Source organism: Saccopteryx bilineata, chromosome X (assembly GCF_036850765.1).
Source record: "Saccopteryx bilineata isolate mSacBil1 chromosome X, mSacBil1_pri_phased_curated, whole genome shotgun sequence".
NCBI lineage: Eukaryota > Metazoa > Chordata > Mammalia > Chiroptera > Emballonuridae > Saccopteryx > Saccopteryx bilineata.
The window spans coordinates 124,553,910-124,842,267 of record NC_089502.1 but is presented as its reverse complement, the minus strand read 5'-3'; the positions used below and the strand labels follow the sequence as shown (position 1 = coordinate 124,842,267).

Here is a 288,358-nt window from a genome sequence, read left to right as displayed (position 1 = left end):
TGTGGGTTTTGTTTTTTGTTTTGTTTATATAGTGTATTATGTTAACCATTTTACATATGTTGAACCATCCTGGAGATTCTGGGATGTATCCCACTTGATCATGATGTATTATTTTTTTAATATGATGTTGTATTCGATTTGCTAGTATTTTGTTTAGTATTTTAGCATCTGTATTTATTAGAGATATTGGTCTGTAGTTTTCTTTTTTTGTGCCGTGCTTGCCAGGTTTCGGTATGACAGTTATGTTGGCCTCATAAAATGTGTTTGGGTGTATTGCTTCTTCTTCAATTTTTTGGAAGACTGAGTAGAATAGGAATCAAGTCTTCTTTGAATGTTTGATAAAATTCAGTAGTATAGCCATCTGGGCCTGGACTTTTATTTTGGGGGAGGTTTTTAATAGTTTATTCTATTTCCTCCCTGCTAATTGGTCTGTTTAGGGTTTCTGCTTCTTCATGACTCAGTCTACGAAGGTTGTATTGTTCTAGGAATTTATCCATTTCTTCTAGATTGTTGAATTCGGTGGCATATAGTTTTTCATAGTATTCTACAAAAATTCTTTGTATATCTATGATGTCTGTGGTGACTTCTCCTCTTTCATTTTGGATTTTGTTTATATGAGTCCTTTCTCTTTTTTCCTTGGTGAGTCTTGCCAAGGGCTTGTCAATTTTGTTGATCTTTTCAAAGAACCAGCTCCTTGTTTTATTAATTTTTTCTATAGTTTTTCTGTTCTCTATTTCATTTATTTCTGCTCTGACTTTTATTATCTCCTTTCTTTGGCTGGTTTTGGGTTGTCTTTGTTCTTCTTTTCTAGTTTCTTAAGGTGTGAAGTTAAGTGGTTTACTTGGGCTCTCTCTTGTTTGTTCATATAGGCCTGAAGTGATATCAACTTCCCTCTTATTACTGCTTTTGCTGCATTCCAGAGATTCTGATATGTCGTATTGTCATTTTCATTTGTCTGTATGTATCTTTTGATCTCTGTGCTTATTTCTTCTTTGACCCACTCATTTTTTAAAAGTATGTTGTTTAGTTTCCACATTTTTGTGGGAGTTTTTTACCTCTTTTTTGCAGTTGAATTCTAGTTTCAAGGCTTTATGATCAGAAAATATGCTTGGTACAATTTCAGTTTTTCTGAATTTGCTGATGTTGTTTTTGTGGCCCAACATATGGTCAATTCTTGAGAATGTTCCATGTACACTAGAGAAAAATGTATACTCTGTTGCTTTAGGATGAAATGTCCTGTAGATGTCTATCATATCCAATTGCTCTAGAGTTTCATTTAAGACTAATATCTCTGTGTTGATTTTCTGTTTAAATGAACGATCTAGAGCTGTCAGTGGTGTATTGAGGTCTCCAAGAATGATTGTATTTTTGTCAGTTTTTGTTTTTAGGTCAATCAGTAGCTGTCTTATATATTTTGGTGCTCCTTGGTTTGGTGCATATATATTAAGAATTGTTATGTTTTCTTGATTCAGTGTCCCCTTAATCATTATGAAATGACCATTTTTGTCTCTGATTACTTTGCTTTCTTGTAGTCAGCATTATTAGATATGAGTATTGTTACACTTGCTTTTTTTTTGGATGTTATTTGCTTGGAATATTGTTTTCCAGCCTTTTGCTTTGAATTTTTTTTATCCTTGTTGCTTAGATGTGTTTCTTGTAAGCAGCATAAAGTTGGACTTTCTTTTTTAATGCATTCTGCTACTCTGTGTCTTTTTATTGATGAATTTAATCCATTTACATTTAGTGTAATTATTGACACTTGAGGGTTCCTATTGCCATTTTCTAAATTGCTTTCTGTTAGTTTTGTATCTTGTTTGATTCTTCTCTTTTGTTTTTCTATCATTTGTTTGGTTGTAATCCATACTTCTTTCCTCTGCTACTACCTTTTTTTAATCATGTGCTTCCGTGGTGGTTTTTTCAGGGGTGGTTACCATTAAGTAATGAAAAGGGTACCTACCATGTTCATTGTAGTACCCTATCTTATGAGTGCTTCTTCACTCCAACGTCCTTTGCTACTGTTAGTCTCCATCCTCTCCCCTTTTTTTTTTTGTTGTCACAGTTTAAATTTGGTATTGTGTTCTTGGTGGAGCGTTTACTTGTGGTTTTGTTTTGTTTTGTTCTTTGTATCTGGTTGGAAAACCCCCTTTAGTATCATGAAGTAGGAGTTTTCTGATAAATTCCCTCATCTTTTCTGTATCTGTGAATGTTTTTATTTCTCCTTCATATTTGAAGGATAGCTTTGATGGGTATAGTATTCTTGGCTGGAAATTCCTCTCTTTCAGAACTTTAAATATTGGGGTCCACACTCTTCTAGCTTGTAGAGTTTCTGCTGAGAAATCTGATTATAATCTAATAGGCCTTCCTTTATATGTTGTATTCTTCTTTTCCCTGGCTGCCTTGAGAATTTTTCTTTGTCGGTTTGTGCCAATTTCATTATGATGTGCCTTGGAGTAGGTTTGTTGGGGTTAATAAAACTTGGTGTTCTGTTTGCTTCTTGAATTTGAGGCTTTAGTTCTTTCCACAGGCTTGGGAAGTTCTCATCTATTATTTGTTTGAATATGTTCTCCATTCTGTTTTCTCTTCTCCTTCTGATATACCTATTATTCTTATGTTAGTCTTTTTAATTGGAGTCAAACAATTCCTGTAGGGCTTTCTCATTTTTTAAAATTTTTGAGTCTCTCTCTTTTTTTCTCTGCTGTGCCTCAAGTTGCTTGTCTTCTATGTCACTAATCCTCTCTTCTATCTGGCCTGTTCTTAGCTAAGCTTGTTACCTTGTTTTTCAGTTCATGAATTGAGTTTTTTATTTCTGTTTGATTTGTTTTCATAGCTTCAATTTCCTTGGTAATATATTCTTTGTGTTCTTTGAGTTGTTTTTTGAGCTCCCTAAATTGCCTTACTGTGTTTTCTTGAATATCTCTGAGTATTTTTAAAATTTCTATTTTAAATTCTCTGTCATTTAACTCTAAGGTTTCTAATCTATTAAATTTTTTCTCCATAGATTTTTCCTCATCTATCTGTGCTACATCTCTGTCTTCTGTATCCATGATATTCGATTTCCTTTTCCTTAATGGCATCTGAGGGTGGTTTTGTTAATAACATTAATGAGAATTAATAAAGAATAAAAAGTAAAAAAAATAAAATAAAATAAAAAGTAAAAAAATATATTTTTTCCCCCTATTTTCTCTTCCTCTTTGAGAAAATACCGGAAAAACTATGAATTATATTGTGCTAAATGGAACAAAAACTACTTATAATGGAGGACCTGAGTAGGGAAGAAGTGATCAAGGGGAAAAAAGGAGATAGGGACCCACAAAATGCAAAAAAGGAAAAAATTTGGATCAAGAATAAAATGATTTTCTTGTAAATGATGGTCGACTGAGAGATATAATGAAAGGGATAAGAAGGAAACAAGAGAAAGAAAAAAACTCTATTACATTAAGTGGAACAAAAACTAGATAGAATGGAGAGCTGGGGTTAGGAGGAATGCTAATGAGTTAAAAAGCAAAGTAAAAAGCACACAAAATGCCCCAAAGAAAAATTTTGAGTCCCAAATAAAATAATTTGTTCGTGAGTGAGGATTGAATGAGAGGAAAAGTAAAGGAGAAAAGAAGAAACTAAGAGAGAGGGAGAAAAAAGCAAAAGAGAAAAAAGAAAAGAAGAAAAAAGAAAAAAAAGAAGGAGAGTTAAGGGTTTTGGAGTGTAACCTTCATAGACAGAAAGGAAGAAGAAAAGGAAAAAAAATGAGAAATGTAACACTTATGGGTAATGTAGTTCAAGATGAAGAGAAAAGAATAAGACAGGCAGAGAATAAAAGGACCAAGGTGGAAGAAAAAATAATAATAATAAAGACAAGAAGATGAAAGAAACAAAAAAATGGAAAAAGTTATAAAGTCTGTGGATTTTTCTTGATATTGAGAGGTTATCTTATTCCTTTTTCTTTCCTCTCCCTCTTCTTGGTCAGTGGCTTTGTACCCTGGGCTCTGCTCCTGTGGCATGCTTAGGTAGAGATTTGCATTTGATGAGTCTCTATGGCAATGTCATATACTAGGCTTCAGTCTCGTTGGTAGTTGGCACTTGTTAGCATTTGCAGGCTCCAATAATGGGAAAGTCCATTTTCCCAGAGCCTCTCTCCTAGTCTCTCCTTCTTGAATTAGCAGCCAATGATCCAGCTATGAGGTTGCTGCTGCCTCTGCCTGGAGATTAGGAGGCTCAAAGAGCTGGCAAGTTCCCACTCTAACCCCACTCAGCACAGGGCTCTGCATAAGGCTCTGTCAGTCAGAGCCGCCAACATAATCAGGCAGGGCTGGGAGCCAATTGCTCTCAAGGTGCCTTTCTATGAGCCTCCAGGTGTGTCCAGTATGCTTCAGCACTCTGTGGGACCACTCTCCCCAGGCTTTTTGCACTTTGTAACCTGTTTTGGCTGGGAAGAAGATGCCCTAGTTGCTGCCTGTAGAACAGGAGGTCTTAAAAGCTGCCAAGTTCCTCTTTTTAACATACAGCCCTGAGTATGAAAGCTCTGCCAATCAGAGCCACCAGCTTAAGCAGGTAGGGGGGCATGTTGACTTCTGTTTAGTTACCCAGGTATATCTAGTTAAATTTGCCTTAAAGTTCTGTGGGATTGTTTCCTGCAGGCTTCTTCCTTGTTAAAAAGCCTACAGCCTATTCTGTCTAACTTCTGCAGTGTTCTCTGAGGTTTGTTCCTTAGGAATGTGTTTTTCACCCTGTATTGGCTGACAGGAAGTTGCCCCCGGCCCTACATGCATAGCAAAAGACACTAAACATATCATGTCTCTTGTCTTAGATCGCTGATCTGAGAGAGACCTTGTCAATTAGAGCCACGTAAGTCAGTTGGGAAGTGAGCAGACTGGGTTAAGGTCATTTCAGCAACTGGATCCACAGATCTGCTCCAGAGACAGACTGCAAGCTGCTTTCATGCCCCTTCCCTTAGCACTTCTGTATTTTTTCTTCCCTGGGAATGTGCTTTGTTAGCCTGGCAGAGGTGCCCCGCCCACCCAGAGAAGTTCGGGCATAGAGAACTTCGCTTTTGCTCACTCCCCACACGCTGTTGCTGGGGGAGCAGGGACCACATCGAGACTCTGGTTGCAGCCCATGCAAAGGCCTCTGACCCTGCCCCTCTGTCCAGCAATGCCCAGGGCACTAGGAGGAACCTCTTGCACACTATCCGCACTCGCAGACCAGGATATGGGGGTAATGGAGGCCGTCACTCGCCAGCCTTTGCCAGGGTCCGGTGCCGGCATTGCCTTGCATGGGCTGAGTCACTGTGGGCACACTCTTTCCTCGGCTTGGACGTCTGTGCCCCAGCCCGGTTCCCTCGCACTCCCAGTCCTCACTCTCTCTCAGTTCCAAGTGAAAACAGCCCTTGCTCAGGTTAGTGAGGAAGGCGGAGGTTCCATTCTCCATCTTATTTCCTTCAGGGTTGATTATATATTTAGTCAATTTTTCGCTTGATCATACCTTCGTGTTCAGTGTGTGGGACTTCCGGATGCTCCAAGGATAGATTTTTCTGTCACTGGTTGTAGAACTTGTTGAAATTTTGAGGAGAGGTATCAGGAGCGCTCTTTACGGTGCCATTTCTCTGACGTCACTATCAGTTTGACATTTTCAACAAAATATATGTCCTTGTCTTTTCTTTTAAAAATGAGATAATGTTGTTCATTTTCATTCGTATTTTTTTCATTTAATATATTGTTTATAATTTTCATTGTCATTAAATATGTTCTACTGCATTATCTTCTAGGCGGCATAGCATCATGTAACTGGTGCATGGTGTCATCATCATAAGCAATACCCAAGTGAATATTCTACGTAGAGCCTTTTGCACGTTTGTTGTCTAACGAAATTCCTAGATGTGGAACTATTGGTTCAAAATAGATCATTGGAACTGTCATTTTAAAATATTTGTGATACTGTGGTCAAACACTTTACACAGTGGTTATATGAATTTACAGTCTGTCTGAACTAGATACAAGTTTTTAAGAGAGATTACTCCTAACATTGTGTCACAGAGAATAAAGAAAGAAAAAGTTGACCTGATGCATAGAAGTTCAGTGTCCCTCTCATGTGCTTCCATATTTGCTTTTGATGATCCGAGGTTTCTAGTATTCAATAGCAATTGCAATGTTATTTGTCCATCATCTCCAATTAGAGTATGAGTTATTATAGTTAGAGACTATGTTTTATTTATTACTGCATTCCTGATATCAAATCTGCATTCTTCATATAATAGGCATCCAAATATTTGTTGAAGGAGTATCAGCTAATGGTATATGAAAACAATTCTGGTCACTCCAAGCTTCAGAGTATAGAATAGGATAAATCAAAGCTGATAATGACAACCTCCCAACATATCATAATGGTATTCTATAATGTGAAATTAATGCAGTTAAATCAAATACAACAACAAGAACAACACAAACTCACTAATGATAGGGATTTTCTGTAAATATGTATGATTGTGAAAAAACTCATATAATATGTATTTGATATCATTTAAAATGTAATAAAAATTAATGATATTCACTTTAATAAATAATTTTATATTTTATTGTATTTTGGCTCTAAATGGTATCCTTTTAAAATATTAAATAATAAACATTTACAAAACAAATTATTAAAATTTTCAGTAAAAATAGGAACTAATCTTAAGGTGTATGAAACCTCGATGGAGCCTCTAACATTTTATACAATAAAAACAGTTTTTATTTAATAAGTCACCTGAAAAAAACTTTGGAAGTTTTATTTGACAACAGTTTCTTCTGGACAGGCCTATGTTGTATTTGTATACATTTGGTTTTTATGAGAGACACTTCTTACTTTATAAAACAGTATGAGAAGCAACTACTTAACCTTACAAGTAAACAGCTTGCACACTTTGAGGTCATATCTATCCAGATAACAGATAACATATTTTTTCTTGGATAGAAAATATTCTACAGTGTAAAAATGTCAAGATAGTCTGAATAATTTAGATCTTTGTAACTCAGACAAACCTTGCCAGTAACACAGATTCTTTGTTTTTCAGTTTTATTTTGTGGAATGTGCTATGTAAGCACTAGAAAGATGATAATCTTTTTTTTTTTTTTTTGAATTCTGGCTTAAAAGATAATTTTGTTTTCTGTGCTTCAAAGATGTAAAGCAAAATATCTATCCAATTTGTATCAGACAGAATTGTTTTTAACATATTTTTTTATCTCTATAGTATTTTTTATCTCTATAGTATAGTAAGGTATATATATATATATATATATATATATATATATATATACATACATATACCTTAAATTAATGCCATTTTAAAAAGAAAGCAACTCCAATACTATATCCTTTAATTGTAAGGCAGTTGGTTACAACAATAAACACTGTAGTCTGTTCTCTACAGTGCTTTTCAAACTTTCGTGTACATATGAAACTACTGGGCTTAAAATGCAGATCCTGATTCAGTAAGTCTGGGGAAAGCCAAAGATTCTGAATTTCTAACCAGGTTCCCAATGATACTTCCAGATTCTCTTGGTTCAAAGACTACAGGTGGAGTAGCCAGAATATATTAATAAAAGACACATAGGGTGGTGGGGAGAGGAGGATTACCAAAGGAAAGATACTAGGTAACTGATAGTGTTATAACTTTCCCTTGACAAGTATAGATACTGATCTAGTGATCTTTGTTCTGTAAGTGGTTGCTTTTGGGCTTATTTGTTGTTGTTGTTTTATTGTTTTTTTTGTGTATTTTTCCGAAGTTAGAAGTGAGGAGGCAGTCAGACAGACTCTTGTATGCACCCGACCAGGATCCACCTGGCATGCCCACCAGGGGGCAATGCTCTGCTCATCTGGGGCGTTGCTCTGTTGCAACCAGAGCCATTCTAGTGCCTGAGGCAGAGGCCATGGAGCCATCCTCAGCACCCGGGTCAACTTTGCTCCAATGGAGCCTTGGCTGCAGGAGGGGAAAAGAGAGATAGAGAAGAAGGAGAGGGAGAAGGGTGGAGAAGTAGATGGGTGCTTCTCCTGTGTGCCCTGACCGGTAATTGAGCCCAGGAGTTCCACACGCCAGGCCGACATTCTACTGCTGAGCCAACCGGCCAGGGCTTTTTGTTTATTTTTTTTAATTATTTGACTATTAAGTAAAAAAATATTTTCTTGTCTGGTAAACTACAGCTAGGTTAAGCTGTACGTGAGGCTCAATGAGTGAATGCATAAACCATCTTTTTTAATAACCTCAAAATAAATCCTTAAACACATGTACAAAGCAAAAAGAAAGAAGACAGTAAGGTTAACTATAGGAAAAAATAATAAGCCCAGTGGTAGTTTCAAAGGTCTGTTTTATACTATAGAGGAGAATCGGACAGAGAAGGACAAGACAGCTCACCTGCAACAGAGAGCAAAGACAATCTAGAGGTCCAAAGTGCAGTTGAGCTGGAGCAAATCAAATTCTGACAGACTCAAATATTTTGCAAGTAAGTAGTTGCTTGAGGTTATGATTTTGTTTAAAAAAATTACTGAATAACAATAGAGTTTGAAGAGGAGAATATTTGCTTGTCAAAATACTTTAAAATCATTTTTGTTCTTCTGTGATCTTTTTATGTTATGGAGGAGAATTTTCAAGATTCAAACATACTAATTTATCAAGTTTCACTTCAAATATTCCTGTTGTGTTGTTTTCCATATAAAAGATATAGACATCTAGGGCATGAATTAGAGTTTGTTTATAACCTGACTTAGTAAAAACCATGATAATCTTTCACTGAAAGAGAATGGATTTGTAAGGCTTATTTTATCACTCTGGCATACTCTTAAGGTGATAGCTGTGGTTCTGGAAGCTTTCAAGATAAAGAAATGGTTCCAGTCAGTAAGGCTCCTTCCTAAGTGGAGAAAAAGTCATCCATGACTTTTTCCATGTCATCCATGTAATCAGTCATTGCATTTTTATCAATATAAAAATCACAAGATTATTGGCCATGAGGGGAAATTATCTCTATTAGGGAGAAATAGCTTCTAAAAGATACTATCATGATGTCAACATAAGAAACATCTAAATTTGTAAGATTTTTTTTTGTCAGTTTATTTGAGCCAAACTGTTGACAATTGCTGGGAAGCTCAATTTCAACAGACTGAGAAAGTGCTCCAGAAAATGGCAGCTTTATCACTTAATATACTGTATTTTTTGCTCCATAAGACACACTTTTTCCCCAAAAAGTGGAGGGGAAAATGCCCATGCGTCTTATGAAGTAAATCTTTTTTTTTTTTAGCTGCTACAGAATGCTGTGCTGGTAAACATATGTAAAATGTGCACCAGTGGGAGAGTAATCATACCCACCACAGAGGCATGCACAACCCCGGCATCTGCTGAGTGATCTCCTGGTTCTGGTTTCCACAGTTGCATGCAGCACAGGAGGGAAGGTGAATGATGTTGTGAGGGCGCATTCATCTGACATCATCCAGGGCAGATATGAGAGGTGTGCTGCAGCAGTGGAGGTCTGTGTGCAGCTGCTGGAGCTCTGTGTGAAGTGCTGATGTCACTTGCTGCCCTGTTACTGCTTGACCAGTTTAGAGTACATATTAGCAAAACCACAAAACAAAACTTTAAATAAGTGAAGACTCATCTAGCTGTAATTCCTGGGTGTCTTACCAACCAGTTGCAACCTCTCAATGTTTCCATCAACAAACTATTTAAAGTCTTTATGCAAGAAGAGTGGAACAAATGGATGGCTGCTGGTTATCATGCTCTGACACCAACTGGACACATGAAGTGACCCACTATCACTCAAGTTTGTGAATGGGTGAAAACATCATGACATTCAGTGAAGAATGAAACTGTGATATGGTCATTCAAAAAATGTGGCATTAGCAATGCCTTAGATGGCACTGAAGATGGTATCATATATGAAAATAGCGAAGAAGGTGATACCAGTGATTATAAGCAAATGAACTTCTTAAATTCTGACACTAGCGATGATGAGTTCCTGGGGTTCCTGGACCACTAGAAGAGTATTTGAACATTAAAGTCTCCTCTCATTTGTTAATAACAGTGCTAATGGTTGTTAATACTGATGTTGAGTTTACATTGTTGAAATATTATTGTGGTATATTTTATTAAATATTTTAACACACCATTAGGTTCAGAATATTTATTTCCTTATTTTCCTCCTTAAAACCCTAGGTGCATCTTATGGTCAGGTTCATCTTATAGAGTGAAAAATACGGTATACATCAGAATCAAAGGGGAAGATGTAAGGGAGTTACATGAAATTGATTGCTGATAAATTAGGGAGGTAGGAGAAGCAAAGTAGGGATATCTCTGGGATTGGATAAAAAGTAAAAATGTATATACTCAAACTTCTTTTACATAAGCAGGAATATGATACTTCACAGTTAATTAACAAGATAATAATGAGGGTTTTTTTTGGTTCCTGCGCTGGTGGGATGCCTGTCCCCAACTTGGCAGGAAAAGATTACTCTTACATTTCAAAGGCATGTTATCAGATATGTTATTGTAGATGCAAAAGACAACAGACAAGTTTCATTAAGCTAAGCATTGACCTTTGTGAGAGAAAAATACCTCCTTAGATCATGACTACCCACCATGAACTGATTTTAGTTAGTAAGTTTTAATTTCCGAATATCTTGTGTGGTTACTTTAGATCTCTGAGGCTCCAAGCAGGTTTTACCTGAGCTTGTCAGGTTCAGCATGTGGCTCTTTTTGATCCACAATGAGATAAATATAATGAAATAAGACTTAGTCCTCAATACGTTCTAGTAGCTAAGACAGTGTTAGCCTATAGGATACATCCAGGCCCTGGCCAGTGAAATGTATGGACATTCCAGTTTTGATTTTTTGTCAGGGCACACAGGAGTGGTGACCATCTGGTTCTTTGCTCCACCCTCTCCTCCTTCTCTCCCTATTCCTCTCCCATAGACAGTGGTTCGATTGGTTCAAACATCGGCCCTAGGCACTTAAGATAGCTTCATTGGAGCATATCAGCCTCAGGCACTAAAAATATCTGGGTATTCAAGCATGGGCCTCAGACGGGGGTTGCTGGGAAGATTCTGGTCAGGGCACATATGAGAGTCTGCCTCACTATCTCCCTTCCTTTTACCTAAAAAAATAAATAACTAAAAAGGATACATCCAGTTCTCATTTTGGTTTTCCAAAAGCAGACCCCAAGATGAAGCTTTGCATAAAAATTGTTTATTAGGAAGCTTTCCAGTGGGGAAAAAAACCCCAAAACAACCAAACAAATAATGAAAAAATGGTAGATAAGTAAGAAGAAATGGAGCAGGGGGGAAAGGCCCCCCAAAAGTGTATATAACAAGCCAGTTCCACAGAAGGTAACTGTGAATTAGTGTCAAAGTTACCATCCTCTGGACAGCATAGATCTCACCTAGAGTTGCTTTAACCAGAGGGCAAAGAAGCTGGAGTGTATATATGCCTGTGACCAGCTGGCTGAGCTTCAGTAGTTAAGGACTGAGCCTTGGGAGTCAAAAGTTACCAGGAACTTCTGGCTCTTTATGTCAGACAAAGCCGTTATGTGGCCTGAGGGGATTTTTCAGACAAATACAGGTGCTGGTGGATAGAAGTGAAAACAAACTGGGAAGCCATGTGCACACAAATAGTAAATGACTGGATAGAATAAGAGGAGGGCACAGACAGAATAGGCTTCCATTCCCAATTATCCAAAACAAGACCATAAAGGAAATGCCTTTTTTCCCCTTAATTTAATCTTCATTTAAAGGACACTGAAAGGTATGAAATTCCACATAGAAATAAGAAACTCATTGAGAAGAGAAGCTTCACACAATATATACAGTTTGGAACTTTTCAAGTATAGTTTTGTTGTAAAAGCTGCTACAATAACAAACCACATTTAAAAAGAGTTCTTAGAGAAATGGTAAGACAAACTTGTACCAAACATTGCACACAACAAACAACTTTATACCTCAGCTGTACAATTGGAAAGTTAAAGGTCCCAGGAGTGCCAGCCTTTAGAGGTAGTTTCTGGAACAACATTTTGATCTTTTTCCTCTACAGAGAAATACTTCTTAATAAATTTTAATGAAGTTTTTTAAGAGGCTCATTTTCATGGTTTTGTAGAGTTTCATTTTTTTCCAAACCTCCACTATCCTCAATCATTATATTAAGTTTCTTAGTTTCACCTAGTTTCTCAGCAGCCTGAAAGGTATTTGAAATGGTATCCAGAGTAATCAGAATAATTCTGGTATCTTTCACAATTGAGAGGTCCATCAGTGGTTCTACTGTGCCACAATGAATGAGGTATACAATCAGTTCAGCTGTTTCATCACTTGTGTAGTTGGTTGCAACCCATACAGCTTCCTTTTCTTTTATTAATTTTTAAAATTTATTGTTAACATGGATTCAAGTGTCCACTCAATATAACACCCTTATCCCTGAACAACATGCCCCCATTACACCTCCTTTGCCCCCTCCCCGATTCCCTTCATCCTTCCCTCTGGGTTTTTCCCATACAGCTAGCTTCCTTTTGTGTCTTAACATCTGCCTTAGAGAGAATAGCAATGAGGAATGGGATTAATCCATGATCCACAACTTGCTGTATCTGGCCTTGGCAGCCAGGACCAGCTCTGATGTTTGACATTGTCCATGTAACTTCTTCCTAAATACTAGTTTTGGAGTTCATCAGCAGGCTGGGATGGCAAATGCTCCCAAATCTATTACAAACTGAGTTTATTCATCTGTCCCAGCGAGATAATTTCCTATTACTTTAGTGCAGGAGTCACATAGGCAAATCAGTAGCTCCTAGTAGCCTTACAAGTTGAGGTCCAACTCCTGCTTTCATAACCACTACAGTCCATTCATTTGGACAATTGGTAAAGTAGGAAATGATCCAGCAGCTGTCTGGTGGCACTTGTGGATCATCAAGATATTGGAGACCATCTAGTAGGAAAAATCTGTTCAACAGCATTTATCAGGCGCACAGGATTCTTATTGCAACAAAGTTTTGGAACTGTCCAAGTAACATTATCTAAGTAAATACATGCTAAAGATAACATACCAGGAACTGAAAGAAAAACCAACAGTGGGTCTCCTGCACTATACACAATAACCAAGACTCAGATAACTAAACCAACCTCTGTGATGTTTCCTAGAGTCCAACCGGTTTGTTCATGATGTGAGCACAGGGAGATGCCAAGAGAAAAGTAAATGCTAGGATAGCACCTCCATCCACTACAGCTTTGGCCTGTAGTCCCAGAAGCAATGTTAGTGAGGTCCTAACCAAATTCAAACTGAATGACACTACAATCACTTCTACCCAAGAAGGACACAAATTTTGGAATCAAACCAGCCTGGATCATGTTGTCTAAGGGTAGCTATTTTTCCTTAGAAAGCAGTTTCTTAGCAGCCTGAGTATCTTGGAGCTGGCTTTCCAATTTGTTGCTATTTATGCCTTTGGCCATGTCCTCAACAGACCAATTTACAGTGCCCTGGTTGTTGTGGGTTTCTTCCTTGCAGTGGAGAAGTAGCATCATCAGTAAATGAGCTGACATTTCTCCTTTTGAGCATTTGGTCGTCCTTCTTAGCATTCCTCAGCTCCACATTAACTTCTTTTCCATGGTGCCTCATTTCCATGTTTTCCCTTTGTTCTTCACTCTGTTAAGATGGGCAGCTGGTGAATTAGCTTTCTCATTGGTGGACGTGATTATCAAAAAAAGGGTGAAAGCTATCAAGTTGGCTCAGGCTTCCACAGGACACGGCGCGGTGCACACAGGCTGTGGTTTGCCCTGAAAACATCCACCATGGGTGAACCTGAAGACAGTGTCAGAAATGCTTCCATTTATACACAAGGTAAAATATCGCAGTATATATATATGACAGACATAGGTTAATATAATCAAGACATACAAAGATCTTAGAAATCAAGTTTTTGAAAATTAAAGTGAATAACAACAACAAAAACAGAAAAGGGATATGAAGTCATTCACAAAAGAAAGACTGAATATAATAAAAAAACATTAAAAGATGTTCAACTTCAATAATGGTTAAATTAAAAATTAAGTTTGTCATGTTTTCTTAATAAACTGAGGATGATTTTTAAAAACAGAGATGCTTTTTTTTTAAAAAAAATGTGTGTTTCCTTACTCTATCACAAAAAAGTGACATTATCAAACAATAAAAGGAATATATCCATGTATTTGCCAAGTGAGAGATAGGAAACATTTACAGTTACTGTTTAATGAAACTTTGATTATCTACAAAGCTTTCTGTTGACAACTTAGCCTTGGTCATAGACGAGCTTCATTTGTGAATGATTAATTCCTCAGGGTTTCTTAGTCTAAATTACCTAGCCATTATTTCTAAAAAAGATATTGAGAAACAAGTTTCTCTAGTATCAATTCTATAGCTCTTCCATCTTTCATAGTGTGTGTTTTTTTTCAAAAAATCTGCTTTGTTGCCGCCACAATTCCTAAGTTGTGTTTTACTTTTTTGGTGTTTGCTTTTTTATCTAATGTGTCTTTGTTGGGCAGATAAAATATATTATGCTCACTTTGTTAAAGATGGCACTGCCCACATGGAAGCCTGTCGCCCAGGTGATTGCTTGGGATGGGCGTGATTATGTTAATATGTGTTGGGGGAGGGCTTTCGCGCCAAAAGGTTTTAAAAGGAAGAGAGATCACATTCTGGGAGAAGAGTGATTACATTCTAGGAGGAGCCCATGCTGGAGAAGAGCAGAGAAAGGTCACATGGATGAGGCCAGGGGAAGCAGCCAAGATGGCAGAGTGCTGAAGGAGAAGCCAGTTTGTGCAGAGTTTGTACAGAGAGAAGGAGATGGGGAACAGAGGTGAATAAGGCTAGTGAGCTAGAAAACTTTGATCCTAGGAAACTCAGATAAGTCAGTAGCTTTATGAGCACTGAATAAGTGGGTTTTGGAGCCCAGTGTGTGTTTTTACTTGCCCACCTGGTGCAAGCTGGGATTAAAAGTAATGACCCAGCAGTTCTTGGCTCCAGTGTTTCATTACTGTCTGTCCGAATCTAATGAGAACCTGTTTGTGAATGGCCACGATGGCAACCCTGGCCATACAGTCTTAAAATCGTCCTTGATGTTATACATGGTGTAAGGCCAGGAGCCGCCATCATGACCATTCACATGCAGGTTCCCATTGGATTCGGGCAGACGATAAAGAAATGGCGGAGTCAGAGGATGGGGGGCCATCCTATTTATTGGTGTCTCACCAAGACAGGCAAACCACAAAAGAAGACAAGGGAAAAGCAGAAAACCAGCTCTTCCCATGAAGGGCAAGGGATCAGGGGAGCCCCTGCAATTATGATAGCAGGAACTGTGTGTCTGAGCTCCTGGTCTGTCCCACTTTATAGTGTAGAAAACCAAAATCCCTTAATCCAATATACAAACAAGGAAGTCTCCGATACAAAGTCACTTATCCAAGGCATAATTGGATTCCTCATGAGAGTGCACCACCCAGATCATACAATCAGTCAAGGGTGTGGGGAAAAGCTTAGTCCCAAAACCAAACCTCAGGCTACAACAACCTGGCCTGCTTATAGCCTGTCCCCCACACCCAATATAAGTCACAAGCGAGCAAACATATATATCATGTTTACAAACTTATTTGACCAACATTCCACCCCTTTTGCTCGCTTTACAATCTAAACCACAGGCATCTTCCATGATGGTCACTGTGCAAGGAGTGGGATACATTGCATAAACAGAAATAGTACCAACTACAGCAATAGGATTAACAGATCAAAAACTATGGGCGAAATGAGAGAGCTGTCAGTGGCACCAAGAGAGGCAAATCCTTTCCCTCTGGCAGAATACAGGCCAGAGTTTTGTCTGCAGACAGCACTGTAGCTGGCACCAGAGGCCGCCCTGAGCAGGCATACCAAACCTTATTGGCCAATACACCAGCATCTGCTGGTTCTATGTGTAGTAAAATAGGGGAACTCATTATTGGCCATAAAGAAATTACAAAGGTGCCCTTCAAAATGCTGTCCCCTTGAGCACTCAAGGGATAATACACTTCTACCTTAGGTGGCCAGGTGCTGGTTGCCCAAGGAGTTAACTGGAGGTCCACCTCTAACCCCTTTCCCCATGGTGCCAACAAGGCCACCCATCTCAGATGGGGGGCCTGTACAGTCCAGGGCCAAGTCCATTGAAGCCGTTGTCCTTTAAGAAGGGCTGTTGGAGCAGGCAAGAGCACATTGCCCTGCTGTCCGAAACCTGGCTTGAGTAAAATGTCCTTGGTGCGTATCTGCAACTGAATAGGGGCAGCTGTCCGATGCAGGAGGGCCTCTACTGGAGCTGGGCTTCCCCGTCGAGGTCGCTCATTCAAAATCCGAAGTACTGTCCATAAGCGGCATGTCCATCCAGTAAGAGAGCCGGTGCCCCCCTCCTGTCGCAGTCCCTGCTTTAAGAGTCCATTATAACGCTCAATGATGCCAGCAGCCTGGGGGTGGTAGGGAACATGGTACTTCCAGTCCACCCCCAGCTTTTGAGCCCATTGCCTCACCGTTGAACCAGTGAAGTGGGTACCATTGTCACTTTCAAGGACCAGCGGTCGCCCGTATGCAGCACTCAGGCGGTCCAGAGCCTGTATGACTGCCCTCTGGTCAGGGTTACGAGCGGGGTAAGCAGCAAGCAGCCCGGTGGCAGTATCTACACAAGTGACTGCATACTGGTACCCTTCTGACTTTGGTAAGGGTCCAATGATGTCTATCTGCCATCGTGTCAGTGGGACATGACCCCTCTGGATCTGTCCAGGTGACACCAGTGGTCTCCGAGGGTGTTCCTTGGAACATACTGCACATTGCTCACAGGCTGCAAGTACCTCTGCATAGGACACAGGCAAGTTCCAAGCCTTAACCGTAGCCCACATAGTTTTCTGTCCTGCATGGAGCAGGCGCCGGTGGAGCCACTGTGCCACATCACCTGCAGGTGCAGTCTCCAACCATCGCACCCTTGCCAACGTATCTGCCTCATCATTCCCAGGATGGGCTAGAGGGGCATGCCCTGTGACATGATATACTGTCACCTGCTTCTGGTGTCCTATTTCCCATAAGTCCTGCCACATGGCCTGACCCCATAATGGACGGTGCATTACCATCCACTGGTTAATGTGCCAAGTAGCAATCCAAAGGGTCAGTCCACGATAGACAGCCCAACTGTCAGTACAGATCACCAGAGGTGAAGGTTCATTATGGGCAACTAGCCAAACAGCTCTTAATTCTGCCCATTGGCTGCTTTGGCCTGTACCCGTGTCCATCCAAATAGTCTCAGTGGCCGGATAGAAGGCGATAGCCGTCCATTTGGCAGGTTGGCCCCTGCTGGAACCATCAGTATACCAGGCATCTTCGGGGATGGGCACCCGCCCCTCCTGGTAGGGACTGACCTCAGGTTCTGCCTCCTGAGCCCCAGTTGCACCTGACTCTAAGGTCGCATAGGTGACTGGACCCAAGACTTCCTGCAGTTCTGCCCTCAGTGGGCTGGTGCTAAGAGCACAGCGTTGTTGCAGATAGGCACCCCACTTGGCCAGGGTAGACATTTGGGCCATACCACTACGTGGTTTAGTTGCCCAATCTCTCACCCATCCAGCTATAGGGTATGTTGTTTTGACCGTAACTGGTGTTGTGGTTGTAATACTCTCAGTTGCCAGGAGGGCAGCATACACAGCTGCCAGCTGCTTCTCTACTAATGAGTAACGAACTTCAGCACCTTTCCACAATTGGGACCAAAATCCAATAGGTTGCCGTAGGCGCTCTGTCCGCTGCCACAAGCCCCATCCAAACCCCTCCGAGGTCACATGAACATCCAGCTCACAGGGCCTGGCAGGATCAAACACATTCAAGGCCTGTGCCACCTTGACAGCTCTCTTAGCAGCTGCAAATGAACCTTGCGCCTGCTCAGTCCAATCCCAGCGAACCCCCTTTCGAATAAGGTTGTACAAGGGGCGTAGTAACTGAGCCAAATGCGGTATAAATGCTCGCCAATACCCCAACAAACCTAAGAATTCCTGTAACTGTTTTACCGTAGTGGGCACGGGGTATGCTTGAATCTTATCTATAACTGCGTCAGGGATAACTTTTGTCTTACCCGACCAGACAACTCCCAAGAATTTAACAGATAACCCAGGTCCTTGTAATTTGTTCTCGTTAACTGCCCAGCCACATGCTTTCAAGTGGGATAGCAGAGTAGGGACTGCTTGCTCCAATTCTGAAAGAGAATCACTAGTTAGCATAATATCATCAATATAATGGTACATGCGGACTACCTCTGGCTGTTTCCATTTAGCCAGGTCAGCAGCCACCAGCCCATGGCACAAGGTGGGGCTATGCAAATAGCCCTGGGGTAACACTGTAAAGGTCCATTGTCTCCCTTCCCAACTGAAGGCAAATTGGTCTTGACTCTCTGCGGCTATATCAATAGAGAAAAAAGCATTGGCCAAGTCTGCCACAAAGTGGTATGTCCCCAACTCATGGCTTAGCCTATCCATCATGTTAGCTATCGAGGGAACAGCAGCGTGCAAAGGGGGAACAACTTTATTAAGTTCCCTGTAATCTACTGTCATTCTCCAGGTTCCATCCGCTTTGCGCACAGGCCATACTGGGGAGTTGTAAGGACTGTGTGCTGGCCGGATGATCCCCACCTTTTCTAGTTCAAGGATTGTCCCTGTGACTTCTTCATAACCACCTGGCAGGCGGTACTGCTTGGTGTTAGTCACACGCCGAGGGATGGGTAATTGCAAAGGGGAATGTGATGCATGGCCCCGCAATACTGCCTTCACAACCCTGATCCGCAGCCGGAACTCCCCAGCTGTAGTTTCCAACCACAGTCCTTGCAAGACATCTACCCCCAAAATATATTCAGGAATAGGAGATACATACACCTTATATGGCTTAGGAGGCAGTCTCCCTATCCCCAATGGAATAGTTATTGGCTTCACTTGAACAGTTTGGCCCCCATAACCATCAATGGCCACTGGGGTCCCAGCAAACCGCTCTGGGTTTCCATAGAGAAGGGAACATTCTGCACCTGTATCCACCAAGGCCAACACCTGTTGTACGTTGGAAGGGGACCAGTGGATAGCCAGTTCCACATGTGGCCTCCGGTCCCCGCCCATCCCCGTTAGACGGGTCCCTCGGCCTTTTTCCTATTCAAACTGGTACAATGGGTCTTGGGAGTTCCCCTCTCCCTCGGCTGTCTCTATCATATAATCTTGTAACCGAGCTGTGCGCGCACCAAATGTTTTATTGGTAGCTGCTGGGGCCTTTCGTCTCAGTGGCTGGAACTTCTGTTCTGGTTTAAGCTGCCGCCAAAGCTCCAAAAGAATTTTATTAGACTGGCCATCCAATTTCCCCTTATCTGCTCCAGCCGCAATCAAGTCTACCCACATCTGCGTTCGGGTAACCTTTACAGGCCCGTTTCCCTTGTTAGTTGGGGGGGAAACATAGGCAGCAGCCTTCACTGCTTTATGATCCCGAGCGGCCTCCAGCTCTCCCAAATCTGCTACCATCTGTGTAACTGCATTGATGGGCTGCCCCACATAGGGGCCCAAGATAGCCACAAGTGACCCAAAAAGGGCTGACGGGGTGCTAGCAAGGACAAATTCCCTCATTTTGGCCGTAAACACTTCCTCGTCTGGCCCACGAGACCCAGGGTTGAAAACAGCATTCTTCATACCTAGTTCTCGAAGGACCTTTACTAACTCACTGTAGCACTGCCACCGACTCATTGCCCCCGGCAGTTCTCCAGCATTCTGCCAGACCATACGAATGGCAGCCATCACCCATTCTAATAGGGTATGGTCTCCTGGGTTGCCATGGCAGTTCTGAAGACGCTGCCTCAAGGAAAAGTCTGTGGTAATGGCGGCCAATTTCTCCATCTCTGTTCCGGAGAGCATGATGCCATCCACCCCTATATCCCATAATCGTAGTAACCAGGCTACCAGGGATTCAGTAGGTTTCTGCCTAAATTGTGCCCCCAACTCCATCAGCTCTGCCTGGGTATAGGGCCGGACCACAGAGTGTTCCATTACCTGGGCAGGAGGCTGTGGCTGCCCCTGAGGGACTCTTTGTTGCTGGGTTTTTTACCTTCTTGGCGACAACTGGTCGGGCTCTCAGTGTGCGTATGGCAGCTTCAGCCTGAGCCTTCTCATCCTCAGAAGAGGAGTCGCAAGCGCCTGCTCCCGCTGACTCAAAGCCAATCCACCGGCACGGATGCTGCTGCTCCTTTGGTGACCGTTTAGGCTCCTGTGGCTGCTGGCTTTTGGCCAGAAGCTGAGACTCGAGCTCTTGAATCCGCAGTTGTTTCTCCAACAACTGCCGGTAAAGACGTTCAGCTTCCAGGGTAAACTGCAACTCTCGAACCCGTAATTCCTTCTCCAGTGCTCGCTCCAATTCCAGCCTTTTCTGCCGTTCTGTTTGCAATTCATGCTGAAGCTTTTGACCTCGGGCAGTTTCCTCTTGAGTAAAAAACATGTAGCCCATGACCCCTAAAAGGACAGCCATGGGGAGCCAGAGCAGCAACCAGTACTCTATCCCACCCATCAAGGGTGGTGGCTCCATACCAATCTCTGAATCCTGCCGGAAACTACGCCAGTTGTAAGGCCAGGAGCCGCCATCGTGACCATTCACATGCAGGTTCCCATTGGATTCGGGCAGACGATAAAGAAATGGCGGAGTCAGAGGATGGGGGGCCATCCTATTTATTGGTGTCTCACCAAGACAGGCAAACCACAAAAGAAGACAAGGGAAAAGCAGAAAACCAGCTCTTCCCATGAAGGGCAAGGGATCAGGGGAGCCCCTGCAATTATGATAGCAGGAACTGTGTGTCTGAGCTCCTGGTCTGTCCCACTTTATAGTGTAGAAAACCAAAATCCCTTAATCCAATATACAAACAAGGAAGTCTCCGATACAAAGTCACTTATCCAAGGCATAATTGGATTCCTCATGAGAGTGCACCACCCAGATCATACAATCAGTCAAGGGTGTGGGGAAAAGCTTAGTCCCAAAACCAAACCTCAGGCTACAACAACCTGGCCTGCTTATAGCCTGTCCCCCACACCCAATATAAGTCACAAGCGAGCAAACATATATATCATGTTTACAAACTTATTTGACCAACACATGGTGTAAATCCAGTAGCCACAGCCACCATCACAACCGCCTGGCCCGTGCAGGTTCGCATTTGATTCAGACAGACTGTAATGAAACAACGGAGCCAAGAACTGCTGGGCCATTACATTTAATCCCAGCTTGCACCCAGCGGGCAAGAAATACACACAGTGGGAAAACACTTCCCTTTCCCATTCAGGGCTCCCAAAGCCACTGACTTATTATCCGAGTTTCCTAGAATCAAAGGTTCCTACCTCACCAGCCTTATTCACCTCTGTTCCCCATCTCCTTCTTTTTGCAAAAACTCTGCACAAACTGTCTTCTCCTTCAGCACTCTGCCATCTTGGCTGCTTCTCCTCTCCAATGCTACTTTCAGGAACCGAGTGAGAGAGCTCCTGGTCTGCCCCATTTTATAGTGTAGAAATCAAAACCTTTAAGCCAATATACAAATAAGGAAGTCTCTGATACAAAGTCACTTATCTGAGGCATAAATGGGATTCCTCATAAGAGTGCACCACCCCACATCATGCAACAACTAAGGGTGTGGGGAAAAACTTAGTGTTGAGAAGATTTTAGGATTAAAAGGGTGGGAAAGGTTTAGTCTTAAAAGTAAGCCTTAGGCTATAAGGACCCTGCCTGCTTATAGCCTGTCCCTCACACCCAATGCAAACTATAAGTGAGCAAACATATACATCATATTTGCAAACTTTTTGACCCACAGATGGTTTCTAAATTTCTTAGTTTAGTCAGATCTTTGACTTCACATAACAAACACACAAATTAAAACTCACTTCAAAGTTTAGGCCTCTCTTCCTTCCCATACTACAAATTTCTGGTCTTAAAGGAGAAACACTCCTAAATACACAAAAAGAATCTGTTTTTAAACAGAGTGAACATTTTAATATATCTACTGTCTGTTACATCTTTTCTTAATAATAGTTTCTCATTTTCGGCCAGATGAGAACTTTCAATAATACCTGTAGTACTCCGGCCCACTGGGAACTACCAGTGTTGCATGGAAGAAACCTACTCAAGACACAAACATATCAAAAGGAAGAAGGGGAGGCTTGCCAAGGGAGGCAAAGAAGACCTTCTGAACTTCCTTCTCCCTCAGTTTTTATTGATCAGGAACGGAATAAACATAACAGGATTACATGGGAGGGAGATCAGGTGATAAGGGGAAAGAATGACTAATAGACTTTTGCTGACATGCGGATAAGGCTAATTTGGGTCAGTACATTCTTTTTCTTTTGCTACTTAACAAGCACAAAGGAAGGGGCAATCTAGAACTCTCTAGGCTAATTTGCTAAAGCATATTCACATGCACTCCTTTGTGCCTGCTCAAAGGTCACCTACTTATACAGCTTCTTGATGTTTGCATCCAAAAGATAGTCACTCAGGGCTTTTAACTAAAGTTCCCTAATCCAAGTCATAGAGGGTTCAAGGTTAGATGGGTGATTCCCACTCAGAGGAAGTAGAACCAAGAGATGGACAGAAGAAATCCAAGGACTAGAGATATTTCTGAGTTCCTGGGAAGTCATACCTGGTCTTTAGATTTTCTTGAGACAGCACATTCCTATTTGCTAAAGCTAATTTTAGCTGTTTTCTGTCACTTTGAACTGAAATAATTCTAACTAAATTACTCAATAGTAGTAATATATTTAGAAAGCATCATTTTCAAAGTAAGTTATAAATTGAGTTTACTGAAACCTAAAAGAATGTCAGTTTTTAAAACAATGAAGCCAGAATGAAGTATTGACTTTCGCATGTTACACTAAAGAAGTTTTCATTAAACTCATAAACACAATCTTTTTTTTCACATTTTTTTAATTTTAATACGAGGACATTGATAAATCAGGATACATATGTTCAGAGAAAACATCTCCAGATTATTTTGACATTTGATTATGTTGCATACACCTCACCCAAAGTCAAATTGTCTTTGTCACCTTCTCTCTGGTTTTCTTTGTGCCCCTCCCCCCCATCCCCTCTCTCTCCTTCCTCACCCCACCCCACTCAAAATGGATAAAAGACTTACATTTAAGTCTTTTATCCATTTTGTGTTTATTTTTGTGTCTTTTATGCACAGTTTATTTTTGAGTTTATTTTTGTGAATGGTGTAAATTGGTGGTCTACTTTCATTTTTTTTGCAGGTAGCTGTCTAATTTTCCCAACACCATTTATTAAAGAGGTTGTCTTTACTCCATTGTATGCTCTTACCTCCTTTGTCAAATATCAGTTGTCCATAGAGCTGTGGTTTATTTCTGGGTTCTCTGTTCTGTTCCATTGATCTATATGCTTGTTCTTATGCCAGTACGAGGCTGTTTTGAGTACAATGGCCTTGTAGTATAACTTGATGTTGGGCAGATAAAATGCATTATGCTCACTTTGTTAAAGATGACACTGGCCACGTGAGGCCGTCACCCAGGTGATATTAATGTGTGTTGAAAATCCTTGTAGCCTGGGGCTTGGTTTTGGGATTAAGCCTTTCCCACCCTTTTTGATGTGGGGTGGTACAATCCAATCATGCCTCAGAGAAGTGACTTTGTATTAGAGACTTCCCTATTTTGTATACTGGATTAAAGGTTTTGAATCTACACTATAAAATAGGGGCAGAACGGGAGCTTGCTCTTGGTTCCTGAGATTATCATTAGAGGAGAGAGCAGAAAGAGGCCATGTGGCCAGGAGAAGCAGTCAAGTATTGAGTCAGGGGCCAGTTTGTGCAGTTTGACGCTGGAGAAGGAAGGAGATGGGGAACAGAGGTGAATAAGTCTGGTGAGCTAGAAACCTTTGATTCTAGGAAACTTGGATAAGTCAGTAGCTTTGTGAGGACTGAATGTGAGTGGGTTTTGGAGCCCAGAGTGTGTTTTTACTTGCCCTCCGGGTGCAAGCTAGAATTAAAGATGACAGCCAGTCAGTTTTTGGCTCCGTTGTTTCTTTACCGACTGTCCGAATCCAATGTGAACCTGCATGAGTCAGGCTACTGTAGTGATGGTGGCCTTGGCTTCTGGCTTTACACTTGATATCAGGAAGTGTGATACCTCCCACTTTATTCTTCTTTTTTAAGATTGCTGAGGCTATTCATGTTCTTTTTTGGTTCCATATAAATTTTTGGAATATGTGATCTATATCTTTAGAGTATGTCATTAGTATTTTAATTGGTATTGCATTGAATTTATAAATTGCTTTGGGTAATATAGAGATTTTAATGATGTTTATTCTTCCTAACCATGAGCACGGTATATGCTTCCACTTGTTTGTGTCTTCCTTGATTTCTTTTATCAATGTTTTATAATTTTCTGAGTACAAGTCTTTAGTCTCCTTGGTTAAATTTACTCCTAGGTACTTTATTTTTTTGGTTGCAATAGTGAAGGGGATTGTTTCCTTAATTTCTCTTTCTGACTATTCATTGTTGGTGTATAAAAATGCTTCTGATTTCTCAGTATTCATTTTATATCCTGCCACTTTGCAGAATTCATGTATCAGGTCCAGTAGTTTTTTGACTGAGAATTTAGGGTTTTCTATATACAATATCATATCATCTGCAAATAATGATAGTTTTACTTCTTCTTTTCCAACTTGAATGCCTTTTATTTCTTCTTCTTGTCTGATTGCTGTGGCTAGGACTTCCAGGACTACATTGAATAAGAGTGGTGAAAGGGGGCCCCCTGCCTTGTTCCTGATCTTAACCCCTTAAGGTGCTTTTAATTTTTGCCCATTGAGTATGATGTTGGCTGTGGGTTTGTCATAGATGGCTTTTTATTATATTGAGGTATTTTCCCTGTTGTAAAGCCAGTTGCCACAGCCACTATCACAGCCAACTGGCCCATGCAGGTTCACATTGGATTCGGACAGTCGGTAAAGAAACAACGGAGCCAAAAATTGATGGGCCATGATCTTTAATCCTAGCTTGAACCCAGTGGGCAAGTAAAAACACACACTGGGCTCCAAAACCTACTCATTCAGTGCTCACAAAGCTACTGACTTATCCGAGTTTCTTAGAATCAAAGGTTTCCAGCTCACCAGACTTATTCACCTCTGTTCCCCAACTCCTTCCTTCTCCCTGCACAAACTGGCTTCTTACTCAACACTCCTCCATCTTGGCTGCTTCTCATGGCCTCCTACACGTGGCCTTTCTCTGCTCTCCTCTGCTCTCTCCTCTAATATTAATCTCAGGAACCAAGAAAGCAAGCTCCTGTTCTGCCCCCATTTTATAGTGTAGAAATCAAAACCTTTAATCCAATATACAAAATAGGGAAGTCTCTAATACAATGTCACTTATCTGGGGCATGATGGGATTGCACCAGCCACAACAAAAAGGGTAGAAAAGGCTTAGTCCTAAAACCAAGCCCCAGGCTATTAAGATCCTGCCTGCCCACAGCCCGACCCCAACACACATTAATATCACCTGGGCGATGGCTTCCACGTGGGCAGCGCCATCTTTAACAAAGTGAGCATAATATATTTTATCTGCCCAACACATGTATTCCCACTTTGCTGAGAGTTTTGATCATGAATGGGTGCTGAATTTTATCAAATGCTTTTTCTATATCTATTGAAATTATCATGTAGTTTTTCTCCTTCCTTTTGTTTATGTGATGAATCACATTGATTGATTTGTGAATATTGTATGAGTCTTGCCTCCCCAGAATGAATCCCACTTGATCATGATGTATGATTTTTTTCATATATTGTTGGATCTGGTTTGCTAATGTTTTGTTGATGATTTTAGCATCTATATTCATCAGGGATATTGGCCTATAATTTTCTTTCTTTGTGTTGTCTTTGCCTGGTTTTGGAATCAGAATTATGCTTACCTCATAAAAGGATCTTAGAAGTCTTCTTTCCTCTTGAATTTTTTCAAATAGCTTGAGAAGGATAGGAGTTAGTTCCTCTTTGAATATTTGGTAGAATTCACTTGTGAAGCCACCAGGCCCAGGACTTTTCTTTGTTGGGAGTTTTTTGATAACTGTTTCAATTTCATTTGTTGTAATCGGTCTGTTTAGATTTTCTGATTCTTTCAGATTGAATTTTGGAAGATTTTATGTTTCAAGGAATTTGTCCATTTCATCTAAGTTGTCTAGTTTTTTGGCATACAGTTCTTCATAGTATTTTCTTACAATATTTTGTATTTCTGTTGTGTCAGTTGTTATTTCTCCATTCTCATTTCTAATTTTATTTATTTGCATGCTCTCTCCTTTTTCTTGGTAAGTCTAGTTAAAGGTTCATCGATCTTGTTTACCTTTTCAAAGAACCAGCTCCTAGTTTCATTGATCCTTTGTATTGTTTTCTTAGCCTCTATATCATTTACTTCTGCTCTGATCTTCATTATTTCCTTCCTTCTACTAGCTCTGGACTTTACTTGCTGTTCTTTTTCTAATTCTTTTAGATGCAGGGTTAAGTTGTTTATTTGAGCTTTTTCTAGCTTCTTAACGTGTGCCTGTAGTGCTATGAACTTCCCTCTCAGTACTGCTTTTGCTGAGTCCTATAAATTTTGAGTTGTTTTATGCTCATTAACATTTCTTTCTAGGAATTTTTTTATTTTGTCTTTGATCTCATTTGTAATCCATTCATTATTTAACAACCTGCTATTTAGTTTCCATGTGTTTGAGAATTTCTGAGTTTTTCTGTTGTGGTTGATTTCTAGTTTCAAGCCATTGTGATCAGAGAAAGTGCTTGATATGATTTCAATCTTAAATTTGTTGAGACCACTTTTGTGCCCTAACATGTGGTCTATCCTAGAGAATGTACCATGAGCACTTGAAAAGAATGTATATTCTGCTGCTTTAGGGTGAAAAGTTCTGAAGATATCTATTAAATCCAGTTGATCTAGTGTGTCCTTTAAGTCTGCTGTTTCTTTGTTAATTTTCTCTCTTGAGGATCTATCTAGTGATGTTAGGGGGGTATTAAAATCCCCTACTATTATAGTATTGCAGTTGATCTCACCCTTTATATCCATCAAAGTCTGCTTTATTTATTTAGATGCTCCTATATTAGGTGTGTAGATATTTATAATAGTTATATCTTCCTATTGGATTGCTCCCTTTATCAATATGTTGTGGCTTTCTTTATCTCTTACTATAGCCTTTGTTTTATAGTCCATTTTGTCTGATATAAGTATTGCTACCCCAGCTTTTTTTCATTTCCATTTGCAGGAGATATTTTTTTCCATAGTTTTACCTTCAGTCTATGTGCATCTTTTGTTTTAAGGTGTGTCTGTTGTAGACTGCATATATACGGGTCCTGTATTCTTATCCATGCAGCTACCCTAGGTCTTTTGATTGCATCATTTAATCCATTTAAATGTAAGGTTATTATTGATATGTAGTTGTTTATTGCCATTTTATTCTTTAAAGCTGTATTCCTCTTTTGCTATATTCATTTCCTATTTTGATCTGTTTACAACAGGCCCCTTAACATTTTTTGCAGCATTGGTTTGGCTGTAATGAATTCCTTGAGTTTTTGGGGGGTTTTTTTGTTTGTTTTTTGTGTTTTTTTTGGTCTGGGAAGCTTTTTGTTTCTCCTTCAATTTTAAATGTTAGCCTTGATGGATAAAGTAGTCTTGGTTGTAGGCTCTTGTTCTGCATTACTTTGAATATTTCTTGTCTTTCCCTTCTGTCCTCAAGTATTTCTGTTGAGAAGTTTGCTGTCATCCTTATGGGGGCTTCTTTGTAGGTGATAGCGTTTTTTTCTCTAGCAGCTTTTAATATTTTCTCTTTATCACTTAGCTTTGATATTTTAATTATGATGTGTCTTGGTGTAGGTTTCTTTGGGTTTCTCTTTAATGAAGTTCTCTGTGCTTCTTAAAGTTGTGAGAGTTTTTCCTGCATTAGTTTAGAGAAGTTTTCAGCTATGATATGATTGAACAAAGTCTCTATCCCCTGTTTTTTCTCTTCTTCTTCAGGAACCCCTGTGATGCGGATGTTATTTCTCTTCATGTTGTCACAGAGCTCTCTAAGAGTTTCCTCAGAGTTTTTGAGTCTCTTTTCGTTTTGCTTCTCTGTTTCCATGCTTTCATTCAACTTGTCCTCCAACTTGCTGATTCGATCCTTAGCTCCATCCATCCTGTTTTTAATTCCTTCTATTGTGGTCTTCATTTCTGATATTTATTTGTCATCTCTGACTGATTCTTTGTTAATATTTCAATGACCTTTTTTATACATGCTATTTCTTTATTTAGGTGTTCATATAGACCATCCATTGATGTTCTAAGATCTCTAAGCATCCTTACAATCAATATTTTGAACTCTGCATCTGGAAGGTTGGTTATTTCCATATCACTCAGTTCATTTCCTGGAGGTTTCTCTTGTGGTTTCATTTGGATTGCACTTCTCTGTCTTTTTATTATGTCTGTGTGTTTGGGTGTTTTGTTTGTAGAGCTGGTTGAGTCTAGGCTTGGTGTTGTCTGCCCCCAGTTTTTTTTTTTTGTATTTTTCTGAAGCTGGAAACGGGGAGGCAGTCAGACAGACTCCCACATGCGCCTGACCGGGATCCACCCAGCATGCCCACCAGGGGGCGATGCTCTTCCCATCTTGGGGCGCCACTCTGCTGCAATCAGAGCCATTCTAGCACCTGAGGCAGAGGCCACTGAGCCATCCTCAGCGCCCGGGCAATCGCTGCTCCAATGGAGCCTTGGCTGCAGGAGGGGAAGAGAGAGACAGATAGGAAGAAGAGGGGGAGGGGTGGAGAAGCATATGGGTGCTTCTCCTGTGTGCCCTGGCCAGAAATCGAACCCGGGACTCCCGCACGCCAGGCCGACACTCTACCACTGAGCCAGCCAGCCAGGGCTGCCCCCAGTTTTTAGTTGTGTTATTTCTAGGTCTTCTTGGGTTGGCATCAGCTATTATTTGTAATCCACTTTTGGATTTGGGCTGCTTTGATGTCTTGATTTGTTTGTTTTCTTATCAGATGATAGTCTTGTTTACTGATCTCAGCAGAGGGCTTATTTGAAACTGTATCCAGGAATGCAGTGGGTGTAACCTTATACCCTGAAGGCCTCATCTGCCAGTTACTCTCTCTGGGGGCAGAGTGTTTTCTCAACTTTAGTAGGGGGAGGTGTATCTCAGATCTCCATGGAGACCTGAGTTACTGCCCCTCCTCCCCACTTCTTGTTTTTTGCTGTGTCTTGTTGCGCTGATTAGAGTTTAGAGATGTCTGGAGATCTGTTACCCAGAAGCACTTTAGTCTTTTGTTTTGTGGAAGGATTAGCCCCTCCCCCAGCTGTGACCACCTGCAGCACTGGATGAGTCAGCTTCTCAGGTCTTTCCATGGCTTCCTCTGCCTGTCACCGCCTGTCTCTCTCTCTCTCCCTCCTTTCTTTTTGGAAGACAAGCTGGCCCTTTCAACACACCTCATTCCCTGGTCGCCATTAAGTGGTGTGAGCAATATTTTCTGCTCTTTTTCTTGGAGTGAGAGCCCTTCTGGGCTCTCAGCCTCACCCCCCTCTGTTCCTGTAAGCAGGGGAGATTCAGGCACTCCCTACCAGGTTTGTTGTGGCTTCTTCTTTGCTCTTTGGTTTTTGAGAGCTTTTCTTTGTTAGATTCAAGGAGTACTGACATGCTGGGGCTGCCAAAAGTGTACAAGGTCCCTGTGATGCTGAGAACAAAGAGTTCAGCAACATCCTGCATTGAGTCAGAGACCCTTATCAGAAGTTTATGTTTGAAATTCTCCACTGAGTAATACCCCCCCTGTAACTGCACACGACCTCCTTAGCCAATGACTAACAGCCACATCAGCTTCTGTATGATGCTTGCTCATCCTAGATAGCCACCCTATAAAAAGGAGCCATTTTAGGAGCTCGGGGCTGCAGTGCTCCAGTCTCTTCGGAGGCGTGGGTTGCCTGCAGTCCCTGCGCAGGTTTGAGGGGCTGCAGTGTTCCCCTGTATGGGTTACCTGCATCCCTGTGCAGGTTTGGGGGGCTGCAGTGCTCCCTTGCATGGGTTGCCTGCAGTCCCTGTGCAGGTCTGCAATAAAACTTATAAAATTCACTTTGTGTCTGCTGTGGCCTCTCTCGCTGGGATATAACATTCTTGTAGTCTAGAGTTGGTTTTTCATGCTGATTGTTACTAAATTAATTTTTAATCCAGTTCAGTGGTGTGAATTGGGAGTCTGTGCGTCTGTCTACTCCAACACAATTTTAATATAGGACTAAATTTTTCAGAATAAAAATAACTCCCTAAGGGAAAACAAAATTATGTATACAATGTTAAAAACTGGCAGGACTCAAGAGAAAACCATGCACACATATTATAACAAAATCATTTCAACACGTATGAAGATTTGCTGTGAAATAATCAGTTAATTTTATTAGTGTGAACATGTTTTTTGAAAGGTCTAGTTTGGCCTGACCTGTGGTGGTGCAGTGGGTAAAAGCATCGACCTGGAATGCCGAGGTCACCGGTTCAAAACCCTGGGCTTACTTAGTCAAGGCATATATGGGAGCTAATGCTTTCTGCTCTTTCCCTGATGGGCAGGTAAAATATATTATGCTCACTTTGTTAAAGATGGCACTGCCCACATGGATGCCCATTGCCTAGATGATATTAATGTGTGTTGGGGTGGGCTTTGGGCAGGCAGGATCCTTGTAGCCTGGGGCTTGGTTTTAGGACTAAGCCTTTCCCACCCTTTTTGATGTGGCTGGTGCAATCCCATCATGCCCCAGATAAGTGACTTTGTATTAGAGACTTCCCTATTTTGTATATTGGATTAAAGGTTTTGATTTCTGCACTATAAAGTGGGGCAGACTGGGAGCTTGCTCTCTCTTGGTTCCTGAGATTAGCATTAGAGAGCAGAGCAGAGAAAGGCCACGTGGAGGAGGCCAGGAGAAGCAGCCAAGATGGTGGAGTGCTGAGGGAGAAGCCAGTTAGTGCCAAGTTTGTGTAGAGGGAAGGAGATCGGAAACAAAGGAGAATGAGGCTAGTGAGCTAGGAAGCTTTGATTCTAGGAAACTCGGATAAATCAGTAGCTTTGTGAGCACTGAATGAGTGGGTTTTGGAGCCCAGTGTGTGTTTTTACTTGCCCACCGGGTGCAAGCTATGATTAAAGATGATGGCCCACAAGTTCTTGGCTCCATTGTTTCATTACCATCTGTCCGAATCCAATGTGAACCTGCATGGGCCAGGCAGCTATGATGGTGGCCGTGTATACTGGCTTTATATCCCCTCTTCTCTTTCTTTCTCTCTCTCTCTAAAATGAATAAATATAATCTAAAAAAACCCAAACAAACAAAAACTGTAGTTTGTGCAGTTTAACTTGTCGAAAGGTAGACTGAAGTCATGCAAAGGTTAGGGCCCGGGTTATGTGGGTAATCACTTTTGAACATTGCATTGGCTAGGGCTTCTAGCTTATCCTAATTAATTATTCAGTAACATTCACGTTATTTTCACTGTCTTCTGATCAGTTAAAATACAACATCTGCCAAACCACTCAAGAAGATGAAGAAGAGTACATTTTCTCAAAAACCCCCAACATTATGGTTGGAGCAATTTCATTTGGTCTTTGTCTTTCATTTTTAGGAAACTCTAAACTCAAGTTCTCACAGCTACTACCTATTTGTAGCTACACAGAGAGGGGATAGCATTGTGATGCATTACAATTGGGGAGCCTAAAGAGAATAAATGGATTGAGTACTACTGCCAGTTAATCACTTTGAGAAAATAGCCTTCACCTATAGCAGGAATAAACACGGTTGGCAAAAAGTTATTTCTGACTAATGCAGTCTGAAGACTTGAGGCCAAGTCGACTACAGGGTAACCCTTTTCATATTTGATAAATATAATCCCTCTATTTCAGATAAAGTGTAATTCATGGTTATTTTCTCAAAATCTTCACGTTGCCTTTTCACGTGTCAAATTTGGATTTCCAGTTGGAGTGATAAGAAAATAGTTTCTGCATATTATTTAAATTAGTTACGAAGCTAGCAACTGCTTCCATACTATTTTAGTTTGAAGAGAGATGAAATTTCTCCTCAGGACATCTTGACTTAAATATATAATGGAAGCCTATCAGAGTCCCCACAAGCTCCTGAGAAGTTTTGGGTAACTTCATCCTCTCCCTCAAAGACACAATCATACATACTCACACTACCTCTAAAACAGGGCAGCTAGGAAGTATTCTCATATATATCAGTTATGTGTATATGATCATAATTTATTTTATTGAAAGTTATGAAGAATCAAAGACCAATCTGAGCTTTAGATATGACTTGGGAGTAGGAATAATAATAATAATTATAACATTATTATTATTACTACTAACCTTAACTGAGATTTTTCTAAATGTCAAATACTTCTTGAGCCACTTTATATGTATTATATCATTAGTATATGCCAAACATTTTTCTAAATGCTTCACATGCAATTAACTTGTTTATTTTTTTATAACAGCCCTTTAGAGGTACAATTCTCTGTATGTATTCCTGGTTTTTAGATCAGGTAGTTTAGGCACGGTGTTCAAATGTCTTGCTCAAGACTGCACAACTAGAAAGTAAAACACTTTAAATATCAAACCTGGGAGCCTGCACCTGGAGCTCACATCCTGAGTCACTCATCTTAACTTACAAATGGCCACAGTTTTCCAAATATAACTGATTTTAAGAATCAAAGGAGTGGCCATGGCAGGTTGGCTCAGCGGTAGAGCGTCGGCATAGCGTGCGGAGGACCCGGGTTCGATTCCCGGCCAGGGCACATAGGAGAAGGGCCCATTTGCTTCCCCACCCCTCCGCCGCGCCTTCCTCTCTGTCTCTCTCTTCCCCTCCCGCAGCCAAGGCTCCATTGGAGCAAAGATGGCCCGGGCGCTGGGGATGGCTCTGTGGCCTCTGCCCCAGGCGCCAGAGTGGCTCTGGTTGCAACATGGCGACGCCCAGGATGGGCAGAGCATCGCCCCCTGGTGGGCAGAGCATCGCCCCTGGTGGGCGTGCCGGGTGGATCCCGGTCGGGCACATGCGGGAGTCTGTCTGACTGTCTCTCCCTGTTTCCAGCTTCAGAAAAAAAAAAAAAAGAATCAAAGGAGTTATTTGCTTAGTAAATTAGGATAGTTAAAAGCATAGACTTCTAATCAGACATACCTTGCCACTTATTATGCCAAGTAACATGGGATAAATGAACTTCTTTGTGCCTTGCTTTAACAATTTTCTGTAAAATTGGAAGACAAATGTATTATTATGTAAAAGATTAAAGAAAAATATGTACTTGTGTGTATGTATGTGCATGTTTATGTAGTATCACCTTTCTAAGCATTTATTCTTTTCAATTCGTGGTGTTTACTTTAGTTATTTTGCCTTCTCGGCTTATTTCCAGGAAGAATGTAAGTCACATTAGTCAAAATATATGTATCCTGATTTATTGATGTCACCCCATTAAAAAAATAAAATTATAAAATAAAAAAAATATTAATTATATAAGCTTTCTCTGTTTAGACAAAATTAGAAAGAGTGGGATACTAGAAAACTAGGATCTAAGGTAGGGATTAGAGGCTGGAGGAGTAGAATGTATCACCCTCTGTCAAAGGAGAAGTAGCTGGGCAGTAGCACCTCTGCAGGATCTATAAAAGTATAGACACTGACTTTCTCATGTTGAGACTCATTGAGTATGAAGCCATCATACAGTAATGCCTGTCAGGAAAGAACTTGCCTATTTCCCTTACTGTTCATCTCTCCCAATGAACTGACAGTGGCAGAGTTTAAGGGATCTGAGGGAAGAGTAGAAATGAAAGATGAAAAGAGATTTATCTTAATTAAGATGGAGAGATTAAACAATATTTTGAATTGTATGCTTTAAATTACAGAATTGAGGCTTTGTGTTTGACTTGGAGTAACCATAGGACTTTATGCATCTTAAAAGTTGAGAAGGGGCCTGACCTGTGGTGGTGCAGGGGATAAAGCGTCGATCTGCAACGCTGAGGTTGCCGGTTCAAAAAAAACCCTGCACTTGCCTGGTCAAGGCACATATGGGAGCTGATGTTTCCTGCTCCTCCCCCGTTCTCTATCTATCTATCTATCTATCTATCTATCTATCTATCTATCTATCATCTATCTCTATCTCTATCTCTTCTCTAAAATGAATAAATTTTAAAAATTAAAAAAAAGGTTGAGAAGGGGGCTGCCCTTTTTAACATCCACTGTGGTAAAAGGACCATCCATCCTTAACACAACAGGCAGCAAAGGAAGCATGGTAATCACCTGTCAAAGGGTGCCTTGACTTGCAAAGGTCTCTGGCTGTGCCTAATTAATCATAAAATACCTTAACTTGGATTTAATCTGCATAATCAAATGCAGAGCAAATTGAAATAGAACTTTAGTCTTACTTTAAAGCAACATGAGAGCCACAGTTTATTACCCCATTTCCAATCTTCAGTTAGTCCCCAAACCCAGAGCAGTTTACGATACCACTGAAGTCTATCCTGTAACACTAAGTGAGTAAGGGCTGTACATTTCTTTCTAGGCTTCCCAAAGTGACTTATGCTGATTAACCTGCATCACTAGGTGCTGAGAAAGTGAAATCTGAATATCTCAGGTACAATTGTAACAGGTATTGATTAACACTAATTCTTAAAGATGCAAATGACACTCTAGTCTGGAGTAGGAATTCTCTGTACTTATATTTCAAAGGCATTTCAATTTAAGTCTTTATGATTTGATATAGAAGTATATTTAAGTATTTGTGTATGGATGTATGTGTGTGTAAATGCATACCTACTTATAAAATAGCAGAATCTTTTACATGGATTCCTTGTTACCTTAGTAAGTTTCAAGTAGAATCCTTTGAACCTCCTATTTCTTGTCAAAATGATAAATATAACATCCCTGGGGTGAATAGCAGAGATTAGAACCACCATGAATGAAACAGAAGAAGTAGAAGTGGTAATTGTAAGCACATCACTGTTAGTTCTTCAGTTTGGCCAGTTCAGAATGTTTATGGGACTTGGAGAAAGACAGTAGATTTCTCTGACCTTAATGAGGCAATGACTCCAAATGTAGCTGCTGCTGCAGATAAGTGTTTTCTTAACTAGAGGAAATCAGTGTAGTTCTTGGCATTCAGTATTCCTTTATTGATTTTCTGAATGTATTTTTCTCCATTTCAACACATTGAGATGACCAGAAGTAGTTTGCATTCACCCTGGGACAAATTTGCCTAGACTCTTTCTTTCTCAACTTTCCCTAGACTTTTTCTTCTTGTTTATCTTAACTTCTTGCTTCAACAAAATGCTATGTTCTTCCTCTAGGAACAAGATAGAGTAAGACAAACACTCTACAAAAGAAAGGGAATATGGTTTGTAAGATTTACTTATAGAGAAAGAAATATAACTGTGGACAAAGGGTGTGCTTCTGGCTAATTTTTAAAGCTTTATTGAATTTGGAATTAGGGTGTTCAGTTCAGCAAACATGATCGATCCCTAAATATGCTAGATGTTGAGGATGCCATCATGAATAGGGCAATGTCAGACCCTTATCTGAGAATGAAACTTGAATTCTTGTGAGATGATAGAAACATAAATCAATTCATTCCTTCTTCCCAGAAGCACTGAATGTCTACTCTGTGTTAGGAACTGCATTATCTGTTTGCTATATAGAGGTTTGAAAAAGTAAACATGATGGTTACTTCTTGAAATTTATTTTCTATAGAGTAAGATAAATTTTAATGAAAAAAAACCCCAAATTTAGAAAATTTTCCATAAGATGTCAAGAAAAAGAGAAATGCATTAATGAGAGTTGATGAGAGGGAGTTTAACCAGATTTTAGAGGTGAAAGATAGTTTCAATGTGTGATGATGAGGAATAGAAGGTAGGTTCCTTTTTAGAGTGAACATCATTCACTATGTCCTTTTTCCAGATAGGAGACCCATTAAACACCCTAGGAAGCTCAGTATGATGGAAGATCAGAAAAAGTGGTACACTTTGTAGGAGATGAAGATGAGAAAGTAGAGTCCAGATCATACAAGACTTTGCCAGCCATATTAAGAACTGTGATCTTGGCCCTGGCCAGTTTGCTCAGTGGTAGAGTGTCAGCCTGGCATGTGGATGTCCTGGGTTCAATTCCCAGTCAAGGCACACAAGAGAAGAAACCATCTGCTTCTCCACCCCTCTCAATTCCTTTCTCTTTCTATTTCTCTTTCTCTTTCTTTCTTCTCCTGCAGCCAAGGCTCAATGGTTTGAATGCATCACTCCAGGTGCTGAGGATGGCTCCATGAAGCCTCCACCTCAGGCATTAAGAATAGTTCAGTTGCAAGCACAGCCCCAGGTGAGCAGAGCATCGGTCCCAGATGGGGGTTGCCAGGTGGATCCTGGTCGAGGCACAGACAGGCTGTCTCTCTATTACCCTTCTTCTCACTTGGAAAATAAGAAGAAAAAAAACCTGTGATCTTTATCTTCATAATGTAAAACCACAGAATATTTATTTTTCAACAGGTGAGTGACATGATTATATATGACCTTTCTGGTCATATTGCAGAGCAGTGCTTGTAAGGAGATAAGGTAAGAATGGATAAATGTAAACCAGTTAGAAGGGAATTGCAATCATCAAAATGATCATGAGAGCCTGACCAGGTGGTGGTGCAGTGGATAGAGCATCGGACTGGGATACAGAGGACCCAGGTTCGAGTCCCTGAGGTCGCCAGCTTGAGCACAGGCTCATCTGAATCGAGCAAAGCTCACCAGCTTGGACCCATGGTCACTGGCTTGAGCAAGGGGTTACTTGGTCTGCTGAAGGGCCAAAGTCAAGGCACATATGAGAAAGCAATCAATGAACAACTGAGGTGTCACAATGTGCAATGAAAAACTAATGACCGATGATGCTTCTCATCTCTCTGTAAAAAAAAAATGATCATGCAAATTTTTTCTAAAGAAATGCTGATAAAGATTTAAATAAGTAAATGGATTCAGGAAATACTTAATAGTTAAATTTGACAAGGCAATGATATAAAAGGTGAGGAAGAGGGTTCAGTTAAGGATGACTTCTTATTTTCAGGTTTATGTGCCTACTATTTTTTTTATTTTAATTATTCTTTTTTTTTCTTTACAGAGACAGAGAGAGAGTCAGAGAGAGGGATAGACAGGGACAGACAGACAGGAACGGAGAGATGAAAAGCATCAATCATTTAGCTTTTCGTTGCTTTCTCATATGTGCCTTGACCGTGGGCCTTCAGCAGACTGAGTAACTCCTTGCTGGAGCCAGCGACCTTGGGTCCAAGCTGGTGAGCTTTTTGCTCAAGCCAGATGAGCCCGCACTCAAGCTGGCGACCTCAGGGTCCTTCCGCATCCCAGTCCGATGCTCTATCCACTGCGCCACCACCTGGTCAGGGTGTGCCTACTATTTTTTAAGGGAACACTAATTTTGGAGAGTCTATGTCAATTTAAACAGAAAGGGATTATATAAAAAGTTTGTGGCAGTGGTAGAGTGTCAGCCCAGCATGTGGAGGTCCAGGGTTTGATTCCATGTCAGGGCACACAGGAGAAGTGTCCATCTGCTTCTCCAACCTTCCCTGTCTCCTTCCTCTCTATCTCTCTCTTCCCCTCCCACATCCAAAGGCTCTATTGGAGCAAAGTTCGTCCGGGTGCTGAGGACGACTCCATGGCTTCTGCCTCAGGAGCTAGAATGGCTCTGGCTGCAGGGGAGCAATGCCCCAGAAGGGCAGAGCATCTCCCCCTGGTGGGCATGCCAGGTGGATCCAGGTCGGGCGCATGCAGGAGTCTGTCTGACTGTCTCCCTGCCTGTAATCTCAAAAATAAATAAATAAATAAATAAATAAATAAATAAATAAATAAATAAAAGTTTGTGATATGTTACTTCCTCAGAAAATTAAACAGAATTACCATTTGATCCAGTAATTCTACTGTTGTGTACAGACACAGAAGAATTGAAAGCAGAGACCTTGAACATATCTTTGTATGCCACTGTTCATAGAAGCATTTATTTATTAGTTTGTTTGTTGATTTATTTATTTATTTTGCAAGAGAGAGAGACAGACAGACAGACAGACAGATGACAGACAGGGACAGACAGACAAGAAGGGAGAGAGATGAGAAGCAACAATTCTTTGTTGTAGCACCTCAGTTTTTCATTGATTGCTTTCACATATGTGCCCTGACCAGGGGTCTCCAGCTGAGCCAGTGACCTTGGGCTCAAGCCAGCAACATTGGGGTCATGTCTATGATCCCATGCTCAAGCTGGTGAGCCCACACTAAAGCTTGCGGCCTCAAGGTTTTGAACCTGGGTCTTCAGCATCCCAGGTAAATGCTCTACCCATTGCACCACTGCCTGGTAAGGCTATAGAAGCATTTTTTAAACAATGACCAAAAGGTAGAAACAACAGACATGTCTATTGAGGGATGAGTGGATAAACAAAATATGTTTATATGTATGCAACAGAATATTATTCAACTTTTAAAATGAATGAAACTTGGATACATGCTACGACATTGGTGAACTTTGAAAATATTATGCTGAGTGAAATAAGACAGACACAGAAAGGATAAATATTGTATCATTCCACTTACATGAAGTACTCAGCATAAGCAAATTCATAGAGCCAGAAAATAGAATGGTGGTTGCTGGGGCCTGAAGAGAGAGGGTATGGCAGTTAGTGGTTAATGAGTATGGAGTTTCAATTTAGGAAGATGGAAAATTCTGGAGATTGACGGTGGTAATGGTTGCACAACAATGTGAATGCCGTGCATGCTATTGAATTATAAACGTGAAAATAATTAAAACTTTATATTATTTGTTCTTTATATTTTGCCATAATTTTAAAAAAGAACTACAGTATATAGATCTGGAGCTCAGAATACTAAGCTAGAGATGTAAATAAAAGTCTCATGGCCATATCTATGACAATTGAAACCAAATAAAATTGCTTACTTTGAATATAGGATAGAAAGAAAAACAAGTATACAGTGTGTCTGTAAAGTCATGGTGCACTTTTGACCAGTCACAGGAAAGCAACAAAAGACGATAGAAATATGAAATCTGCACCAAATAAAAGGAAAACTCTCCCAGTTTCATACCTATTCAGTGCAGTTTGATGTGGGCTCACGCACAGATTTTTTAGGGCTCCTTAGGTAGCTATCCCATATAGCCACTACAGACTCGTCACTGACTGATGGCCTACCAGAACGGGGTTTCTCCACCAAACTGCCAGTTTCCTTCATCTGCTTATCCCACCAAGTAATGTTATTCCTATGTGGTGGCGCTTCATTATAAACGCACCGATATTCACGTTGCACTTTGGTCATGGATTCAAATTTAGTGAGCCACAGAACACACTGAACTTTCCTCTGTACTGTCCACATCTCGACAGGCATGCGTGGGCTGCTCCGCTGTCTACACAGTGTTACATCATCATCTGCACATGCGCACATGCTGCCACATCATCCTACAGAAACTGGGAGGGTTTTCCTTTTATATGGTGCAGATTTCACATTTCTATCGTCTTTTGTTGCTTTCCTGTGACTGGTCAAAAGTGCACCATGACTTTACAGACACACTGTAACTAAACCTGATGAACTCAGGTATTAATTGTATACAGAGGAGGATTCATCTTCAGAAGGGACAGAAAAGAGAAGGGATGACTAGAAAGTTGGGAGGAAGACAGAAAGAGAATAGTTATCAGAGAAATTAAGGGGCAGGCACATTTCTAGGAGCCAGTGATCAATACTGTTTCAATGTTACTTGAATACCTCTTGGTGGAAGAATTCCATTTCTCACTTATCTTAAAGACTCCTCCTGGGGCTGTAATGCTAATGTAGTTCATTTTTGCTTTAAAGTAGAGTTCTTTGTAATGCCAGTTTGAGCTTTTTTCCCCCCTCAGTATGACATAAGGAATTCCCATTAGTCCACAGATGTGGTTTAAAGAAGGAGAAGAAATTTGGCAGGAATAAGGCACTCTGGAAGTATGAGTTATTTGCTCAGGCAAATTGTTAATTATGCCTTTAGAACTTGCACAGGCTCAGTGCTGTACATATATCTTTTCACTAGATATTTAAAAGCTTCTGAGTATACCAGAATTTATGGCGAGGCGTAACAGATTGTATCCAGTTTGTAAGAGTGGCTGGGGTCAGGTATTCTTGTGGGTCCCTAGGGCAAGAATTCAGCCTTGCTGAGCTGATCCAAAGGTTTTTCTCAAGAAGGAAACAGCCGTTTAGGAAAGAAGGTCAAACTTTGCTCCAAAAGTTTTGGATCTCCATGATTCTTCTTTCATGGTTTACAACAGACTTGATAGTACATCCCATCTGCCTCCAATGATCAGAACACAACAGTTGCTGTTTTATAAGGGCCAGTTGGTAATGCCACATGTCCTGTACCTTGGACCAGCTAGAAAGTCCTTCTCTGCCCAGGGCTCCACTGAAATGGGCAGGTTTTTGCTTTATCCAGTAAATAGGTCTAACTAGAACAATATAACGTGGTATATTTCTTAAATATTTTTAGAAGTCAGCCAAGCTTATTTAGTGTTAAGGAAATGAAGATGTATAAATAAATTCTGTTTTCTATGAGATCACTGAGATTTAAAAAATAATTTCCCAGGTAATAAAAACCTGTCCCTCCCAATCTTTGGTGTCATTCTCAGGCATTTAAGGTACTGTTTACTTCCTCCTTCTTAGACTCTACTATGAGAAGTCATCAGTGTAGAGCAGGGCTCCCCAAACTTTTTACACAGGGGGCCAGTTCACTGTCCCTCAGACCATTGGAGGGCCAGACTATAAAAAAAACTATGAACAAATCCCTATGCACACTGCACATACTTTATTTTAAAGTAAAAAAACAAAACGGGAACAAATACAATATTTAAAATAAAGAATAAGTAAATTTAAATCAACAAACTGACCATTATTTCAATGGGAACTATGTTCCTCTCATTGACCACCAATGAAAGAGGTGTGCCTTCCAGAAGTGCAGCAGGGTCCCGATAAACAGCCTCAGGGGGCCGTACTTTGGGGACCCCTGGTGTAGAGGTTCATCACAACCTATAGGAAGAAGAGTTGAGGTCCCTGTGGACTAAGCAGCAGCACAGACACTGTGAGTGGACATCTCTATAGCAAGATTATGAATGTTTATTCCTGCCTTGCAAATACCAAGATAATGAAATTCTTATACAGTGTATATGGTTCAGTTAGAAAAAATAAATTTCATAAAGCACCAATACTACTGTCCAGAGCCATGCAGGATCTTAATAGTAGTGTTAATGTATGCATGAGTAAGAATGTATATGAGAAAAAAAAATAACACTCTATAAACTATATCTTTCTTTTTGCACAAATTTAGAGGTAAACAATAATGAAAAATCTTTTAAGTACTAGGAATTGCTATTCACTTATTCTTGGTCTTCCTTCTTATCATGATTCCTACACATCACAGGCTATCCACCCCTTCTGTATTGTTCTCTCCATCTAATCCCCTGTGTCCAATTCCTCACTGAAACAAGAAAGTATCTAAATTTAAGCATTTAGAGTAGTTGAATAATTAGCTCATTGACCTCCCTGAATTATGTTAGCCAAGAATTGGTACTTTAATTCTTTCAATTGTAAAGTAAAAAGTAGAATTTCAGACATTGCCAAGCAAGGAGAAATATATTTTGAGTTATTGATACAGTTGACTTCATCAGTTTTAGATGATTGGATAACTGGAAGTAGAAGGTTAAATCTGCATTGTCCTTGTTCACCTAGAAACACACACTGGAGAGGTGAAGTCAGTAAGGGATGGCCTTGCTGAAGACTAGACTCAATATGTCACTGGATTGGTGGCAACAGCTTTTCTGACCAGAGTTTATTGCATGAACATGGAGTCCTGTCTTAGGAGTAAATATTGATAGGTGGCTAGCACCCTTGCATTGGACTAATGGAGAATTCCTTATAACCAGCAGTGAATAAAGGAATCCTTTGTGTGGTAAGTCTGAATGGAAATGGCATGGCTGTTTATAGCAAAGGCAGAAATTAAATACACATGGACATGTGCAGGCTCACACACCACATGTCAGTTTTCAGAAGCAGTGAATCGGTATAGGTCTTGTCATTAGGTAAGAATAGAAAGAAGTGAGAGTGGTGGCAAAAGCAGAGACGGTCAGAAAGAATAGAGACAGGGAATAGCCCTGGCATAATATTATATTCTTTAATTATGAAATGCTAGGTCTCTTTTCTTGAACGGTGTGACAAAGCAACAAGGTCATTTGAGCTGCACCATCCTGAATTGCATTAATGTTTTTTAGGAGGCCCACTCTAAAATTAAATCCCATTAGCTGAAGCAAACTGAAGAAAAGAAATGTAGTACACCAATTTCAGTCAGATCAATCACTTACTGTACGTTTCATCATGTAAAAATATATCAGTCAGCGGTAATTCATTTTATTAAAACAAGCTGTATCATTTACCTTATATGATTGGGTTAAAGTTATAGCTGATATGGTATATCAAGACTTTGAACAATTTCTTATTGAGATATCTTTCAGAAAGAGCCCACATTTTAAACTTTCACTCTCTGAATCTTTGTTGACCCTAGTTTGCTTATTTGTAAGATAACTGGTCTCTACTATGTGATTGTCCGGATACTATATATTGTCTAAATTGAAATTCCTGCTCTATGTTTATGCTACAAAAATTACTTTTACTGCATACTTAACACACTGTAGAAATTCAGAAAATTATTTCTGGTCATGGATTATAAGAAATAAACTGCATCATATATTTTGGTTTTAATTTTATTTATTTTTTTGGAAGGGGGTTAATTTTATTTGTTATTTTTTTTTTCTTAGTGAAGGAGGGGAGAGAGGATACAGAGAAACAGACTCCCACATGCACCTTGACCAGGATCCACCCAGTAACCTCATCTGAGGTCAGTGCTGGAGCACAGAGCTTTTTTTTAGTGCCTGAAGCTGATGCATTCCAAAGGAGCTATCCTCAGTGCCCAGGCCCACAGTTGAACTAATCCAGCAGCAGAAAGGGAAGAGGGAGAAAAGGTGGAGAGGGAGGGAGGAGAAGTAGATGATCACTTCTCTTGTGGGCCCTGACTGGGAATCAAACCAGGGATGCTCATATGCTGGGCCTACACCCTATCCACTGAGCCAGTGGCCAGGGTGGAGGAGGTTTAATTTTAAAATGATATTTGCCAGACACTTAAAAATATTTTTTAACATCAAACTGCTGGTATATTTAAGAAATTTTAAGAATTGTCTCTGAATGCAGGCATTTCCTACAAAATTAGGAAAGGAAATACTAATATTAAAAGGCCATATGAGAAAGCAAAATATAATGATTTACTTTAAAGAGTGTGCAACAAAAATGAATTATTGCCTTTTACTTTAGAGTAACTTATTTTATCTGAGGTTTAGATCTTCTTGAGAAAACTTTTCTGTCTACATTTAGGGAATACACACCTCATATGTGTCAATAATGTTAATTTATATAATAGAATTACATTGTTAGTAGTTGTAGATAATAAAGATTAAATTTCCGTACAATAAAAAATTAGGTGTCTTTGTCATTCAAGTCAACACAAGTTTATGATGTTGACAAAATGAGTATTTTTATATGTTTTTGAAGCTGGGAAGAGTTTTTTTCCCAGTCTTATGTTTAAAGGAGGAAGACTATTTCTCAAGAAAAGAAATCCTGTAAAGTTTTATGTACTTTATATTGACTCTTTGTCTTCTTGACATATTTAAAAGTTCCAGTTAAAGCCTCAAGATATTGAATAAGAGGTTCCCAGTTGGGTCACCGCTCCATTTGAATAAATCTTTGAAGTTTTAGTCTTCAGGAACTGGCAGCTATTACAAGAAAGCCCATCTCACATGTAACATATAATAGCTTGTCCCAAAATCATTATAATCACATATGAGACTTCTTTGAAACTAAAGTCTTTAAAAAAGAATAGTTAGTATCTAAGGATTGTGTTGTATATTTCATCTTCCTAGCCTTGAGCACGTTTAACTCAGCTTTTGATTTTATACTGGCAAACCTTTATTTATTTATTTGTTTGTTTGTTTGTTTATGCAAGAAAAGTAATTGGCTTCATCTCTGCTGATTTGCCAGCAGTAGTTGGTGAGAACTCCAGATGCCCTTTCCATGGCCAGTCCCTACTGTCCACCATTGTGTTTTATGTTATTAATTCAATATGCATAAAGTGGAGTGTGACAACTGTGGTATCCGAACCCTCTATCCAAAAAGTTTTGGGAAGCGAATAGTATTTGTTCACCATGACTATAGTTTTAATTGCATCTTTCTACTTGGGTTTCTACAAACTTCTTAAAGGTGTATTTATTGTTTTCTGTGTCTCCATCAGCATATGCACTAGCAACAACTTCTCCCCGAAAATCAGCTTATAAGCACCCTGTAACTGTTAATGTTCATATTCCAACCAGGTCCTTTCAAAACCCTTTTCCCATTTTGGGGGTATCACCCATTTCCCAAGCACCAGTATCAGTATGTAGCTCTTGTCCTCAAGCTACTGGAGCTGCTTTTGCCCACAGCTGAAAATATTTTGAGGCATCTGGGAGTTCATGTGCTCACCATCCAGGGTAGCCTCAATGGCTGAACCGTGTAGTAGTATGAAAATGTCGCTCCCTAGCCTCGAATAAGGGTAAATATGAGGCATGACTTACCATCCAGAGTTTCCCAGCAGGATCAGACTGAAGCTAAACCATCTGGGAGACTTTCACTGGAGAACTGACCCCTTCCCTGGCTTCCATTATATCTTGAAGGAAATCCCTGGGAACACTTCCTTAAATTATTTTAACATAGATCCTCATATCGGGGGTTTGTGTCTAACTTATGACACACCTACAATAGAGACATCACTGTCACAATAAAATATCTCCTCCTGGTGGCATCACTAGGCATATTGGAATTGTTCTTTGCATTCACTACATGACCCTTTTATTGAATACCTGCTCAGTAACAGGTACTGAGAGAGATAAAAAGGAGACAATGGCATTATCACTACCTCAAAGAGCTAATTATCTCTGCAACCAGAAGAGAAGTGACAGGCAGTGTGACCAGAGATAGGATCAGCACAGCTGTCATTAGGAAATAAAGGGGAAGCAGCATGAGAAGGAGAGAATAGACTTTCATCATCTGAGACATATCGGACACATCCAAGTTCTATCCTAGCATCTTTTGTCATCAGAAGAGGCCAAACAGAATTTTTTATATATTAAAACTCAATAAATAGTTGCAGATTTGAATTGCAAAGACTACCTTATGCTCAGTTAAAGTAAGACTTGGACAGGTGGACAGTATAAAGAAAAATTAATAGACTAGCCTAGAGACTGATAGCATGTAAAATTCCTCTAAGGTCAGAAGACATAAATAGGCTACATTTAGGACATTCAGAATCTAATAATGAATTCTACTATATAATGTGGAACTATGCATTATTAATGTAGGTCAAAATGGTAAAAAACAAAAAAAAGTGATCACTTTTATTTGGTTCTACCTAATCCAATGAGGGTATACATTCTTTTGACATAAATTAAATATACATAGATTTGTAAAGGTTATTTAGGCCAAGCTATTCATCAACACAGATTTAATAGTTCTTACACTGGCCTTGACTTGGTAGCTCAGTTGGTTAGAACGTTGTCCTGATTCACCAAGATTGTGGGTTTAATCCCTGGTCAGGGCACATACAAAAATCAACCAAAGAATGTATAAATAAGTACAACAACAAATCTCACTCTCTTTTTTCCTTCTTTTTCCCTAAAATCAATAAATTACAAAAGAGAAAATTCTTATTCTTAATTCTACTGACTTGCTTTCAGCATTTTAGTGATGATAAAGTCACTCACTCATGAGATTTGTGACCATTTGTAGGCCCACTCAGTTACAAACATTTTAACTCTATTATACTAATTTATAATATTGGGAGGTGATAAACGGATTCCTCTTTAATTTTCCTTTTTTAAATTACAAACTCATGTTTACTTTAACATCATTTTTATGATGAGGCCTTCTGAACACTCTTCTTTGGCATCACATTGTTCACCGAGCTTATACATCATGATATATTTTCTGCTGTTGAGGGCATTATGAAGAAATTTCATGCTTTGCAAATTGATCGCTCATGAATAAATCAAGAATAAATTTTGTTTACCAATTTCTAACTTAAAATAATATGTAAAAAATAATCTAGGCGGGAAAACCAAAGTGATACCAAACCAAGTAAATAAGTTTGGTATTGCCTCTATCACATTTAAGTAAGCAGGACACTAGGGACAGGGCCATGCCAAGAGAATATCTCAAGAGTTTAACAGTCATTTCAGTGAAGAAATAAATGATTTGTGGGTGACAAGACTTTGTTCCACAAGACAATTTTGTTCAAAGACTGTATTAAATAACTATATAAAGGAAATAAACTATAATTATAAAATTTGTTTATCACATCCTTAATTGTTAGAATAAAATCTATTTAAACAATTAGAGGGAGATTTTCAAGAATGAATAAAATTGAATGATTAAAAATATAGATTTTCATAAGCTCAAAATAAGATAGCAAGAGAAATATAACTAGATATAAGTTCTAAAAATATTTCCAAATAAAAACAATAAAAACAAATCACCTTTAAACTATAGTAGTGAAAAAATGATAAGAATGAAATCCACATGATTCTGGAACATGTCAAAAATACAATGATATTAATGCATTAAGAAATACCAATAATTCTTCCTTAATAAAGGTACTTGGCTTAACTCTTATTGGACTATTAGGTTTAATTTGATTTTCTTTTTTAATAAAGGATGTGAAGAACCTGATTGATAGTGGAACAGTGAGTAAAGCATCGACCTAGAACTCTGAGATTGCTGTTCGAAACCTCGAGGTTGCTAGCTTGAGTATGAGGTCCCCAGCTTGAACGTGGGATCATCAACATGACCCCATGGTTGCTGGCTTAACAGCAAAGGTTATTGACTTGAAGCCCAAGGTTGCTGGCTTGAGCCCAAGGTTGCTGTCTTGTGCAAGGGATCACTGGTTCGGCTGGAGTCCCCTGGTAAAGGCACATATGAGAAGCAATCAATGAACAACTAAAGTGAAGCAAATACGAGTTGATGCTTCTCATCTCTTTCTTCACTCTCTCTCCCTTCCTGTCTCTCTCTTTCTCAAATTAAAAAAAAAAGAATATGAAGAAATTAAAGTGTATGCCAAAGAGTTCTTTTTTAAATACTAAAAGGGAGAAATCTAGTTATATTAAAAGGCTAAATAAAGTTCTGCTTATACAGAAAATGAAATTTAAAATGAATTAATTATTTTTGAATGGAATATTGTTTTGTTTGCAGAGGATCAAATAAAAGGAAATGGGCTTAAATGAAATGAAGAAAGATGTCAGATACACATGAAGAACTGGTTAAGTATTTAATTGAGGAAGAGTAGAATGGGCTGGTCATGATGAGGTTTAGAATAGTTTATTTCATCAGTCACATTTATAAATACTAGAACTTCAAGGGAACATGTGACCATTTGATCTCTCATCTTTTATGTTAGTCCAAGAAATAGACACAAATTAAATTGTTTAACTCAAAAAGTCAATGACAAATCTAGCTCTAGAGCTCACGGTTCTTAACTTCTAGGCTTGGATAAGCTACTTAACACTGTTGTGCAATAGTTTGTTTTGTTTTCATTTGTATAATTGAAATAACACATGATTCAAAAGGATAACTATGAATAGCAAATAAATATTTAGAAAGCATTTAGCATGATAATCATCTATAATAACTGTTCAAAAAGCAGTTTTTTAAAAAGATTGTTGTTATTGCTTAGTAGTTTTTTGTCTTAAAAAATCATCTGCCCTTGCCGGTTTGTTTGCTTAGTGGTAGAGCATCAGTTTGGCATATGGATGTCCCAGGTTCGATTCCCAGTCAGGGTACATAGGAGAAGCGATCATCTGCTTCTCTACCCCTCCTCCTCCCCCTTCTCTTTCTCTCTTCCTTTCTTGCAGCCATGACTTGATTGGTTTGAGCACATTGTCCCTAGGCGCTGAAGATGGCTTCGTGGAGCCTCTGCCTCACGTGGTAAAAATAGCTCTGTTGTGAGGATGACCCCACATGGGCAAAGCATTGGCCCCAGATGAGGGTTGCTGGGTGTATTTCAGTCAGGGTGCATGCGGGAGTCTGTCTCTCTATCTTCCCTCCTCTCACTTGGAAAAGAAAAAAAATCTCTAACAATTTTAAAAGGATAATCTAGAACTATCTTTTATGGGTTATTTTTATGAAAAAGTCCAGGTCAGAACACTTCAAAATGTTAGAAGTGCATAATTTTTCCAATAGGGGAAATGTATAGTCTTAAATTATGCCAATGAGAAAATAACCACTAAAATATTCATATTTTAGTATATTTGATAAATAACCACATGGAGGCCATTTTTTTCACTTTCATTTGCTATTCATTTTCAAATCCAAGGACAATTTGTTCTCTTTGAAACCCACTCAAGATAAGTTTTATTATCATCTCTACTTTATAGATAAATAAACTCAAATTTCCAAAAGGTAAAATATCTAATTAGTGTTCTCTATGATGTGTTCAGCTTACTGCTGGTATCTGAGGCCCCAAGCTGATGACCAGAAAGGATACGGTAAAACACATTATTTTGCTATATTCTAAATTTACACCCCCTTTTAGGAGTATAATTTGGCTATATCTATTAAATTTAAAAGCACACACACTTTGATTTAACAATTTTCTTCTAAGAATTCATCTAATTAACATACTTAAAATGCATATATAACAAATGTACTCACACATACACACAAAGATATATGTACAAGAATACTTTGTCACATTACAGCTTTTACAACTAGAAATTGAAAGATGGTTTCAAAAATTTAGTGTTATTGCACAATGGATTGCCATGTAACTGTTAAGAAGAATGGGATGGGCCCTGGCTGGTGGCTCAGTGGATAGAGTATCGGCCCTGTGTATTGCTGTCCTGGGTTTGATTCTTGATCAGGGCACACAGAAGTGACCATCTGCTTCTCTCCCGCTTCCTCTTCTATTTTCTCTTCCTCTTCCCCTTCTGCAACCAGTGACTCTATTGGTTCAAGCATGGCCCTGGCCATTCAGAATAGCTCCCTTGGAGCACATCAGCCTCAGGTGCTAAAAATATCTCAGTACTCAAGCATTGGCCCTTGACAGGTTGCCAGCTGGATCCCAGTTGGGGCACATGTGGGAGTCTGTCTCACTATGTCCCTTCCTCTCACCTAAAAAAAAAAAAGGAAAAAGAAGGAAGAAGAAGAAGAAGAAGAAGAACGGGATGGCAGATATGGGCTGACAGAGGATATGAGCTGATGTGGTTCAGTCAGTATTACATTCAGTGAGCATTTGCATGCATCCTAGGCACTAGCTATGCAACCATCATCAAGACAAAGTCCTTGCCTCTTTGGATTTTACAATGCAGTGAGAGAATCAGGACTTAAACAGAAAAACAAGCAAATATATCACGTATATCATATGCTGATGAGTGTAATGAAGAAAAATTTTAAGAACAGGAAGAAAAATATCTATTGCTCAGTAATAAAAAAAAAGAAATAGCCTGATTTGACTGTTATAGTTCTCTTTATGTCAAAATTAGAAGTAATATACATAATTACATATATGCATGAGACATTTTGGGGGGAGATGCATAAGACACTGTTGATAATGGAAATTCCTAGAAAGAGGCTAAGGAACTAAATTATGACCAAAAAAATCAATAAAATATTAGCATGATTAAATTATAACTTTCTGTGCTGTAAATTTTGTACACATTTTTTATCACAGGCATATATTACATTAAATTGTTCACTGCTAAAAGGAAAAAAAATATCAAGTAGCCTTTTACTATTAGTGCAATAAAATGCCAGCTTGTTACAAGGCTTACAAAATCTTCCATGATTAGGACCTGCCCACCTCTCTTTGCCCGTTTTTTCCTGCTCTACCTCTCACTGGCTATCATACAACAAATGAATTTTGCTCTTTTTCTCTCTTGAACCTGCACATTTAATAGTCTGTATGATATAAACCATTTACAATTTGATTGACTTGATACAAACAGTCATTTTATTTAGAACAACTAATATCCCTAAAATTAGCTACTTTGAAGCTTTTTTTTTTTAACTTAAATGTAAAGTACAAATTGAGAGCATTTAGGCTCATATCCATCAATATTTCCATGTGTCATCAAGTCCCACTGAAATAAGCATTTTTGTTTTTAATGAAGGACGAAAATGCATTTCCCTGTACGAAGCAAGTTTTCTGTATTTCTTTGCATATTTACCTGAATCTTCTTTAGATATATGTACATTTATCATTCTATCAGAATGACATTTAATATATTAAGGGAAAAAAGCTAATAAAATATCACATTTAAGATCCAAATCAATTGTAGCAATTTATTAACTTTATGAATCTAACAAGGTTATAGCTATTTGTAAAGCAGCTGATTTTACACTACAAATTATTTTTATGTTAAATAGACTTTGTTTTTTGCTTCATTTATTTCTAGAATGTTATTTTAAGAGAAACATCACTAGGATATTCCAGGTTTTTTGATCATTTATAGAGTGAATTTAAATCCATGTCAAGAAGGGAAAAATATATTATTGCAATTCATTAAAAATACAATTTTTAATTTCAACATAAATCATTAATACAAGTCAAAACTGGAGTATTGGTTGTTGCAATGGAAAGATGTAATTATATTTAATAGAAATATCAAAATATGACTAAATAATGTTAGTTAATCTTCATTGAGACATCTATTTCTGGTGGGTTTTTTTGTCTTTTTTCATTAAAAGTATATATGTTGTTATTAAGATATTGGGCAATGGAATATCCCAAAATATTGCACGATAATCCTCAGAACAAGTTTATGTGCTGATAAGTGTCATGAAGAAAAAATTTAAAAATCATAACAAAAAGTATATAGTATATATTGTTCAATAAAAATATAAACAGAATGATTTGACTATTATAGCTCTAATTGTGTTAAAATTGGGGGAGAATACACATATGTAATTATGTGCATTCATGAGACATACTTTGGGAAGATGCATAAGACACTGTTGATAGTGGATACTCCTGAAGAGAGGCTGAGGGCTAAATTAAGACAGAAAAATTATTAAAATATTAACATGATTGATTCTGTGGTGTAAATTTTTTAAACGACTTTTTTATCACATGCATATATTACATAAAATTGTTCATTGCTAAAAGAAAAAAAATACTGAATAGCCTTTTACTTTAAGTACAATAAAATGCCAGATTGTTACCATGACTTACAAAGTCCTCTATGATCAGCCCCTGGCCACCTCTCTTTTCTCCTTTTTTCCCTCTCTTTCAGGCCCTTCCCTAGCTATCACACAACAAAATGAGTTTGTTTGGGGTCCTGATCACAGAGACGTAATATAAAAATGCTGTTTCTATGTGGAAAATTCTGAAGAGAGTTAGTTCGATTATCAAATGGATCCATGACCCTAAAGAAGAGAAGAATCAGAGACTTAGAGAAAAGAGTTTCCTTACTTTGGTGAGATATTTTATACCCCCTAACCCAGTAATTCTCAGCCAGGGGCGATTACATCCTACAGGGAACATTTGTCAAGTGTCTGCAAATACTTTCAATTGTCATGACATAGAGAAGGGAAGGGAGGGCTCTAAAGGCACTGGGTAGAGACCAGGAAGGCTGCTAAACATCCTACAGTGCATAACATAGTCCCCAACAAAAAAGAGTTACCCAGCCCCAACTATCAATAGTGTTGAGGTTGAAAAACCTGGTCTTAACCCATGCCAGCCCCTAAGAGATGGGCTCCAATATTTTGGCATGCAACCTAACCTATGTGCTAGTGTAAGAAACATTTTTTTTTTTTTTGAGAGAAGCAGGGAGAGAGAGACAGGAACATCAAGCTGCTCCTGTATGTGCCCTGATTGGGGAATTGAACTGGCTACCTCCATGCTCTAGAACGATGCTCCATCCAACCGAGCTATCAGGCCAGGGTTTAATTTTTATTGATCTTTAGAAAGGCAGAGAGAGAGGAAGGAAGAGAGAGGAGAGGGTGAAAGGAAGTATTCATTTGTTGTTCCACTCAGTTGTGCATTCTTTGGTTGCTTCCCACGTGTGCCCTGCCCGGGGATTGAACCCTCAATCTTGTTGTTTCAGGAAGATGCTCTTAACCAACTAAGCTAACCGGCCAGGGCAGAAACAATTACTTTAATCAGATCATTAATAGATATATTTCATATGTGAATTGTATTATGAACTATAATAAAAAGCCTATCACTTTACTAGAATCTTCTGACACTAAATGACTCCCTCCTTTAAAAAAATACACACAGATATTTGAGAGGGTCTTTTTTGAAGCTTTTTAAGAGATATGAATTTAAACTCCCACATACTTTGTTTCAGCAGTAAAAGCATGGAGCCCGTTAACAAATAACTGCAGAAACTTAGCTCTATATGTTAGTAAACTTATCAAGTGTAACTACTACTGCATGTCTGAGTGTCTGAATTGACTAAAAATTAAATGTAGGGATGAAAAAGAAAGCTAAGTCTCCATAAATTACGCATTTTTTTCCTTCCCCCCGTAGTTTTATTGGACAATAATTGACATACCTCACTATAAGATTAAGGTGCACTGCATGATGGTTTGATTTACATATATTTTGAAATGATTACCACAACAAGTTTAGTTAATATTCATCATCTCATATACATACAATAAAAAGAAATAAACAGAAGAAAAGAAATTCTCCTTGTGATGAGAAATTTTCATACAGCAGTGTTAACTGAAGTAATCATATTCATTTGTTTTACTAGTATTCACATTAGAAGCATTTGGCATTTCACCTGATGAATAACTCCCATTTTCTTAGATTCTACTCTAGTTAAATAATATATTCTTAAAAAGTTATTTTGGGGCCCTGGCCGGTTGCCTCAGTGGTAGAGCGTCGGCCTGGCGTGCAGAAGTCCCAGGTTCGATTCCCGGCCAAGGCACACAGGAGAAGTGCCCATCTGCTTCTTCACCCCTTTCCCTCTCCTTCCTCTCTGTCTCTCTCTTCCCCTCCCGCAGCCGAGGCTCCACTGGAGTAAAGATGGCCCGGGTGCTGGGGATGGCTCCTCGGCCTCTGCCCCAGGCGCTAGAGTGGCTCTGGTCGCAACAGAGGGGCAGAGCATCGTCCCCTGGTGGGCGTGCCGGGTGGATCCTGGTCGGGCGCATGCGGGAGTCTGTCTGTCTCTCCCCGTTTCCGGCTTTAGAAAAATGCAGAAAAAAAAAGGTTATTTTGGTTTTTCCCTTTGTTATTTTCCTGTTTATATAAAACCTGTTCTACAAGTTTATCATTATATTTTAAGTAATTTCATTTATTTCTATTTAAATATCTCCATTTAACTTTGCTTAAATTTATTTGAAAACAAAAAAATATTAACATGTCTATCAACCTAAACTTTTTGTACGGTAACTAAATATCAGATAAGCAATGTTACTTATCAAGTACACAATTTAATATTAATGTTTGTGTGAAAGGGAGATAACTAACCATTGTTTCTTTAAAACTTGTTAAGTAATGGCTACATCCAAAATAACATTGAAAGTTCAAATACTTGAATTAAAAAGATTATCTCTCTGTCTAATTAAAGAGAGGTTCATATTTTTCCTCTTTATCTGTCAATAATTATGTTAATAGCAATTTAAAAGAAACCCAAATTTTAAAGTAATATTCTACCGATAACTTTCAGGTATACAAAGATATCAACTAGATTGGAGATAGCCACATGCATTATTTCTTGTCTTGTGTCTCTGAGGTTTAAGATATCCCATGCCAACCTCGTTTCTCATTATTATGACAATAGACACAAGACTTACTTCACATGTAAACATAGCTAGTGTAATGACACTGTAACTACACTGTAGGACATTTTTATTCACAAAATACCACCTTATCAAGTTGAATTCTGCCTATAAAATGGGTTTCAAATTGCTGTTTTATGCTCCTTTCCTACCTCTGCCACACCAGTTCACCTAGCATACAGAGCAGACAGAAGAGTTTGAAGATTTGGTTTTCAGACCTGGCTGTCTATGTGAGTTCACACACTTCTGAAAGTGAATTGGTTTTCTGATCCCTCACATTAATAAGTCTCCGTTTCCCCTTCTGAAATTATTGGTTTATATTTGATAAAATTTAAGTATCTTTCTTGTTATAAAATTCTATGTTTAATTAAGAGAAGACTAAGGATGACATAAGGATCATTTTTTATGAAGGTTATTATTATTTTTGCAGGTTGGATTTACGGTAATATGTAGGAGTTTATGCAGAACATTAGTTGCCAAAAAAATTATATGAAAAAATTTTAAATTAAACCAGAAGAAAAATAGTTTCAATTCACTATTGGCATGGGCTACAGAGAATGCCACTTTGAAATTATCAAGAAAGATAAGTGCATAGGTTTGAAATCACAGATCTGAAATGGGATCGGTCTTCGGTCATTAGTCATTAGTCATTAATTAACTAATGTCCTTTAGAAGTCTTTTACCTTTCAAAAGGAAGAAGCTCTTTAACTTGTTTTCAAGAACTATGATTCAAATTTCAAATGTTTCATTTAAAAATTTACATTTGAATTTGCATGTAAGTTTAAGTTTTTATAATTCAGTATAAGTAGTTTAATATTCCTATCAAAATTAAAATGTAAGGTATTGGGTGGCGTGAGAAAAAGAATACAGCCAAGCTTGACTAACTAGCTATGGGACCTTGAAAGAGTTGCTTTGCTTTGTTTAACCGTGTTTTTCAATAAAAAGAAAAGTTTAGACTGGATACCTTAACAAGCCATTTTGTGTTTTAAGTCCTGATATTTACCATTTAAGAAATAGTTTCAGTTCATCTAAATCTATATAGAAGTACTCTTTAATAAGAAGAAATACTTTAAGGTATATAAGCATGGAAAAGTTATAAGCAAATGGCCCTCAAGATTTGCTTTACTTTTCCTCCTAAACACTAGTTTTCTAAACAAAAGACCTCCAGATGATTGATAAGCCACTTCCTGTCAAGTACAATAGTAAAACTTTCTGAGGAACTGTCAGTGAGTTTGATTCTTGAATCTCTCTTTAAATAGACTCCATAAGGCAGTCTAGATACAGAACATAATGGCAAGGAAGACATTTAGAGTCAAGTTGGAAAGCTTTGTGAACTTTAGAAATAGTAGCATTTTTTTATAGAATTAATAATATCTCAGAAAGGAGATATCCACAACTAAATTGGGAAGCTCAATCTGACATTATCAGTTTATCGGGTCAAAACGGGTTGAGGACGGTACCACTACTTGCACTACAAAAAGTTTGAAAATGCTTTCTTTAAAAAAATGTGTACAGTATTCTCTTAACCTGACCTAACCCTTGATACTTGGTTAAAAGCTGAATGACACTTCTTTTCAGCTAAAAATATCCAGCAAAAGAAACTAAGGTCAAAATTTTGTACTAGTTAGACTGACAGGGAAAAGGCCTAGAAAGAACTTTGTAGAGGTGACAAAAAATATGCAATGGTTATTAAATAATATTAAAATATATCAATTTATGTCAACTTTCCTATTTCTATTATATAGCACTTTCTACCATTAATAAATTCTTCTTCCAAATCAGAAGTCTGGATATGTATAGTCTTTATGTTTCCTGATAAGCTTTTGGGGTTGAGAAAATGACAATAATGTCCAATAATGTATGACAAATTAGATATACATATATTTTATATACATTTTAATAAGAATCATTAGTGTTTAGCTAAATTTGTATACTAAAGGCAGGGTTGGAGGACTGTATATCTTTCAGGAAATTCTATAAAACAATTGATCTGAAACAAACTAAACATACAATTTGCAACTAGTTATTCTGGGGTTTTTTATTTATCATTTACTAAATACAATTAAACAGTAGCTATCAGCTCATTAATTTATACCAAAAAAAAATAACCTGGAAAGTGTTTTTGGGATTTTGTTGAATATTAGGTAAATTTGGATATAATTGGTGTATTATCTATTTTGAGTATTCTAATCCAGAATTAGAGTATATTTCTTAATTCATTTAAATATTCTCTAATTTCCTTGTCAGTGTTCTCTAGGTTTAATTTTTGTCTCTTATACATCTTTTGTTAAATGTATTCTTAAGTACATGGTAACTTGTGGCACTATTGTAAATGTAATTTTTTAAACATTAGTGTGTGTGTGTGAGTGTGTGTGTGTGTGTGTGTATTTAGTGAGACAGAGAGAGAAATAGACAGAGACAGACAGACAGGAAGGGGGAGAGATAGGAAGCATCAACTGGTAGTTTTTGCACTTCAGTTTTCATTGATGCCTTGACATACATGCCTTGACAGGGGGGGGGGGCAGTCCCAAGCCCAGCCAGTAACCCCTTGCTCAAGACAGCAACCTTGGGATTCAAGCCAGTGACCTTTTTTGGGCTCAAACCAGCAACTATGCAATCATGTCTACGATCCCACACTCAAGCTGGAGACCCTGTGGTCAAGCTGGTTAGCCTACACTCAAGCCGTTGTCCTTGGGGTTTTGAACCCGGGACCTCTATCTATTGCACCACCACCTGTCTGGCATGTTTTGTATATTAACTTTCTACCCCATGACTTTGGTAAATTCACTAATTTTTTCTTTGGTAGTCATTTGTAGATTCCTGGGGATTATTTTATTAAACAATCATGTCCTACATGTAAACATAATTTAAAAATTTTAATTTATTTATTGATTTTTAAAGAGAGAGAAGATGAGAAAGAGAATGAAATTGATTTGTTTTCCATTTATTTATGCAATCATTGGTTGATTCTTGTATGTACCCTGACCAGGGATAGAACCTGTGACCTTGGTATAATGGGACAATGCTCTTATCAACTGACATTCCCAGTTAGACTGCACAGTTTTTACTTGAACATCTCTATGACTAATTTCTTTTTCTTCCCTCATTGTTATAGCTAGTATCTCCAACAAAAAGTTTAATAAAATTGGTGAAAGGATCATTCTTGTTTTATTTCTGATCTTAGGAGAAAGCACTCACTTTTTCACCATTGAGTATTAGATTCAGGGTTTCTTTTTTATTTTTTCTGTAGATACCATTTATCAACTGAAAAGTTCTGTTTCTACTTGATATTTGTCTTTGTAGAATAATTTTTCTGCATCTCTTGAAATGGTGATATTATTTTTCTTTCTTGTTCTCTTAATATATTTTATATTGCATTAATTATTTTAGTATTACTGTATATAAAACTTGTATTCTGGAAATAAAACCTACTTGGTCATGCTATATCATCTTTTTTATATACTGCTGGAGTAGATGTGCTAATATTCTTTTTTTTTTTTTTAAATTTTTATTTATTTATTCATTTTAGAGAGGAGAGAGAGAGGGAGAGAGAGAGAAAGAGAGAGAGAGAGAAGGGGGGAGGAGCTGGAAGCATCAACTCCCATATGTGCCTTGACCAGGCAAGCCCAGGGTTTCGAACCGGCGACCTCAGCATTCCAGGTCGATGCTTTATCCACTGCGCCACCACAGGTCAGGCAATGTGCTAATATTCTGTTTAGGATTTTGCATTTAAATTCATAGAGGATACTGATCTATAGTTTTCTTTTAATATCGTGTGGTTTTGATATCAGGGTAATGCTGGTTTCATAAACTGAATATGAAAAGTGTTCCCTCCCCTTCTATTTTCTGAAAGTGTTTATGATTGCCATCATTTTTCTCTTAAATGTTAGTTTGGATTCAACAATGAAACCACCAGAGCCTGGAGTTTTCTTTTGAAGAAGACTGTTAACTATGAGTTCAAAAATGTTAATATATAAAGCACTATTTAGGTTATCTAAATATTCTTTTTTTTATTTATTTTTTTATTTTTCTGAAGCTGGAAACGGGGAGAGACAGTCAGACAGACTCCCGCATGCCCCCGACCGGGATCCACCCGGCATGCCCACCAGGGGGTGACGCTCTGCCCACCAGGGGGCGATGCTCTGCTCCTCCGAGGAGTCGCTCTGCCGCGACCAGAGCCACTCTAGCACCTGGGGCAGAGGCCAAGGAGCCATCCCCAGCGCCCGGGCCATCTTTGCTCCAATGGAGCCTTGGCTGTGGGAGGGGAAGAGAGAGACAGAGAGGAAGGAGGGGGTGGGGGGTGGAGAAGCAAATGGGCACTTCTCCTATGTGCCCTGGCCAGGAATAGAACCCGGGTCCCCCCGCACGCCAGGCCGACGCTCTACCGCTGAGCCAACTGGCCAGGGTCAGGTTATCTAAATATTCTTGACTGAGTTTGCTGGTTTGAATCTCTAAAGGAAGTTGTCCATTTCATATAAGTTTTAAAATTTGTTTGCATAAAGTTGCTGATAATCTCTAATTATCATTTTAATGTATATAGGATCAGTAGTGATATCTATTTTTTAATTCATGGTATTGATGAAGTGCATTTTATTTTCCTTTATTCTTTTTTTTTTTTTCTGAAGCAGGAAAGGGGGAGAGACAGTCAGACAGACTCCCGCATGCACCCGACCGGGATCAACCCAGCACGCCCACCAGGGGCGATGCTCTGCCCACCAGGGGGCAATGCTCTGCCCCTCCGGGGCGTGGCTCTGCCGCGACCAGAGCCACTCTAGCGCCTGGGGCAGAGGCCAAGGAGCCATCCCCAGCGCCCGGGCCATCTTTGCTCCAATGGAGCCTTAGCTGCGGGAGGGGAAGGGAGAGACACAGAGGAAGGGGGGGTGGAGAAGCAAATGGGGCGCTTCTCCTGTGTGCCCTGGCCGGGAATCGAAACTGGGTCCCCCGTACTCCAGGCCAACGCTCTACCACTGAGCCAACCGGCCAGGGCCTCCTTTATTCTTTATCAATATAGCTAGGGGTTGTGAATTTCATTGGTCTGTTTCAAAAACCAGATTTTTGCTTTGTTATCTTCATTACTAAATGTGTCTGATAATCATTTGTTTCACATGCCTTTGCTATTTTCATATTTCTAATGGTTTCTGTTTGCCTTTTGCTTTTTTTTTTTTTCACTTTCTTGAGATGGAACCTTAGAACAAGAAGTTTAGATCTCCCTTATTTACTAAAAAATGTATTTAAAGCTATAATGTTCCCTCTGTAGAAAGGGCAGAGAAATTTGAAAAAGAGAGGCAGGCATAAAAAAATAAATAAAAAACATATTCAATAAAAAAGAAAAGAAAAATGGACAAGGAAAGGTGGAAACACCTAGGATATATATAAGCTTTATTTTTATTTTAATTTAGAAATTAAATTTAATGGGGTGACATTGGTACATAAGAACACATAGGTTTCAAGAAAATATCTCTATAGCATTTGAACTGCTGATTGTGTTGTGTGCCTATCGGCCAAAGTCAGTTCATTCTTTGTCACTGTATATTGGTCCCTCTTTACTCCCATCCTATACAAGTGTTTTGAGGATGTTTTCTCTAAAGGGAAATAGAGAAACAAGATAGTAATTGAAGGACAAATGCAGAGGCAGGAGAGGTATCACTTTTAATGAAAAATATTACAAAATGTTTATTTGCTAATAGGAATAATCTAACCAAGAAGAAAATAATATTGAGGCTGTTGAACATCAGTTGGCAAATAAAATAATTTAGACTTTCTGGGCCATATGGTCTCTGTCACAGCTACTATGCTCTGTCATTGTAGAACAAAAGTAATCATAGATAATACTTCAGTGAACTGGCATGGCTGTGTTCCAATAAACTTTATTAACAGATGAAAGGCAGGACTTGGTTTGTGGGCCACAGTTTACTGGCACCTGATGTAGAGAAAAAAAGGACAATAGAAAAAATTGTCCCTGGTTGGTTGGCTCTGTGGTAGAGCATCATCCCAGCTTGCAGATGTCCTGGGTTTGATTCCCGGTCAGAGAATACTGGAGAAAGTGCCCATCTGCTTCTCCACCCCTCACTCTCTTGCTTCTCTCCTTTTCTTCTCCTCCTGCAGCCATGGCTCAATTGGAGCTAGTTGGTCCTGGGTGCTAAGAATAGCTCAATGGCCTCTGCCTCAGGTGCTGAGAAGGACTTGGCTGCTGAGCAATGGAGCAGAGGCCCCAGAAGGACAGAGCATCGCCCCCTAGTGAACTTGTGGGTGGATCCCATTCTGGGCACATGTGGGAGTCTGTCTCTGCCTTCCCTCCTCTCACTGAATAAAAAGATAAAAAGAAAAAAAATAAGGTTTTGACTAGGCAAGCCTTGATAAGATCTAATGTATAAGTATATAAATTATTTGATGTCAAGGGAAATATGGATTCTGATGAAGATAGAATAGAAGATGATTGGGCCCTGGCCAGTTGGCTCAGTGGTAGAGCATCGGCCTGGCGTGCAGAAGTCCCGGGTTCGATTCCCAGCCAGGGCACACAGGAGAAGCGCCCATCTGCTTCTCCACCCCTCCCCCTCTCCTTCCTCTCTGTCTCTCTCTTCCCCTCCTGCAGCGAGGCTCCATTGGAGCAAAGATGGCCCAGGCACTGCAGATGGCTCCTTGGCCTCTGCCCCAGGCGCTAGAGTGGCTCTGGTCACAGCAGAGCGACGCCCTGGAGGGGCAGAGCATCACCCCCTGGTGGGCAGAGCGTCGCCCCCTGGTAGGCGTGCTGGGTGGATCCCGGTCGGGCGCATGCGGGAGTCTGACTGTCTCTCCCCGTTTCCAGCTTCAGAAAAATACAAAAAAAAAAAAAAAAAAAAAAAGAATAGAAGATGATTGGTTATAAATGCATGTAGAACTTTTCTGATACTTCTATTTCCCCATGTTAGAAAATGTTAAATCATTTTCATAACCTTAATTATCCAATCCATCTCTGGATTGAACATCTTAAATTTTACCTACCCCAATCATAACCCCTGCTAGTAGAAATAGAATCACTACTACTTTCTCCTTGAAAATATCTTTTCTCTGCTTACCAGGCTGTTTGTTAATCATGAGTATGGCTTTATCAAAATGATAAATGAATACCTTCAGGTCATTGTACCTTTTTCTCCACATCTAAGGGCTAATTTCCCTTCCATTAGTTTCAATATTAGACAGGAAATAACCTATGGCAAACATGGCCACTGGCAGTTAGGTCTAACTTACACTGTCACTACAGAAAGTCCTTTAGAAAATTAATGCCTCTTGCCTTCTACCTCAAAAAAGAAGCTGAGAATGGGGCTGAGTGGTCTCTCTTGAGGCGTGATGAAACTATATGCCTATTTCTTGCTTGGGTTCTGTGTCATAATCTCTTTTAGCTAATATTAGTAGATGTTTTTAGTATATTTTCACACATGCTAATTATATAGTTTATAATGTATATGCTGATTTTAATTGATTAAGGAAATCTACAAGTACTTTGATATTGACATTTGTATTTCAATAAAATGACACTGACTTGGGCCATCTCCGGCCTGGAAACCTATTAAATGCCTGAATAATCAAGGAGAAACATTGATGGTGATAAAAAATAATGATATTTAATTGCAATTGATATATGACAACTATACTTTCAGTTTGTTACATCCTAAAAAGCAAGTTCGTTTTATACTAGGTAAAAAAGAGAAAAATGCAAAATAATACCTTTTAAGGGATTCTCCCATAACCCTAATTCCGTTTTTTTTTTTTTTATGTACTAAATGCTTTAAAAGATAGATTGGTCTAAGAAATCAAGCTTTTAGAATGATGTGTGTGTGTGTGTGTGTGTGTGTGTGTGTGTGTGACAGAGACAGAGAGAGTCAGAGAGAGGGACAGATAGGGACAGACAGACAGGCAGGGAGAGAGATGAGAAGCATCATTTCTTTGTTACAGCACCTTAGTTGTTCATTGCTTACTTTCTCATATGTGCCTTGACTGGAGGGCTACAGCAGACCGAGTGACCCTTATCTTGAGCCAGCAACCTTGGCCTCAAGCTGGTGAGCCTTGCTCAAACTAGATGAGCCGTGCTCAAGCTGGCAACTTCGGAGTCTTGAACCTGGGTCCTCCACATCCCAGTCCGATGGTCTATCCACTGCACCACCACTTGGTCAGGCTGAAATGATTTTTAACCCTTAGTGTTCCAAACCAATGGAATACTCAACCATTGCTTCTTTTATTTTTCTCACTTGAGACTGTTCTAAAAGTGCACCTCATATTTAAGTTTGTATATCCTGAGAAAACAAAGAAGCTTTCTTAGCAGTTTCTTTCCTAGCTCTTTGTTTTCAACTCCAAAGACCTTTTCACTATATCCGCTTAGTATAGTAGAGAAATATTTATTTTTATTGTATAAAATGACTGTTTCAGCATCATTAAGATTTAGAAAGCATTCTATTTTGGTGAAGGAGTATTTGGCAGCCAACATCATTACAGAAGGTGCTATAAATTATGGAGATTGCAAAAATAATAGCAGTGAGGACATGTATATTTGAGAACGTCATGTTTTCTGAGAGATGGAATATATTGGCAAGAGCTCTCCAACTTGCCTACCTTCCCTACTCCTCCATAATTATGTTCAGGTAACTACAAATATTTGTCTTTCAGATTCTCCTGGGTTTGAGGCCATATTACTTCAGTCTTATGGCCAAAAACCCTTCAGCCACCTTATAAAACATGTTTAAACTAAAAAACATATATATATTTATAAGATTTTAAAAAAAACTTCCAAGGCATATATTTCTGGGTGCATATCAAATTTTCTGAAAATAGATCCTCACCTTTATGCTGGGGACTTAAGATGCTTTTACTGTACTAATATTTTTTCCTTCCACAAAACACAATGTTCCAGAATTCCTAAGGAAAGTAACTTACATGGGGGAAATAGGAGTCATAAATAACTAATACCAAATATATTCCTGATATAGGGTTGGAATTTGGAAAAAAGTAATAAACTATAAATGTACTTTAACTCAGTGGTTAAGAATACATATGGCCCTGGCTGGTTGGCTCAGCAGTAGAGCATCGGCCTGGCATGTGGAAGTCCCTGGTTCGATTTCCAGCCAAGGAACACAGGAGAAGCGCCCATCTGCTTCTCCACCCCTCCCCTTCTCCTTCCTCTCTATCTCTCTCTTCCTCTCCTGCAGCCAAGGCTCCATGGGAGCAAAGTTGGCCCAGGCACTGAGGATGCCTGCATGGCCTCCATCTGAGGTGCTAAAATGGCTCTGGTTGCAGCAGAGCAATGCCCTAGATAGGCCAAGCATTGCTCCACCCCCTGGTGGGCATGCTGGGTGGATCACGGTCGGGTGCATGCGGGAGTCTGTCTGCCTGCCCCCCCCCACTTCTCACTTTGGAAAAATAGAAAAAAAAAGAATACATATGCATGAAAATGTGGGAAAGTTACTTGATGTCTCTAGATCTCTGGTTTCTCATATGTAAAACAGAGACATAAATAATACCCACTTTATAGAGTTATTATAAGGAGTAATCTTTTAGTATTTGTCAAAAACTTAAAACAGTGCCTGGCACAATAAGTGTCAGTTAAATAAAAATAATATAATGTGTGAAGTTATTAATACAAAAGGAAGTGACACAGGAAAATAATTGGGGGCATCACTACCTCAAGCTGTGTCATAATAAGACAAAGAGTGGGGAAGCTCACATTTGTATGTTTGTTCCCAGGTCATTTCTTCCTCAATCACTTTAGCTGTAAGTACAACTAGACTTTTTAAAATGCTTAATGATACATTAATTATATCCCTTTCTTTGGAATGAATAAAAATATTTTTACTTTTCTATCTCTGAACTTTTAACATTATTACTGAACATTTTCAAGCCATGCACTGCATAAACTTAAATTTAAATGTACTATATTCCCTCATCATGGGCATCTGGTAAACTGGAATGCCAATAGCTTGGTGACTTTATATTTTTATTAAGAAATCTGATTAGACTTGCATTGAAACAATTTGCTTGATCCTGTAAGGAAATTGCACTATCAGAGAAGTCTATTAACTCTTTCAGGTTGTTGTGGAATCAGTGGGGAAATTGCTAATTGCTACAGGCACAGGTGAGTGCTATGAGTACCAAATTATGCATGACAGCAGTAATTTCCTGAAAGACCTGTGATCTCTTAGTGGTTAAAAGCTTTAATGTGCCCCCAGTGCCTAAGTCATTAACGGAGAATGATTTAAGCACAGGGAGAATCTAACTGAAATGTAAAACTGTGAGGGTATTAGAAATAGTAGTGAACTCAGTAAAATTACTTGAATATTACTCGGTGTCAAATGCAAAAATGTTCCCATTAATTCTGATATGTGATGAACGACAGAAAGCAATTGAAAAGCACAAAGAAACCTTGTCATAAAAATGAGACAAGAATAATCGGAAGTGAATTTAAAAACCTTTTCTTTGAATATCAACATCTTCCTCGTATTTATAAAATCTTCATTTTTTAAAGAATTTAAAACAATACCACAGTCTCTGTGTTACTGGATTTCCAACCCTTACTGTAAGATCCTTTGGGAAATTTGCCATTAAGTTTTTTAAATGGGGGAAACTGACACTAGATGTATATCTGAGGCTGTAGAACTTGTGATATCCAATTATTTCATTTTGCTTTAAGACTGTATTTATTCTTGCGACATTAAAATATATATTTATTTTTTTAAAACCCATGGTCTCCTTTAAGTCTCTATTGAAATGTGTTATTTTCTGAACAATTCCAATCACAGCATACCAACCATGTATGACTCTCCAATTACATTTTCAATTCCATCAATTTCTTGAATGATTAATATTTCATTCAATCAAAATATCAAAACGATTCTCTATTATAACATATTTTACTTTTACTCTCATAAACAATGCTGTAAATAACATCCGCCTTTTCCCAACTTCATTGAGAAATACAGTAAAATCAATTCATATTAAATATACAATCTGATATATTTTGGCAATTACATGAATCTGTGTAGCTGTCCCAAAGAACATGATATAGAACTTTAAAATCAACCAAAAAAAGTTGCCTGGTGGCTCTGCATTTATTCCCCTCATCCTCTGCCCCAAGCAACCACAGCTCTGCTTTAGGTTACTATAACTTTGCCTTTTCTAGAATGTCATATAAATGGGATTATATACTATGTACTCCTTTATGTTTTACTTTCTAATTTAGCATCATGATTTTGAGATTAATCCATGTTATTCTTGTTTATCAATCTCTTTTCTTTTCTTTCTTCTTTCTTTCTTTCTTTCTTTCTTTCTTTCTTTCTTTCTTTCTTTCTTTCTTTCTTCCTTTCTTTCGTTACATTTTTTAGATGAAAGGAGGGGAGATAGTAAGGCAGATTCCTGTATGTGCCCTGGGATCCAAAGAGCAACCTCATCTAGGGCTGATGTTCGTGTACCAAGCTATTTTAGCGCCTGAGGCTGATGCGCTCAATTGAGCTATTCTCAGCACCTGGGGCTACACTTTAACCAACTGAAGCAGTGGCTGCAGGAGAAGAAGAGGGAAAGAACAACGAGAGGGAAGGGGGAGAAGCAGATGGTCGCTTCTCCTGTGTGCCCTGACCAGGAATCAAACCCAGGATGTCCATATGCCAGGCTGACGTCCTATCAACTGAGCCACTGGCCAGGGCCTCTTTCTTTTTTTTTTTATTACTGAGTAATATATCATAGTATGGATATACCACAATTTGTATATTCATTCACCAGTTATGTGACACTTGAGTTTTTGTGTTGTTGTTTGTCTATTTTTTCCAGTTTGGGTCTAATACAAGTAATGCTACTTTGGAAAGTAGTGTATACAGTGTGTCCATAAAGTCATGGTGCAATTTTGACTGGTCACAGGAAAGCAACAAAAGACGATAGAAATGTGAAATCTGCAGCAAATCAAAGGAAAACTCTCCCAGTTTTATACCTATTCAGTGCAGTTTGATGTGGGCTCACACACAGATGTTTTAGGGCTCCTTAGGTAGCTATCCCGTATAGCCTCTACAGACTTGTCACTGACTGATGGCCTACCAGAACGGGGTTTCTCCACCAAACTGCAGGTTTCCTTCAACTGCTTATCCCACCGAGTCATGTTATTCCTATGTGGTGGCGCTTTGTTATAAACTTGTCGATATTCACATTGCACTTTGGTCATGGATTCGAATTTAGTGAGCCACAGAACACACTGAACTTTCCTCTGTACGTCCACATCTCGACTGGCATGGCCGTGGGCTGCTCCGCTGTGTACACGGTGTTACATCATCATTTGCACATGCACACATGCTGCCACATCATCCTACAGAAACTGGGAGGGGTTTCCTTTTATTTGGTGCAGATTTCACATTTCTATCATCTTTTGTTGCTTTCCAGTGACCGGTCAAAAGTGCACCATGACTTTACAGATACACTGTATATCTGTGGTGGTTAATTTTATGTGTCAGCCTGACTGGGTCATGGGGCAGCCAGATATTTGGTGAAACATTCTGGGTGTGTGTGAGGGTGTTTGTGGATGAGACTAACATTTAAAAGGTACACTTAGTAAGGCAGATTGCCCTCCTGAATGTTAATGGCCTTCATCCAATCAGTTGAAGGTCTGAAGAATAAAAAAGCCTGACCCTCTCTTGAGTAAGAGGGAGCTCTGCCTTCCTGACTGATTGAGCTGGAGCATTTGCCTTTTCCAGCCATCAGTCTCAGGCTGAAACATCTTGGGTCTTCTTGGGTCTCAACCCTGCCAGCTTTGCAACTGGGACTTGGCTCTCCTCTATCCCCAGCTTGCCGCCTGCAGATCCTGGGATTTTTCAGTCTCCATAATCACATAAGCCAATTCCTTAAATACATATCTTTATGTATATGTCTATGTTTATAGACATATATAGTATACACATACATCTTAATGATTCTGTTTCTCTGTAGAATCCTGGTTAACACAGTCGTTGTGTGAACCTACTTCCTAAAATTTATCCTGGGTAAATACCTAGATGTGAGATTGCTAGCTCATGAGATAAGTGCATTTTTAACTGACAAAATGTATTTTTTCAGAATGGTTGTACCATTTTGCATTTTCACCGGCAATGTAGGAGAAATGAAGTTGCTCCATATCCTTGTCAAAATGTAGCATTTAAGTTTTTTTTTTTAAAGATTTTAACAATTCTTGTGTGTATATTATTGACGTTTTAATATAAATTTCTCTGATGACTAGTGGTATTAGCATCTTTTTATGTGACCATTGGCTATACATATATCTCCTTTTGTTAAAAAGCTCTTCAATTCTTTTGCCCATTCAAAAGATTTTGGTTTGTTTTGCTAATGTTGAATAAAAGTTATTCCTTATATTTTCTGGGTACAAGTCTTTTGTCAAATATAAGACTTGCAAATATTTTCTCCCATTAATTGGCAAGTAATTTCATTTTCTTAACCATGTCTATTAAAGGGCAAAAATCTATTTTGTCTTTTATGGATAAGTGCTCTTTGTCTTTTTTAAACAACTTCATCAGAGCTGATATGACAAAGATTTTATCCTATGTTTTCTTTAAGAAGAAATACAAAAGTGTTTTATTAATGGTTGTCTAGCTCTTTGTGTGGAACAGTGAACCTTGTTTATTTCACTTACTATTGAAGACTGGAATAAACTACTGAGAAAGTGAATTTGTAACAATTTGGACTACAGAAAAGGTTTAGTTTTCTCCCGGAAATAAAAGGGCAAACAAACAAACAAAACCCTTTTTACTCTAGCTATAATAATTCAGTCGGTGACCTGTCTACTAACTTTGCTGGAATATACAATGTTAAATTGGTCTGGCAACAGAAAAGCAGGTTATAAAAACCCATTTTGTCAATTCAATTTTTTAAAGCACAAAAGATGCAGGCATGTTTAGTTCTTCACTGCTATAGAATGGATTCTCCAAATAATAGAACTATACTCACGTTTATCAACAACATGATAGCTCGATGCCTGAGTTTTAACTAAATGTTTCTACTTTAAATTAATCCATATCGGATATACTTTAAAATGGGATAAAAACAAGGAATATTTTAGCCAGAAGGAAATGAATACAATAAATAAATAAGTGTACATGCTCTGTTTTTGAGAAAATGGAGTAAAATTTTGGATAAACATATTGAATAATAAGTAATTACTAAGGAAAAAAATAATGATATTATGGGATTCAAATCAAATATCATAGATTCCATGTTTTTTTTCTTTAAAATTTTTTTAAACTGTTGATTGTGTTCAGTGTCCATCATCCAAAGTCAAATCAGTTACCACCACCATATATTTGTCCATGTTTTCAATTCCATCTTTAAAAAAGATAATAATAAGAGACACGATCATATGTATAACATGCTAATTTCAGGATAGAAAGACTCCATCTACAAGGACACACTGCATGGATCAGGTCAATATCTTTAGCTGAATCTTTCAGCAGTCTTGTAAATTTTTTCCCCAGTGACAGTCCAGTTTGTAACATGTAAAAAAAACTCAATCAAGTATCATTTCCAAAAGACATGCTAACTGTGTAAGGAATGCATTCCCCTTCTATTACATATCAAATGCTCTATACGTATTAAAAGAAAGGATCAAATCAGCAATCTCCACATGGAAACTACACTGAGAGTTAATAGCAGCTAGGATTGAAATTGTTTTTTTTTTCTACCCAAGAACACATTTATTTGCAAAAATTATAAATAATACAATTGACCTAGAAATTATAGGTGCTGGCATTTTAAAAAAGGTAATATATTTATGTTTTCACTCTTTATTTTCAGATTTTGTTTTCTAAAGGTGTAGATGAGCTGAATATATAAATGGCTAGAAATTATAAAGGTAAAAATAATACACTGTATTTTAAATGCCACTAAATACACACACACACACACACACACACACACACACACACACACTGGATAGTGCTAACTATAGAATGATATAACTTGAAAATTAAAAATTATTATAAATAAATTAAATTTGAGCCCTGGCCGGTTGGCTCAGCAGTAGAGCGTCGGCCTGGCGTGCGGAAGTCCCAGGTTCGATTCCCGGCCAGGGCACACAGGAGAGGTGCCCATCTGCTTCTCCATCCCTCCCCCTCTCCTTCCTCTCTGTCTCTCTCTTCCCCTCCCGCAGCTGAGGCTCCATTGGAGCAAAAGATGGCCAGGGCGCTGGGGATGGCTCCTTCGCCTCTGCCTTAGGCACTAGAGTGGCTCTGGTCACGACAGAGTGACGCCCCGGAGGGGCAGAGCATTGCCCCCTGGTGGGCAGAGCATCGCCCTCTGGTGGGCATGCCGGGTGGATCCCAGTTGGGCGCATGCGGGAGTTTGTCTGACTGCCTCCTTGTTTCCAACTTCAGAAAAATACAAAAAAATAAAAATAAAAAATAAATTAAACTTAATATTAAAATATAACTTCTTAAGAATAATACAATTTTTTTTAAATTGCTCACAACAGTAAGTTGTTAATCTTTTAAGTATAAATACACAAGATAAAGTAATATATACAAATATAAATCAGAACCTCTGTTAAAAAATAAAGTCCTGCAAATATAAATGTCCTTTCCATTTATTTCCCATCACTAATATAGGTATCTTTGAAAAGGACAAGAAAAATAAGTTAGCAGCCTACTGTAGTGGTTTTGTATTATGTAAATCATCATAGCTCTACAGTGTCTCCCTAGCGTACTTTATTCACTTTAATCAAAGTTTGTATATCACAACATAAACCAAAGACCACATTCTGTTATCATGTTTAAACGCTCCTTAAGGCATCCCTCTCCACTCCCCATCTCCATAAGAAATTTTTCCAGAGGCAACTAAGTTAATTATTCTCTCTCCCTTATCAGTTCTCATAACTTCTCACTCTTCTTTTAATCCAAATGAGATTGGGGGTATCAGTTCTTTAACAACTCTTTCTCCAGATAATATTGAGTACATACCTCCTTTGTGCCAGTCAGAAGACATGTGTTAACACATATATTTCTAAGAACACATTAAGGTAGGTACACTTTTCTTTTTTTATTTTTTTTCAGACAGGAAAGGAGAGAGATGAGAAGAATCAACTCATAGTTGTAGCACCTTAGTTATTCATTGACTGCTTTCTCATATGTGCCTTGATGGGGGAGGGGGGTGTCCAGCAGAGCCAGTAACCCCTTGCTCAAGCCAGCCACCTCCAGCTTCAAGCCAGTGACCTTTGGGCTCAAGCTAACTATCATGGGTTCATGTGTATAACCACATGCTCAAGCCTGTGACCTTGGAGTTTCAAACCTGGGTCCTCAGCGTTCTAGTCTGACTCTCTATCCACTGCAACATGACCTAGACAAGCAAAGCAAGTATTCATAAATTTAAATTTTAAGTATTATATATAAATATATAATATATAATGATATAACCATATATAGTAGTGGGATGGAGGCTATATATACCCATGTGCCTTACCTTCTTAAGGTCTACGTTCAATCAGTACATTCTCCATGCCTTTTTTTGTCTAGACTTTTGAAAAAATCCAATCCCAGCGTTTCTATGCTTATATCCTGCTTAATTGTTGTACTTAGCATATCACCTAATATTAATATATCAGGATATGAGTTTTATTTGTCTTATTCACTCTTTTATTCATTGCATCTATAATACTGCTTGACATTTATCTAGTAGGCATTCAATAAATATTTTTCTGAGTGAATTTGTTTTGGTAAAAAAAAATACAAACAGCATGCTTCCATTTATGTAAAAATGGTAAAATAAGAAAATGTCTGATTTCATAACTATTGTAGGACTAATTTATTGAACTGAAATTAAAACATAAATTTTAAAATGGGTGGAAATTAAAGCTCCCTGGAAATAGAAGTTGTATAACACATATAAGGTTTAGCAAAATAAAAATGAGGAATCTTCAATTCTTTAAGGTGAGAGAATAAAGGAAAATAAGAGTAAGTAGCTTTAGTGGGGTATAATTTATATGCAATACAGTCCATCCATCTTAAATTAAGTGTATGGTATCATGAGTTTTAGCAAATGCTTTCAATTATATAACTGTAAATAAAAACAGACCAGCCTTAAAAAATTCCCAAACAGATACCAGTTTAGTCATATAAACCAAGCTTAATTTAGCTTATTTTGGAAGACTAACTTCATCCTGGGTCATTTTTTGCTTATCCCTCTACAAATCAGAAGCAAAACTTGAACTGTTTCCCAAGGTAACCACTGAAAATTCTAATATTTTAACCAATCGCTGTGAAGAATAAACAGTTATTGCTTTCTCACTTTATAAGCTACTTTATAACAATATACACGTGACTCTCATTCTCTGAGTGTTCCCAGTTTCTAAACTGTCTTTTTGGTGTTTGCACAATGAACTTTTACAAATTACTAATTCAGTGATTCAATGGTTTTACTTCTGAACTTTTGACACAACCTACCATGACAATCATGATGCAGGTTATTTCCATCATCTCCCCAGCTTTCCCTCATGCTCCTTTACATTGTATTCTCTCCCATGATACCAGATAGGCAGAACATCGGCCCCAGATGGGGTTGCTGGGTGGTTCCTGGTTGGGAGCATGTGGGAATCTGTCTATCTTCCCTCCTCTCAAATTGGAAAAGAAGAAAAATAAATAAATAAATAAATAAATAAATAAATAAATAAATAAATAAAATGTTCTCTCTTTCAACTCTTTCAGTTGTTTCCCCAACTGCCCACACCTTTGGAAGCCCTCCTTATTTTGAATCTCTTTGGTTATAACTATCTTTACAGCTCATTCAGTAATGAACACGTGATATTTGAATGACTTCCCCTTGGGATGTAAATGATGAAACTAAAATGAATGACAATATCCTAATTTTTAACAAACCCACTAAATCTTTTCAGTTCTAAATGAGCACCATGTTAGATTCAGGGAGTACTGGGGCTGCCAAAGAGTGTAACTATTGAAGGAACAGGGAGTGCTGCAAAGAGTGTAACTATTGAAGGAACAGTAAGTGTTGATATGGCTCCTGTGAGACTGGGAACAAAGAAGGTCAGAGACCCTTATCAGAAGTTTAGGTTTGAAATTTGCCACTAAGCTAAAACCGGCCCCTGTTGCTATGCCGGCCCCTGTTGCTATGCTGCGTGTGACCTCCCTAGCCAATAGCTAAACTGCCACATCTGCTTCTGTCTATGCTTGCTTACTTAGGACATATAAGGGCCTGGCTGTAAGCTCTAGGCGCGGCTCCCATTTGCAGCTCCTTGTGAGCACGGTGTCTCCGGACATCTTAGGAGTTCGCCCCTGTGCAGGTTAAACTGGCCAATAAAGTAACATCTTAACTCCTGAAAGTCTCCGACGTTTGTTCTCGTACCCAGTGGATGCTACACACCATATTTCAAAGTAGTCATTGTGGATAGCTATGCATTTATTCCAGAGGACATGATGCTTCCCATATTACATTTGCAGTCTCAGGTTTTTTGTTTGAAATTGATTTTAGGGTTTACTTAGGAGCTACATAAGAAAATCAACCATGTTGTACCACAGAGTCAACATGTATTTGACTAAAATTAGCCATAAAAATAATGTATTCTAGCCCTCTCCCTTTCATTTTATAAAAGTGGCTCCAAGCGACCAAATCTTACTATTCATCCCTTTTCCCATTAAGTGGGTTCATTAATTTTAAAAGCATTTTCTAATCACCATTTCCCACCTCTCACTATCTACACCCAGCAACAACATTCTCCAGTAAAACCTGGACTGGAAAACAAGGTTAAAGTCAAAAGTTGAAGTGGAGACCACCTAACTCACCCCAAATCTAAATGCTGGCACTAATTTAGTGGGTGGGTTAGTGCAGGGAAGGCAGTTTGGAGGGACAAAACATTTAAATAGAGAGTTGGTGTGATCTGCAGGGAGGTCAAGCTATGTACCCAAACAGTACACAGGAAAGGAAGTCATGTCCATCTCACTAAGAGATTCAGTTGTAAAAGACAGCACCAGCAACAAAAAGGATGGAAAGCACTTCTACCAAAGGCAGACCCCTGGGAACTGTCCAAGTAGACTTACTGCATGTTGACAAGAAGCCCCAAATGCCCATGATATCTGAACATTGAGGCAAAAGTGTGAGCAAGAAAGCAAGGGGATGTGTTTCCCATGATCAGTGACTCTGCTTAATGGTGAAGTGTGGCCTGCCACATTTCCGAGTCTGAAGTATCATAATTGAAGTAAAAAACAGAAGTACTCCAAAAAGGGAGAAAATCAGAAATTTTCTTCTGCATGTAAATGAGAAAAGAAAGAAATAGAGGTACTACTCATAATAATAGATGTTTAGGCTTGACCTGTGGTGGTGCAGTGGATCAAGCATTGACCTGAAGGGGCACAAAGAAAACCAGTTAGAAGGTTTTCAACGGAAGACAATTTTATCAATGTCACCTCATTAAAATTAATAAAAAAAAATTTGTCTCACTGCTAATTCAGGCAGTTAGAAGAATAGTATAAGGATGCTAATTCTGCTTCTCAGGCCACATCCTGCAAAAGGGGCCCCAAGAAAATTGGTGATTTGGCTCCTCTGATTTTGCCCATTGGATTTAAAAAAAATAGGCCAGGAACGCCCTGAAATGGAACTAACAATACATGAGCATAAATTTAAAGGACTTTTAGATACTGGAGCTGATGTATCTGTTATTGCTAAGCTACATTGGCCTCCTTCCTGTCCCACTCATGCAGCAGCCACAGAATTACAAGGTATAGGACAGAGTAAATCCCCTCAACAAAGTTCTAGTTTTCTACATTGGGAAGATTAAGAAGGTCATTCTGGATTTTTTAAGCCTTATGTGCTCCCTGGATGGCCAGTTAATTTGTGGGGTAGAGATGTTTTGAAAAATATGGGAGCGTTGCTTGTCAGTCCTAATGGTTTAGTCAGTACTCAGATGCTTGATCGGGGATTTTTGCCCACTAAGGGACTAGGGAAAGAACAGCGAGGAATTCTCACCCCCATAGAAGTGGCACCCAATACCAGAAGGTGTGGATTAGGATATCAAAATTTAGCATAGGGGCCTTGGTAGCTCCTGCTACCCCAATAATGCACTGTGCAGATCCAATTACTTGGAAATCAGATAATCCTGTATGGGTAGACCAATGGCCCCTTTCTCAGGAGAAACTTAGGGCAGCTGCTCAATTGGTACAAGAGCAGCTACAGCTTGGGCACATTGAACCATCTAATACACTTCCATATTTTGATCTTGTTGCCTCCTGGATTATCAAGGGGCATAGGTGACCCTTACAGCTTATAGGTTTTGAGCCTCAAAATTATTGTTGTTCCTTTTTTCAAAGGACCAACAACAATGGCTCTGGAAAACTTCCACTAAATGGCAAATCGCTTTTGCAAATCAATGGACAACTTTATACTGAAACTGTCAACTTAAAATCAGCTCAAAGAATAGAATTATATGCCATTATCATGGCTTTTCAGCATTTGCCATATTCCTCCTTTAATCTATATACAGACAGCAAATATTTACTTATGGTTGTTTCCACTATAAAGACTGCTGTCTTAGGGACAACTGCTGATGAAGTATTTCAGCAGTTCCTCCTTCCTCAAAGACTTGTATGTCAACATAGAGCTCCAAGTTTTATAGGACATACTCGAGCTCACTCCATGCTCCCTGGAGCTTTAGCACAAGGGAATGCCCTTGTTGATCAAGCTACCCAAAAGAAAATTATTTGGAGCAACCATGACAGATCAAGCAATTCAGTCTCATACTATTCATCACCAGAACGCTGCAGCCCTGTGTAAACAGTTTCAACTTTCTCGGGAAGCAGCATGGCAGATTGGGAAATCCTGTACAAGTGGTACTATTCTACAATCTGTCCCTTCATTTGGAGTTAACCCTCAAGGACCCCTACCAGGATAACTTTGGCAAATGGATGTTACTCATATACCTTCATTTGTCAAACAGTCCTATGTCCACGTTACAGTGGATACATATTCTGGATTTACAGTAACCTCTGTCAGAACAGGAGAGGCTGCTAAGCATGTTATAGCTCATTGTCTGTATGCATTGTTCTATTATTGGATTTCCTAAACTGGTTAAACTGACAATGCTCCTGCATCAGGAGCAAAAGCATTTACTGTATTTTGTCAAACCTTTCAAATTATGTGTATTTCTTATAATCTTTAAAGTCAAGGTATTATTAAAGTGTACCCAGCAAATATTTTAAGGTCAATTTAAAAAAAAAACTTTAAAAGGGGGGACTCATATCCTGGAACTCCTACGGGTCTACCATATCATGCTTTTTACTTAAAATTTTTTAAATTTGTTTTGAATGCTGATGAACAGGAGACGCCAAATTTTTTTCTCCTGCAAACTTCTACCTTCTTTTATTAGATCCAGCTAATAACACTGTTTTGTCTTTTTCCAAATAGCTCCAGATATATGGAAAAGGTTTATATAGGAAGATGGGGATCCTCAAACCCCTCAGCGAGATCTTCTGAGTATGGCTTTTAAGATACTAAAAGGCAGAAAAAGCCCAATAGAGATCAGGTGAAATACCAGCTTTTAGGATATGCCGTTAAAGGCTCCAACGCCCCAAAGGGGTCTCATAGGATGCCATCTGGGTCCTGCTTCAATAGTGGAAAGGAAGGTCATTGAGCTAAAGCCTGCCAGACTTACATGCCTCTGCTATGAGGAAACAGGGACACTGGAAGGTAGGCTTCCCCCTTGCTCCTCTAAGGGAGGGTTCAGTCTCTTCCATCCCTGCTCCAGCTATCTATGACCTAACCTTGCCCAGAATGCTGGGGTTTGCCACTGAAGGCTGAAGGTGCCCAGGGTTGTTGGCCCCATCTACAACACTGTGGATGAGCCTAGGGTATTTCTTCCAAGAAGCAGGTAAACTGATCTCACTTGCACAAGGGCCACTTAACTATGTCTTGCCTGAATAGTCAGGTTTTTTATTCTTCCCTCGAAGATCTCTGTTGTGGGTGTTGATAGTCCTATTTTCTGCTACTTTGTTTAATATATAGTGTTTCCTTTATTCCTCTTACCTCAATGCCCCACTCATATTTCAGGCTGGGACCTACTCCTAATTTAGAGCTCTTTCCCCGTTTTGCAAACTTCTATTATGAATCTACCTTTGCCACCCAGCTTAGTGTATCTCAAGGTTCTCTTTACCATGCCACAGTCACAGAGTTCCAGGGAAAAGCAACCTGGTCTCACCTCTCCAGGCAGAGGAGAACAGAAGCTCCGTCTCCACACATGCTGCAGATGGCTTTTCCAGTCTACCTGAATCATTACCAGCTAGAAGCAGCAGTCATTGGGACTTGGACGTGAGCTGCAAAGTATAGAATTGTGACAATTCGAGTGTCATGCGGACTTTTCCTGGATGTGGACTTTTCCTGGACTCCTGCTCCTTGTGACAGCTCCTAACAGACTGAACTGGGGTTGGGTTTCATTTTTCAGGGATTTGGCATGGTGATGGTGCCAACTTGGACTTGGTGAACATGTTAAGGACACCACTCTTTTATAGATTCTTGCTGTATTGGCCAAGAGTTTGCTTAAAGGCTTTAATCACCATATATATATATATATATATATATATATATATATATATGACTGAATAAATAAGATGTGGCACATATACACTATATTATACTATTCAGCCATAAGAAATGATGACATTGGATCATTTACAACAAAATGGTGGGATCTTGATAACATTATACAGAGTGAAATAAGTAAATCAGAAAAAAAACAAGAACTGCATGATTCCATACATTGGTGGGACATAAAAGTGAGACTAAGAGACATGGACAAGAGAGTGGTGTTTATGGGCTGTGGGGGGAGGGGGAGGGGCACAAAGAAAACTAGATAGAAGGTGACAGAGGACAATCTGACTTTGGGTGATGGGTATGCAACATAATTGAATGACAAGATAACCTGGACATGTTTTCTTTGAATATATGTACCCTGATTTATTGATGTCACCCCATAAAAATTAATAATAATTTATTCATAAAAAAAAAGCATTGACCTAAAATTCTGAGATCATCGGTTCAAAACCCTGGGCTTGCCTGGTCAAGGCACATATGGGAGTTGATGTTCCTACTCCTCCTCCCCTTCTCTCTCTCTCTCTCTCTCTCTCTCCCTCTCTCTCTCTCCCTCCCTCTTCTCTAAAGTGAATAAATAAAATAATTTGAAAAAAAATAGATGCTTAATAAAATAGACTTTTGTTTACTTTTAAATATAATGTGCTTAATTATTGGAGAGGGTAGTTGTAGTGGTGGTAAAATTCCATCATATCAGAATCTTTTTGTATTTTAGTTTTATAGTTTTATTTCCCACATTATCATGACTATCCATCTTAGAAATAATGTTCTCTTGTTCACTTAAATAAATCAATATCTCTAGTGAAAGTCATGAATATTCAGTTTTCTATGCTATTTACCTTATTAAATGCACATTAATAATTTATGAAAATCAAAAACAATTTAGTTTTAAAAACAATATTTTTGGCCCTGGCCATTTGGCTCGGTGGTATAGCATCGACCCAGCATGTGGAAGTCCCAAGTTTGATTCCCAGTCAGGGCACACAGAAGAAGTGCCCATCTGCTTCTCCACCCCTCCTCCTCTCTCTCTCTCTCTCTCTCTCTCTCTCTCTCTGTCTGTCTCTTCCTCTCCCACAGCCATGGCTCAAATGGTACAAAGAAATTGGTCCCAGGTGCTGAGATGGCTCCATGGCCTTGCCTCAGGTGCTGAAATAGCTTGGTTGCCAAGCAACGGAGCAGCAGCCTCAGATGGGCAGAGCACCACCTTATAGGGGACTTGCCAGATATGTCCTGGTTGGGCGCATGTGAGAGTATGTCTCTCAGCCTTTCCACCTCTCACTAAAAAACAACAACAATATTTTTATTTTTCTTGAATGGTACAATATCTGTAAGTGACTGAATTATACAACCAACAGAAACATGTGTTAAATAGAAAGAACTCAAACTTTCACAAACACAATTTTGAAAAATTTAGAGCAGTGAAAATAATTTAGAGTGGGGGGCTGCATTCAGCTTTTAAGACAGGTGGTAGTCATTCATTCTTTGTAGAGATTGATACATTTTTGGCATAAATAAAAAAGACAGACTAATAATGAAATGACTGCTATTTTCTATCAGTGCAGATACAACTCTTTCTAACTTTAAAATTATTCACATCATCCTCCTGGGACAGGGCAACAATTAGGGTTGCAGATTGGATTGGAAACAAAATGTAAGGACAGGATGGCACTAAATAGGAAAGTGCTGGATAAGATAGCAACTCAGCAAATGGAAAGATACATGGCAATAAAGGACATGAGAACTGAATCCTTAGTATTTACAGTGTTCTTTCCTGTCTGTTGAGGCTACTCTCTCAAAAACATGAAGGCTGATATTATTACATACTGAATTCACATTAACTTGTTCACAACACATTCATTGTATAATGCTTCTTTATTTTAAATTGCATGGTGTCTATTTAATGAAATGTGAATTATGAAAGCCCATTCTACCTGATAAGCATATTTTAAATGTGTCATCAATCTTAGTTGGGACTTGTGAAGTAGGTGGATGGTGACAGATTTGGTCAGTTACTATGAATAAGTCAAATACAGCATCTCCTCCTTTGTAATACATGTCCATATTGAGAGTAGGTCAACACATCCCTTCATAGAGTTGTAGGGGTAATTCAATTCCCCACATGATGGATAGAACATAGAAGTAGTGAACTTGAAAACAAGCCACTGTGCAATAGCCATATTAATCACACTTCATTAACAATAAATTGGAATCCACTAATAGAAGTGGAAATAGGACAAAAATCTAAAATTCTGAGTAAATATTTAAAATACTAAGATATTACAAATAAACACTAAACATCAAAAGTATAAAAACAAACACAAAAATATTTAAGCACTGAAAACAAATATGGAAATATACTGAGATCCTGGCTTAATTAGATAAAACACCATGTAACTTTAAAACCACCTAAGGTGCTAGGAAAGGCTCCAGTCCCACAGCACCTGAAATTTATCTTATTCAAAATGAAATCAGATTCTCTATTTCTTGTTTGTTCTCTTCTCCTTTAGGAACCCCTATGATGTGGATGTTGTTTCTCTTCATGTTGTCACAGAACTCTCTTAGAGTTTCCTCAAACTTTTTGAGCCTCTTTTCTTTTTGCTGCTCTGCTTCTGTGCTTTCATTTATCTTGTCCTCTAAATCACTGATTCAATCTTTTGCTTCATCCAGCCTGCTATTAATTCCTTCTATGAAGTCTTCATTTCTGATGTTGTATTTGTCATTTCTGACTGGTTCTATTTTATGATATCAATGTCCTTTTTGATGCTTGCTATCTCTTTATTTAGGTGCTCATTATGTCTATTCACTGTTGCTCTAAGATACTTGAGAATCCTAAAAATCATGGTTTTAAACTCTGCATCTGGTATTTTGGTTACTTCCATTTCATTCAGTTCTTTTTCCGGGGATTTTTCTTGTTGATTCGCTAAGAATACCAAATCACTGATTCAAAAGAAGATATGCACGCCCATGTTTATTGGAGCATTGTTTACAATAGCCAAGATCCAGAAACAGTGCAAGTGTCCGTTGATGGATGAGTGGATTAGAAAGCTGTGGTACATATACACAATGGAATACTATGGGTGGCTGTAAAAAAGAAGAAAATTTTACCTTTTGTGACAACATGGATGGACCTGGAGATTATTATGCTAAGTGAAATAGGCCAGGCAGAGAAAGAAAAATATCATATGATCTCACATATATGTGTAATCTAATGAACAAAGTGAACTGAGGAACAGAATAGACATGGCAATAAAGGACATGAGAACTAACAGAGATGGGTTACAGGAACCAGAGGGACAGGAGTCAGAGAAGGGGGATGAGGGGATAGAATCAGAGAAGATAAATGGATTAGTGAAACTATATATACATAACACAGAGATATAGATAACAGCACAGCAAATCCTAGAGGGAGAGGGAGTTAGGGGGAAGGGGGTAAAGGGGGTATAAAAAGGGACACATGGGTGGGAGGGTGAGAGAGTTATATTCAGTGGGACATTTGAATTCATATAAACACAATAAATTAAAAATAATAGAAAATTTTAACAAATTGAAAAAAAAGAAAAAAAAATGAAACCAGAAAATCACCACTCCAAACCCCATCACATCCTATCCCTCCTATTCTTCATGAGTCAGGATCACATAAGCTACATGAATGGAATAATGGTGTCCTTATTTCTTTTTCTCAGTCCTTATTCAGCAAGTAGGTCCTCAGCCTTCCCAGCCACACAACAGTGACTTCCATGAATCTCAGGACTCTGTTCCACCTGTATTGCCAGCACCATTCAGTTCAAGACTAGACCATCATTCATCAGCAATATTCTAATAGCCATTTAGTTGTTATTTTCATGTTTTCAACAAGTCTTTATTTAGTTCGTACTCTGTACCTCTACCAAAAGCCTAGCTATAAAGATGTAACAAAAGCAAGACTTGCTTTCAAGTAACTTACACTTGAGCAGAGGACACAGGACACATAACAAATGTTTCAATGGTAATATATATGTATTTGCAAAACAGTCCTTCAAAACAGTATGTGAGAAATTCTTTGAAATTAGTTTCCAAACATCTCATCTTGCATATAACTAACTTATTTCCCACCCTGAGAGTAGTCAGTATAAAAAGTAAATCCAATCTGTACATAAATAACTGAACTATCTATGCATGACCTACTAGATAAAATGCTCCTTCTTTTTTATATATCTTTATAAAAAATCAGAGGTTCTTATAGGGTGCTTGGGGACCCATGGGGAGGCACAAGCTATTCCAGACACCCTTGTCTGAAAGATCACATTTTTGTTCATGATAGTTTTAAATGTTATTTCCTTCTTCTCACCCTCATTCACTCAAAAATGTACTGATGAGTTTTCCAGACACTGCACCACTTGGGATATTGCAGCAGATTGCCTGAAGAAGCAGGTATGAGAGTCCAGATGTCTTCTATTAAACCACACAACAAAGAAATACGTAATATTGTGAAACGAAATTTCTTTTATTTGGGGAAAAAAGCTTTTACAAAATGTATTTTTTATGTTCACACATAAAGGGTATATCATTCTTTTTAAAAACAAAATAATAAAGATTTAATATTCCTCAGCTTTCTTTCCTAGTGGGTCAAAAGTCAGTGGATGTAAATCACATATATACAAGTGCTTGGGGATTCTCTTCTCAATAATTTCTTTAAGAATGCCGAGGGGGTCCTGAGACCAAAGGTTGGAGAACTGCTGCAATAACACATTACAGGTTACAGGCAGGCCTTGTCTCAGACTGATGTTTACGCTTACTCTGGGCTCCAACCATACCGAGACTTTCCATTTTCTACAATAGGTCATGCTGTCCCCCTCCTTCACGGTCACGGACCACTGTTAATCTCTGAATGACCCCCGCCCTGCCAGAACCCACACAGAAGAGAGAGTGAGGCTGGCTGAGGCTGAGGCAGAGGTAGTGGGCATGCACACCTCAGGACCCAGAAGGACATTCCACTCAGGGGTATTTGTGCTGCTCTCTTGTTCCTCCTTCAAACAGATGCTCAAACACTTTCCCATCTAAGCCCAATGTCCACCCCAAAACAAGCTCCCGTCACTGCTTTCACAGGACCCTCTGTTGGTAACTCAAGTAGCTTACAGCTTGCTATTTCAGTTATTTGTTCATAATGAAAATTGTTCGAGAACATAGAGAATTTCTTTTCACTTAATGTTCAAAAAAAATTTTCTACTAATTTTAATTTTTTTTTCTTACAGAGACAGAGAGTGAGTCAGAGAGAGGGATAGACAGGGACAGACAGACAGGAACAGAGAGAGATGAGAAGCATCAATCATTAGTTTTCATTGCGCGTTGCAACACCATAGTTCTTCATTGATTGCTTTCTCATATGTGCCTTGACCGCGGGCCTTCAGCAGACCTAGTAACCCCTTGCTGGAGCCAGCGACCGTGGGTCTAAGCTGGTGAGCTTTTGCTCAAACCAGATGAGCCTGCGCTCAAACTGGCGACCTCAGGGTCTCAAACTTGGGTCCTCTGCATCCCAGTCCGACGCTCTATCCACTGTGCAACCACCTGATCAGGCTCTACTAATTTTAATATGCCCTTTTATTTCATGGTAATTATCGGTTTACAAGTCTGTCTCCCTCAGAGGGGTGTTATTTCGATGAAGGCAGACAAGGTGAAGTAGCCTTTTAGAAAACACTGTCTTGAATCCCCAAGCCCACTGAGGCAATCAGATAAAGACCCCTCCTTCGATTCCACTTTCAGAATCAGGCTGCCATGCTGCTGGTCTGTGAGGGTAAGTGAACTATCGATAGAGAAAGGCAGATGCCATAGGATTTCCCTTATAAGAGGAATCTGAAACACAAAACAAAACAAATGAACAAAGTGAAACAGAAACTGACCCGTTCGATGTAGAGAAGAGTTGAAGGCTGCCAATGGGAGGAGTTGGGAGAAGGAGCAAAATAAAAATCAAGGGAATAATTTCGAAACAACTGTATCCATTAGTTCAGAAACCATTCTCATACAGTAAGGCAGATGGCTCCAGCCTCAATCCTTTCCGAAAAGCAGTGGAGTCATGTGCTGAGATATTCAAATGGCTCTAGAAGGTTTCCTCCAAAAATATCTCTTTTCCTAGATTAGGAAGACCCTCTCAGATTAAGGAAATGGCTTCTGGGAAAATTAACCTTATCAGTCAGCCATGTCTTAGAATGAATTACTTTTAATCAAATTGTTTTTGCTTTAATGGCTTGGGTGCAGATGTAGTGTTCTGGGCCATCCTGTCTTCCTAACCTTTATATATGCATACAGGCCGTGAGGCAGCAGAGCAAAATGAACATTACTTCTTCTCTGGTGGAACAGGCTTGCTTATCCCAGCAAAAGTTAACTCCACCGAGACCCCAAATCCATTCACTCTATCAAATTTGCCCTCTTCTTTTCCCCTTTCTGTCATTAATTCCTTTTTTAATAGTTAAATTCATGGTTCCCTAGTTTACAATTTCACTGTGTAGAATTCAAACTCCTTTCGCCCTAATCTCTCCATTCTCTTCAACAAGCAAACGAATTAAGATTTTAGTTGAATCTGGGTATTTCCTTATTCTACTCCTGTCCTCAGATCTGAAATAGACAGCAACCAATGGTCACGCTGTCTCATTTGACTATTATGGTAGGGGATCTTCTCTGGTCCTGGGCAACAATGGTCCATTCCTCTGTTATTTTATCAATCCCATATTGGGTTGACTATGCCACACCTCTGCCTGAAAGATCCAGCACAGCTTCACCTTCCTCGTTTACATCTGATATCCGTCCTTCCTCATTCACTGGGAAAATGCATGCAATTAGAGGAGGATACGCACATTATTCCACCAGGAAAGCTGACAACCTACGTGTCTCTGAGCTAAATATTTTGTGTCCCCTCCTGTTACAATTCTTCTACCAGTGCATTGAATCCTGAACATTACCCCTACTCAGGGCTTTCTTCCTAAATTTTCTATCTCCCTTTCACTATCAGTTTTCTACCCTTACTTCTAAACCATTGTCCCTAGCATATTACAGCCAGTGGTAATCCAGTTTTAAAAAGGATTATCTTGAAAAAATAAAATAAAATAAAAAAATAAAAAGGATTATCTTGACTGCATTCCCCATTCTGAAAAGATATGGATTCAATCTGTAGATCCCCTTGAATAGTGTGGACATTTCCATTAACTTGTGTCTTCTTTAATTTCTTTCATCAATGTTTGGTAGTTGTCATTGTACACGTCTTTTTGTCCCTTGGTTAAGTTCATACTTCTGTATTTCATGTTTTGGGGAACTTTAGTAAATGAGAATCTTTTCTTAATTTCCTTTTCTTAATTTCCTTCATTGTTAGTTACCCTGAATCCAAAATAAGAAGATACACAAAAACCTGTAGACCAATATACCTGATGAATATAAAAATGAAAAGCCTCAACAAAAAGTTAGCAAAAAAAGTTAAGTAGCACATTAAAAGAAAAATAAAGCATGAACATATGGGGTGTACCTCTGGGATGCAAAGATGGTTCAACAGAAGAAGCCAATCAAGGAGATACAACATTTTAACAGAATGAAGGGTTAAAAAAAAAAATCACACCATCATCACAATAACTGCAAAAAAAAAAGCGACAAAATCTTTTACCATTTCATGAAAACATTTCTTAATAAACTAGTTATAGAAAGAAGTCTCAACATAAGAGAGGTCATATACGACAAGCTCACAGCTATAACATCGTACTAAACAGTGAAAAACTGAAAGTTTTACCTTCCAGATCACAGAAAAAGCAAAAATGCCTGCTCCTGACACTTCTATGCTACACAGTATTAGAACTAACCAGAAATTAGGCAAGAATAATATAAAGAAACGGCATCTGAATTGGAAAGAAAAAAAAAATTAGTTGTTTGCAGGTGAAAATCTTATGCATGGAAAATTCTAAAGACTACACACACACACACCTAATAGAACTAGTAAATTCAGTAAAGTGAGAAGACACAAAATTGGACCTTCCTCACATTACTCAGTGGAAGTACCGCAGGAGAGAAGAGGGAGGAGAAGACATTTGGGAATTTGTCTTCCTGGCTTCCTCCTTTTGACCTCAAAGACGGTGGCCAATGATAGCTCCTGTCAGACCTCTCTCTCCACATTGCCCTTTCCGTGTCAGGTTTGTGATAACTGCACTCTCTCTTCCCCACCTACATGCAGAGAGGTATAATGTCTTCCTATTTAGAAGAGCCCTGACTCCTGACCTTTCCCTATGGATTTTCCTACAGCCTTCTCTTAGCTGTGTAAAAATCTCTCTTAGAAACTGCTTCATATTGCCCACTGGATTTGAGTTTCTTCCCTGTAGTTTCACACTCATATTCAACTTATGTGTAAACATTGTAACTTCCATTTTCAAGTCATATTCCAAAGCTAACCGGTTTCTACCACCTGTACTATCCTTGTGCTAGTTTTAAGAACCATGATTTCTCACCTGCATTAGAACAATGGCTCAGTATTTCCACACACTCTCCCCTTCCCATTCAATTCTCCACAGAGCAGCCAGTGTCATCTTCATAAAAGGAAGCCAGATAATGCCACCCCCTGCTTACAAGTCTCTAAAGGTTTTTCACTCTACACAGGATGAAATGAAAATAAAAATTCCTGATGACAGGAAACAAGGTTCTGTTCAGTCAGCCTTTGCTTCTTTTTTTTTTTTTTTCATTTTTCCGAAGCTGGAAATAGGGAGGCAGTCAGACAGACTCCCGCATGCATGCGCCCGACTGGGATCCGCCCGGCATGCCCACCAGGGGGCGATGCCCTGCCCCTCTGGGGCATTGCTCTGTTGCGTCCAGAGCCATTCTAGCACCTGAGGCAGAGGCCACAGAGCCATCCCCAGCGCCTGGGCCATCTTTGCTCCAATGGAGCCTTGGCTGCAGGAGGGGAAGAGAGAGACAGAGAGGAGGGAGAGGGGGAGGGGTGGAGAAGCAGATGGGCGCTTCTCCTGTGTGCCCTGGCCGGGAATCGAAACCGGGACTCCTGCACACCAGGCCGACACTCTACCACTGAGCCAACCGGCCAGGGCAGCCTTTGCTTCTAATCCCATTGCCGGACACTGTCCGTCATGCATACTTGCGGGATTTCAGTCACAGTAGCCTCCCTGTAGGGCCATAGGCAGAGGCAGATTTAAGAAGGACGCACTGGGAGGGCACCCTGGTCCCTGACTTCTGGAGGGCCCTGCAAAACCCCAACTCTATACTTATTTCTATTGACACCAAGTTTGGTTTCATATGTGCAATTTTAACATTAATAGTACATAATATATTTATTTATTTAAAAATATAGTTACCATATATTTTTATTTTCCCTGTATTTTTTCTTTTTTTAAGGGGCCTGTAAAGCCAGTAGCCACGGCCACCATCACAGCCGCCTGGCCTCTGCAGGTTTGCATTTGATTAGGACAGATGGAATAAAACAACAAAGCCAAGAACTGGTGAGCATTTAGTTTTAATCCTAACTTGCACCCGGTGGGCTAGAAATGCACACAGTGGGAATACACTTCTCTTTCCATTCAGGGCTCCCAAAGCCACTGTCTTATCCGAGTTTCCTAGAATCAGAGATATCTACCTCAACAGACTTATTCACCTCTGTTCCCCATCTCTCTGCACAACCTTCTCCTTCAGCTGTCCGCCATCTTGGCTGCTTTTCCTCTCCTCCACATGGCCTTTCTCTGCTCTCTTCTTGCATGTGCTTCTCTGCCCCATTTTATAGCGTAGAAATCAAAAGCTTTAACCCAATATACAAACACTGAAGTCTCTCATACAAAGTCACTTATCTAAGGCATAAACGGAATTCCTCATAATAGTGCACCACCCCCCATCATGCAACATTCAAGGGTGTGGGGAAAACTTACTCTTAAAACTAAGCCTTAGGCTACAATGACCCTGTCTGCTTACAGCCTGTCCTCCACACCCAATGCAAACTATAAGCCAGCAAACATAAATATCATATTTACAAACTTATTTGACCAACAGGGCCTAATATTTTTTCTACGCCCGGGGCCTCAACTGACCTTAAGCCACCTTTGCCCAATGGCACTCATATTGTGCTACTATTTTAGAGCTTTTGCACTCAGTGTCGCTGTATAAGGGACCTTCTTGTCCTAGGTAGATGCATGCCCCACTTCTCTTTTCTTTCAACCCTCTGCTTCAGTGCCAGCCTGTGATTGAGACCTTCTTTGAATGCATTATCTAAAATAACAACCTCCTCTCTATATCTATTCACACACCTTTATTTCTCTCCGCACTGTTCATCACTGCCCCATGTGATCTATGTATTGACTTGTCTGCTGTTTTCCCACTGGAATGAAAGGATTGCCACTTTACTCACCACTGTACTATAAGGACCTTCAAGAGCACAGTGTTTACTTTGAAGCTCTAAATAAATATGTGAATAAATGAATGGGTGAATGAAATGGAATGGTAATATACCAAATGGATTAACTAACTTAAATACAAACTTAAATGAAAAACCAATTCATACTCAGTTTGCTTAATTAGCGTGTAAAAAAAACCCCCCGCAAACCAATACAATAGAATTAGATTTAAATAACCTGACTCAACCTCTTTCAGTGCAACTGTTCCTTGCAATGGGATTATACATATTTCCAAATCCAATTAATAAAGATGCCTCTTCTGGACCATGTCAGGATGGGCATAATATGGTTTAATCCTCTAGGTTTCTGATTTTTTTCTTTGTTTTTGTGGTATGTGACTGAGCCAGACCTATTGTCAATGAACACGGTCTGTTAAAAAACCTACTGTGCAGTGCATCATACATAAAAACGGGTCTGTAAGTGCATAGGTCGAGCATTAATAGTAAAAACAATAACAAATTACGTATATGTAGGGTAAACTGTATTTATATACCTGTATAACAAAGAGTTTATAAGTGTCCTCCCTGCCAATATTAACATCCTCCTATCCTTCTAATAAGTATACTGAAATTTGAGTTATTTTCTTGCATTTTAAAGTAGTCATCACATACAAAAACTATAAAGATCTAAATAAAAACGAAATTATCGACTGTTCTTTCACTTGTGTTTTATTCATCGTTGTGTTAAAATTCACTCATGTTGCTGTATTTGATTTTAAATACTTTATCCTCATTTTTGCCCATCATTCCCCTACAGAATGTATGCTAATTTATTTTCCCGTGTTACCTTTGTTAGGCTTTCAGATGTTGTTTTTTCAGGTTGCTGAGTTATTCTTTACACCTCACTATGAATATACTTTTACGTGTCTTTCCATTACTCTTAGCCTTGGAACCGTTCTCTCTCTTTAGACTTCTTACTTGTAAGTTTAATCAACTTTGCATTGATCTTGCAATTACTCTGGGGGAAATCTTGTTTCCACATTCGTCGTCAGCAGTTTACTATAGCCCTTCGAAAACTTACTGACATTGCCCAGGATATTTCATTTGGAAAAGCTCTGAAGTTCCCACAATTAACTGTCTCTGATGATATTTCTTGTCCTCCTAAAAGCCTCCACTCCCAAACCTCTTACATATTTTCTGATTTTTATTTATTTATTTATTTTTGTATTTTTCTGAAGCTGGAAATGAGGAGAGACAGTCAGACAGACTCCCGCATGCGCCCCACCGGGATCTACCCGGCACGCCCACCAGGGGGCGATGCTCTGCCCACCAGGGGGCCATTGCTCTGTTGCGACCAGAGCAACTCTAGCGCCTGGGGCAGAGGCCAAGGAGCCATCCCCAGCGCCCGGGCCATCTTTGCTCCAATGGAGCCTTGGCTGCAGGAGGGAAAGAGAGAGGAAGGAGAGAGGGAGGGGGGAGAAGCAGATGGGCGCTTCTCCTGTGTGCCCTGGCCGGGAATCGAACCCAGGACTTCTGCAAGCCAGGACGATGCTCTACCACTGAGCCAACCGGCCAGGGCTGTGATTTATTTTAAATATTTTGATAGTTCCATCATATCACAGAAGAGGTTTTCCTTTTCATAAAACTAGGTTGGTGTTCTCTAAGTATCTTAAACTGAACACACCTCAAATCAATACCTACTATATCTGGGGGGAGGGGAGAAAAGTTGTGTTTCTGTTTCAAATTGGCGAAGCAGTTACTCATTTCAATGTCCCCATCAAATCAACCAGTTGATTTTAGCCTTGATTACACGTAGGGACTAAATTACACTTCTCAGTAAATTAGCCTGCTAGATGTAACAAATAAAAGGAGAGGCCTCACAGTTAAATTTACATTTCAAAAAGACAAATATTTGTATTCAAAGTCCTGTAAAATTCAATATATGGGGTCAACTCATACTAAAAAAAGAATTCAGTTTTTAATCTCAAATGCAAGGAAGTAGGCATTGGGTATTTTATCTGTCAACGCTATGGCTTTTCGACCCATTAGAGATCTCAAGCTTTCCCTTAAGCTGTTAGATTTGCAGAAGGTACTGTTCATTATTTCAGGAACTCATTAGCTGGGGGCCTTAGCAATCTTTCATTGCATTTTTCTTTTCAGTTCCTAACTGTACATTAGCTTCAAGCAAAACACTGAGATTCTTAGCAAAGTGTTTTATCTAAGGAGTATCAGTTTTGTTCCTGTTTTATTATTAGGAATGTTTCCCAAAGAATGACATGTTTCAAACTTTGAAAAACCACAAGCTCATCCGCTGACAGTGGAAGACAGGTGTGGATAGGGGCTCAGGACCTGAGACAATATGGCAGCAGACCCGAAATACCATGAGATGCTAAATGTGAAGGAGTCTTCAGACCTTCATGAGCTCCCATAGTAGCAGGAGCAAGAGCCGGATATCACCCTCCCACTTACTCCTACCCGAACTATCGTGAAATACCGCAACAACAAGAAGTTTCTTGAACCTCATCAGCCCCCATACTTACAAGTGCATCAGCCGGATATCGCTTTTCTGACTACCTGTATGTACCAAACATCCCAAGACACCAGACGGACACAAGTCTTTTGAACCTCATCAGCCGCCATACTCAAAATTCTATCAGTCGGATATCACTTCTATGAACTTTGTCTGCCCCGAGACAAACATCGCGAGACATTGGAGAGGCAGAAGTCTTTTGGACATCATCAGCCCCCATACTTGCATTTGCATCAGGAGGATATCACTTTTCTAAACTCGGCCAGCCCCAAGCATCGAGAGACACCAGATGGGCAGAAGTCTTTTGAACCTCATCAGCTGCCATACTCAAAATTGTATCAGTCTGATATCACTTTTCTGAATTTTCCCTGCCCCAAACATTGCTAGATACTGGACAAGCATAAGTCTTTTGAACCTCATCAGCCCCAACACTCAATTGCATCAGCAGGATATCACTCTTCTGAAGTTTGCCTGCCCCAAACATCGCGAGACACTGGACAGGCACAAGAGTGTTGAACCTCATCAGCTCCCATACTTACAATTGCATCAGCCCGATATCACTTTTCTGACTGCCTGTACCAAACATCTCAAGACACCAGACGGGCACAAGTCTTTTGAACCTCATCAGCCGCCATACTCAAAATTCTAACAGTCGGATATCACTTTCTGAACTTTCTCTGCCCCAAACATCGCGAGACACTGGAGAGGCAGAAGTCTTTTGGACATCATCAGCCCCCATACTCGCATATCCATCAGGAGGATATCACTTTTCTAAACTCGGCCTGCCCCAAGCATCGAGAAACACCAGATGGGCACAAGTCTTTTGAACCTTATCAGGTGCCATACTCAAAATTGTATCAGTCTAATATCACTTTTCTGAACTTTGCCTGCCCCAAACATCACGAGATACTGGACAGGCACAAGTCTTTTGAACCTCGTCATCCCCCAAACTCACAATTGCATTAGCTGGATATCATTTTTCTAAACTCGGCCTGCCCCAAACATCGCGAGACACCAGATGGACAAAAGTCTTTTGAACCTCATCAGCCACCATACTCAAACTTCTATAACTCGGATATCACTTTTCTGAACTTTGCCTGCCCCAAACATCGCGAGATACTGGACACGCACGGGTCTTTTGAACCTCATCAGCTCCCATACTCGTGATTTGGCCTACCGGAAGTGCCCCTGGATGGTGTGGGGCAGGTACTGTTGGGAAGGTTATCTGCTCCCGTGTTGGCGATTTTATAAACTAGATATTGCTTCTTCCACTTTGGCCTAGCCTAAATGCCATCTGGCCCTTAGGCCTACCTTCTTCACCACTGACCTACCCCCACACTGTTCTGGCCTGCTGCCTTCTCCAGGCTTCTGAGACTTGGCACACTGCCATCCAGCTACAGCTAACATCATTCAAAATGTCTGCCAGCGGGAGGGGCAGAGATGGCGGAGTTGAGCGGTCAGAAGGGGAGATCAGGAGGGTGGCAATGGTCTGGACTCTGACTCGAGATGGCCGTGGTCCCAGGGACCGTAGTGTACCCATTCTTCCCAGCACAGAAAATCGTGGAAGGGCTCCGGGAATTGAAGACATGGACTCTGAAATCGTGGAATTCGGTGATGAAGAAGCAGTGGACATTGACGATGGCGTGCCAAGAGAGGAAGGCGAAGAGGCTGAAGACAGAGCAGCAGGAGAACAGCTCCAGGTACAGTGCCGGGAGTCCAAGCTTTATCACTGGTTATCAGATGAGGATCAATCCCTGGAGGACTGGGTGTCTTCAGAGACCTCTGCCCTGCCGCTCCCTCGCTGGAAGGCCCTTACTGCCCTTCGAGATAGGCAGTTGGGCTCGAGTGCCAACTTCATATACGAGGCCTGTGGGGCAAGAGCGTTTGTGCAGCGTCTCTTCCTGCAGTCGAGACTTGCAGGCCATTACAATTGTGTCAATAGCGTTCACTTTAACCAGCGTGGCACCCGGCTGGCCAGTTGCAGCGATGACCTGACAGTGGTCCTTTGGGACTGGGTCCGTGAGAAGTCAGTCCTGACCTTTGATTCTGGTCACAGAAGTAATGTGTTTCAGGCCAAGTTCCTTCCCAATTGTAGCGATTCCACCCTGGCCACATGTGCCCGCGATGGGCAGGTGCGGCTGGCACACCTCACCACGATGCAACGATGCAGTATTTCTAAGCGTGTGGCTCAACACATGGGAGCCTGCCACAAGTTGGCTCTGGAGCCAGACTCCCCTTTCAGGTTCCTGACGGCAGGTGAAGACGCAGTGGTCTTTGCCATTGACACCAGACAACTCGCACCAGCTTCCAAAGTGGTGGTGACCAGAGAGAATGAGAGGAAAGTGGGACTCTATACAATCACTGTGAATCCTGCCAATATCTACCAGTTTGCTGTGGGTGGGAAAGACCAGTTTGTAAGAATTTACGACCAGAGGAAAATCGATGAGAAGGAGAATAATGGAGTCCTCAAGACATTCTGTCCCTATCATCTGGTCTTCGGTGACTACAACGTGTGTATCACCTGTCTTGCGTACAGCCACGACGGCACAGAGCTCCTGGCCAGTTACAGCGATGAGGATATCTACCTCTTTCACCCGTCTCACTGTGACGGAGCCCAGTATGTGAAGAGATATAAGGGACACAGAAATAGCACCACGGTCAAAGGCGTCAACTTCTACGGCCCCAGAAGTGAGTTTGTGATGAGCGGTAGTGATGGCGGGCACATCTTCCTCTGGGAGAAATCATCCTGTCAGATCGTTCAGTTCCTGGAGGGGGACATGTCAGGGAACGTGAACTGCCTGGAGCCCCATCCTTATCTACCTATGATAGCAACCAGTGGCCTAGACTGTGATGCCAAGATCTGGGCACCCATGGCTAAAGCTGCCACGAAGTTTGTCCGCTTAAAGAATGTGATTCAGAGGAACAAGTGGGGACGAGAAGCAGAGAGAACAGGCCACAGTCTCCTGCTAGGCAGCCACATGATGTCGTTGCTCATGGGTGAGCCGTCACAGAGCAGTCCTCCCTGCCAACACGGCCGCATGGGAGATCCCGGAGTTGGAACCCTGGATGAAGCGCCCCGTGACTCCTCCAGTGCCTCAGATGAACCCGAGGAGGAAGAGCAGCAAGACCGTGGGCATTACCTGCCCTCCTGAATGCCTCATGCCAGCCCCAGGTAGATGTCGCCTCAGGGGACCGGACTGGAAGTGTGAAATTCGGTTCAGCTAATATATTTGCCTTTTGTCTTTGCTTTTCCATAGTAAAAGCCACCGTTCATCTCTTTCCTGTACTTTTTCCTTCCTTTCTCACAGCCTACCTCCCTTTCTCCTTTCCTCGCACTCGGTATTTTGGCTCCTGTCTCTTTACCCCTTGTTTCTCTGTGGGTATTATAAGCAGGTAGTTATGCCTCTTTTCCTTTGTTCTCTTCTGGGTGGCCTCTAATGGTGCCTAAATTTGGTGGAAAATACTAACAGTCTTACTGAATTAACTTTCTCATTTTGACACTGGGGAAGCAATCACCCTTTATCATATTTGGCAGTATATTGTTAAGTTGTTCAAGTGAGCTAGAAAATTTTAAGTTGTTCAAGTTGTTTATTATATTTATTTACTTATTTTAAATAAGAGGAGAGGAGATAGCGAGGCGGAATCCTGCATGCACCCTGACTGGGATCTACCCCGTCTGGGGAAGATGCTGGACACTGAGGTACTTTTAGAGCCTGAGCTAACTTTGACGCACCAGGCCACACTGGAATTAATAGAGCCACTGGCTGCAGGAAGGGAAAAAAGACAGAAGGTGGAGAGGAACCGGGGGGCGGGGAAACAAACAGTTTCTTCTCCTGTGGACCCTGACCGGGAATCAAAATCAGGATGTCCATGCACCAGGTCGATGCTCAATGAACTGAGCCACTGGCCTGGGCTGGAAATGTGTGAATTCTTTAAAAGTAAGTAAAATAAAGCATAGAGGCAGAGAGAGAGAGAGGGAGAGAGAGAAGAAAATGGAAGAAACGGTGGTTAAATAAATTCCTGGCAAGGAATGAATGGATAGTTTGGGGGTTTTCCCATAATTCTGAACCCATGGAATAATGTTAGTTAATTTGAGTAGATTGGGCTGGTGGGGATTCATTATAATGGGATACATTTCTTACTCTACTTTTTTTTCTCCTTTGCCAAGTGGGAGGGGAGACAGAAGACAGACTCCAGCATTCTCCAGACCAGCATGCCCCCAGCAACCTTGTCTGGGGCCGATGCGCTGCCTACGTGGGGCCATGCTCAGAACCCAGGTCCTAGAACCGAATATTTGAAGTTAAAGAATAATTCATGTTATAATAAAGATTGTTTGTAGTTACACATAACTGTGTGGTTATTGGAAGAAATGTCTCATGCATTGCTTAAAATTCTCTTTGGTTGTTTCAAGAGGTGAAATTGCTTTGTAAACATAAGTTGGTCTAAACCTTATTTAATCTTTTGATGTGAGAGGAGGGAGATAGATGGACTCCTACAGGCACCCCGACCAGGATCCACCCTGAAACCCTTATCTAGGGCCAATGCTCTGTCCTTCTGGGGCCAGGCTGGCAACCGGGGTATTTTTAGCACCTGAAGTGGAGGATCCAGGGAACCAGCTTCAGCCTCAGCACTCAGGCAATTGTTTCAAATCGAGTCACGTCTGCAGGAGGGGAAGGGAAAGGGGAAGGGGAGGGTGGGAAAACAGATGGTCTCTTCTCCTGGGTCATGGAGAGGCCAGGCAGACACTCTTATCACTGAGAAATGTGGCAAGAGGCACATGTTTTCGTTTTACCCCTGGTATTTGTGGAAGGGATGCAGAGGCCCGCCTTGCCCCCAACACTGTTGTGAAGTAGAGCACACCCTTGTTTGCAGATGTTTGTTGGTAAAGAATGACGCGATCAAACATCCTGTGCCCAGACAAAAGCTTTTCTGCCATAATGCTCCTCAAAGTCAATCTCATTTCTGGCCCCTTGAGAGCAGGTTGAGAAATTTATAGCATGAGATGAGATTTCAGAATGGAAACTTCCTTGAGCAAACTGTATTCACTGAGATTCAAAGTTCAGGACAACTGCCTGGGCATTTGGGGCCCTAGGGTGGCCCCTGCCTAGGTCTGCCAACAGGACAGGACTATAAGTGTCCTAATGACCCTAGTGAGTCTGAACGCAGCACTGGGGTTTAAAAAGGGACTTGGGAGAACAGGGTTATAAACCAAAATCCCAAGTTTGAGACAGCACTGCAAATGGGATGAGACATATGCTACTGACAACATCAACAAATTAAGCGTTTGAGTAGTACGAACGTCCATGTACGTCCCTGTGTTTCCTGACCATCCAGAGTATGATAGGAACAAATATTTTTATTTTACAAATGTGTAAAGCAACATTAAAAAAAGGCAAATGGATGTGCTTCTCGTTTCCATAAATTGGTTATCAAACACCATGATTTTAAGTTAATAGAACTGTAACTGGAATTAATTTTAGTTTTTTAAAGAAAACTCACTCCCAGGGGTCTGCAAACATGAAAATAACTCACTACTCAAAGAGTTAAAAAAAAAAAACGTTTGTAATTTCTGCTGGCATTGGGTGGCAGAAAGAACAATGGCAAGAGGGGACTACTACCCAGTTCTCTTTTCATATGCTGTTTAGAAGCAAGTCTGTCTGTCTGGGGATTTGTCCTCTGAACTCAAACCCTCTCCAGAGTTCCCTGCATTGCTCTCAGGTTGCCCTTGCAACAAGAGTCACTTGGTGTGAGACTCCGGAGCAAGGTTAAAGTCCTAAAGCTATTTGATTTATGCTCAGAGAGTGTTGGCAGAGGCACTTTGGTACTTCGCTCCTGGCTTCGCTTTTTGTGAGGCAGCAGTCAGGTCGACAGCGACAGCAGATCAGTTTCTGCCACTCTATCAGAAAGAGGACCCACTTCTGTCCCACTTGACACGTGACCAAGGTTGGAGGTTTGGGTGCATTCACAGGTACGTGTGGGTTTCATTGTATCATTGCCGGTTCTGGCTCTTCCTTGTGGATTCCAATCTGTCTGCTTCCCCCAGTTCACATCCCTCTCCCCTTCCTAAGTATGTGCTCAAGCAACTGAAGCAAAGACAAAAGCCTCATACGGACTGCTTACCCAGGTCTCAACAGTTACAAGCTATCCTGTCTCTTTTCATATGTGTGTGTGTGTGTGTCTGTGTGTGTTTATGTATGGATGTTTGTGTGTATCTGTGTGTGTGTGTGTGTGTGTGTGTGTGTGTGTGTGTATATATATATATATATATATATATATATATATATATATATATATATATATAAAGTGAGAGCAGGGGAGGCAGTGAGACAGACTCCCACATGGTCCCAACAGGGATCCATAGCAAGCCCTCTATGGAGGGGTGCTCTGCCTTTCTGGTGTGTTCTTCTGTTGCTAGGTAACTGAGCTATTTTTAGCACCTGAGGCCACAGATCCCCCAGCCATCCTCAGCCTCCACTGACAATTGAATAAATCCAGCCATGCTGCAGGAGGGGTAGAGACAGAGAGAAAGTGGGGAAGGCGGAGGAGTAGAGAAAAAGATGGTAGCTTCCTCTGTGTACCCTACCAGGGAATAAACCCTACGCATCCACATGCCATGCCCACGCTCTACCACTGAACCACCTGGCTAGGGTCAAACTATGGGGTTTCTATATAAGTCACCTCTTATATCAAAATGAGTCTTTCTGTTTATCTATTTAATCCTAAAGGATGCAACCTTCCACACTTGCTTTGGATTAAGTTACCAGATTGCTAAAAAATTTGTCATTTTGAAGAGTAAATAAATTCCTATGAAGACTGGTTGAACATTATTAAGATAGGTATGGAGATAGATAAATACATAGATGGACGGATGGATAATAAGGAATCCAATAATATGAGACATAGAGTTATGCTTTTCAGAGAAAACCAAGCTGGTAGAAGAGTTCCCAGAAAATGAAAGTAATATTACCATTTTGATTTATGTAAATGTTGGTCTCCTAGTCCAGACACAAGACCAATAAAGACCATAAACAACCTTCCATGAGATGGCGGACAAAGCTAACAATTCTGTCAAATAAGCAGGCAAAACTTCACCTTTAAATTTAAGTTTTCAACCCCAATTATTTTCATTCCACAGTGGAATTTCTACAGGACAGTTCTGTGTAGGCCCTTGTGGCCTTATGCGATATTATAATTGTCTCCTAATTATGCACAGAATTTAACTGCATAAAGCTGTGGCAGATGCCAAACTGTACTTTTAAAAAGACATCTTCTGGCAGCCATTCCTTCGAAGGACAGGTGTGGAACGACCACAGGTGGAAAAAATGTATAAAGGAGCCTAATTGCTAAATGGCAGGCCCAAACAATTGTCGTGAGTTTTGTTAGTCCAACTGCGACCTTCAGAAGTGCTCCTTCACCCTGGGAGCCAAAGCAGAAAGCAATAAATTTAAAATAGACTCGGTCTTAGCCATCCTGTGATCAACATCTATGAACCTCACTCTCTGAATTTGCCTTGACTTCATTTTCTTCAATCGTAAAGTGAGAGGATTCGATTTTGTTCTCAGAGCCTGGTAGGACACAACACACATTTCTTTAATGCACAGTAGTTCAGAAATGGGTGCGTGACAACAGCTTAGTATACTAGTCCCAAGCTGTGTTCTTGGAAGAACTAGGGAGTTTTGGATGTTTTCACTGGGAGGGCCTTCAGAAGTTTCCTCTCTTGTTGTCTTATCCAAGATACAACGTTCCTTTTCCCCCTTAGCTTTGGCTGCGTCTTTATCTGTAACCTCATGATATAAGCAACCCGTTATGGAAATTGGATACACGTGTACTAGCAAGTATATTCAAGTGTAATTTCTAGAGAATTCTTCATACCAACCATATTAAAATGAAGGACAGAAAACTTCAGTTCAGAGAAGTTAACTTCCCAAAGTCATTGAGTGAAGACAGTGTAAATTAGAGGATCACATAGAATTTGCAACTAAATCTAACTGTTGGCAGAATTGTTTTGTGCCTGGTAATGGGGCTTAGGTGACAGTATACACTGGGATCCCACACCTCAAGTTTCTTTCGTGATATTTTTTTCAGTGTTAAGTAGTCTTTCTTTGATATTATACGTAAAGCTCACTAAAATCATGACATTTAAAGGTCACCGTTCATCTGTTATGGTGGCTGTGGTCTCACCTTGGACTTCAGTCAGCTGTATGGCAGAGGTGTTCGCATCTCAAGCCCCTGGAATTCAACTGTAGGCCTCTGAGGAGAACAAGCAAAACAAAAGCAATGATGCAGCAATAAAAAACAAAATACAGATATGAGAACCGTACATCCTGGGGTAAGGCAGAACTTGTAGCTTCAGCTACACTGTGGTTTGGATGACATTGGCTGAAAAGGTTTTTTGGTCGTGAAGGGATCATCGTTCTGCCCCCTGAGGCTGCATTTTTGGGGTTGTGAATTTTAAGCTGTTCAATAAGAAATGAAAGACTCCCCCTTTCCGGCCCTAGAGATTCAGACAGAGAAACCTGCTTCAGGAGACAGAGTTTGGGTGTCCCCTCAGCCTAGCTTGTGTAAGTGTGGTAAACAAGAAGAGTGCTTCTGGCAGGTGGCTCTTAGCTAGATACCTGGTGTTCTATTTTTTCTGAGTAGCCTAGCCAGGCTTCTCCTGACACGTGGGTTCCACTCTTCTCAAGTACCCCTTAGTTGACCATTCAAACTTCTGAAACCTAATACCCCGTTTCCCCCTTTTCTACTTTATCCAGAAATATCTTATATACCCAGTGTTTACTCGCACACTGATAGCTTTCAGAGGAAAGAAGTGTTAGGGTTTGGGTGAAAAAGGAGAATGAATTAAGCAAAGAAGAAAAAAGCTCATGCACAAGAACAACAGTATGTTGACAGCCTGGGGGAAAGGTGAGTTGGGGGAGGTAGAAGAGTATAAACGGTGGAGAAATGGTGGTGGAAGGTGACTTGACTTGGAGTGCTGAACATACAATATAATATACATATGATGTATTATGCAATTTTATACCATAAATCTGTATAATTCTATTAACTAGTGTCACTCCAATAAATCAAATAGAAATGAAAGAAGAAAATGGATAAGGTATTTCTTCTTTATTGTTGTATTTCCTAAGAACTTGGCTTGTGACCAGTGAAAATATTTTCTCAGGTCTCCATTATCTGAAAGGTGCCTTGACTGGGTTGGTCCCAGTGGCCAGTTGAATAGTCAAGATTCCAAGTATTTCTTGTCCAACTTTGTCAGCTTTCAATATTAACAAATGCGGGTTTTGCTGCTTTTATTCGTGATGCAGGTGCTGGTGAAAAGGAAAGAGTTTTTTATTCAAGTTCCAGCCCCTTGAGAAGATGGGGGTATTCTTGTTTTCAAATCCCATCTTAAAGCTCAGATGCTTTGGCCAGATTATATAGGGGATCAGGAGAACTCCCAAAGAGAGGACAGATATGCGGTTTCTCGAGAAAGGGGATTTTTCATATTTTCATGGCTGGCTGGACTTCTGAGGTCCTTTTGGCCTCGTTACTGAAACTGAAGTTAGCAAGTAACTGATAAACTGAAGTCATTGTTTTTTGGCTGTCCAGAGGGAAGAGCAGTGTTCATTTTCTAGCTGTGATGTTAACATGTGATGTTTGTCAACCAGTTGTCTGTGATTCATTTCAGCATTAACATTCCTTATTCCAGGAGGAAAAGAGGACATTGAACTATAATGAGAACTCAGTGAGGGCTGAAAACATAGAATTGATAATATACTTTTGATTTGTTATAGAATACATAACTTTGATTACTAGATAGGTAATAGTAAATCATAGAGTAACAAGCTGGGTTTAATATTTACTAAAGTAACATGAGTAGCTTTACAGAAATTATTTTATTAGGATAACCTCTTTTTAATTTTATAATTTTATTTTTAGGACTTTATTCATTTGAGAGAGAAGAGAGAGAGAAGGGGGGAGAAGCAGGAAACATCAACTCTCATATGTGCATTGACCAGGCAAGCCTGGGGTTTCGAACCTGCTATTGCAGCATTCTGAGTTGAATCTTTATTTACTGCGCCACCACAGTTCAGGCCTAGTATAATCTTATTTTAATTCTATTCTATGGCTAGTCTAACTAATATCAGCAGTATAGTATATCCATTCCCCATTACATAGAGGAGTTCATCACAAGGAGTCCCAGCCTATAAGAAGCCTTTGTTGTCTGAACCTTCCTTGCTGGTTAGTGCTGGAAAATCCCATTCCAGTATGACTTCCTGGTGCCACAAATTAGTGGGTTTGTGGCTAAAGTTTTCTCACATTTTGTGGGAGACTGGAAACACTGTATGCACATACATCTTGACCGCCTGTATAATGAAGATCTGTACTTTCTCTGATTTCTTTGGGAATGAACATTCAGATCTATGAAGGCTGCATGTTTTGCATTCTCTTTGTGGAAGCCTTTTTGCTTCCTTGGTTAAGATGTAAAAGGCTTATTGGTTAAATCACCACAAGATCCTACTGTCACTGACTCAATGATAGGTGATTTGAATTAAATTTTTTTTTCTAAATTTAAATACTTTGGAGAGCTTCTTATATTGGTATAATAAACAGCCATTAACACACCTTTAATAAGATGGATGGGCAGAAATTAGAACAAAAATCAACATCTAATCAGACCCTTTTCTGTTTATTTTAGATATTGTAAAAAAATTCAAACTTCGGATTGGAAATACAATAGCCCTGCACTTAAAAAAAATAATAATAAAAAGATATGAAGAACTATAGCTAGTCTTAAGACTTTCAAATTTGCAATTTAGCTTTTTGTGTCTTACAAATGCTAATTGGCTTAATTAACAAGAGAACTTTAAGAAAAGGCAGAAGGGCCTGATAAGTGGTGGTGCAGTTGATCAAGCGTCAATATGGAACGCTGAGGTTGCCAGTTCAAAACCCTGGGCTTGCCCTGTCAAGGTACATGTGGGAGTTGATGCTTCCTGCTCTTCTCCTCTTCTCTCTCTCCCTCTCTCTTGCTCTCTTTCTCTGTCTCTGTTCTCCCCCCAAAAATGAATAAGGCCCTGGCCGGTTGGCTCAGTGGTAGAGCATCCGCCTGGCGTGCAGGAGTCCTGGGTTCGATTCCCAGCCAGGGCACACAGGAGAGGCGCCCATCTGCTTCTCCACCCCTCCCCCTCTCCTTCCTCTCTGTCTCTCTCTTCCCCTCCCGCAGCCGAGGCTCCATTGGAGCAAAGTTGGCCCGGGCACTGAGGATGTCTCCGTGGCCTCTGCCTCAGGTGCTAGAATGGCTCTGGTCACAACAGAGCGATGCCCCAGATGGGTCGAGCGTCGCCCCCTGGTGGGCATGCCAGGTGGATCCCAGTCAGGTGCATGTGGGAGTCTGTCTGACTGCCTCCCTGTTTCCAACTTCAGAAAAATACAAAATAATAATAATAATAATAATAAAAAATAAATAAATAAATAAATAAATAAAAGTAATTCAAAAAAAGAGAAAAGGCAGAAGGGAAAACCAATAGATTTCCTAACAAGGTGAAAATTTTTTAAAGGTTATTGAGATACAAGACTTATAAGAATTAGTATATTTGAAAAGGATTTAAAAGAATTACTGACTGATCAAAAATTTGACAGAAATGTAAGCTGATTTTTCAAAATCTGATAGAAATGATTTGAAAATCTCAACATGTCTTTCTTCTGGGTAATCAGAAATGTAAACTGAGCCCACAGCATGGGAGGCTGAAGTAACTGAAGGAAAAAATTGGCACCTTAAAAAAAAGTGGTTAAAAATTCCCATGCTGGATACCTTCCTTCCCCTTCTATAGCCCCCTTTATTTTTATTTTTTATATTTTTTGTATTTTTCTGAAGCTGGAAACAGGGAGAGACAGTCAGACTCTCGCATGCGCCCGACCGGGATCCACCCGGCACGCCCACCAGGGGCGACGCTCTGCCCACCAGGGGGCGATGCTCTGCCCCTCTAGGGAGTCGCTCTGCATGACCAGAGCCACTCTAGTGCCTGGGACAGAGGCCAAGGAGCCATCCCCAGTGCCCGGCCATCTTGGCTCCAATGGAGCCTTGGCTGCGGGAGGGGAAGAGAGAGACAGAGAGGAAGGGGGGGTGGAGAAGCAAATGAGCGCTTCTCCTATGTGCCCTGGCCGGGAATCAAACCCGGGACCCCCGCACGCCAGGCTGACGCTCTACCACTGAGCCAACCGGCCGGGGCCTATAGCCCCCTTTAAAGTTGTTAGGTGCAAATGAAAGATCTTGTGTCTTCTCTACAACTATTAGGGATTCTGTTTATGTTTTGTTTTGTTTGTGAAATCTGTGTTATATATATATATATATATATATATATATAGAGAGAGAGAGAGAGAGAGAGAGAGAGATGTTTTCTGCCTCTAGACGGTATTACTACTAACTAGTTTATAATTTTGTCATTGGCTTAAAGGAATTAAATGTTTATATAAATTAAGAAATAGAAACTATCTCAAATATTTTCCAGGATTATGTGATCTAGGAAAATATTGGATATGAAAGCTGGTTTAAGGTGATGGGTATACAACATAATCAACAATTCAAATGCTATAGAGATGTTTACCAGAAACCTGTGTACTCTTATTGATCAATGTCACCCATTAAATTCAATTTTCTAAATTAAATAAAATTAAATAAAAACAGAAAACTGGCTTAAGTTTTGTTGATATCTTTTAGAGTTATTAACACAAATTATGTATGTTTGTTTTACCATCATCAGCAAAAACAAGTTCATGTTATCTCTGTTAGAAAATTTGTCAAGAAAATGGCTTGGATAATAACTGACTTTGAAATAATATAATGTTACTAAGAACTAATAAGTATTTGTAACTAAAATGAAGGGTTTTTGATAAAACTTTTCAGTAATAATTATATTATATGCTATATTCTATATAGTTTTCTAAACTTTGTTGGTAATTGTAACACAGGAGTTGAGAGTAGATATGTCTACCTATCCTGCAGATATTTAAAACACACATACGCACAAGGAGGACCAGATGGAGCAAACATAGCTTTTATCACTTGCATACGGGGAGACCCAGTGGCTGCTGGCAGGGCGAGTAAGATCCCCACTGGCCACAGGGGTGGTCTAGCTTATAAAGCACTTAGACAATAGCGGCACAAAGCCAAGGATAGGAAGCATATGTGCTGGGGGTCAGGGAAAGAAAGCCTTCTTCAAGGTCTGTTTGTTCCTTGGCAGAACATGACATACATTTAAAAGCGGATGGGCTGGGCCCTGGCCATCTGCCAAGAGGTATGGAAGGGTCATGTTCATCATTAACTCTGCATTCCACCCTAACATTGCTCTTCCACCTCACAAACTATGCAAGGTTCTTTCAACAGTGGACCTGTGTGGGTCAAGCAGTGATACGTTGCATCCAGATACCACAGACTCATTAGAAGTTACAAGCAGGCACTAGCAAGAAAAGACAGATACCTATTATGCTTAATAGCTTGTATTTTAAACCTGTGGTAGCCACCTTCATGGAGTGAGTTACATTACCAGTTCCATTAGTTACTGCAATGCAATGAGGGACCAGGATGCATAACTCAGTGAATACAGTGGCCATCTACCTTAGTCCAATCCAAACAGGATAGCTGAGGGGAGGTCGGTGTTGTGCTTTAGTTTGGATCCTGACCTGCTGCTGTACGCCCTCCTGGATAAGAGGGAATATCTGGTTTTTGCTGCTGTTGAAAGTAGGGTCAGCATGATTCCACCTTTGCAACCAGGTCCATTCTGTCTGATTGGCTGGATGTACTGGTCAGAGTAATCTGTCTGCTAATGAGAAGTGAAATTTCAAGCACACCCAACATGCATTGAAATTCTGGACATCAGCAAAATGTCCCGCCATTGCAAGAAGGAATTATTAAAACTAAGAATGATAAGACAGGCAAGATAAAGTTACTAACGAAGGCACATCCCTACCATCAGGTAAAATGCCAGGAGTTGGACGGTCCAGTGTCAGCATGGTCACAGTTTGAGAGATGTGCCTTGGTTTCCTATACCATGCCTGGGTTTTATCCCCCAGCTGTGGAGGATAGGTATATAGGTGTGGTCATATGCTGCCAGACTGAGGCACTGTATGCTCATTTGGGAACAGTCTGACCACCAGAATTCTGGCAGCAGATCCGATTTGGCCAGCTATCTGAGACTGCTAGTTGCAACAGCAGATCCCGGGTCAGACCCTCTCCCTAAGGGGAAAGGATAAAGCACCACTTGGGACTAATCTGTACTTTCTAAACTCAAATCAGAGTTCACCACACTGGGGGAACATCCTGAGGGGTTTGCAGGAGCATGTTATTCTGTTGGCCTTGCCCAGGCTTCAGGTCTGCTGTGGACTACAGTCAGATTCACATGATACTGACCAGGGTTGGGTTAACAATGCCACCAGGAGGGCTTGTCCACCCCGTCGCTGCTCATTCAAGACCCTGAAGTAGACTGCCAAGTGCATCATTCATCTAATAAGAGTCAGTATCGATCTTCAGAGCCTGTTTCAGCAGTTTGTTATATCATTCAATGAGTCTGGCTCTAGTAGGATTATAGGGTAAATGGACTCACCAATCATTGTGCCAGTTCTTTGCCCAGTCGTGGACCAGGTGTCTGGTGAAATGGGTGTCCTGGTCACTTTCACTTACTTCAAGGGTGCCGTAGGAGGCACAGAGCTGTTGTGGCCCCCAGATGGTCACTTTTTTTTTTTGGATTTTTCTGAAGCTGGAAACGGGGAGAGACAGTCAGACAGTCTCCCGCATGCGCCCGACCGGGATCCACCCGGCACGCCCACCAGGGGCGATGCTCTGCCCACCAGGGGGCAATGCTCTGCCCCTCCGGGCATCTCTCTGCCGTGACCAGAGCCACTCTAGCACCTGGGGCAGAGGCCAAGGAGCCATCCCCAGCACCTGGGCCATCTTTGCTCCAATGGAGCCTCGCTGCAGGAGGGGAAGAGAGAGACAGAGAGGAAGGAGAGGGGGAGGGGTGGAGAAGCAAATGGGCGCTTCTCCTGTATGCCCTGGCTGGGAATCTAACCTGAGACTTCTGCACGCCAGGCCGACGCTCTACCACTGAGCCAACTGGCCAGGGCCCAGATGGTCACTTTTTGATTGACCTTTCCACTTGGGTATGCCTTCAGAAGTCCCATCCTCATCTTGACACAGACGAGCACATAACTGGATCCCTCAGCATGGGGTAATGGTGCAATATAGTCCACCGACCAACAGATCAAAGGTGCCACCCCTCCATCAGATCCTTCCACCTTCTTGTGGGAGAGAGTGGGGAGGTCTCTCAGCAAATACTGGACACTAGTGACATGCATCTATGAAGTCCATATATTAGAGGGGCAGACCCCAGGCTTTTACTGTCTCCCACAACACAACTTCCAATGGAGCCAGTCCACAGTGTCCACTGCCAGGGCATCTTCCAAACATTGGATCTGTGCCAAGGTATCAACCTCATTATTTCTGGGACTGTTCAAAGGTTCGTGTCCCCTTACATGGAACACGATGACAATCTTGCTCTTGAACATACCCCAAAGATCAGCCCATATGTCCTGACCCCAAAAAGGTTTTTGGTGTATGGTCCAATTGGCTCACTCCCACGTGGGGAGCCACAGTCATTCTTCTATATACTGTCTGTCAGTGCAGAATGATAGGGGCCTGGATTTGTGGGATATGGGATATGACAATCCATACTGCCCACAATTCAGCCCATTGGTTGCTGTGCCTTACACTGTCCTCTATGTAAATATTTTCAGTCATTGGCTAGTGTACAACCACATGCCATCTAGGTGGTACTCCTCAACAAGAGCCATTGGTGTAGTAGGCCTTTTCCAGGATGGAGGGCTTCCTTTCCTGGATGAGGGGGCGTTTCACAGTTTCAGGCTTGGGTGTCATCTGTCTGTATCTTGGTAAGTCATCTGGCCCAGCACAGCTTACAGTTCCTTGCTCAGGGGGCTAGTTGTTAGTTCATTCCATTGCTGCAAGTACACACTCCATTTGGTCAAGGTAGCCATCTGGACTACCTTGCTTTGGGGTCTATTTGGCAACAAATGCACTGATGTTGCTATAGGATGTGTGGTATATACCTTCACTGGAGCAAGCCTGGTGATGGCTTCTGTGGTGAGTAAGGTCTAGTATATAACCTTCACTTGCTGTTTTATGGGGTCGTACTGGCCTTCTGCTCCACAACATAACTGAGATCATAAACCTAGCAGTGATTATACCCGTCCTTGTCTCTTCCATACTTCCCAGCCACAACCCTCAGGTGTTATGTGAACATCTAGTTCAGATAGCTGGTCTTTTTTCATTATTCCCAAGGCCTTGACAGTAGCTATGGCTCGTTTAGTATACTGAAAAGCTGTCTCATATGGCTCTGTCTAATCTCATGTGACCCACTTCCACAACAAGGCATATAAGAGTTGTACTGGTTGAGCTAAACGGAAAATAAAGATCTTCTAGTAACTGAAAGAATGGAGAATTTTTAAACTTTCTTTATATTAAAATACTTTTTTGCAGGCATAGGGAAACTTCTTTTTCTTAGGGCAATTATTTGGTAAATTATACCTTTATATGCAATATTGAAGCATTTATATTTTCTCCCTACCTGATACTTCCAGAATTTGGAAACTCTTAATGGGTGAGTATTATTATTTTTGTGGTCATATAATTGTGTGCATGAAATCAATAAGAATCTGTTCTTATAACAGGGCACAATTGAAAACTGGTTTTATTAAACAACACTTTGACTTGAATATCATGTTTGAGAGACATGCAAAGACTCTGGATGTCACCAGAAAGCTTTAAGAAATTAAGATAGACTATGGAAGCTAATAAAAGCCCCCTAGAAAAACAGCCTAATACCTTACGTGGTTTTCAGTAGTCTTTCCAGGTAAATAATGAAAGTTGCTTTCCAAGAACATGGCGAAACCTCAGGACAGCTTTGGGAACATCAAACCTTAGGAATTCACCCAAATCTATAGGCATTATAGCAAAGTCTGGCAACTATGTGGCTTGGCTTCTTTGCCCTGAGAGGCTACTAAAAGTTCAATCTGAGGATTCTCTATAAGATTCCAGCAAAGCAAATTTAAGAAAGATTATATGGTCAATAGCTATTTTTGTATTTGTTTAAATAACCGAGCCATTTTATTGAAACTAGACTTATGAAATAAAATAGTTTTAATTTGACTATCTTTCAGAAAAATGAGAGTGATTTTAGGGAGAGAAATTGTGTTTCTACAGGATGTATAATACATGATTTTGGATATTAGATTCTAGCTCAGTTTTGTCTTTCAAGTTTTATTTTTCACCTAGAAACATGACTGGATCTTGAATTACTCCAGTTTTTGTAAATATTTGGTTATAACCCTTCAAACTAATGTTTCATTTTCTCCCTGTTCTTTAACTTGGAATTATTGAGAACTAAAACTATTTTTTCCCTGAGCCTTGCAATTGCTAATTGCAGCTAAAACATGAGATAAACTTGAAAAATTGTCACTACAGCTCCCACTTGAACAATCTCAGTGACTGATGCTGTGTAAACCAGGCAGAATTTTCCTGAGCACCTGATAGCATCAACAGAGATATTCAACTGCAGACCGGGAGACTATCAGGTAGACACTGCCTGCCTTCATTCCAGTAAAAGAAACTGATAGATATGTGTATTCCAAACTGCCCTCTTGATGTTCCACTTATCTGTCAGACCTCACCCTTACTGGACTACCGCCCCTGAGACAGAGGAATTCCAAAAAGCTGACAAGCCGCCCCAAGGAGGGGCTCCGGACATACCAGGACTTTTGATTCAACACCCACATGCTCGAAGCCCCCCAAGGAGGAGCATTCTGGACATACCAGGACTTTTGCCTCAGTATCCCTTCAGGCTCTCCCCAAAACTATATAACTCGCCCCTAGTCTGTAACCAGCGCTCTTCTCCCCCGAGAACTACCCAGCAGGGTTCCTTTCTTCCTTTCAATAAAGCCTGTTACTCTGGTCTTTTGGACTCCCATGGATTCCAACAGAAACTCTTAGCTTTAGCTTTACATCTAAAAATCTTCTCAACTGACAGCCTTACCGACTCAGAAACTGGTTTATAATTTGCTCTGATCAGTAACCTTTGTTTCATTTTTCTTCTATGTTCATAGACATAGTCCTTGTAAAATACCTGATTACTTGTTTACACAATATAGGCTTCACTTTGAGAGCCTATCTACATCACCACCTTCTGAAACGAAACTCAACAATTTAACTGAACTGACTCATTCTCAGGAACGAATGGTTGAATCAATGAAATATGAGCACTCTAGCAACTTAGCTTCTAAATGTGAAACTTTAAATAATAAAGTTTCAAAGGCAAAACTGAAGGGACCAAAATTCTGACATCTAGAAGTTGGTATTTTTGTCTGTTTTTTTTTTATATTGACTTTAAGCTGTTTATTAAGAATCAAAAACTTCAAAAGGTACCTTTGACCCTTCCCCCTTTCCTGCCCAAGAGATTCAGACAGGGAAACCTGCTTCAGGAGGGAAACTTAGCATGTCCTTTCAGCCTAATTTGAATTAAGTGTGGTTAAAAAGAGGGCTTCCAACAGGTACCTGTTAGCTAGATGACCCCCTGTGTCCCATTGATTCTGAGTTGCCTTGCAAGGATTTTCCTGCCAAGTGTGTTCTGGTATTCAACTACCTGTAAATTGCCCATCCTCATTTCAGAAACTTAATATCCAGTTTCCACCTGTAGAGCCAGCAGCCAGGGCCACTACTACAGCAGCCTGGCCCATGCAGGTTCTCATTGAATTCGGACAGTCGGTAAAGAAACAATGGAGCCAAAAACTGATAGGCCGCTTTCTTTAATTCTAGCTTGCACCCGGCGGGCAAGTAAAAATACACACTGGGCTCCAAAACCCACTCACATTCAGTGCTCACAAAGCTACTGACTTATCCGAGTTTCCTAGAATCAAAGGTTTCTAGCTCACCAGCCTTATTCTCCTCAGTTCCCCATCTCCTTCCTTCTCTCTACACAAACTACACAGACTGGCATCTCACTCAGCACTCCGCCATCTTGGCTGCTTCTCCTGGCCACATGGCCTCTTTCCGCTGCTCTCTGCTCTGCTCCCTCTGCTCTCTCATGCTAATCATCCCAGGAACCAAGAGAGCAAGCTCCCACTCCATCCCCATTTTATAGTGTAGAAATCCAAACCTTTAATCCAATATACAAAATAGGGAAGTCTCTAATACAAAGTCACTTCTCTGAGGCATGATTGGATTGTACCACCCCACATCAAAAAGGGTGGGAAAGGCTTAATTCCAAAACCAAGCCCCAGGCTACAAGGATTCTGCCTGCCCACAGAGACACACATTAATATCACCTGGGCAACAGCCTCCACGTGGGCAGCGCCACTTTAACAAAGTGAACATAATACATATTTTATCTGCCCAACACCACCTCTTTCTTCTTTGTCCAAGAATGTCTTTTATACCCAATGTTACCTCATTGTCTTGGAAATTTTCATACTTATGTGAATTCTCCATGTGCATGCACTAAACTTTGGTTTTTCTCTTGTTAATCTGTCTTTGTTAATTTGGTTTTAGCCATTCTAGAAGTCCTTAGAAGGTGAAAAGAAAAGTATTATTAATTATTTTAGCACCCACACTTATGAATCTCATAATCAAATCACATCTTAGCCTTAGTCATTGGTGTTTTTGATTACTGTGCTAAAAAGTTATAATGACCCTGATATTCTAGAGACTCTCTTCCTTTGTTGACAGATATTACCAAATTGTGAGGGACTAAAACCTATTATAGGTAACAATTGAGATCTTGGTTAGGGAAGCCTCTTTTCCACAATGAGCCACCCTCTAAGTAAAAGCCAAAATTTAGGCTTCAGGTGTTAGCCTATGTTGGGCAAATGAGTTTGTAAAATTTGTATTATTTGAGTTTACTCACTTTGTTAAAAAAACGTCTGAGCAGCCAAGTGTGTGCTTGCCCTCTGGGCAGTTGATTGCAAATTGCAGATTTCTTTCCTGCTAAGGATGGGCCATTGTTTTGTTAATGTTTGCTGGAGGAGTGGTTCTTGTGGGTCGAGCCAGTTTTGCAGAGAGAGAGAAAGAGAGAGAGAGAGAGAAAGAGAGAGAGAGAGAGAAAATGCACAGATGGAGAACCATAGCTGAGGGGCTTTCTGAGCTCAGCTGAGACTGGTGGGGCCTCTGATTCTAGGAGAAACCAGAGAAGATTCTCCTGGTTGTGTGTTGGGCAGATAAAATGTATTATGCTCACTTTGTTAAAGATGGCGCCGCCCAGGTGAGGCCATCGCCCAGGTGATATTAATGTGTGTTGAGAATCCTTGTAGCCTGGGGCTTGGTTTTGGGATTAAGCCTTTCCCACCCTTTTTGATGTGGGGCGGTACAATCCAATCATGCCTCAGAGAAGTGACTCTGTATTAGAGACTTCCCTATTTTGTATATTGGATTAGAGGTTGTGAAGCTACAATATAAAATGGGGGCAGAACGAGAGTTTGTGCTCTTGGTTCCTGGGATGATTAGCATGAGAGAGCAGAGGGAGCAGAGCAGAGAGCAGAAAGAGGCCATGTGGCCAGGAGAAGCAGCCAAGATGGTGGAGTGCTGAGTGAAAGGCCAGTTTGTGCAGTTTGACGCTGGTGAAGGAAGGAGATGGGGAACTGAGGAGAATAAGGCTGGTGAGCTAGAAACCTTTGATTCTAGGAAACTCGGATAAGTCAGTGGCTTTGTGAGCACTGAATGTGATTGGGTTTTGGAGCCCAGTGTATGTTTTTTACTTGCCCGCCGGGTGCAAGCTAGAATTAAAGACTATGGCCCACCAGTTTGTGGCTCCGTTGTTTCTTTACCGACTGTCCGAATCCAATGGGAACCTGCATGTGAATGGCCACGATGGTGGCTCCTGGCCTTACAGTGAGCTAGAAACCTTTGATTCTAGGAAACTCGGATAAGTCAGTGGCTTCGTGAGCACTGAATGTGATTGGGTTTTGGAGCCCAGTGTGTGTTTTTACTTGCCCGCCGGGTGCAAGCTAGGATTAAAGACTATGGCCCACCAGTTTGTGGCTCCGTTGTTTCTTTACTGACTGTCCGAATCCAATGCAAACCTGCATGGGTCGGGCTGCTGTGATAGTGGCCCTGGCCATGCCTCCTGGCTTTACAGCTGTCATCTTTAATTCTAGCTTGCACCCGACGGGCAAGTAAAAAATACACACTGGGCTCCAAAACCCACTCACATACAGTGCTCACAAAGCCACTGACTTATCCGAGTTTCCTAGAATCAAAGGTTTCTAGCTCACCAGCCTTATTCTCCTCAGTTCCCCATCTCCTTCCTTCACCAGCGTCAAACTGCACAAACTGGCCTTTCACTCAGCACTCCTCCATCTTGGCTGCTTCTCCTGGCCACATGGCCTCTTTCTGCTCTCTGCTCTGCTTCCTCTGCTCTCTCATGCTAATCATCCCAGGAACCAAGAGCACAAACTCTCGTTCTGCCCCCATTTTATATTGTAGCTTCACAACCTCTAATCCAATATACAAAATAGGGAAGTCTCTAATACAGAGTCACTTCTCTGAGGCATGATTGGATTGTACCGCCCCACATCAAAAAGGGTGGGAAAGGCTTAATCCCAAAACCAAGCCCCAGGCTACAAGGATTCTCAACACACATTAATATCACCTGGGCGATGGCCTCACCTGGGCGGCGCCATCTTTAACAAAGTGAGCATAATACATTTTATCTGCCCAACACTCACCAGCCTTATTCTCCTCAGTTCCCCATCTCCTTCCTTATCCCAGATACAAACTGTACAAACTGGCATCTCACTCAGCACTCCACCATCTTGGCTGCTTTTCCTGGCCTCCTCCACGTGGCCTCCTTCCGCTGCTGGCTCTACTCTCTCTGCTCTCTCATGCTAACCTCAGGAACCAAGAGCCTAAGCTCTCGTTCTACCCTCATTTTATAGTGTAGCTTCAGAACCTTTAATCCAATATACAAAATAGAGAAGTATAATACAGAGTCACTTCTCTGAGGCATGATTGGATTGTACCGCCCCACATCAAAAAGGGTGGGAAAGGCTTAATCCCAAAACCAAGCCCCAGGCTACAAGGATTCTCAACACACATTAATATCACCTTGCCAATGGCCTCCTCGTGTTATCTTTAACAAAGTGAGCATAATACATTTTATCTGCCCAACAACAGCCCATCAGCTTTTGGCTCCGTTGTTTCTTTACCGACTGTCCGAATCCAATGTGAACCTGCATGGGCCAGGCGGCTGCTGTGATGGCAGCCCTGGTCCTGGCTACTTGCTCTACATTGTGAAACCAGAGAATGCCTCAGGGCTTTGGAATCCCTGAATGAAAGGGAAGTGTTTTCTCTGCCTGTTTGCTCGTCTTTGGGTGTGAGATTTTTATGAAGGAATGGCCCACCATATTTTGGCTCCACTGTTTCTTTACCATCTGCTTGAATTCAGTGAGAACCTGCATATGAATGGCCCACGACGGTGGTGACCCCTGGCCTTACAGCCTCTGAAAACTACTACCTGTATAGTGGTAATTGATAGTCACATACTTGAATATTTATTTAAAAGTTTGCAATTATGAGTTTGGGGTGAGTAAGCATACCTATAAAAATTTAAAATGTTTTTAGAAATGTGGAAATGAACTAAATATTTGGAAGTGAGGGAAGGTTTTGTTCCATGTGCTTTCCCACCACAGTTTCCTTAGGGAGATTGAACTACCATGTATGGCACTAGAGTGGTGAATATATGAATCATTGTGTTTTTCAAAACTCACGAAGTTGTACATCAAAAATAATAAACTTTAGGCTCTGGCCAGTTAAATAAGTTAGTTAAGAGCACTGTCCCAATCAACAAGGTTGTGGGTTTGATCCCCGGTCTGGGCACACATGTTGTAAAGCCACGGCCACCATCACAGCTGCCTGGCCCATGCAGGTTTGCATTAGATTTGGACAGTTGGTAAGAATCAATGGAGCCAAAAACTGGTGGGCTATCATCTTTAATCATAGCTTGCACCCGGTGGGCAAGTAAAAACACACATTGGGCTCCAAAACCCAGTCATTCAGTGCTCACAAAGCTACTGACTTATCCGAGTTTTCTAGAATCAAAGGTTTCTAGCTCACCAGACTTATTCACCTCTGTTCCCCATCTCCTTCTCTCTGCACAAACTGGCTTCTCACTCAGCACTCCACCATCTTGGCTGCTTCTCTTGGCCTCCTCCAGGTGGCCTTTATCTGCTCTCTGCTCTAATGATAATCTCAGGAACAAAGAGAGAGCAAGCTCCCGGTCTGCCCCACTTTATAGTGCAGAAATCAAAACCTTTAATCCAATACACAAATAGGGATTTCTCTGATAAAAAGTCCACCCCACATCAAAAAGGGTGGGAAAGGCTTAGTCCTAAAACGAAGCCCTAGGCTACAAGGATCCTGCCTGCCCACATCCTGCCCCCAACAAACATTAATATCACCTAAGCAACAGGCTTCCACGTGGGCAGCGCCATCTTTAACAAAGTGAGCATAATATATTTTATCTGCCCAACACATGTGAAGCACTCAACTGAGTGGAACAACAGATGAATGCTTCCCTTCCCCTCACTCTCACTCCCTTCCTCTCTCTGTCCTTTTTTAAATCACTAAAAATAAAGCCCTGACCAGATAGCTTCGTTGTTTAAAGCATCTTCTTGGAGCACGAAGGTTGCTGGTTCGATTCCCTGGTCATGGCACATATAGGAGCAGCTTGATGTTCTTATCTCTCTCTCTCTCCTTGCTCTCTCTTTCTCTCTCTCAAAAAGAATTAATAATAATAAACTTTAATATATGCAAGCTGAAATAAATTTAACCAGGATGACAGGGGATCATAGAATTGAATATACACTATAACAAACGAATCTAAGTCTATTACATATGTATAACATAACCTCACTGAAGCAGGTGGGAGAAAAAGAAACTGAATAACTGTCAAATGCTATTTTGAAGAGCAACTGTTAGGGTAAAGACTAAATGAAATGTATGTAAAAACTGTATTCTATTGACAAATTTGTTTCTCATGAGGATTCAAATTAAGTAATAATTCTCAGCTGGTTTTACATACATGTCTCAGGTTGAGTAAATAAAAACAATAGATAATGGATGCTGCGAACAAGATTTTTTAGCATCAGGGAAATTATACATAAGCAAGGAGGGCAGGCTAGATAAACCCTGCAGTACTAAATTAAAGATGGAATTATGTTGCTCCTCATCCTTTTGGCTAAGATCAAGTGAAAAGTTGGAGGTATCAGTATTAATTCATGATTAGGTTAACATGATAGATAGATAGATAGATAGATAGATAGATAGATAGATAGACAGACAGATAGATAGGTAGATGATGGATGCATGAATATATGTGTATATATGGGTTAATATATTGACATATATTTTACACTAAGATAGCTGGGAACAGTGACACCCTAGTAACAATGAGTACCTTCAGCACCCAGATCTTGATTTCTAAAACTATTCTCCAATAAAAAGAATTAGAGATACTTGGAGAAATCTGTGATTTTAGTGCTGGGCCTGGGATTATACAATATAAAGCTAGAGCATCTTGTAGTTCCATATAGCAAAGAAGTAGGATGAGGGTATATCAAAATGACACATGAAAACTGAGTTCCCAGTGGCCAAAGCTGGAAAAACTTCATGACCACCCCCACAAAAAAATGTGGTATTACATTAGGACCTAAAGAATTAGATAAATATTCATCAATTTATCCTGGTATGAATAAATGAATTAATTGGGAAAAGGGAGAAATCTCAGTACAGAATAATTCCAAATAGCATAAATGGGCATTTCCTTCATGAAGAGATGGAGTTTTAGTCCCCTCTTGCTTTGAGCATGGGCTGGATTTAGTGTCTCCAAATAACAGAGTGTAAAAAGAGAGAGAGAGAAGAAAGAGTAACTTAATAGTAAATAAATAAACAAACAAACAAACAAAATGAAAACTCTTCAAATACCAGTTAACCAAGTGCTGGTTGTTAACATCAGCAGTGAACCAGTGATAAAGTCACATTGATCTAATACGTCTATAGTATGGGCATTCACCACTCTGGTTATTCTTTTCCAGAACCCATAAACTCAGTGTAGCCATGAAAAAAAAATGTATCAAGACGACCCCAAGTTGAGGAATATTCTACAGGATACAAGACCAGACTCTTCAAAATTTTCAAGGTCATAGGAAACAAAGAAAGGCTGAGAAACTACTAGAGACTAGAGGATTCTAGGGAAACATGGTGACTAAATGTAATATGGTATCCTGGATAGGATCCTGGAACAAGAAAACATTAGTGGAAGAAGTTGTAAAATCTAAATAAAGTCTGCAGTTTTGTTAATAGTAATGAACCAATGTTGGTCCTCATTTCCACAAACATACCAGGGGAATGTAAGATGTTAACTTTAGGAAAAATTGAGCAAGGATTCCATGGGAACTGTCTGTATTATCTTTGGAAATTTCTATAAATTTAAAATTATTTCAAAATAATAAACAAATGCATTATATTTCTAAAACAAAATTCATGGAAAAATCTCTACTTTTAGTAGTCATAATAATTCTGATAATGTTTATCATGTCAATAGAAATAATTCAGTTCCCTTGGTTTTTGAAGTCTTTGCTTATTTTGTGATTCATGCTGAGTAACTTTCATTATTTGTGACCTTTTGAAAATGTTCTTTCTTTCATCATTTCTCTGACTATTTTGCTCGGTGATGTGCTTCTGGTAAGTTGCTTCGAATAAAAGTGCAATAAAAAGTGTAAACTGAACTAAAGATGAAATTTTAAGGGACAACATTTAGTAAAGTCTTAAAAGAAAACAATATTTAAAGGAGACATTTCACCAAAGTACTTAGTGTTTAGGAATGGTGCAAAATATCCCTGCATAGATACTTTCTGTAAAGCATTAATCATTTACCAAGAAACTTTTCCCCTTAGTAAGTAAAATTTTATGGGCATCTTTAGAACAGAGGTGGAATGGAGCTGGATTTGCATTGGTTGAAGGCTTTTAAGGAGTGAAATGGTGAGTGTAGGCATCTTTCAGAAGTTTGACTATGAAGAGGAAAAGAAAGGAGGAGTGACAGGCTGAAATGAGATGTAGAATTAAGGGGTCATTGTTACACTTTATTTTTAAGATAAGAATGTTAGAAAAAAATTATATTAACAGTAAATTTCTGGGTGTGATAAATAGGTGATATAGGAAATTGAGGCAAACACCAAGATTCAAGTCTTGAAGAGGTGTGATCTAGAAACCAGTAGAGGAATGCCATTCTTAGGACTGGACCAGATGGCATGAATTCAGGCAAGAAAATTGACAGGTTTGGTGGTGGGAAGATGGGTTTGGGGACCCTATATCAACGCTTTGACATTCTGGCCTGCAAATAATGAGGTAAGGCCATCAGTTTAGAATAGTGGGGAAGGGAATTTTGTAGATTTGAAAAAGGAGAAGATAATTGAACTTCATTTTTTCAGAAAGTAAGAGTATAAACTGCCTAGGGATATGTAAATTTTTCAAAGAACATTGAGCTGTTAAAATAAAATTGTAACTGAAGAAATTTGCCTTGGCCATCACTTTAATGACGTTTTATTTGAAATCCAGATGTTGCTTGGAAGTGCATCATAAAGATGTGTGGCAGAACTGCTTCACTCGAGACAAAGGTAGTAACTCTATGTGAATTAGATAACAGGCATTATCCTGGCATCCATAGTTTCTGTGCAATGTCAATGTCATTTAAGATCCATCTGTAATTTACACTTCCCACCAAGATGCTTATAAAATGTTCTGTTGATCATATCTACACATATACATAGAAAATGCTATTTCAGTGCTACACAAATCTAGGCCCTTCCTACAGTTAAAGAAAAATAATCAGAAGAACAGTTTATTTAATTTCTAAATGAGCACAGACATGATTTAAAGTACAGAGCGGGATCTAATGAAATCAATATTAAAGGCTGAAACTGTCCACTGAAATCAGAAGCCACTGGTAACCTTATATTAGAGCAAGGACAATAAGCTATTGTTCTTAATTTTTAGTGCAGTAAACATATGAGTTTTTGTAAATGATCACTTTATTCAACTCTCATATTAGTTCTTCTTTATTAATGAGATGCTCTCAGATTGTCTATACGTCCTATTATATCACTGACAAGTAGTTACACTTCAATGTATTTTGCACTAGTTATACCTCTTATTTCTCCATTGCTAACTGCATTTGCTGGGATCTCTTGAATAACGTTGAATGGTAGTGATCTTACTGAACATCCTGGTTTGTTCCTTTCTTTTTTTCCTAAGTGAGAGGAGAGTATATAGTGAGGCAGACTTTAGCATGCTCCCTGACTGGGATCCACTTGGAGAACCTATCTGGAGCCGATGCTTGAATTAACTGAGCTATTTTTTAGCACCTGAGGCTGATGCACTCCAAAGAAGCTATCCTCAGCACCAGGAACCACACTCGAACCAATTGAGCCCCTAGCTGCAGAGGTGGGAGAACTTGGAGAGAAGGAGGAGATAGAGGGAAGGAGAAACAGATGGTCATTTCTCCTCTGTGCCCTGACCAGGAATTGATCCCCAGACATACATATGCCAGACCAACACCCTAACTATTGAAACATTGGCCAGGGACTCCTTGTTTGGTCTCAATGCTAATTGAGAATGCTTCTGTGAGGGTTAAAAAATATTAATACTTTACTGCCTACAGTCTATATTCTTCTAGGAAGGGCTAATAGACAAATTAAAAGTAACAGATTAGCAGGAGAAAATCAAAGTTTAATAATGAGCATAAAAATTCATATAGGTATAAAAATTACATAAAAATCCAAACACAGTAGGGCAGCATTGGGTATATAAGAAATATCTGGACCGCTTCCTGGCCAGGGCACACAGGAGAAGCGCCCACTTGCTTCTCCACCCCTCCGCTGCGCCTTCCTCTCTGTCTCTCTCTTCCCCTCCCGCAGCCAAGGCTCCATTGGAGCAAAGATAGCCCGGGCGCTGGGGATGGCTCTGTGGCCTCTGCCTCAGGCACTAGAGTGGCTCTGGTCGCAACATGGCAACGCCCAGGACCGGTAGAGCATTGCCCCCTGGTGAGCAGAGCATCGCCCTCATGGTGGGCGTGCCGGGTGGATCCCGGTCGGGCGCATGCGGGAGTCTGTCTGACTGTCTCTCCCTGTTTCCAGCTTCAGAAAAATGCAAAAAAAAAAAAAAAAAAAAAAAAAAAAGAAATATCTGGACAAAGGAGAAAAGGAGGAAACAGGGTATTAGGTTTCAGAAGTGTGAATGGTAAACTAAGGGGTACTTGAAGAAGAGTGGAACCAACGTGTCAGGAGAATCCTGGCTAGGCTACTCAGAAAAAAGGGGACACCAGGTATCTAGGTAAGAGCCACCTGCCAGAAACACTCTTCTTGTTTACCACACTTACTCGAGCTAGGCTGAGGGGACACCCAAACTCTGTCTCCTGAAGCAGGTTTCTCTGTCTGAATCTCTAGGGCCGGAAAGGGGGAGTCTTTCATTTCTTATTGAACAGCTTAAAATTCACAACCCCAAAAACGCAGGTTCAGGGGGCAGAACGATAATCCCTTCACGACCAAAAAACCTTTTCAGCCAATGTCATCCAAACCACAGTGTAGCTGAAGCTACAAGTTCTGCCTTACCCCAGGATGTACGGTTCTCATATCTGTATTTTGTTTTTTATTGCTGCATCATTGCTTTTGTTTTGCTTGTTCTCCTCAGAGGCCTACAGTTGAATTCCAGGAGCTTGAGATGCGAACACCTCTGCCATACAGCTGACTGAAGTCCAAGGTGAGACCACAGCCACCATAACAGATGAACGGTGACCTTTAAATGTCATGATTTTAGTGAGCTTTACGTATAATATCAAAGAAAGACTACTTAACACTGAAAAAAATATCACGAAAGAAACTTGAGGTGTGGGATCCCAGTGTATACTGTCACCTAAGCCCCATTACCAGGCACAAAACAATTCTGCCAACAGTTAGATTTAGTTGCAAATTCTATGTGATCCTCTAATTTACACTGTCTTCACTCAATGACTTTGGGAAGTTAACTTCTCTGAACTGAAGTTTTCTGTCCTTCATTTTAATATGGTTGGTATGAAGAATTCTCTAGAAATTACACTTGAATATACTTGCTAGTACACGTGTATCCAATTTCCATAACGGGTTGCTTATATCATGAGGTTACAGATAAAGACGCAGCCAAAGCTAAGGGGGAAAAGGAACGTTGTATCTTGGATAAGACAACAAGAGAGGAAACTTCTGAAGGCCCTCCCAGTGAAAACATCCAAAACTCCCTAGTTCTTCCAAGAACACAGCTTGGGACTAGTATACTAAGCTGTTGTCACGCACCCATTTCTGAACTACTGTGCATTAAAGAAATGTGTGTTGTGTCCTACCAGGCTCTGAGAACAAAATCGAATCCTCTCACTTTACGATTGAAGAAAATGAAGTCAAGGCAAATTCAGAGAGTGAGGTTCATAGATGTTGATCACAGGATGGCTAAGACCGAGTCTATTTTAAATTTATTGCTTTCTGCTTTGGCTCCCAGGGTGAAGGAGCACTTCTGAAGGTCGCAGTTGGACTAACAAAACTCACGACAATTGTTTGGGCCTGCCATTTAGCAATTAGGCTCCTTTATACATTTTTTCCACCTGTGGTCGTTCCACACCTGTCCTTCGAAGGAATGGCTGCCAGAAGATGTCTTTTTAAAAGTACAGTTTGGCATCTGCCACAGCTTTATGCAGTTAAATTCTGTGCATAATTAGGAGACAATTATAATATCGCATAAGGCCACAAGGGCCTACACAGAACTGTCCTGTAGAAATTCCACTGTGGAATGAAAATAATTGGGGTTGAAAACTTAAATTTAAAGGTGAAGTTTTGCCTGCTTATTTGACAGAATTGTTAGCTTTGTCCGCCATCTCATGGAAGGTTGTTTATGGTCTTTATTGGTCTTGTGTCTGGACTAGGAGACCAACATTTACATAAATCAAAATGGTAATATTACTTTCATTTTCTGGGAACTCTTCTACCAGCTTGGTTTTCTCTGAAAAGCATAACTCTATGTCTCATATTATTGGATTCCTTATTATCCATCCGTCCATCTATGTATTTATCTATCTCCATACCTATCTTAATAATGTTCAACCAGTCTTCATAGGAATTTATTTACTCTTCAAAATGACAAATTTTTTAGCAATCTGGTAACTTAATCCAAAGCAAGTGTGGAAGGTTGCATCCTTTAGGATTAAATAGATAAACAGAAAGACTCATTTTGATATAAGAGGTGACTTATATAGAAACCCCATAGTTTGACCCTGGCCAGGTGGTTCAGTGGTAGAGCGTGGGCATGGCATGTGGATGCGTAGGGTTTATTCCCTGGTAGGGTACACAGAGGAAGCTACCATCTTTTTCTCTACTCCTCCGCCTTCCCCACTTTCTCTCTGTCTCTACCCCTCCTGCAGCATGGCTGGATTTATTCAATTGTCAGTGGAGGCTGAGGATGGCTGGGGGATCTGTGGCCTCAGGTGCTAAAAATAGCTCAGTTACCTAGCAACAGAAGAACACACCAGAAAGGCAGAGCACCCCTCCATAGAGGGCTTGCTATGGATCCCTGTCGGGACCATGTGGGAGTCTGTCTCACTGCCTCCCCTGCTCTCACTTAATATATATATATCATATATATATATATATATATATATATATATATATATATATATATATATGAAAAGAGACAGGATAGCTTGTAACTGTTGAGACCTGGGTAAGCAGTCCGTATGAGGCTTTTGTCTTTGCTTCAGTTGCTTGAGCACATACTTAGGAAGGGGAGAGGGATGTGAACTGGGGGAAGCAGACAGATTGGAATCCACAAGGAAGAGCCAGAACCGGCAATGATACAATGAAACCCACACGTACCTGTGAATGCACCCAAACCTCCAACCTTGGTCACGTGTCAAGTGGGACAGAAGTGGGTCCTCTTTCTGATAGAGTGGCAGAAACTGATCTGCTGTCGCTGTCGACCTGACTGCTGCCTCACAAAAAGCGAAGCCAGGAGCGAAGTACCAAAGTGCCTCTGCCAACACTCTCTGAGCATAAATCAAATAGCTTTAGGACTTTAACCTTGCTCCGGAGTCTCACACCAAGTGACTCTTGTTGCAAGGGCAACCTGAGAGCAATGCAGGGAACTCTGGAGAGGGTTTGAGTTCAGAGGACAAATCCCCAGACAGACAGACTTGCTTCTAAACAGCATATGAAAAGAGAACTGGGTAGTAGTCCCCTCTTGCCATTGTTCTTTCTGCCACCCAATGCCAGCAGAAATTACAAACTTTTTTTTTTTTTTTTTAACTCTTTGAGTAGTGAGTTATTTTCATGTTTGCAGAACCCTGGAAGTGAGTTTTCTTTAAAAAAATAAAATTAATTCCAGTTACAGTTCTATTAACTTAAAATCATGGTGTTTGATAACCAATTTATGGAAACGAGAAGCACATCCATTTACCTTATTTTAACGTTGCTTTACACATTTGTAAAATAAAAATATTTGTTCCTATCATACTCTGGATGGTCAGGAAACACAGGGACGTACATGGACGTTCGTACTACTCAAACGCTTAATTTGTTGATGTTGTCAGTAGCATATGTCTCATCCCATTTGCAGTGCTGTCTCAAACTTGGGATTTTGGTTTATAACCCTGTTCTCCCAAGTCCCTTTTTAAACCCCAGTGCTGCGTTCAGACTCACTAGGGTCATTAGGACACTTATAGTCCTGTCCTGTTGGCAGACCTAGGCAGGGGCCACCCTAGGGCCCCAAATGCCCAGGCAGTTGTCCTGAACTTTGAATCTCAGTGAATACAGTTTGCTCAAGGAAGTTTCCATTCTGAAATCTCATCTCATGCTATAAATTTCTCAACCTGCTCTCAAGGGGCCAGAAATGAGATTGACTTTGAGGAGCATTATGGCAGAAAAGCTTTTGTCTGGGCACAGGATGTTTGATCGCGTCATTCTTTACCAACAAACATCTGCAAACAAGGGTGTGCTCTACTTCACAACAGTGTTGGGGGCAAGGCGGGCCTCTGCATCCCTTCCACAAATACCAGGGGTAAAACGAAAACATGTGCCTCTTGCCACATTTCTCAGTGATAAGAGTGTCTGCCTGGCCTCTCCATGACCCAGGAGAAGAGACCATCTGTTTTCCCACCCTCCCCTTCCCCTTTCCCTTCCCCTCCTGCAGACGTGACTCGATTTGAAACAATTGCCTGAGTGCTGAGGCTGAAGCTGGTTCCCTGGATCCTCCACTTCAGGTGCTAAAAATACCCCGGTTGCCAGCCTGGCCCCAGAAGGACAGAGCATTGGCCCTAGATAAGGGTTTCAGGGTGGATCCTGGTCGGGGTGCCTGTAGGAGTCCATCTATCTCCCTCCTCTCACATCAAAAGATTAAATAAGGTTTAGACCAACTTATGTTTACAAAGCAATTTCACCTCTTGAAACAACCAAAGAGAATTTTAAGCAATGCATGAGACATTTCTTCCAATAACCACACAGTTATGTGTAACTACAAACAATCTTTATTATAACATGAATTATTCTTTAACTTCAAATATTCGGTTCTAGGACCTGGGTTCTGAGCATGGCCCCACGTAGGCAGCGCATCGGCCCCAGACAAGGTTGCTGGGGGCATGCTGGTCTGGAGAATGCTGGAGTCTGTCTTCTGTCTCCCCTCCCACTTGGCAAAGGAGAAAAAAAAGTAGAGTAAGAAATGTATCCCATTATAATGAATCCCCACCAGCCCAATCTACTCAAATTAACTAACATTATTCCATGGGTTCAGAATTATGGGAAAACCCCCAAACTATCCATTCATTCCTTGCCAGGAATTTATTTAACCACCGTTTCTTCCATTTTCTTCTCTCTCTCCCTCTCTCTCTCTCTCTGCCTCTATGCTTTATTTTACTTACTTTTAAAGAATTCACACATTTCCAGCCCAGGCCAGTGGCTCAGTTCATTGAGCATCGACCTGGTGCATGGACATCCTGATTTTGATTCCCGGTCAGGGTCCACAGGAGAAGAAACTGTTTGTTTCCCCGCCCCCCGGTTCCTCTCCACCTTCTGTCTTTTTTCCCTTCCTGCAGCCAGTGGCTCTATTAATTCCAGTGTGGCCTGGTGCGTCAAAGTTAGCTCAGGCTCTAAAAGTACCTCAGTGTCCAGCATCTTCCCCAGACGGGGTAGATCCCAGTCAGGGTGCATGCAGGATTCCGCCTCGCTATCTCCTCTCCTCTTATTTAAAATAAGTAAATAAATATAATAAACAACTTGAACAACTTAAAATTTTCTAGCTCACTTGAACAACTTAACAATATACTGCCAAATATGATAAAGGGTGATTGCTTCCCCAGTGTCAAAATGAGAAAGTTAATTCAGTAAGACTGTTAGTATTTTCCACCAAATTTAGGCACCATTAGAGGCCACCCAGAAGAGAACAAAGGAAAAGAGGCATAACTACCTGCTTATAATACCCACAGAGAAACAAGGGGTAAAGAGACAGGAGCCAAAATACCGAGTGCGAGGAAAGGAGAAAGGGAGGTAGGCTGTGAGAAAGGAAGGAAAAAGTACAGGAAAGAGATGAACGGTGGCTTTTACTATGGAAAAGCAAAGACAAAAGGCAAATATATTAGCTGAACCGAATTTCACACTTCCAGTCCGGTCCCCTGAGGCGACATCTACCTGGGGCTGGCATGAGGCATTCAGGAGGGCAGGTAATGCCCACGGTCTTGCTGCTCTTCCTCCTCGGGTTCATCTGAGGCACTGGAGGAGTCACGGGGCGCTTCATCCAGGGTTCCAACTCCGGGATCTCCCATGCGGCCGTGTTGGCAGGGAGGACTGCTCTGTGACGGCTCACCCATGAGCAACGACATCATGTGGCTGCCTAGCAGGAGACTGTGGCCTGTTCTCTCTGCTTCTCGTCCCCACTTGTTCCTCTGAATCACATTCTTTAAGCGGACAAACTTCGTGGCAGCTTTAGCCATGGGTGCCCAGATCTTGGCATCACAGTCTAGGCCACTGGTTGCTATCATAGGTAGATAAGGATGGGGCTCCAGGCAGTTCACGTTCCCTGACATGTCCCCCTCCAGGAACTGAACGATCTGACAGGATGATTTCTCCCAGAGGAAGATGTGCCCGCCATCACTACCGCTCATCACAAACTCACTTCTGGGGCCGTAGAAGTTGACACCTTTGACCGTGGTGCTATTTCTGTGTCCCTTATATCTCTTCACATACTGGGCTCCGTCACAGTGAGACGGGTGAAAGAGGTAGATATCCTCATCGCTGTAACTGGCCAGGAGCTCTGTGCCGTCGTGGCTGTACGCAAGACAGGTGATACACACGTTGTAGTCACCGAAGACCAGATGATAGGGACAGAATGTCTTGAGGACTCCATTATTCTCCTTCTCATCGATTTTCCTCTGGTCGTAAATTCTTACAAACTGGTCTTTCCCACCCACAGCAAACTGGTAGATATTGGCAGGATTCACAGTGATTGTATAGAGTCCCACTTTCCTCTCATTCTCTCTGGTCACCACCACTTTGGAAGCTGGTGCGAGTTGTCTGGTGTCAATGGCAAAGACCACTGCGTCTTCACCTGCCGTCAGGAACCTGAAAGGGGAGTCTGGCTCCAGAGCCAACTTGTGGCAGGCTCCCATGTGTTGAGCCACACGCTTAGAAATACTGCATCTTTGCATCGTGGTGAGGTGTGCCAGCCGCACCTGCCCATCGCGGGCACATGTGGCCAGGGTGGAATCGCTACAATTGGGAAGGAACTTGGCCTGAAACACATTACTTCTGTGACCAGAATCAAAGGTCAGGACTGACTTCTCACGCACCCAGTCCCAAAGGACCACTGTCAGGTCATCGCTGCAACTGGCCAGCCGGGTGCCACGCTGGTTAAAGTGAACGCTATTGACACAATTGTAATGGCCTGCAAGCCTCGACTGCAGGAAGAGACGCTGCACAAACGCTCTTGCCCCACAGGCCTCGTATATGAAGTTGGCACTCGAGCCCAACTGCCTATCTCGAAGGGCAGTAAGGGCCTTCCAGCGAGGGAGCGGCAGGGCAGAGGTCTCTGAAGACACCCAGTCCTCCAGGGATTGATCCTCATCTGATAACCAGTGATAAAGCTTGGACTCCCGGCACTGTACCTGGAGCTGTTCTCCTGCTGCTCTGTCTTCAGCCTCTTCGCCTTCCTCTCTTGGCACGCCATCGTCAATGTCCACTGCTTCTTCATCACCGAATTCCATGATTTCAGAGTCCATGTCTTCAATTCCCGGAGCCCTTCCACGATTTTCTGTGCTGGGAAGAATGGGTACACTACGGTCCCTGGGACCACGGCCATCTCGAGTCAGAGTCCAGACCATTGCCACCCTCCTGATCTCCCCTTCTGACCGCTCAGCTCCGCCATCTCTGCCCCTCCCGCTGGCAGACATTTTGAATGATGTTAGCTGTAGCTGGATGGCAATGTGCAAAGTCTCAGAAACCTGGAGAAGGCAGCAGGCCAGAACAGTGTGGGGGTAGGTCAGTGGTGAAGAAGGTAGGCCTAAGGGCCAGATGGCATTTAGGCTAGGCCAAAGTGGAAGAAGCAATATGTAGTTTATAAAATCGCCAACACGGGAGCAGATAACCTTCCAAACAGTACCTGCCTCACACCATCCAGGGGCACTTCCGGTAGGCCAAATCACGAGTATGGGAGCTGATGAGGTTCGAAAGACCTGTGCGTGTCCAGTATCTCGCGATGTTTGGGGCAAGCAAAGTTCAGAAAAGTGATAGCTGACTCATAGAAGTTTGAGTATGGTGGCTGATGAGGTTCAAAAGACTTTTGTCCATCTGGTGTCTCGGGATGTTTGGGACAAGCCGAGTTTAGAAAAGTGATATCCGGCTAATGCAATTGTGAGTTTGGGGAATGACGAGGTTCAGAAGACTTGTGCCTGTCCAGTGTCTCGTGATGTTTGGGGCAGGCAAAGTTCAGAAAAGTGATATCAGACTGATACAATTTTGAGTATGGCAGCTGATGAGGTTCAAAAGAGTTGTGCCCGTATGGTGTCTATCGATGCTTGGGGCAGGCAGAGTTTAGAAAAGTGATATCCTCCTGATGCAAATATGAGTATGGGGGCTGATGATGTCCAAAAGACTTCTGCCTCTCCAGTGTCTCGCGATGTTTGGGGCAGACAAAGTTCAGAAAAGTGATATCCGACTGTTAGAATTTTGAGTATGGCGGCTGATGAGGTTCAAAAGACTTGTGCCCGTCTGGTGTCTTGGGATGTTTGGTACAGGCAGTCAGGAAAGCTATATCTGGCTGATGCAATTGTAAGTTTGGGGGCTGAAGAGGTTCAAGAAACTTCTTGTTGTTGCGGTATTTCACGATAGTTCGGGTAGGAGTATGTGGGAGGGTGATATCCGGCTCTTGCTCCTGCTACTATGGGAGCTCATGAAGGTCTGAAGACTCCTTCACATTTAGCATCTCATGGTATTTCGGGTCTGCTGCCATATTGTCTCAGGTCCTGAGCCCCTATCCACACCTGTCTTCCACTGTCAGCGGATGAGCTTGTGGTTTTTCGAAGTTTGAAAGATGTCACTCTTTGGGAAACATTCCTAATAAGAAAACAGGAACAAAACTGATACTCCTTAGAAAAAACACTTTGCTAAGAATCTCAGTGTTTTGCTTGAAGCTAATGTACAGTTAGAAACTGAAAAGAAAAATGCAATGAAAGATTGCTAAGGCCCCCAGCTAATGAGTTCCTGAAATAATGAACAGTACCTTCTGCAAATCTAACAGCTTAAGGGAAAGCTTGAGATCTCTAATGGGTTGAAAAGCCATAGAGCTGACAGATAAAATACCCATTTTATCTGTCATTTAATCTGCATTTGAATCTGCATTTGAGATTTAAAACTGAATTCTTTTTTTAGTATGAGTTGACCCCATATATTGAATTTTACAGGACTTTGAATACAAATATTTGTCTTTTTGAAATGTAAATTTAACTGTGAGGCCTCTCCTTTTATTTGTTACATCTAGCAGGCTAATTTACTGAGAAGTGTAATTTAGTCCCTCCGTGTAATCAAGGCTGAAATCAACTCGTCGATTTGATGTGGACATTGAAATGAGTAACTGCTTCGCCAATTTGAAACAGAAACACAACTTTTCTCCCCTCCCCCCAGATATAGTAGGTATTGATTTGAGATGTGTTCAGTTTAAGATACTTAGGGAACACCAACCTAGTTTTATGAAAAGGAGAACCTCTTCTGTGATATGATGGAACTATCAAAATATTTAACATAAATCACAAAATATGTAAGAGGTTTGGGAGTGGAGGCTTTTAGGAGGACAAGAAATATCATCAGAGACAGTTAATTGTGGGAACTTCAGACTTTTCCAAATGAAATATCCTGGGCAATGTCAGTAAGTTTTCGAAGTGCTACAGTAAACAGCTGACGACGAATGTGGAAACCAGATTTCCCCCAGAGTAATTGCAAGATCAATGCAAAGTTGATTAAACTTACAAGTAAGAAGTCTAAAGAGAGAGAACGGTTCCAAGGCTAAGAGTAATGGAAAGACACGTAAAAGCATATTCATAGTGAGGTGTAAAGAATAACTCAGCAACCTGAAAAAACAACATCTGAAAGCCTAACAAAGGTAACACGGGAAAATAAATTAGCATACATTCTGTAGGGGAATGATGGGCAAAAATGAGGATAAAGTAATTAAAATCACATACAGCAATATGAGTGAATTTTAACACAACGATGAATAAAACACAAGTGAAAGAAGAACAGTGGATAAGTTCGTTTCGTTTTCATGTAGATCTTTATAGTTTTTGTATGCGATAACTACTTTAAAATGCAAGGAAATAATTAACTCAAATTTCAGGATACTTATTAGAAGGATAGGAGGATGTTAATATTGGCAGGGAGGACACATAAACTCTTTGTTATACAGGTATATAAATACAGTTTACTCTACATATAGGTAATTTGTTTTTGTTTTTACTATTAGTGCTCAACTTATACACTCATAGACCCGTTCCTGTGATGCACTGCACAGTAGGTTTTTTAACAGACCGTGTTTATTGACAAGGAGTCTGGCACAGTCATATACCAGAAAAACAAAAACAAAGAAAAAAGTCAGGAATCTAGTGGATTAAACCATATTATGCCCATCCTGGCATTGTCAAGAAGAGGCATCTTTATTAATTGGATTTGGAAATATGTATAATCCCATTGCAAGGAACAGATGCACTGAAAGAGGTTGAATCAGGTTATTTAAATCTAATTCTATTGTATTAGTTTGCGGGATTTTTTACACGCTAATTAAGCAAACTGCGTATGAATTGGTTTTTTCATTTAAGTTTGTATTTAAGTTAGTTAATCCATTTGGTATATTACCATTGCATTTCATTCACCCATTCATTTATTCACATATTTATTTAAAGCTTCAAAATAAACACTATGTGCTCTTGAAGGTCCTTATAGTACAGTGGTGATTAAAGTGGCAATCCTTTCATTCCACTGGGAAAACAGTAGACAAGTCAATACATAGATCACATGGGGCAGTGATGAACAGTACGGAGAGAAATAAAGGTGTGTAAATAGATATAGAGAGGAGGTTGTTATTTTAGATAATGCATTCAAAGAAGGTCTCAATCACAGGCTGGCACTTAAGCAGAGGGTTGAAAGAAAAGAGAAGTGGGCATGCAACTACCGAGGACAGAAGGTCCCTTATACAGCGACACTGAGTGCAAAAGCTCTAAAATAGTAGTACAATATGAGTGCCATTGGGCAAAGGTGGATTAAGGTCAGTTGAGGCCCCGAGTGTAGAAAAAAATATTAGGCCCTGTTGGTCAAATAAGTTTGTAAATATGATATTTATGTTTGCTTGCTTATAGTTTGCATTGGGTGTGGGTGACAGGCTGTAAGCAGACAGGGTCGTTATAGCCTAAAGCTTAGTGGGTTTTTTTTGTTTGTACTTTTCTGAAGCCGGAAACAGGGAGAGACAGTCAGACAGACTCCCGCATGCGCCCGACCGGGATCCACCCGGCACGCCCACCAGGGGGCGACGCTCTGCCCACCAGGGGGCGATGCTCCGACCCACCGGAGCGTCGCTCCGTTGCGATCAGAGCCACTCTAGCGCCTGGGGCAGAGGCCAAGGAGCCATCCCCAGCGCTCAGGCCATCCCCGCTCCAATGGAGCCTCGGCTGCGGGAGGGGAAGAGAGAGACAGAGAGGAAGGAGAGGGGGAGGGTGAAGCAGATGGGCGCCTCCCCTGTGTGCCTTGGCCGGGAATCAAACCCGGGACTTGAGCACGCCAGGCCGACACTCCACCACTGAGCCAACCGGCCAGGGCCACCTAAAGCTTAGTTTTAAGAGTAAATTTTCCCCACACCCTTGAATGTTGCATGATAGGGGGTGGTACACTCTTATGAGGAATCCCGTTTATGCCTTAGATAAGTGACCTTGTATGAGAGACTTCCGTGTTTGTATATTGGGTTAAAGCTTTTGATTTCTACACTATAAAATGGGGCAGAGGAGCCCATGCAGGAAGAGAGCAGAGAAAGGCCACATGGAGGAGAGGAGAAGCACCCAAGATGACAGAGTGCTGAAGGAAAAGCCAGTTTGTGCAGAGTGTTTGCAGAGAGAAGGAGAGGAGGAACAGAGGTGAATAAGGCTGGTGAGGTAGAAACTTTTTGATTCTAGGAAACTCGGATAAGACAGTGCTTTGGGAGCTCTGAATGGAAAGGGAAGTGTCTTGCCACTGTGTGCATTTCTAGCCCGCCGGGTGCAAATTAGGATTAAAACTAAATGCCCAACAGTTCTTGGCTTTATTGTTTCATTACCGTCTGTCCGAATCAAATGCAAACCTGCAAAGGCCAGGCAGCTGTGATGGTGGCCGTGGCTACTGGCTTTAAAAGTCCCTTAAAAAAAGAAAAAATACAGGGAAAATAAAAATATATGTTAACTATATTTTTAAATAAATAAATATATTATATACTATTAATGTTAAAATTGCACATATGAAACCAAACTTGGTGTCAATAGAAACAAGTATAGAGTTGGGATTTTGCAGGTCCCTTCAGAAGTCAGGGACCAGGGTGCCGTCCCGGTGCATCCTTCTTAAATCTGCCTCTGCCTATGGCCCTACAGGGAGGCCACTGTGACTGAAATCCCGCAAGTATGCATGATGGACAGTGTCCAACAATGGGATTAGAAGCAAAGGCTGACTGAACAGAACCTTGTTTCCCGTCATCAGGAATTTTTATTTTCATTTCATCCTGTGTAGAGTGAAAAACCTTTAGAGACTTGTAAGCAGGGGGTGGCATTATCTGGCTTCCTTTTATGAAGATGACACTGGCTGCTCTGTGGAGAATTGAATGGGAAGGGGAGAGTGTGTGGAAATACTGAGCCATTGTTCTAATGCAGGTGAGAAATCAAGGTCCTGAAACTAGCACAAGGATAGTACAGGTGGTAGAAACCGGTTAGCTTTGGAATATGACTTGAAAATGGAAGTTACAATGTTTACACATAAGTTGAATATGAGTGTGAAACTACAGGGAAGAAACTCAAATCCCGTGGGCAATATGAAGCAGTTCCTAAGAGAGATTTTTACACAGCTAAGAGAAGGCTATAGGAAAATCCATAGGGAAAGGTCAGGAAATCAGGGCTCTTCTAAACAGGAAGACATTATACCTCTAGGCATATAGGTGTGGAAGAGAGAGTGCAGTTATCACAAACCTGACACGGAAAGGGCAATGTGGAGAGAGAGGTCTGACTGGAGCTATCATTGGCCACCATCAGTGAGGTCAGAAGGAGAAAGCCAGGAAGACAAATTCCCAAATGTCTTCTCCTCCCTCTTCTCTCCTGCGATACTTCCACTAAGTAATGTGAGGAAGGTCCAATTTTGTGTCTTCTCACTTTACTGAATTTACTAGTTCTATTAGGTGTGTGTGTGTGTAGTCTTTAGAATTTTCCATTCATAAGATTGTCACCTGCAAACAACTAATTTTATTTTTCCCTTTCCAATTCAGATGTCATTTCTTTATATTATTCTTGCCTAATTTCCCTGGCTAGTTCTAATACTGTGTAGCATAGAAGTGTCAGGAGCAGGCATTTTTGCTTTTTCCCTGATCTGGAAGGAAAAGCTTTCAGTTTTTCACTGTTTAGTACGATGTTATAGCTGTGAGCTTGTCTTATATGACTTGTATTATGTTGAGACAACTTCTTTCTATAACTAGTTTATTAAGAAATGTTTTCATGGAAAGGTAAAGGATTTTGTCACTTTTTTTTTGCAGTTATTGTGATGGTGGTGTGATTTTCCCCCCCCCTTCATTCTGTTAATATGTTGTATCCCCTTGATTGGCTTCTTCTGTTGAACCATCTTTGCATCCCAGAGGTACACCCCATATGCTCATGCTGTATTTTTCTTTTAATGTGCTACTGAACTTTTTTTGCTAACTTTTTGTTGAGGCTTTTCATTTTTATACTCATCAGGTGTATTGGTCTACAGGTTTTTGTGTATCTTCTTATTTTGGATTCAGGGTAACTAACAATGAAGGAAATTAAGAAAAGGAAATTAAGAAAAGATTCTCATTTACAAAAGCTCCTCAAAACATAAAATACAGAAGTATGAACTTAACCAAGGGACAAAAAGACGTGTACAATGACAACTTCCAAACATTGATGAAAGAAATTAAAGAAGACTCAAGTTAATGGAAATGTCCACACTATTGAAGGTGATCTATGTTACATCCCAGGAGACAGACCACAGCAAACCCAAAGTGAATTTTCTAAGTTTTATTGCAAACCTGCGCAGGGACTGCAGGCAACCCACGCAAGGGAACACTGCAGCCCTGCGCTTCTAAAATGGCTCCTTTTTATAGAGTGGCTATCTAGGCTGAGCAAGCAAGCAATGCCTACAAGGGCGGGAGGGGTGCGGTTAGCTGACCTCATTCTTGCCTAAGTCTCTAGGGTAGGGGCTTCCTTGATCTAGGTGCTTAGAGTTCAGTGGAAAATATTGCTACATTTCTAATGGTTGTTGATCTTTTTTCCTCCAGCCATGTACTGGATGTACTCAGTTTTCATGGCTGGTGGCCTGCACCGCTTGTCCTAAGATGTCACATTCCCCTGTTTTCTTACTAGTTCAAATCATTGAACTTTGGTATTGCTCATCCGAACTGGGTATAATCTGGTAATGCTGAGCTAAGACCATAAGTCTTACAGTATCTATTCTTTCTCGAACAAATGCCGTGGTGCAACCGCAACAAACTGGAACTGGACCCTAAACTGATGCAATCAATTTGGGTTTTATACACTGGCTAGTGATCAGCCTACTACGCCTCTCACAATGGTCAGTGATGAGCTCAGGGGGAGAGGGGTATTTATAGGCTAAACTACAAGTTTACAATGTTTTCAGCACGTTTGTACGATATCTTTGCAAAAGCACACAAGAACACACTGTTCTAAGATAATAAACTACTTTCCTGCAATATCTGAAGGCCTGATACACAAGGAACGTATCCTGCCTTTGCTAGCAAGATTAGATTTGCTGAGGCTCGTGAGAATTTTCTACTTTAGCTGTAGCTATAAGCTAATTGGGTCAGGGGTCCTCCCTAGTATGTGCTGGCACACTGATAGTGTGCCCGTAGTACTACAAGCTTTACGGCTTGAATTCTCTTTTGTACATACTGCGTGAGGCAGTTGATAATACACGAACCAATGGTGACCCCCCTACTGTAAGTAAAACGAGGGGTCCGGTAAGAGCAATAAGTAACGTAGTGAGCCAAGGGGATGAAGAGAATAAATTCTCATACTAATTTCTTTCTGCCTTGTATTTTTCTTCTCTGTACTAACTTCTTACAACTTGCACAAACCTTCTGCAACTTACATAAACCTTTAATTTTTATGAACTTTCTTATCTATTCAGAAATAACTGGCTTTATATTTATAATAACTTACTTTCTCCCTTTTTTGTTCTAAAGTATTTCTATACCTTATACTTTTTATTACCGAAACTACAATTTCCATTCAGTTAGAATTCTTAATTTTAAAAATCTTAACCTTTACCTTTAGCGACAACTAAGCTGGCAATAAGTAATTTTCTTTAAAATATACTTCCTCTTGGAGGTGTCCTCCCTCTAAGTAGCTAGTATTTATAGGTTAAGTGTAAGTACACATATATTTTTCATTACCTTGTAGCTTCCCTTCTAACTAAGGGACTTATAGTAGTATATGTATTAACTTTTAAGACAACTTGTTCTGGCTTTCCTTTGACCTTAGTTCCCCTCCCTTCTCAAAGTCTAATTAAAAGGAGGCCCTTAGTGAGTTTCTCTAGGCATTAGCCATGTGTGGACCAGTCAACTTCTGGTTTGTGGCTGAAGCAGGGCATGCTGTCCTTCTCAGGGTCAGCTTACAAGGGTTGGCGGGGTCAGTCTCCGCTGTCTACAAGGGTGTCTCTGCTGGGACTGCAAGCTTCAGCTGGCTGCGGTGGACCCAGGCAGGTATGCCTTCTACCTTGGCAGTAGTGGGAGTGGTCAGGGTCATGGTGTGTGGACCCGTCTACGTGGGAGTCAGTCCTTGGGTGGTGTACTTCTTTACCTAGACTGAGTCTGTAGGCTAGAAGGGATGTATTAGGTCTTCTGGCAGTGCTGGAATCACTTCCTGGACAGTCTTTTGGACAGCCTGCTGAGTAATCTGTAGACCCTGTAAGACTCAGGGGTCCTTAAACTTTTTACACAGGGGGTCAGTTCACTGTCCCTCAGACTGTTGGAGGGCCGCCATATACAGTACTCCAGTATACTGAGTACTAGTGAAAAAGGTGCCCCTTCTGGAAGTGCAGCAGGGGCCAGATAAATGGCCTCAGGGGGCCCTTGTTTGGGGACACCTGCTGTATGTACTTAAAGAAGGGGTGGTTATTTAATTTAGTTGTTTTATTTCCTCTCTGAGTTTCGGTAGGAAGGGAGGGAGTCTTCTAAACATTGTCTCAAAAGGAGTGAATTTTTCCCTGTAGAGGGTGTACTTCGCCCTAAGGAGGGCTAAGGGGAGTAAGGTGGGCTACTTTCTACCGGTTTAAAACAAGTTTAGAGTTTCCTTTAAGATCTGATTTAAGTTTTCTACCTATTAATTACTTTAGTAAAATCTATTTCTAAATGTTCACCTGGGAAAGTTCTCTCTCTGTTTCTTTTTATAATTTCTTTACTTTGCTTAATATTTATTTGGGTACAGACTGAACACTTAGAAATTATGCTTTTTCTATTAGATTCTAAGTCTGACTTTTCTAATTGGTTGTAAAAAAAACCAAAAACCTTTGGCAACCTGGGTTCTAGAAAAGTTACTAAAATTTCCTAAAACCCTACTGGTTTTAGGACTACCTTATTGGTAGCATCATCAGCTGCTTGCTTGGTTTTTCTTGAGAGTTTCCATGGAGTCCTCCTCTCTAGGTGGCCTGGACAGTGGATGATGACCACTACTTCAGTAGAGCAGTCTCCTGTATTCTCCAGGGTGAGAGTTTGAGCCTCACCTTTGCTGGTTCTTAAGCCTTCTCCTGATGGCCCCTTTCGACTGTGTCTGTCTTAGGTTGTTGCTGCCTTCAGGAATGTTACCATCTTTGGCTAACCAGCCATCTTAGGGGTCAGAGTTATTTATGGCCATGAGAGTGAGGGAGGAGCAACGTCCCTTCTAAAATGCTTAGTTTTAGCAGCCGATGTTTCTACCTAATGAAAAACTTATAATACATTTCTTTTCTAATTCCTAGAGCTGAATGCTATGTAAAGGCTAAGATGACTGCCTTAGTATCTTCTGGCTCCTCTAAGCCTAGGGGTATATAGACTCTGTAAGCTTTCTATAGTCTAAGAAAGCGGTGGGGGTCTTCTGAGGATCCTGAATAACTTCTGACACCTTAGATAAACTTATGGTTTTTCTGAGTATCTTCTCTGATCTAGGCTAACAGAAACTGGTGGAAAGTGTCTAAAAATTTCTTCACTTGCTTGGGTGGTGGGGTCCTGCTTAGGCTAGGCAATTAGAAACATTTTCTCAAGGTGGTCTCATTTGTTGTAAGTGGGGCAGCCTATGTACAGTACAGATTTCTAATAGTCCTGTTTAGGCTTGAGGCTCCTCTGAGAAAAGGGGGTTCTGAGCTTTCTAATTCTGTAGGTCACTTGGAAAAAAGAATTTAAACTATTTCTTATTTTCTCCTTCCTTGACTATCAGCTGTAATTGAACTATTGTTCTTATGCTACCTTAAATCAGCACCCTGCCCTTTAACTCGGTTGGAACTATGAGGGCTCTAATCTATGACATTTCTATAGGAAATATTAAGTAAAACCTGAGCAGTTTCACCTCTGCACTTTTCCTAATGTACTTATTTACTTAGCTGATTAACAATTGCAGTTTGATAGGGTGGTAAATCAGGTGGAGGTTCAGGATTATGTCTCTAGAGTTCTCTTTTCTACCTATTATGTTAAGAATTCTTCTATTAAGCTAATCAATAGTAATATTTGTTACTCTGGGTTTTGTGGCCTAACATTGAACAATTAACAATTACTGAATTATTACATGTCCCCTAATATTTAAACTAAAATTTTAACATCACAGGCTATGAAATAGCAAATGAAAAGGAGAATTAACAAAAGACTGTTGAAATAACATATACATTTCTAACATAGAAAATGTTTTTTACAACAACAGATCCTTGGTACAAAAAGGAAGTCTTTGTATTTGACAGACTATACAATTCTATATGCTTTATTATTAGTACAAATTTAGTACGATTCACAATAAGAGATTATAAACTACTATCCCTAATGAACTACTGATTTTCAGAGAAAAATAAGGAATGGTCAAAATGTAGTTACTATTTTGTGGCTTCCCAGCTGGCAAAGAGATGCTAACCCTCTTTTTGACCTATAGAGCTTCACAACATTAAGTCATTATAAGGATCGGGGTAGTAAACTAAAAAAACACACAATTTTATAAACTTATTTTCTTAACAGTGGGGTATTCTAGTTTACTTAAGGTCCTCAATTTCCTCAGGGACATAGTAACCCTATAATTCCCTGAGGACCCTTTTCTTATAATTCTTGACTATTATGGCTAAAGCAGTGGGTTTAGAAGGGGCCGTATTCCCTAAATCTTCTCCTCAGGTCTGGCTCCACATGGAGGCGGAGATTTCCCGGAGCCAAAGCAGAGGAGGGCAGGGGCTGTAGCAAGGTGATGATAGCCTCTAGTTTACTGCGCTGTTATCTTTTGCCTGACCAAGCAGTGGCTCAGCCCTTGAGCTAAGAAAGAGGTTTCTTTGTTATGTACACTATAAGGGAATCAGTCAGGGTGCCTGGGATTCCTGGTGCCCAAGGGGGAGGGGCAGGTGCCCGAAACTATGAGAGGAGCCTGCCGCTTCTCCTGCAGCCAGCTGCAGCCTGGCTTCCTTTTCTTTCTCTACCTCTGCTGCCGTACTGGGCTGCATACTGACCGTGCCACCTGCCTGCGGGTGGGTGCTGGTGATAGTACGCTAGACTCTCTATGTTTTCTATGGGTCTAGCAATCCTTGGTTTGGACAGTCTGCTCTTAAGTTGGCCATTTTAATTTACAGAGAGTTCTCAATGTATCTTCTTAATATTAATTCTTACCCTTTATTTTTTAAATGGGTAAAATTTCTTTGGGTTAGTAGGTGAATATCTGAAACTAGTTTCTACTCTATACTTCCTCTAGCACTCTCTTAAGTCTTTAGTTAGTTCCTATAACTTGTGGGCTTCCCATCAATGGACAGTGTTACTATGGGTTCCTGGGGGCCTAACGGTATGGAACCCCGGCCCCTTCAGTCTTGATCCTCGAAGAGGACTTGTCCTTTCTTCTCCTTTAGCTTAGGATACTCATTTTTCCAATGCCCGGTCTCCTTGCAATAAGCACATTGATTCTTGTCTAGAGGCGGTCTACTATTCTGCCCTTTCCTTTGTGGCTTTCCTTTAGTGGGTTTCTTTTGTTGGGCTGCAATTAGTATTTTTGCCACCTTTTCCGCACCTCGTATCTCTGGATCCTCCCTGTTCATATAAACTTTCTGACTAACTTCTAAAAGCTTGCTTCTATTTTCTCCTTCAAATCCTTCTAACTTTTGTAACTTCTTTCTAATGTCTGGGGCCGCTTGGGAGACAAAGGCTACGTTTATGAGCCTCCTATTCTCTGGGGCATCTGGTCTAATGGAGTATATGTTCTATAGGCTTCTAAAAGCCTTTCAAGGAAAGCCAAAGGAGATTCATCCTTTCCCTGGATGATTTCGCTGACTGTACTAAAATTAGTTGGCTTCCTTGCTGCTGCCTGGAGACCCCTGAGCAGGAAATCATGATACTTGCGTAAAGCCTCCCGTCCCCTACAAGTGTTGGGGCCCCAGTCAAGGGGGGGGGGTCGAAGGGAGAACTTCCTCTGATTCTTGCCTTCGACTAAGGCTATGTAGATCTCCACCCCCTAATGCTGCTTTAGCAGTCTCTTGGTAGATTTTTTCCCTTTCCTCAGAAGTGAAGAGAGTATAAAGAACCTGTTGACAATCATCCCAAGTAGGACGATGAGTACGGAAAATGGTTTCAAGGAGAGAAATTAGACTCTGGGGTTTCTCTGAAAACGGGGGGTTCTGATGTTTCCAATTATATAAATCACTAGTAGAGAAGGGGACATAAATTAATCTAGCTGGGCCCCTAGGATCCCCCCCCCCTCAGCTTCTCGGAGGGGAAGCAAACGTGCCGGCTTTGGAGCTGGTGGCATACTAGGATGACTATAATTGGCCCCTGTACGGGTATGGGGTGCGCTTTCCCAAGAGGGGGCCAGTCCAGGTTGTGGGTTTGCTGCGGGGGCTAGCCCCGTGGCTTTAGGTGGGTCCTCAGCTTGCTCTGGATACGGAGGAGGAATGGGATCTAGTAAGGACTCAGCGGCCCCTGGATCTTCTGGTATTACTGGATAAAGTCTGCGGGCAGGCTGTGGCTGTTCTCTCAAAGTTTCTTGTTTTGGGGAGGGAAGCTTCTCTTTGCCTTTGTTTGGGGTTGCCAATAGGACAGCTTTTCCTCCTGCTTGGACTTTATCTCCCTTAATATAGTTCTTAAAAAAATTCTTAACGTAACCTGGTCCTCCCGTGGCTATGTCAATCCACACATCTATATATGGCATCTGGTCAGGGTGCGGGACCCAATAGACATTTGCCCTGACAGCAAAGAGTGTAAGTAAATTGAAAGTGTCCTCCAAGGGCCACCCTACACCAAAGGTTGGTCATTCTAGTTCACAAAGAGTCTGCAATGTGGCAGAATCAACAGGAGTCCCATAGTCTCGTGCCCTGCGTGAGAAATCAGAAAAGTTATCAAGCAAGCACTGAAGAGGCGTTAGGGCAGTAGATTGCCCCTAACCCATGGCCCTTGACTCTTGAAGGAATCCTGTGAGGAAGCAATGGGCGAAGCAGACAAACAAACCAAATATGCACACAAAACAAACAAAAGTTCTAAACCAAAACGAGGAGGCAGCGTCCTGCATTCCTCTACCAACCAGGTGGGGAGAAATCAAGTGGCATCCCGCCTGCTCCACTACACCCTTTTCTAACCAGAGCTCTGTTTCCAAATATTCAAAAAGGAAGCTTCCTTACCAGTCTCCAGACTCCAAATGTTTCGAATCAGCCAAAATCAGTTTCCAAACTGCAACTGCCGGAGGCTGGCCAGCTACCAACGTCTGCTGCAGCCCACTCCGTGAGAAGGGGTCTTACACGGCCAATCTCGCTGGAACCTCCATATGTTACATCCCAGGAGACAGACCACAGCAAACCCAAAGTGAATTTTATAAGTTTTATTGCAAACCTGCGCAGGGACTGCAGGCAACCCACGCAAGGGAACACTGCAGCCCCGAGCTTCTAAAATGGCTCCTTTATATAGGGTGGCTATCTAGGCTGAGCAAGCAAGCAACGTTTACAAGGGTGGGAGAGGTGCGATTAGCTGACCTTGTTCTTGGCTAAGTCTCTAGGGTAGGGGCTTCTTTGATCTGGGTACATAGAGTTCAGTGGAAAATATTGCTACATTTCTAACAGTTGTTTATCTTTTTTCCTCCAGCCATGTACTGGCTGTACTCAGTTTTCATGGCTGGTGGCCTGCACCACTTGTCCTAAGATGTCAGTTATGTAGGTATATAAATACAGTTTACCCTACATATAGGTAATTTGTTTTTGTTTTTACTATTAGTGCTCGACCTATACACTCATAGATCCATTCCTATGTATGATGCACTGCACAGTAGGCTTTTTAACAGACCGTGTTAATTGACAAGGGATCTGGCTCAGTCATAGACCACAAAAACAAAAACAAAGAAAAAAGTCAGGAATCTAGAGGATTAAACCATATTATGCCCATCCTGACATTGTCCAGAACAGGCATGTTTATTAATGGATTTGGAAATATGTATAATCCCATTGCAAGGAACAGATGCACTGAAAGAGGTTGAATCAGGTTATTTTAATCTAATTCTATTGTATTAGTTTGCATTTTTTACATGCTAATTAAGCAAACTGAGTATGAATTGGTTTTTCATTTAAGTTTGTATTTAAGTTAGTTAATCCATTTGGTATATTACCATTGCATTTCATTCACCCATTCATTTATTCACATATTTATTTAGAGCTTCAAAGTAAACACTGCTCTTGAAGGTCCTTATAATACAGTGGTGAGTAAAGTGGCAATCCTTTCATTCCAGTGGAAAACAGTAGACAAGTCAATACATAGATCACATGGGGCAGTGATGAACAGTACGGAGAGAAATAAAGGTGTGTGAATAGATATAGAGAGGAGGTTGTTATTTTAGATAATGCATTCAAAGAAGGTCTCAATCACAGGCTGGCACTTAAGCAGAGGGATGAAAGAAAAGAGAAGTGGGGCATGCATCTACCTAGGACAAGAAGGTCCCTTATACAGTGACACTGAGTGCAAAAGCTCTAAAATAGTAGCACAATATGAGTGCCATTGGGCAAAGGCGGATTAAGGTCAGTTGAGGCCATAGGCGTAGAAAAAATATTAGGCCCTGTTGGTCAAATAAGTTTGTAAATATGATATATATATATTTTTTATTTTTTATTTTTTTTTGCTTGCTTATAGTTTGCATTGGGTGTGGGGGACAGGCTGTAAGCAGGCAGGGTCATTATACCCTAAGGCTTAGTTTTAAGAGTAAGTTTTCCCCACACCCTTGAATGTTGCATGATAGGGGGTGGTACACTCTTATGAGGAATCCCGTTTATGCCTTAGATAAGTGACCTTGTATGAGAGACTTCCGTGTTTGTATATTGGGTTAAAGCTTTTGATTTCTACACTATAAAATGGGGCAGAGGAGCCCATGCAGGAAGAGAGCAGAGAAAGGCCACATGGAGGAGAGGAGAAGCACCCAAGATGGCAGAGTGCTGAAGGAAAAGCCAGTTTGTACAGAGTGTTTGTAGAGAGAAGGAGAGGAGGAACAGAGGTGAATAAGGCTGGTGAGGTAGAAACTTTTTGATTCTAGGAAACTCGGATAAGACAGTGCTTTGGGAGCTCTGAATGGAAAGGGAAGTGTCTTGCCACTGTGTGCATTTCTAGCCCGCCGGGTGCAAGTTAGGATTAAAACTAAATGCCCAACAGTTCTTGGCTTTATTGTTTCATTACCGTCTGTCCGAATCAAATGCAAACCTGCAAAGGCCAGGCGGCTGTGATGGTGGCCGTGGCTACTGGCTTTAAAAGTCCCTTAAAAAAAGAAAAAATACAGGGAAAATAAAAATATATGTTAACTATATTTTTAAATAAATAAATATATTATGTACTATTAATGTTAAAATTGCACATATGAAACCAAACTTGGTGTCAATAGAAACAAGTATAGAGTTGGGATTTTGCAGGTCCCTTCAGAAGTCAGGGACCAGGGTGCCATCCCGGTGCATCCTTCTTAAATCTGCCTCTGCCTATGGCCCTACAGGGAGGCCACTGTGACTGAAACACCGCAAGTATGCATGACGGACAGTGTCCAACAATGGGATTAGGAGAAGCAAAGGCTTACTGAACAGAACCTTGTTTCTCATCATCAGAATTTTTATTTTCATTTCATCCTGTGTAGAGTGAAAAACTTTTAGAGACTTGTAAGCAGGGGGTGGCATTATCTGGCTTCCTTTTATGAAGATGACACTGGCTGCTCTGTGGAGAATTGAATGGGAAGGGGAGAGTGTGTGGAAATACTGAGCCATTGTTCTAATGTAGGTGAGAAATCAAGGTCCTGAAACTAGCACAAGGATAGTACAGGTGGTGGAAACCGGCTAGCTTTGGAATATGACTTGAAAATGGAAGTTACAATGTTTCACATAAGTTGAATATGAGTGTGAAACTACAGGGAAGAAACTCAAATCCCATGGTCAATATGAAGCAGTTCCTAAGTGAGATTTTTACACAGCTAAGAGAAGGCTGTAGGAAAATCCGTAGGGAAAGGTCAGGAAATCAGGGCTCTTCTAAACAGGAAGACATTATAACTCTAGGCATATATAATAGGTGGGGAAGAGAGAGTGCAGTTATCACAAACCTGACACAGAAAGGGCAATGTGGAGAGAGAGGCCTGACAGGAGCTGTCATTGGCCACTGTAGCATCCACTGGGGTTCAAAACAGATGTCGGAGACTTTCAGGAATTCAGATGGAAAATTTATTGGCCAAGCTTTTAACCTGCGCAGGGGTGGACTCTCCGGTGTCTCAGGGACACTATACTCTTAAAAGTCGCAGATGAGAGCCGCGCCCAAAGGCTTACAAACTAGGTCTTATATAGGCTGAGCAAGCAAGCAGTTTCCAAAAGCAGACTTAGCTATTAGCTATTGGAGGGGGGAGAAGTCACATGGCATAGTAACATAAGGCAGGTAGTGGAAAAGTTTTAAAACTGTTACAAATCTAGATAAACAGGATATGGGGGCTGGGTCAGCTCTAAGTTCCTTGTTCCTTATGCAACCTCTCATGTAACCTTCAGGGTAAGGCGGGTCCCTACAGCCACCATCAGTGAGGTCAGAAGGAGGAAGCCAGGAAGACAAATTCCCAAATGTCTTTTCCTCCCTCTGCTCTCCTGCGGTACTTCCCCTGAGTAATGTCCAATTTTGTGTCTTCTCACTTTACTGAATTTACTAGTTCTATTAGGTGTGTGTGTGTGTAGTCTTTAGAATTTTCCATTCATAAGATTGTCACCTGCAAACAACTAATTTTATTTTTCCCTTTCCAATTCAGATGTCATTTCTTTATATTATTTTGCCTGATTTCCCTGGCTAGTTCTAATACTGTGTAGCATAGAAGTGTCAGGAGCAGGCATTTTTGCTTTTTCCCTGATCTGGAAGGAAAAGCTTTCAGTTTTTAACTGTTTAGTATGATGTTATAGCTGTGAGCTTGTCTTATATGACCTGTATTATGTTGAGACAACTTCTTTCTATAACTAGTTTATTAAGAAATGTTTTCATGGAAAGGTAAAGGATTTTGTCACTTTTTTTTGCAGTTATTGTGATGGTGGTGTGATTTTTCCCCCCCTTCATTCTGTTAATTTGTTGTATCCCCTTGATTGGCTTCTTCTGTTGAACCATCTTTGCATCCCAGAGGTACACCCCATATGCTCATGCTGTATTTTTCTTTTAATGTGCTACTTAACCTTTTTTGCTAATTTTTTTGTTGAGGTTTTTCATTTTTATACTCATCAGGTATATTGGTCTACAGGCTTTTGTGTATCTTCTTATTTTGGATTCAGGGTAACTAACAATGAAGGAAATTAAGAAAAGGAAATTAAGAAAAGATTCTCATTTTTTTTTTCATTTTTCTGAAGCTGGAAACAGGGAGAGACAGTCAGACAGACTCCCGCATGCGCCCGACCGGGATCCACCCGAAAAGATTCTCATTTACAAAAGCTCCTCAAAATATGAAATACTGCCTGACCTGTGGTGGCACAGTGGATAAAGCATTGACCTGGAAATGCTGAGGTTGCTGGTTCGAAACCCTGGGCTTGCCTGGTCAAGGCACATATGGGAGTTGATGCTTCCAGCTCCTACCCCCTTCTCTCTCTCTGTCTCTCTCTTCTCTCTCTCCCTCTCTGTCTCTCTCTCTCCCTCTCTCTCTCCTCTCTAAAAATGAATAAAAACCCCCCCAAAAACAAAAAAAACCATAAAATACTTAAGTATGAACTTAACCAAGGGACAAAAAGACGTGTACAATGACAATTTCCAAACATTGTTGAAAGAAATTAAAGAAGACACAAGTTAATGGAAATGTCCACACTATTCAAGGTGATCTACAGATTGAATCCATATCTTTTCAGAATGGGGAATGCAGTCAAGATAATCCTTTTTAAAACTGGATTACCACTAGCTATAATATGCTAGGGACAATGGTTTAGTAGTAAGGGTAGAAACTGATAATGAAAGGGAGATAGAAGTTTTAGGACGAAAGCCTTGAATAGTTGGAATGTTACGGATTCAGTGCACTGGTAGAAGAATTGTAACAGGAGGGGACACAAAATATTTAGCTCAGAGACACGTAGGTTGTTAGCTTTCCTGGTGGAACAATATGCGTATCCTCCTCTAATTGCATGCATTTTCCCAGTGAATGAGAAAGGACAGATATCAGATGTAAACGAGGAAGGTGAAGCTGTGCTGGATCTTTCAGGCAGAGGTGTGGCATAGTCAACCCAAGAATGGGATCGAGAAAATAACGGAGGAATGGAACATTGTTGCCCAGGAGCAGAGAGGATCCCCTACCGTAATAGTCAAATGAGACAGCGTGACCATTGGTTGCTGTCTATTTCAGATCTGAGGACAGGAGTGGAGTAAGGAAATACCCAGATTCAACTAAAATCTTAATTCGTTTGCTTGTTGAAGAGAATGGAGAGATTAGGGCCAAAGGAGTTTGAATTCTACACAGGAAATTGTAAACTAGGGAACCATGAATTTAACTATTAAAAAGGGAACTAAGGACAAAAAAGGGAAAAGAAAAGGGTAAATTTGATAGGGTGAATTGATTTGGGGTCTCAGTGGAGTTACCTTTTGCTGTGATAAGCAAGCTTGTTCCACCAGAGAAGAAGTAATGTTCATTTTGCTCTGCTGCCTCACGGCCTGTATGCATATATGAAGGTTAGGAAGACAGGATGGCCCAGAACACTACATCTGCACCCAAGCCATTAAAGCAAAAACAATTTGATTAAAAGTAATTCATTCTAAGACATGGCTGACTGATAAGGTTAATTTTCCCAGAAGCCATTTCCTTAATCTGAGAGGGTCTTCCTTGTCTAGGAAAAGAGAGCCATTTGAATATCTCAGCACATGACTCCACTGCTTTTCGGAAAGAATTGAGGCTGGAGCCATCTGCCTTACTGTATGAGAATGGTTTCTGAACTGATTGATACAGTGGTTTTGAAATTATTCCCTTGATTTTTATTTTGCTCCTCCTCCCATCGGCAGCCTTCAGCTCTTCTCTACATCTAATGGGTCAGTTTCTGTTTTGCTTTGTTCATTTGTTTTGTTTTGTGTTTCAGATTCCTCTTATAAGGGAAATCCTATGGCATCTGCCTTTCTCTATCGATAGTTCACTTACCCTCACAGACCAGCAGCATGGCAGCCTGATTCTGAAAGTGGAATCGAAGGAGGGGTCTTTATCTGATTGCCTCAGTGGGCTTGGGGATTCAAGACAGTGTTTTCTAAAAGGCTATTTCACCTTGTCTGCCTTCATCGAAATAACACCCCTCTGAGGGAGACAGACTTGTAAACCGATAATTACCATGAGGTAAAGTACATATTAAAATTAGTAGAATTTTTTTTTGTTGATTTCTTAAGGTATTGGTAAAACATACACTTCAATGTTATTTCTAGGTTTGTGAAAGAACAATTCAAAATTTTCTATGAAGTCCACAAACTTCGGGATGCCATTTGGACTTTTAGAGAAAGAAATTCTCTATGTTCTCGGACAATTTTCATTATGAACAAATAACTGAAATAGCAAACTGTAAGCTACTTGAGTTACCAACAGAGGGTCCTGTGAAAGCAGTGACGGGAGCTTGTTTTGGGGTGGACATTGGGCTTAGATGGGAAAGTGTTTGAGCATCTGTTTGAAGGAGAAACAAGAGAGCAGCACACATACCCCTGAGTGGAATGTCCTTCTGGGTCCTGAGGTGTGCGTGCCCACTACCTCTGCCTCAGCCTCAGCCAGCCTCACTCTCTCTTCTGTGTGGGTTCTGGCAGGGCGGGGGTCATTCAGAGATTAACAGTGGTCTGTGACCGTGAAGGAGGGGGACAGCATGACCTATTGTAGAAAACGGAAAGTCTCGGTATGGTTGGAGCCCAGAGTAAGCGTAAACATCAGTCTGAGACAAGGCCTGCCTGTAACCTGTAATGTGTTATTGCAGCAGTTCTCCAACCTTTGGTCTCAGGACCCCCTCGGCATTCTTAAAGGAATTATTGAGAAGAGAATTCCCAAGCACTTGTATATATGTGATTTACATCTTCTGACATTTGACACACTAGGAAAGAAAGCTGAGGAATATTAAATCTTTATTATTTTTTTAAAAATGAATGATATATCCTTTACATGTGAACATAAAAAAATACATTCTATAAAAGCTTTTTTCCCCAAATAAAAGAAATTTCGTTTCACAATATTACGTATTTCTTTGTTGTGTGGTTTAATAGAAGACATCTGGATTCTCATACCTGCTTCTTCAGGCAATCTGCTGCAATATCCCAAGTGGTGCAGTGTCTGGAAAACTCATCTGTACATTTGTGGGACAATGAGGGTGAAAAGAAGCAAATAACATTTTAAAATTATCATGAACAAAAATGTGATCTTTCAGACAGTCATGTCAGGGATAGCTTGTGCCTCCCCATGGGTCCCCAAGCACCCTATAAGAACTTCTGGTGTTTTATAAAGACATATATAAGATAAAAACCAAGGCACATTTTATCTAGTAGGTCATGCATTGATAGTGCAATAATTTAATTATGGATTGGATTTACTTTTTATACTGACTACTCTCAGGGTGGGAAATAAGTTAGTTATATGCAAAATGAGATGTTTGGAAACTAATTTCAAACAATTACTGTTTTGAAGGACTGTTTTGCAAATACATATATATTACCATTGATATTTTTGGTTTTTAATGTTAATTTTGTTTTTAATTATTGTTGTTGAGAGGAAACATTTTGCCACCCTAAAGTATGTATTTTGGGGACATTGATTATTTTAAGCTGGTTATTTTTTAAGAAACAAAAAACTCACGAAGACACTTTTACTTACTCCCCCTTACCTGATTGAGGAAATTCAGCTAGAAAAAGCCATTTACTTAAAGAAAGAATTTAAACAACATCAAACAATATATGTCAAAAAGATTTCCTTTTCTGAACAAAATTAGAAATCTCTAAGAAAAAGACAGTCCCAAAGTACTATGTATTTGAAAACTGAACTAATTAGTTCATGGGTGAATTAAATCATAGTTGGAAATTTTATAATATTGATAAAGGAATAGCAATGAAAATAATTTTGTGCTAAAACGGAACTACAACTGATATTTAAATTCTCAAATGTAAAAAAGGAAGGAAGAAAGGAAGGAAGGAAGGAAGGAAGAGAGAGAGAGTAAAAGGAAGGAAGGAAGGAAGGAAGGAAGGAAGGAAGGAAGGAAGGAAGGAAGGAAGGAAGGAAGGAGAGAGAAAGAGAGAAAAAGAAAGAAATAGGAAGGAAAGAAGGAAGGAAGGAAAAGAAAAAAGGAAAAGAAAAGAAAAGAAAAGGAAGAAAGGAAGAAAGAAAGAAGTAAAATCTGTTTAAAGGAAGGGTGCAACACTTTACCATCATGTTGTAAACTAAGTGTGGCAGACAAGAAGGAATCTAGCAAAGTCTGTTCAACTTCCTCTGTGCCCCATTGTTTCTGGGTGGCCCAGGAATTTGTTTCCCACATGTTTGCTCGTTTTCATCTACCTGTGAACTGCTTAGTTCCCTTTTGAAGTCCCACACATCATCTCCCTCTCCTTAGTCCAGAAATATACAAGCCTCAACTGCCCAAATTTGTCTGTGAGACCTGTAGTGCTGTGGAAACCCCAAATGTGCATATACAATTAATTTCATTTTCTCTTGTTAATCTGTCCCATGTTAATTTGATTATTAAACCACCCAGAAGAATTTAGGATAGAAAGAAAATCATTTTCCCTCCCTTACACGGTCTTACTGATATTCCTGCTGGATAGATTCTTAGAACATCTGGCTGTATTTTCCAACTTCTTTTAGTTTCTCTACTGTCCTTTCCAGCCCTTTAGTTTTTTAGGGTAATTTTGTGACTTATTATTCTGTCTGTAAGATACCTGTTTACCATGGCCTGATTCTAAAACAGTGATAGGTTATGGAACAGGGTGAGGAATGAAAGTAGTTTTATGCAAAAGGCATTTTTAATAAAATATCTGAAATTACAATGGTGCAAATGCTCCTGTTCCTTAATTCCCTAGCTCAAATTAGGAGATTAGGATGTAGACAAGGGAGAATATTGATTCAATAGGCAGCTTTTACAGCATTATGTCACATAACCACCTTACTGGTTTTTCCAGAGCTTTTCTCTGTTCCCCATCAATCCCTTCCAGTCATGTAGTATTCTTGGATTGGTTTCCATCCTATGCAGCATTCCTCTTTGTATACATATAAGATCTAGTTTGCTTTATATATTTTAGTATTCCATTACTGACTTTGTTCCACCACAGGTACTCTGTATATTTTCCAATAGAATCGTAGATGTTTTTGGTACTTCTTGTATACCATTTTCTTATGCATAGCATTTTATTAGTAACCATTAGACCCATATTATAACAGTTCTCTAGTTTGTTGTACCATCATTGCAAACATTTCCCTCTATTAAATATAATGATTAGCATGAGAAGCTGAAGACTTCTTACCTTCTTGGAGTAACCATTCACATTTTTGTCTCCTTTGAGGTTTTTTAGAAGTACCACGATGATAAGATGACCAACTTTTTTACAATGAAAAGGAGGACAAAAATAAATTGAAGAAAACAATATCATTAATAAAAGAAACATCTTATTCATTGCAACAATAATACACTATAGTATGATAAATGCATAATAAAACATTTGTAATATTTTATATTGTAATTATGCTTACATGCCTATTAATTTTTATTAATAATTGTAAGAAAAAAGTACTCATTTAGTAAAACTAAATATCAAATAAAACCACTAATTTGGAGTGATATTCAGGTATATTTATCATTTTCTAATTAAAAAACGTCTGTTTTATGTAACTATTTAATCAAAATGCATTATTAATAGATATAGTTTGAGGTTAGATTTCCACTTTAGAACTCGAATTTCGGGAAAATACTTGTAAATAAAATTATACATATTTGGAAATTACTAAATAGGTAATTAATAAAACGTGAATTGTGCTTACCTGTCTATGATTGAATAGTCACTGAGAAAAAAATAATCATGAGTCTACAATGTCGCATATGCCTCATCGTGTTTCAGTAAGAAGTACACAAAGCCATTTGCACACTCGGTATATCATGCGCTCTCTCAACGTCTCCTGTGCAGTGCACGTGCGTCTTGTAATCACTTCTCACCACATTGTACTGATCCTTGGCAAATTGTCGTGTCAAATACAAATACATCACATCACATGTAATGGATCCACTCTGCATCAATCGAATACGGACATTTACAGATTATTCTTCCAATATCAAAAAGGAGGACATGTAGGAGGACATTTTTCAAGGTAGGACAGAACTTACAAAAGGACTGTCCTCCCTAAAGCAGGACAATTGGTCACCTTAATGATGCGCAACACTATCACATTAAATAATAAAATTCTATGTACTTCTTGTGCCTGCACTCTTCCAAGTGCTATCAGGATACCCTGAAACTCACCATCATTTCATCATAACAGCCCAAGATATACAAATAATTGCCCTTGATTTATACATTTTTTATTTTATGAAAAGCATATTGATAATGTTTTCTTGTTATTTTTTAATAAAGAAAATATTTACAAATCTAAGGTATGTGATAGTAATAACCCTGAAAGATAAGTACAATGCTTGCCTACTGTTAAGTGGAGAACTACAATGGGAACTGGGAAGAGAAAAGAGGTTAACATTTGATCTGATCATTTGGCTTTAGTGTGCCCAATAAAGAATTAGATTTAGTGCCATGAGACAACTAAATGTTAATTTTTTTTCAGTTTGGAGACTTCTTTTGCACAATTGGTTATGGCATCATGGTCAAAAGAACAAGGTTAAAACAATTTTTTTAAAAAGATAACTATATGAAGATATTAAATATATAAAAGATAAAGTGTAAAATTACCTCCTAAGTATAAAATTAGAGGAGTCAAGCAAGTACAAAAGGCCCCCCCAAAAAAGTGATGCATCTTTGTTTTATCAGTGAAAACAAGAAAAATGTCAGAAAGAGTGTTGAATTTGAGGCTCTAAAGAGTTACCTGAAGTGGCTGAGGCTGGACATCTCATGTTTGGAAAGTTCTAGGTGATTCTGATCTCCTAGATTAGATAGCCACAAGGAAAATTCAGGTGCTGAGCTAGTGGTGAGTTACCCTGAGGCATCGACTTTATTTAATGACCTCAAGAAGATGTTTGTAAAGGGAGAGAGAAGATAATGAAGAATTAAAATTCTTAGTCACACTGTTTTAGGTATTAGGAAACATACTAGGTTTTACAGCCTTGGGCAAGACTGTGTCCTCCATTTTTGAGGCTGTTAGGCCTTTCCTGAAGAACTACTAAAGACTATGTGGAAAAAAGTTGGTTGGTGTCTATAAAAAATGGTCTTTTGGAATAAATGTCTGCACATACAATCATTACACAGGACAAAGAGGAAATCCTGGGTCATTGCTGCATTCTAAAGTTTTCTTATTCAGTTTCTTGGCAAAATATTGAAGATAATAAATTTATTAATCTCTTTCAGACGTATCATTCATAAAACATAATTATTTTTAAAATACATGAGAAAATGTTTATGAGATTGCTAAAACTATATTTAAAGGGAATCTTGTGTGCCACCTAATATAATTACTATTTCTGTGAGTGATGTTATGATAAATAAAAAGTATCAAAATTTCCTTTCAAATATTTCCTCTGACCTAATTATGGGTAGTTGCTTATCCCATATAATTAATGAAAATGGGATTTCTGAGTTATTAGGTTTTGGAAATTTAAAAATTTAAATTTAAAAATTTCCTAAGAAAATTAGTAGGGCCAGCCAGTCTAATAATGACTATACTGAATATAGGAAGAAATTTGTCCCTGTTCTTAATTATCAAACTAGGTCATAAACAAATCAATTTATTCTAGATACAGAGAAAAATACAAAATATGTCCTAAGGGGCTTTTTTTTTTTTTTTTTTTTTTTTTTTTTTTTTTTTTTTTTTAGCAAGAGACAGGGGAAAACAGACAGGAAGTGAGAGAGATGAGAAGCATCAATTCCTTGTTGTGACACCTTAGTTGTACATTGATTGCTTTCCCACATGTGCTTTGATGGGGGGTGGCTTCCATCAAGCCAGTGACCCCTTGCTCAAGCCAGCAAACTTTGTGTTCAAGCCAGCAACCATGCAGTCATGTCTATGACCCTACACTTAAGCCAGTGACCCTATGCTCAAGTTGATGAGCCCACACTCAAGCTGGATGAGCCTGTGGTTAGGCTGGCAAACTCAGGGTTTCAAACCTGGGTCTTCAGTATTCCAGCCTGATGCTCCATCTACTGTACCACTGCCTTGTCAGGGGCATCTAAATGTTTTAAATACCGTAAAAAAAATTTTAACTGAAAACACCAAAATATCTGTTAAGTCTTATGGAAAAGAATGTTATTCCTTTCTGCAGCTCCTCCTACCCTGATTCACTGCCTTGCTTGTACACAAGAATTATAGTTAAGCAAGATCTTAAATTTAATATAAGGTTTCATTACAAACAAGCTTCAGCAATTTGCTATTTTTGGATAAATTTACAGAAATGACATCACTGAGAAAAATTATATATATAAAAGATAAGGCTTTTGTTATCTCAAAGTTGCCCTCCATGCATTTGTTTGAGTTTTTATCCCATCAACAATTTTAGACATTGCTTGCTTCCTTACTCTATAAACATGAAAACCATATTTTGAAACAGTTCTTACAGTATTTACTCTAATTTTCTTTCTGTCTGATATTTTTTAACTGTCAAAATATATCCTTTCATTGTATTGAAAATCATGAAAAAGATCTGTGTTATGAAGTGACAAAAATGAAGGTCACTCTCTCCTTCATTATTTCTCCTATATGCTCTTTTGGGCTTATTAATGATTCAGGTGTGTGGGGAGGGAGGAAAGAAAAGAAGATAATGGAAAGGAAAAGAAGGAAAGAAAGAACGAAGGAAGGAAGAGCATAGCTCTACAGAGAACTTCATCTTGGTATCTTGGATAACCAAATGATAGTTTCCTCCCAGGACCATAACCTTAACATGTAAATGGTACTTCTAATTTTCCAAACCGCTTTGCTTATTGCCATAGGACACCAGTTTGTTCTTACAAGGAACTGTGGAACTTTGGTCCACAAAAATCTGTGGTCTCCCTTATATATAAATACTAGATTTGGACAACCAACCATTAAAATCACCTTCTCTGAGACAGAAGATGTCAAATAGGATAATATCAGGGATCAATTCATCAGATAACATCCCTGGACTTTTTCTACAAATGCTTTTCCAGGAGACACTATTACTAATAGGCTCAAAATAAGAAAAGCCATCTAAGCTATTTTAGTTAGTAATGATAATCAGATGTTGTTAAGAGAAAATCCAAACATCATGGCCTTAAATACAATGCCTCTCTCCTAAACAAGTCCAAAGATAGGCTGTTACACATGTTACATTATGCCCTCAATATCCCAAGCAACTACCTTTATGCCTTGCCATTCTTATCAAGGTGAGAAGATAATCTGTGACATTTCAGTAAACTGTTGTGTTTCAAGCAGGAAGAACAAAGTGGGGAAAGCAAGAAGTGGAGGCATCTACATTAGGAATCAAAATCTTTCCCAGAAGTGCCAGCCAATTTCTTAAATCTTATCACCTCCCCAGATGCAAGTGGCCTTGATAATATATACATTTTAGCTGGTCACATCTAACCTATAACATTCTTCTTCTTCTTCTTCTTCTTCTTCTTCTTCTTCTTCTTCTTCTTCTTCTTCTTCTTCTTCTTCTTCTTTCTTCTTCTTCTTCTTCTTCTTCTTCCTTTTTTTTTGTATTTTTCTGAAGCTGGAAACGGGGAGGCAGTCAGACAGACTCCCGCATGCGCCCAACCGGGATCCACCCAGCACGCCCACCAGGGGACGATGCTCTGTCGCACCAGAGCCACATTAGGGCCTGGGGCAGAGGCCAAGGAGCCATCCCCAGCACCTGGGCCATCTTTTTGCTCCAATGGGGCCTAGGCTGCGGGAGGGGAAGAGAGAGACAGAGAGGAGGAAAGGGGGAGGGGTGGAGAAGCAGATGGTTGCTTCTCCTGTGTGCCCTGGCCGGGAATCAAACCCGGGACTTCCGCACGCCAGGCCGACGCTCTACCATTGAGCCAACCGGCCAGGGCCAACATTCTTCTTAGTAAGGAGAAAGGAAAAAGAGAAGACACTGTTTAGAATCACTACCACAGAAGCCAAGAGTATTTCATGAAGCAAGGAGTTGCCAACAGCACCGAGGAGAGCCAAAAGAGCAAGTAAGGTAAAAGTCAGAAATATCCAATAATTGTAACAACAAAAAGGAGACCAAGGCAAGGGAATTTCCAATGAGTGATACAGGAGAAGTCAAAAGGAGTGAGGTAAGGATAGTATTAAGAGATGAACTAGTGAAGACAACGGTTTTCAAATAAAAATAGATTTAAAAAAATTATGTTTATAGACTGTGTACCTGCTTAAGTCAGTTTATGGGAGTGATGGGCATATTTCTCGTTTATAGTATTGGTTTCCTACACTCATAAATTCACTAAAAAATATTGAATTGACACGATGTGTGCATTTTATGCTATGTAAATTATACCCCAACAAAACCTAAAAATTAAAATAACAGTAGAAACTAGGCTGTGAAGAAACAAAGATGTAGCGTTTTTTCCTTTATTGCCAAATCCAAACAGTTGGTTTCATTTTTAAATTTGTTTTTGTCTTGGCACTTTTATTGGAAGCTAAGTTATTTTGAAGAAATAAGAATCTTATATCTGTTTGCTAGGAATTTAAAAAAAGAATATAATACTGTATCTATATGAGAAGACGGATGTTAGCTAAAGATATTCTAATCATTTCACAATATATGTAAATCAAATCATCAAGTTGTACACACTAAACTTATACAGTGATGTATGTCAATTATTTCTCAATAAAACTGGAAGAAAAGAAATATAAACCATGATGCAGGAAAAAATTATGAAAGTATGTGAGGTAAGATTTGAAAAGCCTTTCCCTACTTAGTCTGCCTTAACTATTTCCCAAAGATCAATGCATGCATCTGCCAGCTGTCTCTTTGTAAATACAAGGTAGAGCAAAAGTAGGTTTACAGTTGTGAGTATGTGAAACAGTTTATTCTTGTAATGTTTATTAATTATTGTATTTTTTATACAAACACCTGTAAACCTACTTTTGCCCCATCTTGTATATATGATCATATATAAAGGTGGGCCCAGGTTAGGCAAAACTTAAAATTTATACCTTATTAAGAAAAAAGATACAAAATTATATGTTTATAAATAGTTTCAATTGAGACTCATTTATTTGTACTATCTTTAGACAAATTTCTATAAATGCTTATAGAGAAATGTTTTCTGTGAAAACTGTTTACAGAACATACTATCACTCCAAGTATTCCTAGAAACAGTTGGACCTGAAGCTTAAGTTTCATTGCTCTTACAAAAAATCTGCTACTGGGTATACACTGTGAGTAATCAGTGTATAGAGCTTAGTTGTGCAAAAAATTCAATTCTTTTAATTTTTTCTCTTACCCACTTAAGTTTTATATACAGTCTCTATTCTACTAGTGGTGGCAACTTGTTCTCAGTCTGCTGGGGCTTTGTTCCTTTTCTTAGAGATTTGGTTAAAGTTCCTGGGGACTTAAAGTTGCAGAAGAATTGGGACAGATTCTTAGTAAGGCCATTTGGGTGATTAGGCTCACTGTGTAGCTATTCTTTTCCTCCATTCTTTTTTTCCCAGGGTTTGGCCTTTCTCTCTGGGGTATTCCAATACATAGACTTTTATCTAGGAGGTCACCTCAAAAATAGCTCATATGCCAGGTGGATCCCGGTCAGGCGCATGTGGGAGTCTGTCTGACTGTCTATCCCCGTTTCCAGCTTCAGAAAAATACAAAAAAAAATAGCTCATATAGTAGGATATTTACAACCAACATATATGCCCTATAGGTCTCCAGCAGACCAGCACTGGTTTTTCTATATCTAGAAAATCACTCTACTGTTCTGCAGTCCCCTGAAAACTCAGAAGATATTTTGTGTAGAGAAGATCAAGAAAATGAAGAAATGCTGCTCATTCTTATGATTTAATCTCCATTTTCACCACCGCTCAAAATGTTTGCTATTGAAGGCGTTTAGATTTTAAGTGTCTACATCCAGAAGAAACTTGAAGTCTCTTTTCTCCTTTCTCATTCCTCCCCTGAAACAATTAACTTAGTCACTTGAATGAAGTGAGTAGGGGAAGACAGTGTTATGGGAAGTAGTGGGTAATTATTAGGGAAATAATTAGTTGAATTGTATCATAGAAAGGTACACTTAAAACCTATATGGTCCTATTAACCAATGTCACCCCAATAAATTTAATTTAAAATGATAAAAATAAATTACTAAATAACTGTGTTTTCCAACATAAAGTCATAAATTATAATGTTATAGTAAATAATGAGTTTTAATTTTTTTATCACTTGATCACACATATTAATCTATGCAACACCTTACTGATTTTTTTTTTCATATTACAATCAAAGTTTGGGTATTATCTGACTTCATATGGAGAATATAAAGATTCCACTGTGTCACTTCAGGCCCCCTTTGATACACACTGAGAATATATTATGTGACAGTGTTCCAGGTGATAGAAAGTGCAGTAGTTCACACACACACACACACACACACACACACACACACACACAACAAAGTCTCTCTCCTAATGGAGTTTAGATTTCATTGAGAAGAAAACTAATAAAGAAGCATACACATTTTATAATACCAGGTACAAGTAAATGCTATGGGAAAAAAAGGCAGGTGAAGACTTAGAGAATGAATGGTTAGTAAGGAAAAGCTTTTTACTGAAAAAACTAGAAGAGTGAGTCTTGTGAACCTCTATAAGAAGTTCCCTGAGAGAAGGAACAAGTGACAGAGAGACTGTGAGAAAGGTAGAAGTACTGGAAAGAGGAAGGGCAGGCAGGAATGACAGGAGACTTTGGAGAGGGGTCCAAGAGCCAGCTCATGTGGATAGACACAGAGCTTTAGGCCTGGATAAAAGCTTTGGATTTTATTCTCAGCTATGTGATAGGCCTTTGAGAGTTTTTCTGTTTAGCTTCATTTTTTTTAACACTGTCATATTTTTTGTCAATAGTACACAGTGTCACTCCTTTTAGAGCTGACAGCTTAATTTCAAGGCATACAAACTGAAGTATAACCAGTTCTAATTTGCATTCTAAATAAACATAGTATTAAGTATAAATAAAATGTACAATTTTATTATTATTTTTTCTTTAGGTGAGAGGGGAGATAGTGAGGCAGACTCCTGCATGCACCCTGACTGGGATACACCAAGCAACCCCATCTAAGGATGATGCTCCGGTAACAAACTATTTTTAGTGCCTGAAGTTGAGGTGCTTCAAGAAAGCTATGCCCAGCACCTGGGGCCATGATGGAACCAATTTAGCCACTGGCTGTGAGAGGGCAAGAGAGAGAGAAGGAAGAGAGGGAGGGGGAGAGGGAAAGGGAGAATAGTAGATGATTATTTCTCCTGTGTGCCCTGACCAAAAATCAAACCTAGGACGTCCATACACAGGGCTGACACTCTATCCATTGAGCCACCAGCCAGGGCCACAACTTTATTCTTAAGACTAACAGTTTATAACACATAAATTTGGTCACAAACATGTCTTTCTTTGTACACTATTATCAAGCAAATGCACAGTTTCTCCTGCCTATAATCACTTTGCCTGATAGGTGAAAGACACATTTTATAAAAAAAAAGTAATAAAAGAGCCTTTGAAAACACACACACACACACACACACATTTAGCACAAGAAAGAGAGACAGACAGAAAGGGAGAGAGATGAGAACATCAATTCATAGTTGTGTCACTTTAGTTGTTTATTAATTGCTTCACATATTGCCATGATTGGGGGGTTCCAGCTGAGGCAGTGACCCCTTTCTCAAGCCAGTGACCTTAGGCTTCAAACCAATGACCTTTGGGTTCAAGCCAGTGACCATGGGATGATATCTATGGTCCCATGCTCAAGCTGGTGACCCCACACTCTAGCTGGTGAGCCCACACTTAAGTCGGCAACTTTTGGGTTTCAAATGTGGGTGCTCAGCATTCCAGGTCAGTGCTCTACCCACTGCATGACCACCTAGTCAGGCAAAAAGTTAATAAAAGAACTTTTTAAATCAGTGCTGGTTTCATAGAAAAATATTTGTGAAGATCTTCAAATGCATATTGCAAAATCAAGCACTTAATTTGGGTAGCAAAATGCTTCAACTGAAGAGTCATTGAGAATATCAGATGAACATTTTTTTTTTTGCAAGACTAAGATGTGTGGTTCAAAAAATTTTAACTAGGTCACAACTTTCTCCTCTAACCAGCCACTGGAAATTACTTTTACATCACCTATATTAAATATGTAGTAAATCACTTGGATTGTGTCCTAAGGAAATAATCAGAAATATGAAGAAAGTTTGGGTTCAAAGATACTTACCCTAGTAAAAAAAAAGAAAATTTGACAAAATTCAAAGACCCAACAATAAGGCAATAAGCAATATACTGTGCTATTTTGTATCATGAAAGTAGTACTGTGAGAGTGAACGTTCAGTAATATTCAGTACCCTAGATATAGAATGAAAATTTTTCTAACTGCATTTTTTGTTTTCCCATTCAGGTATACTAAGCTGTCAAGTCTGATTCTTCAAGAAGTTCATCTTTTAATTTGGCAAATCCAACATTTGTCTTTTCCAATATTACCATTATTAATCTTAATTTCAGAGGTATAATACTTACTTACTATTCATTGATTTACTTTACTTGTGGTCTTTTGGGATACATCCTGGGTTATTTTTGTCTATTTGTATTTCATTTTATTTTGAAACTTGGAAAGCTGAGTAAGCAATCACAAAGGCTTCCTGTCCCTGTTAAAGCAAAATGTATTCTTTGTACAGCTTTTCTCTCTACATTCATTTATATATATTTATGCAAAGAGCATGTCAAGTCCACATATTTCTGAATCTAGTTCCTACTGATTAAACAACAGAATTTTCTTTCACTAGCTCGTTTCTGAAGGGATATCTCATTTGTTATCAGTTTTATTTGCTTTTACCTAATTTTTTCCATTTTTTTCGGTTGTCCAGTCAGATTATATTGAAGATGTGAGTGCCATGCCAGTCTCTGGAACTATTGCTTTGCTCCTATAATTTCAATTAATTTCATTCCCTTTGCATTCTTTATTTTTTGTGACAGAGACAGAGAGAGGGAGACAGAGGGACAGATAGGGACAGACAGGAAAGGACAGAGATGAGAAGCATCAATTCTTCATTGAGGCTCCTTGGTTGTTCACTGAGTGCTTTTTTCATATGTGCCTTGACTAGGGGGCGACAGCAGAGCAAATGACTGCTTGCTCAAGCCAGCAACCTTGGGCTCAAGCCAGGAACCCTGGGGTCATATCTATGATCTGATGCTCAAGCCAGGGACCCTGCACTAAAGCTGGTGAGCTCTTACTGAAGCCTTATACCCATGCTCAAGCTGACAACCTCGGGGTTTCAAACCTGGGTCCTTGCATCCCAGTCCAATGCTCTATCCACTGCCCTACCACCTGGTCAGGCAATTTAATTTTCTTTTTTTTTTTTATATTTTTTTGAAGTTAGCAGCGGGGAGGCAGTCAGACAGACTCCCACATGCACCTGACCGGGATCCACCCGGCATGCCTACCAGGGGGCAATGCTCTACCCATCTGGGGTGTTGTTCTGTTGCAACCAGAACCATTCTAGTGCCTGAGGCGGAGGCCATGAAGCCATCCTCACCACCCGGGGCCAACTTTGCTCCAATGGAGCCTTGGCTACAGGAGGGGAAGAGAGAGACAGAGAGGAGGGAGAGGGGGAGGGGTGGAGAAGCAGATGGGTGCTTCTCCTGTGTGCCCTAACCGGAAATCAAACTCAGGACTTCCACATGAGGCAATTTCATTCTTACTTTATTTTTCTTTATATATTTAAATTAACAGGAATCATCAAACACTAATTTCTAAAATTATCACTATACTTAGCTATTTTCAAATCTATAATTTAATGATAATCTATAATTATGAACATATTTTATTTATTGCATACATAAAAGTTACAGACTTTCTCAGATACTATACATGTTATTAATCATAAAATGTATGACTAAAAATGACAAATTATATTTTCTTCCTCTAAAATAATAAATTGAAAATTCAAAATTTGTGCAGGCTATGTTATTATTAAATCGTCAATGTCATATGTACTGGCATTAAATGTTGGAATGGTAAAATCAAAAGACTAAAAGGTGATAATTCTACCTGACCAGGCAGTGGCGCAGTGGATAGAGCGTCGGACTGGGACGAGGAGGACCCAAGTTTGAAACCCCTAGGTCGCCAGCTTGAGCGTGTGCTCATCTGGTTTGAGCAAGGCTCACCAGCTTGGACCTAAGGTCGCTGGCTCGAGCAAGGGGTCACTTGGTCTGATGTAGCCCCTCCCCCCATCAAGGCACATATGAGAAAGCAATCAATGAACAACTAAGGTGCCACAACAAAGAATTGATGCTTCTCATCTATCTCCTTTCCTGTCTGTCTGTTCCTATCTGTCCCTCTCTCTGTCTCTTTCTGTCTGTGTCACACACACACACAAAAGGTGATAATACTTAGGAGCATTACCTATGAGAAGTATACTAAAAATTAAACAAAACCAACGAGGCAAATCAACATAAGCTCTTCTTTTCCATGGTTTGAACCAGGGGTCACCAAACTACGGCCAGCATGTGGGCCCCTGAAGCCATTTATCTGCCCCCGCTGCACTTCCGGAAGGGGTACCTCTTTCATTGGCAGATGCATCGTGTGCTCCTGGAGTACTGTATGTGGTGGCACCGCAAAGCGCGGCATCACTCACATACAGTACTACTTCCAGTGATGTAACAAGTCATATCACTTGTTACGGCTAGCAGTGACAAATATGGAACCAGACATTGACCATCTCATTAGCCAAAAGCAGGCCCACAGTTCCCATTGAAATACTGGTCAGTTTGTTGATTTAAATGTACTTGTTCTTTATTTTAAATATTGTATTTGTTCCCGTTTTATTTTGTACTTTAAAATAAGATATGTGCAGTGTGCATAGGGATTTGTTCATAGTATTTTTATAGTCCGGCCCTGCAACAGTCTGAGGGACAGTGAACTGACCCCCTGTGTAAAAAGTTTGGGGACCCCTGGTTTGAACAGTACTTCATAGAAAGAAGGACCATAAAGCAGATGTAAGATCTTAGCTCTGTAGGTATGTGTAGCATAAATAATCAGCTATATTTAGGCATTTGCACCAGAGAAAAGTCAAAGAGATTCTTCATGGCAGAATATTTCTTATGTAATGTATGATTTTGATATTCCAGCAACTAGGTTACCTAAATGACAATGAAAGGTAGTATTTGTTTTAGTGGTTAATACAACAGCCTCTGGAGCCAGCCTTCTTTAGTTCAAATCTTGTATCTAACCTATCTGCCTCAGTTTCTCATCTGTGAAATTGGAAGGACAATAATAATATCCACTGTTAGAGTTTTCTCAAAGTTAAATGAGCTACTAAAGTGTGAAGTACTGAGAATTATAGCGGGCAATTATAGAGTTCTTTAAGTATTCGCTATTATTTTGATCCCTCTTTTTGTTAACCCTCTCTTTTTTGCTTCAGAGGTTTTACCTAGGGCAAATGGTGCGCTAGTGAGATTTTCAGAGAACAAATCAAACAAATAGAAAAGAAAACACAACAAAATAAACACATGTAACCAGACTTTAGAAGATCTCAGTGACTTTGGAAAATTATTCTATCTAATTCTAAAATCATTTAAGCAAAATGCTAGTTTTTGTTTTGTTTTGAAAAGCTTAGTATTGCGGCAATCTTATCACAATAAAGATGAAAAAATATAGATTTAAACTATAAAAATGTTAAAATGTTTGGTCTCTTTTCCATCTCTCATCTGAATATAAATTATGTCACAATACTTCTTTATGCAATGCCCTTGAAATTTTTCCAGTCCTTTTACATAATTTAAAGTAAAAGTACCAGAGATTACTTTAATAAAGACATAACGATAACTGAGAAATGATCCTATTTTGTGTTTTTAAAGGTTCTTAGTACCACAAATGTGAATCAACTTCTTATTTAGTCAAGTTACATGCCAAACTAACACAGATGATTTGTTTAGTGAGCTTTACTCAAAAAATGCTTCTTAAAAAAGGTATACTATTTTTTCTCTGACATGATAGAAAGCAAACATCTGTCACATCAACTGTTTTTTTTTTATTTTATATTTTATGCATACCATGGAGTTTTTATTCTGTTGTCTGAAGTTTGCTGAAATTTAACATGTATATTGAAAGATAATTTATTAAAATTTAGTAAAATCAGGTATCATTTTATATATATATATATATATATATATATATATATATATATATATAGAGAGAGAGAGAGAGAGAGAGAGAGAGAGAGAGAGAGAGAGAGTGTAAGGCCAGGAACCGCCATCATGGCCATTCACATGCAGGTTCCCATTGGATTCAGGCAGACAATAAAGAAATGGCGGAGTCGGAGGATGGTGGGCCATCCTATTTATTGGTGTCTCACCAAGACAGACAAACCACAAAAGAAGACAAGGGAAAAGCAGAAAACCAGCTTTTCCCATGAAGGGCAAGGGATCAGGTAAGCCCCTGCAATTGTGATAGCAGGAACTATGTGAGCCAGCTCCTGGTCTGTCCCACTTTATAGTGTAGAAAACCAAAAACCCCTAATCCAATATACAAACAAGGAAGTCTCTGATACAAAGCCACTTATCTGAGGCATAATTGGATTCCTCATGAGAGTGCACCACCCAGATCATACAATCAGTCAAGGGTGTGGGGAAAAGCCCAGTCTTAAAACCAAACCCTAGGCTACAACGACCCTGCCTGCCCACAGTCCGTCCCCCATACTCAACACAAACCACAAGCGAGCAAACACATATATCATATTTACAAACTCATTTGACCAATATATATATTTGTTGTTGTTGTTGTTCACTCTCATTATAAAACTAATACAATGGCATGGTAAGTTTTTAAACATTACAGGGACTCTGGAAAAAAATAATCTCAAACTAAAAATCATCTTATACAAAAAACAACATATTGGTAGTAATTTTATCTCTAGATTATTTATCTATCCATCAGTCCATCTCTCTCTATATTTATATATCTATCTCATAATCTTGGGTTCCTATCATACATCTAACCATTTTTTTTCTGCTTTTCTAAAATGTAACATAATTTTATTTCTGTAACTTTTTTTTTTTTTTTAGAAAACTTGATTATAAGGGTTCCATAGTAGGTATTTATCTAGATATTATTGGGACTTCAACCTTGTGTTACTTTTCAGATGTCCTTGACCATCTCCTTCTTTCACTTTCTTAGCTGGTAATCAAGTCATTTCTGAGTCATGCTTCCCCTCTTTGAACTTGGATGATAGAGTATATTGTGAAGAGCAGAGTCCAGCTTCAAGAGGGTGATTTTGGCCAAGAGGAAAAAAAAAAAACAACAGAAGAGATTAGGGCAGATATATACTCCTCTTTTCTTTTTTCTGTAGATTATTCCTGAGACTGGCTACCCTTCCAGAGAAGAGAAATCTCATATGTTAAGTCACTATGCCTCCAGAGTGATCTGTTTTGTCTCTTTGCAGCTTATTTAAAACAGTAGTGAATACAGCAATGCATTGCTTGACATTTCTTTGGATCTTAACCCATTTCCTTTCTTCCCCTCACCCCTACTGACTGGGCTGACAACTCCCAAGTGAAATTTAAATAACTTAGTCCTTGTTTCAAGTTCCATTGTTTTAAGAAAATAGATTTTTCTTAATATATTTAAATATTTTCATTTCTTTGAAAAGCTATTTCCATTGTTTTGCTACTATATATAGTATAATAATATAATGGACAATATAATATAATAATATAATAATATTTTGTACATGTCCTTGACTGCATTTCTTTGTGTTCACAGGACTGATGAAAATGCCCTTGTTAAATATTCATTGCAAATGGATTTTCAAAAAAGTTATCCTTTATATACCCCTACAAAAAAGTGAAAAGAGTACTCATTGCCAAAAATGTGTTTATAACTTCAAAATTTGCCAATCTAATGACCCTAACTCGCATTTCAAAATATGTGGATATTACTGAGGTTAAATATTTTTTCATATAATTATTGGTCATCCCATACTCTTAAAATTTGTCAGTTTATGTTCCAATTATTTATATAAAAGTTAGTTTCTGTTGCTATATAAGTATTCTTTAAGAATGACAACATCTTTCACTCATGTATGACCAGTGACTGCCACCATTATGGCCATAGAGGTTCTCATTGAATTCAGACAGATGGTAAAGAAACAGTGGAGCCAAAAAATGGTGGGCCGTTCCTTTATTAAAGTCTTGCACCAGCTGAGGAGCAAACAGGCAGGGAAAACACTTCCCTTTCATTCAAGGCTCCCAAAGTGCTTATGCATTCTCCAATTCCACAACAAGGAGAATCTTCTCCAGTTCCTCTTAGAAAAGCCCCAACAGTCTCAGAGGAGTTTGCAAAGCCCCTCAGCTCGGGTTCCTCATCTGCACACCTTCTTCTACTCTGCAAAACTGGCTTTTTCTTCAGCACTCTGCATTCTCTCTGCTCTCCCTGCAAGACTGGCTGGGCCCACAAAGACCCCTCCTCCAGTAAACATTAACAAAACAACGGCCCCTCCCAAGCAGGAATGCAATCTGCAATTTGCGATGAACTGCCCTTCTTTGAGGACAAGCACACACGTGGCTGGCAGGTGCCATTTTTTTTTAACAATAAAAGTGAACAAACTGAAAAAATGTAAATTTTACAAACTCATTTGCCCAACAACTCATTTTTATAGAAATATATTTTATACATATATATTTGCTTTCTATTGTTATGGCATTTGTAAAGCCAGGAGCCACGGCCAGGGCCACTATCACAGCAGCCCGGCCCTTGCAGGTTCTCATTGGATTCGGACAGTCGATAAAGAAACTACGGAGCCAAAAACTGGTGGGCCATAGTCTTTAATTCTAGCTTGCACCCAGCGAGCAAGTAAAAACACACACTGGGCTCCAAAACCCAATCACATTCAGTGCTCACAAAGCTACTGATTTATCCGAGTTTCCTAGAATCAAAGGTTTCTAGCTCACCAGCCTTATTCTCCTCAGTTCCCCATCTCCTTCTTTATCCCAGATACAAACACTACACAAACTGGCATCTCACTCAGCACTCCACCATCTTGGCTGCTTCTCCTGGCCTCCTCCACGTGGCCTTTCTCTGCTCTCCTCTGCTCTCTCTTGCTAATCTCAGGAACCAAGAGCACAAGCTCCCGCTCAGTCCCCATTTTATACTGTAGCTTCACAACCTCTAATCCAATATACAAAGTAGGGAAGTCCCTAATACAAAGTCACTTCTCTGAGGCATGATTGGATTATACCACCCCACATCAAAAAGGGTAGGAAAGGCTTAATCCCAAAACCAAGCCCCAGGCTACAAGGATTCTGCCTGCCTTTAGCCCACCCCAACACACATTAATATCACCTGGGCGATGGCCTCCTCGTGGGCAGCGTAATCTTTAACAAAGTGAGAATACATTTTATCTGCCCAACAGCATTTAAAAAAAATTAATTACATTTAACAATATTTGCCATTCTGTCACCTACCATGGTGTTCATGCATAGAAATTCTTCCCTCACATAACAATATAAATATTTACACATTTCATGAGAAATAGCTTTATATTTATTACTTTTCTTAGTATACTGACAATTTTTATTTAATAATACTTCCTCTTCCTATAACTTTTTTAGACTATCAGAATCTCTTTCCTTTTTATAGTTCATTTGTTCATCATTGGACTGTTATCATATGGTTTTCATTAAGATAATTTTTGAGCTTTTTGATACATCATTAATAAGTTTAAACTTTATTAAATTATGTTCTATTATGAAGAAAATACATGTACATATAAAAGAAAATATTACAGAAGAGATCAAAGTAGAAATCTATTTTTCTTTCTCACACCTCCCTCACCCATGCAATTCAGACTCATCCACAGTTAAGAGTTTTTGAGTGTAGTTGTTAGGGTAATTACCATTAAAACTTTAAAATTAGTTGTACTTGCCAAATATAAAATGCATGCAGTGTTTATTGCTTCTTCTCTATGAAAGTAGAGGATATACTGCACTTACCTCCCACCTGTCTTCACAGTATTCTTTTTAGTTCTTCTTGTGGTTGTCTTTTAAAATTTGTTTTAAATGTAGCCTGACTGGAGTGTCGACCTGGGACACTGGGGACCCAGGTTCAAAACTTCAAGGTTGCTGGTTTGAGTGGAGGCTCATCAGCTTGAGCTCAGGGTCACTGGCTTGTTCATCCTATATTTTTGATAGGACCTTTATAACATTTATACTTGTTTATCTATAATTCTTAAAGATATTTTTGTATGTTGATATTAAAGCATGAAAAGCAATAACAGCATTTCCACTCAACTACCAAAATCTTTATGATAAAATTAAGTAATACAAAGGACTATTCCTGGAATCATTATTATTTTCTGCTGAAGGGGAAAAAATGCTATATATATACTGGATTTTCTTTTAATTTTCTAGTTCATATTCTGATGTGTTTCTTATATTATTTGTTACTATCTTAGGTACCTTTCTTATTTTGCTGAAATGTCTTTTGGGCAATTTTTGGGGTATTAGATTTCTCTGTTCATATATATCTAAAAATACATTTATTTTGATATTCATGGTTAATTAATCACATGACTGTAAACGATGCTAGTTTCAAAATACTTATTTTTCATAAAAAATTTAAAGATTTTGCTTCATTTTTCTTTTTTCTTTTGAACAGCTTATATTTTTTTTGGGGGGGGGATATTACCTCCCTACAGTTCTTCTTTCTTTGTAAATAAAATTTATTTTCCTCTATGAAACCTGTAGGATTTTTATTTTAGTGTTGATGAAATTTCTAAATGTAGCCTTATTTTATTCATCCTGCTGGACAATGAAAGTGCCCTTTAATCTGAAAATGTATGCTTTTCCACTGTTCAGGGACCTCTTATTTTTTCAGTTGATTGGTTCCTTCTTTTTCTCAACCTACTTGAATCTCTACGAGGTGTCTCATACATTTCCTTGACTTTGTCTCCATTATCCTGAATTTCTAGATCTGTAATTCAAACATAAGTTATGTACATTTGTAATTTAGTCAGTTCCCGACTACCTTGAATGTTCCTAAGTATTGAAAATTTGCCATCTGTAGTCTGATTATTTTCCAACCTTCTACAAATTTCAGATGTGATATGTTAGAAGAGAAGAACATTAGACCTACTAACAGTTTAGGATATTTTGATCTGTTTACTGGCCAAGATGATCTAAGGGCCATTTCTTTCTATCCTCCTGCTCTACTCTGTGTCTCAGGAGACTGAGCCCCACAACTATCAATACATAGCCTGTGTTCTTTTACCAATTAGTTTCTGAGTTCTATCAATGTTAGCCACTAGCAGGATATTTTAAGGTGAGTGGAGAGTGGAAAGCAGAGTCTAGGGCACTTCTCCCACGTCCTTGCTTCAGATTGTCCTCTTGTGTGGCTGCATCTCTTTGTGACTGTAAATTACAGCAGGGCTCCTCCTTCCTACATCCCAGGTCCCACCAGGTGGCCCTACTTCTGCTCCCTATACCACTACTTCCTATCATTGCCCCTGTGCAGTGAGTTTCACAGTGGCTTCCTCCTGTGCTAACAGCTAGATTGCCTCACAGTCTTCTCTACACTCTTTCAGTTCTTTTAATACCTTTTTTTTTTTTTTCATTTTTCCGAAGCTGGAAACAGGGAGGCAGTCAAACAGACTCCCGCATGCGCCCGACCAGGATCCACCAGGCATGCCCACCAGGGGGCGATGCTCTGACCCTCTGTGGCGTTGCTCTGTTGCATCCAGAGCCATTCTAGCACCTGAGGCAGAGGCCACAGAGCCATCTTCAGTGCCCAGGCCATCCTCGCTCCAATGGAGCCTCAGCTGCAGGAGGGGGAAGAGAGAGAGACAGAGAGGAAGGAGAGGGGGAGGAGTGGAGAAGCAGATGGGCGCTTCTCCTGTGTGCCCTGGCTGGGAATCAAACCCGGGACTCCTGCACACCAGGCTGACGCTCTACCACTGAGCCAACCGGCCAGGGCCTTTAATACCTTTTGAACATAATTTTCTCAGTATTAAATTTCCTCTTTTGAAATCTATAATGTAAATTCTTTCTCTCTGCCTGACATATATATAAACACACACACACACACATATTTAATTAAATCTGTTATTTAATAACCATATGCAGATGATGGGGCAGAAAGCATCCAAAAAGCACAATTATATGAAAAAAATTAAATTGTAAGTTGAAAACAAAAACATTAACATTTTCATCTGCCCTTCTTTATATCTAATAATTCCATCACCCAACTAAAAAAGCACTTAAATATCTAGTAAGTGAAATAACATAAAAAAGGAAATTCATCAGTTCATATATATTGATTTGTGTACCTTAATTCTCATCCTAGATATATAAAGTGGATTGCCTCATATACACCAGAAAAATCATTAAGCTTAATTCTATTTATATTTGATAAATACAATCAGTGGTACCAGAAGTATACTTTATGAGGTCATGAGTATTAGAAGAGCTTTCTTATTTACATTGTTTTTGTACTTTTAAATATATGAATATATATATATATATATATACACACTTTTCTTAGATTAGTTATCTTAATTCTATTTTTTTCCTTCTTTTCCAAGTGAGAAGAAGGGAGATAAAGAGGCAAACTCGCACATGTGCCTTGACCACGATCCACCTGGTAACCTTTATCTGGGGCTGATGCTCTGCTAAACTGGGACCAGGCTTGCAATCGAGCTATTTTTAGCTCCTGAGGTGAAAGCTCCACAAACCCATCCTCAGTGCCCGGGACAGTTGTGCTTGAACCAATCAAGTCATGGCTGTGGTGGGGGGGGGGCAGGGAAGAGAGAGAGGAAGAGAGAGAGAGAGAGAGAGGGAAAGAGAAACTGGAGGTGGAGGGGAGAGAAGCAGATGCTCACTTCTCCTGTGCACTCGACCAGGAATTGAACCTGAGACATCCACGTCAGGCCGATGCTACAGCACTGAGCCAACTGGCCAGGGCCAGTTATGTTAATTCTTTAAAAGGCCAATTTTCATACTTTAATTGTAAAAGCTGACTGAAATGAACATGTGTAAGTATATTTTAAGATGAAATTGATTTGCTAATAATTTTAGAAGAAAAATGGAAAGAAATTAATATGTAAGAATGCATGGCTAGCTAGACTATTAGCTTAGTGAGTTCATTTTATTACTTTTCTTTAGTTTTCTGTTTCAGGACAAGATTACAAATAATTTGGTTTCATATCTTTTTATTTATTGAGGGATATTTGTTTTGAACCTGTACTTTCCTTAAAATTTCAGCCTTTTATCTTTATTTACATAATCAAAGCCTTTTGTTAATATATTCAACTTATGTAAGACTAAGTCTCATTAAAATTATTTTAACAATGTACTTTATAAACCTTTCAGAAGTAATGCCATAAGATAGTTTATTTCAGAAAACTCACTTTTATTTGAAGGTTCAATTTTGAGAGAATTAGAATTCATGATATTGTGTATTATAATAATAAATGCAATATTAGGAATTACAATTGTCATTGAATTTTTAAATTAGATTTGCATGTAAGTTTTTATATTGCATAAAATAAAATAAATTCTGAAATATTTCAGAAGTGTATTTGAAAGTTACTCAGAAAATTGTAAATCTGTCACAGAAAAGAAACAATTGCTGTATTTCCTTAATGTGTTTTCTTTCTTTGAGGATTTTTTAAAGAAGATATATTTGATAATTTCATCTTTTTTCTTTTTTTTTCTTTCTTTGTATTTTTCCAAAGTGAGAAGCGGAGGGCGGCAGACACACAGACTCCAGCGTGCGCCCGACCAGGATCCACCTGGCATGCCCACCAGGGGGTAATGTTCAGCCCATCTGGGCTATTGCTATGCTGCAACTGGAGCCATTCTAGTGCTTAAGGTGGAGGCTATGGAGCCATCCTCAGTGCTTAGGCCAACTTGGCTCCAATGGAGACTTAGCTGTGGGAGGAGAAGAGAGAGATAGAGAGAAAAGAGAGGGGGAGGGGTGGAGAAGTAGATGGGCACTTCTCCTGTGTGCCCTGGCCAGGAATCAAACCCAGGACATTCACACATCAGGCCAAGGCTCTACCACTGAGCCAACCGGCCAGAGCCTCTATCTGTTTTTTCTACATCTGTGCATGAAATATCTGCCCATGACTTTTATTTAAATTATTTAAGGATTCTATTCAAAAGTAAGGCTTCCAGTATAGGACAAAACCTAGGAACAATGCCACGCTCTCTTGGGAAACAGAAAGGAGAGAAAAGGAGGAATTGTATATGCAATTGGCTTTTAGGCATATCCTCTGCTGGGAAGAGGAGAAAGATACACCAATTTCTCAAATCTGTGTTTTTTTCAGTTAATTCTTTTATCCTAAAGACTATGAAAACTTAATGTCATTGTCTCTACCTGATAACTCCCCACACAGTTATATGTGTCTCTGTATTGGACAATACTTACCATGGCATTTTGGTATCTCTGAGAATAAGGGCAGCATGTTCTATATCCCTAGTACACAGAATGGTGCCTTCCACACAAAAGATACTTAATACAAATTTACAAATAAAGTAATTAAATGTTCAGGTAAGAAGTGCAGCATGGGATAGAATTTCTGGTATGTCAGTTTATTTTTGTTGTTTTCCACTAAATCGGTTCTAGAATGGTTTCTAGTATGGTTTTCTAGAGGAAGACAGGGAACACATGGGTAATCATTTACTTCTCCAGCAGCCAAATATGTTTAAAAATTTTGTTTAGATTTTTATTAAGTTATATATTTCAATATTTACATTTAGAAGGATTAAACTGGCTGTAATAAATCTTTTCATGGCCAAATAAATAAATAAATAAATAAAACAGAATGTTTATTGAAACTTACAAAGAATTTTTTTACATATTGCTAATATATAATCCTTGCTGAACTTGTACCAGTTTCCGTATTTTCTAGAGAAAGTTTCACATACAGTGGTACCTTGAGATACGAGTTTAATTCGTTCTGTAACTGAGCTTGTAAGTCAGTCAACTCATATATCAAACAAATTTTTACCATTTAAAATAACTGAAATAGATTTAATCAGTTCCAGCCCTGTGAAACAGCCCCAAACCATTCTAAATTATAAAAAAGACATGTTTTTAATTAAGAAACACACATGTATACTTTACCAATACATAAAAAAATATATGAAATAAGAGGAAAAAAGGGTTATTTAGTACTATATTCTTACCTTGGAGACAGACGAGTGCGGCTAACAAAGGTGAATGGTGAAGGAGGAGGGAGGCAGGAAGGGATGCAGGCACTGTAGACACGTAAACTAAAACTGCACTTTCTTAACACTAAATGTAAACTAAAACTGCATTTTCTTTACTTTAAACAAAACTAAAACTGCACTTTCTTTACTTAAAATGAAACCACAAGAACTTAATTGTAAAAAAATGCACTTTCTTATCGTTAAACTTAACCTAAGCTTAACATTACGTATTTTTCATTTAATCATCACCTGGTTTTGCCTTTTTGGCTGCACTTTCGGCACTTTCACTTGTAGGACTTTTGAATAAAAATCTATCCAAAGAGATTTGCTTTTGCCTGCCTTTTTAAATGTTATGGAAATGTGACAAACAAGTGTCATTAAAAAGTGCTGAAGCACAACCAGTTGAAACTTTTTCTGGGTATTTTTTTTCAACGAAACTTGAAAGCTTCTTCCACATTGCCAGCCTGTCCTTAATTTCACTTGTAGAAATAACTTCCTTCAACTCTACCTCCTCCTTGCTACTAATCTCTTGCAGAAGCTCTGTATGTTCCATCATCTGCGGCTCCTTCAACTCCTCAGTTGAGAATTCCTCCTCATGTTCCTCGACGAGCTTGTTTAGGTCACCCTCATCTACCTCCAGACGCATCGACTTTCCAAGGGACACAATTCCTTCCGAAACTTCTACCTCCTTGTACTTTAAGAGGAAACAAGTGCTTTGTGTAAAGCTTTTTAAACTTGGAAATGACTTGCTGATCCATAGGATGCAAGATTGAGGTCGTGTTGGGTGGCAGGTAGAGGACTTTCATGAATTTGACTTCATCGAGAATGTCATCTTCAAGACCAGGTGGGTGGGCTGGAGCATTTTCAAGGATTAGTAATGCTTTCATCGGGAGTTTATTTTCTTGAAGATATTTCTTCACTGCAGGACCAAAGATGAGACTTACCCATTCAATAAAAAACTGGCACCTGACCTGTGGTGGCGCAGTGGATAAAGTGTCAACCTGGAATGCTGAGATTGCCAGTTCAAAACCCTGGGCTTGTCTGGTCAAGGCACATATGGGAGTTGAAGTTTCCTGCTCCCTTACCCCTCTCTCCTCTAAAATGAATCAATAAATAAAAATAATTTTAAAATAAATAAATAATAATAAACTGGCACATAACCCATGCCCTAGCATTGGTGCACCACATAACCTGCAGTTTTTGTTTAAGAATCTTGTGAGTCTTAAAGGCTTGAGGATTTTTGGAATGATACACTAGCAGTGGCTTTACTTTACAGTCACTGCTAGCATTTGCACACAATGCAAGGGTCAGACAGTCCTTCATGGGTTTATGGCCTGGCAGCTTCTTCTCCTCTGTGGTGATAAAAGTTCTCTGGGGCATATTTTTCTAAAACAATCCTGTATCTTCACAGTTGAACACTTGTTGGGGGATACAGCCTTCCTTTGGGATAAGCACAGCAAAACATGCGATGTACTCCTCAGCTGCCTTAACGTCAGCACTCGCAGCTTCACCATGCCTCACCACCGAGTGGATGCCAGCTCTCTCCTTGAAATTTTCAAACCAGCCGTGACTTGCCTTAAACGTATCTTCTGCTGCCTATTTTGAAGTTGATGGTTCTTTCTTCTTCAAGTCATCGTAAATACGTGCCTTTTCTCATATTACAGTCTCTGTCATTGTATCTCCTGCCAGCTCTTTCTCTTTCACCCACACCAGCAGAAGCTTCTCCATTTCTTCATGGATATTTGTCCATAACTAGGACAGAATTGTAGTTCCTTTCACTGGATTTGCGCTTCTGATGGCATCATTTTGTTTAAGGATGGTACAAATTGTTGATGTATTACGGTCGTACAGCCTTGCCAGTTCAATCACTCGTATATCACAGTCATGTTTTTTTATTATTTCTTCCTTTACTTCTATTGACATCATTCTCTTCTTCTTCTCACCACTCTTTTTTACACTCACTTTCTTTGGCCCCATGATAGCACACAAAAAAAGTTAGTAAAAAATGCAAAAGTGATGCAAGAACAAGTACAGTGTATGGCATTCTACTTGATTCTGCGGGTAATACGTGAGAAAGAATGAGATGCTGGTGTTGTGCTGCTGATACTGGACCCATGCACCAACACACCAACTAGCAGCAGCTTCCCAAATCACGACTCGTATCTCAGAATTTCGCTCAGATCTCAAAGAAAAATACAGACCGAGTCAAAGCTCATATCTTAAAAAATTCATATGTCGGTCTGCTCATATCTCAAGGTACCACTGTATAGTTTTTGGCCTACAAAATTTACATTCAGAGGAAACCTAACAAGAGATAAAACAAACACTTTGTCAACACTCATGTCAATATTATAAGATGATGAATACAAAAACCTCATAAAATTTATTGAAGTGGTAGTTTGTATAACCTGAACCTGAACCCCAATAAATATAACTTAAAAAAATGGGAAAGAAATAATATGTAATCAGAAAGCCTACAAAATTAAGAAACAGAGACCCATATATTCGTGAATCTCATCAAAGATAAACAAAAAATTTCAAGTATGTGCACATTATGTCTAGGGATAACCAAAGCAAATAATAAAGAACACCTTTAAAGAAAAAATAATTAGAAATCATTTTTAAAAGGTTATCAGTAAAAAAAAAAAAAATCAGTTACCTTCATAAGATAAACAATGAAATCCAGAAGCCGATGGAATTATAGCTTCAAAGAGTTAAAATAAAATTACTACCAGCACAAAATTATATATTCTACAAAAATATCTTTCAACCATGAACAGGAAGCAAAGACATACCGACAAACGAAAACCCTGATAATCTGTCACCACCCATCTCACAATAAAGAAAATACTTACAGGCCCTGGATGGTTGGCTCCATGGTAGAGTGTTGTAAGCATATAAATGTCCCGATTTGATTCTAGTCAGGGCACACAGGAGAAGCGACAGTGTGCTTCTCCCCATCCCCCCTCCCTCTTTTTCTCTCCCCCTCCTTCAGCCACGGCTCAATGGTTTGAGCGATTTGACTGTGGGTGCTGAAGATGGCTCCTGAGGCCTCCACCTCAGGCACTAAAAATAGTTCTGTTGCCAAGCAACAGAGCAACAGCCCAGATGAGCAAAGCATCACCCTTAGGGGGCTTATGGGGTAATTCCTGGTGGAGGTACATGCAGGAGTCTGTCTCTCTGCCTTCCCTCCTCTTACTTAATAAAAAAGAATATTAGACTCCTGACCTGTGGTAGCACTATAGATAAAGCATCAACCTGGAATGCTGAGGTTGCTGGTTTGAAATCCTGGGCTTGCTTGGTCAAGGCACATATGGGAATTGATACTACCTGCTTCTCACCCCCTTCTCTCTCTAAAATGATTTTTTTAGAAAATAAAATACTTAGAAAGTGTTTCTAAGGTTAAAAAATAAATTCTTAAATGGAAAGTCTGAGAAAGTGTTTCTAAGGTTAAAAAAAAGAATCCTAAACAGAAAGTTTGCAGGAGGTAAGCAAAACTGTAAATATGGTTAAATATTAATCAGTATAGGGTGCATGGAATAAATATAACAATAGCTTCCAGTGTTTAAAATATAAGGAATTAAAACTTACAATAATAATATTATATAAATAAAATAGAAATGGAGAAGATTTTAGTTAAAGTAGGTTCCATTTGCCAGATTTTCTGAGAGAAGAGTAAAAATCAAAAAGTATTAGACTTTGGCAATTCAATGATGCCTATTATCATTTTTAAATAAAAAATAACCAGATAAATCAAGGCAATTACACACAAATTCATGGAAAGGGAAAAAAGAATAATAAAATGCTTAATTCAAAAAATGTAAGGAAGGAGAGAGAATCATAAAACAAGTAGGACAATAAAAATGCAAATGGTAAGTTAGCATTTATAAACCTGAATATATTGGTTTACTAAAGAAATGTAAGGAATGTACCAAGTAAAAGAAAATAAATTCAGACTTCCTTTAAAAAATAATCATATGTGCTTGACCAGACAGTGGCACAGTGAATAAAGCATCGACCTGGGATGTGGAGGACCCAGGCTCAAAACCTGGAGGTGGAGGGCTTGAGTGCAGGCATGAATGCAGGCTAACCAGCTTGAGCCCAAGGTCGCTGGCTTGAGCAAGGGAGCTGCCCCCCACTCCCCTGTAAAGACACGTATGAGAAATCAATCAGTGAACAACTATAGTGCCACAACTATGAGTTGATGCTTCTCATCTCTCTCCCATCCTGTTTGTCTCTCCCTCTCTTTCTCTCTCTCTCTCTCTCTCTCTCTCTCTCTCTCTCAAAAAAAAGTTAACTATATGCTATTTACAAGAGAGCTATCAGAAATAAAAGTATAAAGTATATAGTGATGCTGATATGGAAAAAGTTATACCAGGTAAATATTAATCAAAATAAATCAAGCATAGTTATATTAATATTAGATAAAATATATTTTAAAGCATTAGATATCAAGATTTCTTCTGAATGATCAAAAGTTTTAGTAAGCTGGGAAGATACAACTATTCTAACTCATATCTCAAATAATATGAATACTATACACATAAGAAAAAATTGACAAAATTATAAGAAGGAACAGGATAAACTAGAAAACTATTGAGATTTTAGTATACTTCCCTGGACTGATAGACCAAGCAGGTCAAACCTTTATAAAATAAAGAACATTTTAACAGTTTTAAATTTTATATACAGGATAGATAGAGAGCATTTCTTCTAACAAATTCATTACATGTTTCCATGCACCTGAGGAACATTTAAAATTACTGACCATTGGTATACCAGGCCATAAAACAACTTTAAGGAAATTTCAAAGAATTGAAATAATGTCAATTATAATTACTAATCACAATGTAACTAAATGAAAATATAAGTAATAAATAAATCATTCAAAATCTTCCTTAAACTTGGAAATTAAAAAATATATTTTAAAATAAATTATGGAGAAAAGGAGAAAGCAAACAAAAATTAGAATATATTTTGAAGTGAATGAAAATAAAAATGCAGCCTACCAGCCTGACCTGTGGTGGTGCAGTGGATAAAATATCAACCTGGAACGCTGAGGTCGCTGGTTCGAAACCCTGGGCTTGCCCAGTCAAGGCACATATGGGAGTTGATGCTTCCTGCTTCTCCCTCCTTTCTTTCTCTCTCTCTCTCTAAAATTAATAATAAAGTCTTTTAAAAAAATACAGCCTAACATTTAAAGAACACTGCTCAGTTCAGACTTGAATAAAGTATTTTACAAAAGAAGATATCCAAATGATCAATAATCATATGAAAAGCAATCGTTTTCAATGATTCAATTTATATAAAGTTCAGAAACTGGCAAATTTATCTTTTAGAAAATTTAAAAGTTAGAATAGCAGTTATGTTTTGAAAGGAGTAGCAACTAGAAGGAGGTATGCTGAAGGCTTCTGAGTTTTAGAGACAGCATGTCTGCAACGTTTTTTTCATAGTACTGTCTCTGTGATTCTTTTTCTTAATCTGGATGACAATTACATGATTTTATTCAGTTTGTGAAAATACACCTATCTGTATGTATGATTAGTTCACTTTTTTTTTTTTGCTTTTATGTATCTTACATAAGTTCATAAACATACAAACTAAAGCAACAACAGCAGCAAAAACTTCACTTTATGAAAAACAATTTCAGGCGAAATCCAAATTATAGACCAGCTGTTTATGATTCTGCCTGATAAATATATTATAAATTTAAAGGTTAAAAAAATGGAAGAAAATTAAAGATCATTTGGGAGAGAGAACAACCTTTATAATAGGATTCCAAATTCTGAAATCATATATAAATGCTAAATATGATAGATTTATCTACAAAATTTAAAATTTTGTATGTAAAATAAATGAACAAAATAAAAACACGAATGGGGAAAGTGTCTGCAACAGATATTGAAAATTTAAAATACTGTGGACAAACTTAAAAAAAATATATATAAATATAGCTATCAAGAGATAGGAAATCATGGGGGGTTTCTATTTCTTCTTTGGACTATTCTTTACTTTTAAAATAGGCATGCTTAGTTTTAACACTTGAATAGCATATAATAAATGTTTCTTAAAATAATAGTTATATATAATATATATCCATAAATTTAAAAAATGTCAATTCCCCCTCAAATGTATTCTTATTTGCTAATACCAATTTTTTTCCCAAAGTAACATTTCAGTTCACCAATTATTATCACCCATTGTTTCACAGTTTCACACTACCCATATCCATTTTGGGTGAGCATATCTTTTTTTTTTTGTGAACAGACAGAGAGAGACAGAGAGAGGGACAGACAGACAGGGAGAGATATGAGAAGCATCAATTTTTTTGTTTTGGCACCTTAGTTTCTCATCGATTGCTTTCTCATATGTACTTTGACCAGGGAGGCAAAAGCAGATGGAGTGACCCCTTGCTTAAGCCAGTGACCTTGGGCTCAAGCTGGTGCACCTTGCTCAAACCAGATGAGCCTGCGCTCAAGTTGGCAACCTCGGGGTTTTGAACCTGGGTCCTTAGCGTCCCAGTCCGACGCTCTCTGTACTGAGCAACCGCCCGGTCAGGCAAGCATATCTCTTAATATCCATACTGTTTCTTCCCAAAAATTATGTGTGTCTTTGAAATCTTAAATATATATGTATCAACACTTTGCTAAAAATGTTGCTACTTATAGTTAACAAATGAACAGCAGACTTTTCTAAAATATATATATATTTTATCAAAAGGTGTGCATTCCTGGAAAAACTATCCATTTGATAGATTTCATGTAACATGTGAAACAAATTCAACTAAGAACTGTTTAATATTTCTTGAACATTAATAACGTAGAGGGATAATAACGTTATATTTTAGAATCTCTTCTAATCTTGTGAACTTTGTTCCATTGTGACTGTCATTGACTAAAGGGCTGATACTTCTGTGGTTCTAGTATTTATTTGTCCCATCATTCGAATATTAATCTTTGAGCTCTAATTTGTGTCTATACCAACTTAAAGACTTTATTTCTTAAAATATTTCAAGTTATTTTAATAATACTCCGTCTTGTTACATTCCATGAACCAGCTATGTGTCCATCCCAGAGCTGGTAGTCTTCTTTCAAAGTCCCTTGAGACATAATCACCTACATACCATTTGTGTTTACCATTTGTAAACAAAGAAATTATTATCTCTGAAATTATTTCATGTGAAGTTTTAAAATAAAAGATTAACATCTTTTTCTTGGAACTGATATGGGGAAGGTGGTCACATAGATCATGAGTTTAAACTAGGCACTCACGTATCAAATGAACCATGAAAACCACAGAGGGTGTTTTAGAAATAGATGGCATGTCTGCAACATTTTTCTTACAGAAATATATCTGCTGTGGTTTCTTTCTCAGTTATTAATGTCACCATGCACTCAGATGACATTTTAAAGTTATTAATGACAGAACCACATGCCAATGAACATCTTTTGTCACAGCATCGACCAAAACATACAAATGACTGGATTCTAAAGTGACTCTTTCTTCTCCATTTTGGTTTTCACCTTCTTTTCCAGGATCTTAAATTAAGTATTCTGATTTGCTGAATGAGAGCTTGACCATTCAGTTTTGTCTTCCAGTTGACTTTAGCCCCCAATATGTAAACAACTCAAAAAGGAAAAGAAATGTGAGAGTAAACTATTGGAATTCTATAAGCTAATAAAGATCACTCAACTATGCAGTTTATGTAATGGATGTAATTATGTAAAGGATACATAATTGTCCTATGTATCCCTGAAATTCTAAATAAATTTAAGAACTCAAAGGTCTGCCAGTGGTGTTTATAATTCATTTTCCTAAAAGTGTTCTATTCAGCAAATATTTATTACATGCTTTCTATGTGCAAACAGAGCAATAAACATTGCAAATAATACAAAGAAGAGTCAGGTATCATTCTTACACTCTGAAAATACAAGTGTGTATGTTGATTTGGTCCTTACATGAAGTAATTCTTCTAATTATTTTTTCTTTCTAAATTAATAGTGTAGCATGTTCAATGTATTTGTATTTTGGGAACCTCTACATAGAAATGAGAACTAGCTCCCCTATCACATTGCTATCATCCAATTAATGCATTATTTATTTATTATTTTTTAAAATTTATTCATTTTAGAGAGGAGAGAGGGAGAGAGAGAGAGACAGAGAGAGACATAGAGAGAGAGAGAGAGAGGAGGAACTGGAAGCATCAACTCCCATATGTCCTTGACCAGGCAAGCCCAGGGTTTCGAACCGGCAACCTCAGCATTTCCAGGTCAACGCTTTATCCACTGCGCCACCACAGGTAAGGCCAATTAATGCATTATTTAAATAATATTTTTCATTAGGGAATTAATATTACGCATGTCCATACTGCATCAAATATTTTGTCATTTCCAAAATTTTAATTCTTAATCAGTGAATTGTTGTTTCCAAACTACAAGCTGTTAAGAAATGTAAGTGCTTAGAGGATAAAAGGACAGATTCACTATTAATGTAATGTGCCTGCTATAGTTGACACCCTACTTAGCATGACCATTATGTACTACAGTCTACAAAATTATTCTTCAGGCTCCCACAGCAGAGCTAGAGTGCCATATGGCCATGCTTGTTTTTCGTCAAATAATTTTTACATAAACAGCTGGTGAACTGTTTTTATTGTAACAGTGCACATATTTTTTGAGACAGTTGGGAAGGATTGATGCAGCTCTAGTCACTGCCTGTTTTTATGTCAGTGTTAAGGAGAAATTCAAATTCATCTTCTTAAAATGTGAACTTTTGTATTCTTGTCATTATGGTCAGTTGATAAGAGTTTTAATATAATGCAAGAATTATTGTCATGTTTATAAACTTGTAGCAAGAAATAAAATCTAATCTTAAGAGATCTTCAATTTAACACAGCACATTCAGTGTTTTTATTTTTACACTTTCATGAATTTTTAGAGGCAGAAATGATATGTTTTGGACTATTTTATAAGCAGTTGTAATATGACTATATTTGGTTTTGAAACATAGCTTCAACACATTCTGATAAGTGATATAATAACCAGAAGATTTTTAGTACTTTTGTGTCTGTCTGTGATTTGAATTGATTTAAAAACTATTTAATCCAAAAGTATCTTTCCATCCTCCTTGACAAGAAAATTCATGTGTTAAAATTCTACTGATTTCAAAAAATGCAAGTAGAGGCATTTTCTTTTGAATTTTACAGTAATGATGACCACTCTTCAGATTTTTCTAAGGAGATTAACACGGTGCTTAGAATGTTTAATGTTGAATCTCTAAATATAATTTTACATTTAATACTTCAAAAAATTTCCCTGTAACCAAAAGCTACTCCCATGAGAACACCGGTAAGGATCTGTGTATTATTATACATCAGATTCCTTATTCACACTATATTAGAGACTATGAGATATGTTTCATTAGAAAGGGAATGAATATTTATTACTGTGTCATTAAAAAGCTTAAGGCTTTAGGGTCAGAACAACTAAGAACATCTACCTGTAACATACTTAAAGGTAAGTGTGTATAAAATATAAGAGGAAAGAAGATTTTCCCCAACCCTACAGCTTTCGTTATATTCACCCATCTGGTGTCCTTAGTATTTTTGATTAATTTCACCTACGGGCACATAGCCATTTTCACAGAATATTTTATTTTGATATACCAAATGGAAAAACAAAGGATCTTTTTTCCATTTTGCTTAAGCTTTACCTTCCTCTTGAAAGAACTCGTCTGGAATAAGCTTTACAACAGTGAGTACATTTTGTGAGTAAATTGTCACTTAAACACACAACACCTGAAAGCAATTTGTTTATGTGGATTTTAATTTATGCTTTGCTGATATTTTCTCCCAATAAAATATGCACCAGATGGATGCTTAGAAAATGGATTGAGGAAGGCAATCCATTTTGTAAGTTTCTCCCCAAGTAAATCTATTCATATTAACTCACCAAAAGTTTAGGTCTAAGGAGAAACTCAACTATACAAATGACTTTAACTATGAAATAGACTCTGTAATGGTCATGGGTCGCTTGCATTTCTGTATATCTTGTGAGGCACTGATTGACCCTTGTTACAAACACATTTTCAAGAAATGCTGTGTAGCAAACAGCCTTGGAAAATTATACATGTATGTAATGTTTCCAGAGCAGAGGGAAGGCATGCAAAACACAGGGTTCCTCTCTTGTAATGAAACTCACTGCATGTTCTGGTGTCATCTGGCCGTCTTCACGTTACTCTGTGGTTGCTGTGTCTTGGGTAACCATTGTAAGAAAATGCAGGTGCTCTGGTTACAGCCATTGCTATGAGTAATGAAGTATTTTTTTCTTACCTGAGAGGCTTTTGTTTTCTGCAAGCATCTGTGAAACCGGTAGGCTAATGTTTTAACTTGTAAGGATAAGAATCTTAGCTACTTCACAGTTCTTGACAGCAAACACATATCTTCATTATTCCTATTTGCAAAAAAAAATTAGCTTTTTTAAATAGCCTTTCAAGGGTATAAAAATAAATAGCATTAAAATTTTTCATTTTGCTCCTATTTTGTTTTATGATACATTTTTATATGTATCACCAGTTGTAACTTCCTCTAATCATATAACTGGCTTCAAATATATCCCTAAAAATCGAGATCTGTAATAGGATAAAGAGTGGAAGTAAATCAGGAAATATATTTTTGCTATCAGTGACTTATCAAAGTGACTCTACAACCATTTTAACTTGTCTATTTGTAACACTGCATTCCTTCTTTTAACAGAGCATCAAATTCACTGAGGTTAAGTAATGATGACAAAAGTAAACTGTATATTGTTACATATACATTATTTTTACTGGTATATGTTCATTATTTTACTTTTAAAGTTAGAACTGTAAAAATAATATATATGTATATATATTATATATTTTTATAAATCATATAAGTTATGTATTTATGTGACTTACATGTTAAAACAGTACATTTATAATTTATGTAAACATACAATATATTTATATCATTTATAAATATAATTTATATAAATATATATTTTTGTGAATATATAATTTCTAAATAACTTATAATTATATAAAGTATAAACATATTTGTATATTTCAATATTGTTCATATAATTATGTATATATAAATTTCTATATATCTTATTCACATATATATAAGTACACATATATATGAGGAATAAATGTGAATATTTAAGCAACATCACTAGAACAGCCTTTGATAATTACTTCTCTGAATTTCTTCTGTGTTTAAGCAGCATCAACAGTTTTAAAATATAGGAAACAGGAAACAAATCATTCTACTCATAATTTACATTGGTTATCTTACATAATTATCTAAAGTAGTTGCACACAATGTTTGCGTGGGATCATATGCATGGATATGGCAGGATAAAGGTACTTAAACCACTGAAAATTTTCATGACTTTCTGTCATAGGCTCCTGTCCTATCCTTTTCCTCATGTCTTTTCTTTTGATTTTAGGTACTTTTAAACATGCACTACTGTGGAGGAGAAGGGACATGCAGTTTGACATAAAGGGGTGATGCTGCAGGTATTATCACTGAGTTCTGCAGACACGTGACAGCCATGTTACTAACTTCATGTCATGGTTATCTATACTATAATGCTTGCTAGAGCAGAGAATACCTTCTTTCTGGATTTCATCAGCATCAGGATTAATTTGCTGGCCCCAATGTTGACCAGAACAATGGTGCTGGTGGGGTTAGAATTCAGGACAACATCACAAAGATATTTCTATCACCAAAGAAGAACTAGCCTGAAGAATAGGTACAATTTTAGTCAATCACCTTTATGCATTTGTACTTCATGTCATTATAAGAAACTTGGAAGTAAGAATTCGAATATATTTTTGATCCTTTCAGAAACTTTTCAGAAAAAAAACTTTTCTAACTCAGCAGATTATAAATACTGTTAAATGTCCTTCATACAAAGTATGAACATGACTCCATACTTGATAATGGACCCTAAAAAAACAGATATAAGTAAACATTAAAAAAATAGAGACCTTTTGACATGTACCATCACAGCACTACTAGTTTGAGGATGTCTGAGGTCTATGTTTCCTCTTCTAGTATTCCTGTTTTTATCCCTACAAACTGAAAGAAGGCAATACTAATATTGTACTTAATTCCTAGGTAGTATGCTAAACAATACAGATAAGTAAAAAAAATGTTAGTGTTTGTTATATCTAAGTTACATGATAAAGTATTTGCTTGTTCTTTAAAATTAATTACATATTTCCAAAAATCTCAACTCATCCTCGAGTTTAATCCCTAGAGACATATAGAAACAATGCTAATAACTGGTTAAGACTTACAGAATGGGCCTAACTTATGGTGGTGCAATGGAGAAAGTATTGACCTAGAATGCTGAGGTCGCCAGTTCAAAACCCTGGGCTAGGGCCCTGGCCTATTGGTCAGTAGAGCATTGGCCCAGCGGTGGATGTCATGGGTTTCATTCCTGGTCAGGGCACACAGGAGAAGCACTAACCTGCTTCCCTCCTCCTCCCCCTCTCACTTCTCTCTCTGTCTCTCTTCCCCTCCTGCGGCTATGGCTCTATTGGAGCGATCTGCCCCCCCCCCCCAGTGCTGAAGATGGCTCTATAGCAGGGGTCGGGAACCTTTTTGGCAGAGTTAGCCATGAACGCCACATATTTTAAAATGTAATGCCGTGAGAGCCATACAATATGTTTAACACTAAATAAAGTAAATGTGTGCACTTTATGTAAGACCAACACTTTTAAAGTACAATAAGTATCTGAATTCTTTTTTTTTTTTTTTTTTTTTTTTTTTTATTTTTCTGAAGCTGGAAACAGGGAGGCAGTCAGACAGACTCCACATGTGTGCAACCGGGATCCACCTGGCATGCCCACCAGGGGGTGATGCTCCGCCCATCTGGGGCGTTGCTCTGTTGCAACCAGAGCCATTCTAGCGCCTGAGGGAGAGGCCATAGAGCCATCCTTAGTGCTCAGGACAACTTTGCTCCAATGGAGCCTTGGCTGCAGGATGGGAAGAGAGAGACAGAGAAGAAGGAGAGGGGGAGGGATAGAGAAGCAGATGGGTGCTTCTCCTGTGTGCCCTGGTCGGGGATCAAACCCGGGACTCCTAGAAGCCGGGCCAACGCTCTACCACTGAGCCAACCAGCCAGGGCTGAATTCTTTTTAATAACATTGTTATGCGGTTGCTAATCAATGATGAATAAAGTACTTCTTACCATTAATGCGACTTCTGGTGCTGCATGGTTTTGCTAATGGCTTTGTAGTCTGGTTGATACATGCTGAGGTTAAGCTTCATGCAGGCGTTGAGACTTCCATCCGTTAAACATGATTGTAGGTTGGTTTTAACGTTCTTTAGATGTGAGAAAGACTGCTCACATGCATACTTAGAGCCAAACATTGTCAGTACAGCAATACTCACATGCTGCAGTGTGTGGTATGTGATGGGAATCACGTTCCAAGTATTGACAATCAGCTGGTCCGTGGGTTGAAGTTTTTTCATTTCTCCCCACTTGTGTTTGTTTGCCAACTCTGCTTGCTGTCGTGCAAGTTTTTTCAAATCTTCATTCACTGACTTGAACTTATTCACCCACATGTCTGAGGCCTTCACGTCAGCAGCTTATAGCTCAAAATCTCTGACGGAGACACCGGGGAAGTAACTCAGGTTGGCGCTGTCCACTGCACACTCGTGTGGATGGGTGATGAACTTAAAAAGATGAGTGCACTCACGAAATTCTCCAAAGCGCACTTTGAATGACTGCAGGAGATTAGATGTGAAGCCCGCTAGCTGCTGGAGATCAAGATGTTGAGCAGGGTCACTTGCTGTGCACGCATCTTTAAACTCTCCCAGTTTTTCAAAGTGTAGTAAATGACCTGTTTCAATGCTGGCGATGAAGAGTTCTAGCTTGTTTTCAAATGCAAACATTGCTTGTTGAAGGGATTAGACTGTATTTCCAATGCCTTGCATATTCACATTAAGCTGGTTCAGATGTTCAGCCATGTCCATGAGACAGTAGAACTTCAGGAGACACTCAGTGTTAGCTAACTCAGGATGCTCGATGTTTTTCATTTCAAGAAAAGCCCAAATTTTGCTCAGACAAGCCGCGAAATGGCTGAGCACCTCCCCTCTTGACAACCAATGCACATTGCTGTGCAGAAGCAGACCAGGATAATTATTACCAACTTCATCCAGCAGTGTTTTAAACTGGCGATCATTTAAAGCTCGGGCAACAATAAAGTTGACCACCCGAATGACCAGTGACATCACCTCACCAAGCTGCTCGCCACACATCTGAGCACAAAGCGCCTCCTGATGTAGGATGCAGTGAAAACTTAGAATGGGTCTCTTTTCATGTTCACAAGGAAGCACTACGAATCCTCTGTTTTTCCCCACCATGCACGGAGCACCATCAGTACACACAGAAATAAGTTTATCCATTGGTGGATTTTTTTTTCTTTAGCGAACCCAGTGAAAGACATGAATAAATCCTCCCCTCTTGTTGTCTCTTTCATAGACAAAACAGCAAGACTTTCTTCACGTAGTGTGTCACCGACAGCATACCTTGCAATCATGCTGAACTGGGATAAATGTCTTACGTCTGTTGACTCAGCCAAAGTGAGAGAAAAGAATGGTGCTGCATTTATGTCCTTCACTCGTGTTGCCTCAATTTGATTTGCCATCGTGATGGTACAATCATGAACAGTTCTTGCCAACAGAGGCATGTCTTTTATTCATTTGATTATCTTGTCTTTATCCAAAAAGTTGTCAAAGAGTTCATTGGCAACATCAAGCATGAATGTTTTGGCATACTCCCCATCTGTGAATGGCTTTCTGTTTCTCACAATTGCTAAAGCACCAGCAAAGCTAGCCAAATTCCAGTCACCTTGTTGGGTCCAAGCACGGAGTTGCTGCTGACTAGCTTGCACTCTGCACACTAGCTCTTGACGTGCTTTCTTCCTTCTGTACCCTGCTGGATATTTTGATGTAAATGTAGTATGGCGTGTGTCGAAGTGCCACTTTAATATTTGACCGTTTCTTCGATGCAATTTTATCATTGCATATTAGATACACTGCAGAACCTGCTCTCTCCACAAAGGCAAATTCCTCTGTTCATTCCTGCTGAAAAGTATGATACTTCTTATCTTTTTTTCTTTTAGCCATCTTCTTCATCTAAAGCAGTGGTTCTCAACCTTTCTAATGCCGTGACCCCGCAATACAGTTCCTCATGTTGTGGTGACCCCAAACCAAAAAATAATTTTGGTGGCTACTTCATAACTGTAATTTTTCTTGTTATGATTCGGAATGTAAATACCTGATATGCATTATGTATTTTCCGATGGCTTTAGGCGACCCCGCCGGGTCCCGACCCACAGGTTGAGAACCACTGGTCTAAAGGGTTTCTGCAATTAGCTAGCTGACTACTTGATTAAAAGGAGGGAAGTTTACTTCGTAACCTCACAATGACCTGTGTACGTTATGCATTATCCAATAAAAATTTGGTGTTGTCCCAGAGGACAGCTGTGATTGGCTGCAGCCACCCGCAACCATGAACATGAATGGTTGGAAACGAATGGATTGTAATACATGAGAATGTTTTATATTTTTAACATTATTATTTTTTATTAAAGATTTGTCCGTGAGCCAGATGCAGCCATCAAAAGAGCCACATCTGGCTCACAAGCCATAGGTTCCTGACCCCTGCTCCATAGCCTCCACCTGAGGTGCTAAGAAGATCTCAGTTGCTGAGCAATGGAGCAATGCCCAGACGGGCAGAGCATCACCCCCTGAGTGGGATCCTGGTCAGGGCGCATGCAGGAGTCTGTCTCTGTCTCCCCTCCTCTTATCAAATAATAATAATAATAATAATAATAATAATAATAAAATAGAAACCCTGGGCTTGCTTGGTCAAGGCACATATGGGAGTTGATGCTTCTTGCTTCTCTCTCCTTCTCTCTCTCTCTCCCCCCTCTGTAAAATGAATTCAAAAAATCTTTAAAAAATAGAATTAAAAAATCGAACATAGATTAATGATGTATTGAACATTTGTGTACAAAATAATGTCAGTGAAGTAGTGACCTTACTGCACTGAGTTGTGGTTGATGGGTCCCTGATTAGACATGTAGTTAAAGTATGATAGAAGTAGTAGAGGTAAGTATTTATGTTGCATGAATTACTCACCAAAATAATGTTACCTTAATAGCTGGTTTGTAGTATAAAAAAAATCAATGTGAATATCAAAGTATTATCTGCACGAGAACGACTGGATCAAATGCTCAGGTAAAACAGAGTGATCAATGTGGTGAACAATTAAGAGGAATAGACTGTTTTGAGTAAAGTACCACCTACTTATGAGGTGAACAGTCAAAAAGTTTATTTTTCTAAACAGGGTTTAGGCATAATATAAATTTCTTACACAGTACATCTTACTCTCTTATTGGGGCATCTGCATTCAGGCCATATAAATGTGTTTTTCATAATTTAGTTTATTGTTCTTTTTGATTTAAAATAACAGTGAATATTCTCTGTACTTTAATGCAAATTATACAGTAATGTGCTTCCAATAGGGTAATAATGAGTTCTTATTAGCAACACTGTATATAGCTAAATTAATATATTTTTTATTTTTAAAACAAGGATTCTGGCTTCAATAATTACTCATCTAGAACTTACTTGTTAGCCTTAGTTACAAAACATTGTTACCTTATTATTTTTGTAATTGTGACAGTTGAGATTGGGTCACTTTTGACCAATAAATATTAGAAATCAATTCTAGATAAAGGAGTTAGGTGAGCCCTCAAATGTCTAAGAATGAAAAAGATCAGTTGAAGAATATATCTGCAATACCAAAACAGCCATGTGAAAATGCAAAACTAAGAAGGATTAAGTAACATTTCATTTATGTTTTATCAATGGATTAAATAAGGTAGATAATGAAGCATTATCAATAAAAATTGTGTACTCTTGCAGCCTCAAAGTTAATTCTGTTCTATTCTGAATTATATTTGTACTCTCATTATTGTTATATAATATTCATTTTGCATATTCACAGGACCTAAGTGTATATATGAATACATATGTGTAACCCATCCCCTATCAAAATACAGTATTATCCTACCACCTTATAAAAATCAGTCATGCTTTTCCCAGAATATTCCAAAGGGCAATTTGCACATCATTCCTTTCCACGGTTCTGATTTCAACTATAGATTGAATGGTTTGTTCTAGAATTTTCAACAGCTTTATTAAGATATAACTGACATACAATAAACTGCATGTATTTAAAGTACACATATGCAAAATTTTGGAGTATGCATACATTCACGTAACCACTACCAAATCAACATAATATGACCATCAGCTGCAAAAGGTTTCCCACTGTCTTTTGTAATCTCTTTCACATTCTGCCCAGTCCACAAGTAACCACTGAATGATATTCTTCATGTCACTATGCATTAGTTTTCATACACTATTGATATATAGAATTTTACATAAATGAGGAGATTGTAAGTATGTGTTTTTTGTTTGACTTCTTTTACTTAAAATAATTACTTTGATGTTAATGCATGTTTTAGCGTGTCTCAATAGTTCATTCTTTTTACTGCTGAATAATATTCCATTGTATGCATGCACTACAGTTTGTTTATCTAGTCAGCTGTTGGCAGAGATATGAGTTATTTGTAGTTTTCACTATTATAAAAATGTTAGAAACTTTTGTACACACATCTTTGCACAGGTATAAGCTTTCATTTTTCTCAGGTAAATACCTGGGTACTAGTAAAATAGCTAAGTCATGTTGCAGGTATAAAATTAATTTTTTAAGAATTTTCCTGACTATTTTACAAAGCGGGTGTACCAATTTACATTCTCCCTGAAAATGTATGAGAATTCCTTCAAACCCTTGGCAAAACCTGGTGTAATCAGTCTTTTCACCATGTGCACTCTAATATGTGTATTGTGTTATCTCATTGGGATTTTAATTATTTCCTTAATTACACTGAACATCTTTGGATGTGTTCCCTTGTGATTCATAAGTGTCTTCTGGTGAATTGTCTGCTCAAACCTTATGACCATTTATCTTGGGTTGTTTTAGTATTATTAAAATATAGAAAATTCTTTATAAATAATGAGACAAGTCTTTTATCATATATACATTTTACAAATATTTTCTCCCATTCTATGGATTATCTTTTCATCTTAACAGTGTCTTTTGAAGAACATACGTTTTTAATTTTTGTAAAATTTATTTGTCTACCTTAACAAAAATATCAGTCTTCATTGTTATAATTTATAATTGGTTTTAAATTCAGGTAGTCCTCCAAGTTTCTTTTTCTTTATCAAAGTCATTTTGATTATTCTTGGTCCATCAAATTTCCATATGAATTTTACAGCACATCAAATTCTTAAAAAAAAACCTTATGAGATGTTAATGAAGTTTTGTTGAAGTATGATAACATCTATTTTTATCATAAAATAATATTTATTTTTATATAACAATTTTTTATCAACTTAGATATTTTTCTCCTTAAATCTTCCAGTGTCAGTTCTGTAGGTACTTGCCCTCAGATCCATGTGTTATCCGTCCGTTCCTTGCTCTGCTCTCTAGTGATTAGGAGACAACTCTTATAACATGCAATTCCTAGGTTTTCTAAATTTTGGATGCTATCATGCTTCAGATAACAAGCATATCATCACCTCCTCCATAGACAAGGTGCATAGCAAGCTGTCCCAACTCTGTAGTCACAAGAGCAATACTTAGCATTTACAGATGGATTCTAACCAGAATCACACTTCAGGAACCATAACTACAACCTCCTCTTCCACAGCTAACATTGATAACTTGAGAAAAAATATTGGAGAAAGGAACTATAAAAAGTAAAACAAAGCCCAAAGTGAGTAGAAGTAAGGAAATAATAATGATCACAGAGAAAATAAATAAAATAAAGGCTAATACAATAAAGTAGATCTGTGAAATCAAGAGCTGGTTCTTTGAAAAGACAAATAAAATTGATAAAACTTTAACCAGATTCACCAAGATAAAATAAATAAAATCAGAAATGAAAGAGGAGAAGTAACAACTGACATCACAGAAATACAAAATATTATATAGAAATATTATGAACTATATGCCAACAAATTGGATAATCTGGAAGAAACAGGTAAATATATAATCTTCCAAAAGTGAATCAAAAAAACCCAGAAAATCTGACAGACTGATTACAACTAATGAAATTGAAACAGTGATCAAAAAACTCCCAGAAATAAAAATATGGACTAGATGGCTTCATGCATAAATTTTACCAAACATTCAAAGAACTGATAACCTAACCTTCTCAAACTATTCTGAAAAATTCAAGAGGAAGGAAGACTCCCAAGCTCATTTTATGAGGCCAGCATTATCCTAATTCCAAAACTAGATAAAGACACTACTATGAAAGAAAATGATAGGGCAATATCCCTGAAGAATAGAAGCTAAAATCCTCAACAAATTAGTAGTAAACAGAATCCAGCAATACATTTAAAAGGTCATGTACCATGATCAAGAAGGATTTATCCAGAGAATGCAGGATTGGTACAATATCTGCAAATCAATTAATGTGATACATCATATAAACAAAGTGAAGGATAAAAATCATATGATCATATCAATAGATACAAAAGAACATTTGACAGAATCCAGCACCAATTTATAATAAAAACTCTCAGCAAAGTGGGAATAGAGGGACCATATCTCAATGTAAAAAAGGCCATATATGACAAACTGATAGCCAACATGATACTACAGAGAAAAACAAAGGACCATTTCCTTTGAGATCAAGAATATCACAGGGATGTCTGCTTACACCACTTGTATTCACCATAGTACTATAAGTCTTACTACAACAATCAGACAAGAAAAAAAAGAGAAGGCATCCAAATGGGAAAAAAAGAACTAAAACTGTCAATTTGGCTGATGAAATAACAGTGTACATACAGAAACCAAAAGATTCCGCCAATAAACTACTAGAACTGAAAAACGAATTCAAATTGCAGAATACAAAAGAAATATCCAGAAATCAATAATACTTGTATATACCAATAATGAAGTATCAAGAAAGGAACTAAGAAAACAATCTCATTTAAAAATGCATTAAAAAAGCCCTGGCTGGTTGGGTCAGTGGTAGAACATTGGCTGGGGTGTGGATGTCCTGGGTTCGATTCCCAATCAGGGCACACAAGAGAAGTGACTATCTCTTCTCCACCCCCATCCCTCTCCCCTCCCTCTTTCTCTTTCTCTTCTCCCTTCACACAGCCATGGTTCAATTGGTGCTAAAAATAGCATAGTTGTTAGCATTGCCCCAGATGGGTAGAGCATAGGCCCCAGACAGGGGCTGCCAGGTGGATCCTGGTGGGGCACATGTGGGAGTCTGTCTCTCTGTCTCCCCTCCTCTCACTTGGAAAAAAAAAAAAGAAAAAAATGCATTAAAAATTTTAAAAACCTAGAAATAAATTTAACTGAGAAGGTAAAAAACCTGTACTTAGAGAATTATAATACACTGAAGAAAGAAATTGAAGAAGAAAGTAATAAATTGAAGCATGTACTGTGTTCATGGATAGGAAGAATAAAAATCATTAAAATGTCCATATTACTGAAAGCTAGCTATACATTCATGGCAATTCCTATGAAGATCCCAATGGCATATTTCATCGATCTAGAACAAATAATATGAAAATGTGTATGGAAATAACCCCAAATAGTGACAAGAATCTTGAAAAATAAAAACAAAGTGGGAGTTATCAGAGTACCTAATATCAAACTATACCACAAGGTTATAATATTCAAAACAATGTTTCTGATATAAAAACAGATATATAGATCAATAAAACCAAATAAATAAACCCATGACTATACAATCAATTATTCTATAATGAAGGGAGCAAGTACATATAACGGGATAAAGAGGGTCTCTTTAATAAATGATATTGTTGAAATTGGACAGATACATGCAAAAAAATGAAACTACACTGCCTTCTTATACCATAAATAAGAATAAACTCAATGGATTTAAATGTAGGTCCTGGTCAGTTGGCTCAGTGGTAGAGTGTCCACTTGGCCTGTGGAAGTCCTAGGTTTGATTCCTGGTCAGGGCACACAGGAGAGGCTACCATCTGCTTCTCTGCCCTTCCTTTCCCTCTTCTCTCTCTCCCTTTGCTCTCTTCCCCTCCCATAGCCATGTTTTGATTGATTTGAGGACATTGGTCTTATGTGCTAAGGATGGCTGTTAAGGATGGCTCTGTGGAGCTTCTCCCTCAGGTGCTAAAAATAGCTTGTTTGTGAGCAGCCTCAGGGGGCAGAGTACCAACCTCAGACATGAAGGGGGGGGTTGCCAGATGCATGCAACAAAAGTTTAGGGTGCATGCAAGAGTCTGTCTCTGTATATCCTCTACTCTCACTTAAAAAAAAAAGTCTTAAATGTAAGTCCTGAAAAAACTCCTAGAAGAAAATATAGGCAATTAAATCTCAGACATTTCTCTTAAAACTATTTTTCTGACATATTCTCTTAAGCAAAAGAAATAAATATATGAGAATATAACAAATTAAAAATGTTTGCACAGTAAAGGAAACGATCAACAAAATGAAAAAATAACCTAGTGAATGGAGGAAGATATTTGCCATCCTGTAAGGGAGTCAAAATCCATAATTTATAAAGAACTTGGGCAACTCAATATCAGAAAAAGAAACAACATGGTACAAAGTGGGAAGAAGACTTGAAGAGACACTTATCTAAAGAAGACAAACAGATAGCCAATAGACATATGAAAATTTGTTCAATGTTGCTAATGATCATGGAGATGCAAAACAAAACCACAAGGAGATACCACTTCACACTTGTCAGATTGGCGATCATCAACAAATCAAACAATAAAAAGAATTGACAAGGATATGGAGAAAATGTAATCTTAAGGTTCTGTTGGTGTGAATGCACTTTGGTACAACCACTATGGCAAATAGTGTGGAGGTATCTCAAAAAATGAAAAGTGAAACTGCCTTATGACCCAGCAATGCCACTTTTGGGTATATGTCCAAAGAAACCCAAAACACTAATTCAAAGTAATATCTGAACCCTCACATACACTTGCAGCACTATTTACAAAACCTAAGATGGAAGCAGCCGAAGTGCCCACCAATAGCTTTTATATGGTGGGTAAATAAGCTGTGGTACTTATACACAATGGAATATTGCTCTGCCATAAAAGTGAATGAAATTTTACCTTTTGTGACAGCATGGATGGACCTAGAGGGAATGATGCTAAGTGCAATAGTCAGACAGAGAAATACATATATCCTATGATTTCACTTCTATGTGAACTCTAAAGGACAAAATAAACAAACAAATTAGAAACAGCCTCACAGATCCAGAGAACATACTGACAAATGACAGAAGGGAAAGGGGTTGGCAGACTGGGTTAAATTAAACAGGTGAAGGCACAAATTGGTAGTTTCAGAATACTCACGGAGATTTAAAGTATACGGAATATAGTCAATAATATTTTAATAATTATGCATGGAGACAGGTGGGTGCTTGAAATACTAGGGAGACCACTCTGGAAAGTACGTGGTTGTCTAACCACTATGCCGTGCATCTGAAATTAATACAGAATGTTGAATGTGAACTGTAACTGAAAGAAAAAGAAGAAAAGACGGGAGAGAATTAAAAGTAGTTGCAAATTAAGCTGACCCACTCCTGGCACCCTGCAGCTTCAGGTTACTAAATTAGTCCTCGGAGTTTCCAGTGGCCTCCTCTCTGGGCTTTGTATACACGGACTGGTTGAATGTATCCTCTCGTGGATATGGAGAAGAGTCGTGTGGTACAGGTATGTGTACATATACTGTCTCTCCATCAGCATCTGCCTCTCTAGAAGCCTGTGTATTAGTTTAGTGTACAGACTTGGAAACTGCTGACTCCTCTCATCCCAGACTAAATTCCATATCCTTTTTCTTTTGTTTTATTTCTAAGTGTTCATCTGTAAAGTGGTCCGAATCTTCCTTAGCGTTTAATTATTAGAAACTCCATACTGGACTTTCTTTTGAGTTTGTGACTTCTTCTCCCTCTAGCCCTAAAGGATTATTGTATTCTTTATGAATGCATGGCATTTTACAACTAATTTCAGAGTCCTTTATAAATAAATTTTGCATTAACTAAAAAAAATAATAATAGTACTGTATTGTATATTTGAAAGTTGCTGAGAGGGTATATCTTAAAAGTTCTCATCACAAGAAGTGTAATTGTAACTATGTCCGGTGATGGATGTTAAATAGACTTATTGTGGTAATCATTTCACATTATGTACAAATACCAAATCATTCTAAAACTAATATAATGTTATATGTCAATGATACCTCAATTTTTAAAATAATTTAAAGACAAAAGAAAGCAAAGAGACCATAAGAACAAGAAATTAAAAAAAAAGAACAGGCTAATTTGAAAATATAACTAAAACAATATCTAGAAATAAAAATATAGTTATTCAAATTAAAATCTCAATAGATAAAACATAGAAATATTTAACCAGGCAAAATTTCCAAGAAACAAGAGAAGAAATACTATATTGAACCCAAAGAAATAGAAAATAAGAAATAATAAAGAAAAATGCAGAAAAGATAAATTCGAAGACAAGGGAGCATTCAAACAAAAGCCTAGTCTTTGAAATGATTGGTATAACTGACAGTTGTACAGGTATCATCAATTATAAAAGAACAGAAGAGAATGATATAAGTTAAATAATTTTGCACAAAACATAGTTGCAGAAGAGTTTAAATACTATAAGAGAACACTATAAATATTATTACCAAATGGGTTTCTACATAAAGGTATAATTCATCTAAAGAATTCAGAAAAAATAATATAAATAGAATAAGAGCACATTGTATAGCCCTTAATTAATTAATGGATAAGTACTCATCTTCAAAGACTGCAAACAACAACAGAAAGGGAGGCAGAATTTAGGTGCTTCATAATAAAAGTTCAGAGTATACTATTGGGTCTTTCCAAACAAAATACAAGAGAGAGAGAAAATAAACCTTAATCTGATCAAACCTTTACTGGCTTAAAGAAATATGGGGCGAGGGGGGGGGAGAGAAGGATACCAGTATTGAAATCAGCAAAATCCAGACCATGTTAGACTAGACAGAACTTAAGATGTGTTTTAGATTTTAATAAAAAAATGACAAGGAAAAAGAGGTAATGTATAGGTCCAGGGAGAGGTAAGGATAAATTACTGGACATAAAAATCAGTGAAAATGAAAAGATTATATTTGAAACTAATTCAGGAAAATAGCCAAGTTAGAAAATGTGTCAGTCAAGTAAATGTGAAAAATGCCTAGACATTTAATTAATTAAGGTAAAATATGTGCTATTGGTTTATACTTCATAAAGACTATATTTTAGAAATAGATAATGAAATACTTAAAGTTGAAATGGTGTATCATCTAGGTTTTGTTTTTCATCATTTCAATGGAAGAGATGGGGGTAGGTATGGGTATGAATGGAACCGGACTGGCCATGTTAGCAATGATTGATTGTCGATTCCAATGTCAGGCGTATTGGCTCTACTACCCTTTTCTCTGCACTGTTGTATATGTTTCAGAATTTCTGAAATACATAGAATATATATGTAGCTACTAAATTGGAAACCTCTAGTGAAAATAGACCATTATTTAGAAAATAAAATATTAGTGAACAAATTAGGCCAAACAGAAATAAAAAACTGTCATTGAGAAATAATGAAGTTATCCTTAAAACTACAGCCATTTTCAAAAGTTTTCACACAAGGCAGGTAGGGGCCAGTTCTATCAAATCATAAGCAAAAATTTAGCCACCATATTATGTAAATAAATCCAGAGCATACCAAAAATGGGAATGTTTTCAGCTCATTTTCTGAGGCTAGCCCTTCTTAATAAGAAAACCAGCTAAGGACACCCTGAAAACAGAACACTTATTCCAAGCTCACCCACATAAAGGCAAAGATCTTAAGAAGTTCCTAAAAATTTCAATAGAGAAGTGAATTAAATGGGGAAAAAAAAGAAGCTGAATCCAAGAAATGTTAAGATATAACATGGGGGTGGGGGAGGACTGTCTAAAATATTACCATAGCTTTTGTAGAAAAATTCAACACCAGTGCATGATAATGCCTTTTTAGTAAACTAATTAGAGGGGAACTTCCATTTCCGAAAATCTATAGCAAACAAACAAACTTCAAAGCGAAATGTGAAATGTTACCAGCATCGCCACTATTGAAAGGAATGAGACATGGCAGTATACTACCAACTCGACTGTTCAAAACTGGACTGGAAGCCATAACTAGAGGATGAGAAAACAATAATAAATCAAGCTAGGAACATTATTTTTTAAATAGAAATTATTTGTCATAAATACGATCATCGTTTTAGAAAATACAAAGGAAAAGGCCACTGATTATTCAAGACTAAATTACTTCAAAAACTGATGTAGATGCAATGGTGGTAAAATCCAGAGCCTTGCCTTACAATGCAGTAATTATTAGAACACATATATCATATATATTTGTTATGAGTGAAAGCAAAATGATTTTTACTATATTGTGCAAACCTAGATAAGATCAAAAGATGTGGGTCTCACACTTATGTTGCTCTGTCCCTTCCCTATCCACCACAGATTTTTTCAAACATAAAGTTGCTAAAAATCTAAGTCTGGCTAGTGCAAGTCCTATCATCACTACCCATTTGCTCTAACAGCCGTGAACCGTTCCAGGCTGGCTGGGCTTGTGCTGCAGCTCCTCAATGTCAACTCATGTCTGGAATATCTGGGATAAGGTAGGTAGGGGTTTAAGTTGAGATTACAGGGAGGTGATATTACTCTAGGACACTTTGGTTTAAGAATGAAGACGACATGAGAACCTGGCTCCAAACAGAGACACCTGAGTATCACCTGCACCATAACACGGGGGTAACCACAGCACTGCCTCCCAGGGTGAACCGAGCAAAGAGAGCCAACGTGAAGTGCATGTATCATATTTCCATCTGTAGCAGGTGACACGACATTGAAGAAGGACCTGTCCAGGCACCAGAGAGAGGAATCCGGTTTGTTCCACAGGTAAGGTAAGGGAACTGAGTAAGGTTTGAGGGAACTCCTATCCAAAGAGACAAAACGCACCCCAGTCCTGTGCCACTGACAGCCCTTGAGGGTTCCAGGCAGGGGAGGCTTGATCCATTGTCCTCAGAATTCTCCTTCTGGGAACTCAAAGAATAATTACATTGGATCAGGGGGTTGGAATCCATTCAGCAGAGAGGATCTGAGCTTCTTTTAGGAGTACAGGAAGGGTCTTTTGGGAATTGGCGCGCAGAGCTCCCCTCCCACATAGCACAGGAGGCCTCAGGGAGCAGCGCCCATCATCAGCCCTGGGAGATGCTGGGAAGGGGCGAATAAAATCGCACACCCGACTTCCCAGCCTGGCGTTCCAGGATGTGACCAGGATATTAGCTAAGGGTGTCCGCCTTAGTCCATGCTTCCTTTGCCCCTACCCCCCAATAGCAGAAGAAGTGCCTCAGAGCCAGCCACTGTGGTCACCCCTGAGAGAACCCACGGGGTAGTACATACGTCACAGAACAGGGGGAACCAGAGCATTTCACTCCCAGGGTATCCTGGGCTAGGGGATGGGACGTGAGGTGCACTTAATTCCATCTCTGGTGGGTGTAGCATGTGACACCACATTTGAGAAAGACCGCTTCTAGTTTGTGCCACGTGTAAGGTAAGAATACTGTGGAACCTTCAGGGACCCCAATCCCAGGACACTGTACCACCCCACAGTCTGGCCATTCTTTCAGCCCCAGGAGGTTCCAGGAAGGGGTGGCCCTATTGGTTACCATCAGAGTTCTCCTTCTGGGCAGGCAGAGAACTAATAGCATCAGACCAAGGGGTTGGACGCAGATCAGTGGGGTGGATTCCATTTGGGAGCACAGAAAGAACCCCTTGGGATTTTGGCTGGCAGCGCTCCCCTCCCCCATAATACAGGAAGTCCCAGGAAGCCACGCCCATCATCAGTCCTGGGAGACTCTGCAGGGTGGCTGGAGGCAGCGCATTGGACAGCCAAGCTGGAGGGCCCGGAAAACAGCAAGATACACATTGGACCGTGTTGTAGAGCTCAGGCCATGTTTCCTGCTTAAACATGTAGGGCCCCTCCTGCAAAAGCAGAGGAAGTGCCTCAGCTCAGCCCCTGTGGTCACCTTGGGGAAGCCCTGCACAAGACTCCTACCTAAGTCGTAAGACAGGACACCAGAGCATCGTGTGCTCAGGGTGTACTGGGAAGCGGGAGTAAACTTATTGAGCTGTTACTTCCTTCCTTTTCTGGCATCTTTAGGAGGTGACAGCACACGTGAGAAGGAACGGGCCGGTCGGGTCACCAGACGGAGGAATCAAGCTGGCCGTGGTACTGAGTAAGGAGCCCCTATCCTAAGAGACAGAAGGCACCACTGACCTGCCCTGCAGACAGCCCTTGTGGGTTCCAAGCAGGGGAGGCCGGACCCACTGCCCTCAGAATTCTCTTTCTGGGAACTCAAAGAGTAATTACATTGGATCAGGGGGTTGGAATCCATTCAGCAGAGAGGATCTGAGCCTCTTTTGGGAGTATAGGAAGGACCCCTTGGGAATTGGCGCACAGGGCTCTCCTCCCCCATAGCCCAGGAAGTTTCAGGGAGCCGCGTCCTCCAGCCCTGGGAGACTCTGGTAATGGGTGAATAAAATGGCACACCTGACTTTCCAGGCATGTGGCTCCAGGACGTGTTTAGGATATTAGCTCAGGGTGTCTGCCTTAGTCCATGCTTCCCTTTCCCCTACCCCCCAATAAAAGAGGAAGCGCCTCAGAGTCCAGCCCCTGTGTTAATCCCTGGGAGACCCCAGGCAGGAGTACCTAGGGCACCAGATCATTTGTTGCCATGGTAGCCCAGGGGGAAAGGGCCCCGGGACATGCAGTTCACTTTCTTCCTTCTCTGGTGACTGTAGTAGGTGACATCACACGTGAGACAGTGCGGATCCAGTTTCTACCACGAGTAAGGTAAGATTAATGTGTAATATTTTAGGGACATGCTATCCCAAGATAGTAGGCCCAATAGCTCTGTCCACCAACTACTGTGACCCCCACCTTCCTGCTTGTTGTCAGCTGTGAAAGTTTCAGGCAGCAATGTCGTGATTATTGCCCTCAGAATTCTCCTTCTGGGAAATCTGAGAATTAATAGCATTGGGCCAGCGGATGGAAATCCCACAAGCAGGGAAGATTCCAGCTCTTTTTGAGAGTCCCTGAACTATGCTATGAAAGTTTTGGTGGGCAGAGCTCCCCTCCCCAATAGCTGGGGGAGTCATCAGCCCCCCCCCCCCGCCTTGAGCCCTGGAAGACTCCAGGTCTGGTCAGCTGGAAGTAAGACAGTCTTCCTCGGTGCCTGGTCTCAGAGGTAAGGAGGACTTTCAACAGGTTGTTGGTCTCAGGCCAGGTTCTACTCAAATGAATAAATGCTCCTATTTGTGTTCTGGGAAACTGGAAATCCAACACAGTGGAGACCTGACAGAGGTTGGTTCCTGTTGTCAGGCCTGGGAGATCCTTGGAATGTCAGTAAGGCTCATGCCCCCTGACTTCCCCTTTGATGGTAGTGCTGTATGTGCAGAGACGGGTGCATAAAAGCTTTATCTAAGGCTGGACGATTCAGGTTAGCAGAGGGAGGATCCTAGGGGTAGCTTTGAGTTTAGTTCAGAACCTTGAGCAAGGACTGGGGAATTTCTCCTTCAGGACAAAGGGAGTCTCTTAGAGCTCAAGCCCTACTGTGCACACTGGTGTCCCTCAGAAGGGTGGCCGGGGTGAGATGTCCCACATTTGATCATCATTAGTCACAGGTATATGAGGATCCAATAGAAGGTGACTCGGGCCCTTCCATACGTCACACTGAGGACTGAAGGTGATGATACACAGGGTCAGGCCCTTCCTTTGTGTTCAGCCCTGGAAAGATCTGGGAAGATCTGCCATTCTGAGCCTTCCCCCGACCCCTCTCTTATATTCCAGAGGATCTGTGGATGAGAGCCTGGATCTGACTGCTGTAAGCCTCAGGTCTACAGAAGGGAGGATACCAGGCAGTCCAGGTAAGGAGCCACATCGCAACCTAAGAATTGAGGGGACCACTCGTCACATAACACAAGTATTTCACAGAGCCCTACATGTGATACCATCCCTGCCCGGGTCCATGAATAATATATGGAAATGGAGGCTTTCTCAAACTCCTCCTCCGGACTTTCAGGAATATAAGGTTTTGCTCCCAAGGAATAGTCTTAAGGTCAGCTGAGGGAGGAGTCCATGGCTTTGCACGAGACCCAGGTGAACACTAGGAGTGCGGAGTGAGAATCCTAATTCTCTCAGTGTGAACAGAGTCTCACAGAGCTCTGCCACTGCTGTCATCCCAGGGTACCCGGGCAGCGGTGCTCGGAGGAGGTCTCCCTCATTTTCTCATCCAGCACATCCAGGAGGTGAGGGCTTTGGATTGAGGGGTCAGCATCAAAACAGTTCAACGGAGAGAGTACCTCAGATCCTGCCTGAGGGAATGTAATGGTTCTGATTGTGAACACAAAGAAGCAACTATGTTCAAGAACAAGGTAGGCTCCACAGGGCCTGGACATATTGGTATCTATATTGGTTCCAGTCAAGGCCCCATAGGGCTGCACAGCTGCAGCCTAAGGCAAACTCTAGCTACCCTCACAGAGTCCTCAGGAGGAAGGCTGCTCAGAGGCAAGGAGCCTCGTGGGTTACTAGAGCAGTGCTGTCAAGTCAGTTTGCAGAGATAGCTGTCGATAAAGCTCCATCTGGAGTCACCCTGCTGAAGGTTTCTCTCCATTTCATCTTTCTTTCAGATTACCTTCTTTCCTGCACTCCCACTTGCTGTCCATTATGCCTCGTGGACAGAAGAGCAAGCTTCGTGCCCGTGAGAAACGCAATCAGGCCCGAAGGGAGCCCAAGGTTCAAGTGGGAACTCTGGCCACTATATCAAAGGAAGGAGAGCCCCCTTCTTCCCTATCTCCTGGGTTCAGAGATGATCCTAAGAGCTCACCTGTCACGGGAACAGCCAGCAATGCCCCCGTGCCTGGGGGCGTCTGCTCCACCATCTCTACTGCTGAGGCTGTGTCAAAGGCAAGATCTAATGAAGAAGGTGCCACGAATGAAGTGGAGGAAAAGCTCAATGCCTTACATGTTGAGGATATTGCCGAGTCCAGCCACAGAGGCCCTCTGGATGAAGAGGTGATTTTCCTGGTGCACTACCTGCTGCACAAGTATCAAAGCAAGGATCGCATTACCAAGGTAGATATGCTGAGAAATGCAATTAAGGTGTGCAAACATCACTACCCTGAGATCCTCAGGAAGGCTACTGAGCACTTGGAGATGGTCTTTGGCCTTGACCTGAAGGAAATGGATCCCAACAAGAATACCTATGTCCTCATCAACAAACTGGAACTAAGCTTCGATTCCAGAGAAATCAGAGGTGTTCCCAAGACAGGTCTGCTGATGAATATCCTGGGTTTGATCTTCTTAAAGGACAACTGTGCCACTCAAGAAGATGTCTGGAAGATACTGAATGAGATGGGGCTAGAAGCTGGGAAGAGGCATTTCCTCTTTGGGGAGCCCAAGAAGATCATGACAGATTTCGTGAAAGAAGGTTACCTGCTGTACAACCAGGTGCTCAACAGTGATCCTCCACGCTTTGTGTTCCTGTGGGGCCCAAGAGCCTATGCTGAAACCAGCAAGATGAAAGTCCTGGAGCATTGGGCCAAGATTCACAATACTGCCCCTAGTGCCTATACGCAATGTTATCAACAGGCTCTGCAAGATGAGGAAGAGAGAATCCAAGCCAGAGTTAGAGCCAGGGCTCGTGTTGGTGCCACAGCCATTGCATGCTCCAAGGCTGTGAGCAGCAGCTTCTCTTGCCATAAGTGAATGCTAAGGAAGGTTATTTGTTATACAATAGGTTTGAGGAGAACAGCTAATGCTCTCATTAGTGGAAGGTATGGGTGGGGTTAGAGACAAGAGTTTATAACATATTTGTGTTCCTGTGCTGTGTAGTAACTAGATATCTGTCTTAATGTTGCTCCCTTTGAGAACCTGAGTTAATGACTGATATGAGTCAAACATTTATTGATGTTAATGAGGCTTAAGATTATGACTCATACTATTCTAGTATGTCGACTATAATTAAACATAAACTAACAAAATGGAAAAAATTATTCAATCCATTTGTCATTTGGGAGAGTATATTATGGTTTAGAATTTTCTCAAGTAGCTCATGCATTTATCTATTAGCCTAATAAAGTGTTTTAAAATTTCAAAAAGAACAGTTTTGTTATTTTATAGAACAAAGGAGGATGTTTTTTACATTTAGTTATTTGAAACAAGGTAACAGTAGTGTGTTCCTTGGGCATTTCCTTGGAAATGTGAAGGAACTCAGCAGTAAATGGTTGGGATCAAGAAGTACTGGACTAAAGTAAGAGGTGATCAGTTTTTGCATTCTCTTATCACATTTAGTCTGTTCTGTAAATTTAGATATGTCTTGGATGTTCTTAGATTATTCAAGAATGTAGAATTAATTGCATCAAAATCAATGAGATCTCTTGCATACTGTCTTATTTGGTCCTCAACATTCCTCAATCATCTGCTCTTTGGGAGGTACCGCTACTACTGGGGAGGTCAGGATCAACAATACTCACTGTGCCCATACAATATTAGAGTCTAGGAGCTGCTGTTAAGTTAGGAAGATGGTGAGATGTACCGTAAGACCTAAGGACAAATCCAAAGAGAGAGAGGACTTGGGAGGATGTAGATCAGGGGTCGGGAACCTTTTTGGCTGAGAGAGCCATGAATGCCACATATTTTAAAATATAATTCCATAACAGCCATACAATGACCAGTGTACATTATGCATTATCCAATAAAAATTTGGTGTTGTCCCAGAGGACAGCTGTGATTGGCTCCAGCCACCCGCAACCATGAACATGAGCGGTAGGAAATGAATGGATTATAATACATGAGAATGTTTTATATTCTTAACATTTTTTTATTAAAGATTTGTCTGCAAGCCAGATACAGTCATCAAAAGAGCCACATCTGGCTTGCGAGCCATAGGTTCCCAACCCCTGATGTAGATGGAAGCTGTCAAAATAAATATCCAGAGGCAAGCAGGTTTGTGGTTTGGGGAAACTGAGTCTTTTGGTGTGAGTCAGTTTTCTTTTTTTTTTTCATTTTTCTGAAGCTGGAAACAGGGAGAGACAGTCAGACAGACTCCCGCATGCGCCCGACCGGGATCCACCTGGCACGCCCACCAGGGGCGACGCTCTGCCCACCAGGGGGCGATGCTCTGCCCATCCTGGGCATCGCCATGTTGCAACCAGAGCCACTCTAGCACCTGAGGCAGAGGCCACAGAGCCATCCCCAGCGCCCGGGCCATCTTTGCTCCAATGGAGCCTTGGCTGCGGGAGGGGAAGAGAGAGACAGAGAGGAAAGCGCGGCGGAGGGGTGGAGAAGCAAATGGGCGCTTCTCCTGTGTGCCCTGGCCAGGAATCGAACCCGGGTCCTCCGCACGCTAGGCCGAAGCTGAGTGGTGGGTCAGAAGAGGAGCTGTGAGAGTGGTGGGGGTGGTCCACAACTCAGGAGGTGTGTCTGGAGTTGAGAGACTAAAACCCAGGAAACTGCCTCTAGCAGTCACTGAGTCATTGGTAAAGCAGAGAGAATTCTCTACCTAGGCCACAAATGGGAGGGTACTGTATGCCTTCCCGGTGTCTTTTTCAGTGCAGGCGAGTACAGCACAGGGACTATGTGTTTGTGCATAGCATCACCAGGGATCTTCTGAGAAATATGGATGATACTCAACATGACATGGCTATACTCAGAAGCCTCTGTGCTAGCAGTCTTTGCTTTAGCCTTGGAGAAACAAGAGCCCATGACATTAAAAGTTCATTTTATGAGGTTGACTTCTGTGTAATTTGTCAATCTCCAAGTGAGGGTTAGCCTTTTATGGGGACAGAAGTAAATGAAAACAGAAGTAGTTCGAATGTAAAGACATTTGGAAGATATTGAAGGAGTTGGTTCTTGACACAAATACTAGCATCCTTAACTCCATTCAACTGGGGAGGACCCCCACAGTAAATAACTCCCCCCAATCCTTGTAATTAGTTTTACTTACAAGTATCATACTGACTGGTTTGTTGTGCTGTATCAGAGAGTACTCCATATTTCTTGATATCATTTGGGATAAAATGGAAGAACTGAGCAGCCCCGGTGGCCCTGGGCCTCTAGGAACCCTGCAAACATGCAGAGCTGTGGGCCTAGGGTGCCTAATGAAGGCTTTGAAACACTGCTGGAGGCCCCCTGAGATGTGACCCAGTTCCTCTGCCATGTAGGGCCCCAAGTACCAGCAATGGCAGCAGCAAAAGAGAATCCAGGCCACCAGGCCCTTCTGCTGCTGCTGCTGCTGCCACTGCTGCTGGTGAGCCTCGGGAAGCTCAGTGCCTGTGCCTCTGACAGGTTGCCTAAGTGCACTCATATCACCTCCTTATCCATAAACCTGAGGAATACCCTACAAGGGAGTCCACCTGAGGGCCTACATGGTTGGTAAAAGTTACACAGTGCAGAATTTCGTATACAGGCAAAAGAAAAGCTGAATAAATCCAAATGTATATAGAAATATCAATGGGACGTACTTGACATTGCTGCTGACATTTCTCACCATGCACATAATGCCAAAGTTAAGGCCTTTTGGGGGACTAATTGTTCCAAATGTGCAGAAACTGAATGATGCTATCCTTTCTTGGAACGTGAGTAACACAATTGTCTGTTAAACACATACTAACATTAAGTTCATCTAACCTAGTGTTAGCAGTTTCAGCCTCAAGCAGCCTTGCCAGAGAAGCACGTGCTCTACTTTGTTCTATTCTGCCTTTTGTCTGTCAGCTGGGGGGAGTCCACAGCCCAAAGTGCTTCTCTCTGCTGGATCTCAGAGTCTAATCTTTACAATGGGAGCTTTGGCCAAGTGATCTCTCCCATAGACCAATTTGACACTACATGCCAATATTATAGAATATTTTTTGTCAGTTTTTAGTTGGTTCCCTGTAATTTGAAAAACAACTGAAAGATTTTTTTTTTAATGCTAAAGTTCCAGACACCATTGATACATGACCAAGAGACTCATAAAAGACTGTTCTGAACACTTAAAATAATGGCATAGAGCAGATTTTGGTAGGGTCTGGCATCAAAATAATAATAACAACTGCAAATTATTAAAGACTCAGTACACGTCAGGCACTGTGCCGAGTGCTTTCACATATCCCATAAATTTCAGGAGTCCTATCAGCAGGGCTTCGCAAGCTGATTTCATGGAAAAGTCTGATAGAGCTTTGCAATTTTCCTGACTGAACATGGCTCACGAATGTCAGAACTGGGATTAGACTTGCTGTTCGCCTCCTTGTACAGAGCAGGTGTTCTGTCTCCAATGCATTTCTATTGTCACCATTCCACACTGCTTCGAGGTGATGAAATGAAAGACCCTGTTGCTAATGCACTAATCCTGGTATAATAAATAAAGATGGAAATAATAATCTGAAACAGTTTCAAGATAATCTGTGGTCTTAAAATAGGCTCATCCTGTCCCTAACCCAAGCATTCCCTGAGACGAGTTCCACAACATTCCAAATTATGACACCCTTCTCCTGGACTCTCCAAGTGTACCCTCCTGTCCAAATCAGGATCCTCCCCTGCTGTCCAGCTTCCATTCATAACCGCACTGTGTTCCCAGTGAAACAGCCCAGAATAACCAATCTTTCCATGGTTGATAGTCTTCCCACGCCCCGCAGACATTGTTGTCTGTCCTGACCTTGACCATGCAACCGTTCTGATAACAACGGCCCTGTCCACGTTATTTACATGTCTGAGATGCCATTTAGATGTATTTAGATGTTTGTGAAGTTTAGGTGCCGGCTCATCAGCTCTGTGTGCTTCCAACACACTCACCTAGTTTTAGTGTTTTTGTTTCTTTTGTTTTTACAAATTGGCTTGTGAGCAGAATCTGGTTTGGCACAGGATCTATGTACTGCTGCTCAAAAGATAACCCTGAAGTTAGAGTGGAGGTTCCAGAAAGGAGATGAGCTTAGCAAGGAAGGAGAACTGAATTTGGTGACTTATCTCAGACAGGCTACTGAATCTGTACACCGATGGCTGAGCTAAACCAAGTGGCCAACAACCAAATCCTCCCTCCTGAGCTGGGAGCCCTGAGAAAACCAATGCGGAATGACAATCAGCAGAGGCTGGGTTCTCATGAACCCTATAGTCCCTCTGGGAGGCTGTCCTAGTATTCCATAGCTGCTATAACAAATGACCACAAATTGAACAGTTTGCAACAATGCACATGTATTATTCTACGTGCCTGTGGGTGAGAAATATTAGGCGACTATACTATTTTCTTGTTTAGAATGTGCAAAGCCCAAACCAATCTATCAGAGTGTGGTTCCTATTGAGAGGAACTGAAAAGAGTCACATTCCTCACATATTTGGGTTGCCCTCAGAATCAGTTTCTATGAGGAATTCATTTCTGTGCACTTAGGAGACTAAGGCCCTGTTCCTTTGCTGACTAGACAGAGCTGGCGTTCCCACACCTCCTCGTGGCCTCTCTCCTATCTTTGCACATGGGCCCCAACTTCAGAAGCAGCATGCAGAACCGGCCTCGTGAGAAAACACTCCTACTTCCCCCTGTGCTGCATCTCTCATCTGCCTCCAGCCACAGAAAGTTCTTTGCTTGCAGGAGCTTGTGCCATTCCACTGTGTCCACACAAATAATCCAGTATAATCTCATTTTAAGGTCCCTTCCCAGATTGCAATTACATCTGCTGAGTGCCTTTGTAAGCGGACCTCTTCAAAAGGTAGAAAAGGTACCAGAAGGAGAGGAGCTGGAGAATCTGGAGAACGGTACTAGGACACATACGTGGATAAGCCAGAGAATCTCTACATCACCATTTCCAGTCTCACGTTCTCAAGTGATTCGCGTGGACTGTTCTACTGGATGAAAAGATCACAGGCAGGTCTACCACTCCTTCCTACCTCGGAACGCCCCCTGCCAATGTCAGGCAGAGGACAGCTTTGTCACCCACCAAGTGATGTTGTTGATGGAATCTGGAAGAGCTATATCTCCTCACTGTTCTGGGGGGTTCGTGCATCCTGGCCAGTCTAGCAGGGCTGACAGCTGTCTTGATGCCAAGGGGAGAAGGCTATTCCTTCCCCTGGGTATGTGCTACTCCTGCCACTGAGGTCGAGGCTCTGCAAGTAAGTGGATGAGATGGGTTGGTGACCGGGAAGAGTGAAAGCAGGGCAAGTATCACCAGTGAGTAGTGGAAGGGGTAGTGTAGCTGTAAGGAGGAGAAAACTGGAGGGAAAGTCACTATGGCTAGTTACTGTACTGACTCCAGGAATGAAGGGCTGAGTGTGGACATGCCCTGAAAAACAATTCAGGAGTTCTATTTGCTCAGCTTGCCTCCTCCTACAGTCCCTGGCTTCTTTTCACAGCAAAGGGCATATGTCCTTTGGCTGTGTTTGCTACATTGCTACCTGATCTTGAATGGAGTAGGGGGCCGGCCCACAGAGCACACGTGTCCAGGGTGAACAGAGGGCCATGTGGTCAGCGTAGCTCCTTATAAAATTGCCTGGGGTAACAGATATATGTGGAGTCCAAAGCTCTATCTTTTTTATTGTAATAAATCTACTTGATGGAGCTAAAATTAAGAAAAAAAGGATTCTTTGTTAGCTATTCCCAAAGGCATCATAGTATGCATAGTAAATATAGTAAAATCTAAAACTTTGAAGTAAGGACAATGGACCAGCCTCTCAGACTCTACCAGCAGATGGAGGGTCTCCAGGCCTTTTCAAGATGAAGAATCTGGTAAAGTCAAAAGGAGCCTGGGGTTAGGAATGGTCTCTGGTTGAGTTGAGGAACTCCCAGCCCAGAAAAGTGTAGGCCCCCCAGAGTCCAGGCCTTGCTGTCGCCCTGGCTGGCTCTGTGTAGGGACTGCCTGCCATAGTGCCCACCCCGGGTTCCCTTCTGGGGACTCAGGATCTGAAGTCTTTGGACCTGGGTGTTGGCTTCAGGGCCACGATGAATAGGGTCCCAGGCTGTAACCTGAGTAAAGGAAAGGACTCTGTCTGATTTCGGAGGGAGCCACCCACCCCAGGGCAGATGCACAGCCCAGTGGCCTGCCTCTGCTGTAAGTTGTGGGAGGTCCCAGTATGGCTGTGAGGCTCCTAGCACCCTTCGCTACACTCCTGCGACCTGGAGTGTGACATGGGGAGGGCCTGGGTTCAGGCCATCTAATCAGGAGGAGGATGCCCAGGAGCAGCAGGGAGTGGAAAACAGAACAAAACAAGATAAAAGCCTCTCTGTAAGTTTCAGGGGAATCCCCGCCCCCAGCCCTCAGTTTCCAGGCAGAGCTTGCTCCTGAGTCAGCCCTGGGGAACCAGGCCAGGGGGCCTGGAGAGGGGGGCTCTGACCTCTGAGCGCATGGCAGTGGTGACAGGCTAGGGCTCACTGTGGGTAGGGCTCTGGACTCTGCCTGGAAGGAATGTAAAAGTGCTGAGTCTGGGCGGAGGGTGGGAGCTGCCATCTCAGAGCTCCAGACCCTGCTCACCCGCCCCTTGCGGGGCCAACCCCACTGCACTGTGAGGGCCCCAGTGGGGGTTTCAGGACATGACTCACCCTGACTCCTGAACCAGACTTCCCTTCCTGGTGTCTGAGCAACATGCTAGCTGCGGAGACAGGCACGTGGCAGGTAGGAGTGAGGAGATAGGAGCCCAGCGGTAGGAGCCCGGAGGCCTCCAGGCCTCCCTGGAGCTAAGGCAAAGACCTTCCTGTTTGGTGGCTGCCTGTGGGAAGACCGGACTGGGGGGTTGGCACAAACACGGGGCACAGATGTGTCGTGGCATTGGGCACCTGAAGCCTGTATAAGTATGTTAACCAGGGTCACCCCATAAATTCAATTACAATAAAAAATAAAAATTCATGTGTAAGATGAAAATTAAAAACAGGCTAAGGGGCCCTGGCCAGTTGGCTCAGCGGTAGAGTGTCGGCCTGGCATGTGGGGGACCCGGGTTTGATTCCCGGCCAGGGCACACAGGAGAGGCGCCCATCTGCTTCTCCACCCCTCCCCCTCTCCTTCCTCTCTGTCTCTCTCTTCCCCTCCCACAGCCGAGGCTCCATTGGAGCAAAGATGGCCCGGGCGCTGGGGATGGCTCCTTGTCCTCTGCCCCAGGCGCTAGAGTGGCTCTGTTCGCACCCATGCGGGAGTCTGTCTGACTGTCTCTCCCCGTTTCCAGCTTCGGAAAAATACAAAAAAAAAAAAAAAAAAAAAAAAACAGGCTAAGGTACTGAGTTAAGTGTGATGGACAGGTTACTCAAGACAACAGGGGCCCAGGTAATTTCTGCCCCTGCTGTCAGCTGTGGTAGAACCCAGACAATAATTGTGGGACGGGGCCACCTCTGAGGGCATTCTAGCCCTGTCCCCTGCCACAGGGGTCTCAAGGAGAGGGGTCAGCAGACCAAGGCTCAGCTCCCTCCAAGGAGCTGACAGCTGGCTCCGCCGGGAGTGACCGAGAGCCCCAGTGATGGCCCGGGCCCTGAGCACTAGCACCCAGGACGTGCAGGGCCTCGCAGGCCGCCCCACTTCCCGTCTGGGGTGCAGGGTCGGCTGGACTGATGAAAGCAAAGCTGACTTCTGAACCTGTGGTCTCTGTGTTGGGGAATACCCTGGACTGGTAGGACAGTGTCAGGCTAGGACGGGAAGAGCTCCCAGGCCCTGTGCGTCTTACAAGTAGGAAACTGAGTGAGGGTCAGGGAAACGCCCACTGCCAACACGGGGGACACATCGAAGTCCCACTACTGCTGTCAGCCCTGGCAGGCCTTGGTTAAGCGGGGAGGCTGAGACACCCCCTCATAGTGACCTTGGGCAGTCTTGGGAATATAAAGTCTGGGCTAAGAGGGCAGACTCCTTTTCGTTAAAAAGAGAGAACCCAAGCCTTTCCAACAATGATATGAGTGAGGACCCCGAGTGAGGACTGAGGGGACCTTCCATCTCAGAACAGCAAGAGTCACAGAGAATCCTGTCCATGCCATCAGCCCTGAGGGTACCACTGTGGGGTGAGCAACACAGTCAGGGCAGGAATATTAGACTGAGGCCACCTTACCCTCCTCCTGTGCATATTCAGGGATTGGAAGGCCTTTCTCTCAGGATATAGAACTTAGATCATTTGAGGGAGGAGTCTCAGGCCCTAGTAAAAGTAAAGTAAGGGCACTGAGTGAGGACTGAGCCCCCTACGTACACCAGGTTAGAGAGGGCCCCACAAAGCTCTGCCTGTCCTCTCTTCCCAGTGCATTGCTGGGAAGGTGTGGCAAGATGAGGTTTCCCACAGTTCCTCCTGTGGGGTGTCAGAGTGATGGGCTCAGAAATGAATGGTCAGCGTCAGAACAGTAGAGCACAAGGACCTCAGGTCCTGCCAAAAGTGAAGGGATGACCCTTAATGTGACCTGAAATAGTCCCTAACTCAGAACAGAGCCACTGTCAAAGCCCCAGTGAGCCCTAGGAGATCCTGTAGGTAGGGGCTAAGGCCCACCCTAGTTAATTCCATGGGGTTGGAGCAGTTCTCTCAAGGAAACCTGCAGAACTGGCTGTCAATAAAGACAGGGTTTAACTCCCTGTTGAAGTGGCCCCAAAATACCCTTCAAGTCACTGAGACACCTGCCCACTAGCCTGTTGTCCTTGGTGAATGTCAGTATGCCTTGGCGTCAGAAGAAAAAGGTCCATGCCAGTGAAAACCGCCACCAAGCCCAAGAAGAGCCCGAGAATCTAGCAGCTGCTCAGGCCACAAGATTGAATGAAGCTGCCGAGCAGCAGGTGGAGGAAAAGGCAACATCCTTCAAGGCCCGGGCCAGCACTGAGCCCTTCCACAGAGGCCCTCTCGATAAGAAGGCTTCTCTTCTTGTATTATCTGCTTTACAAGTATCAAGTCAAAGAGCTCGTGACCAGGGGAGAGAACGTGAGAAATGTCATACGGATGTAAAGGAATTGCTTCCTTTGATCATCATGAGAGCGTCCGAACACCTGGAGCTGGTCTTTGGCCTGCCATGAAGGAAGTGGATCCCTACCAGCACGTCTGTATCCTCATGAACAAAGTAGAACTGGGCCATGACGCAATGCTGAGTGCTGACAAAAGAGTGCCAGACTGGCCTGCTGATGCCTGTTCTGGGTGTGATATCCATGAGTGGCGACCGCACCACTGAGGAGCCAGTCTGGAAAATATCGAATGTGATGGTGTATATTGGAGGAGGAGACACTTCATTTTGGGGGAGCCCAAGAAGCTCACCGCCAAGGGTTTGGTGAAAGAAGATTACTTGAAGTACCACCAGGTGCCCGACAGTGATCCTCCATGTTTCAAGTTCCTGTGGAGCCCAAGAACTCACACTGAAAGCAGAAGGATGAAAGTCCTGGAGTTGTGTGCCAAGGTCCATGATACTGGCCCCACTGCCTTCCCATTCCTTTATGAGAAAGCTGTGAGAGATGAGGGAGAGAGAGCCTGAATCCGAGCTACAGCCAGGGCCCAGAATGCTGCTGCTGCCAGGGCTGGAACGCCGCCCTGGCCAAGGCGTGCGTCAGGGCCACAGTGAGCAGCTACTCCTACCCTTGATAATGTTCGGGACACATTCTTCACTTTGTTGATAAGAAGAGAAGCCTGCCTTTTAAAGAGGAGAGGGTGGGGGTGGTGCTGGAGACAACACAGTGTAGATATAAGGTATTTGTTTCCATTCTGTGTGGCAACAGGTATTTTTAAAATTTTTTCTTTTAATTGAGGGTTTTAGTAACTTCATAATCCAAATTTATGTTGGATATGCCCAAACGTTTGTGTGAATGGGATTTGAGAGTAGGAGTTTTATTTTTTTAAAAAACAATTTGAACAGGTTTCATCTTATTTACTGATGCGGAGCAAGACAATAATGCAATAGATGAGGCACTTCCTTGGAACGGGAAACAACTGAGCAGCGGAAGAACTGGGGTCAAGGAATAGAGAAATAAAAAGAATAAATTCTTGGTTTCATTTACTTTTAGTCAGTTGTTTTGTTTGTGTGTGTGTGTATGGATATATTAGCTTATTCAAGAATGTAAGAGAAATTAGATTGTAACAAGTTAGATTTCTTTTTCAGTGGCCCATTTTCTTCTCCAACAATAATTGAGATTCTACTCTTTGCAAACTCCAGGATAGGACTGAGAACGATGAGATATATAAGAACCATCTCTGCCCATAGCATTTTCAAGTCTTGGAGTAGCTATGATGCGAGGAGTATTTAAGATACTCCCTATGACCAAAAGGACAAGTCAACAGATGGTGTGAGGACCTGGGGCTTTTAGATGAGAACAGTCAAGTGTAAATGCCTGGACAAGGGGGTTTGAGGCCTTGGGAAACGGAGTCCTTTGGTGTGAGGTCATTTTAATGAAGCTGGGTAGTGGGTCAGGTGAGTTTGTTTGAGTGGTGTGCAGGGGCCTAAACCTCAGAAAATGTGTCTCAGATGGAAAGACTGAAACTTGGAATTGCAAACTGCTTCTAGCAGTGACTTGAAGATCATGGATAAAGTAGAGAGAAATCTTCACTAGGGAAAGAAGGGAAGAGATCCTGTGTTCTTATTCCAGTGCAGGAGAACGAAGTTCACAAAATCAGTGATTTGTATGCATCATAACAAAGGAGCATCTGAGAGATAGGGTGAGACTCACATGAGATGGGATGCTCAGTTACCACTGTGCTGGCAGGCTCTGCCCTGAGCTGGGAGAGGCACCACCCAGCTACTAAACCATCATTCTAACTGGGTTATCTGGAATGTAATTTGGTAAACTCTAAGCTAGAACTAGACTTGTGATAGAGGTGAAATAACTGCAAATTCAAGTGTTTTTGGATGGAAGGGCAGATGTAAGGAGGGATGGAAATAGTCTCTGACACTATTTTCAAGAGTTTTGAGTTGCACTGACCTGGGAAATATTTCCCCACACCAACAATAGATAATATATCCTCATAAAAGTTATACTTGTTAAGCAATAGATTGGTTGATTTCTTCTGCCGTATCCTAGAGAGCTATGAATTTTCTGACATTTCCTGGGGTAAAACAAAATTCCCAGGGGGAAAATTGGTAGGTGTTAAAGTGAAGATCATAATAGTAATAACTGAAATTTATCAAAACACACTACATGACAGACAACGTCCCTGTGTCTTGCAAAAGTTTGAAAGAGTCCGACATTCCTACTTACAGGATATATGTGAGCTAGATGCAAGGAGACTACTCATCATATCTATTTCCCCCATGAAAATCTGAGGTTCATAGAACTTTGCAATTTTCCTAAATTTGCCTGCCTTGTAAGTGACACAGTTGGGGCTAGAGCTTTAGTCTGAATTCCTCTCACACCCACACTGTTCCACTGCTCCCTGCCTGAGGCCTACCGTCTCTTAATTCATTTCTCTTCTCACTACTCCACAATGTCTCACAGGAAATAAAAATAAGGAACCTGCAGCCAATGTACTAAATCCAGGTGTATTAATAAGGTGGAAATGAGAATGAAACACACCACAGGGGGACTCCCTATGGGCTGCATTTGCCTAAGGTCTTCTGGCCCTATCCACAAGGTTATTTTAGATCTGACTCTGCCCGGTGCTGGGCCAGCCGGCACTTTCTGAATTATATTGCTTGTCTACTTGGTCTTCCCCAGTGTGGCCTCACATGCAAATCTGGATCCTAACCTGCTGCATGGCTCATCCCTGCTTCCTTTCATAAGTCGGCACTCCGCTCCCAGTGGAACGGAAAGGTCAGAATCATAAGGTGGGGATCAGCATGGATAGTTTTTGTTATTTTTTAAAATGACTAGGGAATGACTGAGCAAAAGAGTCAGCCCAATTATTTTCTCTATTTATTTGGATAAAAATAGTTTGGCTTGAGTAAGTATGTTACTATGAGGCACATACAGACTGAATCTGTTAATAAACATCTTAGAAAATGAAGTATTTCCACAATGTTATTATTTATCACGGTTACAAAAACTTAGAAATCTTAATATATTTAGATAATTGGATAATTTAAATTCAATAAAGTACATCTATAATGAGATATAATCTCAAAATTCTAAAATTGATATCATTAAGAACAACTTTCAGTGTTATTGGAAAATACCAAATACTTGGATAAATAAATGTTGATCAGACTCAGGAAGTCATTTTCTATCTTGTGAGAACAGAAAATAGCTCTAAGTTACAGAATTACTTGAATTATAGCAGTTTTATAAAATAGCTATATATACTGCTCACAAACATTAGGGGATATCTCAAAATGAATATGCAGCAATAAAGTATCCCCTAATTGTTGTGAGCAGTGTATTATAATGGTAAGGGGACTTTTTAGAGATGACAGAGTATCAATTGGGAGTTTGTGCTTTGCAGTTAATAGAAGCCCCCCTCCCAAATTTGCAAATTCCAAACAAATCACACAGATGCTATTTTTTTCCCTCTGATATGGGAGGAGGAATTGTAGGATAAATAACTAACACTTACAAGTAGCCACTTTTTGTCAGAGACTATAGAGGTAGTTTGCATGTACTACTTTATTTAAAGTTTATGGAGCACATGTGACTTGTTCTTGAAATTGAAATCAAATCAAACATCCAAGTCCTCAAATGTTTATGTCAGAAATAACTTAATTTTTGTTTCTTGAGTTAAACGATCTTTCCTCTAATAGAGAGTCTAGATCTTCAACACCTTCGCCCCTTTTTACATGGCTTATATGGTCTTGTGCTTGGTGGCCTTTCCTGCCAGCAGATCTTATCTAGAACCATCACAAAACATCACTGAGTTTCTAACAATGTTTGACCTCCAAAGGGATGTTGCAAGGGTTCCAATCCTTTCCTCCATGTGGCTCACTGGCTCTTGGGCAAATTTATACATCAATCCCCAGTCAACAGGATCTGTAATTAAGGGCTATTGAAAGGAGTGTTCTTTGCTAGGCTATACTGCAGATATATACATATCCCAAGGTTACAGATGCTTTCTTTCTTTGTATTTGCATAATTGAGATGGGAAATATAAGATAAATGGGAAAGTGAAGGTAAGAAAAGAGATAAGGAAGGAGAGGGAGAGAATGAGGAGAAAGAACTCAAGGATAAATTGCTTTGTAGAAGGATTTTGCAGTTTTTTCTTTAAAAATAAAGAATCAGGGCAGCCCTGCCCAAGTGTCTCAGTGGATAGAGTATCGTCCCAGTGCACGGAGGTCTGGGAATCAATCCACAGTCAGGGCACATATGAGAAGCAGCCAATGAGTTCAAAACTAAATGAAACAATTAAATAGGATGAGTTGATGTCTCTCTCTCTGTCTCTCAAATAAATGGAAAAAATAAATAATAAATATATAAAAATAAGGAATCAGGTGTACTTTAAGTGCAATACATCCCTCCAAGGTAGATCAGATTCTCTCAGTTTCCAATATTAAGGCTACACATAAAAAAATTATGTCCCATGGCATTAGGCAGTATGTCATTTCAATAACAGTGTTATTTAGTGGATTCTTCTCAAAATTATTTTATTTCCTTAGCTCTAAAAAATGTGCTGTTTTCATTTGCTTGCTATTGATTTAAAAGTAGATGGTATGTAATGTAAAAAATACAGAGATAAAGGAAACGAAAATTTATTTTTGTAGTAATGGAAATACACAGGGCCACATGATTTCTAGAGCAAAAATGAGACACTTTCTGAAAATTTAAGAAACAAAGATAAATACAGCAAGAAAATATGTATCAGTCATAATTAATCGGAAAAACAAAATGCCTTTCTATTATAGAGAGATTAGAGGCTTGGGTGCTAATTGAAATGGCTGATACAAAAAAGATGAGGAAGCAAAAAATTTAGGATTACTACCCCTGGGGTAGATTTTTCAGGGATCACAGTCAATTCATTTTACCATGCTCAATTGACTAATTTTTAAGAGAACATTTAGTCAAATGATCTGGGGACTATTTGACATCTGCAAAATCTCTTCACAGCACTACCTAGATTAATGTTATATTGAGTAACTGGGAAAAGTACATGTGTACCAGGGCATGAGACTCTTGAGGAGACATTTTAATATTCTGCTGATAGCCTAAAGGTGAATAATTTTTCTCCTAGAGGAACTCTTACAGATATGTCCCAGAATACATACAGAGAAATGTTTATAAAAGTGTACAAAATGGAAACAACCTCAATGTAAGTATTTATCAACAAGGATCTAGATATACAAAATGTGTTATTTTCATAAAATACAAGAAACAAAATTAAGCCACATGTTTCAATATGGATGAATTTCAGAAATATGTTGGAAATTCACAGCCAGTTACAGCAGAATTTATAAAGTAAGATACCACACAGGGTGGGGCAAAAGTAGGTTTATATTTGTTGGTTTGGAAAAGAATACAAAAACAAAAAAGTAATAATAAAAAATGAACTCTGTGTTTTGCATAGTCACAAGTGTAAAGCTAGTTTTGCCTCACACTGTGTACAACAGATATTATCTTCAAAACATATCATATATTTGTTAGAGATACTAAAGCAAGTTACTCCTATGAATCATTAATAAAAACCTGATACAGACTTCTGATCAAGATGGTGATGTAGGTAAATGCAGATAAATTCTTCACGAGGGATATCTTGCTGCAGAGGCCCCCTTGAAGAGACAGGGGTCCCAGCCACACACCAGCCCCCTCCTCAAGTCCAGGGTTCCAGTGCCAGGAATAGAAGTCCCCATAACTTCTGGCTGTACAAAACAGTGGGGACTGTGGCTGAGTAAGACAGAAGGCTGCTTGAGTCCCAGGCAGTTCCTCTTTATTTTTAATTTTTACTTTATTGAGTTTAAAGAGAGAGGAGGGGAGAGAGAAAGAAACAATGATTTGTTGTTTATGCATTCATTGGTTGATTCTTGTATGTGCCGACTGGGGATTGAACCTACAACTCTAGTGTATGAGGACCATACTCTAACCATCTGAGCTACCTGGTCAGGGCCCAGGCAGTTCCTCTTAAAGGAATTTAGGAGACTTACATAGGCACAGACTTACCTAGACTCACTCCTTCTGAGTGCCAAAATTGGGGTAGCAGCTCAAACGTCACCAGGGTCATACAGGGAGAAAAGAAGGTGTCTAACATGGGGGCAAGAGCTGGTGAGGGGGCACTTTCTGCCAGATAGAAGTGAGGAAAGAAAACTTTGTTTCTTTCCTGAGCCCTCCCCCTAAAAGCCCACAGGTGGGTGCTATATCTGAGTCTCCATCAACCTGGCTCACACAGTTCACTCCACTCTAGTGATTCCTTAAGATCACACTCCACCCAGCTTGCTGGCCCATTCAAGCTATTTCCTGTGGCTTTTCCATAATAATGTTCTGTCTTGGCTCACCATTCAGACTTTCTTAAAATTTCTCAAGCAAGCAGCATCTGGTCTTTGCTTCCCCTGTGCCTCTACCTAAGTGGCCCCAAGCCCGGCACTAGTGATAGCCTGCCTTGGTTCACAGCTCCTGGACACCTTCAAACTCAGCACAAGTAGCAGCCATCTGCAGATTGCTTTGTAGCTCATGCTCGGTGGTCCTGACCTTGGCCTGTACCACCTGGAAGGCTGTGAGCCAGCACACCTGGTAGACAACATCAGACCACATTGAGGCACCAACCGACTACCTCCACAGGCAAAAAACTCAAGGAGTGGACTCAGTGGGCACCAGAGCCCCATTGAAGTAAGTCCTGCTCTGTAGGGTGGGCCCCTGCACAAGTCTAAAAACAGTCCAGTAAACATTTGTACAAAATGAGTTCTGAGAAATAGTAAGAAAAATGAAAGATTTTAGATTACTGAAGACTTTTTACATCATAACAAGGACTTTTTTTTATTAACAAAGAAGAAAAATTGGAGGTTTTTAAGTATAAAAGTGGAATGGTTGGTCCTGGCCAGTTGGCTCAGCGGTAGAGCATCGGCCTGGCGTGTAGAGGTCCTGGGTTCAATTCCTGGCCAGGGCACACAGGAGAAGCACCCATCTGCTTCTCTATCCTTCTCCCTCTTCTTTCTCTCTGTCTCTCTCTTCCCCTCCCACAGCCAAGGCTCCTTTGGAGCAAAGTTGGCCCGGGTGCTGAGGATGGCTCCATGGCCTCTGCCTCAGGCATTAGAATGACTCCGATTGCAGTGGAGCATTACCCCCTTGTGGGCATGCTGGGTGGATCCCGGTTTGGTGCATGCAGGAATCTGTCTGTCTGCTGCCTCCCCCCCCACTGCTTCTCACTTCGGAAAACACACACACACACACACACACACACACACACACACACACACACACACACAGTGGAATGGTTAATTTGAATTCTATGTAAATTACTTAGAAAGAAGGGTGGAGAATGAATTTGAAAAGTGCCACACTAGAAGAGATCTAAATCCAAGCCAGAGTTGATTAGGACCTGATTAGGACTGTAAAGATAAAGGAAATAAACAGTTAAAGAAAGTAAGTAGTCAAACAAACAAAAGTATCCAGTGAATTAAAATATACTAATTCGATTTAACAATATATTTTGCACTAATGAGGTTGCCAGAGAAATTTCAAGCATAGGAGTATAGGAGCAGAAAACATACATAAAAAGGTCAAGTACAGGTCAATTAAATAAAACTCTGTTTAATTATGTATCAGTTATATTCCATTTTGGAAACAGAAATCTTTCAGAATACTTAAGACAGAGTAAATTTAATATCGGGAATGATTACATAGGTGACGGAATTGCTAAAATAACAAAACAGAAATGAGATGATGAGGCAACTCAGAGATTAGCAATCTCAAAAACTGCTTTGGCTGAAGGGACAATGGGAAGAGGTGAGGTTACTGAAGCCCAGGAACAAGGGGCTCCTGGAGGAAGTTGGAATCAATTTTTGTAAGAACTGAGGAGAAGCAGCTGATGCTGAAAGTGCCCCATTGGCTGACAGAGTGAGCAATACCCTTTACTCTTCCTCCTGCTGCTAGTGCCTCCCATTGGCAGACTACAGTTGAAATCAGCTGACCCAGGAATCTGGGAGAAATATTTCTCCTGGGGTCAGTCTCCATGTAGTATAAAAGGGAAAAAAGAAGAGGAAAGCATTTGAGAACAAATCGAGGAACAACTGAAGCAAATTTTTAAAAGCTTGTCAGCCTTGTGAAGACAAACCAAATTAGAAACTACATGTGAAAAACTTTGCAGAAATTTAATAAATAAAATGAATTCCACTTAAAATATTTCAAAGACTGGGACCTATGTTCTAAGTAAAATACGCATAAATCGAATAGCTTTTATTTCAGCATTTTTAATGTAGAAAGATTTAGCCTGAATTGAAATAATTGGGCTTAACATTATCTCTCACAATACAGGAAATCATCAAGAATTCTCTGCCCAGAATACACTCTTGAAAGATTTAGAACTCATTTTGTTTATTTTTTTTGTTCACTGATTGCTTTCTCATATCTACTTTAACCAGGGGTGGGGGCCTCCAGCTGAGCTAGTGACCCCTTGTTCAAGCCAGTGACCTTTAGGTTCAAGCCAGTGATCTTAGTGTCATGTCTATGATCCCGTGATCAAGCCAATGACCTTGGGGTTTTGAACTTGGGTTCTCAGCATACCAACCCGATACTCTATATCCACTGTGCCACTGCCTTGTAAGGCAGAACTCATTTTACTTCTAATTAAATATTTGCTCTTTTGAGTCAGTGAATTTTTATTTTTAAAGATATAGAATAGTAATAAAATAAGATGTATTCAGAAGTTCACCATAGTTATAACAACAGCATGTAAAACATAATTTAATAATTTAAGTTATTATAGGTACTTTATCAACAGAATGTTAAGTATTATCGATCTAATAAAATATAGCAGTATACAATTAGAGTGTGCATTGTAGAAGTTCTCACAGTATCCATTCCTCTCTCCCTGAATCCTAACAGAATCTTGATTTAGGTCAGGCATTCAATACTCTGATTCCAGGTACAGGGGGTCCTCGGGTTACTACACAGTTCTGTTCCTATAACAGTGACATAACCTGAATTTTAGTGTAAGTCAAAGCACACCCTAGCATAAGTCACTTACCTATTCTAACACTTGTAAAATCATAATCTAGAACATAAAACAAAACTAAGCCACAGAAACATGAAAAGAATATAAATATACTGTACTTAGTAACAGAAAAAATGAGTGTAAAAAAATTCCTTACCTTTGTTCCTGTGGTTGGTTTGCACACTGGAAAGGGCAATGCAAGGTGGGAGAGAGTGACCTGTTGGGAGGAGGAAGCTGGAGAGGCAGGAGAACCTGCAGAAGGTGCTGGAGATACTGGGTCAGGTGAGTCAGGAACATGCAGGAGATGCTGAAGATGATTCTACCTTTACCACAGGTGTTCCATCCCGAGAAGCAGCTGATGCAAAGGGTACAGGATCTGTTGCAGGCCTCTCTACCTTCTAAAACAATTGTTCCAGGCTATTCTGGAAAGTTGATGACTTCATCTCTTCCAAAATCTGCCTATAGGATTGTAAGGCATCTATAACAGCTCTGTAGACCTTACAGAATCTGTCATCACTGGGGTTTTAAGCCTGAAATTTTGCCAACGCATCCTCTACCATATGAAAACCTTCTGCCAAACCCTTGATAGTAAATCTCTTGGGTGCTGGGGTTTCTATCTCTTCCTCTTCAATCAGCTGTTTCTCCAGCTGAATGAGGTTCTCAGCAGGCAGCTCCTCTCTGTGTGATGCCAGTAGTTCTGTGACATCCTCAGCCTCCACTTCCAAATATTTACTCATGCCAACAACCTTCTCTGTACCAACTCCTCAAAGCCATGGAAGTCTTTCTCCTTGATAATTGTTGCTACAGTAGAATGATTAAGGCCTAATATGTGTCCAATGTTTGTCACTGATTCTCCTTTTTCTGATCACTTTACAATGTCTAATTTCATTTCTATTATGATGGCTTTCCTCTTCTTCAAAGCACTACCATCTGAAGACTCTGAATTTCATTTAAGAGCCATGATAAGGGTAAAAATTCACTATATAAAGCAACACAATAGGAACACTTGTGCTTTTGACAGTCCAAAATGGTGTAGGTAAGTGTACTGGGGGAAGCCAACTCCCTCACTCATATGCCACGTTACTGTGTATTCTTCTACCACGCACAACCAAACTAGTCTGCCTACATAGTTCATAAGTATGATGCTAAAGGCATAAGCAAAACATGTCTCAATTTTTTAAAGTTTTTATGGGAGTGAGTGTCGTAAACTCGAACCATTGTATGTAGAGACAGTTGTAACCCAAGGACCCCTGTACAGAGAAAAATCTGATGCCACAAATCTCCCTAGTGTGAGAGCCTAATTGGCTTAAGCTAATTAGAGCATACTACCTCTTGGAAACTGAATAGAAGTGGGCAGATGATTTAAGTAGGTAATCTGGGGCAGTGTGGTGGATTAAAAAAAAAAAAAAGGTTTCTTGGAGTGCTGAAACACAAGGGTTCTTTCATATCCTCTGCAAATTTTTACATGCTTTTGTGGAGCCCAAAACTACTGCAGCTATCTCTTATTGCCAGATTAAAGAGAGAAAAAAGGTTGGTTAATGTCAAGAATATTTCAAGAAAATAAAGTAAAAGTTATTGGCATAAGCCAAATCTGAAACCTGACTTAAAATTTTACTGCCAGTTATATGGACAACTAAAATTCTTTATTACTCAGGTCAGTTAAAGTTGTGTTTTTTTTTCACTAGCTGCCAAAAGCAGCTTACGTCAATGTACTGTGTGTGTGTGTAAAAATATGCATATATATTAGTTTTTATATACATTCTACTTGTATATTTATATATGTAATTTTAAGCACTTCAAATTTGAATATTCTTTAAATCCCCACAAAACAGTCTCCATGCTATATCTATTTATCACCTCGTGTAGTAATATACCTGATATATTAATTTTTTTGGAAATGAATAATTTTAACTCAGTAAAAGTATTTACACAATTTCACTTTATATTTTATTTTTTTAGAGTAGAAATTATAATTTATACAGAACCTGTGTCCTCACACATCAGCAACCTTTCCTCCCATCAGAATCTAAGGAGAGTGATACACTTGTTAAAATCAATGAACCTACATTTACACATTGTTATCACTCAAAGTTCATAGTTTATATTAGGTTATACTCTGGATGCTATACATTCTATATAATTTGACAAATATATAATGACATGTACCAACCATTTTAGTATTATATAGAATAGTCTCAATGCCCTAAGAACCCTCTGTGCTATGTCTATTCAACCCTTGCTCTCCTCTAACCCTGAGCTCCACTGATCCTTCCACCATCACTTTCGTTTTGCTTTTTCGAGAATGTCCTATAATTGAAAATGTACAGTATGTAAGCTTTACAGATAGGCATCATTCATTTCAAAATAATTTAAGTTTCCTCTGTCTTTTCATAGCTTGATAGCTGTAAAGCCAGTAGCCACGGCCACCATCACAGCTGCCTGGCCCATGCAGGCTCACATTTGATTCCGACAGATAGTAATGAAACAACAGAGCCAAGAACTGGTGGGCCATTAGCTCTAATCCTAGCTTGAACTCAAGGTGCAAGAAATACAGGCAGTGGGAAAGCACTTCCTTTTCTGTTCAGGGCTCCTAAAGCAACTGACTTATCTGAGTTTCCTAGAATCAAAGGTTCCTACCTCACCAGCTTTATTCACCTCTGTTCCCCATCTCCTTCTCTCTGCACAAACTGCACAAACTGGCTTCTCTAGCACTCCACCATCTTGGCTGCTTCTCCTCTCCTCCATGTGGCCTTTCTCTGCTCTCCTTTCTAATGCTAATCTCAGGAACCAAGAGAGAGCTAGCTCCTGGTCTGCCCCATTTTATAGTGTAGAAATCAAAACCTTTAATCCAATATACAAATAAGGAATTCTCTGATACAAAGTCACTTAGGGTGGGAAAGGCTTAGTTTTATAACTAAGCCTTAAGGTATAACAACCTTGCCTACTTACAGCCTGTCCCCCACACCCAATGCAAACTATAATCAAGCAAACCTATATATCATATTTATAAACTTATTTGATGAATATTCAACCCCTTTTGCTCACTTACAATCTAAAGCACAGGTATTCTTGCACAAGGAAATCAAGCACATTACACAAATTACAACAACATAACAAATCATGCAATTTTAACAATTACAAAGGTACATTTCACCAGTCTCAGAGCACTTTGCCAAAAGGGTAAAATGTTCTCGGACTTCTTTCTAGCCATGGGAAAAGCTTCCCAGGACAGGGGATGGCTTCCAGGTAAGCCGCCCCCAACCCCCATCAGGATATTTCACATTGTCCAAAATCCATAAGTCCATCCAACAAAGGAGCCAGTGCCCACTTCAGTTGTAGTCCAGGAATCAGTCCACACACATGGGGCCTCAGCCACTCCCTCATCTCTGCAGTCCTGGCAGGTCTTGCACCATCCCAAGGAGGAGCACGTGGCAATGGCAGTCAGCATTTCCATCTCTGCTCTAGAGAGCATGATGGCATTCACCCTATGTCCCAAAATCACAGACATACCAGGGCTATAGTAGGTACTCCTTGCTGCTGGGCTCTCATCATTTGGGGACTACAATTGCAACTTCAGCCTGATTCTCCTCATCCTCCAAAGAGGAACAGAAAACACCAGCTCCTGCTGCTGGGCTTGAGCCCCGGGTTGCTGCCGCCTTCTCTTCCGCAGACCTTGAAGCCCCAGCCCCAGCCATAGCCCCAGCCTCCTGCCACTGATGGCTCTCCACAATGTGCAGAGCAAGCTGCAACTCATGAACCTGTGATTCCTTCTCTAGCAGCTGTTACATTTCCAAGCAAATCTTGCGAACCTGGTCGGCCTCCTCCTCCAGCGCTTCCTCCAGCTCCAGGGTCAGCATCTGTTTCTCCCATGTTTGCTTCAGTTCCTTCCACTGCTTGGTTTGGAAGTCCTGGGCAGCCTGTTCCACAGAACTCTTGGTTTCCTCATGCATGGCTGTAAAAGTCAGCCAGCCTATGGTCCCCAAAAGAACAGCCATGAGGACCCATAACAGCAGCCAGTCCTCTACTTCACCACTCAAAGGTGGTGGTGGCTCTATACCAAATTCCAAATCCTGCCACAGATTATGCCAAATGTAAAGCCATTAACCACGGCCACCATGACAGCCGCCTGGCCCATGCAGGTTCGCATTTTATTCCGACAGACAGTAATGAAACAATGGAGCCAGGAACTGGTGGACCATTAGCTATAATCCTAGCTTGTACCTGGTGGGCAAGAAATACACATAGTGGGAAAACATCTCCCTTTCCATTCAGGGCTCTCAAAGCCACTGACTTACCGAGTTTCCTAGAATCAAAGGTTTGTACTCACCATCCTTATTCATCTCTGTTCCCCATCTCCTTCTCTCTGCACAAACTCTGCACAAACTGGCTTCTTCTCCAGCATTCCACCATCTTGGCTGCTTCTCCTCTTCTCCACATGGTCTTTCTCTGCTCTCCCTCTAATGCTAATGTCAGGAACTGAGAGAGAGCTAGCTCTTGGTCTGCCCTATTTTATAGTGTAGAAATCAAAACTTTTAATCTAATATACAAACAAGGAATTCTCTGATACAAAGTCACTTAGGCTGGGAAAGGTTTAGTGTTAAAACTAAGCCTTAAGGCCTGACCTGTGGTGGCGCAGTGGATAAAACGTCGACCTGGAAATGCTGAGGTCGCCGGTTCGAAACCCTGGGCTTGCCTGGTCGAGGCACATATGGGAGTTGATGCTTCCAGCTCCTCCCCCCTTCTCTCTCTCTCTGTCTCTCTCTCTTCCTCTCTCTGTCCTCTCTAAAAATGAATAAATAAATAAAAAATTAAAAAAAAACTGCTAAAAAAAATCTTTAAAAAAAATTTAAAAAATAAAAAAAAAAAAAAAAAACAAACAAAAAAAAACTAAGCCTTAAGGTATAACAACCCTGCCTGCTTACAGCCTGTTCCTCACACTTAATGCAACTATAAGCAAACACAACTATATATCATATTTACAAACTTATTTGACCAACATATGCACCACAATTTTTTTATAAATTTTTATTAATGTTAATGGGGTGACATCAATAAATAAGGGTACATATATTCAAAGAAAACATGTCCAGATTATTTTGTCATTCACTTATGTTGCATACCCATCACCCAAAGTCAGATTGTCCTCCATTACCTTTTATCTAGTTTTCTTTGTGCCCCTCCCCCTCCCCCTCTCCTCCTTCCCTCCCACGCCCCCCCTCTCCCCCACCCTCCGGTAACCACCACACTCTTGTTCATGTCTCTTAGTCTCCTTTTTATGTCCCACAGATGTATGGAATCATGTAGTTCTTGGTTTTTTCTGATTTACTAATTTCACTCCGTATAATGTTATCAAGATCCCACCATTTTGTTGTAAATGATCCAATGTCATCATTTCTTATGGCTGAGTAATATTCCATAGTGTATATGTGCCACATCTTCTTTATCCAGTCTTCTATTGAAGGGCTTTTTGGTTGTTTCCATGTTTTGGCCACTGTGAACAATGTTGTGTACCACAATTTTAATAGAATTTATTGAGGTAATATTTGTTAATAAAAGGATAGAGGTTTCACCTGACCTGTGGTGGTGCCGTGTATAAAGCGTCGACCTGGAATGCTGAGGTGGCCAGTTTGAAATCCCAGGCTGCCTGGTGAAGTCACATAGAGGAAGCAACTATGATGAGTTCATGCTTCCTGCTTCTCTCTCTCTCTCTCTCTCTCTCTCTCTCCTCTCTCTAAAAATCAATAAATAATAAAATTAAAAAATGTATATAGGCCAAACAAGACTACCACCGTGTTAAGAATGCTTAGGAAAAAAAAAACCAAGACTTCAAAGTGGCTCTACTAGAGAAGCCAAATCCAAAAGTGGATTACAAATAACATCTGATACCAACACAAAGAAGACCTAGAAATAACACAACTGAAAATTGGAGGCAGACTACACCAAGCCTAGACTCAACCAGCTCTACAAACAACACACCCAAATACACAGACATAATGAGAAGACAGAGAAGTGCAATCCAAATAAATGAAACTAGACCACCAACTTACACCATTCTTAGAAGAAAACATAAGCAGTAAGCTCTCTGACATCTCTCGCTGCAATATATTTGCCAATTTATCTCCACAAGCAAGTGAAATAAAAGACAGGATAAACAAATGGGACTATATCAAACTAAAAAGCTTTTGCACAGCTAAAAACAATAAGAATAGAATAAAAAGACAAACTATGCTATGGGAGAACATATTCGACAATACGTCTGATAAGGGGTTAATAACCAAAATTTATAAAGAACTTGTAAAACTCAACATCAGGAGGACAAACAATCCAATCAAAAAATGGGCAAAATAAATGAATAGACACTTTTCCAAAGAGGACATACAAATGGCCAATATGCATATGAAAAAATGCTCAACATCACTAATCATTAGAGAAATGCAAATTAAAACCACAATGAGATATCACCTCACACCAGTCAGAATGACGCTCATCAACAAAACAACATGTAACAAGTTCTGGGGAGGATGTGGAGAAAAGGGAACCCTCCTGCACTGCTGGTGGGAATGCAGACTGGTGCAGCCACTGTGGAAAACAGTATGGAGATTCCTCAAAAAATTAAAAATTGAACTGCCTTTTGACCCAGCTATCCTACTTTTAGGAATATACCCAAATAACACCATAGCACTGTTACAAAAGGAGAATTGCACACCCATGTTTATGGCAGCATTGTTCACAGTGGCCAAGACATGGAAACAACCAAAAAGCCCTTCAACAGATGTATGGATAAAGAAGATGTGGTACATATATTCTATGGAATACTACTCAGCCATAAGAAATGATGACATCGGATCATTTACAACAACATAGATGGACCTTGATAACATTATACTGAGTGAAATAAGTAAATCAGAAAAAGCTAAGAACGATATGATTCCATACATAGATGGGACATAAAAATGAGACTCAGAGATATGGAAAAAAATGTGTATAAGCTTCAGATGTACAATTTTATAATGCATCATCTATATATTGTGTTCACCAACCTAAGTCTCCTTCCATCTCTATTTATCCCTCCTTTACCCTCCCCTACTTCCTCTCCATTCTTCTTTCCCTCTGGTAATCATCATACTGTTGTCTGTGTCTATGAGGGTTTTTTCTTGTTGTTGTTGCTTAATTCCTTTTTCATTTTCACCAAGCCTCCCAAACTCTTTCTTCTCTGACAGCTGTCAGTCTGTTTTCTTTATTTTGTTCATTAGATTCTACATGTAAGTAAAATCACATGGTACTTGTCTTTTTGTGACTGATTTATTTCATTTAGTACAATACTCTCCATGTCCATCCATGTTGTCACAAAGGTGAAGAGTCTCTTCTTTTTACAGCTCAGTACTATTCCAATGTGTAAATGTACTGCAGTTTTTTATCCACTCATCCTTGGATGGGCACTTGGGCTGCTTCCAAATCTTGGCTACTGTAAAGAGTGTTGCATTAAACATAGAGGGCATATATTGTTTTGGATTATTGTTTAGGGTTTCTTCAGATATATTCCCAGATGTGGAATCTCTAGGTCATAAGGCAGTTCCATTTTAACATTTTGAGATAACTCCATAGTACTTTCCACAGTGCCTGCACCAATCTGCATTCTCACCAACAATACACGAGGGTTCCCTTTTCTCCACACCCTCACCAACACTTGTTGTTCGCTGATTTATTGATGATAGTCTGACAGGTGTGAGGTGATACGTTATTCTTGTTTTGATTTGCATTTATTTAATGATTAGTGACATTAAGCATCTTTTTATATTTCTATTTGCTATCTATATGGTTTTTGAAGTGTCTATTTAGGACCTATTCATATTTTTAATTGGATTGTCTGTTTGGAATTGAGTTTTATGAGTTCTTTATAAATTTTGGATATTACTCTCTTATCAGATGTATTGGTGAGTATGTTCTATGTTTTTCCATTCAGTGGGTTGTTTTTTCACTTTGTTGATGGTTTCCTTGGCTGTGCAAAAACTTTTTAGTTTGATATAGTTCCATTTGTTTATCTTTCTCCCATTTCCCTTGCCCAAGGAAATAGATCCAAAAAAAAATATTGCTATGAAAAAATCTGAGATTTTATTGCCTGCATTTTCTGCTAGAATTTTTATGGTTTAGAGTTGAACATTTAATCCATTTTGAGTTTATTTTTGTGTATGGTGTAAGAAGATGGTCTAGTTTTTTTCCCCACATATCTGTCCAATTTTTCCAATACCATTTACTGAAGAGACTGTCTTTACCATATTGTATGTTCTTGCTTGCTCTGTCAAATATTAATTTACCATGCAGAAGTGAATTTATTTCTGGGAAAAATTAAATGTTCTTTACATTTGTATTGACCCATTCTGACTTTCTCTCTGATGTTCTCACTATATACAAATGAGTCCATTTCTGCTTGCTGAACCATTAACAAAATACTATCAGTAAATCTTAGCATTTAACTTGAAATTCCAGTAGTATTACTGATATCAGGAAAGAAGTTTTTAACTCTCTTGTAATTGCTAACACTACTGAAATATACTGAAAGGCATTTAAATTATCCCATGAAGGAAAACTATACAATGCATAAATATATGCAAAGATTGCATACAGTATACTGGATTCTCAATCTGAGTGATATTAATCCTTGCTTTTGTGGGATATCATTTATTCAATAACGAGATACAGTTTAAGAAAAAAAAACATTTGTGTTAATGCACATAATTTACAAAAAATTTAAATAGGTTTAATCAAGGCAGTTGCAGCCCACACCACCCAGCACTGAGGGTGGCTCCTGTGGCCTCACCTCAGGCACTAAAAATAGCTTGGTTGTCAAGCAATGGAGCAAATGGTGCCAAAGCATACCCTCTGTAGGGGCTACTGAGTGGATCCTTGTCCTGGTTTATACTGAAGTCTGTCTCTCTGCCTCCTCTGCTCTCATGTAAAGAAGAAGAAGAAGAAGATGAAGAAGAAGAAGAAGAAGAAGAAGAAGAAGACAAAGGGGAGGAGGAAGAAGGCAGAGGGGGAGGAAGAGGAGGAGATGAAGAAGAAAAGAAAAATATGGCATATGGATAAAATAGTATACAAGGGTCCCTCAACTATCATGAGGGTTAGGTTCCAGAACCCCCTGCTATAGGCAAAAATCCACAAAAAGTAGAGACCTTATATTTATTTTATTATTTATATATATATTTTAAGGCTTTAGAAACCCTCCCCACACTCTTATAAACCTTTCCCACATTGTTATTAATCTTTCTCACACTTATTTTGCTTATTCTACTATGAAAATAATTAAAATAATAAATATATAAAAATACCTATATACTGCAAAATCCCACAGTGTAGCAAAACGTCCACGATACAAAATTAGATATACACAATTTAATTATCTGCAATACAGTGAGACCACGTAAAGTGAAGTGCAATATGGCGAGGAACAACTGTATTCATTTTGTTTTAAATAAATCTTTGCATTTGTGAACAACATAGGTTGATATGGAGGACATAATGATAAATGAAATAAGCTAGACATAGAATCACAAATATTACATTTCATATGAGGATTTGCTCATATGAAAAATCTAAAATAGCCAAAATTATACAAGCAAAGAGATGAATGGTGGTTGCCATGGGCTATGGGAAAGAGGAAACTGAGAATTATTAGTCAAAGTTTACAAAGTTTTAATAATACAAGGTATGTCCTAGAAGGTATGTACAGCATATTGCCTATAGTCAATAATGCTGTATTGTATACTTAAAAGTTTGCAAAGAAGTTCAATCTTATGTTAAGCATTCTTATCATAAAATACTAATAACAATATTAATAAATAAAAGGGTGGTACAAAACTTTTGGAGCTGATGGATAGATTTAGGCATAAATCGTGGTGATGATTTCATAGGTGTATATTCATTTTTAAACTCATTAAGTTTTGGACATTAAATAAGTAAAGCTTTTCACTTTGTAAAGCATATGGTTGTCTATGCTGTACACCTGGAACTAATACAAAATGATATTGAATATAAACTCTAATCAAAAAATAAAAAGTGAAAAAAATAAAAGTAGATAAATAAGGCTTTTTATATGGTAATAATACCACATTAAATTGGTTTAAAAAGTACAGTTTTTTAAAAAAAATAATGGTTTATGTATAAGAATGTGTACTTAAATATGCAAAGGGAATGGAAGAATTAATTTGTATTCATCATACTTACAACAAATAGTTTGAGTTACTTTTGGAAATACTGTATTATATATTTATTAAAGTATTTGATAATAAAGCAGCATGTGATATTCAAGTTCCTTTTTAGAGGGGTTGGGAATCTTTCCCTGAAAAGGTTTATGAATAAAGATTTCAAGATTTCAGTATTTTTTAACACATAGAAACTTTTAAAGGTAAATATGCACATTGAAGAGGAACACAGTTTTGGTGTACATCTTAAGCACTTATTGTATTCTTTTTTTAAAATTTTCTTTTATTAATTTTTAGACAGGGGGGAGAGAGAGAGAGAGAGAGAGAGAGAGAGAGAGAGAGAGAGAGAGAGAAGGGGGGAAGGAGGAGCAGGACTCCCATATGTGCCTTGACCAGGCAAGCCCAGGGTTTTGAACCGGCTACCTCCGCGTTCCAGGTCGACGCTTTATCCACTCCGCCACAACAGGTCAGGCGCTTATAGTATTCTTTACTTGTTTATTATATAATAAAATATACACATCAATGGTTCATTCAACAACAAAGCAAGATCATCTCCAACTTTTAACAAAATCTAAGTCATGAAGTCTAAAAGTATGAATTTTCTACATTCCCATGTAATATGAAAAAAAAATACTTATAAAAAGGGATTAAATGGTAGATAAGAGTTTGTCAGTAATTTTATTCTTGGAGGAATCTGTGTGGAATGCTAAGATACGTGTGTTTTTTTTGTTTTGTTTTTTGTATTTTTTTCCGAAGTGAGAAGCTGGAGTGGGCAGACAGACAGACTCTCACATGCGCCTGACCAGAATCCACCCAGCATACCCACCAGGGGGGAATGCTTGGCCCCTCTGGGGCATTGCTCTGCTGCAACTGGAGCCATTTTAGTGCCTGAAGCTGAGGCCATGGAGTCATCCTCGGTGCCAGGGCCAACTTTGCTCCAATGGAGCCTTGGACGTGGGAAGGGAAGAGAGAGAGAGAGGAAGGAGAAGGGGAAGGGTGGAGAAGCAGATGCATGCTTCTCCTGGGTGCCCTGGATTTCATGGAATCAAACCCAGGACATCTACATGCTGGGCCGAGGCTCTACTGCTGAACCAACTGGCCAGGGCGCTAAGATATATTTTGAAAGAGCTTAATATCTGTGTTTCCATAGGCCTCCATTTTTAAAAGCTATTTTTCAGAGTTGAGCTACTGATACTATTTTATCATCTGATACTTTTCTTTGACGTTCATGCAACAAATATTTTAAATGGGACATTATATCTTGAGAGAGTACACAGTTACACAAGGACATTATATCTCAAGAGGCTACATAGTTACACATAAAGAATGTGCAGTCCTGTTCTCTTCTTTTCACAATAATCACATTTGACTTTTGATAGAACCAGAGACTCTTTAACCTTTACAACACAGTGGGAGGAGGCTTATTATGTTGGAATTACCTAAGTAGGGCAAGAAGCCATGTGCTAACAATAACTCCTTCTATCTCTCCTAATGTGGAGCTTTTAGATACAAACTATTTGGTAAAGACATATGTGTACTACATTTTCTGGATTTTATTTCCATTTTTTCTGCAAGTTAATATTTTTTTTTCCTTAAAAGCTCTAAAAGTTTCATGTCAGTGAACAGGCACAGAATATTTTGTGGAAATTTTTCAGTTTTTGTTTTTTTTTTTGTAAAGATGCACCCTTAGTGATGAAGTGTTTGTGCCGGGAATGATAAGGGTAGTTTCCCTATTGTTCACACAACAGGCTGTCATCTTTTTCTTCTTAATAGTGAGAGGTCTTATCCTTAGCAATACTGAATGAATTTTTCAGTTACTTGGCAACAATAATTTAAAAAATGACACAAGCAGTAAAGGACCCATCATCAACTTCATGACAAATAGTTGTGCTTCAGCTGGTTTTAATGGCCATATGGAGACACTAAGTTCCTTGCTTTCAAGAATTAAACCCAATGCATATGATCAAGTCAAACTCTGGTATGTGCAGCAATCTGAAACATTTTAGTTGTATGTGAAGTAGTATGTGGGAAAAAGTGAATAATTATGAGCCATTCACCTGAATAAACAAAACACCTCTGGAATGTATAAAACAGAGACACATTTTTCTAATGTAAATATCAGGATATATATTTTTGGTACATTCTTATGACCAGTAGCACCTATGGTACATTCATATGTATTATAAGTATGATAATGTCTGTTGACAAATAATAAATAGAAACAAATACTTGACTAAGAAATGCTGCCATTAATAAATGGCAGTTAAAACCAATCAGATTTGGTTTACTAGAGTTTATGGGTAGAGATAAAGTAGAAGAACCAATAGATAACGCTTAAGTGCTTCACTGTTATAGTTCAATATGCTTTTATTGTTTGTTTTTGATAGTTCAATAAGCTTTTTAAAAAATGACATTATTATTAGAATAAAGTAGAGTGAACAGTTCCCTAATCAATAGAATATTTGTTTACTTTTAAGATTAATTAATTAACTAACTAATTAATTAATTTATTCATTTTAGAGAGGAGAGACAGAGAGACAAGGGGGGAGGAGGTGTAAGCATCAAATCCCATATGTGGCCTGACCTGTGGTGGCACAGTGGATAAAGCGTCGACCTGGAAATGCTGAGGTCGCCAGTTCAAAACCCTGGGCTTGCCTGGTCAAGGCACATATGGGAGTTGATGCTTCCTGCTCCTCCCTCCCCCTTCTCTCTCTCTCTCTCTCTCTCTCTCTCTCTCTCTCTCTCTCATTCTCTCTCCTCTCTAAAAATTAATAAAAGTAAAAAAAAATCCCATATGTGCCTTGACCTGGCAAGTCCAGGGCTTCGAACTGGAAACCTCAGTGTTCCAGGTCGACACTTAATCCACTGTGCACAACAGGTCAGGCTCAATAGAAAATTTAAAATATATGACCAAGCGGTGGTGCAGTTGATAGCGCATTGAACTGGGATGCGGCGGACTCAGGTTCAAAACCCCAAAGTTGCCAGCTTGAGCATGGGCTCATCTAGCATGACCAAGACTCATCAGCTTGAGCTCAAGGTCGCTGGCTTGAGCAAGGGATGACTCAGTCTGTGGTAGCCTCCCAGTTAAGACACATGTGAGAAAGCAATCAATGAACAACTAAGGTGCCACAACAAAGAATTGATGTTTTTCATCTCTCTCCCTTCCTGTCTGTCTGTTCATATCTGTCCCTCTCTCTGTCTCTGTCACATAATATATATCATTAGACAATACTTGCAAAGCTGTCTATCTACTGTTTATATGTACTGCTCTAAAAATTAAGTTAATGTAGAAAGGTTCACAGGGGAAGAAATATAGTAAAAATATAAAATAAAATAATTTTAGTTTTTCCTTTGTTTTCATTTTTCTTCTGATTATCTTATATAAAGCAATAAATAAATGAACATTTAAAACAATAAGGATATGGGACAAAATATGAGATACAAACATTAACAAATTAAATTATCTGTAATAAAAATCAATAGCATAACCACACTATAGGTAAGGAGAAAAGAACTATCCTAAATAACTTAAAAAAAAAAACAGTAACTTAAATAGGTATGAAAGAATAAAGATTAAAGAACTGTGACCCTGACCAGATATCTTGGTTGGCTAGAGCATTGTCCTGATATTCAAAGGTTGCAGGTTTGGTCCCTGGTCAAGGCACATATAGAAACATTAATATTTCTTTCTCTCTCTCTCTCTCTCTCCCCTTTCTTCTCTTTCTAAAATCAGTAAATAAAAACAAATTAGAAAATGATTTTACTATTTAAAAAATATTTTAAAAACTCTGCACAAGTTCTATTATAGCCAGTAAATGTTTTTCTCATAAAAGTATTCATAAGACATTCTGAAACTAATTTATGTATGTACAAGAATTGAATAAATAAGTTGTAAATAATAAAACTAAGAGTTCTATTGTTGGAGAAAGAAATTCTAAATAAAACAAATGGGAAGAATAAAATGATTATTGAAGTGTTGAATTAGAATCTGTGATATCAGAATAAACTCATTGTATACTCACAAATATAAAAATAGGTATGTACAGTAAGTTCCCAAATTACAAATACCCAACTTACATGCAACTTGTACTTACTAACAGAGCACCATAAGGGCTACTGGTAATCAACTGCAGTTGGAAATCAATGAAAATGATATCACAGAGTTATTCGGTTCCCATGGTAAAGAACTAACCAATGAATACCTTAGGAAACTAGAGCAGCAGATGATGGCATTTAGGGAAAAAACAGGAATCTAGAAATTTCAGAACCTAAAAGGTTTTATTTCTAACTTTGGAAAAATACCAATAAATAAATAAATAAATAAATAAATAAATAAATGGAAATGATAGTGGGAAAATGGTGAAGTTTGCATGAGGTAGTTAATTTGGTTAATATCATTAAGGCAATGCTAATTTTGTGGTTCTGGCAATAGTTATCAAAGATAACATTGGAATAGATCAGGTGAGGAATATATTGAAACTGTCTCATATTTGCAACTTTTCTATAAATCTAAAAGTAATTTGAAATAAAATGTTGGAAAAAAATTGCTATTATAAAAAAATTCAGGAGTACTTGCACTTCTGGTTATTATAAACAACTTTTAAAATACACGGAATATATAAAGTGACAGTGGGAAAAATAGGCAGAACAAGATTATGATTCCTAGAAGCAGGAAAACAAAGGAGGTATGCTGCCCAAATCACTCTGTATTTCTGTTTGGAGGCAATGTCTATACTGTAGTTCAGTGACGATAAGCCAAAAGAGAGCACAGTGGACCCACTGAACTGAAGACACAGTGATCAGAATTTGTGTATTCTCAAACTCTGCTGAAATTTGCAAAGCAAGTTGTTAAAGAGAAGAAAACTGGGTTGAGTTAATGCTCTAGAAACCTGCTGAAGGGTTTTCTTGGGTCTTTTACTGAATATTAAGCTGTTCACATGAAAGGTACGATTCCATGAGGTTAGGCAAAGAACAATTACCAGGGGAATTTAAAAAAACAGTACTGAGAGCAGTGAGCTGAAAAACTATTGGATAACAAACGTGGCTAGGACATTTGTAAGTATGGAAGAACCTGAAAGGAAAGTTCTCTTTGAACACCCAAAGTTATTCAGTGAAGTCTCAGACAAGTGTAAGGAATAGTTTAAATGCAGTTCAAGAATATTGGCTAAAATAGACCATCCTAACAAAGCTTGAAAATAGGCTTCAAAAGGAACAATATGACAAGTAAATGAATTAACTCTTGCCTAAACTTTTATTAAGAAAAATAAAACCTAAACATTCACAATTTAGCATCCATGATGCCTAAAATACCATTAAAAAAACTAGGTATGTTAGGAAGCAAGAAAATATAACCCATATAAGGGGAAATATAACTTGTAATCAGGAGAAAAATCAGCTATCATGAAAATAGCAGACAAGGACTTTTTTTAAGTGGGAGGAAGGGAGTTAGTGAGGCAGACTCCCACATGCACTCTGATAGGGGTCGATGAATAAACCGAGCCACTGCCTGCAGGAGAAGAAGAAGAAGAGAAAAAGAAGAAAAATAGCAGAGGGAGGAATTGGGAGAGGGAAGATGGGAGAAGCAGATGATTGCTTCTCCTGGGTGCCCAGACTGGGAAGCGAACCCAGGATGTCCATATGCTGGGCAGACGTCCTGTCCACTGAACCACAGGCCAGGCCAAGACAAAGACTTTAAAACACCTATTATAAATGTGCCCAAGGATTTAAAGGGAAACACAGACATACAGAAGGAACAAGTTAATATTTCAACAGGGAAATTGAAACTACAAGAAGAAGAAACAAAATCATTCCAGAGATTCAGAATAACCCTTATTAAGATTACAGATGATTTTTCTTACAGAAATCAACAAGCAGAATCTAAAATTTATATTGAAAGTAAAAGGAAATGTGTTAGCTAGTGAATCTTGAAAAAGTAAAACAAAGTAAGTGTATGTATACCATTTGGCTTCAATGTTGTGGGTTTTTTTTTTTTGTGACAGAGACAGAGAGAGTCAGAGAGAGGGACAGATAAGGACAGACAGACAGGGAGAGAGATAAGAAGCATCAATTCTTCATTGTGGCACCTTAGTTGTTCACTGATTGCTCTCTCATATATGTCTTGACCAGGGGGCTACAGCAGACGGAGTGACCTCTTGCTCAAGCCAGCAACCTTGGGCTCAAGCTGGTGAGCTTTGCTCAAACCAGATGAGCTCATGCACAAGCTGGTGACCTCGGGGTTTCGAACCTGGGTCCTCCACATCCCAGTCTGATGCTCTATCCACTGCACCACTGCCTGGTCAGGCTAGCTTCAATATTTATGATTAAGATACAGTAATAAAGTCAGTGAATGTCCTAAAGACAGGCAAGTGCATTAGTGAAACAGAATAAATAATCCAGAAAGAGAATCATAATTATATGATCAATTCATTTTCAACCAAAGTAGTAAATAAATTTAATGAAGACATGAAAATCTTTTCAACAAATGAGTTGGAACTAGATGACCATAAACCTTGACCATTACCTGACTTAATATAAAAAAATTAATTTGTGTTGGATCATAGACCTAAAACTTGTAGCTAAACTTAAAGTTTCTAATAGACAACATAGGAGAATACCTTCATGAGGTTGAAGTAGTCAAAGAATTCTTACATAAAAGTGAGAAAATACTAACAATAAAAGAAAAAAATGTAAAACAAAATTTTTAAAATCTACTGAAGAAAAAATATAATGAAAATTAATAAGCAAGTCAGCAACTTATATAAGACATAAACAATTCATATGTTTGACAAAGGATTTATATCCAGAATATATAAACAAGTTCAACAGCTCAACAGTAAAAAGAAAGAAAAACTAACATAAATGGGCAAAAATCTATAAGGGCACTTCATGAAGAAAGACAAATAAATGGCCAATAAGCTCTTTAAAAATTATTTAAGCCCATCAGATGCATTCAAATTAAAATCACAGTAAAACAAGACCATTTATCCACTAGAGTGGCTACAAATAAAAAGATTGATGTCACAAAATGTTAGTGAGAATGTGAAGCAACCAAAAATGCATATACATTGTTTGTTTGAGTGTAAAATGTTGCAACCAGTCTGGAATGTTCTAGCAGTCTCTCATAAAATTAAATATACACCTACATTAAGACTCAGAAATTCTACTTCTAAAATTTTTCTAATGAAAACATATGTCTGCAAAACAGCTTGTACATGGATATTGATATCACATCTATTTATAATAGATAAAAATTGGAAACAATCCAAAGGACCATCTCATGAATGTGTAAAGAAATTGGAATTCTTATACCATGGAATACTACTCAATAAAGAAGTATTGCTCAATAAATAAAGACGAAACTTCTTTTACATGATGCAACATGGATGAAACTCAAAAACATTATGCTAAGTAAAAGAAGTCAGACACAAAGGAAACAAACTGTATGGATCCACTTATACAAAATTTTAAGAGGTAAGTTTTGCTTCTAGTAAAAATTAGCAGCAAGGGCTTTATTTACTCTCCTGCAAGAAATTATAATGACAACAAAAACAATAGAGGTGAAATATATATGAAACATTGGTTTGTAAGACACTACATCAGATAATGAGGAATAATGATCCCGGAGATTTGGGAAACGAGAAGTGAACCCTGTGATTGCCCAGCTTGCTGCCTTAAGAGAATTTCTAGACCTTCCTGCAAACGGGAGCTTACCATTTCCCTGAGTTGTAGAGATGGAGCTTGGAATTTGGGAAAGCCATGGTGGACATAGTTCACAAGACAAAGTACCAGGGAGATGAGAGCCACATAAACTCCAGCGTTCACACAAGACTGGCAATAGTTCTTGTTCCTACCAGAGTGGAAAATCACAGAATCCATGGACCATCAGGAACAATACTCAGAAGTGTTTTCCTCCATGGTGAGGCAAATTTAGCCAAACACTAAGTACTGCTTTGATCCCAACAACCAAAGCTTAAAAGCAAGACCCGGAAGGGTAATAGAAGGGTTTTCCAACTCCCACCTTTCCTAGTAGTGCTTAGGGAACCCCAGAGTTGTTTTGGTTTCAGAGCCCACTGCCCTGAGAGGGATGAACAGGTGTTGAGTAGGCAGGACAATGGGCTTACAGTCCTTTCTTCATCCAGACTTACCTGCCTTCAAATCATGGGTTGGATTTCTGAGAAAGGTTTAAATTGAAATAAAATGTCCCACATCTAAAATATTTACAACCACTGTATAGCAGTTAGATAAAGGTTGTGTCATGGAATCCTGACCTTCAGAGGCCTGTGCTCTCTGGACTTCATGGCCCCTCTCATCTATTACTTCTGCTCATTGCTCTCTTGTTCTCTTCCTGAGTCCTCCTGATATTCCTCACTAGCTGCTGGTGCTCTGTGTGAATCCATTCCCTGGTACCTAGTCATTCTGATCAAATCCTTCTTTCTCAAAGTAAAAAAAAAATGTTATTGACATTTCAGAATGCTAAAGCATGCCCAGAGGAATTTTGGTAGTCAAGGCATCACTGAAGAAATCCTGCTTTCTCTGGATGAGAGATTAAGTTAATTTTCTGCTCAATCTACTTAGAAAGGAGGGAAATTAAAATAACTGAGACAATACATTTTCACCCAAAAAGTTGACCAAAATTTAAAAGACTGATAAAATGAAATGCCTGTGAGAGTGTAAATTATTTACAGACATTACTATATGAGAATATGAATCAGTACAGCTTTATTAGAACATAATTTCAACAATATTTATAAAAGTTTAGAATCATCACAGTTTTACTACTTTAATCCAATGAGCCCTTTGCTGTCTTTCCTATAAGAAAACATACATATCTTCCCAAAAATTCATGTCAATGATGTTGATTTCAGTCCTATTAATCACAGTAACAAATAGTAAAGAATCTCCATATGTACGCATCAGGAGGAAAATGGTTAAATTAATGATGAGGGCACATACACATTTTAGAATTCTAGAAAGTAGTTAAACAAGTGAGATGGATCCATATGTACTTTCATGGAAAGATCCTGCATTCATTTTAGTGAGAAGGGAAGAGACAGAACACTATATACACTATTATGCATGTATGTTAAAAACTCACAAGGTATTTTTATAACACATTTATGTAAGTGAAAATCTAGAATAAATTTTAAAATAACACAATTTTTTTTTAGTTACAAAATAGTCGCAGGGGTGTAAATAAAGTACAGCATAGAGAATATTGCTGATAATATTGTAATAATTATGTATGGTGCCAGGTGGCTACTAGATTCTTGAGGGGAATCACTTGGTAAATTATATAAATGTCTAACCACTGTGCTGTACACCTGAAACTAATATAAAATAATATTGAATGTCAAGTGTAATTGAAAAATAAAAAAATTTAAACCACAAAATTTTAATTGTGGTTAATTCTGAGATGGGTGAATTTTGGAAAAATATAGTATGGAAAGATAACTGTGATTTATCTTTACTTTTAGAAGTTTGGGGTAATAAGACTTTGCACTATGACCTAAAACCAAAATTTCTCTTGGGGAAAACAGAGAGACAAGTGACAGTGGAAGAATGTTGAATTTTACTTTCCTTATCAAAGATAGCATGTGTGCCAAGGAGCCATTGTCTATCGCCTGGAAGGACTGCTGGGTTTGAGAAATTCTGTGTATGTAGATGTTGTTTTACAGAGTAGTTTCCATGATCTTTTCTCATCTGCTTTTTATGGAGGAGGCTGTGATTTTGCCAATAAGGTAAATTCATTTTATTGATATATGAACTGAGTGGCCAATTTCAAATAACAAACAATTCAGTCCATTGAAATTCTACTGCAGCCCTGGCCGGTTGGCTCAGCGGTAGAGTGTCGGTTCGATTCCCGGCCAGGGCACACAGGAGAAGCGCCCATCTGCTTCTCCACCCCTCCCCCTCTCCTTCCTCTCTGTCTCTCTCTTCCCCTCCTGCAGCTGAGGCTCCATTGGAGCAAAGATGGCCCGGGCGCTGGGAATGGCTCCTTGGCCTCTGCCCCAGGCGCCAGAGTGGCTCTGGTCGCAACAGAGTGATGCCCCAGAGGGGCAGAGCATCGCCCCCTCGTGGGCCGAGTGTTGCCCCTGGTGGGCGTGCCTGTTGGATCCCAGTTGGGCGCATGCGGGAGTCTGTCTGACTGTCTCTCCCCATTTCCAGCTTCAGAAAAAAAAAATTCTACTGAAAATATCAGGGTAGTTTCTAAAACCTCCTCTGTAATTTCAGGGTTCTATCCCAAGAACCAGTAGATTCTGTGCCAAATCAGACTAGTCATCAACAGATTTGAAAACACCCTGAAAATGTTCTGGATTTAACCAGAGGACATGAAGAGGTCTCTGTAGCATCCACCGGGTATGAGAACAAACGTCGGAGACTTTCAGGAGTTAAGATGTTACTTTATTGGCCAGTTTAACCTGTGCAGGGGTGAATTCCCGAGATGTCTGGAGACACCGTGCCCACAAGGAGCTGCAAAAGGGAAGCCGCACCTGGAGCTTACAGCCAGGCCCTTATATATCCTAAGTGAGTAAGCATAGTACAGAAGCAGATGTGGCAGTTTAGCTATTGGCTAGGGAAGTCACATGCAGCATAGCAACAGGGGCCGCCATAGCAACAGGGGCCGGTTTTAGCTTAGTGGTGAATTTCAAACCTAAACTTCTGATAAGGGTCTCTGACCTTCTTTGTTCCCAGCCTCACAGGAACCATATCAGCACTTACTGTTCCTTCAATAGTTACACTCTTTGCAGCACTCCCTGTTCCTTCAATAGTTACACTCTTTGTCAGGCTCAGTACTCCCTGAATCTAACAGTCTCTAAACTTCATTGTCTGGAGTAAATAATTGTGTGGAAGGGGCTGCTGCTCTCAGTAGGGTCCACAGTGAAGGATGGAATCTGCAGGAAGCTGGGATACTCGAAGTCGGGAAGGACAGGGGACATCAGCTGTGTTCGATGAGGAGCAGGGCGCAGCCTGCAGAAGAGGATGCAGAGAAGAGCTGGCTGGCAGGACAGGTTCCAGTCTGGATAGAAGGCACACTGAGAAGACCCAGGGGAAGGATGCTATAATGCAGGAAAGGGCTGGGATTGGACAGTTGTGCAGGGCCCAGGGTAGAGCCAGCTCTCAAGGAACCCTGGGGTGGAAGGGAAGGAGGACCCTAGGCAAATGAAGCCCCAAGGCAATCTCCAAGTTGTGTTTGATTCTCACCATCATCTTTCTTCTTTAGACCTGCTCTTAGTACTTTCGTCAGTCTTTTTCTTCTTATTGCCTGGAAAACATCATGAAATAGAAGAGAAATGGATGATTAGACACAGGGTTGAGAGGAGTGGAGCAGTGTGGGTTCAAGAGGAACTGATACTTGAGCTCTGTCACTCACTAGCTGTGTGTTTCGGCACCTTACCAAACTCTGATTCTTGCATTCCGCATCAAGGAAGTGGGCTTCATTCGTCCTTGCTCCTCAGACTGCTGGAATGTGTGTCATGTATAAAAATCATTTGATACAGTAACTGGTGTGCACTGAGATTGTAAAGAATGACAATGATTGCTATGGTTTTTTTGATCCCAGATAAGACCAACTGTCCTGCTGAGATTTGGGAGTTTTTTGTTTTGTTACGTTTTGTTGTTGTGTTGGTCCAGGAGATGTCTGAGAATATGCAGTGCTATAAGACACGGAATAGCAAGTCAGTCGGAAATTTTGCTTAGTAAGAACAAGTACCTTAGCAAATCACAATTCTTAAAGAACAGTATTTAATGTGCATGGTGGGGAATCCTCCTCACCCATATGTAACATCAAGCTCTTAAAATGTGTGTCAAAAAGCAGCTCCTTTCCTCCCTCCCAGCTCCTTATGGCCCAAATTACCCTTGTTTTCATTAATTTAACCCTTAGTAAAATCACATCCTCTCTAAGGGTTTGCTATATTTTACTCAAGATAACCTAGTTAAAATGTCCTTTTTATGGACCACACTCTATTTCTCCCAGCCCAGGTCAAAGAGGGCCAGCACAGTGGCTTCTTGGCATCCCACCTTGAGGAAGGAATACTTTTATTGATGGGAAATTCACTGGAGGTGATAGAGCCACAATGCCTATTCTGTGCACTGTGTCTTCCTGCACTGGGACAAAAGCACAGGGTGACTTTCACCTTGCCCCAGGTGGAGATTTCTGTGTGGTTTATCCATGATCCCAAAGTAACTGCTAAATGTAGTTATTTGGAGGCTTAGCGCCTCAAAAATGAGACTCGACATCCAAGGGTCTGGCTCATGCTCACCACCTTCACACCCTCCCATGAGGTAAGAGCCATTGGAATTAAAAATAAGCAAGCAAACAAACAATAAACAAATAAATAAAATTATCTTCCATTCAAGGACTTGAGGCTTCCCAAGGCCCCAAATTGTCTTCCCTTGGGACATTTACACTTGACTACTCTCATCAGGAACACATCTCCCCTCCTCATAGCACTTTTCACTTGTATTTTAGTCTTAGTACTTCAGCATCTTCCTTTATGGTAGCTGCTTCGCGCCTTGATCATTCTAGAATCAGTGACTCCATCTTCTTTTTCTTATTACCCGCCCTACCACCACAGAGCCTACCAAGGAGCAAATGCTCAACTAAAGTTCGAGGAATAAAAAAAGGCAGTAAACAATTCATTATGATTTAATTTCTCTTATATACTTTGATGAACAAAGCAAGTGCAGTCATACAACTTTTATTTTATAAACAGCAGGATACAAGGAATAAGGGGAAAATAATTAAATATATTTTACTTTTTTTCTCTATTTTTTTATTCCAACTCTTTTACTGCTAGTTTCTTTCACATTTCTAAGGAAATGACATTTCTAATGCTATGTTATTTCAGGTCACTAAATAAGATGTAAGGTTAGCACATTTCCTTGGTAAAATAGCAAAACTCTTACTCTTAAGCTTCATAAACAACATTAAATGTGTGACCAATACCATTCATACACTAGAATCCGAAGCTAATTAAATTTTCTTTAAAGAAAAGCACTTGAAAATGTTCAACAATAAGGTAAAGCCACAAGTAGTTAATATAGAACAGGAGCACAGATACGGTATGCACTATGTTCCGTCCTGCACCGCCTAAGCCCCCACTACTTCATCAAAAAGTAAGGAAAATGTTTCAGATTTCAATACATGTGGGAGAAGCTCTTGAATTTGACCCTGGAAAGCACACTGGCCAGGGTGCCAATATGATTCACAGTTGCAAATCTGGCTCAGGCCCTCTCTTTCTCATCTCTCAAAGCCTCTTCATACCAGAGTGGGAAGGGTTGGGAAGGCACTGGGGTCGGTCTCATGAAGCTTGCCTAAGAACTCCAAGATTTCCATTTTGCTGGTGTCAACATGGGCTCTTGGCCTCCACAGGAACTCGTAGCATGGAAGATTGTTGTCGGGCACCTGGCCATAATCCAGGTATCTCTCCTACACCATATCTTGAGTGATGAGCTCCTTGGGCTCCCCATGGATGATGTGCTTCTTTCCAGCATGTATGCCCACCACATTAAGGGCAACCCAGATCTCCTCCTCAGTGGCACAGTTGCCCTTCATGAAGATCAGACAGAGGATTATTGTGAGGAAGCCCACCTTGGGCTTGTTCTAACCCCTCAGCCTCCTATTACAGGCTTGATGGAATTTGCTGACAGAGACATAGCACTGCCTGGTAGGGTCAACTTCCTTCACACTGATGCAAGGCCAGCACCACTAGCTCAGAGGCTTTCTTGAAGATTTTATGGAAGTTCTGCTTCTAATTTTTGATGACATACTTCACCATGTCAACCTTAATGTTTCGTGCCCTCTTGATATTATCCCATGGTCCTGGCATGCAGGCTCTGAAGAGCCGCTTTGGATTCCTTCCATGAAGCAGAAGAAATTCACTGTCCTGGGTCACAGTGTTCAAAACAAGATTTGAACCTTCAAATCTTTCCTCCAACCAATCCTGTCATATGTCTCTCTCAGGCTACACACCTGTCTCAGTTCTTCAGGGAATGTCCACACACCAGTTCTAGATTAAGACATATAGGCACAATGGGAATTAGGGTTTCAATTTATGAATTGGGGACAGGGGACAAAATCCAGTCCAGAACAAGTAGTAAATTTGTAAATAATTTAAGGAGAATTGACATCTTGACAATACTCTTTTACTCATGAATAAAGTACTGTACTCCTGTATTTATTTTGGACTTCTTAAGGCTCTCAGTACATTTTTAAAGATAAAATTTGGATATTTCTGCTGCTGTTATTGGTATATTTTCTATTAATTAACTTAATTATATAGTTACTGCTTTTGTGTGGCTAGGCACCTGATTTTGGCGTGGCATAGTAATCTTTTATACAATAGCTTTTGGAGTCTTCTATTCATTTGAGAATTTTGTGTACTGGCTCCTTTGCGTTTTTTAATTAGGGGATCATATTGTCACCATTTACTATCTCTGTCTTTTCAATATTCTTTCCTTTTATTTATTTTGACACTTTTATTTCTCTAGTTATGTATTCCATTCCACTTTTAAATAGTAGATATGGTATATTACCTGTGTCTTTATCATGACTTCAGTGGAAATGCCTGTAACATTTCACATGTATGTGAATTTACTGTAAGTTTTAGGAAATGGAAATTCTCTTCCAAAACTATTTTGCTGAAACTTTTTACCATGAATTGGTGTTAAATATTTTTCCAAAGACTTTCATCCACCCTAGATATGATGAAATGTATTTTATGTTCAAATCTATATATTAACAGAAAAATTCAAAATGACCATTTTTTTATAATGTTATAATATCTTTACATTATTTAACTACAACTATTTGTTCATTGCTATATTTGAAATGCTATGAATTTAGTTAGAGTCGATACTGCTATGTGAGCATGCTTGGACTCAAGTGATTTCTTTTCCTGGGCTAACCTGGCAACCTTATCTGGTCTACGTTTAAGGTTAGTACACCTACGTTTAAACTCAACATTAAGCTAGAAAAAAAATAGTTAAAGAATTTAAAAGGCATAGGATTGAACACATATGTCACCAAAGAGGATATATGGATGGCAAATAAGCAAATGGAAAGTTGTTTAGCATCACTATCCTTTAGGGAAGTGTAAATTAGTGGGAATGTAAAATGTTCCAGGCTCTTTAGAAAACAATCTACCAGCTTTCTATAAAATTAAACACACTCCTAGCCATGAGACCCAACAATTTCCTTTCGAGTAATTGCTTCAGAGAAAGGAAAACTGTTCATAACGGTTTTATTTGCAATAGGCAAAAAAACTGGAAACAATCCAAATATCCGTCAACAGGTGATTGAATCAGCAGACTGTAGTCCATCCATACAGTGGAATGCAACTCAGCAATAACAAGGAACAGATTATTAATACAAGCAACAACTTGGATGCATCTCAAGGGCATTTTCCTCAGTGAAAAGTACCAATATCCAAGGATTACTGTATGATTCCACTTTTATAAAATCTCAAAATTACAAAATTATAATTTTATTCAAAGACCTGAAAAAGATACCTCCAAGAAAAGATGAGTGTTTCCAAGGGATAGGGTTTGGGGAGGTGCATACCAGTGTATTTCTTTGGAGTATTGAAGCAGTCTGTACTTTGATTGTAATGGTAGTTCCAAAAATGTATATAAGTGGCAAAATTTCATAAAATTATACATCAAGCAAATTAAATCAATAAATTAAAACCTTCCCCATGAAAGGAATCACTAGGCCCAGATAGTATTTTTTTTTACAGCTTTACTCAAGTACAATTGATATACAGAAAACTGTATATATTTAATGTAATTTGATGAGTTTGGATTTATGTATACACTAATCATACCATCACCACAATTAAGGCAATAAATATACCCATCACCTACAAAAGTTTTCTTGTGTTCCTTTGCGCTCTCTCTCTCTCTCTCTTTCTCTCTCTCTCTCTCTCTGTGTGTGTGTGTGTGTGTGTGTGTGTGTGTTAAGAACGCTTAACATGCCTTGGTCAGGTGGCTTAGTTGGTTGGAGCTTCGTCCTGAAATGCAGAGGTTGCTGGTTCTACCCTCGGTCAGGGCACATACAGGAACAGATCAAAGTTCCTGTCTCTTTCTTGTTCTCTCTCCCTTCCTCTCTCTCTAAAATCAATAAAAACTTTAAAAAAATGCTTAACATGAGGTCTACTTTCTTAAATTTTTAATAGCATAATTCAGTAGTGTTAGCTATAGGCAATATGTTGTACAGCAAATCTCTAGGAGTTATTAATTTTGTATAATTAACTTTATACTCATTGAAAAACTCAGCATAATGTATTTTGTGTCCATTCATGTTGTCACAGATGGTAGGATTTCTTTCTCAAGGCTGAATAATACTCTACTATATGCACACACCACACTTTCTGCATCTATTTAGAAGTATCAAATCATGTCAATCATCACCAAACATTCATCAAAGGGAGTTTGTTAAAAAACAAAACTGTGGTACAGCCACAAAATAGAAAATGTGTAGCTTTAGAAAAGGATGAGGATACTGTCTAGACACATGAAAACATCTGGGATATTTGAACAAGCAAGGTGCAGAGGAGAGTGTGTGTTACCTCTCAATTTTTAAGTATGAGAGAGCCTGGAAGAATATATACAAAACTGTTAGGAGTGTTTACTTGTGTCGTATGCCATTGAGTCAGCTCTGTCTCCTGGCAAACCTATGAATGAGTGATGTCCACACTCTCATGTCCTGTACTCAACAGCCCTGCTCAGCTCCTATAAACTTATAACTATGGTTTCTTTTACAGAGTCAACCCATCTCATACTTGGTTTTCCTCTTTTCCTGCTTCCATTTATTTTTTTCACAGTTACTGTTTTCTCCAAAGGACCCTGACTTTTCACGATGTTTTTAAAGTAAGACAGTTTCAGATGTGCCATTTTTGCCTAGAGAATCGCTGGAGGAAAAATTATTTGCGCTAGGACCCACTTATTTGTTGTTCTGGCAACCCAGGGTACGATCCATAGAGCTCTCCTCCTACAACATATTTCAAATTAATCATTTTTTTCCTACCACAGGTCCACATAGTTTTATTAGTGAATTCCATTAAACATTTAAGGACTAAATAATACAAATGACCTTCAATCTTTTTCAGAAAATAGAAAAGAGAAACATTTTTAATTCTTTTAACAAAGCCAGCAAAACCTTAAGCCCAATGCTTAATAACTATATTATTATAAAAGAAAACCATAGACAAATATTTCTCACGAACATAAACAAAAAAAATCCTCAGAAAATAATAGTGAATAGAATCTGACAGTATGTAAAAATAATAATAATAGCTCATTACCAACGGCTAATCTCCAGAATTCAGGCCTAAGTGAATACTTATAAATAAATTAGTATATTTCATCTTATAACCGACTGAATTAAAAATGATCATGTCAATAGATGTAGAAAAACAATTTGAAATTTTAATTCTCATTTATATTAAAAAATTTAAATTAGGATTAGTAGGGAACTTCCTTAACCTGATAAAGGGTGTATAAAAAACTGATAGTTAATATTATACCTGAGGATGAGAGAGTGAATACTTTCCTCTTAAGATTGGTAATGTAACAAGGATGTCCTCTCATTACTTCTATTCATAGTCATAATGGAAGTCTTATCTTGTGCCAGATAAGCAATAAAAATAAATACAAGGTAGACACATAGAAAAGGGACAAATAAAATTATATATATTTTTGTAGTGGACACAATTGCCTACATAGAAAATATCTAAGAATCTATGAAGAAAACCTCCAGGAACTAACAAAAGAATATAATTGCTTTACTATGTATCATCAATATGAAACTGAAATTAGAAATTTTAAAAAGCAAAAATATTCACAATTACACAAAAATTGAAATACTTAGACATAAATCTAACAAAATATATACTATGTCCCTTTGCATAAAACTCCAAAAACACTTACCAAGAGGACCTAAATAAATAGAATAATATTCCCATTTCATGAATTGGTAGATGCACAATTATTAAGATGTAACTATTTCTAACAATCTGTAGATTTCGTTCAATCCCTGTCAAAATCCCAGTAACATTTTTGTAGACATAGACACATTGATTTTAAGAGTTATATGGAGTGGCAAAGGTCCTAGAATAGCTAACACAATACTGAAAAAAGGAGAGCAAATTTTGAAGACACACTACCCTATTCCAATAATTAATATAAAGCTATAGTAATCAAGATAGCATGGTGTTTGTGAAAGAACAGACAAATAGAGCATTGAAAGGGAGAATTTGGAGCCCAGAAATGAACCCACACTATGATATTCAAAGAGAGTTTGACAAAGGAAAAAAAGGCAAATAATAAAAAAATAACTTTGTCAACAAATAATAATAGAACAATCAGACATCTACATGGTGAAAAGTTAAATTTACACAAAAACCTACCTTCCACAAAAAATAAGTCAATGTAGATTACAGATGTAAATGTAATATGCAAAACTATGTAGCTTGTAGAAGAAATGACAGAAGAAAACTTGTGACTTTGAGTGTGGTAATGAGTTTTAGATTCAAGATCAAAAACACAATCTATAAAAAAATGATAAGTCAGACTTGATTAAAATAAAAAAAATTGCTCTGTTAAAAATACTATTAAGAGCCCTGGCTGCATAGGTTGGCTGGTTTGATCCCTAGTCAAGGCACATACAAGAAAAGATTGATGTCCTCTGTCTCTCTGTCTCTGTCTCTTTCTTTCTCTCAAATCAATAAATAATAATAAACAACTAAAAACGCTATTAAAAGAATGATAAATCAAGCCACAAATTTAGAGAAAATATTTGCAAATCACATATCTGACAAATGACTTGTATATGAATTTACAAAGAACGTTTAAAATAATAATAAAACAAGCAACCAGTAGTGTTTTAAATTATGCCTCTTAAAAGATATGTCTATTCATACAGATGGCCTATAGACATGAAAAGATGCTCAATATCACTAAACATCAGAGAAATGGAAATCAAATCCACAATGAGATATGACCTCACACCTATCAGAATGGCTATCATCAATAAAGCAACAAACAAGTGTTGGCAAACATATGGAGAAGAGGGAATCCTCATGTACTGTTGGTGGGAAAGCAGATTGGTGTGTGTACTGTGGAAAGCAGTGTGAATTTACCTCAAAAAATTAAAAACAAAACTACCTTATGACCCAACAATTTCACAGCTGGGTACATATCTGAAGAAACCCAAAACACTAATTTGAAAGAATATATACATCCCTATATTCATTGCAGCATTATTTACAATAACCATGCTAAAGAAGCAATCCAAGTGACCATCAATAGATAATTTGATAAAGTTGTATCTATCTATCTATCTATCTATCTATCTATCTATCTATCTATCTATTAGAATATTACTCTTCCATAAAAAAGAATGAGATCTTGCCATTTGTGACAGCATGAATGGACCTAGACAGTATTATGCTATGTAAAATAAGTCAGTCAGAGAAAAACAAATATCATATAATTATACTCATATGTGGAATCTGGTGAACAATAAACAAACCAAAAAGAAAAAGACTCATAGACACAGAGAACAGACTGATGGTTGCCAGAGTAAAAGGTGTTTGGGGACTGGATAAAAAGGTAAAGGGACTGAGAAGTACTGATTGGTAGGTACAAAATAGTCATGGGGATGTAAAGTACAGCATAGGAAATATCGTTAATAATATTGTAATATCTAAACATGTTGGGTACCGTAAATATCAGGGTGAATACTTTGTAAAGCATATGATTGTCTAACCACTATGCTGTACACTTGAAATGAATACAACATAACATTAAATGTAAAATAAAATTGAAAAAGAAAAAAAATCACCACAGATATTATATATTTTAGCTTAAAATAAAAATAAAACACTAACACATTGATTAATGGTATTATGTATGATAAAATCTGATTTTGTAGTCTGGGGTAGAATTTTTTATATAAGTGTTAAACATCCTACTGAAAATGAATATGTACTATGCATTCTGGAAAAGCACAGAAAATTATTGTATTGTTGTAGGCCCTCATTGTGAATATGACTATCAGTTATTGTAGCCCAGACTACATTGGCAAGCCTGGAAACATATACTTTTCTAGTTGTGTTCACAATATTGCTACAAATCAAACACTCACAGCATTTTATTTTATACAGAATGCCAAGTAAAGATTAAGTACCTGGACAAGGCCTGCCTTTGTGAAATTAAATGGGCACATTCAGGGGTGAAGGGGCATAATTGCTAAGGGTCATACAGTTTGAATACACTAAAAATTAGGACCCACATCTTCTAAGGCCAGATATTCTTTTTTCTAAGTCTGTGTCTGACTATTGGTTCTAGAATAGCTATATCCAGGACTATGCTCAGGGACAATGTCCTCCTCTCTCTCTCTGGTTGCTGCTATACACATCCCTTCTTCCCTGTACGGAACTAGTTTGCTTTTATTTGAGGTAGGATGTATGAGTCTGACCCTTGACAGATTTAAAACAGAATTTTATTTCTACTTTTGTCTCACAGGGGTGAGATTTAGAATGTTATTTAAATACTTCTTAAATTAAATGTGTCAAAATAACATGAACTTAGACACTCTTTAAATGGATGGTAATTCCAAATAATCAAGCACATTAGGAAATATTGGAGAGTTCAATTTGCAAAGTTAAAAGTGTAAGAATGCAAAGTATCTAATTTAAAAATTAATATTGTCTTGTGTCTGTAATGGAATTGGGTTTTTTTTTTTTCCTATACTATTTTCTCTCTGCCTCTTCCTTCACAGTTATATATTCAGATATCTACCATAACAGGTTTGTCAGTGAGCCTCTTGAACTGAGTCAGGTGGTCATGGAGGCAGACTTCCTGAAGAAGTGGCCAGAATTCCAGCATGAATAATTAGGGTTGAAGGGTGTACTTATATGATGCTCCTTAAAGCCCCGGAAGACATTTGGCAATGTCTGAAGACATTTTCAGTTGTCACAACTAGAGTACAGATTCTTATGTCATCTAGCGGATAGAGACCAGGGCTGTTGCTGAACACCTTCTATACACAGGATCCCAGCGTCCCCCTCTCCCTTCACAACAAATAATTCTTTGACTTAAAAAATATCAATAATGTCAAGAATGAGAAACTAACCCACATAGGCATGGGTCTCGTTTTCTACTATGAAAATCTTGTAAAAAGCTTTGTATGATTAACCTCCTAGCAAGTTCCAACCCATTGATAATGAAATAGTTGTTTTTTTTTTTAAGTGAGAGGAGGGGAGATAGAGAGATAGACCCTTGCATGTACCCACACAAGGACCCACCCTGTGACACCTGTCTGGGACCAATGCTTGAATCAACCCCTCAGTGTGGAGCCAACACTTGGACCAACTGAGCTATCCTCAATGCCTGGGTCTGACGCTTAACCCAATGCAGTCCCTGGCAGTGAGAGGGGGACAGAGAGAAAATGGAGAGAAAAAGGGGAAGAGAAGCAGTTAGTCGCTTCTCATATGTGCCCTGACTGGAGATCGAACCTGGGACCGAACCTGGACCATCCACATACCGGCTGATGCCCTCTCTATCCACTGAGCCAACTGGCCAGTGATGACAATGAGATAAATTTCTGATTGATATAAACTTGCACACTGTACACTATAGTAGTCACCAGCCAAATGTGATTATTTACACTTAAGTTAAATTTGTCATTGAATAAAGTTAATTTTTCAGTTCCTTGGTCACACTCATCAGATTTTGAGAACTCAATAACCAGACATGGCTAGCTTACTCAGTTGGAACATTTCCATTATTACAGAAAGTGCTAAACTAAAGACTCCACATATAAAATGCAATAATGGAGAAATATATGGTGGACACAAAGATATCTCGTGTGGGGGTAAGTGGAGGCAGTAAATGTTATCTCTTCTCAATTTATATTTTTACTTTTAATAATCAATGGAGTACGTACAACAATATTGAGAAAGGTTTTAAGAAATTGAGTAAGATAACCAAACTAAAGTAAAATGAAAATAAAGTTTCCCTGAGAATGATTGAGGCCAAAATTTAGAATTTAAACTATAAATTTAATATGCACTATATATTCAACAGCTTATAAAGGATATAGCATGGGTTATGAACACAAATTTCTATTTCCTTCTCAGGTAATGAGTTGGAATAATAGTTAAGCAGTTGGTTGCCTCTTCGGCATATCAAAAGCTACTTTAGGCCCACCTCATGCAATTTGCACCAGGATGTAGATAATCTGCTTCATAACTCTGATTGTGTAAACCTTACTGGGTTTTCTAATAGATTTTAATCATAGTTTGTGTGATTTTCTCCTAAAAAATTATTGCATTCTTCTGATATGTTTGGTTTAACCCTGGTTGTGGTATTTAGTATAGCTGCAACATCTGATCTTTTTTTTTTCATATAAAATTAGGAAGAAACCACACTCACTGTGATGTAAAAAGAAAAATTGCACCTTACCAGTTAAACAGGTAAAGGAGAATATATTCAAAACCACTGCAATAAGAAAGAGAAATTTAACTACACTTCACTGAAAGAAAAGGCAGAAAGATTTTAAAGTCTGGGTGAGCTAATGGAAAAATACTAGAGGACAGTGGAGGGAAGAATGTCAGTGTGATTAAGCTATCTGAGTTTGCTAATTGGTGCTTATCTAAGTCAGTCTCCAACTCTCAGGAAGTCTGGGAGAAAGGGGTGCTTTCCTCATGATTACATTTCAAAGGGATAGGTCCCAGGTCCTTAAGAAAAATACTCCTTGGTTATAGAATATTTATATCTCAAAGGGACAGTGAAAAAAATTTGCAATTGCCCTTTTTTTCTAAAGTAAATGAATCCTCTACAAAAAAGAAGTTGGAGCCTGTAAGCAGAAAAATGTCTGTCTAAAGTTTAGTTAAGCTAAGGAGAACATTAAGGACTTCTTGGTCCCAGAAGAGAAATTGCTGGGTTATAAGACAGTTCCAGTTTTAATTTATTGAGGTAACTCTATCCCAAGAAACCTGAAATACTAATTTGTAAAAATATATACACTCCTTTCATTGCAGCATTATTAAAATAGCCAATATTTGTAAGCAGTCCAAGTGCCCATCAGTAGATGAGTGGATAAAAAAGCTGTGGCATATTTACAATGGAATACTACTCAGCCATAAAAAGCAGGAAATCTTATCTTTTGTGACAGCATGGATGGACCTAAAGATTATTAAGGTAAGTGATATAATTCAGTCAGAGAAAGACAAGTATCATGTAATTTCACTTCTATGTGGAATCCAATGAACACAATAAACTGATGAACAAAATAGAAACAGACTCATAGATACAGAGAACAGACTGACAGCTGTCAGAGGAGAAGGGGGTTGAAGACTGAGTGAAAAAGATGAAGGGATTAAGAAAAGGAAAAAACCCATTCACAGACAATAGTGTGGTGATTATGAGAGAGAAAGAGGGTGGGAGAGGTAGGAGAGGGTAAAGGAGGATAAATGGATATAGAAGGAGACTTGACTTGGGGTGGTGAATGCATGGTGCAGTATACAAATGATGTATTATGGAATGGTATACCTGAAGCCTATATAATTTTATTAACTAATGTAATCCTAATACAGTAAATTCAATTAAAAATAATAAAATAAAAATGGATATCTCAGTTCAATGCACAGTGAACTATGACATTTTAAAAATTACTCTTTAGTGTTTTAATTATGTATTTACTTTTTAGAAACAGAGAAAGAGGGAAAGAGAGAGAGACTGGAAAGGAGAGAGACAAGGAGGAGAGAGATGAGAACCATCAACATGTAGTTGCGTCACTTCAGTTGTTCATTGATTGCTTTTCATATGTGCCTTGATGGGGGCTTAAGCTGAGGCAGTGACACCTTGTTTAAACCAGAGACGTTGGGATCTTGTCGATGTTCTCATACTCAAGCTGGTGACCCTATGCTCATGCTGGCAACCCTATGCTCAAGCCCATGAGCCTACACTCAAGCTGGCCACCTCGGGGTTTTGAATCAGGGACCTCAGCATTCTGGGTCAAAGTTCTATTCATTGAGTCACCACTGGTCAGGCTAAGTGTTTCATTTTTTGACAAAGTATAGTTGGCATAGATTATTAGGTTAATTTTAGGTTTAAAACATTGTGATTTGACAGTCATATATCGTACGATGTGATCACCACACTAAATCTAGTAACCATCTGCCACCATGTAAATATAGTATTACCTATATTCTCTTTCACTGTGAAAATATAGTATTAACTGTATTTTCCTTAACTTTTTCCACCTACATTCCCCTGGAAGCTATCATTTTGTTCTTTGTTCCTATGACACTACTTTTGTTTTATTTTGTTTCTTCATCTAAACAAATTTTAATTAATTTTAGAGAGAGAGGAAAGCAGGGAGAGAAATATTGGTTTGTTGTTCCACTTAGCTGTGCATTCATTGGTTACTTCTTTTTTCTTAATGATCTATTTCTTCTCTTTTTTATGTTTATTTTATTGATTTGAGAGAGAGAGAACATTGATCGTTTAACTATATGTGCCCTCATCATAGATTGAACCAACAACGTCTGTGCTTTAGGACGATGCTCTAACCAACTGAACTATCCAGCCATGACCATTGGTTGCTTCTTGTGTGCCCTGACTGGAGATTGAACCCGCAACCTTGATGTATCAGGTTGATGCTCTAACCAACTGAGCTACCCGACCAGGGCATTGGTTGATTCTTACATGAGCCCTGATGAGGGACTGAACCTGTAACTTTGCTGTATTGGAACAATGTTTTAACCAACTGAATTACCTAGTCAGTGCTCTGTTCATTTGTTTTGATTTTTAAATTTCTTTATTTTTAAAAATTAATTTGATTTGGGTGACATGGTTTAATAGTATTATATAAATTTCAAGTGTACAATTCTATAATACATAATCTGTATATTGCATTGTGTCCTCACCACCCAGAGTCAAGTTTACTTCCATGGAGGAGACTTCTGATTTTTTTTAAAAAATTTCACATATACACAGATATATACACCCCCAAGTTCATCACAGCATTACTCATGGTCACCAAGACATGGACATGGTTGAAGTGTTTGATAGATGATTGGATGAAAAAGATGTGGTACATGTATATAATGGAATACTACTCAGCCATAAGAAAAGATGAAACCCTGCCATTTGCAACAACATAGATGGAACTTGAGAATATTATGCTAAATGATATAAGTAAATCAGGAAAAGCTAAGGAATATATGATTTTACACATCATGAACATAGACAAAATGAACTGGTTACCAGGAGAGAGGGATGGGGAGAGGGGAGTAAAGAGGGACAAATATATAGTGATAAAAAATTATTTGACTCTGGATGATGGGCACACAATGCAATGGACAGTTCAAATGCTATAGAGATATTGACTTGTTACCTATGTGTTCTTATGGACCAATGTCACCACATAAAATTAATTTCTAAATAAATTAAAAAATTTTTAAATAAAAAAATTTTAAATTAAAAAATTCCAAATATAAGTGAAATCATGCAGTATTTTTTTTCTCTATTTCACTGAGCACAATACCCCCTAGATCCCTATTCAACAGCAATACAGTCATAGTAGGGGAATGATATAAATGGATAGACCTTCCAAACAGAAAATCAACTAGGAAATGGTGGCCTTAAGGACACATTAGACCAGCTGGATTTGATACCTTCAGAGCATTTCACCCCAAAAGAGCAGTATATACATTCTTTATAAGTGTATATGAAACATTTTCTTGGATAAACCACATATTAGGATATAAAACAAGTCTCAATAGATTTAAGAAGATTGAAATCATATCAAGCATCTTCTCTGACCCTAACTAAAAGTCAATCATAAGAAAAAAATAAAAAAGCAAACAAAGACATGGAGACTAAGTAACATGTTACTAAACAATGAATGGGTTAACAATGAGATCAAGGGAAAAAATCAAAAGATATCTTAAAACAAATGAAAATAAGAATATAACAACCCTAAGTCTATGGAACACAGTGAAAGGCCACCCTAAAAGAGAAATATATAGCATTACAAGCTTACTTTAAGAAACGAGAAAAATCTCAAGTAAACAATCTAACCTTACACTTAAAGGTACTTGTAAAAGAACAAACAAACCCAAAGTGAGTAGAAGGAAGGAAATAATAAAGACCAGAGTGGAAATAAATGAAATAGAGACTATAAACACAATACAAGATCAATGAAAGAAAGAGCTGGTTCTTTGAAAAGATTAATAAGATTGACAAACCTTTAACTGGACTCATCAAGAAAAAAGAAAGAAGACCCAAATAAATAAAATCAGAGATGAAAGATGAGAAGTGAAAACAGATACCAAAGAAATACAAAGCATCTGAAGAAAATATTATGAACAACCAGAAAATCTGAATAAACAGATTACAGCCAATGAAATTTGAATTAGAAATCAAAAGACTTTCAACAAACAAAGTCTGGTCTAGATGTCTTCACAGGTGAATTTTACAAAAACATTCAAAGAAAAATTAATACCTATCCTTGTCAAACAATGCCCAAAATTCAAGAAGAAGGAAGACTCCTAAGCTCATTTTATGAGGCCAGTTTATCCTAATTCTAAAACCAGATAAAGACAGTACAAAGAAAGAAATTATCCCTCTTGAACAAAGATGTTAAAATCTTCAACAAAATATTAGCAAACTGGATCTAGCAATACATGAAAAAGGTCACACACGATGATAAAGTGGGATTTATTACTGGGATGCAAGGATGATAGAACATCTGCAAAAAAATAAAGCTGATAAACCACATAAACAAAATGAAGAATAAAAATCACATGATCATATCAATAGATGCAGAAAAAACATTTCATATAATTCAGCACTCATTTATGTTAAAAACTCTCAGCAAGTGGGACTAGATGGTATGTATGTCAATGTAATAAAGGCCAAATATGACAAACTCACAGCCAACATCATACTCAATGGGCAAAAACTACAAGTGTTTCCCTTAGAATCAGGAACAAGACAGGGATGCCCACTATCCCCACTCTTATTCAGTACAGTACTGGAAATCTTAGCCATATCACTGAGATAAGAAGAAGAAATAAAAGGCATCTAAATTGGAAAGGAAGAAGTAAAACTGTTATTATTTGCAGATATCATGATACTGTATATAGAGAACCCTAAAAATTCTACCAAAAAACTATATACTAGAACTGATAAATGAATTCAGTCAAGGAGCAGGATACAAAATAAATATCCACAAATCATTTGTATTTTTATATCAATAATGAATTATCAGAAAGGGACACCAAGAAAACAATACCATCCACAATTTCTACAAAACAATAAAATTCTTAGGAATAAATTTAACCAAGTGTATAAAAGATCTGTACTCAGAAAATTATGACACTGAAGAAAGAAACTGAAGATACAAACAAGTTGAAGCATATAACATGTTCATGGGTTAAAGAGTTAACATCATTACAGTGTCCATATTACTCAACACAATTCTTATCAAGATACCAATGGCATATTTCACAGAACTAGAACAAATATTCCAAAAATTTATATGGAACCACGAAGACCCAAAGAACCACAGCAATCTTGAGAAAGAAGAACAAAGTTAGCGGAATCACGCTACCTTGTATTAAACAATACTATAGGGTCATATTAACCAAAACAGCATGTTATTGGCATAAAACCAGACATATAGATCAATGGAACAGAATAGAGAGCCCAAAAATAAATCGACAGCTGTAGAGTCTATTAATATTTGACAAAAGAAGCAAGAATATACAATGGGGTAAAGACAGACCATTTAATAAATGGTGTTGGGAAAAATGGACAAATGCGTGCAAAAAAAATGAAACTAGACCACCTTCTTACACTATACAGAAGAATTAAGTCAAAATGGATCAAAGACTTAAATATTAGACAAAAAACTATAAAAGTCCTAGAAGAATACACAGACAGTAAAATACTTGGACAAATTTTACAGCAATTTTTTTTCAGATATATCTTTTTTCACAGGAAGAATGTGAAAAAAGATAAACAAATGGAACTACATTAATCTAAAACATTTTTGCTCAGCTGAGGAAAGCATCAACAAAATGAAAAGACAACCTACTGAATGGGAGAAGATATTTGCTGATACATTTGATGAGAGATTAATACCCAAGATTTGTAATGAACTCATAAAACTTAACTTCAAAAAACAAACCATCCAATTAAAAATGGGCAAAGAACCTAAATAGATACTTTTTTAAAGAGGACATAAAGATGGCCAACAGACATATAAATAGATGCTCAATGTCACTAATCATCAGAGAAATGCAAATTAAAACCACCATAAGATATTGCCTTACACTTACCTGTCAGAATGGCTATCATCAATAAATCAACAAACAACAAGTGCAGGTGAGGGTGTAGAGAAAAGGGACCCCTCGTGCACTGTTGATGGGAATACAGAATGGTGCAGCCACTGTAAAAAGCAGTATGGAGTTTTCTCAAAAAAAAAAAAATTAAAATGGAACTGTCTTTTCATCCAGCGAGCCGACTTCTGAGACTATATCCTAAGAATCCTGAAACACTAATGAGAAAGAATATATGCGTAGACCTGGAACGCTGAGGTCGCCTGTTCAAAACCCTGGGCTTGTCAGATCAAGGCACATATGAGAGCTTATGCTTCCTGCTCCTCCCCTTTCTTCTCTCTCCCTCTCTTTCTTTCTTTTTCCCTCTCCTCTCTAAAATGAAAAAAATACAAAAAAAGAAAAGAAAAGAAAGGAAGGAAGGAAGAAAGGGAGGGAGGGAGGAAGGAAGGAAAGAAGGAAGGAAGGAAGGAAGGAAGGAAGGAAGGAAGGAAGGAAGGAAGGAAGGAAGGAAGGAAGGAAGGAAGGAAGGAAGAATATATGCGTACTGCAGCATTATCTACAATAGTTAAATCTGGAAACAGCCCAATTGCCCTTCAGCAGATGAATGAATAAAAATGTTGTGGTACATTTACACAATGGAATACTACATAGCCATAAAGAGAAGGAAATCTTACCTCTTGCAAAAGTATGGATGGACCTGGAGATCATTATGCTGAGTGAGATAAGCTAGTCCCAGAAAGACATGTACCATATGATTTTACTCATATATGAAATCTAATAAACAAAAAGAACTAACAAAGAAAACCAGATAGAAGGTGACGGAGGACGAATTGACTTTGAGTGAGGGGTATGCAGCATAATCAAAGGTCAAAATAATCTGGAGATGTTTTCTCGGGACATATGTACCCTGATTTATCAATTTCACTGCATTAAAATTAATAAAAATAAGATTAAAATAATAATAATAATAAAACAATTAAAATAGAAACAGATTTATATATAAAGTGCAGGCTGACATCTGTTGGAGGCTGTGTTGGGTAAGGGAGGTGGAGGGATAGAGCAAAAAAGGACAAAACAACAACAAAAAGAACAACCCTCCTGAACACGGACAACAGTATGGAGATTGCTATGGGTGATGTGGAGGGTGTAGGGGTCATGAATGGTGATAGACTAAGATTTGACTTGGATGAGTGAATGCACAATACGGTGTACAGAAATAGGTTGTAGAAATGGCTATCTGAAACCTGTATAATTATGTTAACCAATGTCACCTCAATACAATTCAGAAGTCTGGATGCTCAGTAAGATCACTGAGTGTTGTGGAGTCCATTCTTACCTTATTTAAGACATTTTCACACCTCATTATGTTCTTTATCTTGAGGTAATTTCACTGCTACTTCTTTCTTCTCTGTGGAACCTTTAACTAGTCAAAACTGAAATAAACAGTATTAATGAATTTCCTTTTAAATGTTGCTATAAATTTTTTTAAGTAGAAAAGCTTGCAATCCTTGGACATTTTTAATTATCAGAATTGTACTACAGTCCTTTGAAATATAGATAAATGAGAGCTGGCTTGAATAAGTAGTTTAATGAAAATTATGCAGCAGAAATCCAGAGTAGGAGAAAGACTATATATAATCTCTTCAGTAAGTGAAACTTATTGCATTTCTCAAATAAATAGTTACTGACTAGAATCTCCAGAGAAGTGGCTGGAGACCAGAAATTTTCATGCTTGATTAGAATATGTTTTCTTTGGTCATCTATGAAGCAATCTTGAGAATGGGCAAATGTACTAGATAATGAAATGATACTGTCCACCTTGATATTCAAAATAAATTGCTTTTGTGGATTTAAAGTAGGTTGATAATTTTATATTATAATATATCTTGCATAAAAATAGAATGAATTATTGGATTCTTCCAAATATAGACATGGTATCCGTCTTATTTCCACACTCAGTATTCCTTATTTCAGTTTTTCCATTTAAATTAGCTCTGTCATGCTGTTTTACATTATTTTTATCTGCCATTTTATTTATATTTATAGTTGTCTATGAAGATAGAAAAATGCATAATAAAGGATGTGGTTCACAATAAATAAGCTGTGAGACTGCATATTTTGTAACAGTAGAAGCTTGGGACATGAAACAGAAGTCTTGAGCCTTAAACTTTCTCTCTCTCTGGTTGCAGGGGACCACTACATTACGTCCTGAATAAAAGAAGACCTGGATGTGGAGCTAGGAGGATTAGAAAAATCTGTCTTTGCAAGCACGGTGCCTAATTTGCAAGTTAAAGTGGAATATACCTGGACAATAAATTTAAGAAGCAAATCTACTTGCCACAAAAAGCATTACTGCTTTTCAATCAAGAGGCCAGAGAAAAGTAATAGCTGGGAGAGTCCTGATCTTAGAAATTGCTATTTTGAATACAAATTATTAACACTGGAAACAGAACTGCCATACACAATGCTTGTATCAAACCATCTGGTTTGATGGATGAGGAAATCTGGCATATCTAGGCATGAGGTATTTGTGGGACAAAAAGCAAAATATCAATCCACTGTTAGAGTATCTTCCATCCTCCTCCAAACAGTAGAATTCAAGAATGAAAAAGAAATCTTACAAATGAAAAAGAGACTGAAATGTCAAAACAATCTACAAAAGAACTGTCTTCTCTTTTTTTCTTTTCTTTCTTCCTTCCTTCTCTACCTCCTTCCCAATCCAGGTTAGCTCCACCATGTCATGCTCTGCCTAAGCCTAAACCAAAACATGGCTGACTAAAATGGAAGGTCCAATTTTCACTTTATTTCTCTTTACTTTATCACTTCTATCTTAAATTTAAACCTTTGATATAGTCCCCAGTAGTCGGCTGTTGAGTATAGCACTGGAAGGACATCTTGTGAAGACCCAGGCAGCTAGACATTAGTTTATAATGAGTTGTTATAGCACAGTGGTCAGCAAACTCATTAGTCAGCAGAGCCAAATATCAACAGTACAACGACTGAAATTTCTTTTGAGAGCCAAATGTTTTAAACTTAATCTATATAGGTAGGTACATTCCTTATTGAAGTAGAGCCCGCACGTGGTGCTTTGTGGAAGAGTCACACTCAAGGGGCCAAAGAGCCGCATGTGGCTTGCGAGCCGCGGTCTGCCAATCACTGTTCTAGCAGGTTCATTGTGTTAGCAATAGTCCGGACAAAAACACTGGGCCTCTTTGTGACTGGGTCAGTCAAAGAAATTATATATTATATCTTATCTCCCATCCACAGGTTGAATTCATCCACAAGCAGCATGTTCTCTACATTTGTTGTTTCCAGGTTATGTTATAGTTGATTTATTGTGAACTACATATGTTGGCCTTGATACATCGCAATAGAGCTCCTTTAGAAAAAGGTTTTCGAACCCTTGCATTATTAATGTTTTGGGCTGAATAATTATTTGCTGTTGGGAGATTGTACTGTACACTGTAGAATGCTTAGCAATATCTTTGTCTCTTAGCTGCCAGTGGTAATGTTCTCAAGTTTCATCCATGTGATAGCATGTCTCAGAATATACTTACTTTTTATACCACATTTTTTATCCATTTATTCATTGATAGACAACTGCATTACTTCCACCTTTTGACTACTGAGGCTTCTATAAACATGGGGGTACAAATACCTCTTTGAGACCCTGTATTATTTTAGGTATATACTCAGAAGTGGAATTGCTGGGTCATATAGAAATTATAGTTTTCATTTTTTAAGAAACTGGCATACTGTTTTTCACATCAGAGATACTATTTATTTCTCTACATCCTTGACAACAATTGTTATTATTTTGTTTCATTTTTCATGTTAACCATCCTAATAGGTATGAAATGGTATCTCATTGTGATTTTGATTTGTATTTCCTTAATGATTAGTGAAGTTGAGCATCTTTTCATGTGCTTGTTAGCCATTCATATATCTTCTTTGGAGAAATGTCTATTCAACTCCTTTGCCTCTTTTTAAATCAGTTTTCTTGTTGTCATTGTTGAGTGTTCTTTATATACTCTGGATATTAATCCCTTATCAGACATATGATTTGCAAATATTTTGTCCTGTGGATTACTTTTTCCAATCTGTTGTTTGTGTCTTTTGATGCACAAAAGTTTTAAATTTTGATGCAGTCCAATTTATATACTTTCAGCTTTTATTTTATATCTCAAATGTAAGTTCAATGATTTGCATCATTGACCTTCAAACTATGTCATAAGAAAAGGTCTAGGAAATCAACCAAGAATGGAGCACTAATATGTGACTATCTAGTTTACATATATATATATATATATATATATATATATATATATATATATATGCTGTCTATACCCAGTTTTGAAGCCCTGACTAGAGGTCAGTCAGTTCCCCTTCTTGAGCAGTTGATTAAATCCATACAGCAACCACTTATCTTTTTGGCTCTCACACTTTGAGTTTCTATGTACCAGCCTTCATCACCCTGTGTCCAGGTATGAGATAACTAGGGCCGCCCATATACCCCAGAGTCCTTGATATTATTCAAATGAGCCAATCCACAGGGAGTTTGAGGAATCTAGGTAACCTCACCCTGTTTGTCATGCATAAACTGCCCTTAATAGCTCCAGCTTGCTGTTATCCTGTCCCCTGGTGCAACCTTCTGTGTGCTTCTGCCTGGCAGCTTTCTTTCATCTGCAGCTGTGACTAACAAAACATCTGCCTTTTAGTACCGTCCAAGTGTCTTTGTGTTGTGTCCTAACATCAAAAGAACCTTTACTTATTTCTTATAATTACTGAACAAGAAAAAGGCGGATGCTATCAAACCCCAAAATAATAATATAATGGCAAAAATGTCAATTCTGGTCTTAACAATATAGAAGAAAATATCTGAGGCATCCTCAATGCTTCAAACACATAGAAAACTAAATAATTTAAAAATAGAAAATAAAATAAAAAATAGCAGGCTTAAAATAAATATCCTTATGGACCAAAGACAAAACAGAAATATTAAGTTTAAGTCACATATCTGCTTGCCTACATGCCTGTAGGCAAGAACTAGTGATTATGAATTCAGATCTTGTGAGATAATGGTGTTAAAATATGCTCCACCTACATGGATCAAAACTTAAACAAAGGCAATAAAAACTATATATCCTTAATAAGTATTGTCATAAAAATCTTTAGCAATATATTAGTGAGCTAAAATCAGTTCTGAGAAAAATACTGAATAAACAAATGTTATTTATCCCAAGAATGGCAAAAAAAGCAGATGAAAAAAGCTCAAAATCATTATTAGCCATCTGGGCAAGAAAATTAACATCACAATGAGATACCATTAAACCTACCAGAATGGTTAAATTAAGACTGATAACAACTAATTTGTTAAGGATGTGTAATGGCTTGAACTCTTCTATATTGTTAAGTAGGGATGTAAAATGACACAAGTATCTTGGGGGAAAAAATAAACCCCAAAACAGGCAGTTTTAGTTAAAACTAAAGATATGCTTATGCTGCAACCAGGAAGTACACTAATAGACATTTATCCAACTTATATGCAAACATATACATTTATACAAAGCCTTGTACAAGAGTGTACACAGAGCTTTATTTATAAAATTAAAACTGGACACACAACTCAAGTGTCGATTAATAGGAGAATAAATAATGTGTAATATATTCATATAATGAAATGCTAGTAAGTACTGTATTACAAAGTAGTAAGTTCCTTACACAGAGAGTGACATGGATAAATGTCAAAAACTTAATGCTGAGTGAAAGAAGTCTTACACAATTCATAGGAAGTGCTGCAACAAGCACGGAGAACTAAGTTATGATGGAAAAATGTCAGAACAGTGACAACATCTGAAAGGAGGGGTGGGGTGGATACTGACTAGAAAGGGACATACGAAAACTTCTGGGGTGATGACAATGCTCTATATCAGGGGTCCCCAAACTTTTTACACAGGGGGCCAGTTAACTGTCCCTCAGACAGTTGGAGGGCCGGACTATTAAAAAAACTATGAACAAATCCTTATGCACACTGCACAAATCTTATTTTAAAGTAAAAAAAACAAAATGGGAGCAAATACAATATTTAAAATAAAGAACAAGTAAATTTAAATCAACAAACTGACCAGTATTTCAATGGGAACTATGCTCCTCTCACTGACCACCAATGAAAGAGGTGTCCCTTCCGGAAGTGCGACGGGGGCCGGATAAATGGACTCAGGGGGCCACATGTGGCCCGCGGGCCATAGTTTGGGGACCCCTGCTCTATATTGTGAAAGGAATTTGTGTTATTTGTCAAAACCATCAAAGTGTATGCTTTAAATTTGTACATATAGTTTTAAGTAAATTTTACTTCAAATTAAAAAACTGCAAACAAGTACTGAACTTTAGCTTCTGATGCATGCTTAAATGTTTAAGACTGGAGTATGTGTGCAACTTACGATAAAATGCCCACAAAAATTACAATGGCTTGATGAATGGGCAGGGGGATGGATAAGTAAAAGATAAACTATAAAATAAGTATAGCAAAATGTTAATTGTCGAATATTGCTATTAGGTATGTGAATGTTCACTGTAAAATTCTTTCAAATTTTAGGTATGCTGGAGATATTTTATAATATAATGTTGGCAATATGCTGTGAGTCTGAAGCCTTGAAAAAAATACATCCTTAATAGCAAAAGGTGGCAACATTTCCTCTGGCTCTGTGAGTAAATCTGTGTCACCTACTATTTCTGCCGAGGCAGGAACACTGAATCATCAACATGACAGAAGATTCATGAGGAGGCACTGAGGTGGCAACTGCAAACGCTTGAGAAGAGAGACAAAGAAGAATAAAATCTCATTCAAAATGAAACTCTAATCAAATGCAGTACATGAATAAATGGCATGTTGGAAAAACCCCCACCAAATTCAGAATTCAAAATATTATTTCAACAAATTCCATGAGGGAGGCTGCAAAGCCCTAATGAAAGACAATTCGGTACTCTAGTTGGTTTTTATTCCTTTTAAGAAAAAAAAAGTATAAATTAAACAGTAAATTGTTATTTTAGAGCATGTCATGTTTCTGATGAGACTTTGGATTGATAATGATATGTTAAGTATATAAAGGTACCAGAGAAACAAATATATCCAATTTGACTTGGTCTTGGAATGCTTGAGACATTATTCAGCTCTTGATAGATTAAATCAAGGCACTCAGTCATTCAACAAGTGTTTATTAAACAGTTAGAATGACCCAGGTACTGTCCCTGGTTTGCAGTGCTGTACAAAGCAGCCAATGGCAAGGCCATTGAGAATATTTTCTGAAGACTTATCTTTACTTTTGAGGCATGGTAGAGGGCAAAAGCATGAAGGATGCCAAGGGTTAGGTTAGGAATAAAATACTTATTGGGCCTCCAGCATTTGCTAATTTATTTAGCAAGAATAATGTTTGCTGTCTGACCAGGTAGTGGTACAGTGGATAGAGTGTCAGACTGGGATGCAGGGGACCCGGATTCGAGATCCCGAGGTCGCCAGCTTGAGTGCGAGCTCATCTGGTTTGAGCAAAGCTCACCAGCTTGGACCCAAGGTCATTGGCTCGAGCAAGGGGTTACTTGGTCTGCTGAAGGCCCGCGGTCAAGGCACATATGAGAAAGCAATCAATGAACAACTAAAGTGTCGCAATGAAAAACTGATGATTGATGTTTCTTATCTCTCTTTGTTCCTATCTGTCTGTCTGTCCCTATCTATCCCTCTCTCTGACTCTCTTTCTGTCTCTCTCTAAAAAAAAAAAAAAGGATAATGTTTGCAAGTTACACATGTTAGCTGTGCTTTTCCATTTGTTTCTACATGAGGCTAATGAGCTATTCCTGGCTGCCATTGAATGCAAAACACATTTTTACTGGAAGACCTTAACTTGGTGATTTCTTATGTGAAGTCAGGGAACATTTTTAGGGGTGGGATATGTGGTTTCTTAAATAGCTATGGCGTTGATAAAATCAGAGATTTTATTAATTAAACTGAGTTGTATTGCACTGAATTGTTAGTTAAAGATTCTAGCCTACCTGTTGAAAGAGAAATGTAATGCTATTTCCTCAGCTATCTTCAGTACAGACCACAGTATATCCTCATTTTTTATCCAAGTCATACACTCATGTCAAAATTATTTATCATTTATTTATTCAGAAATATTATTGATCAGAAACCATTTTCTCTGCTAAGGTTTCTTTCCTAAAATATAGGATCAAAGTAGATATGATTCTTGACTTCATGGGGTTTATATTCTTGAGAGCAAAACCGACAACAATTAGAGGTTAAAAAAACAAGATAATTATATATGATATGTGATCATTTCTATGTAATAAATAAATTATGTAGTACATTCTGATCCCAGGAGCCTTCTTATTTTGACACAGAATTAATCCAGCAGGGGATTTTTGAGGCCCTTAATTTAAAGAGAAGTTCATGTCAACCAAATGCTGTTCTTCATATTTACCCCCACTTCCCACCAATGGCAGATAGATTTTATAGGCCTAGGACTAGGACACACCATAGGCGACACTCACCCCCCGGGGTTGGGGCGAGGTTGAAAATCAAACTGATGGTCACTTGTGGTAGAATTGTGCTGAATGGGAGGGGGCTGGGGGCCAGGTTGGCTGGTAGCTGCAAAGCTCGACTTTCCTGCTGTTTGCCCATGCTTGGGGCGGGCGCTGAGGAAGGCAGAGTCCAGAGGCTGGATGCAGAGCCTGAGGATGCCTGGGACAGGGGGAGGATGAGTCAGAGAAGTCAGTTTGCTGGTTAGCATCCTCCAGCTGCTTTTACAAGAACCGGGCATCACCAGGTTGGAGGAACCCTGTCGGATGGGCTGAAAGTGGCTGCGCATGTCATAGGACTGTGGCTGTGGCTGAGACAAGTGCTGTACTGCAGGACACGCTGAAGGGGCTCGGAGGTGCTGGCTAGGGCTATAGGCCAGCTGACTGGGTCCATAGTGAGGCAGAGGCTGAGCAGTCCCATTGACACCGCCCGGCGGCCTTGGAATTGAATGTGCTCTGGGCTCTCTGTGAAAGCTGTTAAGACCACATAATGTTGGGTGGTAAGCACTTGGGATCCAAACATCGGTTTGGCTCTGCCAGCTGCTCTGAAGATGTCTAGGCGATTGTGTCCTCAAGGGCTCTGCATGCTGAGGAGATATGCTCCTGTATGAATTGTCAAGCTCTGGTATGCTGCTGACATCAGAGTGCTTGGGTCACTCTGCTTCTTGCTTCCATTTCTCTTCATCATCTACAACTTTTTAAAGATGTTTTTATTGATTTTTGGAAAAGGGGAGAAGCGGGAAGCATCAATTCTTAGTGGTTGCTTCCTATATGTGCCTTGATCCAGTAAGCCCAGGGTTTCGAACCCACAACCACAGTATTCCAGGTTAACGCTTTATCCACTTTGCTACCACAGGACAGGCTAGAACTTTCCTGAGCTGTAGGAGAAGCTGGTGCTTCTTTTCCTGCAGGGCCAAAAACTTCTCTTGCAACTTCAGGATTTGTTCCTTGATTTCCTCTAGTGACATTCTTTCTTCCAACTCTTTTTTTTCTTCCTCCTCTCCTGCTTTTCCTTCATCTGCTGTTCCATCATCTGGTCCATCTTTTTTTCCTCCTGCCACTTGCACTGCTGCTACATCATGATGTGGCAGTGGAATGCCCTGCCCATGGCCTTGGAAAGCTTAGGGTGCTCCAGGAGCAAAGGTATGGTGCCGCCCAGGTGCTTGGGGCTGTGGGCCCCAGGTGCTGTCGCTGACTGCCAAGCCTCAGACCCCGCCTGAGGGTAGGAGAGTGCTCAGGGGCAATAGTGCCGGGTCAGCCCAGGCGGGAGGCTGCCTGCTCCCCCACCTCCCCGCGTCCTGTCCTATCTGGCTCGCAGCCACGCAGCCACCCACCGGGTCCCCAGCTGCAGCGCCAGCGAGCACCCACACTGGGATGGGGAGTTCTCTAGCCTTGGCGCTCCCGTCTCCATCCCTTCCAGCCAGAGTGCAGGACCCTCCCTCCTCTCTCTTCCCTTTCTCCGTGGCTTCCTGGTCTTCCTATCTTTGATGAAACTTAGTAACATCATCTTTTTTCTAAGCATAATGGATATTGAAAATGTATTTCACTGTACTTTTTATTAGCATTTTATTGGGGTTTAACTGTCATTTTTCTAGTAAGTAGTGAATTTGATCACCTTTTCATACGTTTATTAGCTATTTGAGTTTCCATTCGGTGAATTCTCCCATCTTGTGATTTATACTTTATTTTGTCTCTGGGATTTCTTTATATTTATTATTTAACATTGGAGAATAATTTTTTCATCTTGTTCATACAAAAAATTTTGACTTTGTCCAATATTCTCAAATCTGATATCTACAAACCCAAGTATTCAGTAGACAAAAGTCACTGCTGTCCTTGGAGTGTATACATTTTAGAAAATGCTAAGAGTTTTAAGATTTAAAACTGAATTTTCTACCTAGCAAAATTTTTTAGTTTAGGTAAATTGATGATAGATTATGTAGATTTTATCAACTGTATTTAGTTTCAATTTATTCACCACAGGGATGGATAATGTGGGCAGTATTCTATAGAAAAATTGTGGGAGGTTGAAGCTTGAGTTGCAAAAATAATAGAAAGATGCCTTTTCTAAAGAACAGGTATTTATTGTTTGCTTTAATTTCATTATTGCAGCTCTGTAAATACCTCCAATCTGGCCCTGGCCGGTTGGCTCAGCGGTAGAGCGTCAGCCTGGCGTGCGGGGGACCCGGGTTCGATTCCCGGCCAGGGCACATAGGAGAAGCGCCCATTTGCTTCTCCACCCCCACTCCTTCCTCTCTGTCTCTCTCTTCCCCTCCCGCAGCCAAGGCTCCATTGGAGTGGAGATGGCCCGGGTGCTGGGGATGGCTCCTTGGCCTCTGCCCCAGGCGCTAGAGTGGCTCTGGTCACGGCAGAGTGACGCCTCGGAGGGGCAGAGCACCGCCCCTGGTGGGCGTGCCGGGTGGATCCCGGTCGGGCGCATGCGGGAGTCTGTCTGACTGTCTCTCCCCGTTTCCAACTTCAGAAAAATAATAAAAAAAAAATTCCTCCAATCTGCCCTATATAACAGTACATTTTATTACATAACAGTCTGTTGCATGGATGAAGGAAAAGAACTGACTTCCAACCAAGCTAAGCTAGTATGATGTAGAACAGGAAAAGCATGAATGCCTCTTCAGGTCATCACCTGGACCAATTTAGGGGAAAAATGGAATTTAGGGTCAGAAGTGAACACTAGAAAACTGGACATGAGGGGCTTCACAGAAATGGAAATTAGACTTTCCATATACAATGGAATGGTTTTGAGATAATTTTTATTATATTCGGAGGGACAGGGCAACTCCAGATTCAGTTTACTATGTTTAATTTTCCACACCCAAGATCAGAGAAGAGTTGAAAGATCCAAGTAATGGGGCAGAGTAGTGGGATGTTTTAATATCATTCAGACAAAGATTTTTGTATACGATTAAGCATCAAACTGCTTTTTCACCACTTCTTAGTACAATATGCTTAATTTTTATGCCTAGACACAGAAAAAGAAAAAAAAAACTTTAAAACTGAGCCTAGAAACCAAAACATGAGCAAAGGAAAAATTATAGTCAAAGGTGATAATAAGAAATTAAGTCCAAACCACACAACACAAACGAAAATGTACATAATATTGGGAGAAAAATGAGATTGGAGTCTGAGCTATTCTTTTAGGTTTTATGGGACAGGTAGAACCTCCTAATCCTATCCTCTTTAAAAAGCACAATATTTGCTAAAATTACAATTACCTATTGTATAACTCAACCTCAGTATTTTTCAACTCTGGTTTTATTTTAGAACCATATAAGAATCTCTTAAAAATAAAAATACCCCCTGACCAGGTGGTGGCTCAGTGGATAGAGCATCAGGATGGGATGCAGAGAACCGAGGTTCAAAACCTCAAGGTCACCAGCTTGAGCGTGAGCTCATCTGGTTTGAGTAAGGCTCACCAACTTGGGCCTAAGATCACTGGCTTGAGCAAGAGGTCACTCAATCTGCTGTAGTCCACTGGTCAAAGCACATATGAATAAAAAAGCAATCAATGAACAACTAAGGTGCCGCTACAAAGAATTGATGCTTCTCATTTCTCTCCCTTCCTGTCTTTCCCTATCTGTCCCTCGCTCTGTTTCTTTCTGTCCCTGTCACAAAAAGAATACCTAGGTCCTATTATATACCAATTAAACAATACCTTCTGAGTCTTGGTCTTATACAGTTGTATTTTCAAGCTTCCTAGATGATTGTAATATAAACAGTTGAGAATTACTACAACCCGTGCCTGTCAGGCTGAGCCAACCTGGGAAGGGATATAAACATTCTTAAAATTTCTTTGTAGAATTTCTGCAAAAAAACACCTTTCTGGAGCAGCTCTCACTGGTGGCAACACTAAAAACTTGTTTGCATGTTTCATACCTCCTTAAAGTGAAATAAATTGATTTAGCATAGGGTTTCTCAAACTTGAGTTTTCATAAGAATCATCTGAAAGAGCTTGTTAAAAATACATTGAGGAGACCACCCAGAAGCTACTGAATCACAATCTTTAGGGATTTTCAGGAATGGGCCCAGAGCTTAAATTTTAAGCAAATATCCTAGGTATATCTTATGGTAAAGCAAATTTTTTAAATACTGCTTTAGAAGAATCACTATTATAATTAAGGTATTGGACTTTCTATATCACTATGTTTCCAAGAAGACATCCTGTTATCACATAGGAATATGGACATAGTCTACCCTCCATAAAACGTGGTAATTTTTGAGGTAAGGTTAAGACAGACATACAATCAAAAGGCAAACGGGATGTTACATTCTGATTAGGCTTTAGCAATCTTTTCAGGACTGTGATTACAAAATAACTAATTCTTTTTAGGGGATTTACTCTAAAGAGAAAGACCAAGCTAGTTTCATTTTTAAACAACACTGAAAATTTTATGCTGCACTTATGATTTGTGCATTGTCTGTACTGATTAATAGTTGAGAACAATAGTGTCAGGCTAGCCCAAATAATAACCCGTTTTTCCCAATTCTCACAATAAAATTAGGGTCATTTACATAGTCACATATCCAGATATCTTCCTTGAATGCTAAAGATTTAAGTAAGTCTAATTTCAAATAAATATGTGAGACATGAGCTATGAACAAATAATGCTGAGCACACAGTTGAAAGTCATCCCCTGCATGAGTAACTACATCTGGTCAATGGACAGACTCATCTGGGCTAAGTTTGAAATATACAGATCCCTGAGCTATGAAAGAATAAACAAAACTCAACAGTAACAACAACAATGAAGCTAAAAGTAAGAAGTCAAAAACGATATTACAAGTTTATTATAGAAATTTTAAAGCATACACAGTGTTAGAAAAACTAATATATTAAACTGAGTCCCAGGATCAATAATTGTCCACTTTTTGATCTCCAAGAATTTAGGAAGTAAAAACTTTTAAATAAATACCAGACATTGTATCATTTTACGTGTAAATACTTCAGTATACATATTTAAATGCTAAATATATTTTGATTTTTAACATAATAATTATACTATTCTCATACCTAATAGAATTTACAAGAATTCCTTAATGCCATCTAATAATCAGACAATATTCAGATACTCTGACTCCCTCAAAGATACTTTTTACATTTAGTTTTTTTTTCTTTTTAATTAGGTTCCAAACAAGATCTGCTTATCATGTTTGGCTCTTTTGTCTTTTAAGTCTCTTTTATTCTTTAAGAGTCACACATTCTCACTTCCTTTTTCCCTTGAATTGATTTTCTGGAGAAACTAGGTCATTTGTCCTATAAAGTTTCTTACATTTTTTTTTTACTTCCAAGCTTTCTAGTATTATCATTTAACTTGTTCCTTAAAGCCATATGTTTGCTAAAACCTCTAAATTAAATCTAGAGGCTGATTTGATCTAGGTTCAATTTTTCTTTTTTTACATAAGGATATTTCATTACATCATAAGGGACATGATGTCTGGTTGTACTACTTATAGTGATGCTTAGATCGATGGTACTGGGATCAAGCAAAACAATGACAAAAAAAACTAATGTGAGAAAGTATTACATTATAAATGTGTAATATATGCCATACCAGTCCATTATAAAAGTAAGTCAAAGAGAAGAGACTTCTTTGGTGATTCGTGATTCAACACCTCCCCCTCCTTTGTCATGGATCTATTGTAGTTGGGAATTTCATATGAACACTCAGTTTACATCTGTAAGTCTGTAGTCCTGAAATACAGAGAAACTGTGCTTGACTCCTGCTTGAAAAAGCTTTAGGTGTCTGAAACCACAGGATTTTGGTGGCTATATTAAGATCATCCTACAGTCTTTGGGAGTATAAAAATTTCAAGACTGTCTTGTGAACTAGATATAAGAAAGAGCCAACATGAGATTGTGTTGAGTCCTGGTCAAGGGTAGCATTACATTATCCCACTGAATAAAACGGGCAAGGTGAGTCCAAAATAAAACTGTTCTGTTTATATCTCAACTTGTGTGTTCTGTATTCTGGTGACACATGAAGGTGTAAATTGAATAGAAATGTAGTTATTAGAGATGACTGGAAGATGAGTAAGTGAAGAAACAATGGAGAGACACTTCTCAGAAATCTGGCTGCAATGGGTCCAGAATAATGGAGTTCTCCCTGGAGAAAATGCAAAGATGGTTTTAATGTAGTAAAGAGACTTGAATACAATAAAGGGAGCAACAGACTATCCAATATAAGGCCATTTAGAGGGAGACAGATACCATCATTAAGTAACTGGATGTATGTTAGCTACCTAAAGCTTTGAAAGAGCTAAAGGGATGATTTTGAAGAGTGGGAAATCCACTTGGGTCAAGAAAAATGCAAGAATGACTCTAATAATAGAGACTTAAAAAAAAACACCAGGAAGTTGTCCCAGGAGAGAAATTAAAGTAAGCAACCTGATGATAACCTGTTTTGGATACATGCAGAATATTAGTAGCCATAATTCTATAAGGCGGCACATTGGAATCACTTGATTTAAACCCAGAATAATCCAATTAGAATCTATGGGAGGGGCACCCAGGCATTAGTATTGTATTAAAGATCCTCAAGTGATTCTAATATTCAGTGAAGTTTGAGAACCACTGTCAGAACTGATACACTCCCAAGGAAACTCAAATCTCAGTAAAGGTCAAGATATGGTATAGTGATTTCAGAGGATGAAGTATAAAGGGTAAAAGAGGAAGGCAGTAGTGGGAAAATACTTCAGAGATTATAATGAGCATAACAGTATGGGGATAATGGCAAATTTAAAGCTTGGGCTTTGGGGTACTATAATCCTAGATTCGAATTCAGGCTTTACCACCATTTAGCTTTCTGATTGTGAGGAAATTGTATACCTCATCTCAGTTTAAATTTCCTCATTTACAAAGTTATTTTGTTACTAGTATCTATCTTGTTTGTTTTATATGTTTGTCATCTCTCACTGAAATGTCAACTCCATGAGATTACAAACCTTGTTTATCTTGTTCAAAATTGAATTCACAGTCCCCAGAACAGTGCTTGGCCTAGCATGCAGTAGATGTTTATTATATATTATTAAATGTATGAAAGGAAATACTTCACATTTTTGATTGTTTACTATATGATGGATAGTTTTTTCTAAGCACTTTATGTCCCGCATTTTATTCAATTCAACCCAGGAGATGGCTACCACAATAATGTCCAATTTTAGATGAAGACAATTAAGCAGAGGTCAGCTAATTAGTAGATAGTTCATGTGGCATGATGCATGGAAAACACTTAAATAATCTAAGAAAAATCTCACTAAATTGTAAGTGAATAATGAGGAAAGGATAAAAGGCATAGTAAGATTAACTGCCTTTAAGATTCTGAGAGGAACTCAGGGTTAGGATGTGTCCATGAGGTCTTATGCTTGTAAAATAAACACGGAGGTATCAAAAGCAAAGTGTTGTAAGAAGTATGCAACCCTTGTTTACATTCCAGATAAGGCATGCATGTAAAATTTATTTCATGCTTCTATAAAACCAGTAGAAGAGGATAGGATAGCTTTACATACCAAGAGAGGTTGGATTTTGGCTCAACCTCTTGTATCTCTTATTGGAGAACCAGTGAGTCTCTGTCAAAATTTATCTTTGCTTATTATTACATGGAAGGAAGTACTGAATGAAGTGATGGTGTTTTAAGGCAAGAAATAAAATATTGCTTGAAAAAGCTTGTAATAAGCAATTTTTCTTCTGTTAATTGAATAGAAAAAAATGTTAGACAAACCTCAACACCATCAGGTTTATAGAAGCAGTGATGTGACCTCTCAGCACTTTCTAGCTTTAATATTACTAACTAGAGGAGTGAAACGTAGTTCTGTCCCCAAGCCCATCTTGAATATAGCCAATCTGTTGAGATTGTCAACAATGCAGAAAATTATTCCTTAGAATATTTTCAGGGACAGGCTTTTTTTGAAGCAGACTATTTGTATTATTTTTAAAGTGTCACACTTCATTGTAAATCACAGCCTATTTTATTTTTAGTTGTAGCATCTTTTTCCTTTGTAAGTATACTGTGCCCTGAACTTGACAATTTAGTCAAATGATCTCTTTGCAGTTCATCCATGTAATCACAGCATAACAGATGACCATTAGAGGATCAGAGTTGAAATGTATGGGATTGAATAAGCAATCTCCAGACAGGACTAAAACCAAATTGCTTGCCAACTTGGTACCAATAGGGAGAGCTTTGCTTTATGTACTGTCCAGTAAACTGCATGCCCTATTTAGCAAAAGAGATATATAAAACTAAATTAAAAATCATGTCTATTCATATAATCCCTTGGTTTCTGTAAGATTTCTATTTCTTGAAATAATGTAACTAAAATGACAATGTTGAGGAAATGAATAATTAATGCTATCAGAGACACAGAATATGCATTTAATATGTAATCCTCTAAAAGTAAACACGCTTTTCTTTTTTTAAACTAGAAGTTTTCATTCATTTGCAAGCACTTTCATTGATAAAATCTTTTCAAAAAGGACTTTAAAAAGTCTTTAAAAATACTACATTAATATATATTCATAAAATTTGAGTGTTATAGAAAAGGAAAAAATGTATTACCATAGTCTCATCACTCAAACAAAACATTTGTTCAAGCAAACATATTTTTCTAAGGTGCATTTTTTATTAGCCTGTAAATAACATACCATAGTTCTACTACAGGATCTTTACATATGCACATTATTTCTAAAGCTACATGTAACATGCAGTACCTTAAAATAAAGTTGGTTAGAACAAGTTTTCATATAGCTAAGCCCAACTGCATATCCATTGACTGAAGAGGAATGGGGTTGACTTAATTATTGTTCACAATTCTTCATTCCCTTCCTCTAACATAATTCTGTACACATTCCTTTGCTGTGCAACTGTGTAGTGCGTATTAATAAAAGAGGTGGATTTGACCTCTCTGCTTCATTGACTTTGAGCTTTACCATATGACTAGCTTTGGACAATGAATAGTGAGTAGATGTGATGTAAGTGGAAGCTTTAACGGTGTTGCTGTGGTTTGACTTGGACTCTTGTCCTTCTGTGCATAAAAAACAAAAGGAACTGCTCCTCTCAGAATGAAAGACATGCGGAAGAGACCTAGACCCAACCCACAGCCTGCAACAAAGCCAACCCAACTGACCTGAAAATCTGTCAGCTAGAGAAAAGGATGTATATTGTTTGAAACCATTGAAGTTTATGTTATTTGTTCTGCAGCATCATTGTAGCAGAGACCTGAAATATACAAGGAGAACTAAGGAAATCGAGGCACAGAGGAAGGAAAGGAATTTTCTCAAGGTTATATAGCAAATCACGAGACACTCAAAGTTAACACGCCAGCATTTAGTTCAAGTACCGTATCCATTTGACTAATATATTATTTATTTTGCTATGAAGAGTAACTTATTTTCTTATATATGTAAATATATATGGCAACCACAAGTTATGACCAACTTAAAGTTTTGGGAAGAAGAAAAGTTAAAATTTAAATATACATTCAAATGGGCAGAGACAGCTCTGAGTACATTAGAACTCAGAAACTCTGGGTGAGATATCCACATAGTATTTTACCATTCACTTGCTGTCTGTTCTGTCTTATTCTCTCTGAACCTTAGTGTGGGTGGATCGCAGAGTGCATTCCTAGTAGCTGTGGCTGATGCAATGCTGTGAGAACACTCCAGCTCCCAGAAGCCTCCTAGGCATACCTAGGAAGGAAGCGCACCCACTATAAGAAAGTGACTTAGCGCCAACCACACAGCTCCCTGATCTTTTCAGCCACTGGCTTTGAGGAACACACTGTAACATACTGTTGGCTGAACCCATGTATATAAAAGCTAGTTTATTTCCAGAATAAATTGGATCTGTGTCACTGAACCTGGTCCTCGGAGTCGGGTCTTTGCGTCTGCGTTGTCCTCACCTCCGGCAGGACTTGTCCACAACTGGTGCCCAACGTCAGGCAGGGACCTAACTGGCATCCAAGGGACGGGTGAGTGACCCTCTACAATGGGAAACCTTCTCCCCCGCTGTTGAGCCCCGCAGGCTCGAGCCCTGCATGCCCTATTGCAGAGTAGGCAAGTTAAGGTTTGTGAAAAGGATCTCTGTACTTACTGGGAGATTCTCTCTGGTCTCAATCCCTGGATTGAGGATGTGCCCCTCTGGGACCCGGATACTTGGGCCCGAGCTTTCTGGCACGTCCATTCAGCTGAAGTACATGGGGGACAAACCTTCCCTCTTGGCCTCATTCCTGCCCTGCTAGCAATACGCACCTGCTTGACTGGTGCTCCTGCTGGGGACCCTCTGCCAGTCCATAAGGTCCTACAGACTACTCCTCTTTCAGAGGAACCCCTACCTTTCTATTCACCCCCCTCCACTGAGGAGGAAAGTAGTTTAGCCTCCAAGTTTGACATCGCGGCTGAGCATGCAGAAACAAAACCAACCGAATTGCTAACTGCACCATCAGCTCTGCCACCTGAAAAAGTGGAAGTCGCTACTTCCGCATTTCCTGCCGGGCTCAGTGCCCCACCCCAACCTCTCAGATGCATTTTTTCCAACATCTGTTCCTGCTGCAGACCCATGGGCCAGCCTATACACCTCCAAGTGTCTTTTTTCTGTCTGTCTGTCTGTTTTGTATCTCTCGCTCTCTCTTTCCCCCGTCCCTCTCTCTGAAATGATGCTGGAAGGACCCAGCCATGGCACAGTGGTGGGGATCATACCCTCTTCTAATGCAAGAGAGAGGCTATGCTTGTGTTTTTCAGTCAATTTAGATCCCTTTAACCCTCCAGCCTGCTTGACAGGGTTTCTTGGGCACCCACTAGGTGGTTCAGTATTCACCCATCCAAAGCCACAGCCCTGGCCTTCTCCACACTGACTACGCCTGAGGGGAAGAGGTCCTCAGCGCTCCAGAAGAAGACCTCACGGCCGGTGTTCATGCCCCATCACCTGGGGGGATGTGGAGGCTTTGGTGGGGTGGGCCTGCTCCTGACGGGCCCCCAGGCCCTGGTGCTCTGTTCTTGCTTATGTGTGCTATAGTAACCGCTGACTCCCAGACACAGGCAGCGGCAGCCCGGGGCTCGAGCCCGGAAGTGTGAGCTGGTGTTTTCAGTTCATCTTTGGAGGATGAGGAGAATTGGGCCATAGTCGCAATTTGCAGACTCCAGAAGGTAAACGGCGGCAGCTGCAGTGGGAGGATGAACAGAAGCCAGGCTTGCATCGCTGAGTGGCTGCTGAAATGGAAGAGAGTGCCTAAGCCGCTGGTGGGTCCACTGACATTTTGGAACATAGGGGTGGATGCCATCATGCTCTCCAGAGCAGAGATGAAAATGCTGACTGCCATTGCCACATGCTCCTCTTTGGGACAGTGTAAGACCTGCCAGGACAGCAGGAATGAGGGGGGTGGCTGAGGCCTCATGTGCATGAACTGATTTCCTGGACTACGACCTGAGTGAGCACTGGCTCCTTTGTTGGATGGACTTATGGATTTTGGACAATGTGAAATACCCTGATGAGGGTGGGGGTGGCTTTGCTGGAGGCCCTTCCCTTGCCCTGGGAAGCTTTTCCCATGGCTAGAAAGAAGTCCGAGGACATTTTGCGCTTTTGGCAAAGTGCTCAGAGACTGGTGAAATGTATCTTTGTAATTGTTGAAATCGTATGATTTGTCATGTTGCTGTAATTTGTGTAATGTGTCTTGCAACCATATGCAGTATGCAGCCCATGGCAAGCCATCCGTTTCGTGTTTGGATGCTGGGACCTTTGTGGGAAGGGGGCATGCATGAACCTATGTCCATTTTTTACAATCAAAATGGAACTGTGTTTAACAGCACCTAGAAGGTCTCTGTAACACAATGAGAGGGAAATGACATCCTGACCCCTAGGATGAATCCCCTGTTTAAGACCCCCATTCTATTTCCTAACTAGTCAAACATTACAGAAGCTTGCCTCATTGTTTAATCCAGCTAATCTATTAGCATATAATATAATAGGTATTATAGTTGTTTTAGTTCTACTAGGGTTCCATTGCATAATGCGTATCATTCAGAAGCTACAACAACAGCAAGCTGTCATTCATCAAGTCCAATTGGCCTTAATTAAAAGAGAAGGGGGAGATGTGGATGCAGCACAGAGTGCAGTCCTAGCAGCTGTGGCTGATGCAATGCTGTGAGAATACTCCAGCTCCCAGAACCCTCCTGGGCACACCCAGGAAAGAAGCTCGCCCGCTATAAGGAAGTGACTTAGCGCTAACCACGCAGCTCCCTGATCTTTTCAGTCATTGGCTTTGAGGAACACGCTGTAACATCCTATTGGCTGAATCCATGTATATAAGCTAGCTTACTTCCTGAATAAATCAGATCTGCATCACTGAACCTGATCCCCGGAGTTGGGTCTTTGCGTCTCTGTTGTCCTCGTCCTCACACCTGGCAGGACTTGTCCACACCTTAGTCCATTTAATTGCTGCAAAGAGTTACCATAATTTTTCAAAGGGTCTATGAAAAAGAATTTTAAGTAACAACCTAGTAAGTAGCAGGAACATGGTATGTTATAAATATTTTGTATTAAATATAAATTTATTTTTAACAACCTAAGATAGTATATGAAAACAATATTGTATTCCTCATTTATACCTAGCACATTGTTGATTTAAGCACATGACAATTGATTACATCTTCCCCTCTAGAGTTTGTAATCTAAGGCATGTGTCATCAATTTAGAAATGAATTTGATAAAATTTTATGGGTTCCCAAATATTCATCTACTGTTAACAGAGAGCTAAAAAAAAATTCTCAATCAGCATTTCATTCTTCTGCTTCATAATTTAAAATGTTTCACTCTTACAAATAATTGTGTAGACTAGACAACAAACAAGGAAATATGACATAAAAAACAAGGTGTAAATAACTTACCCTTCATCAACATTCTTGGAGATTTGCTATTCCTGGAATCAATAATGGAAGTAGTAGAGTTGCAACTGTTCTTCCACAATTTCTGAAAGGAAATTTTTCTTTATTTAATGTATTTAAACTTAATAGAAAAATATCACAAAAGGTTGTTTTTCATGGTCAACTAAGTTGATAAAGTTCACGATAAAATACTTTCACAGTTAAAGAAATCTGCTAAAATAAAAATTCATAGTGACACAACTTTTTAACTTATAGCCTGTAGTCTATAAATAGTACAAATGTTTTTCTTACAGTTAAAGTAAAATTTATGGACCCTTGTTACTATGTAGAAATTTTATAATTGCTTAATATTATATTCTTTTTTTAATTAAATTTATTGAGGTTATATCAATGACTTGGAGTGGTGAGCACACTGTATAATATATAGATGATGTATTACAGAATTGTACCCCTGGAACCTATATAATTTTATTAACCAATATATTTTCAATAATATTCAGTGGATATTTTCCTAACAGGGCATTTAGTAAGATATAATTCTTCTTCAATACAAACTCAAGAGTGACTTGATATTGATGAGCCAGAAAGGAATAAAAGAGATTAGAGCAATTTAAGTCTTCATCTGATTATTATTATGTACCTTTTAGGTGAGTTTCTAAGGCCAGAGGTCTGCAACTAGTAAAAGGGGAAAGCAGAAAATGTAATAATTTTTTTTAAATAAATTTTTATTAATGGTAATGGGATGACATTAATAAATCAGGGTACATATATTCAAAGAAAACATGTCTAGGTTATTTTGTCATCAAATTATTTTGCAAACCCCTCGCCCAAAGTCAGATTGTCCTCCGTCACCCTCCATCTAGTTCTCTGTGCCCCTCCCCCTCCCCCTAGCTCTCTCCCTCCCTCCCTCCCATGTCCTCCCTCCCCCCCACCCTTGGTAACCACCTCACTCTTGTCCATGTCTCTTAGTCTCATTTTTATGTTCCACCAATGTATGGAATCATGTAGTTCTTGTTTTTTTTCTGATTTACTTATTTCACTCCTTATAATGTTATCAAGATACCACCATTTTGCTGTAAATGATCCGATGTCATCATTTCTTATGGCTGAGTAGTATTCCATAGTGTATATGTGCCACATCTTCTTTATCCAGTCTTCTATTGAAGGGCTTTTTGGTTGTTTCCATGTCTTGGCCACTGTGAACAGTGCTGCAATGAACATGGGGCTACATGTGTCTTCACGTATCAATGTTTCTGAGGTTTTGGGGTATATACCCAGTAGAGGGATTGCTGGGTCATAAGGTAGTTCTATTTGCAGTTTTTTGAGGAACCACCATACTTTCCTCCATAATGGTTGTACTACTTTACAGTCCCACCAACAGTGAATGAGGGTTCCTTTTTCTCCACAGCCTCTCCAACATTTGCTATTACCCGTCTTGTTGATAATAGCTAATCTAACAGGAGTGAGGTGGTATCTCATTGTAGTTTTGATTTGCATTTCTCTAATAACTAATGAAGCTGAGCATCTTTTCATATATCTGTTGGCCATTTGTATCTCTTCCTGGGAGAAGTGTCTGTTCATGTCCTCTTCCCATTTTTTCATTGGATTGTTTGTTTGTTTGTTGTTGAGTTTTATGAGTTCTTTGTAAATTTTGGATATTAGGCCCTTATCTGAGCTGTCGTTTGAAAATATCAGTTCCCATATAGTTGGCTGTCTCTTTATTTTGATATCAGTTTCTCTTGCTGAGCAAAAACTTTTAATTCTGATGTAGTCCCATTCATGTATCTTTGCCTTCACTTCTCTTGCCATTGGAGTCAAGTTCATAAAATGTTCTTTAAAACCCAGGTCCATGATTTTAGTACCTATGACTTCTTCTATGGACTTTATTGTTTCAGGTCTAATATTTAGGTCTTTGATCCATTTTGAATTAATTTTAGTACACGGGGACAGGCTGTAGTCGAGTTTCATTCTTTTGCATGTGGCTTTCCAGTTTTCCCAACACCATTTGTTGAAGAGGCTTTCTTTTCTCCATTGTGTGTTGTTGGCCCCTTTATCAAAGATTATTTGACCATATATATGTGGTTTTATTTCTGGGCTTTCTATTCTGTTCCATTGGTCTGAGTGTCTATTTTTTTGCCAATACCATGCTGTTTTGATTATCGTGGCCCTATAATATAGTTTAAAGTCAGGTATTGTAATGCCCCCAGCTTCATTCTTTTTCCTTAGGATTGTTTTGGCTATTTGGGGTTTTTTATAGTTCCATATAAATCTGATGATTTTTTGTTCCATTTCTTTAAAAAATCTCATAGGGATTTTGATGGGAATTGCATTAAATTTGTATATTGCTTTGGGTAATATGGCCATTTTGATTATATTTATTCTTCCTATCCAAGAACAAGGAATATTTTTCCATCTCATTGTATCTTTTTCGATTTCCCTTAACAATGCTTTGTAATTTTCATTATATAGGTCCTTTACGTTCTTTGTTATGTTTATTCCTAGGTATTTTATTTTTTTTGTTGCAATCGTGAAGGGGATTATTTTTTTGAGTTCGTTTTCTAATATTTCATTGTTGGCATATAGAAAGGCTATGGACTTTTGCATGTTAATTTTGTATCCTGCGACCTTACTGTATTGGTTTATTGTTTCTAATAATCTTTTTGTGGAGTCCTTCGGGTTTTCGATGTATAGGATCATATCATCAGCAAAAAGTGATAGCTTTACTTCTTCTTTTCCGATATGGATGCCTTTTATTTCTTTGTCTTGTCTGATTGCTCTGGCCAGAACTTCTAGCACCACGTTGAATAAGAGTGGAGAGAGTGGACAACCCTGTCTTGTTCCTGATTTAAGGTAGAAAGTCCTCAGTTTTATGCCGTTTAATAGGATGTTGGCTGATGGTTTATCATATATGGCCTTTATCATGTTGAGATATTTTCCTTCTATACCCATTTTGTTGAGAGTCTTAAACATAAAATTGTGTTGTATTTTATCAAAAGCCTTTTCTGCATCTATTGATAAGATCATGTGGTTTTTGTTCTTTGTTTTGTTGATATGGTGTATTACGTTAACCGTTTTGCGTATGTTGAACCATCCTTGAGATTCTGGGATGAATCCCACTCGATCATGATGTATTATTTTTTTAATATGTTGTTGTATTCGGTTTGCCAGTATTTTGTTTAGTATTTTAGCATCTGTATTCATTAGAGATATTGGTCTGTAGTTTTCTTTCTTTGTGCCATCCTTGCCAGGTTTTGGTATGAGGGTTATGTTGGCCTCATAAAATGTGTTTGGAAGTATTGCTTCTTCTTCAATTTTTTGGAAGACTTTGAGTAGAATAGGAACCAAATCTTCTTTGAATGTTTGATAGAATTCACTAGTATAACCGTCTGGGCCTGGACTTTTATTTTTGGGGAGATTTTTAATAGTTTTTTCTATTTCCTCCCTGCTGATTGGTCTGTTTAGGCTTTCTGCTTCTTCATGACTCAGTCTAGGAAGGTTGTATTGTTCTAGGAATTTATCCATTTCTTCTAGATTGTTGTATTTGGTGGCATATAATTTTTCATAGTATTCTACAATAATTCTTTGTATATCTATGATGTCTGTGGTGATCTCTCCTCTTTCATTTTGGATTTTATTTATTTGAGTCCTGTGTCTTTTTTCCTTGGTGAGTCTTGCCAAGGGTTTGTCAATTTTGTTGATCTTTTCAAAGAACCAGCTCCTTGTTTTATTGATTTTTTCTATAGTTTTTCTGTTCTCTATTTCATTTATTTCTGCCCTGATTTTTATTATCTCCTTTCTTCGGCTGGTTTTGGGTTGTCTTTGTTCTTCTTTTTCTAGTTCCTTAAGGTGTGAAGTTAAGTGGTTTACTTCGGCTCTCTCTTGTTTGTTCATATAGGCCTGAAGTGATATGAACTTTCCTCTTATTACTGCTTTTGCTGCATCCCAGAGATTCTGATATGTCGTATTTTCATTTTCATTTGTCTGTATATATCTTTTGATTTCTGCGCTTATTTCTTCTTTGACCCATTCATTTTTTAGAAGTATGTTGTTTAGTTTCCACATTTTTGTGGGTTTTTCCCCCTCTTTTTTGCAGTTGAATTCTAGTTTCAAGGCTTTATGATCAGAAAATATGCTTGGTACAATTTCAATTTTTCTAAATTTGCTGATATTGTCTTTGTGGCCCAACATATGGTCAATTCTTGAGAATGTTCCATGTACACAAGAGAAAAATGTATACTCTGTCGCTTTGGGATGAAGTGTCCTGTAGATGTCTATCATATCCAGGTGTTCTAGTATTTCGTTTAAGGCCACTATATCTTTATTGATTCTCTGTTTGGATGACCGATCTAGAGCCGTCAGCGGTGTATTGAGGTCTCCAAGTATGATTGTATTTTTGTTAGTTTTTGTTTTAAGGTCAATAAGTAGCTGTCTTATATATTTTGGTGCTCCTTGGTTTGGTGCATATATATTAAGGATTGTTATGTCTTCTTGATTCAACTTCCCCTTAATCATTATGAAATGACCATTTTTGTCTCTGAGTACTTTTTCTGTCTTGTAGTCAGCATTATTAGATATGAGTATTGCTACGCCTGCTTTTTTTTGGGTGTTGTTTGCTTGGAGTATTGTTTTCCAGCCTTTCACTTTGAATTTGTTTTTATCCTTGTTGCTTAGATGTGTTTCTTGTAGGCAGCATATAGTTGGATTTTCTTTTTTAATCCATTCTGCTACTCTGTGTCTTTTTATTGGTAAGTTTAATCCATTTACATTTAGTGTAATTATTGACACTTGTAGGTTCCCTACTGCCATTTTATAAATTGCTTTCTGTTAGTTTTGTATCTAGTTTGATTCTTCTCTTTTGTTTTTCTATCATTTGTTTTTTTTTGTTTGTTTGTTTTTTGATTTTTTGGGTTTTTTTTTGCATTTTTCTGAAGCTGGAAACAGGGAGAGACAGTCAGACAGACTCCCGTATGCGCCCGACCGGGATCCAGCCGGCACGCCCACCAGGGGGCGACGCTCTGCCCACCAGGGGGCGATGCTCTGCCCATCCTGGGCGTCGCCATGTTGCGACCCTCCTGGGTGTCACCATGTTGCGACCAGAGCCACTCTAGCGCCTGGGGCAGAGGCCACAGAGCCATCCCCAGCACCCGGGCCATCTTTGCTCCAATGGAGCCTTGGCTGCGGGAGGGGAAGAGAGAGACAGAGAGGAAGGCGCGGCGGAGGGGTGGAGAAGCAAATGGGCGCTTCTCCTATGTGCCCTGGCCGAGAATCGAACCCGGGTCCTCCACACGCTAGGCCGACGCTCTACCACTGAGCCAACCGGCCAGGGCTCTATCATTTGTTTTTGTTTGTTTGTGTTCCATACTTCTTTCCTCTGTTGCTACCTTTTTTAAGACAAGTGTTTTTCTGGTGGTTTTTTTAAGGGTGGTTACCATTAAGTAATGAAAAGGGTACCTACCATATTCATTGTAGTACCCTATCTTATAAGTATTTCTGCACTTCATCCTCCTTTGCTACTGTTAATCTCCATCCTCTTCCCCCTTTTTTTCCTTTGTTGTCACAGTTTAAGTTTGGTTTTATTGTGTTCTTGGTGGAGCTGTTACTTGTGGTGTTGTTTTCTTTTGTTCTTTGAATCTGGTTGGAAAACCCCCTTTAGTATTTCCTGGAGTGGGGGCTTTCTGTTGATAAATTCTCTCATCTTTTCTGTATTTGTGAATGTTTTTATATCTCCTTCATACTTGAAGGATAGCTTTGATGGGTATAGTATTCTTGGCTGAAAGTTCCTCTCTTTCAGGGCTTTAAAGATTGGGGTCCACTCTCTTCTAGCTTGTAGAGTTTCTGCTGAGAAATCTTATGATAATCTAATAGGCCTTCCTTTATATGTTGTATTCTTCTTTTACCTGGCTGCCTTGAGAATTTTTTCTTTGTCATTGGTTTGTGTCATCTTTATTATGATGTGCCTTGGAGTGGGTTTGTTGGGGTTAAGAAAACTTGGTGTTCTGTTTGCTTCTTGAAATTGAGGCTTTAGTTCCTTCCACAGGCTTGGGAAGTTCTCATCTATTATTTGTTTGAGTATATTCTCCATTCCATTTTCTTTCTCTTCTCCCTCTGATATACCTATTATTCTTATGTTATTCTTTCTGATGGAGTCAGACAATTCCTGTAGGGCTTTCTCGTTTTTTATTATTTTTGAGTCTCTTTCTTCTTCTCTCTGTTGTGCCTCAAGTTGTTTGTCTTCTATTTCACTAATCCTATCTTCAATCTGGGCTGTTCTGTTAGCTAAGCTTGTTACCTCGTTTTTCAGCTCGTGAATTGAGTTTTTCATTTCTGTTTGATTTGTTTTTATAGTTTCAATTTCCTTGGTAATATATTCTTTGTGTTCATTGAGTTGTTTTCTGATCTCCCTATATTGCCTTTCTGTGTTTTCTTGTATATCTCTGAGTATTTTTAAGATTTCTATTTTAAATTCTCTGTCATTTAGCTCCAAGGTTTCCAATATGTTAAGTCTTTTCTCCATAGATTTTTCCACATCTATTTGTGTTACCTCTCTTTCTTTTGTATCCATAATATTCGATTTCCTCTTTCTTATCGGCATCTGAAAGTGGTCTTATTGATAGCACTAATTAGAATTAATAAAGAGTAAAAAGAAAAAAAAAAAAGGTAAAACACCCCACAAAAAAAAAACAGTAATAATTTATTATTTCCCCCTTTTTTTCTCTCTTCTCTTTCCCTCCTCTCCCCTCCTCAGGGAAATATCGTGCCTATGATGGAGGGCCTGATTTGGGGTGAAGAGTTCAAGGGGCAAAAAAAGGGAGTAGGGACCTACTAAATGCAAAAAAAAAAAAAAAAAGGAAGAAAATCTTAGACAAGCATAAGATGATTTGCTTGTAAGTGATGGTCAACTAAGAGATATAATGAGAGGGATAAGAGGGAACCAGAAAAAAGGACCAAAAAAGAATAATAAAGAATAAAAAATAAAAATAATAAGTAAAAATCTGTTGTATTAAGTGGAGCGAAGACTAAATACAATGGAGACCTTGGGTTGGGAGGACCCAAAATGCCACAAAAATAAACAAACAAGAAAAAAAAAACACAAAAGCAAAAAAGAGAAATAAAGCCAAAAAAAAGCCTTGAGTCCCAAATTAACTATTTGTTCGTGATTGAGGATTATATAGGAGAAAGTAAAATGAGAAAAGAAAAAATGAATAGAAAGGAAAAAATAAGAAAAAGAGAAAAACGAAGGAAGAAATAAAATAGGAAGAGAAAAAAACAAAATAAAGCAAGACAAAAAAAAAAAAAACAAAAGAGGAGAGAGTGAGAGTTAAGTGTTTTGGAGTATAACCTTAAAGGAGGGTGAGGATGAAGAAGAAAAATAAAATGCAACACTCATGGGTAGTGTAGTTCAAGAAAGGGGAAGCATAAGATGGGCAGAGAATAGAAGGACCGAGGTGGAGGAAATAAAGGCAAAAAGATATAAGAAACAAACAACAACAACAACAAAAAAAAATTAGTGGATCAAGTTGTAAAGTCTGTGGGCTTTTCTTGATTTTGAGAGGTTAACTTCTTCCTTTTTCTTTTCTCTCCCTCTCCCTGGTCGGTGACTGTGTACCCCAGGCTCTGCCCCTGTGTCACTCTTAGGTAGGGATTTGCAGTTGATGGGATTCTATGGCAGTGTCATATAATTGGCTTTAGTCTTGCTGGAAGTAAAGGCTTGTTGGCGTTTGCAGGGTCCAACGATGAGAGAGTTTGCTTTCCTGGATTCTCTCTCCTAGTCCCCCCTTTCTGAATTAGCAGCCTGGTGATCCAGCTATAAGGCTGCAACTGCTTCTGCCTGGGGAGTAAGAGGCTCAAAGAGCTGGGAAATCCCCACTCTATCCCCACTCAGTGCAAGGCTTTGGGAAAGGCTCTGACAGTCAGGGCCTCCAGTGTAATCAGGCGGGGGTGGGAGTCAATTGTTGTCAAGGTGACTGTTCAGCGCCTATCATTTAGTTGGACCTCTCAACCCAGGCTTTCCACACTTTGTAGCCTGTTTTTGCAGGGAAGAAGAGGCACTAGTCTCTGCTTACGACTAGTGTAGTATAGACCTTATTATCTGCCAAGTCCTTCTTGTTAGCGTTTATCCCTGAATATGGAGGCTCTATCAATCAGAAGTTGCCCCCGCCCCTTTAGCGAGAGGCACTAAAAAATATCACGCCTCTTGTCTTGGGTCGCTGAACTGAGAGAGATCTTATCAATTAGAACCGAGGGTGCGCAGATTTTATGGGTTAAGCTAATTTCAGTGATTGGGTCGCAGCTGTGCTTCCAAAGGTATTTTAGGCTGCCTGCGCGCGCCCCTCCCCCAAGGCTTGACTGTTAGCTTGAATGGCTGGGTGAGGTGCCCCGCCCACAGAGAGAATCTCCCAAGCCTCTCCCGCTCGCCCTGCCGTTGGCGGCTGGACCGCACTAGGCACAGGATAATGGAGCCCCCTGGGTGTGTGGGCCAGCAGGGCGCCCTGGGCGCGTGGAATGCCCAAGGCACGCGCGCGAATGGGGCGCTCCGGGCACCGGTGGCCGGCGACCCCCACTCGCAGTGTGCGGGCCGCTGGGAACGTCAGCGGTGCTCAACCAGACCGGGCGCGCGCACGGCGGCTCGCGGCGGCCGCTCGCGGCGGCGGCTCGCGGGGGCTCGCGGCGGCTCGCGGTGGTGGCTCGCGGTTCCCAAGTATATGGGCTGACTCACCACAGGCGCACTTCCTTGAGGTTTGAAAGAACATCCCTGTGGTCGATTCCTCCACACCCTCGTCTCTCAGATTCAAGTGATAACAGTCCTTTAGCTATCAGTTTGTGTGGAACTCCGGAATGCTCCGAGGATAAATTTTTCTGTTTCTAGTTGATAAATTTGTTGTGATTTAGGGGAGAGCTCTCAGACGCGCTGCTCACGGCGCCATTTCCGTGACGTCACTGTAATAATTTTTTTATACTATTTAGGGTCTAGCAGAAAAAAGTTAATCCACTGCCCTTAAGCCTTGAATAATTTCAAATATTGCAAATGAGTAGGCAATATATTCCCAGGGAACTATTATTTCTTATGAGATCATTTATATATAAATCTATTATACTGGGGAACAAAGATTTGTTGCATTCACAAAAACCCTTGTTCTTAACTAATTCGTGTGTGCTGATCTCAAATCTGACATTATTTTTTCTCTGTAAGCTACAGATTTTTTTGAAATTTAAGACTTTAGGTTTTCATCTTATTGTAAAATTTTCAACACTTAGTTTAACATAATGAAGTAGAATGTCTTCTTGGGCATCATCTTTGTGAAAATATAATAATTCATATACTGCAGTAAATACACTAATACACTAAAAGATATGATTGCATCAGAATTTTCAACAATTTCAAAATAAGATATTTTAAAACACTTATTTTAATCATAAAATTTGCGCAAAACTTATTTAAATTCTATTCAGGCAAAAATTTGCTTTTGTAGCTCTTGCATTTGTGTACTTGTTGAGGACAATCTCATTTGATGCTCCAGCAGTAGACTGCTCATCACTAACAGCTCCAAGATTTTCAGGAAACTTATCAAGGTGACTGTTCAGGAAGTGAACCTTAATGCTCATGTTACATCCAATGTTGCAGAAAGCCAACAGCATGCTTTGAACCAGAAGTTCACAGTTTTCTGTTTTTTTTTTTTTTTTTTTTTTTTTTTTGTTGCCAAGAAAGTTCTTTGTAACTGTCACAAAAGACTGCCATGCTGCTTTTTCCTCCTTATTCATCTTCCTGGTAAATTCTTGGAAGAGGATTTCTTCCAAGGATTCGAATTTGAGGTCCATC

The 288,358-nt window shown here is 39.4% G+C and overlaps 1 protein-coding gene and 5 pseudogenes across 1 annotated transcript; 2 read left to right on the top strand and 4 right to left on the bottom strand.

Annotated features, from left to right (window-relative positions):
- Nucleotides 1-11,969: 11,969 nt before the first annotated feature.
- Nucleotides 11,970-15,118, bottom strand: LOC136317839 (importin subunit alpha-1 pseudogene; annotated as a pseudogene).
- Nucleotides 15,119-89,849: 74,731 nt separating this feature from the next.
- Nucleotides 89,850-93,653, top strand: LOC136317324 (DDB1- and CUL4-associated factor 8 pseudogene; annotated as a pseudogene).
- Nucleotides 93,654-121,962: 28,309 nt separating this feature from the next.
- Nucleotides 121,963-220,358, bottom strand: LOC136317323 (DDB1- and CUL4-associated factor 8 pseudogene; annotated as a pseudogene).
- LOC136317426 (melanoma-associated antigen B10-like) lies at nt 199,298-200,338 on the top strand. The gene has a single exon (XM_066250113.1). The coding sequence runs from the start codon at nt 199,298-199,300 to the stop codon at nt 200,336-200,338; it is 1,041 nt and encodes a 346-aa protein (XP_066106210.1).
- Nucleotides 220,359-239,543: 19,185 nt separating the features above from the next.
- On the bottom strand, nt 239,544-242,552 carry LOC136317838 (melanoma-associated antigen B18-like; annotated as a pseudogene).
- A 23,066-nt stretch (nt 242,553-265,618) lies between these two features.
- Nucleotides 265,619-276,222, bottom strand: LOC136317837 (G protein pathway suppressor 2 pseudogene; annotated as a pseudogene).
- Nucleotides 276,223-288,358: the final 12,136 nt, after the last annotated feature.

Excerpts from the sequence above, each read along its gene's own strand:
- LOC136317426 (XM_066250113.1), top strand. The coding sequence starts at position 199,298 with ATGCCTCGTGGACAGAAGAGCAAGCTTCGTGCCCGTGAGAAACGCAAT.